Source organism: Achroia grisella, unplaced genomic scaffold (genome assembly GCF_030625045.1).
Source record: "Achroia grisella isolate CSIRO2021 unplaced genomic scaffold, CSIRO_AGI_Agris_v1 utg149, whole genome shotgun sequence".
Taxonomy (NCBI): domain Eukaryota; kingdom Metazoa; phylum Arthropoda; class Insecta; order Lepidoptera; family Pyralidae; genus Achroia; species Achroia grisella.
In genome coordinates, this window is record NW_026712644.1 from 3202699 (window position 1) to 3411829 (window position 209131).

General features: G+C 35.3%; 10 protein-coding genes across 17 annotated transcripts; 7 read left to right on the top strand and 3 right to left on the bottom strand.

Annotated features, from left to right (window-relative positions):
• Positions 1-823: 823 nt before the first annotated feature.
• LOC131840849 (golgin subfamily A member 6-like protein 22) lies at positions 824-51318 on the top strand. Of its 5 annotated transcripts, none has more exons than XM_059189044.1 (16): positions 824-976; positions 15850-17134; positions 27729-27880; positions 33334-33468; positions 34242-34384; positions 34776-34937; positions 35631-35867; positions 36560-36748; positions 37191-37368; positions 37869-38033; positions 38350-38475; positions 38931-39033; positions 43722-43853; positions 45681-45812; positions 46907-46995; positions 50955-51318. In XM_059189044.1, exons 2-16 carry the CDS (start codon positions 15927-15929, stop codon positions 51128-51130), a joined length of 3327 nt encoding a protein of 1108 aa, XP_059045027.1. In that variant the 5' UTR covers positions 824-976; positions 15850-15926; the 3' UTR covers positions 51131-51318. The 5 variants fall into 5 exon arrangements, with proteins under 5 accessions (XP_059045027.1, XP_059045029.1, XP_059045028.1 ...); XM_059189046.1 differs by having other exon boundaries at positions 15858-17134; XM_059189045.1 differs by having other exon boundaries at positions 15875-17134.
• Positions 51319-54746: 3428 nt separating this feature from the next.
• On the top strand, positions 54747-57524 carry LOC131855727 (large ribosomal subunit protein mL43). Its single transcript, XM_059207025.1, has 3 exons — positions 54747-54965; positions 56242-56348; positions 57178-57524. The coding sequence occupies exons 1-3, from the start codon at positions 54829-54831 to the stop codon at positions 57489-57491; spliced, it is 558 nt and encodes a 185-aa protein (XP_059063008.1). The 5' UTR covers positions 54747-54828; the 3' UTR covers positions 57492-57524.
• Positions 57525-58707: 1183 nt separating this feature from the next.
• LOC131855726 (zinc finger protein 26-like) lies at positions 58708-60654 on the bottom strand. Its single transcript, XM_059207024.1, has 2 exons — positions 60294-60654; positions 58708-59658 (listed from the first exon to the last, which is right to left on the bottom strand). The coding sequence occupies exons 1-2, from the start codon at positions 60515-60517 to the stop codon at positions 58893-58895; spliced, it is 990 nt and encodes a 329-aa protein (XP_059063007.1). The 5' UTR covers positions 60518-60654; the 3' UTR covers positions 58708-58892.
• Positions 60655-64006: 3352 nt separating this feature from the next.
• LOC131855728 (mannosyl-oligosaccharide glucosidase) lies at positions 64007-92702 on the bottom strand. Its single transcript, XM_059207026.1, has 16 exons — positions 92344-92702; positions 90828-90979; positions 88728-88905; positions 86431-86590; positions 84822-84973; positions 82831-83018; positions 81313-81468; positions 80253-80401; positions 79691-79863; positions 78403-78533; positions 77063-77173; positions 76356-76444; positions 68295-68414; positions 66697-66814; positions 65313-65503; positions 64007-64324 (listed from the first exon to the last, which is right to left on the bottom strand). Exons 1-16 carry the CDS (start codon positions 92566-92568, stop codon positions 64188-64190), a joined length of 2430 nt encoding a protein of 809 aa, XP_059063009.1. The 5' UTR covers positions 92569-92702; the 3' UTR covers positions 64007-64187.
• A 2869-nt stretch (positions 92703-95571) lies between these two features.
• On the top strand, positions 95572-166019 carry LOC131840712 (LIM domain-binding protein 2). Of its 4 annotated transcripts, none has more exons than XM_059188902.1 (9): positions 95572-95949; positions 116315-116715; positions 150527-150602; positions 155964-156066; positions 159596-159768; positions 160295-160495; positions 162398-162521; positions 163934-164052; positions 165733-166019. In XM_059188902.1, the coding sequence occupies exons 1-9, from the start codon at positions 95923-95925 to the stop codon at positions 165895-165897; spliced, it is 1389 nt and encodes a 462-aa protein (XP_059044885.1). In that variant the 5' UTR covers positions 95572-95922; the 3' UTR covers positions 165898-166019. The 4 variants fall into 4 exon arrangements, with proteins under 4 accessions (XP_059044885.1, XP_059044887.1, XP_059044886.1 ...); XM_059188904.1 differs by lacking the exon at positions 95572-95949 and adding an exon at positions 95978-96084; XM_059188903.1 differs by lacking the exon at positions 95572-95949 and adding an exon at positions 98104-98289.
• A 2577-nt stretch (positions 166020-168596) lies between these two features.
• On the top strand, positions 168597-171087 carry LOC131840710 (translocon-associated protein subunit delta). Its single transcript, XM_059188900.1, has 3 exons — positions 168597-168952; positions 170369-170525; positions 170941-171087. The coding sequence occupies exons 1-3, from the start codon at positions 168701-168703 to the stop codon at positions 171039-171041; spliced, it is 510 nt and encodes a 169-aa protein (XP_059044883.1). The 5' UTR covers positions 168597-168700; the 3' UTR covers positions 171042-171087.
• Positions 171088-171872: 785 nt separating this feature from the next.
• On the top strand, positions 171873-175357 carry LOC131840646 (gastrula zinc finger protein XlCGF57.1-like). Its single transcript, XM_059188820.1, has 3 exons — positions 171873-171952; positions 173084-173611; positions 173757-175357. Exons 2-3 carry the CDS (start codon positions 173104-173106, stop codon positions 174929-174931), a joined length of 1683 nt encoding a protein of 560 aa, XP_059044803.1. The 5' UTR covers positions 171873-171952; positions 173084-173103; the 3' UTR covers positions 174932-175357.
• A 2450-nt stretch (positions 175358-177807) lies between these two features.
• Positions 177808-178736, bottom strand: LOC131840761 (cytochrome c oxidase assembly factor 4 homolog, mitochondrial). Its single transcript, XM_059188952.1, has 2 exons — positions 178554-178736; positions 177808-178038 (listed from the first exon to the last, which is right to left on the bottom strand). Exons 1-2 carry the CDS (start codon positions 178653-178655, stop codon positions 177931-177933), a joined length of 210 nt encoding a protein of 69 aa, XP_059044935.1. The 5' UTR covers positions 178656-178736; the 3' UTR covers positions 177808-177930.
• Positions 178737-179313: 577 nt separating this feature from the next.
• On the top strand, positions 179314-180681 carry LOC131840733 (methyltransferase-like protein 17, mitochondrial). The gene has a single exon (XM_059188925.1). The coding sequence runs from the start codon at positions 179368-179370 to the stop codon at positions 180679-180681; it is 1314 nt and encodes a 437-aa protein (XP_059044908.1). The 5' UTR covers positions 179314-179367.
• A 4218-nt stretch (positions 180682-184899) lies between these two features.
• On the top strand, positions 184900-200546 carry LOC131840833 (uncharacterized). The gene is made up of 8 exons (XM_059189028.1): positions 184900-185098; positions 188669-188856; positions 190562-190701; positions 192627-192778; positions 193600-193712; positions 194303-194437; positions 198802-198966; positions 200313-200546. Exons 1-8 carry the CDS (start codon positions 185026-185028, stop codon positions 200544-200546), a joined length of 1200 nt encoding a protein of 399 aa, XP_059045011.1. The 5' UTR covers positions 184900-185025.
• The last annotated feature ends 8585 nt before the right edge of the window (positions 200547-209131 follow it).

Consider the following 209131-nt stretch of genomic DNA (forward strand, 5'->3'; position numbering starts at 1 on the left):
AATCCGAAGTAATTTCATATCCCTATCCGCTATAATAATCATTCCTATATCCGAAACCTATCCGTATCCGAAATTTCATATCCATACTCACAAACTTTTGAAACGGTTCAATATGTATATAACTGCGTTTACATTATTTGGTTCTAAATTATAAATACCTATATTTCGTCACTATTGACTCAGATGTAACAAATTATATCATATTTATTTACTGTAGGTTTTGTTATGTACCTATAAGTCTTAATCCTAATACCACCCACGTTACAAAAGTAAGGAAAATAAAGTCGAGTAATTATGGTTGTGTAATATAATCGATTATGAATAATATCGATTGGTGTTTAATAAATAATCGATTAATTGTTACACACAATCGATTAATCTATTATTTTGTATTAATTTACTGGTAAAGGCTATAACACAATAGCAGAGAGGACTCGTTTGAGACAAATAAGGATGATTATTACTATTATTTTCATCAAGGTGTTGAAAAGAAAACGGATTTTCGGACTAAAACACAAGACCAAGTAGTGACCTAATAAATAGGCCAGGAACCGTAAAAATTAGGAATACATTACATACATTTTCGTTTAATAAAAATATATTTAGTTATTTTCAATCGATTACTATGCTAATAAACAATCGATTAATAAATATTCGATTTTTTTATTGACAATATCGCCTCCCTAGGAATTATTCATCCCTATGATTCACCAGTGTCCCCGTTAAGCGCTTGAATTCTGTACAACACCACCACGCAAATAAGTTTTCTATTTACAACTCAGTAACATGAAACGGCCAGAGTTCACTTTGGACCAGTCTCTCAGTTGCTGACGGCCGCGTCGCTACACTAATATTATAACTGGCCGTAAACAAAAGCCGGTTGTAGAAAGTAAAAAAAAAGTAAAACAAAATAAATATGGCTGGATATTTCGCGCGCGATTAACGGACTGTCAAATTTTCCCGCCAACGTGTTCTCGTATGTAAACAAAACAGTGAAGTGTTTATTTTTTTTAGTGTTTTTTTAAGTGATTTCGAAGTGCACGTGCATTATTTATATCGATTTAAAAGTTAAATTGCGATTCTCTGTTTGTGATTTATAGATTAATAACGTAACTTTCTGGTCGTTTCGTTAATGAGTTTTATATGGATTTTAATGTATATATACATTATATTTTTTCCTGCGAAAGTTTGGATACTTGCCAATCACACTTCCTTCTGTTTGCGAAATATATTTACGTAGATATATTATAGTGAAAAAATGTCGCAATAATTTGTTTCTTTTGACACCAATTGCTCAATTAATTAACACAAAACACGGAAGATATTTCAGATAGTAAATTAAACAAAGCTGTATGCTTAAAAGCTAACCTATACTTTTTTTTTCAAAATTCAAAATATCTTTATTCATGTAGGTTTTATATAGAAGAACGTATACTAATATATAGAAATGTACGTATACTAATATATAGAAAACTAGCTGTGCCCGCGGTGTCACCCGCATAACAGTAATAGCCTATGTGTTATTCTAACATATAAGCTATATTACTGTAAAGTTTCATCAAAATCCGTTCAGTAGCTTTGCGTGAAAAAGTAAGAAATCCAAAAGTATCCAAATCCAATTCAAAATATCTTCATTCATGTAGGTCTATTACAGACTCTTATGATATGTCAAATCTACCGTCAGTTCGGAATGATATCGAGTTGAGAAGAACTGACAAGAAACTCAGCTCGTATTTTTTCAAATAATAGTGGAACATGTTTATAATAATACACAGTCATTAAAATTCAAATTTGGGAGAATAGAGTGACCACCAGCATATGCTATCGCAAAGAACAAAAAATTTAATCAGTGTTCACAACCTGAACAGACCAGTCCCCACAAGCAGCAACCGTTCCGAGTATGACGTATGAGCCAGCCATCATTGTACTCAACCATATTTGAGGGTGCACATCGACCCGGCCCACCACGCCGCCACAAGTTTGAATTTTATAGCGAGCATGACTGTTTCAGGTTACTCCACTACGTCAATTATATTATTTACAGCATAGGCTGTACCGATCACAGTTTTCACCCATTACAATATTAAATTTACATTATTTAATTTACAATATGTCGTTACAAAATTTATAATAAGTTTCTTTAATGTTATTACATTGTCCATGTCAATGGTAAAAATTATATACCTCATAATAAAAGTTAAAATTGTAATTAAGTCCACACATTGTAGTCATTTAAGTAGTCGTTTATTTTATAATAAGCTTTAGAGCAAAGTGTTTTTTTTACATGTATCTTAAATTTGCCTTCACTTAAATTTAAAATACTATCTGGCAAATTTTGTGTATGATAATGTAATGGTGCACCCGCCTGCGCTAATGGTTTACGCTGGCGGGGCACCAGTGGAGGATGCTAAGATGAAGGTGAGGTCAGGTCAGTTAGCCCATCGTGACAAATTCATCACGATGGTTTCCAGGGAGATCCACGTGGAGGTCGACCTAACATGGTACATTGCTAGCAATGGGAGTTACCAGTTCCCATTGCTAACAAACAACCCCCAGCTAACCTATATACATCTACGACGGCCTCGATGGTCTAGCAGTTTAGGGCACCACCTTACTCCCGTGGGTGCGAGTACTGCGGGTTCAATAGAAAGAATAGAAAATCATTTATTCAAATAAACTTACATTGAAGCACTTTTGAATAGTCATTACATTTTTTTTAATCTACCGCTCGTTCGGAAAGCTGTCTCATCACAAGAAGAACGAGCAAGAAACTTGCGTGTTGCTCTTTTAAATAATTTTATTAATACTTTACATTTTTAAGTTTAAGTGTGTGAATACAAACCACCAATTAGCACTAATTCAATTAAATACTCAAAAAGAAAAAATATTGAATACATAACTAACTGGTTAAACAATTAATACGAGGAAATCAGTCATAGTGATTAGAAATCAAATCAACAATTCCTATTGAATAAAATAAATTTAATTCCTAGCACGGTACAAACATTTGTATTGATGAGTATACCTAATTTGTGTCGTTCGTCGGTCTGTATATTCAAAATGTATTTACAAAAAGAGTCTTTCTGTGTTTGTATCCATTGTCTAGTACGCATAACACAAGCTTTGCTTAGCTTAAAACTATTATAGATGTCGCTGTGTGAATTCTCCTTGTCTATTATTATTAAAAGAGGTTTTGCCCGCGACTTCGCTCGCGTTAATTTGTACCCTTAGGGGTGGAATTTATCAAAATCCTTTCTTAGGGGATGCCTACGTCATAGTAGCTTTATGCATGCAAAGTCTCACACCGATCGGTTTAAAATTGACAAAGTTTCATACAAACTTTCATCCCCTATTTTATCCCCTTGGGGGTAGAATTAATCAAAATCCTTTCTTAGCGGATACCTACGTCATAACATCTACCTGCATGCCAAATTTCAGAACGATCCGTCCAGTGGTTTGGGCTGTGCGTTGATAGATCACTATGGCAGTCACCTTTGAGTTATATATATTTAGATTTCTTTTATTTATTATATAAAAGATAAGATTTTTATTATCATTCTTTTAATACTTGATGCAAAAACTTTATACCTTAGTGTACGATATTTTTTTTTGGACGGAAGAGGATAAAATTTCACACGCATGTAGTTTATATATATAAGGAGTGAAGAATGATTATATAATCTATACATATAAATAAAATTGGAGTGTCTGATTGTAATATTGAAATAACCGTCTTTTACTACATGCATATGAATATAAATGCGGTACATACACCAAAATATTTTTTTTTTTTAATTTTTGTCTGTCTGTCTGTCTATCTATTTGTTCCGGCTAATCTCTGAAATGGCTGGACCAATTTTCACGGGACTTAGTTTGGCGGGTAGCTGATGTTTTGTTGAGTAACTTAGGCTACTTTTATTTTAGAAACATTCTCTAATTCTTTTTTGTTAAATTCCACGCGGACAAAGTCGCGAGTACAGCTAGTATATTATAAAATCATCATTACATAATATAAAACAAAGTCGCTGTCGCTGTCTGTCCGTCCCTATGTATGCTTAAATCTTTAAAACTACGCAACGGATTTTGAAGCGGTTTTTTTCATAGATAGAGTGATTCAAGAGGAAGGTTTATATGTATAATACATGTACACACGGGCGAAGCCGAAGTTGGTAGCTAGTTATGTATAAAAAATATATTAAATCGATAAAAACTGCTATGTATATGACACACATACACACATAAATTAGTCTTTGACAATAGAAGCTTTTTTTATTGGGTTTTTTGGGCTATTGTCAGGTGCTAAGACCTGTAGCACTGCGACCTGCATTGTGCTCGCCCTTTTTCAAAGTTAGCTACCTAGACCCGTCAGGGACAAGAATTGAAGAATTTTTTTTTTATGATAATGGAATGGTGCACCCGCCTGCGCTAACGGTTTACGATGGGCACCAGTGGAGGATGACAAGATGAGCATGAGGTCAGATCAGTTAACCCACCGTGACAAATTCACCAAGAATTTATCACGATGGTTTCCAGGGGGAACCTGACATGGTACATTGCTAGCAATAAGATAATTCACATTACTAACAATCTCCTTTCCTCCTAGAATTGAAGGATATTCTTAGGAGCGATGGTTTTTATCTCCTCAGGATAGAGTGTAAACTTTCCAAAGGATATATTTCGTTTATACATGAGTGGGCTACAACCACATAGGATGTGTAGCGGCGTTTCCACTTCTTCATAGAAGCTTAATAATGTTCAAACTTAATTGAAATTAATTATAGTCGGTCGAAAGGTGTGGCGTCCAACAAATTTAGAAAAAAATGCGTTTTATCCGTTTTCACGTGTCATTAAAGTTTTTTTTAATGATTTCTATTTAATTATACAGACGGACGGTTGTTTCAAAATGCCTATATACATAATTTATTAGCATATTATTCATTATCAATTTCTCTATAACAGTAAAAAAACGAGTATCGCCGCCCGCTCGTGACCAGTTCTACAGGTCACTGTGAATTTATTCAAATTAGATACAATATATATATAATATATATGCCTCTACGACCTTGGTGACCTAGCGGTATAATACATAGATTTATATCAGATGGTCGCGGGTTCGATTCCTCGCACGGTACAAAAATTTGTAGTCATGTGTATATATTATGCTGCTTTTTATTGGGTTGTTTGGGCTATTGTCAGATGTTTGTAGCATCTGTAGCACTGCGACGTACCTATCTATTGTGCTCGCCCTTTTTCAATGTTCGCTACTTAGACCCGTCAGGGACAAGAATTGAAGGATATTCTTAGGAGCGAAGGTTTTTATCTCCTCGGGAAAGAGTGTAAACTTTCCAAGGGAAATATTTCGTTTATGCATGAGTGGGCTACAACCACATAGGACGTGTAGTGGCGTTTCCTCTTCAGTTTGGCAGAATCTGCAGATACTTGTCGTGCATAGGCCTAGTTTAGCCATATGCTTGTTTAATTTGCAGTGTTCTGTGAGGGCCCTAGTCATCATGCATATGTTGTTTTTACTCAATAGCAGTAGTTTATTGGAGTATTTGGTCGAGTAGCCCGATATTAGGGCTTTTGAATGTGTTAATCCTGGCATTTCTTGCCAGTGATTCAGTGCTTCTCGTTTGGTTATTAATTTGAGATGTCCCTGTTTTAGGCAACGCTGCTTTCCTTGAGACTTGATGACGGTCTTTATATTGCCTGGCTTATTATTATTATATAATCCTTTTTGGAGAAGATCGTGGCTTAGTAGATAAAACCCTGACTTACAATTTTAAAGGTCGTAGGTTCGGACCTGGCTCTAATTCGTTCTAAAATATATTGCACAATTTTGCAAAGAAATTGTTTCATTTATGTTGAAAACGTGATTTTTTATAACGGATACCTATCTATCTATCAATATATGTGACTCTAGTGACATGTATAGACCACAGGACGATTACCACTTACCATCCTGTAGTCCGTCAGCTTGTTTTTATATTTTTGACTAGTATACCGATGATAAAAACACCGATAACAAACCAAATTGCATCTGATGCAATTTGGTTTGTTATGCGTATAAATCCATATTAACATTGGAAACTCGAAAGCGTGTCTATTAACTGAACCCATGTCTTTGATATTTAGTAGGTAATAGTTTTGCCTCATACATTTTTCATGTACAGACAGTAATCAATTATATTTTTATTATATGTATAGATAAATATATATTCCAAGTTTTTATAAACAACTCTTAAAATTTAAACTTGAATAGTTGAGAATTTTCACAATATGATCATAGTGATAATTGACTTTTGGCGCTAAAATATGAGACCACAGATAATTTATGTTATTTAATGACAGGACGTTAGGACGAACGCATCCTGTTTGTAGCCATCAAAGAAAAGGAAACGTTTTTATATTTTCTATTCACCGAAACAACAAAACAATTTCAAAGGAACCTTAAATTCTCATTAGTAAAGTTCAAATTACCAACACGGTTGATAGACATCGTTGGCGATTCCGAAAATAGTTCCTAATACGTGCGAGGAAAGTGCTATTTAGAACGGCTTTAAATCTGAAAGTAAATTATCTACTATCTCATTCTTCTTACACCCTAGTAATTAGAGTTGTGTATTCTTAGAAAAAAATATGCTTCTCGAAAAGGCAAAGGAAACGATCAACAACGGATATATACGTTTTAGGTGTATTAATTTATTTTGGTTATTTTTAATCTGTGGAAACTTAGGTGGTCGTCAGTAGATACTGTAGTATCTATTTTATACTAATGGAATAACTTCTTGAAGAAGAATGATTAATTTAATAATAATAATAAATAACCCTGGATTAACACAGCACCATCTAGTCCCACGGTAAGCAGAGCTTATGTTATGGGTACTAAGTAATTGATATAAACACTTTTTGTAAATACATAAATAATATACAAAGAAAACACCCAAACCGATACAAATAATCATACTCATGAATACAAATGTTTACACCGTGCGAGGAATCGAACCCGCGACCATCGGAAGTAAAGCGGTGTGCTAAACGGTAGACCATCGAGGCGTCAATAAACTTTTGAATTTTTAAATTATTAGTCGACCTCCACGCGGTTCCCCCTGGAAACCATCATGTTGAAGCCTGGTGAAGTTACCACGATTGGCTGACTTCATGGTGAATATCACATTTTGTTATTTTATAAGAGCATGGAACTGACCTGACCTCATGCTCATCTTATTATCTTCCACTGGTGCCCCGCCAGCGTATACCGTTAGCACAGGAGGGTGCACCATTCCATTATAAAAAAAATACACAAAATAATTAATGTAGAACCATACGAATGAACATTCTACGCATATAAACTTTTTTGAGCCGAAGATCGAACCCCTACCAGTGCCCTCAGACTAAATCGTCAGGCAGACGGGGGTCTTCAGCCGCTCCATAACTCCTTCCTTTGGTTTGTAGTGCCATCTGCACTCGCCCCCTATCGTCCGGTGAAACTGTAAAGGCCAGCTGCGGCCAGCAGCATTAGAGTAGTCCGAAATTTCTCCTATACAAAACCACATTTCATTGTATTGATATAAAACCTAATGCATTTGCTTCAATAAATCATTTTTATGGGATACTTGAAATCTGTTTGGCACCATGCCAATATCTGGTACTCGAGCCGTCAGATCGACCTTCATAAGCACATAAAGTGAATAGAATAATCTTATATATAAAATTCTCGTGTCACAACATTAGTTACCATACTCCTCCAAAACGGCTTGATTTTTATGAAATGTATGCATGTCGGTTAGGTATGAGAATCGGCCGATACCTATTTTTCATACTCTTCAATGATAAGGGTGACCCACCCCTATATTTTTGTCAATTTTATTATGTTACATACAACCCTAAATTATCTCCCTTCTATCACCAACCACCATTTTTAAATAGCGATTTTAATATATATAGCAAAACAGCATTTGCGAAGTCAACTAGTAATTAACTAATGTTATAGACAAATACATAGATAGGTAATTCATTTATTACCAACAATACAACAAAATTTAACAAATTATACACAAATTAAGAAATAAAAATAACAAAGTTGGCAATAGGAGCTGCCTCAGCTGTAGCTGATATAAGTACAACCTCAATGCGGTCCACCTATACAGCTCTCATTTTTTTCAGATTCTCAGGCTCCCATTACTCATTAAAAAAAATAACACAATTTGCTGACCTGAGAAACTTCTCACATTTTCCCCGTTTTTGAAACTTTTCATTGCAGTTCCGCGCGTAGTGATGGTAAAATGATGGGGGAAAGGATTGTTAGTAATGTGGACACATCCTATGTGGTTGTAGCCCACTCATGCATAAACGAAATTTTAATATCTCCCTTGGAAAGGATTATATTATATAATCCGAGATATTATTGTTTGGGAAACTACTCTGCTACCAAAATGTTAGGGAATATATAGGGGGATTTAGTGTGTCTGGCGTACCTGTATGGTTCTGCGGATTTCTTGGGCTTCAGGGTCTCGAAGATATCTTCGCTAGCTTTCACACACTTTCTCATTAGGTTTCACAGTAGGTTAACACAGTTCTAATTTATTTCAACTCACAACACATGCGCGCGCGCGTCAAGGCCGCTGTACGGTCCGTTTGTTACTAGTTAAGGGAGGGGCAGGGAAAGCCGCGGGAACACAAACTAACGGACTCTAATATAATAATCTGTGCTTACGATGATAGATTTTGAACAATAATAATAATAAGCCAGGCAATATAAAGACCGTCATCAAGTCTCAAGGAAAGCAGCGTTGCCTAAAACTGGGACATCTCAAATTAATAACCAAACGAGAAGCACTGAATCACTGGCAAGAAATGCCAGGATTAACACATTCAAAAACCCTAATATCGGGCTACTCGAACAAATACTCCAATAGACTACTGCTATTGAGTAAAAACAACATATGCATGATGACTAGGGCCCTCACAGGACACTGCAAATTAAACAAGCATATGGCTAAACTAGGCCTATGCACGACAAGTATCTGCAGATTCTGCCAAACTGAAGAGGAAACGCCGCTACACATCCTATGTGATCGTAGCCCACTCATGAATAAACGAAATATTTCCCTTGGAAAGTTTACACTCTTTCCCGAGGAGATGAAAACCATCGCTCCTAAGAATATCCTTCAACTCTTTTCCCTGACGGGTCTAGGTAGCGAACTTTGAAAAAGGGCGAGCACAATAGATCTATGTAGGTCGCAGTGCTGCAGGTTCAGGTATCTGACAATAGCCCAAACAACCCAATAAAAAAAATAAAAAAATAGTAATGTGGACTTGTAGCTCAGTGGTTATCACCTCACCACTGTACCGTTATATATGATGTGATGAGGTCGCTACATAATATATTGTTTATTGTAGTATATAGGTAGTGAGTATACAGGTGTAATAATTGTACTATTTATTATACATTAGCATTATTTGATAATGTGCTACATGACTTATTAGTAACGCGTACATTCTTCGCGAAGTCGTAAACTGGACTGACTTTTTTTTTTGTATATGATAATGGAATGGTGCACCCGCCTGCGCTAACGGTTTACGCTGGCGGGGCACCAGTGGAGGATGACAAGATGAGCATGAGGTCAGGTCAGTTAGCCCATCGTGACAAATTCACCAAGAATTCATCACGATGGTTTCCAGGGGGAACCATGTGGAGGTCGACCTAACATGGTACATTGTTAGCAATGGGAGTTAATAGTTCCCATTGCTAACAATCACCTTCCTTCCCCCTGTGGACTGACTTTACACTGAATTAAATCTATGTTATTTGGAGAGGTAAACGGATGGATTCCGAATGTCCACAGAAATATTACAAGTGTAGGCACAGACTAATAACCCCATTGCTAGGAAAATACTAGAACAGGTTGACGTGGTTCCATCTGGAAACCATCGTGAATTCATGGTAAATTTACCACGATGGACTAACTGACCTAACTTCATGTTCATCCTATCATCCTCCACTGGTGCCCCGCCAGCGTATACCATTAGCGCAGGCAGGGGCACCATTACATTATCATTAAAATACTAGGGAGTCATACAGAATGATGTCACACCAATTTTAGTAAGATTTTTGGTATTTTAGATCTAGATATATCCTAGGGAAGCTATTTCCGGCTCCGAGCATAAATACGACGTCATTTGACTTCCGTTTAAATATTTTACGACTGGAGAAAAATATGTTTTCGTAAGAGAAAATAAAATTTTTGTTATGATACTAGGGAACTGTATAGTTTTTCGGGAGTGAATTTATTGTACGGTATATACATTTTTTTTTAAATATACATTTATTATAATAATATGTTTTTCTTTAGTAAGTGCTGTTGACATTAACATAGTATATATTACATTAAACTGGCAGCATGTATATATGTTTACCGGCCTCGGTGGTTTAGCGGTTTAGTACACTGCCCTACTTTCGATGGTTGCGGGTGCGATTCCTCGCGCAGCATAAAGATTTGTATTCATGAGTGTATTGTATTCTTTGTATCGGTCTGGGTGTTTTCTATGTATATTATGTAGGTATTTACACAAAAAGTATCTATGTATTTATAAATAAATATATATAAAGTATATATATTCCAGAGGACTTTGATGTCATGCTTCCTATCCTGTATTTTAAAGGAGGAGCCTGCTTTAGAGGCTTCAAAAGTCGATTTTTTTGGGAAGGAAAGAAATATCTGATTGGAACTAAACTTTCAACAGTCTTCTCAATTTTTTTCTTAAATATATATATCTTTTAGAAAAATATCTTTAAGAAAAAATTGAGAAGAATATAGCTTAAAGCATTCCTCGACAAATGGGCTATCCAATACAAAAATAATTTTTCAATTCGAACCAGTAGTTCCTGAGACAAGTGCGATCAAACACACGAACAAACTTTCAGCTTTATAATGTTATATTATATATATATTATTACTATAGATATATGTGTATTGAAATTTTAATAAATAAATAAATAGACATATTATAAACATATAATATACATATAAAACACTTTCCATCTATATCGTCAGTTTGTGCTTCCAGTTACACAAAAAAATACTTTTTAATAATAGATCTTATTCAGCAGCACAGGAGCGCGTGAGCAAGACGCATGATCATTTGAAGTATTGGCGCAAGTCACTTGACACCGAAATAGCCCTTAACAAAGGTCACTGCCTCAACTAAATATAACGCATGCGCAGTGAAAGTAAGGCTAGACACGCGACCATATCGATATCGATATGTCTATGGCACTAATTTGTTATCAATCAATACGAGAAGTTTCTCGATTGAAATACAAAAGTCACTGCTTCAACTAAATAAAATTCATGCTCAGTGAAAGTGAGGCTAGACACGCGACCATATCGATATCGATATTTGTCTTTGGCACTAATTTGTTTATCGATCAATACGAGAAAGTTCTCGATTGAATAGAGCATTAGAGTGAGTAGAGAATGGAAACCACTAATTCGGAATGTAGATTCAGCACAAGAAGAATGAACTAGGAACTTGCAAACTTACTTGCTCTTTTAAATAAATACACATTATCAAGGATGTAATTATCAAATATTTTCTATAAAAAGAATATCATATATAATTATTTATTGGAGTAATCTTCCACCATCCACTATATTTCGGAACAATTAATTACTTTTTTGTTGTCCAATTAATCCTCTGAACCACACGATACAGACTTGCATGTCTAGTGTGTGGTTCGCCGTAATGTGTATTGAATGTAAAAGTGTTTTATTGGCAAATAAAGTTTTTTTTTTTTTTCCAAATATACTCATCTCCCCTCTTAAGGAGAGGAGATGACAACATACCCCCGGCAGAAGCACAGTCGGCCGGGGTTCAGGGCCCCAGGGAGAGAAACCGGCGTACAATGCGGGCAGAATCTAACAGCACCGCTTTCTGCATCTTTCCCGGGAGTGAGCCGCCCCGGAATCCCAACCGTCTGAGATGTTATTATTATTATTATTATATACTTGTATGAGTTTTAAATTAGGAACCTCAAATTTTAAACAAACTGATTCGTTGCAATTGTCTTCTTAATAAATAAAAGGCGCCGCTTAATTGATGACAATTCTACAGCGTCACATTTATTTTGGTCATAATTTATACTTCGTTTTTTATGTAACTGGAAGGATATAACACAATGACATTGTACTTATTCTGCCAAATATTTTTGTATAAATATATCCATATTGATATTTCTAAATGCGAAATCGTGTCTGTATATTTTTTTTAGACTGTCGAGTGTGAACTTTCTTATGGATATTACATATTATAGTTAGTATTTAGATAATTTATTTTTTCAGGTTTGGTAAGGTACCTTACAAGTCAGCTCCACTGTGGTCCATGTCCTCTGTAGTCTTCTCTCTCTGCAGCTTGTTTATTCATAGAAATAGAAATAATCTTTATTCAAATAAACTCAATACAAGCACTTTTGAATAGTCATACTTTTTTACCCTACCACTCATTCCGAACGCTGATTCTTCACAAGGCGAATGAGCAAAAACTTGTGTGTTGCTGTTTTGAATAAATATTATTTTAAATTAATAGTTACATAATACTAAGTAAGAGGCATGCGATAATCAACATATAAACCGCTACGCACTCTATCGATGATAAAGGAAGACATCACTATCTTAATCGATTCTTAAAAGAAATAAACAACAATTGATCGAATGGATCATAAATTATTATTGGCACAGAGTGTCACGAACTTAGTGAAATGCAAAGCGTCATATCTTAAAACTGAAACGCATAAAATGAACACGTTGTGCGTTTCGTGTGGCGAGACACGTGGAATTCTAGTGTAGCGAAAAGCGTGGCCCAGTTGGCAGTGTTTCCATTGTTTATTGGAACAGTGATTGTGGGTTGATATCTATGTTATTGGAATGGCAAATAAGCTTATTGCACACCTGGTGGCAAACGGTAACTGTCGTCTCTGTACGTTATCGTATGAAGCCTCATGGGTTGCCATTTCAGAGGCACAAGATCTCATGCGTCTTATCCTGTAATTTCACTGCTTAATCTGCACCGTACATCCGAAATACAGCTTACAAAGTAATCTGATTAGTTAGAATGAGACGCAGTCGAATTCTGGTTCTATTAAGAAAGATATTAGGATGATTTGATATCAATTTATAAACATTTTCCAGTCGCGAAACAAAACTAGTGTATTATGACTTTTTATTATAAACAATAATTGATTATTACATTCAGACACGTTTTCTTTCTTCGAATTATTCTAATGCCACAGCTGGCCCTTACAGCTTTACTGAACGTTAAGAGGCGAGTGCAGATGGCACTCCTTACATGCGGAAGGACTTATGGAGCGACTGAATACCAACTCCCTCCTGATGGATGCAGCTTTAGTCTGAGGGCACTGCTAGGGGTTCGAATCTCGGCTCAGACCGTCGTAATTTCGATCCCTGTTTGAATTGGACAGGGGACCAGACACGTGTCAATATTTGCATTGTAAATTAATGTGGGAAATAACAGTTTAATTTGGCAATGATAGCTGTTTTTACTTCATCGTGTTGATGTATATGATGATGATTAATGTTATCATCAACACCATCATCATTTACCAGAGTTTCACTTTGCAGAAAGTCTTCGCGGATACCTCACAGTTTCATTTGTAGGATGCAATTAGGCAGTGAAATTACAGGGTAAGAGACATGACATCTCAGTTTTCTGTATTTACAACGCATGATTGGTATCACGGGTGTTATATCTATATATATATACATATATTGCTGTTCATTAGTCTCGCTAAAACTCGAGAACGGCTGAACTGATTTGGCTAATTTTAGTCTTAAAATATTCGTGGAAGACCAGGGGAGGTTAAAACGGTGTTACATATGAAGAAACTGCATAGGAAATAATAAAAACAGCAATTATATTTTTCGATACAAACTGTTCGTATCTGTCAAACAAGGTTCGTTCGTTTATTGCTTTACTAAACTTAAGAATATCCATGACATATTATTTAATTTTAAAGCGGAATGGGGTTCGCGAGGTCAGCTAGTATAAAATATTTTTGACTAGCCAGTTACAAAACAAACAAAAGAATATTTTTAAACTTATAATATTTGTTTATATTTTATCGATATTACTATCGGTATCGATAGTACGTCCCATCACTATAATACATCTGACTCGCTTCAACTTCGGCTCCAGATGGGACTGCATCCGGCTGAACTCATGAATATTAACTTGGTTCAAGATTATATTCACTGCATAGCATTTATGACGGCCATGTGCATAAAATAACTAAGACGTTACTTGTGGCACAGCGGCTAACTATACACACTTGAAGTACTGGTAGTGAGTTCATTTCCGGTTAATATAGCATATTGTAGGTATAGAGTTTTATATAGAAGAACGTATACTAATATATAGAAATGTACGTATACTAATATATAGAAAACTAGCTGTGCCCGCGGTGTCACCCGCATAACAGTAATAGCCTATGTGTTATTCTAACATATAAGCTATATTACTGTAAAGTTTCATCAAAATCCGTTCAGTAGCTTTGCGTGAAAAAGTAAGAAATCCAAAAGTATCCAAATCCAATTCAAAATATCTTCATTCATGTAGGTCTATTACAGACTCTTATGATATGTCAAATCTACCGTCAGTTCGGAATGATTTCGAGATGAGAAGAACTGACAAGAAACTCAGCTCGTATTCTTTTCAAATGAGCTGGTAGATATATGTTTACAAAATAGAAACTCAGGTCTTATTATTTTCTAATGAGCTTGTACATGTTTACAAAAATACAGATTCATTTCTAAATTCAAATTAGGGAGAGTAGAGCGGATACCAGCATTAATTAAATTATCTATAAATATCTTTGTAAATTTTGTATATATTACATAATATATATGCTATATATATAAGTAAATATATGTTGTCTTTAGGAAACTATAATAATATCTCAGGACAATTCACACAGCGCCATCTAGTCCCAAGCTTAGCAGAGCTTGTGTTATGGGTACTACAACTGATATAAATACATGGATACATTTTTTTTGTAAATAAACACATATTATACATAGAAAACACCTAGACTGATACAAACAATCATACTCATGAATACAAATGTTTGTACCGTGCGAGGAATCGAACCCACTACCATCGGATAGTAAAGCGGTGTAGTCGATGCAACTATAGTTGATAAATAGTAGTAAAATGGCCACGATGTACGAACTGACCATGATGCATGCTCATCATATAATCCTCCACTGGTACCCTGCCAGCGTATAGCATTACCGCAGACGAGTGCATCATTCCTTATGGAAGACATTCGATTCTATAGTATATAGAGTGTCAACCGTCGCCTATATATATGAACAGTAGTACCAAACACATCACCTAACTGCCTGTAACTTCATGTTATCCTGGTACTTTCACTGTATCATTCTTATTATTTTATAAGAGCATGGAACTGACCTGACTGGTTCCTCATCGTATCATCTTCCACTGGTGCCCCGCCAGCGTATACCGTTATAGTAGAGGCGGGTGCACCAATCCATTATAATATAAATATATAGAATGAATATATTATCGTGTACAATTGTAAAAATCATTGAAATTGATGCGACGTAATTCATAAATAAGTCATGAATGTATATATTTTACTTGTTCATTTATTTCTAGCAACTATATAACATATACCTTACGTACATACATAACATGCAGTAAAAACAAGTATTCTAACAAATTACCTAACGTTACTATTAATGAAGTTTATTAAAACAAACTCCAACTACACAAACAGAGATCGCAAACTTTAAACCAAGTAAATAATAGAATTATAGAACTCGTTCTGAAACAGTACGCGTTGAAACGTCGAAGCTAACAGACATGGTTCCCGAACGATAGTCGCCATGTTTAATTTCTTTAAAAAGAAAAACGCGCCCGACTCGCCTCGGAAAAATCCGAGCGATTCCCACAAGACAGTCGACGCGCGCGCGCGAAACGAAAGTGATGTAACGAATGAAAAAGCAAACACAGTTCCCAAGGATGTAGTGAATCTTCTAATACCTGAAACGGATTACAATCAAAAGAGCGGCGTAGGTGCAATACTGCAGATAATGGCTGGAAAAAAGAGGAAAAATAAAAAGAAAAGAACAGAGTCCTGTAGGATGAGTCCGCAGAAAGAGACGCAAGTAAATCTACAGCGGAGTAATTCTGACGTAGAGCCGCGCGGCGCGCCTACGCCTGCCGAAAATAAACAAGATACAGACGCTGCTGAGTTCGTGAAAGCTTTAGTCCTACAGAAATACGCAGCGAAACCAGACCGCCATGTGTCGTTAGTGTACGTGAACGAACCTGTTTTGGACGAGAAGCGACATGCTGAGGCACTGCTCCGGGAGATAGCGAGGAGTATAGACTGCACCATAGACAAAATAAATGAGAACCAAATGGGCGCCACAGATAGTAAAGAGCACGAGCCTGTTTACGAAGCAATAGACAGAGATAACGGAATAGATACGTACAAAAACGAATTGAAAGGGGAATTAGAGAAGTTGTTGCAGATCGAAACCGATATCGACAGAGCTGACGATTCGCCAGCTTTAAAGAAGAAATCGAATTTGAAACCGCCGAAATCGGATACGGAGGGTTGTTCTGACGATGACAGATCGGATTCTGGTAAGAAACGTGTCACGTTTAGAAAGCATATCGTATTTGATGATGGAGAACAACAGACGGATGAGGAAGTTGATTCTTCATTTGAATCGCTCACCTCCGAAGAGGAATATTTGGAAGAGTCGATACCAGATAACGATGAGTTGCTAGGAGGTTACGTAGTCTCGAGGAGCGAGAGTGATAACAAGACTGTGATTAATGTGAATGAGGACGTATCCGATGGAGATAAGGTTCAAATTGAAGGGGACTTGAAAAGAATTTCGAGTGATAACAGTGACAGTGGATTCATAGAAGGTGACAGTGAATTAAAGAGTGTAGAAGTAGAGTCGGACAGTGACGTGAGTACGAGTGAGACAGAAGAGGAGATAACAGAAGAAGAAGAGGAAGAGGAAGTTAGTATAGCAGAAATCATTGAGCCGGGAGACCCGAAGCATATTGACCACAAGTAAGTTACCTAATAATATTTTTTTAATAATAACCAAGAGCAAATCATATAGCAGTTCGAGTTAGCTTAGTATAAATTGCTGGTCTCGAAATAAACATGAACATTCGCTGATATCAGTTTCTTATTTAAATTAATTTTATTTTCTTAATTTATTTCTACACATAATAATAATAATAATAATAATAATAATAACAGGAAATGGAAACTATTATAACAGAAAATAATAAATGGAAACAGGAAAAGTTTATATAATACCCATAGTCCTCTCATCTACAGGTATCATACCCAAACACCTACATCATAGCCTGAAACAATTAGATATACAAAAAACACTTTATATTACCCTTCAAAAAGCTGCCATCTTAAATACTTGTCGTACAGTCCGAAAATTTCTAGAAATCGATGAAAATGATATAACACCAGTCACACCAGGCACACAATAAGTACACACACACTCACACATACATACACGCTAGGGTTCATGATTTCTCGAGCTTTTCAATTTCTCGGGTCTCGAGAATTCTCGAGGTTAATTTCTCGGGTCTTCTCGGGTTGTCGAGAAATTTACATTTACGTACGTTTTCTCATATTATTTGGTTCCAATAACGTCAAAAAACTCAGTTGTTTCATTTGAGACGAAAACCACTGCATTTTTTGTTAAATATTAAATACAAAATTTAACTATAAAATTAATTATAAAACTTTTATTGAGTAGGTATATTTAAAAACATTATACATATTATGAATAAGCCATTTTTTTTAAATACTGAAATATATTAGGTTCTTACATATGAAATTAGCGTTTTGTCGTACTGGCCACTTTGATCTTAAATATCTCCTCTTTGGTTAGAAATTTCAATTTCAAATTTATACGGCTATTCACTCATGCATTTGTTTTTCGAAAACCGTAATACATATGCTTGGTTTTTTCTTTGGGTCACTCAGCTTATAAAATAGAAAACTTAAAATATCGCGTCATTTACAAGTACAAGTACGAGATCCGCCATGGCACTAGTGCTGCAGAAACGGCTCGAAGGATTAATGATGTGTATGGTGGTGGTGTCGCAAAAGAAAACACAATGCATTTTTGGTTGAAACGTTTTCGTTCTGGAAATTTCGACCTGCAAAACAATCCCCGTAGACGGCTGGAGTCCAAGGTTGGTAATGAAGAATTGAAGGCTATTATGATAGCAGATCCATCGCAAACCACGTCCGAGTTAGTTGCAGGTTGCGGTGTTAGTGACAAAACTGTATTAATCCACTTGTAGCAAATTGGGAGGGTGAAAAAGCTTAAAAGGTGGGTCCCTCATGAATTGAGTAGACAATTCGCGTTTCGATCGACAAACGCGCGTAGACTGCTGCGTTACATTAGTCAACCGGCATAATAATAAAGGGATTTTAAATCGCATCATTACCTGTGATAATGTGGATCTTGTATGATAATTGGAAACGCTCATCGCAATGGCTGAACCCTGGCAAACCAACCAAATCCTGCCCCAAGCGAAAATTGACCCAAAAAAAGTTACTTGCGAGCGTTTAGTGGACTAGTTCCGGTGTTGTTCACTTCAGCTTTCTTAAATCTGGCCAGATGATTACGGCAGATGTGTGTTGTCAGCAATTGAGAAACCATAATGGAAAAGCTAGCTGCTAAACAACCGAGGCTGGTCAATCGCCGTAGGCTACTGCTGCTTCAGGACAACGCTAGACCACACACTGCACAACTGACATTTACCAAATTAGAAGAGATTCAATTGTAATGTATAAGACTTTACAATTGCTCCCCGGATTTTGCTCCAACAGATTACCATTTTTTTCGAAATTTGGATAACTGATTGGGAAAAAATTCAAATCCGATGGGGCAGTCCAAAGTCCAAAGATTTTATTGATATGTCCAAATGTTCCCGTTCAAATGTTTTTTTCAGTAAAGGGATCAATGTACCTATGAGATGTCAAAAGTGCATAAATAGCAATGGTACATAGTTTGATTAAATAAACATGTTATATTTTGAAAAAAAAAAAAAACTTCAGGTTACTCCCTTACAAAACACCACTTTCATATGTTAGGACCTAATATTATTCAGACTTATATTTATAATGACAGCACCATTTTTGGCTGGATATTTAGAAAAAATCTACCTTAAACTTGTAAACAAAAATAGTTTCTGTAAAACAAAAAAAAATACATGAAAGAAAACCTTAATATCTTGTATTATTGCGCCGCCACGCAATACAACAAAGTGCAATTTAATTTCTATATAGGTACTTGATTTCTCGAGTTCTCGACTTTTCTCGAGCTTGATTTCCCGGGAACAAAACCCAACGATTTCCCTTGAACCCTAATACACGCGCACACACACATACACACACTCTGCACTTACTTGGTTTCGGCCCGTAAGTGTGGAGAAAACCAGCAATAGCTGAGAAAAAATAAAGAATAACAATAATAATAATAATAATAATAATACTTTCTTGTTTATTGTTATAGTCTGGTTAAAATGAGAATAGATAAACATAATAATAATAATAATATAATAATCTCAGGACAATTCACACAGCGCCATCTAGACCCAAGTTAAGATAGCTAAAGCTTGTGTTATGGGTACTAGATAACTACTATACACATATACACATACATAGATTTTTTAGACAGACATATACATAGATTTTTTTTTGTAAATACATACATATTATACATAGAAAATACCCAGACCGATACAAACAATCATACTCATGAATAATCATCGAACCCGCGACATTCGGTCGTAAAGCGGTGTGCTAGACCGCTAGGCCACCGAGGCCGTCATATTATATGAGACGTTGTTTGTGTTTTATATTATTTGTTTATAATCTTACTGAATATTAAATTATTTAATATTTATTGTTATTTATTATTTATTTTTAACTAGCTACTCGCCCCGGCTTCGCCCGGGTGTACATGTTTTATATACATATATAAACCTTCCTCTTGAATCACTCTATCTATTAAAGAAAACCGCTTCAAAATCCGTTGCGTAGTTTTAAAGATTTAAGCATATATAGGGACGGAGAGACAGCGACAGCGACTTTGTTTTATACTATGTAATGATAATTATAATGAAATCTGTGGTCAAATGGAGATCATCATCTGCTTCTTCCTTATCCCATTTATTTGTGGTTGTCGTAATATGTTTTTCTCTTCCATTCATCCCTTTTCGCAGTCATCGCGTTATTTACTTCCTTCCTTACCATATCATCTTTCACACAGTCCATCCATCTCATTTTCGGCCTTCCTCTGCCCTTATAACCATCCACATTCATATGTAACACCTTCCTTAAAATATTATCCTCATTCCTACGCATTACATGTCCATACCATGATAGACGATTACTCTTCAACCTCTCCGACACCGGCGCCACTTTCATACTTCCTCTAATGTGTTCATTCTTTATCTTATCCATTCTTGTCACATCACACATCCACCTCAACATTCGCATTTCAGTTGCATGCAGTCGTCTTTCATCTGTCGCCTGTGTGGTCAAATGGAGAATATATTAAATATTGTTTGTTTTTAATATTATTTGTTTATAGTCTTAAGCAATATTAAATTATTTATAACCTTTCTTATTTATTGTTAAAGTCTGTGGTCAAATTGATAATAGATCAGTATTGTTTGTCTTTAATATTATTGAGTTTATAGTTTTACTGAATATAAATAAATTATGGTCGAATTTGAAAACTGGGCGACAACTTTTTTTCTCTTCTTTTGGCAAGAGGCTCAACAGTATTATTAATGTACATTTTATTTTCGGTTTTAAATTCCCAGAATCGCGAAACAGTTTTGGAATCACTATACTTTCTTGTTTATCGTTAGTGCTTAATTAATATATGTATACAACCTCTTTTGTCATTGTTATGTACCAGTACTCGTATTAAGTAAAAAGAAAAAAAAAGTAATTAATTTAATCTGTCAAAAATTAATTAATGTGTGATTTTTGAACAATACAACTAGATAAAACAAGATCAAGATTTTTCATTTAAAACAATTTATTTTTAAACAGGTAGTTTGTGGTCAAATTGAGAATAGATTAATATTGTTTGTGTTTAATATTACTATTAATATTAAATTAATTATGGTCGAATTTGACAACTGGGCGACCACTAGTATTTTTTTTTTCTTCTTTTGGCAAGAGGCTCAACAGTATTATTAATGTACATTTTATTTTCAATTTTAAATTCCCGGAATCGCGAAATAGTTTTGGAATCATTATACTTTCTTGTTTATTGTTAGTCTGTGGTCATATTGAGAATAAATTAATATTGTTTGTGTTTAATATTACTTGTTTATAGTCTTACTGAATATTAAATTAATTATGGTCGAATTTGACAACTGGACGACTAGTATTTTTTTTTCTTCGTTTGGCAGCAGGTGCTGTAGTATTATTAATGTATATTCTATTTTCAATTTTAAATTCCCAGAATCGCCAAATAGTTTTGGAATTAAATACTTCCGCGCATGCGCGAGATGTTCGTTTGACTTTCAAACGAAAATAATGATGTAGATCAACGTCATGTTTTAATCCTCTATAATTAAATGTTTATACCCACTCGCATTCTAGGCAGACACGTGTCTGATGTTATTGGTACCATAGAGTAATTAACGCTGCGTTTTCTAAAAGTTGGCACTACCGTTATGTGAAGTGCAACAAAATTAAATCTTACACATATTAAATTTTAATAATAATAATAATCCCAGGACAATTCACACAGCGCTATCTAGACCCAAGTTAAGCTAGCTAAAGCTTGTGTTATGGGTACATATACATAGATATATATATATATATATTTAATTAATACATATTATACATAGAAAACACCCAGACCGATACAAACAATCACATGAATACAAATGTTTGTGGCGTGCGAGGAATCGAACCCGCGACCATCGGTCGTAAAGCGGTGTGCTAGACCGCTAGACCACCGAGGTCAATTTTGATTTAATACATGTGATAGTAATAACTAGTGGTCGGCCGGTCATAATTCGGCTGTAATTAATTTAAATTATAAGTTTAAACATTATTAAGATTCTGTTGTCAAAGACTAACATTCGGGAACTCTTTTTTTTCTATTGTGAACGCCAGCAGGTCTCTGGTATTACAATTACATAAAAATAAAAAGAGCGTATCACAGTTTCATACATAAAATATTTCGATCGTAGTGACGTAAGCGTGGTTAGTGCCGACAGGTATCTGTAAACAAGACCATAGACAAAGAAGTCTGCGCAGTAGACGAGTCTATATACAACATAATTGATATACTATGCGTCAAATTGTTTAAACTACAATGTGTCCAACATTCAGACATGCCGTACATCCATAAAGCATTATTCTTGCTTCTTTGTTACTTTCTTCGTTCACAAGTTTCTTGCTTATTCTTCTTGTGATGAATCTGCATTCCGAATAAGCAATAGAATAAAAAAACTTGACTATTGAAAGATGCTTATATGTAAGTTTATTTGAATGAAGATTATTTCTATTTCTAACTTTTTGAAGTAACCTTTGTACGTACTCGTTTGCGAGAATGAAATATAGCATTGAAATTACATAAAACCCAAGTTCTCTGGAATAGCAACAGCATAAGGGGTAACACGGGCGTCACATGATGACGTGATGTCATATTCAAGTACATAGGCGGCGTACCTACCGTTAGACTATCAGTTTGTTTGCAATTCCTATCATATAAAAAAAAAGTAGACTAAAAAGCTGTTTAAACAATGTGCCATAAGTATACCTATGTTCCTTTGCCTTTAGTAAACATTTTAAAAAGAATAAAGAGCGCGCGAAAATTTATGGTACAAGCTCAGGCTATGTAAAAAATACTTTATATTCGACTAGAATAACAACATACATATAAACACACTGACCTTGACTGTATGATGCAATTAATTGCTCTTCCGAATAAAATATTTCGCAACCAAAATACTTTCATTCAATGAAATGTTTCCACAGATAATTAACCTTTATTTAAACAATTTATAGGCGGTAAACAGTTTCGCGCGCTTTTCTCACTTCTTAGCACGGCCATTTTTAATTTGATTTTGCCGCTTCCGCCATTGTGTTGCAACGCAAAATATTTGTGTGACATTTTTAGAGAATTTATTGTTGTGACATTTTTGTGATACGAAAATTATGTCAAAGATTTTTTACAATATGTTTAAAACATAGTTTGGTCGCACGCAATATACGAAATATATTATCATTACATAGTATAAATCAAAGTCGCTGTCGCTGTCTGTCCGTCCCTATATATACTTAAATCTTTAAAACTACGCAACGAATTTTGAAGCGGTTTTTTTAACAGATAGAGTGATATAGTATATCATATAACTCAAAACATATTTTGTTGAATAAGTAGATTAGATGTTACAAAGAGTATCTAAATACGTAAAAAAAAGTGTCTGTATTTTGTTATTATTATATGCTATGGCCGGTGCTGACAGTTCCATGACCATTTGATCAAACAAGCTGACGATCCATCTGTAGGGACGGCCTACAGATGGATCGTCAGCTTGTTTGCTTTGACATGAAAAAAAAACATATTTATATTTATTTATTTAATTTAAGACACAATTATATAAAATATACATTAATTAAAAAAATATTAGAGCACTTTGGCACAAGAGAAAAAAAAATAGTAGCACTTCAACATTTCGCGCGCTTTTTGACACTTCAAGGACACCATTTTGTTTTGACGCACGAGCTTGTCAACATGGCGGCCTGACTCACATTTTATTTTCAATTTTCACGGCGTTTCACTTACACCTACTTTATATTTGTGTAATAAATCATGTTTTAGTTATCCCTTCCTTTGTTTGGCATACAAAACGTGATTTTCGTACATTCTTAGTATTGAAATGTTGTAATATATACTATAAATAAATAAGAAGTTACCTTCTGCTATGTACAAGGCGTTTTCATGGGTACCTCAGTTATTTTTTTTTTTATTCTTTCTTGGGGATTTCAGTACAAAAAATGTGACGATGACAATCCCATCATATCTATACTAAATAACAAAAAAAAAAACAATCAAATTAATGCGATACCAACCAGAAAAAATTTGGACAATAATTGATAATTCTCCATATCTAAAAATCATAAGCTAAAAATTTCCCCACGGCTACCTTTTACCATCGCACTGCTCGCCATCGACAGGGAATTTATTCCCAAACGCTGGATCTTAAGGGGTCTCGGACAGTGCATTTTCAGAGGAGCTTCCTCCCGCGTACATTTAGATTGTGGAATGAATTCCTGGCGAGATTTTCTCACAAAACTACAGCATGGAGTTTTTCAAGAAGGGTATATTAAGATTTCTTAAGGGTCGGAAACGCGCACGTCACACCTCTAGTGTCTCAGGGGTTCATAGGCTACGGTAACCATTTACCATCAGATGGGTCGTATGCTTGTTTCCCACCATCGTAGTATAAAAAAAATCTAAATAAAATAGCAATGAGCAACCTTTTACAATATATTTTTTTAATCAAGGAATCAATTTAGGCAATCAACAGACGAAACTGTTTAAAAAGTCGAATGGGCATATGTAACGATAAATATCTTGTTAGTATACTTTTAGATATTCTATTTCTATAGATTTTTTAATAATTAAATAAACAAAAAGAAATCTGACATTGATATTTTAAATTAAACAATTTTCGGGGCTCTTCACGAATTGCTTTGCTTATGGGCCCTGACACTTGAAATCCGGTCGTAATCACGCATGATGTAAATAGATTTAAAAAATTCTAGCAGTTTAAAATGGCAAACTGTTATTGAATTATATTTATAGGTACATAAATCTAAAATTATAACTAGGAGTCAATTTAGGCAAAAGCATTTTAGACAAAGCAATTCTCTGAGTCTCACGAGAATTTTCTTGTATAGGGACACGGTTAATCTTAGGCTGATCACACGAGATGTAAATAGATTTAAACAATTTCAATAGTTCAAAATGGTGAACCGTAATGAAATTGTATTTGTAGGTACATAAATCTCAAATTTAAATAATACATAAATCAATTTAGGCAATAGCATTTTAGGCAAATTCTCAGGGTCCCACGAGAATTGTCTTATATAGAGACACAGCCTGTTGTTAATCTGAGCCTGATCACGTGAGATGTAAATAGATTTAAACATTTTCAATAGTTTAAAATGGTGAACCGTAATTGAAATATATTTATAGGTACATAAATTTCAAATTTAAACAAGGAATTTTAAATTGGATAATGAAATTTTAGGCAATGCAATTCTTAGAGCTCTTCGAGAATTGTCTTGCATAGGGACACGGTTAATCTGGGCCTGATCACGTGAGATGTAAATAGATTTAAACATTTCCAATAGTTTAAAATGGTGAACCGAAATCGAATTATATTTATAGGTACATAAATCTCAAATTTAAACAAGGAATCAATTTAGGCAAAGCTATTCTCAGGGTCCCACGAGAATTTTCTTGTATAAAGACACGGTTAATCTGGTCGTGAACACGCTTGATGTAAATAGATTTAACAGTTTAAAATGGTGAATCGAAATTGAATTATATTTATAGGTACATAAATCTCAAAATAGCGTATGAAATCTCAATTATTTCATCTGGATACTGTCTGTGTAGTGATTTCACATTTGATTACTCACTACCTACATTGTAGGTGGAATGTGCCTAAATCGTTTGTTATGTACGCTCGGCCTATTTTCAAAGATAATTGTATTTCTTTATATTTTTAGGCTTTTTAGGAGCCCATAAGGGTTTATCAACTAACTAGCTAAGTGATAAGTAACAATAAATCTCTTTGGTAAAAACAGGATAATTAAGATCGACTTCAGTTTGCAAATTCGTATGATCATCTAAATATTTGAGATAATTAAAAAAATCTTATATATATTTTTATATAATTCAAATGGTAAACAAGTTGACGGCCCAACTGATGGTAAGTGGTACCCGTCGCCTACATACATAAACAGCACTGTGTTTCAAATCAAAAAAATATTTAATCGTGTAGGACATTTTAGCCGCTTATGTACGTTAATTTTTTTGTATTAATATTTTTCCCTACCGTCCAGTTCAGTATACATATTGAATTGAGAAGAACTGGCAAGAAACTCGACTGAATTACTTCGGGTTCAAACAAACAAATGTATCGACATAATTTCTTTTATCTTTGTTCTGACACATAGAAACATGTCATTAAAAACACTATATATATATATGTATAATAAAAATAATTTTATTATTCAAAAATAAAAGCAGCCTAAGTTACTCCTTCTTACATTAGCTACCTGCCAAGAAACGTCCCGTCAAAATCGGTCCACCCATTTCAGAGATTAGCTGGAACAAACAGACAGACAGAAATTGTAAAAAATGTTATTTTGGTGTATGTACCGTATTTATATTCATATGCATGTAATAAAAAACGGTTATTTCAGTATTAAAACAGACACTCCAATTTTATTTATATATAAAGATAAAAATTACTTTACATAAAAAAATAAAATGTCACTTTGCACAGTGTACCTTTCAAACTGAGAAAGAATTTCTCAAATCGATACAGTGTAAGATAAATCATATTGTGTATATGTACTAGGAAAAGTATGTATTATAATAAAATAACAACTATATAGCATTAATTTAACTATGTCTCTAACACAATTCACTTTAGCATTTTAAAATACAACCAGCATATGTCGTGGCTTACAAAAGCCCTCCCATTTATACAGAGAAGATATGAGTGGGGGTTATACACAACTAGTTTAACGGGTAATAATTAAACTACCTACTTTTAATATTTCCAAAATATCAGATTTTACGACAATATCGATGTGAACCCTAACAACAGTAATTCCGGAGTTTATTCTATGTAACAACATAATCCTTCACTCTGTATAATATGAGCGTCTATTTTAAATTTAGTGGCGGGTTTGATAGACAGGTGTTTATAATAATACTATACAAAATATACAATTTTAATGAGATCATGAAATATTTGTTTACATTTTCATGAGTCATACACGCTCATAATATCAGATACGTTTAATTAATATAGATTATTATATATTAAAATACCTATATCCGTTTCGGATATTTTTATCTTTATATCAATATCAAATCAAATCAAAATATCTTTATTCATGTAGGTCTATTACAGAGTCTTTTGATGTGTCAAATCTACCGTCAATTCGAAATGCTTTCAAGCTAACAGGAACTGACAAGAAACTCGGCTATTATTTTCAAATGAGCGTACACAATAGATCTATTACTGACTCTTATGATATGTTGAATCTATCGTCAGTTCGGAGTGATTTCGAACCAAGAATAACTGACAAGAAATTGGTCTTATTTTCAAATGAGCGTGTACAATAAGGTCTATTACAGACTCTTATGATAAGTCAAATCTACCGTTATTTTCAGTTGATTTCGAGCTAAGAAATGCCAAGAAACTCCGCTCTAAAATTTAGTATTTATATCAGTTGTCTAGTACCCATAACACAAGCTCAGCTTAGTTTGAAACTGGATGGCGCTGTGTGAATTGTTCTTTGATATTATTATTAATAATTGTAATACTCTTTCCAGGAAGTCTCTTGTTACACAAGAGAGCAAATTCCAGTCTCAAGTGGCAGTGTTGACAGAGCTAGCAGACAATAGGTGTGGAGAGTCAGAGCGAGCGAGAGAACTCATCGCAGCCTACAGGAAAGAGATTGAAGCTAAAGACCAGGAAATAGAACGTAAGTCTTTTACAATTAGTAATTTAATGTACTTGAAATGACAAATATAGTGACACCTCAGCTGATGGTAAGTGGTAGCCGTTGCCTATATACTTGAACAGCACAACCATGTCATTCAAGAGGAAGATATCATGCCTCTTATCCTATAATTTCACAAATCTTACGCAACAATCGAAACACAGAAAAAAAAATTGCTTGGTGCCTGAAATGGATGAGACTGAGGTATACCTCAGATACCTCTATCCAGCGAAGTTTTGCAAAGTCTACAGACTTATAAAAAACAATCAAATTGAGAACTTCCTGATTTTAAAGTCGGTTAATAAGGCCAATCACGCTAAGCTACCAGGGCATCATAAATAATAATAGGTGAGACTGAAGTACCCAGTGTACCCACGCACGACTATGAACAATCTGCCTCTGGTAGTGAGACGTCACATATATTGGAATTTTGCACTAACAGTTCGAACGTAAACTCTCAACAAAACAATTTAAACTTATGTTTTGTTGTAAAATATTGAAGATGTTTGCAAGATTTTCGATAATAGTATTAGTTAAATAATAATCCACACAGCGCCATCTAGACCCAAGTTAAGCTAGCTAAGCTTGTGTTATGGGTACTAGATAACTGATACATATACATAGATATTTTTTTTGTAAATACATACATATTATACATAGAAAATACCCAGACCGATACAAACAAGCATACTCATGAATACAACTGTTTGAGGCGTGCGAGGAATCGAACCCGCGACCATCGGTGGTAAAGCGACCGATAGACCACCGAGGTCGTCTTTAATTAAACATAAAATAGAAAGTCCATACATTGACGAAATTTGAAGTGACTTAGTTCAGGACCTTCCTTGTAACAGAAAGTAACACTTTCCACGCCCCCTCCCTATTAACATAATTTATCTAACAGCCCTTTCCTCGATTTTCGATCGGAAAATTGATCGGAATTCCGATTCAAACGGGGATCAAAATTCATCGCCTGAGCTGAAGTTCAATCCCCTAGCAGTACCCTCAGACTAAAGTCGTATCAGGCAGGAGTTGGCCTTCAGCCGTTCCAAAAGTTCTTTCGCGGGTTTAGAATGCCGTCTGCACCCGTCCTGTATCGTTCGCTGAAGCTGCCAGCTGCGGCCAACAGCATTAGAATAGTTCTAAAAAATAGCAGATAATAAATTTTCAATTACTATTAAGAGTTTCCTGACAATACGGGGTCTTTGCCCAGATGTACCCACTCGTACATGAAATACTATAAAGTGCATTTACTCTCGAGTTGAACATTACATTGGGTTCACATTTAGTTCTGGAGTGCCGCCAAAAAATCTCTCCGCGTGGTTTTGTTTAGATTTCAATTTCGCTTGTAACAATGCCCATTGTGCAGACTCTCGGAGTAATCCTTCTACTTTATTTAAGATTCAATATAATACATCTTAAGGAACAAAGTTTACTGACGTAAGAGTTTATACAAAGTTTTCAAATATTTTGAAGATTTTTTTTGTACTACGACGTCGGCAAACAAGTATACGACCTGTTAAGTTATAGTGATTAGTGTCCTAATTATATATCAGTGTAAATATTCTTATCTGTGGTAAAATTACAATTAACATTACAAGTACGGTTCTGACTTGACATCTTCCTTCTTGGATGAATGGCCGACCGAGTGCCAAGTTAATAACGCGTTTATTTAATTTAAAACCCAAAAACACACTAAAAGGTGTCTTGCTTAGGCGTAATTCCACACGATTCATCTTTTGAGAAACGGTTACCATAGCCTATGGACGTCTGGAACAATAGAGATGTATCGTGCTACTGACCTTTAAGAAGCCTCATGCTGTAGTCTCTATCTCTTTCACTTCAATGGCAGTGAAATTGCAGGATGTGAAGGCTTGGCATCTTAGTCTACCGGAATGGCAACGTTGACGGATGATGTCCGTAGTTATTGTTCAGGTATATAGGCGACGGTTGCCACTTACGGGTAGGTGTCAGGTGTCGCTTGTTCAGCATTGTAGTTGCATCCCGTTCACTCACTGCTGAGGATCACGACTCTACACTATCTTCTCGATGAGCTGTCGCCATCGGTTGCGCTCTGACGCCTAGTGCGGTACTGACAGCAATATTTAGTTGAATGAATATCTGTAGTTACATATTGTTGAGAAACTATATTGTTTTTCATTCTCGTATTCTCCAATTAGTACATAATATGTTAACTAACATGAAGACTTAGAAATCACCATCAGCCTAGGTTTTGAGCCCGAAATCCATGAACCATTTACAAATGAGGATATTTATCTCTAATAACTTATTCCCTAGTACAATTAAATCGTTTGTTCCTCCGGATCGAATCCTTACCGGATTGCTGGACCAAAACCTGTTTTTGAACGTTACTGTTTTTGTTCCTAAGTTCACTAATTAAAGCTATAGTAACGAGATTTAAGAACAAGAAGCATACAAACCAACGATTTAATTGTACATAGTAGAGGATATGTTATTAGAGATAATTAAGGATGCCCTTATATCATATTCTTTATACTACAATTAAATCGTTTACTTACTGTCTGTCCTCTGTTCTTAATCCCTTTACTATACCTTTAATTATTGGACTTACGGACTTACAAAAACTTTATAATGATAATCCCACCACAAGTATTGAACCTCTATTATAAATAACGTTACATACCCTAGGGTCTTTGTCATGGCGTCAATTAATTTCAACCCAAACACCAACATCACTTTCTACATAAGTATTAGGAATTCATAAGCGATCAGTATAAAATAATTAGCTATTTACTACTCTGGCCGTAACAAACCTATAATAATTTTCTTGAAGGAATGTCTAGAAACTTCTTAGAACATATCTACGTCATAAAGATCTATTTTACCTGTTTTCATACAATCGTTATAAAATTAGCTATTTACTACTCTTGTCTGGATAAATCTATAATCTCTTTCTTGAAGGGATTTCCAGAAACTTCCAAAATGTCTACGTTACAAAGGAAATCTCTTTAACTGTTTTAATAGTTCTTTCACATAGTTTTAAATTTGACGCGTTCATTATTTATACGTAAACTGAAACAGTTTGCCCGTGATCATAGAGGTTGTGACGCTTTCGAAATATCGAGAACTCAAAATTCAAAATTAAAAAATCATTTATTCATTCAAGACATTTTAGCCGCTTATGAACATCAACTTTTTACAATACAATTTAATTTTTTTCTCTACCGTCCAGTTCCGTATATAGATCCATTTGACTGCCATGAAACTCAATTGAATTTCTTGCCAGTTCTTCTCAATATATTGAATCAATAAAAATAAAACATGGCAAGGTCCCGTGATTTACCAATTATACGTATTCTTTCATATTATTTAGATTACAAAGTCAAAACCACGACCTTGATTCCCTATATTTAGCGGCGATAAAACATTGTTCTAATAATAAAAACAAGAGCCAAACACATTCACACACGCGTACGACGAAAGTGAAATCCAGAAATAAACACTTTCCTTTATCCTGAAATAAGCGATGATCTCGACTCCCTGTTCCTTTGTGTCGCTTGGGATGACTTTAGCTTTGTGATCTCTTCAAGCTTCATGTTGCCCTAGTACCTACAATGTCTCTTAATTAGCTGTATCAATATATAAATAAGAAGTTACTTTGTATGTTTGTGTGTGAAGAATAATGTAGAAGTAGTGTATCGGGGCGTAGTGTTTTAGTACCTCGTCTTCGACCGAACGGTCTTAACTTCAAATCCGACAGTCATTTAGTAACTCCCAGGTATCAATATATATATTATATAGTATAATATAATATACCAACAATAATGATTGTAGTAGTCTTTGGTATAATCTATGATGTTTAGAACGTACTCTGTGCAGTTGATAGAGGCTGTATTGTGAAATGGCGGGAATAACCTTATTAAATGTGAAGTGCAAATTAGGCTAAAATTTCTTACATGAATATATGATTTGATTTGATTACCAACTAAAACTATAAAAAAATGTTTTTTTTATATTTATGTTTATTATGCACAAATTCAAAATATTAACTACAATTTGAGTTTATGCATTAAGTCAATCTCTTTTATCTATACAGCTTATTGTTAGCGAGTAATTGGACAGTATTTTATTTATTTAATTATTTAATTGGGGCCACTAATGTCTCACATTATAAATACCTTACAGACTAACATGCATATAAATGATATTGGTAATATTATTAATTATTATATAAATATAAATTGTCTCTATGGTGACGGCTCTGTCAACGGCAATCTGCCATGATAGTGCCGATACATCACACCCTTCGGCTAGTAGTACTACTACGTGAATTTTTTTGTAAAAATAGACTTGAATCTTTACACTGCAAAACATACGACATCCTCCTGGATCGAACCAGGAACGTTACAACGGCCTTCAACATTCATCGAATCTTTCAACTAATTAACAAAAGCACGCAATGCCGTTCTCTCAACGACAGCGGACGCTAAAAGTAAATCATAGATATTTACGTCCCATTATCTGTTTTAGAACGTTTTACATTTCCAAGCGCCTGTACAATTATGTTCCCCTGGTAATTACATCTTGGCAAAATTACTAGATACTTTCTTGTTCATGCTTTATGGAGAGTAAGGGATTGTTAGTAATGGGAATTATTGATCCCAATGCGATATATTTTAACTGGTCGACCTCCATAGCTATATACATTTTTGATAATGTTTTAAAGAGGGGAAAGATTGTTATTAATGAGAGTTATTGGTCCTAATGCAATAAAGCCGACTCGGTCGTCCCGTCGATGCGAAACCTAGTAGGTCGTAGGTCGAAACTAGGAATCATGTTTTTTTGATGAAATCGTCACGATGACTGACTGACTCCATCCTCATCTTATCTATAAAAGTATGCCGTTTTTTTTAGTCTTGCCTAGCTATACGCCCCGACTTCGCATTGGTGTACATGTATTATACATATAAACCTGCCTCTTGAATTACTCTACCTATTAAAATAACCACTTCAAAATCCGTTGCTTAGTTTTAAAGATTTAAACATACATAAGGTTTACAGACAGCGACAGCGATTTTGTTTTATACTATGTAATGATGATGTAATGGAATTGTGCACCCGCCTACACTAACGGTATACACTGGCGGGGCACCAGTGGAGGATGATAAGACGAGCATGAGGTCGGATCAGTTAGCCCATCGTGACTAATTCACCAAGAATTTATCACGATGGTTTCCAGGAGGAACCGCGTGGAGGTCAACCTGACATGGTACATTGCTAGCAATGGGGTTAACAGTCCACATTACTAACAATCCCAAGAGTATGTCGTTAGCATAGACCATATCTAAATCATTCCGAACTGACCGTAGATTTGACATATCACAAGAGTCTGTAATAGACCTACATGAATAAAGACATGTTGAATCTAATAACTAAAAACAATTTTGTTACAGATTTAAAATGCGAGTTAGCAGCAGCATACAAAGAATCGGAGCTGGTGCGGCAGCGGAGCAGATCGCTGGAGGAGGACCTCTCTGCAGCCAGGAGTTGCTCCGCAGACTTGGCAGAACAGCTGCAGAGGCGGAACGGTGAGTTTTATTATTCATTATCTCCTCTTTTCTTTTTCTATTATTCTAGTCTATTAGAGAGTAAATTCCGGCCTCGCTGATCTAGTGGTTTATCAAAATCACCTTACTTCAAATGGATAAGGATTCGATTCCTCGCACGATTCAAACATTTGTATTCATGAGTATGTTTCTATTGCTCTGGATGTTTTCTATATATATTATGTATGTATTTACAAAAAAAATGTATTTAAATCCATTGTCTAGTACCCATACCACAAGCTGTGCTTATCTTGGGACTACGTGGTGGTGTGTGAAATGTTCAGGATCTGTACGGAACACCATACAATAATAAAATCTATGTGTAACATCAACCACTCATTACGGGACGTATCTTTTGTTTTGTCATCACCGTAGATTATCAACAACAATTATTAAAAGCATTATCAACAAATGTAGGGACAACACCCCAAATATATTTTATGGTCCTTCGAGCCGGATTTGAACCCATGGATTTTATTATTATAAATATTATCACTTAAGTTACCACTTATCAGGTGGGCCCGCAGAATATTGCCCGCGCAATTACTTTAAAAAAAATTGGTTGAAATCCAAATACATTTGTAATGTAGACTTCTCTACTAGGGTAATATAAAAGGAAAGAGTAAATAATGGATGTATTATCGTCCTTACTTTTGTTCATGTATATATAGACAACGTTGGACAGTATGCTTTAGTGAACAATACTCGTAAATAACAAATTAATTATCTGATCTCGGATTGTCTATTTCTTTCAGATGAATCACTCCGTCAGCTCAGATCTGAACTAGATGATGCGCTGACCCGACGAGCTGAGTTGGAATCTCGAGTGCTAGCGTTAGAGCGAGACAAGGACAGATTAGAGCAGGAGAAAGTTTTACAAGAACAGAAGGCTCAAGAGGTATTTATTTTATTTATAGTTTTCGTAGTAAAAAAAACCACTAGCACTTAACACAATCGTTAAACAGTTCATTGGGCCTATTTTGACTTTTACGTGACGTAAATTCTACTGCATGTCACATTTTTCATAATTAAACAATTCATATGGGCCCATATATTATTACAGTATTTTGATTAAAAAACAAATAAACTCAATTGATTTTCATGTTTTTTATGGGAACAATCTGAGAGTACATATTCTGACAAATAAAAAAAATCTAAATAGCTGTCTGAAATACAACCGATACCAAGACTCTTTTTTATTTGTTATCAAACGTAACCTATTGTACATTAATTCGTCGCCAATTCTGTATTGATTTCAATTATTTGTTGAAATATTTCATCATCATCAGGCATTAGCAGCAGCTGAAGCAAATACAGCAAAATGGCGGTCGGCCCACGAGTCTGCACGATCGCAAGCGGCCGCGCGAGCCGAACGGATGCTAGCCGACTGCGAATGGAAGATGCGGGAGCTGGAGAAGAAAGCCAGGGACGCGGAGAAGCAGAAGAAAGAGGTAAGAAATTGGATCATTTTTGGATGGATGAATATGGAATGGTATCCGCTAATAGTACCTATACTAGTATACCATTCGGCGTTACGTCGTAGTCTGGTCGCCGAACAGTCGACACTAGGCTTCCAAACTATATCCAAACTCTATTCATTGCCTGATGATGCCTCGTTTAGAGGCGAAACATGTGTCGCAATATTAGTATTGATAACTGAGGTTACACTTTGATCACTAGTGAAGAAAGTCATAACGCCTCCGGTAGCGGTGGTCAGGTTTTCGCACTGAATGTTTGTGATCTCACCCATGCTAATAATAGCGAATTTAAACAAAATAACAATAATAATTAATGAAGTAATATATCTCTTATTCTTCATATTATTGAGAAGTTTCAGAAATGATATGTCGATGCAGCGGTACTTTTATTTCTGTTTCAAGTTGTGTAACATGAATTCCACAATTCCACATAAATTGCGTTACATATTCCACGACTGGTCTGGTCACGAAGCGTCTGGTTTTCTCGACTGCTCTATCCTTTAGGATAGAGCAGTTGAGAAGACCAGACGCTTCCTTTCTCCTTCCCATCTTTATTACTTATGCGTATTGGTAGCGGTACGATCAATATCGCGTTATTTTACAAATTAGGCAAATGGGTATTCTAAATTTATGTATAGAAGCTAACAGTTTGCTTTTCATCCTCAGCTGGCAAACACAGTAGAGCAACTGCAATCCGCTCCCCCAACACCAGCACACATCGCCGAGCTGCAACAACTGAGAGGGCTAGCTACAGAGCAACAGAGATCGGTGGAAGCACTCAAGCTTCAGCTACAAACAGTGGAGACCAGGGAAGAGGCGTTGAAGTTAGAAGTGCACAGACTCAAGGAGGTGTTAGATAAAGAAACTCGAATAGGGAAAGAGAAGGAGGAACGATATTTGCAGGTTAGTAATTACATTTTAGAATTGAAAAGAAAATGCCATCAAATTTAAGAGACATCAGATAAATAGAGTATATCAGATATATAGAGAATCTATACGATTTTGTTGGGTTTGGATTCTAAATCTAAATCTGACTGAAAGGTCCATAAATGCGTGGGACCAAAAAATGGTAAACTTTTTGTTCTTATTGTTGTTTCTAAATTCTTCTAATAATAATAAGTTCAATTTTTGTTGTTTCTAAATTCTAAATTTTTGTTTTTGTTGTTTCTAAATTCTTATTAACATTATAATTGAAAAATTTTGTGAGTATGAATGGGTGGATGTTTGTCACTTACAAAAACTACTAAATGATTATTAATGAAACATTACAATAATATTACTTATATATCAAAATAACTATCTATAAATTTCGCGATGATTTTTAGAATAGATAGATATATAAAACTTTTATTTGCGACAAAATACACACACACAACATAAAAAACAAAATTAAATAAACAACTACATTGATCAGTTAACAAAATACAATATAGGTACAAAAACGTGTGAGTAACATAGTGGGTAGCACCTCGTATCGTTTGCTCGAGCAGCGAACCACAGATCTTCAGGTATTCCCCAGGGACATACGCAATGACGCACGATCAGATCGATGATGTCACTAGTGATAGTGACGGGCCTGCCTCGGCGTGTTTCAGAGCACGCAGCGTCTGGAGCAGCGTCAGTCGGAGGCGCTGGAGCGCGCGCGGACCGAGCAGGCGGCGGCGCGCGCGCACCTCGAGCGCGCCGCCGCGGAGCGCACGCGCGCCGCGCTCGGCCAGCTGCGCGCGGAGGCCGACGTGCGCGCGCGCAGCGCGGACAGGAAGCTGCGCGAGCTCACCACCAGGGTATACACTCTTTACCACTACACCGCTTATTAATAGACTAGAAAAAAAATACTAATATTATATACGCGAAAACTTTACACGAAATTAACGAAGTTAGTCTGGTAGAATTAATATTCAATTTGATCATATTAAAAATTTTAATTGTAATTTTCACTTAACGAGTCGTACATGATTCTTGTAGCTTAGACAGACTGAGCAGCATGGGCCAATAAAACATGAGATGACATCGACCTGACAGATCAACGTTAAATACTAATATTAGTAATGTGCCAACCTTATAAATACTAGGTCCATCATGAGGCTTAGATCCAGGTTACCCGGGAGTCGTTGCTCCCGAATCACAAGCTGGGGCAAAGGGGCCCCTAAACCCCAACCTCCTCCGGAGGTGACCCTCCTAGGAGGTAGATGATCTGTATCATTTCATGAATTAATCACATTCCAGTTCGAGAATCTCAAAGAAGTACTGGCAAGCAAAGAATCACAGTTCGAAAGAGAGGTAGCAGAAGCACACAGCAAAGCCGATTGGGACATCCTGCAGCTGAGGCATCTTCTAGACAAGGCGGACATAAACTATGCCAACAATATAGAGCAGATGACGGAACGATTCGAGAAAGAAAAAGGTATTATAGACTTTAAAATATTGCACGATCACTCACTAAACTTAGACTGCATCTATTTGTAAATGCATATCTTACTAATATTAGAAACACGAAAGTTTGTTAGTATGGTTGGATGTTTGTCACTATTTCACGCTTGATATATTTTGATGAAACTTTAGAGCAATATAGCTTATACATCAGAATAAAAATATATTATATAAATAAATATAATGATAAATGTCAAGTAAGTGTGATGAAGACGAAGTTACACGGACCAACTAGATGACTTAAGAAGGAATTATGTTATATTTCATGTTACGAAAATCGCAAAATTCTTATAAATTTTGCAATAATATTCGAAATGTCTAATAGATCACATACTATACCTATCCGGAGATAATATATATTAATTATGAGGCATTAATAAAAGGGGTGATAGAACAATTCTATAATTATCACCCCTCACGTAAATAAAATTATAAATAACGCACTCTAAAATCGACTTAACGTTATAATTTCAGAACGTTTAATAGAAGAATGGTCAACCAAACTCCGCCAAGTTGAAGAAGAAGCTTCTACAGCGGCTGGTGAAGCGAAACAACTGTTAGAAACGACCCGGTCGAAACTTGTATCGGAGAGATTGGAACAGGTGAACAAATTGAAGGAGCAACACCGGCTAGAAATGGGTATGTTAATTGTAAAGAGTCTTTTTACACATATAGGAACCTACCTACCTATTGACCCCTGGTAAATTCATACGACGTCATCTAGTTTCAAAGTAAAAAGTTTATTTTTTATTTATTTATTTAAAACAGAAATATGTTCACTGAAGAAACGATGACATTCACAGATGTATAAAACTGCAAATATCGACGCCGAGTTTATATAAATCCATCGCTCCTAAGAATATCCTTCAATTTCTTATCCCTAACGGATTTAGGTAGTTTTATATTGTTCTTTTTAAAAAGTAAAAGCGATTATAATTTAAAAAATAAATTACAGAGGAGCAATGGGAGCAATTCATGACAGATAAAGAAAGCTGTCTGACTCGTATGAAGTCAGAGTGTCGACAAGAAGGTGAAGAAGAGAGAGTTAAGAGAGAGAAAGAGCTTTTGGAGGAGATTGCAGGTATAAACGAACATAATTATAAAATAATTAATTTCTAGATATATTATTATTATCAGACAAATATATTAATAAGGGAATAAGCACGAGGAATTATTTGATTTATATTATTGAATTATATTATTTGTATTAAAATTATTACAATGGTCTAAATCTTTATCAGTGAAAATTAGAAACATTTAGTTCATTGGTAAGTCAACCGTCGTTTTATAGAGAGCATTACTTCACTTGATATGCCCATAATTCACTGGGAATATCTAGAACGGCAGAGGAAAAGTCTATCGCTGTGTCTCAGATTAATATTTGGTCATAAACCACCTGAACGTTAGTCAGATATATGTCGGACAGATTTGAATTCACAACCTTTTTTTGGGTGTCAATCAGGATGATATACCACTAGGCTAAGACGCTTTATGTCACCGTCGTTGTAAAAGGTTATTTCTAAATACCAATTACAGAATTAAAATCTCAAGTTCAGTCAAAATCGTCAGATTTTGATACTCTGGCTGTTAAAGCAGCGGCATGCGGACGTACGCTAGCGGTTACAGAGCAAGAATTGAGGTAAGACATTTATTTTCTTGTGTGCTCTAAATGTAAACATATGTGGATGACGTACATTGCATGTCTTTGAAAATCCTTTCCTTATCACGACCACTAAACTTTTTATCAAGCTTACATTTTTATAAATAATCTTATAGATACCTGACACTTTATATTGAATCATCCATTTCGTGCTTGCAATTACATTAGCTGCTATCATCATAGACAACATCCATAAACAACATAACTTGTCGTTGCTAACAAATTAGTAAACCAAATGCGATTGGTAGCAAAATTGGAGTCCTCTATTCCCAATAATTGTATCTAAAAACTTGTAGTTAAATGATTTTTTACTAATAGTAGAAAATACTGTCTTTTGGACCTCAATTTGGCTACCATTTCACCCATTAATGTTACGAGATTTTGACCAACAACTAAATTTTTAGAAGTGCTAAAGTATTCTTCAATTTTATTTCTGACAGTTTTCTTGGTGCACGCAGTTTATAAGCATTTTTTATACAGGATTAGTCTTATAAAGTACTCCAAGCCGAATATCAATAATAGTATATATGTAACTGAACAATTTTCTTCAAGAAATAAAGTGGAAAATAGAGAAGTATGATTAAAATTTTATGAACCAACAGCGTTATAATGATTTTTTTTATACTACGATAGTGGCAAAGAAGCAAGGTATTACGGGTCTGAATTAGTTTTCATTTATCCACTTTGTTTCTGTATAAAATTGGTTCAGTTTCGTGAGTATTCTATCTGACTTTCTACTTAGAATACGCTTTATGACTGACTCTACATAGAGATGTCAAATGTATGTCAAATTAATTCTAATAGTAAAAGAATGTTGTTCTTTTCCTATCTACTATAGATGTTATTTTAATACTACGTTTTTTTCTATCTGTCGTACAAGTCTAATATAGATGTCATTTTAAATTATATTACAGGTAGCAACACTAACAATTGTTAATAATACTTGTTCTTGGTCAAAGTTGCAACATTATTATATCCTTATATTAACCATGCATCAACAAAGCACATTTAATAGACACACAAAAACTATCATCAATTCACATACCTACCATTGCTTCATCACGGAAAATGACAGTCCAAAAGGCAGTATTGTAATAACATTTTAAGATCAAAGAATCATATATTCTTTGATAACTTCATTAAATAAAAGTAGAAAGTTTTCATAATATTTTGTAAATAAATATATGAAACTCAAGATAAACTAGAGATTTTATAGTGTATTCTACGATGATTAAGGTCTAAAATTGTTTAACAAACTTAGGAATTATGCAGGATTGATTATAAATGGTATTCTAAACCGAAGGTTAGAATACTCATGAAACTGAACCATTTGTACCTAGAAACAAAGTGGAAATTTGAATACAAATTATATTGAGTTATTCTGCTATCGTCTCGTGGATAACTTTAACTTTGTTATATTTCAATTACCGAAGAGTCAACGAAAAATAAATGAAATAAATACACACAATAGTTTTTTGCGTCAACCAACTTCGTAGTCAGGATCATGTAGTGGCCTATGTACATCTATATGAGTCATCACGTTTAGAAATGCCCTATGCCATTGGGATGATGATTCCTGATCGAAGTTCTATGTTGCAGTTTGTGGGATTGTATATGGCAGTGAAATTGCAGAGTACTGAGGAATGGTAGCTCGTCGTCTCGAATCCCAACGGGCGTCAAATGACGAAGTGATAGTCCATAGTGTTGTTGTAGTATATTACGATATAAGTGCGTTATGATGGTTATAACACACGTGGGGCGGGGGGGGGGGTTGTTAGTTATGTGGACTAACGATCCCAATGCTAGCAATGTACCATGTCAGATCGACCTCCACGCGGTTCCCCCTGGAAACCATCGTGATACATTCCCGGTGAATTCACATGACTTCATGTTCATCCTATGATCCTCCACTGGTGCCCCGCCAGCGTAAACCGTTAGCGCAGACGGGTGCACCATTCCATTAACATCTTTTAAAAAAAAAACACAGGAGGTGGAATTTCAGCCCGAGCCCAATCCGAGGGCGTAATAGAGCGGAGTGTGTTAAATACGCACGTATATCGTACGATTTTCAACGCACTTGATTTTAAATAAACTCAACCATAAAACTGTGATGCATACTGTTGCTTTCCCGCCATTTTACTTTTTTAAATCGGCTGCCTATTGGCGGATCGCGCGGCGACACTTCGAAATTTGATAATAAAATAGCAAATAGTGGAGTTGTGGAATATAACTTCACTATTTACGTTTATTACACGCGTGTGTTGAAACTATATTTTCAAGTATATTTATATTTTTAAGTATATTTATAAGTGGATCTAATTTCACTGGTATAAATCTAAATATATATAACTCAAAGGTGACTGATATAGTGATCTATCAACGCACAGCCCAAACCACTGGACGGATCGTCCTGAAATTTGGCATGCAGGTAGATGTTACGACGTAGGCATCCGCTAAGAAAGGATTTTGATTAATTCTACCCCCAAAGGGATAAAATATGGGATGAAAGTTTATATGAAACTTTGTCAATTTTAAACCGATCGGGCTGAGACTTTGCATTCATAAAGCTACTATGACGTAGGCGTCCACTAAGAAAGGATTTTGATAAATTCCCCTATAAATTAACACGAGCGAAGCCGCAGGCAAAAGCTAGTTCATATATAATGTAGCTCATAAAAGACGTTTAAATGGCGTTTAAATGCTATTTGCTCTTCTTAATACACTTATATCGTAACATACTAATAGGTTACAGTTACCAGTTACCATCAGATGGGCTGTCAGGTTATTTCACCTACCAGTTAATAAAAAAGCAATTGGGTACTGGCATTTGACGACACGTAGAAATGCCCAGCATCCTACTGAGGTTATTTCCCCTAAGAGTTAAAAAAAATGGCATTTGGGTACTGATATTTGGCGACACGTAGAAATGCCCAGCATCCTACTGAGGTTATTTCCCCTACCAGTTAAAAAAAAATGGCATTTGGCGACAGGTAGAAATGCCCAGCATCCCACTGAGATAATAGATTTACACGCCTATGTACCAAGGTAACATAATTTGCTAACAGATACACTGCGCTAGGCGCGGTGGTAGCGGCGGGCGCAGTCTTCGGCGTGACTACCTCAACGCGTCTCACACTTGCCACTTTCCTACTGTCCATAGCTATCGTCTTTTATATGAAGATATCAAACAACATAATAGCGATTAATTGAATGTTTTTATAATACTGCCGTAGGGGATTGTGCTGTTTTTGTTAACTGGAAATAAGAGGTCTAGGTTTATAAATTGTGGATAACTTTAAATGTTTGTCGTTCAAAGAAAATTAATTAAATTATTACTCTATATAACATATAAGTATCATACGTAGTTTAATTCTGTAGATAGATACGTACTATGTGTATATTTGTGAGTAGATCAGGGGTCACCAAATGTATATATAATATCTATGTATATGTATATATATAATATATATAAATGTATAGTATCATGTAGGATCACCAAATTGCTTCTTGTAATTCCAAAGAGTTTATTATTTCAAACGTTTATTATGAGCCGTTATAGCAATTGAATCCTATGATCGTATGCACCGAGCTCGGTGCTATGTTCGCACTGATGTGTACCGTCCCCTCTGCCCCGCTCTGCCGTTTATAGGTACGGCGTGAACAGTGTATGTATCTACCTACAAAAATAATTCATTTTCTTAATTCTATTTTCCGTTTATACTTAAGAAAGTCGTATGTAAAAATGTATAATGAAATTAAAACAATTTTAGAAGAAATTATTGTTTGTATATATTTTGCTAGATCTATCACGACGGCAAAGTTACCGAATGTTGAGAGTCCCGTACAAAATACCGATTTTTATTTTCCCTATTTTTCCACTGAACTTAGAATTTTGCCGACTTTTTTTTCCGTGAAACTGCAGTATGCCAAATACAAAAATAGAGCCTACGTTCAAAAGTTTATGCATACCTAGTACATGTTAAGATAAAATAAATAAATAAATTTTCAGTTAATAAAAACAGCATTTAAAATTAAATATTAATAGTGTATTCAGGAATAATTGTTTAGTTTATTAGAAAAATAATTATTAATTGACTGTCGTTAACAAAGATATAAGTAATTAACATAGGCTCTTGTAAATTTATGTACTCCTAGTCATCATACAAAATTTCGTATATTTTCTCATACATTTTCTTTGATAACATGTGATATATTGTTCTTTCATTGGCTTATGAAATAACTATGTAAGTATATAATCATTTATAACTTTTAAAAGCATAATCTGTATAAAATTCATATTGATTAACTTTATACAATTTCGCTTTTTGTATTATATCATTTTTCATTTTTATACTTTTTTTATGAAAAACAAAATTGGTTGTGCTAATCTATGGTAAGTATTAAAAATGTTTTAAACAAACTTATTTCATGTATTCGAAATTTAAAAAAGGTTGTGACTTTAAAAATATTGCCTGTATTAAAAATAATATTTACCTTAAAAAGTTTTTTATTTGCCGTCAAAATACTCATTCGACACAACCATATACAGCCAAGTGACAGTTGACTCGTATTTTTTTTTAACAAATGAACCAAGACCCTATAATTAACAGCTTATTACCAAACTTTAATCGTTATTCCTTTTCCCTGAAACCTATTAACTAATATAGAGAGGCACTTGCGAGAGAGAAGGAACTAAGAGAGAAGAGATCAGAAGATACTACGAAAATACGACAAATGGAGAGAGCAGGCAAGGAGCAGATAGAACATTTAACTAGAAAATGTGCTTGTTTAAGAAAGCTGTAAGTATTCTTTTTAATCTGTATTGTTCACTGCATTTTTTTAAATTATTTAATTCAGGCGTTTAATAGTCCGTATTATAAATAACTTATAGAGTAACATACAGACGAAATATTACTACATTTTTCTGCCAAAAAGCAGAGAGTTTTATTGATATGCCCATAATTCACTGGGAATATCCAGAGTGGCAGAGGAAGAGTCGCCGTGTCTCAGATTAATATCAAACAAGCAACTGGAATAAAAAACAACCTTAGGTAAACGTCACCTATATAAATGAACATCACGTTATCATGTGACGCCTGAGGTAATTATCCGTTGCCATTCCAGATGACTGAAATATCAGGCTTCCGTATTCTGAAATTTCACCTTTGAACCAAAACATATTGTTAGGGAACAACCATACTCTGCTACCAAAATGTAAGGGGACTATATGTGGTTTGTGGAAGCATCTGTCCTATACCTGTATGCTACTGAACTTAATAATAGTAATAATAATAATAATCATTATTATTAGATATTTATATTCTATATATATGATGATATGATATTTAGATTCTGTCCGCATTGTACACCGGTTTCTCACACTGGGGCCCTGAACCCCGGCCGACTGTGCTTCTACCGGGGGTATGTTGCCATCTCCTCTCCTTAAGAGGGGAGATGAGATTTTTTGAAAAAAAGAAAATATAATCATTTATCAACATCATAGTACAGAGTAAAAAAGAAAACTAAAAACTAATATTTCGCTATGCTGAAAAGGCTTCCCCTCAGATGATGCCACAGCGTATCACTACAGCGCTGATTTTCTTTATTGTTGACTTCTTAACACGGGCCAGCATCCAGGTGATGTTTTCACTCACTTTTGCATTCAGTTTGTAATAAAATTGTATTAAAATTAAGGGGATTTCGCGCGCGTGACTAACGGCCCTTACTGTCATAGATAAATGACGAAAGTAGGGGTACAGAAACTAACGGGCTCTAATATAATAATCTGTGCTTACAACAGGTATAGAGTACATTTTGAACACATATCTTACAGTCCAGCTGCTTGTTGGCTAAAAAGTTTGCCCCCTTCTCTCTATTTACTCAACCATTCTAACGGGTATCGCATTTACGGCCTGAGCAAGTTCGAATCCTTAGCGGTGCCCTCAAACTGAAGTCGTTCCGTAAGTCCTTTGTTTGAAGTGCCATCTGCACCCGCCCCCTATCGTCCGGTGAAGCTGTAAAGACCAGCTGTGGCCAATAAAATTAGAATTACATTTTTATTGCAATGTACTCATTGTTCTTTGATAATCTATGTCTAATAAACAGTTATTATTATTAATACTAGAATAATTAATGCCCAAAAGAATATGCCCAAGGAGAGACGTCAGGCAGGTGGCCGGTCATAAAATTGAAGCCAAAACCATTCTCTCGTACAATATCGTCTTTACCATAAGGGCACACGGGGCCCGTGTCCAAGCCCCCCATTCTCAGGGGGCCCCCGAAGGATTGACTGTTTTTCTCCCACACTCACACAACATTCTCAAAAAATTTTTTTCGGGCACAAATCAGTAATGTTGTTGTTCTTATACCTAATGAGCTTTTTTTTACTTTCCAAAAGGGCCCCGTATTCTTGTGTACCCAAAGGCCCCAGCCTAGTTTAAGACGGTGGTGCTCTCGTAATATCAATTTGAGTGAACGAAATGATAACGAGATGACTGCGAACAGAGATGAATGGAAGAGAAAAACATATTACGACGACCACAAATAAATTTAGAGAATTAGAAAATAAATTTTGAATTAAAATTAAAAGTTCGAATAATTCAAGAATTGTTTTGTGTTGCGTTTAGTTTCGATGACATGCGAGCGCGGCTGACAGCACGCGATCGCGCCGCGGGAGAGGAGACGCGGGCCAAGGACAAGGAGATCAGCCAACTGAGAGCTGAAGTGGCTAGGCTCACCAAGATACTGGTGGAGCAGAGGTAACAACTACATATAAAATATACGAGATATTGTACAATTGTTCGTCGGTTTTTTTAATGATACTGGAATGGTGCACCCGCCTGTGCTAACGGTATACGCTGGCGGGGCACCAGTGGAGGATGATAGCATGAACACGAAGTCGGGTCAGTTAGCCCGTCGTGGTAACCTCATCACGATGGTTTCCAGGTGGAACCGCGTGGAAGTCAACCTGACATGCTACATTGCTAGTAAGGGTCATGAGTCCACATTACTAACAAACCCTTTCCCGCTCTAATGGGTGGGGCACCCGCCCTAACGGTATACGCTGACGGGGCATCAGTGGAGAATTATAGGATGAGCATGAAATCAGGTCAGTTAGGCCGTCATGGTAAATTATCAGGAATGTATACGGATGGTTTTTAGGGAGAAACGCGTGTAGGTCAACCTAAAATGAAACAGTGTTATCAATGGGGTCGTTAAATACGCACGTATATCGTATACACTTGATTTTAAATAAACTCAACCATAAAACTGTGATGCACACTGTTGCTTTCCCGCCGTTTTACGTTTTTAAATCAGCGCGCTGTCTATGGTCGGTGCCTGTAACTTCGAAATTAAAAAAAAATAGCAAATCGTAGAGTTATGGAATATAACATCACCGTTTATAACGCACGCGTGTTTTATGAACTGCTTTCTATATCGAAAACCGGCGATTTTAGATCCACTTTACGAGGAAGGGTGTTAAAATACATTACAATGCTATTTGTGATTACCTTATTTACTGTTAATCCATCATACTTGTGAACGGGTGCTGCTTGTGGGGACTGGTCTGTTCGGGTTACGAGCACTGATTACACTATTTGCTTTTCAATAGCATATGCTAGTGGTTATTCTCCTAAATTTGAATTTAAAAATGGATCTGTATTATCCTAAACATGTATAATATTTATTTGAAAATAATACGAGCTGACTTTCTTGTCAGTTCTTCTCGTCTCGAAATCATTCCGAGTTGACAGTAGATTTCACATATCATAATCTGTAATAGACCTACATGAATAAAGATGTTTTGAATCAGAATTTTTTAATGGTTTAATGCTGGCAACACTGTTCCCAGCTCGCCGAAGTTGGGCGCGCGTACGCGTGCGGACGGATGCGAACACATCCAGCCGGAGGAGGCCGCGAGCGAGACTCCGCGACGCAAGGGTATGTGATCTGCCTCGCTGTACAACGCTATCTAGGTGAGCAATAAACATACTAACTGAATGACATTGTTGTTTAATATCTAACGAATGGAATACAGCTATGACGGCGGTGGAATAATGATTCAAAGAAATCAAAGACAATTTATCATTTTTATTTATTTTAAAAACTAAATAAATAGTGCTTGAAAGATAGACCTTTATATATACTAGCTAACCCCGCAAACATTTTGCCATATAAATTAAAATCGCTATTAAAAAATAGGGGTTGGTGATAGAAGGGTGAAAATTTAGGTTTGTACGTATTTTTAATGCCACATTATAAAATATCTTTAAAACTACGCAACGGATTTTGAAACGGTTTTTTTTAATAGAGTGATTTAAGAAGAAGGTTTATATGAATGATACAAGTACACCCGGGCGAAGCCGGGGCGAGTAGCTAGTTTATAATATTAGTAAGGATGTAGTTTTACGAAAAGAATTATCATCATCTAATGTGCCATAAATAGAAACCACGACCATTGCACTGTGCAATTTTCGATAAAGGCGTACAAAATTGTTAAATATCCCACTTTTAATATTATAATTTATATAATTTAATTGTTTATTTAATGTTGTTAAGTAATGTCAATTATTTGTTGTTAATTTCAATCACATAAATATAACCTTTTGATGTATAACCGTTGCCCTTAGTCCATATAAAAAAAAGTGAAATAACTTTGGCGCCAAAATATTGACATAAAATAAAAAGTAATAATATTATAGAGATTTAAGAGAGAAATACATAGTTAATATATTGTAATAATAATTAAAAACATTTAATATTTAAAAATAATTAAAAACATATGGTTAATAATAAAGATATTCTAATAAACAAAGTTTTTACTTTACTATTAGGTGATCATTTTATTATCTTTTTTTTTTTACTTTTAAAAAAATAGTTGTACACCCATTACCACATAGTTACGTCATAGCTGTACCCATTATCAAGTATTATAACCAGTACTTTGTTATGTTCTTAACTGATTTATTGATACCATACATGTATTGTCAATTTTTAATGTGATTTTATATGTAATATAACAAAGACCGCTACTCCACGTGAGATTGGATGATTCTACCCCTCCTGAATTCATCAAGTGATTAATATATACCCACTACCTATTTTTTTTTTTATTGGGTTGTTTGGGCTATTGTCAGGTGATTGTAGCACCTGTAGCACTACAACCTACATAGATCTGTTGTGCTCGCCCTTTTAAATACCTGTTACTTATGTTATTTTAAATAACAGCCTAGTATATATTTTTTCATATTAGAATGATATTTTTCTTAGGATTTTATTTAGTAACGGTAAATAAAAAACACTGTTTTTCGGATAGTCTCGCAGTAATCTTTTATTTAGTTAGTTATCTCTTTTTATACATAAATATATAACTATAAAATATTGAGTTTTGATTTCCAACAATTTCATTTGTAATCTAATAAATTTGAAATTATCATATGATATCGAATATCAGAGCATAAAATATCGATAGATGGTGTAACAGCACTATTTCATCTTAATTTGAATTTGTACAATACAATAGAGTACAAGTTTACTTTATGTTCATTTTAAAAAATAAGCAAGAATGCTGTTATTTAGTCTGTGTTTATATTAAAAATTAAATAAAAATGCTGTTAGTTAATCTACGTTCATTTTCAAAAATAAATAAGAAAGCTGTTTGTTACTCTATGTTCATTTTAAAAATAAATAAGAAACCTGTTAGTTATTCTATGCTCATTAAAAAAATAATACTTTTTAATTACTCTATGTTAATTTTAAAAATTAAATAAGAATGGTTGAAAGATAGCTTTTTATCCATATTTATGGAGCCATAACATACAGCCATAAAATAATAGAGTTTTTACATCCAACAATATTTACACAACCTACTGATATTGTTTTGGACTGTTACAGGCGTTTAATAACAGTTGTGACGTATTCTAATTGGTATTTATTATTGGTTTTGTGTTTGTGTTTGTGTTTTAGAGTTGCTTTATAACGTTATTATGTGTTAGTGCATATGTTTTTCCTTGTGATTTAACTTTTCTTTATATTTCTTTGACTGAAAGATCAGATTTTATATTTTTATAAAATTATTTTTGTTTGTATTTATATATATATTGTTTATAAATTAAAGGAAATATATATATATATTGTTTGTATGTATATAGAAACACGTGTCGCAACATGAGTGTAGACTCAATAACGTTCGGAATTTGATCACCAATAAAGGTCGTAACGGTGGTCAGATTTCCGCACTGAATATTTGTGATCTCACACTTGTTAATTGTAGCGAGTTAACCAAAATAATATAAATTCATTTATTAGTAAAATGGACTTCTGCAAAATAACACCTAATTCGAGCAAATATGACACTTAGTAATTGTATTTTCATTAAACTATTGTCTATCTGAGTTATACACTCACTTTACTAATTCAAATTTTATTTTTTACAAAATTTTTATATTTATATTAATTTTATTCTATGTTTAAATTATATCTCTTAAGTTTTATGCACGCCTTGTACATATCTAAGTGAATTTTAGTTATCTATATATACTTAATTTTAAAATATTATTATTATGTATTGAAATAAAATTCATTTCAATTTATTACTTGCTCTGCTAAGTTCGGAGTTGCCAACTGTATAAAAATTCTGGCAGAAATTCTTAGGAATTAGTGAACTAGTATATTTAGCCTCTAGTACAAGGACGATTTGTATTAAACCCCTAATTTAATTTAAAAATTAGTCTGTGTTTTTCTAATCATGTTCAAGCTCATTTGAAAAGAATAAGAGCTAAGTTTCTTGTCAGTTCTTAGCTCGAAAGTACTCCGAACTGACAGTAGATTTGACATATCATAAGTCTGTAATATACATATTTTTTTCCCTATATTCGTCCATCTCCTTTTCAGTGATGGAACAGACAAAGATCCTTAGACCGTACAGCCTACTCTACGTTTAAACTTCTTCATATTTGGATCTGTAATAGATGTACATGAATAAAGATTTTTTTTTATTCTGTTTATCCTTTATCGGAAAGGCAAAGGGAACTGCGCCCATACAGCCATTGAATAAAGATATTTTGATTTGATTTGACATTTTCAACGTCGTACAAGTTTGTACGTCATTTTTAATACGATGGTGTACGAGTTTAAGAGCTAAATTGTGTTGTGTAGTCGTACACTAACCCAATTTGGCTCTTAAACTCGTACAAAAAAATCCGATAACTGTCGATCGGATTTCTTATGTCTTGTTACGACACTAAATATTTAAAGGTTGGCAGCTCTAGCTACGTTAGTAGATGGTAGTAGTGGTAGATAGTAGACGTAAGGCTGGATTAACCATTTGCAAAATACTCCTAACCCCTACGGGACCTAGGGGCACAAAAAAAAATGTATCATAAAGAAAATGTAATTGAAAACATTTTAATCCTGTTGTTTTATTGTTCTTTCTTTGAAGTTTATATTTTATGCTATTTTATTTTTCACATTTATAGAAAATAATATATTTTTAATATAGTAACGGGCTCCAATTATTGCATTGCCTAGCCCGGACATGGTTAATCCTGTTTTGGATGTAAGTGGATAGTGATAGTGTAGTGCGTACAGTGTTGTTTAATTTTTTTTTTAATCTACGATTACGTCGATCCCCTAATAAATGTCTTATTACTGTCCATGTTAAGTTAGCAGAGAAAGATTTATTTAAAAATTGGTTAATTAGGTTGTCAGTTTATTCATTACAAATAAACATATGAAAGCAGTTACTTTACAAGCACTTACAAGGTGGTCGGCGTAAGGAAAAAATAAACGACTTAACGTTCATAAGTGGTTAAAATGTACTACATGTATATTTTCTTTTATTTTGAATATAGAACAGTATAAAAAAATATCTACGTTAAATTAACAAATATATTCTACAGGTGGAACCCTACGTACTCCAGAATTCGGCCGCAAGCGCACTCTGCCGGAGATTTTCGCGCCATTACAGTCAGCTGTGCAAATTCAAAATGGCCGCCGCCGTGCTAAAAGTGTCGATTTGCCCGCCGTACAGGTCCCAGTCAGAATTAAACAATTGGAAGAGAAAAGTAAAGAATAAATATTCAAAATACATGTGTCAATATTTAAATGCCATGATTTTAAAAAGAAACAGAATCTAACTTGTATTGCTTCTATTAAAATAATAAAAAATGCACAGATCTATGTTATTGTAAGTAATCTATATTTTAGCACGTTGAAGATCGCATTTTTTTTTCTTTTGGCTCCTGAAGACCGCATTGAAAATATTTTTTTTTTGTTTTTGTTAATTAGGTATATACTTTTTTAAATATGTTTTTAGTGTACAATAATTTGAGGTAGACATTATTTAACCCCTAGATTTATTTCAAAATGTGTAAATTTACTTTCGTTGCGATGTCATGTGACCCACCGGAGGGCATGTGGTTTTTAACGTGTTAAATAGAAGATTAGGATGTATGGTCTTGTACCTTTGCTTTCCACTTTTGGACAAAGTATACCACTCTATATTTTAAGAGAAGTTTTAGTGGCTATTGCATTTATTGTAATTATGTATGAAAATATTACATAATGTACCGGGTGACTATATATATAAAGCATATCAGCTTCGAAACTTCTCTTAAAATTGTAATTTTATTGACTATTTCTAAAAACCTTAATTGGTCAATAGTTTTAAACGCTTAATAATGTTATAAAGACATAAATACCACACCTTTATCAAGGGAATTATAACGACCTAAATATATATACTAAAATCAGGGGCAATATCGGATAAGGGATGTATTACATTCGAGGGATAAAATTATATAGGACTAAAATTAGGGGCAATATCGGAACAGTAGGGGTGGTGATAAAATTGGGCCCGCGGGCACACTATACCCTCTAATCGATCCCCATTCAAACAGGGATCGAAATCGGCCTGGTCTAAGGTTGGAACCTCTAACGGTGCCCTCAGACTTAAGACGTCAGGAGATAGCCGTTCCATAAGTCCTTCCTTTAGTTTGGAGTGCCATCTGCACTCGCCCCCTATCGTCCCGTGAAGCTGTATTAGCCAGCTGCGGCCAACAGCATTAAAGTAGATAAAAATAGCACTATTTGATTGACCTAGCGTCCCCTACAAACGAAATTATCCAGGGAGCACCCCATCACCACTCCAATATGGCCCCTGATTTGAGTAGGGCGTTTAAGGTACACAAGGACCAATAGCTATATGTTATACCTTCTATATTCCTTCTGTATTCATAAAAACGCAATTTAAATTAACGCGATTTCTTAACATAAGGTAATATAAAATAAGACATAAATAACTGCAAAGGGTTACAGAAAAGAGGCAGATTATAAATATTACTGAGAATAGGCGCGAAAAATGATGAGGCACTTGATACGACATGACGGGCTTATGAATAATATTATCGAAGGATAAATGGTAAGAAAGAGGGATACCGGAATACCAAGACACGGCTATAGCAAGTAGATTAAGGAAAAAGTTGGAGTCGTGTCACATCAAGAATTCTAGATATCGATGGAAGATCGTGGAACAAGTGCTCCACTTACAAAAGCGAGGCTCTTAAATTATGAATTAATTAATTATAGAAATGTCGTATTCTTACAAAGACCGGTAGAGTTTGTAAAAACTCATCTGCGTGGGTACCTCACCTAGTTAGCCGCAGTAGCCTGTAAGCTGTGTTCCGGTTTAAGAGCGAAATACGGTCGTGAAGTACAGAATATGGAAACTAATCTTAGTACTCTAGAATGGCAATGCATGAGTGGTATCACGGGTATCATGTGATAACGTGATCATGATGCTGTTCAATTATATAGGCAACAGTTACCACTTACCATCAGCAGGGCTGAGTGTGATACAGTGAAAGTACCAGGATAACATGAAGTTATAGGAAGTTTCGTGATGTCGTCGCAATATTCATATATACAGACAACTGTTTTCACTTACCATAGATATGTTACAGAACCAAAGAGCTTGAAATACTGTCCGACCTTTCCGAATGCGTTTCGAATGAACGGTAGATTAAAAAAAATTTTATGACTATTCAAAAGTGCTTAAATTAAGTTTATTTGAATAAATGATTTTCTATTCTTCCATTCCTGGTGCTGGTGGTGAACCGCCTGTATGCCATTCCAATAGCATAACATTTTTTTTTTATTTGAATAAAAATTGACAATATTAATTCAAATAGGTTTATAGAAGGTTGTTTTTTTTTATGAATAAGAGCCTCTATGATTGTCTTTCCCACAGATATAAATATATAAAATAATAAAGGTGTGGTCAATGTGGCAGCGGAAAATAATTAGGAGCGGGTAGTATGTTGAAGTCGCTACTAACCGAATTCTTAGGAATTAGTGAACTAGTATAGAAAGCGATATTATACTTGATTAGTTATTGTTGACTGATTGATGTATGTATACATATAGGTATAATCAAATTATAATAAAATCATAAAAATAAAATCTGCAAGAAGTCCTAAATATTTTAAAATCACCGTAAACATGAACTTGAAATAAACCTTATATAGATAATAATCGATTTCACACAGATGTTTAACAGTTGTTTTTTGAAATACCCTAACTTTTAACAATAGTAGATTTAGTAAAAGATTTTTAAATTCCTAGTTTGGAGATCTCTTCAGAATATTTGATACAGACCCCGAGTTTTAAGTTAATGATAACTAATTAATTATATTTCTTATTGTTATATATTTACGATAATTTAATTCAATTACTATATTATAGTGAAAATAACCTCTACGACTTCTTTGAAGGACTAACGTTTGAGGATTAATATTAAATAATTACTACCCGCCCCTAACAAGTGCAATTTGCTTAAATATTGTAAAAAGAGCCGTTAATTTGCTTCTAATGTAGAATTAATCTAATAACTTTATACTCTTTAAAATTCAAACGAGGAAATAATATGTTGAAGAGAAAAGGGTATCTAAGTTTTTATTGTAAATCGTTTATTAATTAATTATACAAATATTATTTTGTATAACCTCTCTCTCTCTCTTACATAAGTATTACAAATTAATAGTATTTATTAATGGCTGATAAAAAATTAAAAAGCGATCGTGTATTTTTTTAGTTTATCAATTACTTATTGTAATCACAATAATGTATCTTGTTTAGTTTATAAGTACAGATAAAAAAATTGGAACTACCTATCGATATTACTTGATAGTTAAGTGAAACAGTTGTAATATATTAAAATTTATTTAATAAAGTTATTTTTTCATTTATATTTATTACCCACAGTAATAGGTTCCTAACATAATTTAATTTTTTTTAACTATATAAACAGTTTTTCTTTTTAAATTAATAATGATGAATAAGCAGTCGCAATCTTGCAATATTGTATGATATTATCAAATTATTCTTATTTAACATAGTACTAAACCAACAATTTCAAACTGTATTTTCAACGATATTACCTAATATATCTATCTGAGTTGTTTGGAAAACTTTACATACATATTAAAAGTGCTACTTTTTATTTTTGCTATGCCATCATAATCATCAAATATATTATTTTAGGGTTGTTTCATTACTATAATAAATAAAAGTTATTTTAGAGGTAAATATTATTATATATGGCAACTTTTACCATTAATAAAAAAAATAAAGAATGAAACACAAAGTACAGTACAGAGTAGTTAGATTTTTGATTTTAGGAATAAACGAATGTAAATGAATGATCGGGACTATAACTTTTATAACCTCAAAACAACAATAAAATTCTGTTCCTACAAAACATAGATATATCTTAAAATGTCTAATTCTAATTTATTCCTAAAGTCTGGGTTTGTCCGAGCGCCGTTGCAAAATGGTGTAGGCCGTTACGTTCAGCAGTTACAGAGGATTGTGTTAAAATTCTGCAAAACTCACGGCGGCAGTCGAGGAATGAGGTAAACATTTCAACACTTTTATCAAAACAATACCACCTGAGCTGCAGTTCGAATCCTTACTGGCGTATGACAAAATCGCGGATAGGGCTTTGGTTGAGCTTCTGCCACTACATAAGTCTTCGCTCAGGTTCGGAATGGCCTGTACACTTGCTCCCAGTTTCGTTCAGTCAAACTGTAAAAGTTAGCAACGGCCAAAAACATTAGAAGATTTCTAAAAAATTTGGTTTTTAGTGGCACCAGGATAAAAAAGAGAGAGCACCTATTTTATATACTACTAGCTACTCGCCTCGACTTCGCACGGGTGTACATGTATTATATATATAAACCTTCCTATTGAATCACTTAGTCTATTAAAAAACCGCTTCAAAATCCGTTGCGTAGTTTTAAAGATTTAAGCATACATAGGGACGGACAGACAGAGACAGAGACTTTGTTTTATACTATGTAATGATAATGATTATTTTCACAGTTTTTTAGCGTACTGTATCATTGGAAATTTTGGATTTGAAACCTGTTATGATGCCTAGTATTAGCCATATAAGTTATGGGTTTTCTTAAATAAATTAAAATTTTATCGTACAAAGATACCTATTACCTTATTTATTTATTTACTTAAGCTTAAATTTTAATTCCTATTACCTAGTTAGTGCTAATTGGTAGTTTGTATTCACACACTTAAACTTAAAAATGTAAAGTAACAATAAAATTATTTAAAAGAGCAACTATACAATGAAGACTGTACTGTTCTTTGTATAATGATCCCATATTAGCAGTCCATAATAACAGCCTCAGTGGTTTAGCATACTGCTTTACTTCTGATGGTCACGGTTTCGATTCCTCATGCAAACATTTGTATATATGAGTATGATTGTTTGTATCGGTCTGAGTGTTTTCCATGTATATTACGTATTTAGAAAAAAAATTGTATTTATAGCTGTTGTCTAGTACCCATAACATTAGCTCTGCTTACCATGGAACTAGATGGCGCTGTGTTAATTGTTCAGGGTAATTTATTTATTATTATAATGCAGTACAGATTCCCCATATGCTGTAAGGACAGTCATCCTATTTATTATATTCTATTGTTCAGTAGGAAACAGTCAACATGAAGTACTCTTATTTACTCTAGTACTCTTAGTGTAGTATAGGTGTTAAAATGTATGTGATGTCCATGCTGCTGTTCACATGATGGTGATAATGATGGAGGCGATGATGGTGATAATGACGATAATGATGTGGTGATGATGATGATAATGATTCCCATTTTCCATTACAGAGATTATATTGAACAGGATTTGGTAGACTTTGCAAAGCAGAATCCCGGTGTGGTGGTGTACTTGAAGCCTCGACGTCACCGCAGCCCTGTTGTTGTTGCTGAATATTGTGAGTGAAATACTGTTATTAAATAACTTTTATTATTATTATAGCTATAATCTTCCATATAACATATAATTTTTATATTTTTGGTATATTCATTTTTTTCTTGTTAGGTGGCCCACTTGGGTAAAAGTGAAACAACTTAAAAAAGTTAAATTACAGGGTGTGCTAGCATAACAACATATGTCCAGGTGGAATGAAATTAGTAATATGGTAACCATTGTAACAAATCCCTAGTGACTTTACCAAAGCTGAGTGGAGCCATTTCAGTGCATTTTTGGATGTAAAAAATGATTATTTTATGTTTATTTTTAATTATCTACATGGTAAATTAAGTTTAATTAAATGTACATTTTATTTGCTCTTTTTTTTTCTCGATTGTTGTTTATAATGTGTTTTTTCATTGCACTGAATAAAATATTTTTTACTTTCTTTCTTTCTTACCATGATGGGCTAACTGACCTGACCTCATACTCAGCCTATCATCCTACACTGGTGTCCTGCCAGCGTATACGGTTAACGCATGCAGGTGAACCATATCATTATCATCCATTTAAAAAAATCACTTTAATCCAAGTCCCTGGACAAAAGGTGTTTTTTAAATCAGCTCGTCAATCTCATCCTATCCTCCTCAACTGGCGTCCCTCCAGTGTAAACCGTTAGCGCAGGCAGGTGAACTATATTATCGTCCACTTAAACTACCCTTATGTTCAGGGAGAAGGCGATTAGTAATGTGGACTATGGACCGCATTAACAGATTATCCTCCACAACGTTCTTCCAGAAAACCATCATGATAAATACTATGATGTGACTATACATTTAAATCATTTTCAGTAAATGGTGATAGAGTTTGGATGAGTATGCATAACAAAACACAAACGGAAGTGACGAAATGGATAGAAGTCCTCCGCACCCAGGAAGGGGACATCGCCAGCACTCGTCTCCGGAAGTACCAGCACACCGACTACCCATCCGTCCAGGGTCCATGGAGCCCCTTCACGTTTAAAGACCCAGAATTGAACACAGTACAACTTCCAGACCCTAAATTCGGCGCAAACAATAGATTGCCAATGTCAGCCACAGAGCAGTTGAGAATTATGTTCGAAAAACAAAAGTTAAGTGAGAAAGATTTGAAGACTGGTGAATAAATTAATGTTAATTACCATCCAATAGTCTGAGAGCTAGAAGCTTTTATTTGGCAAATATATTCTCCCGGTCGAAAACTTCTAAAATGGTTAAAAATGTTGTATTAGGAATTTAGTAACAGTCAGCTGTGATTCCGTGAATGGATTAAGGATCAGTAATCTCGTAAATATCGCATATAACAATATAAATATCGCATAATACAACTATCTTAACCATCTTAAGTTTTGGACCGGGAGGAAATTGCTCTCCTTGATCATTTCCTAGCTCATGTACCATAAGGGGCCATCCAAAACAAACTCCTTCTAACTGCAAACTAGCTGAGCACTGGCAACTCTCAAATTGTTCAAACTAAATCGTGACCGTAAAATCATTTAATGTTTCAATTTAAAGAAGAAACTATTTTTATTCAGTTCTTACAATAGATACAATATCAGTTTTAGGACAGGTTCTCTACGCACATGCCGCTGGACTTCCTATCGATTCAAAAGGGGATCGAAGTTGGCCGTTGTGGCCTGAGCCGAGGTTTGATCCCCTATCGCCTTCAGACTAAAATCGTAACGGCTTTGGAATGCCATCTGCGCTCGCCCCCTATCATCCGGTGAAGTTAAGGCCAGCTACGGCCAGTATTAAGAGTAGTCCGAAAACAAAATGTGCCATTTTTCAGTGATACCTGACATGAAAAAAAGAGGGTGCCTTTTAAAGTTGAGGATTCTTTGCGTATTAAAGCAGTTAGCCAAAATTACCGATTGCAATGTAGTTTTAGGGAATTGTATATAGTAGTAGTTTAATAGTCTAATAAATATGTTATTAATATATTATTCATTTTATTTTACTAACCGTTAACCGCGACTTCATCCTCGTGGGAATTAAGTTTTCTTTTTATAAGATAAATAAAATTTCTATAATAAATGTGTAGCCTAAGTTACTCCTGATAACATTAGCTATCTGCGAGTCTAAGTCTCGTCAAAATCCGTCCATCCGATTCAGAGATTACAAGAACAAACTGACAGATAAAAATTTGTAAAATTCCCGAGTAATTGCTAGTTGGGACATAAAATAAAAGGCTTCATAATTATATGAAATTTTTATTGACTTGACCTTTTCTATCTAAAAACCAATCTAGACATGTCCGCTCGTTATAGTTAATCAATAAAATGTTTTTACCCCGAACTTTGAGACTCAATCCTTTGTTATACAATGTGTGGGTCAAAAAAAGTGTGTTTTTGACCGGGTCACCATTCCCCGGTCAAAAACTCACTTTTTTTAATCCCTTCGATTTTGTATAGTACAATAAAGTGTGCCGTAATTTATTGTATTGTTGTTTCATAGGAAGCAGTTTCATTACAGTCCTAGTCTCCATAAACATTTCAATGGTCAGAAGTTCGACCAAACTAGTTGTAACATCAAATTCGTTTTCGGCAATGCTTCAAATGAATTTTCAAATAATACAGTGCCTGATACACCTTCTTGCAGTACTCACATCTGTGTACTACACCATCAGTGCAATGTTTCCTTCTCATATGATGGAACATGTTAGATTTTTTTAATTTCGACTTGCATATATTACATTCAACTATATCAGTGTTGTGACAGTTCCTCAAGTGTGTTTTATATGCTGTACTATTATGTAACTTTGAATTACACAATGTACAACTATATTCAGCATCAACCTCCTTGATCTTATGGGATCTCCATGACGGTTTCTTCCCTTCGTGTATATGTTGGATATGTTTTTTTATATACAGTTTCTTGAATAATTTATTACATATATTGCATTTAACTTTCCCGTCTATGGATTCGGTATCGTTTGTATGAGTGTTAGTGATGTGATCGTGCCACCTTTTGTATGTAAATATTCGATCGCAAGTATTACACTTGTGTAATGCTTTTGTCTTTGGTATACCACATGTTGGAGTGTATAATATTCCATTTGGTGGATCTCCATTACATATTTGTTTGTTTTCTTGCTTAATATGATTTTGTGTCTTCTCTTTCTTTATGTTATTGCGTATTTGAAGAAGATTCTCTTGCTTCTCAATGCAAAAGTGGTGTTTCTGCTCACTTTCGGAGTAGTACAAGGCAGAGCAGTAGTTGCATCTGTATTTTTGTGTCGGACAATACTCTACATCTATATGTAAATGGGATAAATTGTGTTTTAGAAGTGAATATCTGAAACAAAATATTTTCTTAAAGACTTAAGTGTAATATAATGAAATGCTGCAACCACCTGTATAATATTATCGAGTGACATATTGTTATGATGAAGGATCAAAATGTTGAAAGACAACTTATAAAGCAAGCTGTTTACTGGCTGTAAATATTGTTACTGGAATGTTGCTCCCACCTTCACTAACGGTTTAAGCTGGTGGGTACCAGTGCAACATGATAACATAAATATAAGAATGAGTCAGTTAACCCACCATGACAAATTCACCAGGATTTATCATGATAGTTTCCTTTTTACATTTGTTGATAGCTATTTTATTTACATATGTATATGTAAGTCAATTTTTATATTATTAAGATTGATGGTACTTTCCAAAATTATTTCCACTCATGCGCCACCTACTGTTGTTTTTGTAAATACTCTCTTTCCAAAGGTCGTGTGGAAGAGACTGCATATCCGATAACACCTTGGGTTCCTCATTTTTTTTTTGTTTTAATTTTGATCACGTTCTTTTATGTTGGTACTATAAGGTATAATAATAATAAAAAAAAAGATCTAAGCTAACAGATAGCGGAAGCGACTTCATTATATACTATGTAAATACTAAGATATTTAATTGCGTTTTTTAGAAACAAACCTGTTTGGCAGTACTCTGTAGCACCTAAGACACATTTGATCACCCGTATCGGTTAATTCTCGGTAACTCACTACTCTACCAGAGTCTGCAGCGTCTTCTACATTATTGTAGACTTGAATTTCTTCAATTTTAACATCGGTAAGTATTTCAAACTTCAGATCTAAAGAATTATCACTATACATTTCTTGTTCTTCTTTTATGACTATATCAGGCGAATACTCCATTCTATATCTTTATATTGTGTTCTACAAGAATTTAGGTATCGAAGTCGAGCACACGTAGAAATAAAATAGTTTTTAACACAAAAGTGAAGAGTTTAAAAAACACATTCATAGATTTGTAACTTTGCTTATCAGCTGTGTTGACTGACGTCGAGTGACATTCTATATACAGAGTAAGTACAGTTTTAAAGATGGAACGAAGTGGTGGAGTTGGCTGTATAGGTTGGTGTCCTTTCCCTGAAATGGGAAACCGAGCCAAAACAAAAAGGGGTGGAGCAATAATAACATTTTATAAAATAAGTATAACTTTTTAAATAGTATTTATGCAATATTTTATCCATTGCGTGTGGTAACTTACAAGTATTATCTATGTGGACTAATAATCCCATTGCAATATACCATATCAGGTTGACCTCACGCGGTTTCCCTTGGAAATTATTGTGATAAATTCATGGTGAATTTACCAAGATGAGCTAACTGACTTGACTTCATGCTCATCTTATTATCCTCCACTGGTGCCCCGCCAGCGTAACCGTCACAGGCGGGTGCAGTACTCCATTAAAAAAATCTTTATGGAATATACAATTTCAAAACAAAATATTTTTTTTTATTATTTCTATTAGTAGCTTAAAAGAACTTACTTTACTCGTCTAAGGTAAAGTTTGTTCTGTTGTCACTAAAAATAAGATCAGTTTCATATATATATATTTTTTATTATTCCAAACGCCTGTTACCAACTTTTACCAAATTAAAAAAACGAGGCGCTGATTTCAATATGTAAGTACATAACTACAAAATCGTCTGTGTGCCTGGGTATCTCTGAATCAATTATTTCACCTATACTATATTACACATAATATAACATCCATCCAAAAAGTTGAGTTCAAACCTGGCTAACAACAAAAACTTTGTTAATATTTCTGAACGAATCTCCGGTGAAACTACCCCATCCGGTATAACAGATATGACAAGTTTCATGGTAACCTTGAAATTTGTCATATCTGTCATATTGTCATAGGTAATAAAAAAACAATTTCTATTAATAATATTTATATTCACAAATATTTACAAAATATACAGACATAAACAAACAAATACATGTCTTGTAAAATTATAAAAATAAAAGTTGTCTGTGGCGCACTGAAAATTCAAATAAATAACCTCTGAATTTACTCATTTTTATACATAAATTTATGTCAATTAATAAAAATAAAAATATAAAAATGTATTTTCCGAGTTCACACCCATATTACGATTATTGCTAATTTATAAATGTTAAACATGATCTATGGCAAATAAAATTTGTGGATTCTTAAAAAAAAGAAAGTGAAATGACATGAATCATACGGGCAACCACAGGCGAAAGAGTGAACACAAAATATTCAAATGACTTGCGAATTAGCGCGGGAACGACAGTGTACGCAATTTGCATTTCTGACAGATCGGGATCGAATGGGTGAATTAACTTTGAACTGACGTACAATTTACGGCAAAATTTAAATATTTTTATTTGCCTTATTAACGAGTGATAACATTAAAAACCTAATAATTATTCCAATTTACAAACGTATTAGTTTTGAGCTATTCTAAGAACAATAGTTTTTAAAAGTCAAACCATATCAAACTGCGCTGATTCAGGGTTATGTCAACTGTTTGTTTTTGTAGTGATGTGACCAAATAACCTTGTTACATCGCAGTTTGATGTGGTTTGACTTTTAAAAACTATGTACGTACGTTAGTTAAAAGTTACATCGCCCATTAGATCCCGACCTGTCCGAAACGCATACTCTGATCGGCCGGATCTTAATTGATTCGATTGTGCGTTGTTTTTCTCTCGCTTAATCGCACGCGAAAGGACGTGTCATGTGAAGACAGGTAGGTAATTGTTTTTTGACTACGTTATATAAAGTAATATGTTTGTAGTATATAATTTAAGAGTACAAAAAGTGGATAATCCAATGTTATTGAATCGTAATTGGTTTCTATATAAGACCCATTATTTTGGCTCTCAGTAAGAAATATTATATTTTTAAATGGTTATCTATTAACCATAAGTCTACCATATGCACCATTATTTTTGTGCATTAATGTTTTAATAAATAAATAATAACAACTTATAAAATTTGAAAAGTTACTAATGTTGATTAGACCCACATTACTCAATGTTAGTTCGACCTCCACGCGGTCACCCATCAACACCATTGTGGTTTATTCGTGATGAATGGATGGAATCCCACAATGCGACTGACCTGACCTCATACCTATCCAGTCATCCTCCACTGATGCCCCGCCAGCGTATACCGTTAGCGCAGGCGGGTGCACCGTTCCATTATCATCGATTATAAAAGTTACCTTATAACAATACCTTCCTCCCATTCATGGGTATACCAGGTGGGTGGAACATCTCCCCCCCACCTAATTTTTTTTCATACTACTCCTAATATTTGTTTTACTAATTTAATAAATACATTTACAACCTGTTTAAATTTCATAAATGCGATTACTATAAGGGGTCATTCATAAATTACGTCACACGTCGAGGAAAGAAATCGACAATGTGTGACCATTTCATATACGGGTCATTTATAAATTACGTCACACGTCGAGGAGGTGGAAGGGGATCGACAATGTGTGACATTGTGTGACAAGAAGAGAGGGTGCTTAACGTCACAAACTTCACATTTCGAAATCTGTATCATTAACGAAAATAATTGAAATTTCAAAATATGCCACGTCACACTAGAGCAGTGTTTCCCTTTCTATAATTGCAACCCCCTCCAGGAAATTCACAACGATTTTTTCAAAGCATTTAATAAAAAATGGAAATCACATTCCATATCTTTATATATAAAAATTACGTGTCAAGTTGTTTGTCCGCGATGGACTCCTAAACTACTGAACCGATTGCAAATTTGATTTGCACATTGTGTGCAATTTGATCCAACTTGACAGATAGGATAGCTTACATCTCAATTTATAGTCGTAATATTATTTTATTCGAGAACCTTAGCCACAGCAACTCGTGGCCGGGTCTGCTAGTAATTTTAATAAATAGTCAATTTTCAAATTGACCCCCCCCCCCCTCGGGGAGTGGGCCCCACATTGGGGAAAACTGCACTAGAGGTTCACACAAATGTCTCATAAGGGAAAGGGTTTCAATTCACATTCATGTGACGTAATTAAACCACCCTATATACAATGCGTGACAGAGATGGACTTACGCCTGTTACCTTTATTAGACAGGGACAGGTAGTACTAAACTTTCATTATATGAGAAATTGATTCAATCATGGTATATTATAAAATGTCTATGTATAGTCAGACAAGCGGCTTGATCAAGCGAGTAGAATCGCTTCAAATATATACAGCTTTTTCACGTAAATGGAACGGCAAACAGGCTTACGACCTGCCTGATGGTAAGTGGTTACGTCCTATATATAATACACTAGCTGACAGAAATACTTAAATACATTTTTCTGTAAGTACATACAAACAATCGTTTTCATAGTCACGTTTCAAATGTTTGTCTCAAACTTACGACTATGGGAAGTAAGGCATTGTGCTATACCGCTACACCACTAAGGCCGTATATCTATGCTTAATCAAATGGAAGCGCTTGACGCAAGCCGCTTAATAGTGTATGTTCGCCTATACATAGTTACAAATTTAATTTCTAATACTCTTCAGCCATAATGAGCGTTACTAGAGCCGTCCACCCCGTGAATGGCCGACAGCCGCTACCTTTACCGTCCTCGGACGAGTACTGCTCCCAGAGGTACCCAGTGCGTTTGTACTCGGACAGAATATTCCCTGAAAGAGATAGAATTATAGCGTGTTGTTAATGAGTGAAAGGGATGGCTATAGTTTTGGCATATCGTCTGCTAAAGTTGTTACTCCTGCATGTGCATGATGTCTTAGTAATTTGTTTTAAAGACAGTACTAATAATAGGCTTACTTGTATATAATAGTCACATCAAGTGGGCCGTAAGCTTGTTTACCACCATAGAAGCATAAATAATATATACATACTAGCTTTTGTCCGCGGCTTCGCTCGCGTTAATTTATCTTAGGGGTGGAATTAATTAAAATCCTTTCTTAGGGGATGCCTACGTCATAGTAGCTTTATGCATGCAAAGTCTCAGCCCGATCGATTTGAAATTGACAAAGTTTCATATAAACTTTTATCCCCTATTTTATCCCCTTGGGGGTAGAATTAATCAAAATCCTTTCTTAGCGGATGCCTACGTTATAACATCTACCTACATGCCAAATTTCAGCCCGATCCGTGCAGTGGTTTGGGCTGTACCTTGATAGATCACTATGTCAGTCACCTTTGAGTTATATATATTTAGATTAGGTAAAAATAAAATTAATTTACTCCTATATGTGTATGATGTCTTAGTAATTCCTATTAGATACAGCACTAATAATAGGCTATGGTTACTAAATTCTTAACAGGTTTGAATCCAGTCAGCTCTAAGTAATCTCCTACCAATTTACATCTCTAACTCTCCGGTAGAAACACCGATAACAAACCAATTTGACGGCGGTAAACAGATACGGACGGGAGCATAGGGGGGCACCCACCCCCCGTCCGTTGACCCCATTGCTACTAATGTACCTGACCTTGACTTCGAAGTACCTTCCACAAACCATTATGATAAATTTCTAGTGAATATGTCTCGAAAAGCTAACTAACCAAATGCTCAACTTTTCAACCTCCATTGGTCCCCAGCGACCAAAACTGTTAGTGCAGGCAAGTCAACCATTCCATTATCATCTATAAAAAAATACATACGGACGAGGTTGTCTCGAAGGGCGGCGTGCAGATGGGCGGCCCGCTCGGCGTGGGGCCCGGGGGTCACCGCGTAATGGCGGAGGGCGGACAACGCCAGGAAGTTCAGGTTGACCCACACCTGGCCGCGCCAATATGGGGGGTCATGCTCCGTGTTACGCTTCATGAATAGTGGAGACGACTTGGACAATGACCTGCGGATATGTTATTCTCTATATCTATCTATACATACTTATAATCTCCTAGTACATTGACGGTGCAAAACTACTTCATCTACATCACACTTACCAATTATATTTTGCCCAATTCACATTAATATGTTTTTAAATTATAGCCAATTATTCTGATGTATAAGCAATATTACCGTAAAGTTTGATCAAAATCCGTACAGTAGTTTTTGCGTAAAAGAGTATCAAATATCCATCCCTATCCATACTGATACAAACTTTTGCATTTATAATATTAGTAAAAATTATATTTTATATTTCGATCGTAACTTACGTTTGTTTTACTCTTTAAATGTTCATTATCTCCTAGTATGTAGTTTTTGTTGTCGAATGTTAAAATTACATTGTCATGTACTATTATTGTCTATGAATAACCACACCCTTTGACGGCCTCGGTGGTCTAGCGGTCTAGCGCACCGCTTTACGTCCGATGGTCGCGGGTTCGATTCCTTGCACGGCATAAACATTTGTATTCATGAGTATGATTGTTTGTATCGGTCTGGGTGTTTTCTATGTATAATACGTATGTATTTACGAAAAAAAATTATCTATGTACTTGTATTAGTTATCTAGTACTCGTAACACAAGCTTTAGCTAGTTTAACTTAGGTCTAGATGGCGCTGTGTGAATTGTCCTGAGATTATTATTATTATTATTACCCTCTTGAAAAAAAATGTACCAGGAGATTATAAGTAGGTAAGAAAATAATACAACAGCAGGTCAAGGAATTATATTTTTTTTTATAAAGAGGGTGTGGAGACCTGCCCTCTCTTATAGATTTATATTCTCTTGGTATAACATATACAGATGGAAAGAACATTGTGATAACCCTGCCTTGCAATTGAATTGTTCTCTTACATACTTATAATCTCCTGGTACATTTTTTTACAAGAGGGCGTGATTATATTCAGATTGTGACATTTAAATTGAGGGAAGTGGATTGTCAGTAATGTGGACTATTGCCCAAGACAAATGGGTAGCAATGTACCATATCAGGTTGACCTCCACGCGGTCCCCCTGAAACCCTTGGAGAATTCGAAATTGGCTAACTGACCTGACTACATATCCATCTTATCATATTCCGCTCATGGCCCGCCAGCGTTAGCGCAGGCAAGTGCATCATTCCATTATCATCCATAAAAAACATTTAATTTCCTAACCTCAAACCGTATGGTGACCATAGTAGATCAGGCTTGTTCAGGTCGTGCAGGATTTTGGCCAGTTTGTCACTGTCTGGCCGTAACACTTTTAGTAGCATCGGGAACAGCGATACATAACCTGTAAGATGAATTTAACTTTAATTGGTGAAGTATTTCTCTATTCTGCTTGTTACAAGTTGACAGTAACTGGCATTTAACTTTAATTGGTGGAGAATTTCTCTATTCTGCTTGTTACAAGTTAACAGTAACTGGCATTTAACTTTAATTTAAGCGTATCAGAGAAAATAAATGAGAAATGTCAAAAAAAAAAAAATATATATATGTGTAAGTGGACCCCCGGATATCCGACAAATGTTTTGCAGGGCAGTTTCGAAACATCAAATTTATCGGATTATAGAGTACTGCCTAAGGGTTTCCGTATAGTTCGAAATTTTTTACAGAAGAGTACCTTGTAATCCGACAAATTACAGATCCAGTGATAAGATTCTATGTTATATATGCACTCTGAAGTACCTCCAAATGATACTTCATTATGTATGTCAACTACTAAAAGATTTGTTACGATTTAGGCGGTCTAAAATATCACATCTTTCTTTAATTGTCAGTATTTTGTGCTTTCGCTTCTGAGCTGATGCGTAATACACAATGAATAAACAGTAACCAATGAACACATGCTATACTGCAGCGCTACCTTCATCACATGTAAGTAGTCAGATTCAAACTAAGCAATCATAATCACAACAATACCATACGTGTCGAGTACAACAGTGGTGATGCGTACAAGTTCAAACTTGTTCAGTCATTAGCGAAAATTGTCAAAAAAATATTCAATAATAAATAATAGACCATGTCGAATTACAAGGGCCAGATTACCGGGGGTCCACTGTATTGAAAACTGGAGATGTATTGTTATTTTATCTCAAGCCACAATAGATAAATACAGGCAGTCCTTGTACTAACGGCATGTTAGATTCTCGAAATACGCGACGTAAATCGAAACGACGTAAGTCGTGACATATTTTTCATATAGTTGGATAAGATCCACACGGACTTAAATTAAAAAAAAACTGCATTTATAACAGAGGATATACATACTGTATTGTTAAAAGTAAGTTCGACGACGTAAATCGAAACGACGTAAGTCGTGACATATTTTTCATATAGTTGGATAAGATCCACACGGACTTAAATTAAAAAAAACTGCATTTATAACAGAGGATATACATAGTGTATTATTAAAAGTTCGAAGACGTAAATCGAAACGACGTAAGTCGAGGACTGCCTGTACCCCACTCTGATCGATCCCCAGTCCAATTCAAACGGGAATCGAAATTATGACGGCCTGAACCGAGGTTGGAACCCCTAGCGGTGCCCTCAGACTAAAGTCGTATCCGTAAAGCGGAAGTTAACTTTCAGCTCGATAAGTCCTTCCTTTGGTTTGGAGTGCCATCTGTACTCGCCCCCTATCGTCCGATGAAGCTGTTAAGGCCAGCTGCGACCCAGCATTGAAAAAATCCTAAATAATATAATTAAACTACCGCACAATATGATTTTCAACACTGATGGGTACTAGGAGAACATAAACAACAAGGACTTACCGAACGCAGATGTGACGAACTTGGGCTTCGGTGGTACGGTCACGCTTCGCACCACACGCGTTGACTCCCCAGGATTCTTCGGCTGCTGGCGGACGAGTCGAACACCGTCAGTATGCAGTCCTGGTATTAAATATTCATTCATTTATTTCATCTATACATATAAATAAAATTGGAGTAATAATAATAATAATAATAATCTCAGGACAATTCACACAGCGCCATCTAGACCCAAGTTAAGATAGCTAAAGCTTGTGTTATGAGTACTAGATAACTGATAACTGATCGGTGAACGGTCTTATCCCAACCAGTCTGGAACAACATCTCAGACGGTTGGGATTCCGGGGCGGCTCACTCCCGGGAAAGATGCAGAAAGCGGTGCTCTTAGATTCTGCCCGCATTGTACGCTGGTTTCTCTCCCTGGGGCCCTGAACCCCAGCCGACTGTGCTTCTACCGGGGGTATGTTGCCATCTCCTCTCCTTAAGAGGGGAGATGAGAATTTTTGGATAATAATAAAACTCTTTATTGTGTACACATAAAATAATAAGAAAATACAGTAAATAGTAAAATAATAATAATAACTTGATTAATATATAATAATAATAATAATGACTTGATTGATTTAATATTTGTACGCTTGAAACAGCAGAATATGATGAAACATATATTATATATATAATGATATTTTCAGGGTTTCTTTATAAAATAAACTAAAATTTGTTTCTCTGTAAACAAAGAAACGACATTTAAAGTTTATTACAATTATTATTTAACTATTACTGTCTTTTTATAATATATTTTATATAACCTTATTCACGCACACTTGTTTTTGCACGATCCATTTTTATGTTATTTCTATTGACAGCTCCCTTTGACACTCCTTGCAATCAACAGCGCGGAACGCGCCAAAATTTGAATTGTTGAAATATTTAATTATATTATTATAAAGAATTTCTTTATATATATACTCACCACCATTGTACATACCATATTCTGACAAATAATATATATATATATATATATATATATATATATATATATATATATATATATATATATATATAATAATAATAATAATAATAATAATATTTTATTCATGATACACATTTACATTTTAATTTACTGTAGTTCTACACTAGGCTCGCAGGCCTGTATTGTAGAGACTGGAGTGACTTATTATTGTGTTCATTTTACATGTTTACCCTTTGTATTAATAGCTATGGGACTTGTGTGTAAAATGTAGGGAATAAATTTGTGGATGTATAATCGAAAAGGTGAGCATTGGTGTGAATGAGAGTGTGTATGTATGAATATGTGTGTGTGTGTGTGTGTGTGTGTGTTCAATTTGCAGAACTGTGTGTTAGCCGTAAGTTGGAAGTATTTGTTCTGTTTCGTCATAATTTAGTTTCATCAGCCAGCATTTTGTAGTTTTTTTGACTTGATGCATGGATAGTTTTGCAATTGTGCATTTCTTATTGACATAGTTATATATGTACGGATGGGAAAACAGTGGCAAACGCTTGGCAAATGTGGTGCGAATCGAGGGTAGAGGAATTCTGAAAGTACGATTTTGTAACAAGGCTTCGTATTCGATCATGGTCCCTACTTTTTTGTGCTGTAGGCATATAACCCGCCAAATGTAAAGTTGACGTACACGTAGCACTTGTGCTGTTTCATAAATTATATCTGTTGCAGTCCTAAAAGGTTTATTTAACATTACTTTAAGGACTGCCCGTTGTGCTCTCTCAATTTCAATAAAAACATACTTATTAGATCCACCCCAGACAGCTATACAATAAATTAAAATTGACTGACACAGGGAAATATACACCATCTTGAGGACATCAAGTGGAGTTGATTGTCTGAGAGATTTTACTATATATATGATCTTTTTTAGTCGTGCAGATAGACAAGATATCTGTTTTTTAAAAGATAGATTTTCGTCTAGTACTATTCCTAAGTATTTTATCGTATATGATCTTTTTATTGTTTCACAGTTGCAATTTCTGGTTTGATTTCTGCACGGATATGTGTGTATAGGTATTGGAAGAAGTTGTCTGGGGGCAGATGCATTTGTTTTGTGGAAAGCCAGGTAAGTCGTTTTATTTGTGTTTAGAGTTAATAAATTTCGGTGAAGCCAGTCTACAAGATGTGTCATGCCTTCTTCAGCAAGCGAACGAGTTTCTTCCCAAGATGACCCTCTGAAGAGAATCGCTGTGTCGTCAGCGTATCCTGTTATATTCATTTCAAATGATGGATGCTGTAAAAGGTCGTTTATATAAATTGTAAACAGGGTTGGGCCGAGTATACTTCCTTGGGGTACTCCTAGGTTTATTGATAATGGATTACTAGCAATGTAGCCGACTTTGACAGACTGAGAACGACCAGTGAGATAACTGCTAAACCAGTTTAGAGGAATGCCTCTGATCCCGATATAGTCCAATTTCTTTAACAGAATAGAAGGTGAGACCGTGTCAAAGGCTTTTGTTAAGTCAATAAAGACTCCAATACAGCAATCTTTTTGATCCAGAGAAGTAGAGATGATATTTGTTAGACGGGAGACGGCGTTTTCTGTAGAGGCACCTTTTCTAAAACCGAACTGATTTTCCGAAATAATCTGGTGTTTTTCTAAGTAATTTACAAGACGTTTATTAATAATTTTTTCAAGTAGTTTAGAAAAAATGCTTAGGAGCGAGATTGGTCTATAATTTGCAGGAATATTTTTACTACCGTCTTTGTAAATTGGAGTGACTAATGAGTGTTTCCATCGATCAGGAAATTTACCTTTCAGAATGCTAAGATTGAATATATGGACCAGCGGATCAAGAATAATATAATGTACCTTTTTGATCAACGATGAGCTATAACCATCATCCCCGGGAGCGCTATCATTTTTTAGCCCTTTAATAAGTGATTCGACCTCTATTTTATCGGTGGGTCCTATAAACAGGGATGTCGAAGGTGATTTGAGAACTGACACTTTTGAGAGTAAATCTGATTCTTCTGCATTGAGTTTAGTCATAGTTCTGACAGCCAAGTTTTCACCTATTGTTGTGAAGTATTTATTTGTGATGTTTAAGGATTGGACTGGATCTGAGTTTAACTTTGTAAGTTCATTTGCGTTGCTTTGTCTATTAGGCGAAATATCACAAATGTCCTTGATTGTTGACCAGAGCTTCTTGGGATTGTTTTTATTAATACAGATGCGTTCACTATTATATTTCCTTTTGATTCTAAATAATAGTTCCGTAAGGAAATTACGATAACGCCTGTAGGTTGTTTGTATTGTAGGGTCTAGGGGATTCCTCCTGGCTTGGATGTGTAACTTGTCTCGTGTTTTTTGACATCTCATTAATCCTGGTGTAATCCAAGGTTTTATGTTTCTACAAGACCTTCTTACAACAACAAGTTCTGAATTTTTCTGTATTGCATTCTCCAGGATATGTGAGAAACATCCAACAGCCTGATCAACATCCTGACAATCCAAAACGGCGCCCCAGTCTGCTGCAGCAAGTTCAGATTGCAAACTTTCTGTGTTGATTTTACGTCGTAACTGTTTGTCAGTGGTTTGAGATATATATGAAGTGGCAAGACCGGCAACGCAGATGTCGTGATCGGTGATATTGCTCCTGCATACCAATCCCAAGGCTGATCTCGATGGATTTTTTATGTATATGTGATCTAGACATGCTTTATTGCGAGTGGGTTCAGTTATCGCAGGAATAAGTTGATGCTCTGCCATAAGACAAGTATATTCTATTAAATTTGGAGTCGAATTGTTATTGAGAATGTCTATGTTCGTATCACCAGCTAGGATGATAGTTTTTTTATTTTTTTGTTGTTCCAAAATGTTATTTAAAGAAAGCAAAAATTTGTCGATATTTGTAAAAGATGGAGAACGATATATTCCTAATATAAATATATTCTCTATTGAAATGGCTATGAAATTACATTCGTCACACTGTGGTTCATGAACGGTAGGGGTCCAAATATTTCTAACATAGGTAGTTATGCCACTACTTTTGTTAATTCCATGTTTTGTTGCATAGGCTCGATAACCCGGAATTTCAGGAATAATAGTGTTATCGTTTATCCAACATTCTGTTAAAATTAGTACGTCAAACGGTAAGTTAAATCTGCTAAGAGTCACCAGGAAATCATCTACGTTATGCTGAATGCTTCTTATATTTAAGGTAAGGACTTTAAAATCTAACTCAGATGTTAAATAGGATGAGAATTCTTCAGGTTTCTCAAGAGTAAAACATTTAATAGATAGTAAACTATCTATATCTAAAAGTGGATCAGGCGTTTTGGTTTAATTTTTTTAAATTGTAATAAATTTATATTTACTCTTGAGAGCCAGTAAATTTTTGAAACATGCTGAGAGAACTGTCTGGAGTGTGATATGTTTTGGATTATTTTATGCTGATTCTGAACGTTTTTTGTATAGTGTGAGAAAGATGTATGATTTGTTTTATGTGTGTAAGAAATGTTATGAGCTGTTATTATGTAAAGTAATGAAGGATAAAGTGTATTTCTTATAGGATATTTTAAGTTATGAAATAACTGAAAGTATATTATTACAATCATATATACAGAACTAACAAGCATTTTACCACCATTAGAGGGACACATGTAAGTCAAGTGCAGGGCCAATTTTTTCATCAACATCTTCGAAGCACTGTATACGAAATGCCGGCTTCTTTTCACACTGCCGGATATATATAAAGCCGTTCCGAACCCAGCAAAATTGAAAGTTGTACTTCCTCGAGCGTAGTCTGGCTTCTCGAAATAACTGTTTATTCTTTCGAGTGAGACGCTCATTGATGTACACCGGTTTAGGCAGTCCGTCCTTTATTCCTTCTGTTGTAAGTTTTTTATGAGCTTTACTAGCCTTTATAATTTCTTCTTTCTTGGCGCGTCGGACCATTTTAACTAATATGGGACGCGCTTTTATTTCTTTTACCGAACTGGAAGTTTGTGCAAGTCTGGCACCAACTCGTGTCACATGGCATACGTCTGTCTCCTTCAGGTCCACTCCCAGTTTATTTGATGTCGTAATTATCGTGCTCATCAAGTCCTCGCCACCACTTTCCGGTATACCAACTATCTCGAGTTCGTTACACAATGCGTTTTGTTCTAGAATTTCTAGCTCTCTTTGCGAATTCTGTATTATACCTTTCAAATTTGATATCTCAACTTGGGCATCATTTAGTTTTTTCTTGTGATCAGCCAGGGTTTCGTTTAGTGAGTTGGCAATCGAAAGTATTTGAGATCGCACATCAACGAGTTCTTTTCGTAAGGCAGGTATCTCACTCACCTCTTCTCTCAGCTTCCTTATTTCATTCATTAAATCTGACAAACTCACATTACTATCGGTTACCATGTTTGTGGACTTAATTCGGGAACCACGCGTCGTGTTTACTTTTTCAAGATCTTCCTGAATGTCTTCGAGAGCGTTGTTAGTAGGTCTAATTGGCGTATTTGAGTTGTCTCCTTTAGGTCTTGAACTTGAACATAAAGGGCACAGCCATTTGTTTTTTTGCTTCTGTAATGTTTTCTTCCATTCGTCTTTTTTTAAATTGAGACACATTATATCATAGTGCTTCTTACACTTTTCACACTCCATGTATTCAGAGTTTTGAATAGAATTTCCACAAGCGACACACGACTTCGGCATGATTTAAGTTTGTGTTTCTCGATTAATTGCTCGATTCGTCGAGTTACTGCACTATGCGATGCGAATTGTATTCACTGTTGCACTGCCGGTATGGCACGGTCACGCGGTTCGGTTAAAGGTCACTTGTCTCCGTACGTTCTTACTGCATTCCGTAAACGGTTAAACACAATTTAGTATTTCACTTATATCCTCCGTGTCACTGAATGAATTCTTAAACTGATTTTAATTATGAGTTGGTTATAGAAGTAACTTTATAATTATGTATATTTAACGGTGTATTGTGACTTATAATTATACAATATGATTTTTAAAAGTGGAGCAAAGCGAAAACGTGTCTTAACGGAACTGATCCAATATATATATATATATATATATATATATATATATATATATATTTATTATATCTCCCTTTTTACGGGGGTAATATATTCAAACACGCGGGCCTTAGCCAAGCATGGATGAGTTATGAGTTATTATTATTATTATTAATAACAAAAGTCGGTCTTATCGCTAAATGCAATCTCTTACTGACAACCTAGAAGAGAGGACTTATGTACATAGAATAGGGTAGGTGGCACACATTCATACAGACACTATTTATTATATCTGTTTGTAATACTGAAATAAACGTTTTTTACTACATGCATATGAATATAAATACGGTGCATACACCAAAATAACATTTTTGCAAATTTTGTCTGTTTGTCTGTTTGGTCCGGTTAATCTCTGAAATGGCTGGACCGATTCTGACGCGACTTTTTTTGGCAGGTAGCTGATGTAACAAGAGTTAACTTAGGCTACTTTTATTTTAGAGAAATAAAGTTAAATTCCACGCGGACGAAGTCGCGGGTACAGCTAGTTAATGATATAATTACTTCCCTTACATACTGCTCGTTATGATATAAAATCATAAAATCACAAAAAGAAAAAGCAACTTGTGTTCTTGCTCTAATAAATAATAATGTTATAAAGCTGAAGAGTTTATTTGTTTGAACGCGCTAATCTCAGGAACTACTGGTTCGAATATATGTATTATTTTTACGTTGGATAGTCCATTCGTCGAGGAAGGCTTTAAGCTATATAACATTACGCTACGACCAGTAGGAGCGGAGCTGCAATGAATAATATTGGAAAAGGTGGGGAAATGAAACGCAGACGAAGTTGCACGGGTCAGCTAGTCAATACTAAAATGAATAAGACGGCCTCGATGGTCTAGCGGTAGCACACCGTCTTACTTCCGATGGTTGCGGGTTCAATTCCTCGCACGATACAAACTTTTTATTCAAGAGTATGATTGTATCGGTCTGGGTGTTTTCTATGTATTATAATATGATGTATGTATTTAAGAAAAAAAATCTATGTACTTGTATCAGTTAGGGGCTGTTCAAGTATTACGTAAGCAGATTTATCACAATTATTTACCCCCCATCCCCCGTTGTCAGCAAAAGTAAGCAAAGCTCTTACCCCCTCCACCCATGCTTACGTAAACATCTCTCAATTAATGCATTGTTTTTTTTAGCAAAGTCAATGTGAGGGTTGCCATTCCTGTAAAAAAGTAAATTACGACCGATGACGTAATCATCATACAGACTCCCCCACCCCCATGTCATCCAAAATAAGCAAAGAAAAGACCCCCCCGCCCCCCTATAGTGCTTACGTAATACTTGAACGGCCCCTTATCTAGTACCCATAACACAAGCTTTAGCTAGCTTAACTTGGGTCTAGATGGCGCTGTGTGAATTGTCCTGAGATTATTATTATAAATACTTCACTCGCCTGCGGTAACAGTATCAACCCCTCATCACATAACGACTTTTTAAAATTATTTTTGAACTACTTGGCTTACTCCATTATTGCAATAATGATAAAGGTATATTTCTGTCGTTATTCTAAAAATCCACTACATATCCAGTGCTATGCACATTTTTCAAATTTCGTTCTATCAATGATGATAGCATATTACATCATTATTTAGTATCGTTGCATAGTGAATTGAAAATATCTATATCAATCGTAGTATCATAATTATTATAAATTAAATTGTATTAACTACTTCCTGTACTAAATCCACGTCATATCTCCAATATACAACTTTTTAAAATTATTTTTGATTGGTTTGTTTTGAACGTAGGACATACCAATATACATCTCTAAAGAGTCATGTCCAAAATAACTTTGTCTATTCTAACAAAATAGTGCTTTATTACTATAGTCATAGAGTCTCTATTAGCCTAATGCGCCCAGGGCCTCTAATAGGCGAAAGATGGCCCTGCACTTACCATCAAGTAAGGAGTCAACTTGTTTACCATTTACATAAAAGAAATAATTGCATCACAATGCAATAGTTTTACGGATGCAAAGTACCAGGCGATCATGAACTGACCGTAGTCAGCGTAGGTCTGCGTATGCGTGGACCAGTGCAACTCGTTGAGGAGCCTTTCGTCTGCCAGCTGATCGCGGGTCACTTCGAACCTGAAACACCACATTACGTTACGTGAACCCTTTTTTTATTCTGTGGAAAAACATTAAAAAAACACCTCCCCCATCCTAACTTGAAAATTTTGAAAGGTTTTATGTCACGAAGTTTAGAATTAGTGTGACCAAAACTACTGAACTGATTTAAATGAAATTTGGTACACGAATAGTTTAAACCCTGAGAAAAAACATTTTATAAGGAAAATGTGTTATAAGGAGAGATGTAAGGATGTACGGAAGTATCTTCATTTTTAAAGTAAGAAGTTTGTAACTTATTTTTGAAACTTGATTAAATATAAATAAATAAAAATGGGTTGTAAAGGGTTGAAAGAGGAGAGAAGAAAGGTTGTAGTATAAAGGTATCGTCACTTTTAAATCTAGCATTTATTTTTAGGCTGTTGATTAAATGTAAATAAATATGTCATTCAAAGTTTGTAAACACGTTACCTGAGGGATAAAATAAAATAGGGGATGAAAGTTAGTACAGAAAATCGACATTTTTGCGACTAGATCTTTGGATTTTTTGAGTTAGATTCTTAAATATTTTGTCTTTATTTGGTCAAGGTGACTATACCAAGGTAATGCATAAAAATAACAATGTGAGACCACTCTTACTTGGTCGAGTCTCGTTGTAGAAGCCGAGCGATGTAAGCCATACTATCGGCCGCCGCATACATCCAACAACGCAGGTCCACGTGACGCTCGATATCGGACGGGTGCGACGCTCTGAAACATATACATATATATATAAATAATAATAATAATAATAATAATAAAGACATTTATTCAGCATTACAGTATTCTTAGATGCTATCTATCTTATATACTATACAACTTAAAAGCTAAAAGCTAAAACATACTAGTAACGCTGAATGTGACTCCCACTCAGCATTTATACTGCAGTATATATATGTATACCACAGTGCTGATTTTCAGTGGGGCCACCACACACGAGAGAGCGTACGTAAAGATTACTAAAGAAAATAAAACGTTAAAATTAAGACCATTTTATAAATAGGTATGAAAATGTATGTAAAGATAAATGCAATTTTAATTAATGTATGTATTATAGTAAATATAACCATAAAGACAGGACATAGGCTATGTCCTGTCTTTATGGTTATATTATATATATTATATATCGTGGCATATTCACCAGGATTTATCACGATTGATTACATTGGGCACTGGTGGCTAGCAATGATGTTATCAGATCACATAAAACACTATATTTCGTGCCTTTGTAAAAAAGTTTATTATAAAATTGAAGAGTTTGTAAACGATAATAATGTTTTTGTAAAAAAAAAACAATATTATCTAATTGCGTAGCGGTTTCTATGTTAGTATCGCATGCCTCTTACCTGTTATTGTATAATTATTTATTAAAAAATCACATCTATTCAAAAGAGCAGACTCATCACAAGAAGATTGAGCAAGAAAACAAGTTGCTCATTCTTCTTGTGATTTTATATCATAACTAGCTGTAGCCGCGACTTCGTCCGCGTGGAATTTCACTTTATTTTTCTAAAATAAAAGTAGCCTAAGTTACTCCTTATTACATCCAATAAAAGTCCCGTCAAAATCGGTGCAGCCATTTCAGATATTAGCGGGAACAAACAGAGAGACAAAAATTGTAAAAAAATGTTATTAGTATATGTAGTTATGGTGTATGTACCGTATTTATATTCATATGCATGTAGTAAAAAACGGTTATTTCAATATTACAAACAGACACACCAATTTTATTTATATGTATATAGATGTATTAATCATAGTTGGATTTAATCTATACTATTTATATATTTTCTTCCAGTTTATAAGTACAAATAATATTAAATTAAAGATACATTGTGGTGGTTATCTCACTCAAAAACTAGATGGCGCTGTACTCACTGAAGACTGTTTTAGCGGCCACGCTCTCAAACGGTTGCTGTTAATGGCAACAAAGATGTTACCTTGGATAGTCGTCCAGACCTGACGCAAGGGTCTTGGGGTTGAGTTGCTTTCCGTCGTCTTCCCGCCCCCTCCACCGGTACGACGTGGGCTCCTCCCCCTTCTGGCTGGACTGGAACCATTGGTACCATGCCTGAAAGGTAAACCAAGATATATACAAAATCCATTACTATGGGAATTGCGTAAGGTTTTACTGCAAACTGCCAGAATCTTTATCATTACATAGTATAAAACAAAGTCGCTGTCGCTGTCTGTCCGTCCCTATGTATGCTTAAATCTTTAAAACTACGCAACGGATTTTGAAGCGGTTTTTTTTAATAGATAGAGTGATTCAAGAGGAAGGTTTATATGTATAATACATGTACACCCGGGCAAAGCCGGGACGTGTAGCTAGTAATATCATAAACGCGAAAGTTTGTAAGTATGGATGTTTGTTACACGTCACGGAAAAACTCCGGAATGGATTTTTATGAAACTTGACAATAATATAGTTTATGCATCAGATAACATATAGGCTACAGTTTTTATATGTTGAACTTTAACACGAGTGAAACCGCAGGCACAGCTAGTGTTATGTAAAACAAAGTTTATTTTATAAAATTGAAGTTTGTAGATGATAATCATGTTTTTGTGACAATATTATCTGATTGCACGAAGAATGTTGCATGCCTCGTCCTTGTTAGTGCATGTATTTAATTAAAACAACATTTATTCAAAAGACGCAGGTTTCTTTCTCATTCTGTTTGTGATGAATCTGCTTTCCGAATGAGAAATAAGAAATATTACTACAAAACAACTTCATAAGCGGCTAAAGGGCCGTAGTAGGGGCCGTCAAATATTACGTAAGCAGATTTATTACCATTATTTATCCCCATCCCCCTTGTCAGGCCAAGTACGCAAAACTCTTACCCCCTCCCCCTATGCTCACGTAAACATTTTTCAATTATTGTTTTTTATAGCAAAGAAAATGTGAGGGTTGCTATTTTCGTAAAAAAAGTAAATAAGGGGAGGGGAGTCTAGATGATTTGATGATGATGATTACGTCATCGCCTACGATGACGTAATCATCATCTAGACTCCCCTACCCGCCATGTCATCCAAAATGAGCAAAGCAAATACCCCTGGCCCGCCCATAATGCTTACGTAATTCTTGAACGGCCCCTAAAATGTCCTACATGAATAAATGGGTTCCGATTTGATTTGATTAAATATTTATCTAAAAAAGCAGTAAAAATCGCGGTCAAAAGTTAGTATAAAACAAACAAAAAATACCAGGGCAACATAAGATACCTGGAGTCTGGTAAACATGCGGTCTAGGACCGCCCGGAACGGCCCGTGCGGCTCGAACAGTTCCGGTCGACGGCGAGTGAGGCGCGCTAGTTGCATCATCAAGATGGGCGGGTTGGCTGCAGCGTTGCTCTGGACTACGAATTCCTTAGGAACTCTTGCTAACGCCTCCGCTCCTGGTACCCGATAGAATAAACGTCAAGTGTGTTCAGCGGAATTTTATTAATATACTAGGGTTTGGTGATAGACGGCTGAAAATTTAGGGTTGTATGTATTTTTAATGCCACATAATAAATAAATAAAAAAAAATTGTCGAAAAAATTAAAAAAAATTTATATGTGATTACTAATTATAATACTAATTTTATACCCCTAAGTGTTAAGGGTGGCCCTTAACATTTAGGGGTATAAAATTAGTTATAAACTTATTGTCAGACCTACTGAATATACATATAAAATTTTATCAAAATCGGTCAAGCCGTTTCGTAGAAGTATAAACACGGAACCTGTGACACGAGAATTTTATATACTAGATGCTGATCTTATAAAAAAAAAATTATGATTACCAAGTATCTGTTCCCGAGGTATCCACCCTTCCACGTTGATGAGGTCCAGCCAATGCGCCGCTATGTCCATTTGGATCTCCGGAGACCAGCTCCCGATCAGCAGCCCATGGAAACCCTCGTCCCAGAGGAAGCCGCGAGGGAAGAACGACCTGATGAAAATGGCAAGTATTGAATAGCAAATCCGGGAATAAAAAGCTAAGGAACACATGTACAGGATAAATAAAAAAAAAATCAGGAAGTAATTATATCATTAACTAGCTGTACCCGCGACTTCGTCCGCGTGGAATATAACTTTATTTTTCTAAAATAAAAGTAGCCTAAGTTTCTCCTTATTACATCAGCTACCTGCCAATAAAAGTCCCGTCAAAATCGGTGCAGCCATTTCAGAGATTAGCCGGAACAAACAGACAGACAGACAAAAATTGCAAAAAATGTTATTTTGGTGTATGCACCGTATTTATATTCATATGCATGTAGTAAAAAACGGTTATTTCAATATTACAAACAGACACTCCAATTTTATTTATATGTATATGGATTAATGAAACCAATTACTAGCAATGTATGGCACATTGCTAGAAAAGGGTGGGTCAGGTTGACCTCCACGCGGTTCCCCTAGAAACCGTCGTGGTAAATTGCCATTTGTCAAGATGGGCTAACTGATTTAAATGAAATTTGGTACACAAATAGTCTCGACCCTAACAAAGGACATAGGCTACTTTTTATTGCGAAAAAAGGAATGCAAGGGGTTGAAAGGGGATATGAAATGTTATATCAACTTGTAAAATGTGAACTTACAAGGATTGTTTAAAAGAGCAACACACAAGTTTCTTGCTTATTCTTCTTGTGATGAGACAGCTTTCCGAATAAGCGGTAGATATAAAAAAATGTTGACTATTCAAAAGTGCTAAATTAAGTTTATTTGAATAAATGATTTTCTATTCTATTCTATATGGAACGAAGTCGCTGGCGCAGCTAGTATATAATACATACACCCGTGCAAAGCCAGGGCGAGTAGGTAGTTAATCATATTTGTTTAAGAATACTAGGAGATAATAACCTGCTAGGCACAGCGGTGTAGAGTGGCGCCCTCCAGTACGGCACTGGTTCCTTGGTGTACTCGGAGCTAACGCGGCCCGCGCCGTAGAAGTAGCCAATACCTCCGATCATGTTGGACATGGCTGCTCTCGCGATGGCTACGTCCTCATTTGAATATCTGCAAATAGATATACAGTTTAATATTATCTATATACTATACTATATATAATAGTGTATATATATATATATATATAATAATAGATACAGACTAGGCCTAGTTTAGATACTACTGCACTGGACTTGATATTAAATAGTTTTAAAAACTATTGTATATATATGAATTAATATAGATATATAACCTTAGTTAAGTCCCTTTTGTATTTGTTTTTTTTGCACAATAAAGTTATTATTATTATTATTATATTATAATAATTATAATATAATTTCAGGACAATTCACACAGCGCCATCTAGACCCAAGTTAAGCTAGTTAAAGCTTGTGTTATGGGTACTAGATAACTGATATATATACGTAGATTTTTATAACATTTTTTACAATTTTTGTCTGTCTGTCTGTTTGTTCCGGCTAATCTGAGAAATGGTTGGACCGGTTTTGACGGGACTTGTTTAGGCAGTTAGCTGATGTAATAAGGAGTAACTTAGGCTTAGAAAAAATCTTTTATTTTAGAAAAATAAAGTTAAATTCCACGCGGACAAAATCGCGAGATCAGCTAGTATATAAATAAATACTTCATGATCATGATAATCAAATTATAAGTACAGCTTCAGATTGAAAGTAAGAACAAAAAAGATATGGAGCAACTAACAAATATTAATATCATATAAAGAGAAATAACAAAAAAAAATGTAAAATAAGGAGAAGGACAGTAAGAGAGAAGTTACAAATTTAAATAATATTGTATTGACTAATTAAATATAAATAAATATGACATTCAAAGTTTGCAAATGTGTTGAGGGGGTAAAATGAAATAGGGGACGAAAGTCATTCTTGAAGCTAGAATGATGAAACATTTTTTCTTTGACTTTTTTGGGTTAGGTTATTGAATATTTTTTCTTTATTTGGTCCAGGCCACTATAACATGCGGACGAAGTCACAGGCACACATAAATAGAAAAGGCATTTCAACTTCGTAAGGCACTATAAAACCTACCTACATAAGTGGAATAAAAATATTTAATCATTTGCCTGATAGCATCAAGTCACTGGATGCTGGACAATTTAAAAGAACCTTAAAACAATGGTTATTGTGTAACTTTTATGTGTGTGTGTACTTTTACACAAATTGTTTGATCTGAGTTGTGTTGTAGATAGTTATTTTATATGTATTTTTTTTTGTTTTTGTATTTTGGTTATTTGATGTAATTGTATATTTTAATTTCATATTGTACGTCCGAAATGAATAAACTGGTCGGTATTGTCTATAACTGTGTTACATCATATATGGAAATATATGATGTAACACAGTTATAGACAATAAATGCTTATCTTATCTTATCTTAAAAAAAGTTGCAGTATCTCACCCTTTCTCTGACAATTTGAACTTATTTTCGAACTCCGTATCGAACGACTTCTTCTTATGTTCTAACGCCTTGGTATATTCCTCTCTTTTCAATGGGGGCGTGGCCAGGATCTCTGTCGTATACACTACGTCGAGTACGAAAGGCGTTTCCACGAGCAGTTGGAACGGCACGAAGTTCACGTCCTTCTCCTAAAATAGATATTGAGATTACTTCTAACAACTTCTGTACTCCTGGTAACTAAAAATGCTGTAACGGTAGATTTTATGACGGTTTTTTTATGTAAATATATAAAAAAAACGTCATAGATATGACCTTTACACGGCCTCGGTGGTCTAGCAGTGTAGCACACAGCCTTAGAATAGAATAGAATAGAAAATCATTTATTCAAATAAACTTAATTTAAGCACTTTTGAATAGTCATAACAATTTGTTTTTTATCTACCACTCGTTCGGAAAGCTGTCTCATCACAAGAAGAACGAGCAAGAAACTTGTGTGTTGCTCTTTTAAATAATCCTTGTAAGTTTACATTACAAGTCGAAACGTGTGACCTTAATTCCGATGGTCGCAGGTTCGATTCACACGGCACAAACATTTGTATTCATAAGTATGATTGTTTGTATCTGGGTGTTTTCTATGTATAATATGTATGTATTTACGAAAAAAATATCTATGTATTTGTATCAGTTATCTAGTACCCATAACACAAGCTCTAGATAGCTTAACTTGTCACTTTATAGAAAAACTTTAATTCCATAGTACTGACAATATTATCTAATTACACTAATAATGAGTGCGTAGCAATTTCTATGTTGATTATCGCATGCCTCTTACTTGTTATACTGTAATTATTTATATAAAAAAACATATATTAAAAAGAGCAACACACAAGTTTCTTGCTCATTCTTCTTGTGATGAGTCTGCGTTCCGAATGAGTGGTAGAATCAAAATATGACTATTCAAAAGTGCTTGTAATGAGTTTATTTGAATAAAGATTATTTCTATTTCTCTAAATGGCGTTGTGTGAATTGTCAAAAAAAATTGATCGGCAAATAATCTGATACATGATGGTGGATCGTCAATTGTCATGAAGGTATGATGGTAAGTGGTATCTTGAATGATGGTGAGTGGTAACCGTCGCGTCGTCTATATACATGAACTATATAACATTACATGTATATGTTGACGCCAGGTGTAACTCTGATGAGAGTCTGATGAGATGATGGGGCGGATAGGAAATTTATGGGGCCGTGGACTAAATTAGTGGCCTGATTGGGTCAATTGATATCAGGGTTGCCCACCTTATGATACGTTTTTAAATATTGTTTTCAATTCTAAATATCGCCTATTATTTTCAGTGGGGACTGGGAACCCTTTGTATGCACGGGGCCCTGGTCTACAGCCCAAAAAGCCCTTAGGTAGATCCGCCCCTGACTCTCATGAATTGCCATTTTAGAGAACTAACACTTTTTTACTATATGCATATGAATATAAATACGGTACATACACCAAAATAACATTTTTTACACTTTTCGTCTGTCTGTTTGTTCCGGCTAATCTGTGAAATGGTTGGACCGATTTTGACGATTTAATCCGAGTGCACCGCTAGGGAGTTCGAACCTCGGCCGACGGTCGTAATTTCGACCCCCGTTTGAATTGGACGGGGGTTTGAACGGAGGGTAGGATTATGGTGTTAGAAAAATAGAAGTTTTTTTTTTTATAAGCTTATGGTAAGCATTTTTAAATAGTCATTTTTTTATTCTATCACATATTCAGACAGCAGACTCATCACAAGAAAGAGCAAGAAAGTTGTGTGTTGCTCTTTTAAATAAATAATGTTCAGCATTACATGACCCATGGGCTCGGGGTGACGCAGCTGTCTAAAATATGATGTTATATTGGCTATAGAATGCCTAATACTTAAGAAGTATTATAAATTACGTAATAAAGAGCTTTATTATTGCTACAATAAGATACATAATCTATTACACACCCCTTCATCATTTAGCTCCGCATCAGGCGACAGCACCGCCAGCCGGCCCAAGGTGGGGTGACGCTCGTTCTTGAGTAGCGAGTAAACCTTCTCCTTGAGAAGATGCAGCCCTGGTGCATACGCTTCTGAATACGACGAGTGGAGCAGCTTACCTGTTACAATTTTTTTTATTATTTAAAAAAAATCTTTACAACTGTTATTCTGGACTTGTATTTAGACCCGGCTTCGCCCGTGTACTCAGAATTTATGTCATTTCTTACTTGACAACCATTTTAAAATAGACTTTAAAGTTACAGTGTTAAAATCGGATTTCTAATGTATTGAGGCTTTCTTGGCTTAAAACTTTAAAGTTCACTTCAATGTTTTTGCATGTTCATTTAGTCATAGGGGTATTCCTAGATCATGGGTTTCGATAAATAAAACTGCTTAGATTGAATGTTATTTGTAGACTCATTTTTTTTGCTACTGAAAATAATAATGGGGTGATATTACATGCGTCGGCAATTTTTTTTTCGGCCTATTCTAATTTATTTATTTAATAGCATACAAAACTGATTACAGTCAATATAATAATATAACTAGGAGCGTGTAGTTCGGTATAAAACTGGATTGTAATCCAACACTATGTATGCCTAAGAGGTAAATTATATTATTATTTTGACGACCTTGGTGGTATAGCGGTCCAGCACACCGCTTTATGTCCAATGGTCGCGGGTTCGATTCCTCGCATGGCACAAACATTTGTATTCACGAGTATGATTGTTTGTATCGGTCTGGGTATTTTCTATGTATAATATGTATGTATTTACGAAAAACAAAAAAAAATCTATGTATTTGTATCAGTTATCTAGTACCCATAACACAAGCTTTAGCTAGCTTAACTTGGGACTAGATGGCGCTGTGTGAATTGTCCTGAAATTATTATTATTATTATTATATCGACGCATTCATATACGCTAGATAGCTAGATAAGGTTATATAATGAAATGCTGTTAATGCTGTTGGTCAGCTTTACAGCTTCTCTGGACGATAGGAAGCGAGTGGAGGGAAACCCAAAACAAACCAAAGGGAGGACTCTGGACAATAGGAAGCGAGTGTAGATGGCACTCCAAACCAAAGGGAGGAATTATGGAGCGGCTAAAAACCAAATCTATCTAAGATACGACTTTAGACTTTTTGAACCTCGGCTCAGGGCACCCATTTGAATTGGACGGGGGATCGATCGGAGGTAACTTTCATATCTTCAGAGAGAGAGTAATTTAAGAACGGCCTTTATTCATTAATTAAACAATAAAAATTTTATATTCAAATATCTTTATTCGTGTAGGTCTATTACAGACTATTATGATATGTCAAATCTACCGTCAGTTCGGAATAATTTCGAGATGAGAAGAACTGACAAGAAACTCAGCTCGTATTCTTTTCAAATAAATGTACATGTTTACAACAATACAGATTCACTTTTAAATTTAAATTGGGAGAATAGAGTGACCACCAGCATATGCTATTGCAAAAGCAAATAGTCTAATCAGTGTTCGTAAGCCAAACAGATCAGTCACCAAAAACAGATCTGTTCTCGAGTATGACGGTGTGAAATATAGTCTCATACCTTTGTAAGGCATCAGGTCGATCCTGAAGTTGCGGAGTTGGGGCGTCTGTCCCAGTATAGCTCCGTGCTCCGCCCACAGCCGCGAGTGGGGGGCGGCCGGCCCGAGGGACTCGTCCAGAGCCGCGTACCAGATCAGCATGAACGGTACTCTTGAGTTTCCCTACAAATTAATTCAAATTCAAATTCAATTCAAAAATCATTTATTCATGTAGGACATTTTAGCCGCTTATGAACGTCAAATTTTTACATTATAATTTTATTTTTTCCCTACCGTCCAGTTCGGTATATAGATCCAATTGAGAAGAACTGGCAAGAAACTCAATTGAATTACTTTTTTTTTTTAAAGCCAGTTTATTTACAATGTATTTTTATATAGGTGTCTATGTCTAACATTAAATGAAAATTCAGTGCATGAACAACTATTGCCATGCACACTCGTCATTCAAGTAATCGTTTAGTGAGTAATAGGCTTTGCTCAGTAAATATGATTTAACAGATGTTTTGAATTTATTTAAGGGTAATTCCAACATATCCTTTGGTATCTTATTGTAAATTTTTATACCTATTCCCATAAAAGACCTATTAACTTTTTCTAAACGATACTTGGGGACAGCAAGTTTGTCTTTAAATCTAGTATTAATATTATGAATATTGCTGTTTTTTGGAAATAAGTCAAGAAAACTATATTTTAAATCTAAAATATTAAAATCGCGTTTTGTTGTAACAAAACTCCTCTGTGTTGAGTTACCCTATTTTTTTATACTGTATAACTAGCTACTCGCCCCGGCTTCGCTCGGGTATACATGTATTATACATATGAATCTACCCCTTTTTTTTTTTTATCGTGTGGAAAAATCTTCAACAAGACCGTCACCCCGCCAGAGGGATGGCGAGGTGGTGTGTGGGACTCGTACCCACTAAAAAACCACACGGTATACCTCGAGGTGCCGCGGGCCGAAGTCCGGGGTTCGCACTTGGCACTCAACCCAGACTTCGGCGGCTTGGCCTGTCCTGTAGGTGTTGTAGGACAGGCCCCCTCTCTCTGGTTAGGGTGCTATGGCTTGCACCCTACCTCGTGGAGGCGCGTGGGTACACGCGCGCGCCTCCAGGGGCCTGGTTGTGGGGTGGTGCCTCTAGAATCATTCTTTCTATTAAAAAAAAAACACTTCAAAATCCGTTGCGTAGTTTTAAAGATTTAAGCATACATAGGGACGGACAGACAGCGACAGCGACTTCGTTTTATAGTGTGTAATGATTAGTTAGTTAGCCCACATAATATTGAGGGAAAAATATACAAAAAATATTTACATGTAAAAACTACTACAGCTTTTACAAGTAAAGTTTTAGTGTAATTTTTCCTACCATTGAACATAATAAGGAAGTTTATTTAATTATTGCTTATACTTTGCTATTTTTGATAGCGGTCAGTTAATTAATTACATACATAACATTGTAGTGACTTGTACAAGTAAATTTTTGATATATGTTTTCTCTACCCTTGAACTTGAAGTAAAGTTTTTGTATATCTTCCCCTACCGTTAACATAAAACACATATAACAACAAAGTATTATTATCTATACATATAAATAAAATTGAAGTGTCTGTTTGTAATATTGAAATAATAGTTTTTTACTATATGTCTATGAATAGAAATTTGGTATATACACCAAAATAACATTTTTTACAATTTTTATTTGTCTGCCTGTCTGTTTGTTCCGATAATCTCTAGAATGGCTGGACCGATTTTGAAGGGATTTTTTTTGGCAGGTAAATGATGTAATAAGGGTAACTTAGGCTACTTTTATTTTAGAGAAATAAAGTTAAATTCCATGCGGACGAAGTCGCGGGAACAGCTAGTATGGTATAACATTACAATGATATAATTGCTTGCCTCTAGTAACCACATTATTTCACGCGCAATAAGGATTGACCACGGGAAGGTCAGCGCGCAAATGTGAGCACAATAATACGGCTAGCAACAGCAGAATGGCTTTTATAAAATAATAACTCATATATATGATAAAATAATCCTGAATAATTCATAGTTGTTATTTAATGTTGTAACTTTTTTATTTTTTATAACTCAGGGGACAAACGAGCATGCGGCTCACCTGATGGTAAGTGATTACCGCCGCCCATGAGCACCCGCAACACCAGGGATATTGCAAGTACGTTGTCGGCCTTTTAAAAAGGAATAAGCTCCTTTCTTGAAGGTTTCAATATCGTATAAAATAAAGTTAAATTCCACGCGGACGAATTCGCGTGTACAGCTAGTATAAAATAAGAGTTAACTTACATCAGAAGTAACGTTGATCCTGACAGTCCAATGACCACCATGTGACCCCCCAGGGGTCTTCATAAACGACGTTGTAATGTTATGGGGTTTGTCCACGATTACTTGCTCCCCGAAGGAGACGCCGTCGTGACGCAGCCACCCGTAGGAGGCCAGGTTATCACCCTGCTCGCACCAATGTCTACCACACAAAATAATATATAGATAGATAGATAGATAGATAAAAAGCTTTATTTTTCAAATTTTACATATTATTATTCTACTATCCTGCAAAACTCCTGTCGGGGTTTGTCTGCAGGCACGTAGTTCTCTCTTATCTACTTACAATAGGTACATGCTTATATATTATTTTAGATAGTATTTTAACGTACACATAAAATACAGTATTCCGTTTTACAATATTTAAGTATTAAATACTATTAAATAAGGACAAGATTTTTTTTTTTTTTTATGTGATGTTATATGTTTTTAATAAATGGTTTCTATAATTTATACAAAAGGATTTATATCTATTTTGATTTCTGATATGTTGAGGCATTTTATTAAATATTTCAGGCAATTTTAATTGTAACAATCGATATCCATAATAATTATTTAGATGTAGGGGTGGGGTTTCGTATTTACCTTGTACATATATAAAAATGGTTAATGTAAAAAAAGGCAACTCTATGGTGACATCGTTATATATAGATAGTGATCTGGGTAGAGCTAGGTTTAAACGTTGGTCACATATTTCAGCCACTAAGCAGCTACTTTTGTAAGCTATTTCAGTTGTAGGATGAGATATCATTCAAGGAATATTTTTGACCTCCATCATGGCCACGCATCAACAGTATCACAGGCCTATTTCAGACCTCAAACATCATCTGCTTCTTCCTTATCCCATTTATTTGTGGTCGTAATATGTTTTTCGCTTCCATTCATCCCTGTACGCAGTCATCGCGTTGTTTATTCCCTTTCTTACCATATCATCTTTCACACAGTCCATCCATCTCTTTTTCAGTCTTTCTATACCCGTATAATCCTCCACAAACATTTTGCTTTAATTGTAGTATGGTTGTACGGTCGGATCAGGGAGAAGCATGCAGTGGCGTAATTAGGTGACCAAGGGCCCTGAGGCAAATCAAAAATGGGGCACTAAATTACAGTTTTATTAAGACATATATCGCTATCCAACAAATTGACAACACTGCCAACCCACAGAAAGAATTGAGGGGAATTCCGAAGGTATAACTTTCGAATTTCTCTCAACTGAGTTGCCATGATTAAAGTCGGGATTCAACCTGTCATATTTATTTTGAAAATGGGAGAAATTTGGGAAAGTTCAGTTCGATTGAGACTTTCTGGTAAGGGTTCGAGGATCCCCTGAGCTTGTGGGCAGGTGCCTAGCCCCTAGTGTTCAAAGTTCAAATCAATATTGTAGAAAAGTCCAATATTTAAAAAAGATATTAAAAGAAGGTAGTTTGTGTTTAGTACTAATGAAGTACCCAATGTAAAGATTATTACAAATATTGTAAATAGCGCCATCTAGTATTTATAAACAGAACCAAGTTGTTTGTTATAACATAACTGTTACACCTGCTTCTACCCTACTACACTGACTTCGGTTTATAAATACGGAGGTCGGTAGTTGAATAATCCTCTTTCGTTGGGTGAGCCGCGGCATTCAGTCGACGAGCGCAGAGCGTGCCGGTTGTGTTTTCGAAACTAAAGTGAATTGTATTAGAAATGGCTTTATCCCGGTCTTAGTTGGGCCTGGGGGGAAGCTGCAAGTAGTGAAGGTGAGTGTTAATGCATTCTAAAAGGGCCTTTTAAACCTACACCCGTGTCACAAGTCACGGGAGCTACTTGGGGTTTCTCTTGCGGGAACCGGCTTCAAGGCCAAGCAAGGCAAAGTAGCTACGACACTGGAAGCATGACTTCTTAGCCCTCTGGAATAATGCATGATACCATGATATCTGATACACAATTCATGTATATATGTGATGATTACCACTTACCATCAGATGCTGTCACCATCAGGCGATCATTTAGATCATACAAGTTGAAATTATAGAAAAAAGTACAGACTTTTTCTACTGATTATAATTGATATTTTCTCACCTTATACCCTTATGTGGAGTAGCAGACAAGTCATACCACATGAGCCCAAACACAGGGGAGCGGGGTTCGCGGCTCTTCATCCCCATGTACACACCGGGTCTGTATGTACCCCAATACCGAGCAGGCACCGATAAACCTGACTCACTGACCACCTGGAATATTGTGAAGAAAACTTTGTATGTATATATATATATATACTAGTTTTTACCCGCGGCTTCGCTCGCATTGAATCATTAATAGCTGCTAGATGGCCCTGAAATAGCAAAATGCTGACGTTTTATTCGTTAGTGTTTTTTTTTTTTTAATAATATGTATCCTATGTTCATCTAATACCTCAAGAACATGTGTACAAAATTTCATAATGACCAGTTCAGTTGTTTTTGCATGAAAGTGTAACAAACATCCCTACTTTTCCACTTATAATATTAGTAAGGATATATTTGATATTTCTTATTTGTATTAGTGCACTGCCAACAATCTTTCTCTGCACCAGTCATGGTTGCCCGGTCGATAATGCCACAAGGTGTTAAGATTACCATACCTACACATTAAAAAATAAAAGTTGTCAATACTTCTACTATATATAAATAGCTCATACAACTGTGTGGTTAATAGCTAATACAGCTCTAACCATGGGATATTGTGAATCTGTGGTGAAAGGTTAAAGCTGTTGTACTCATGAACGAGTTCTGCTTGTAGGGACTAGTCTGTCCTAATCACTATAACTGCTTTATTTAGTGCTTCAATCAACTGTATACTTAATATTTTGACTTTAATAAATGTGCTTATTAGGTAGTTTGTATTCAGACATATTTTGACTTAAAAATGTAAAGATTTGTTAAAATGAAATGAAATTAATAAATTTTTTTAGATATGAATATTTTATTGCTTAAAAATGTGGTACATATGTGGTTTATAAGGTCTTTTAGTTTAGTTTGTTTACAACAAAGATAAAGAAACAAAGATTTGTATAACATTTGTTTAAACAAGCAACATGCAAGTTTCTTGCTTATTCTTCTTGTGATGAGCTGAGACCCAATAGGTGATAGAAAAAACATAGTGTGACTTTAGTAAAGTTCTTAAATTTATTTAAATAAAGATTATTTTTATTATATTCTAAAAGCCATTTATGGCCAATAGTATTAGAGTAGTTGTCGTTTTAAAATACTTCCAATTTTGACAGGCGAAAAGCATGGCCCATATGACCTAGTCATTGGTTGTATTAGGATGCTTCCAAAAAAATATACAAATTAAAAAAGTTGTATTTTTTAATAGGTTAATGTATTACACACATACAGTCATATTGTTCTATCCACACGCCGGTTCCATTTTTAAATGTTATTAATTTTTTTTTTTAATAGAATCATGACAAAAGTCGAACAAAAGCGCCCATTTTTGGCTTCCTAAGAATTTATTATAAACAAATTGCCACGTAATCAAATTATTTCTGATATAGTACACAAACAATACACAATTTTACCCGGGATCGCTGATTTGATAACAGTGGTCAGCTTACCTTCTCATCGTCAAAAGGAGTGTTTACTCTAGTCTCCAAGTACCCAAGGGTGCCAACATACACGGCAAACATGAAGAAGATGAAGCCAACGAAGGTTTTCCATATAGATAAGATTTTGAAAGCCTTACTAGCCGTGAAACTCTCGCTACTCGCCGAACTACTACTGGTGTCATTATTATTACTGTTTTTCTGATGCGAATTACCCACTTTCCTATGTCTAACCATTTTATATAATACCCTTATTTACTAAACTACAATTAAATATAGGTAATTGACACGTTTCATGTAAATTATTTTTATAAATTCGTGTTTTTCCGCGATCGGCGATTGCTATACAGGGAGTACAGCGGACGTCAATACTTGCAAAATTTTGACAACTGTTGACGTAATTTGACAGACTGTGTTGCCATATAACCGTCTTGCTTTACCTAATTATTGTTGGAAAAGTTTTTTTTTTTACACCACTTAGTTGGCAAATAAGCATACGGCCCATCTGATGGTAAACGGTTACCGTAGCCTATGGACGCCTGAAACACCAGGGGTGTCACAGATTTTGAAGTAAAACCTCTCCATTTCAACCCAAAAATAAGGAAGACTATAATAATAATAATAACACAGGACAATTCACACAGCGCCATCTAGTCCTAATATAAGCAGAGCTTGTGTTATGGGTGCTAGACTACTCATACAAACACTTAAACAATTTTTTTTTGTAAATCGAACCTGCGACCATCGGAAGTGAAGCGATATGCTAATCCGCTAGACCATCAAGAACGTTAGCCCATTAGCTGACTATAGGGAAGTTGGTCAGTTTACTGGTTTTATATAGTTGGTATCGTACAATTATTATTCAGTACGTATTCGTCGAATTAAATCGTTTAATAATAATAACACTTTATAGCACAGATAAACAAAGAACAATAAAGTACAATAAAAATGTTTTACAATTATTAAGCTTTACTCTGTGGATGTTCTAATTTTAAACTTACAAATAATAGTTTTTTTCTTATCGAAAATATGTAGCAGACCTTTTTGACCAGACAGATTTGAAACAAAATAAATAGATTATGGTTTTAGTTATTGCATTTCATTTTAATATAATTCTTTGAGCATGGTCTATTTGTAAATACCTAATTGTTTGTACAGATATCGTAGTGAATTTACCAATGTCTAATCTGCAACCCTTCTCCTATATGGTATAATATTAGAGAGTAACTCATATTATTATGATACCTTCAACTAAAATTCACGCAGACATCACCGCATTATACAACTAGTTCTTCAACAGAGTGATAGAGGGGTTTCAAATAAAAATATAAACAATGTTCGGCCGTGTTCATGTGCTACTTATACCAACAAGATTATTGGTTGACGGGCGCATCGTATGCGGTAAGCGGTGACGTACAGCGGAAAAAGCGCTGACTATGTTAGCATTCAGCGATCAAATAAAAAAACAAAATTATTTATTTATTTATTTATTCTTTTGCACACAAAATTGTATACATGGCAGACTTAATGCCTGATTGTGACATGTCAAATTTTTATTTAGTTTTGAAATAAAATATTATAACTATTCTTACAAACAAAAACTATGAGTAATCAAATCAAATCAGATTTATTTTAAGATAAACATAGTACATGAGTTGTGATTAAAGAATACGATCCCGACTAGTTTTTTTAATCCCGGGATTTCGGGATTACTGAAAGATAATACCAGGATCCCGGGATCAATTTAGGAATACAGTGGCAATGAAAAGTCGGTAAATTATTTTTAATCATTCTTTTTTTATTTTGGTAATAGGTAATAGTTTCATTTTAAAGCTATATTAAACAAAATTATGCTACTAATTTCGTTGAAAACTAATATTTGTAGTTTATAATTTGTAATACATACATAGGTACTTAATAAAAATTATACTTTGAGAAAATCAACAACCATAGGGATGTAAGACAAGTAGGTATGCAAAAGCATCGACAAATATAGTAATTCCTATAAATCATTATAGTTCTTACAAAAGACGGTGCGCTTATAGTCAACGAAATATTTGCTACGAAATTACTGGCGTGAAGACGAACTCTTGTACACATTCACACAACGCCGTCGCAAACTAATTAAATCAATCAGCTGATTATCCAAGATGGTTGATAAATGTTAATTAGACATTAAGTTCGTTTTGTTTCCTGCAAAAACACTAAATTTATTAATTCGTAAAAATTTTTGTTAATCCCGAAAATCCTGGTCGGGATCTCGGGATCCCAGTTTCGAAATCCCTGGATCAAGTCCTCTAGTTGTGATTGTTAATGTAATAAAGTAAAATATAACGTCCCATTATGTTTTGTATCATTAGGTGTGCAAAATTAAAAATTATTTAAAAATTAAGTCTGCCTCACGTATTAATAAATACATTGCTATTAAACCTGTCCATCTGCTATTTTGAAATTAGAACACAGCGGATGCGCTCCCATTTTTGATGCGTGCAAGATCTGCTTAAATGTTACAAACGTTTTATTATGCTTTTTTTACGTATTTTGATTAGCAAACAAGTTGACGGCTACAGTAATTAGTACTACGGTAATTAATAATACTTCTACTGCGTTGTCATTTAGAGATCTAAGATGTTATGCCATATATCCTGTAATTTCACTGGCTGCACTGTCCCAAAAAGCTTTCAACATCCTTGAGTGTCTGGTTCAAGCATCATAACTATCTTGTATAGATATTGTTATGTAATTTATAAATTAATAGCGGATAAAAATAATAGTGAATAACATAACAGTAGTGACAGATTAAAACCGTATTGTTTAATTTTATTATAACTGTGTGAAGAAAACACACTGGCACAACACACAGCTATAACTAGTTACATAAATTATATTTATTAGAATTTAAAAGAAAATATTAAATTATGCAAGAGAAATACGGATATTATCGGTTCATATACCCTAAAATTTATAAGCACTGTAACGCATGTTAATGCCACTAAAAATTACGTTTTATAATATAAAATGGTTAAAAAGTAAATAAAAAGCGTTGTAATAAATTATTACAGCGCTTAAAACGCTAAGCTTTCAAATTTCGACCGCGCCACCTGTCCGCTGAACTCCGGCAGAGTCCGCTATTCGCTTGTTTGGTAAAACAGCACCACGGTCGTAACATCGGTAAAGCAGTATCCCGCGTCGCACCGCGCCCCGCTCCCACCGCACTCCACCCTCCCGCCGCCGCCCGCCACCCGTCACCCGGCCAGTACCATCGAGCGACACACGCCGTGTGTACCTAATATCGCGACCCGTGTACCATGCGCCACGCTACGTATTTGTCATGAGGCGACCGCCGCTTCATTTAAACTAATAATCAGTGAAATAATGTAAAACATTTCGTCAAGCGTCTCGCAAACGCGGCGTAGTATCGCCTACCTGCGTGCCAGCTTTGTTTTCCTCCCGCCGGCCGGCGCGACACGCGACAAACGTTGAACAAAAAAAGACTAAATTTCAATTCGATGTCAGTGAGCGTGAGGATCCTAGTGTTTGTGTAGTGTAGTTTTAAAATAGTTAAATGGATAAACGCCGTGCAATGTTCGTATGAGGAAGAAAGGCAACCGGAACATCGTAAGTTTGGAGAGCGTCCGCTCCAGTGTTACTTCTGTTATATATGAGCAGAAATGCGGGGTAGCTCGCCCGTTACCCAGTACCCGGAGGTTTTAACATACGAGTGGGGCGGTCGCCGCTGATCGAACTTCGGAGGTACGGAGGTCTAACCCTCGTATTCTCAATGCTTTTTTTACACATCCCGAGCAGGTCTTTTTTCGTAACCCCTTTTTTATGCGGCGCATTTTTTGGAGGGAATGTTTTGAATCGATATCCTTGTAGGTTATGAGTGCCTGGTAACTACAGTGTTGTTGATATTGGATTCCGTAGTAAACAAGTAAAAGAATTAAGCGAATTGAATATGGCAACGCGATTAAAATTATATATTCGTTTATTACTAAAAGTAATCGATAATTCGCAAAGCAAGTTAAAAAACTAGAACAGCTTCGACTGTTTGTATTCGAGTACCTATACAAACTTGTTTGGCTTATGTCATGTAGTTACATACCTACCTACCAAGCTACCGCTGTTGCCACTCGGAATAACGAAATAAATGATTGAACGATCGTACTTACCTATAAATTAGTCGTGTCTGCGAATGACAGCGATATTCGTAGACAGTGAGTAACGTAACGTATTTAGGTATGTGGTCAGATTATCACCTGCCCGTTCTATTTTTAAATATTTTAAGTTATGGCTTCGGTACATGTCCTTTAGCTATTTTTTTTTTTTTATTAAATCCTTTTTCACTTTACAAATGGTTCCAAGTAAAAACTTATTTATTTTTGTTTTCTACTGTAACCTGCCAGTACTTGAGTTCAGTGTTGCCAGCTTCACAAATATGGGAAATAGATATTTACGGCAGATTATAGTAACCTGACTGTTTATATATTCTGACTGTTGATATTTTATTACCGGCTTCAAGAACATTATTTTAGATTAAAGATTTCTTTTTCAGATTAAAGACATTTTTCGGTTAATTCTTTTGCAAATTGATAACCTATTTAGAGTTTTGGGAAGTGATATTAATAATCTTTATAATTATTTATAAGATATACAAATTATTATATCTACTTTAAATATAATGAAATGAAATCGTATCCGCGGTCTGTTCGTTAAGGTCTTTTAAACTACGCAACAGATTTTAAAGGGGATTGCTAGTAATGGGAACAATATACCATGTTAGGTCGACCTCCACACGGTTTCTCCTGGAAACCATCGTCATAAATTCCTAGTGAATTTGTCACGATGGACTAACTAACCCGACATCATGTTCATCTTATCCTACACTGGTGCCCCGCCAGCGTAAACCGTTAACGCAGGCAGGTGCACCATTTCATTATCATCCTCAAAAAAAAATACTACTATAGCAATCATATACGCTAAAATAATAAATAACGCTAACTAACGCTAACGCTAACTAATACTTATTATAAATCCGAAAGTAAATCTGTCTGTATGTCTATCTCGCTTTCACGCCAAAACTGTTGAACCTATTTAAATTAAATTTGGTACTCGGGTTTCTAGACCCTAAGAAATGACATACGCTACTTTTTAATGCGAAAAAAGGATTGAAAGGTTGTATGAAAGTATCGTCATTTTACGCGGACGAAGTCGCGGACACAGCTAGTGTGAAATATGTCAAGAAAAAAAATATTAAAAAAAATATAAAACTACTGTTGCAATATAATTTATATAAACAAAAAGGAAAACAAATTGTACCCCATTACTTCCCGAGCATCGATGTAATAGATTAAGGTCTTAATACATTAAAAAAAAGTTATATGTATTAAAATGACGTAAATATGTATTACTACCAAAAAACATATTTTAATAGACAAAATATTTTAAAATACAAATTTCTTTAGTAGCTATAGCATAAATACATAGTTTGTTGCAAAAAAAAAAATTAAATGTAGTGTCCTAAGAATGAGAAGGAATGGGTTAAAAAAAACTACTCCAAACATGAAAAAAATGGTACTAATCGGAAAGTATATAGATCTCTTTTAGAGATAAGTCCTCCTTTGTTAACATTAGCTGTAATTAATATACTTACAAATGTATTTAAGTGCAATAAAGAATTTATATACATACTCTTTTGTCTGTAACAAGTTTTTTTTTTCAAATACGTCAATAAATGACAGAATTACGAAGTAACAAACATCAATAAAAAAATGCAGCAGAATTCAGAACTCGTTATTAGAGTTTGTTAAAAATAGTCATAACTACCGATTGACATGGAAGAAAACAGAAGAAAGAAGAATGTATTATCACATTGGTAAATCGAAACTTTGGTTTAAATTGTCGTAAAAGTAATGACCGATTGTCATAGAAGAAAGCAGAAGAGGCAAGAATGAGTTGGTAAATCGATACTGGTTATATTCGACCGCCTCGATGGACTACCGGTGTAGTAAGTAGTGGAGTATGAAAGTTTCCTAGCAGTTGGGAAGGCACAAAGTTCACGTCCTTCTCCTGAAATAGATATTGAGATTACGTCTAACAACTTCTGCACTCTTGGTAACTACAAATGCTGTAACGGTAGATTATGACGGTTTTTTATCTATACATATAAATAAAATTGGAGTGTCTGTTTGTAATATTGAAATAACCGTTTTTTACTACATGCATATGAATATATATATGGTACATACACCGAAATATTTTTTTTACAATTTTTGTCTGTCTGTTTGTTCCGGCTAATCTCTGAAATGGCTGAAGTGATTTTGACGGGACTTTTATTGGCAGGTAGCTGATGTAATAAGGAGCAACTTAGGCTACTTTTATTTCAGAAAATTTCTTTTAATTTATTTAGAAAAATAAAGTTAAAATTCCACGCGGACGAAGTCGCGGGTACCGCTAGAAAAAAACGCTAAAAAAAAACGTTATAATCTACAGTTAGACAGCCTCGGTGGTCAGCACACCGCTATACTTCCGATGGTCGCGGGTTCGATTCCTAGCACGGCACAAACATTTGTATTCATGAGTATGATTGTTTGTATCGGTCTGGGTGTTTTCTATGTATATTATGTATGTATTTACAAAAAAAATCTATGTATATGTATCAGTTATCTAGTACCCATAACACAAGCTTTAGCTATCTTAACTTGGGTCTAGATGGCGCTGTGTGAATTGTCCTGAGATTATTATTATTGTACTGCATTTTAATATTAATTTAACATATTTGTATCAGTTGTCTAGTACCCATAACACAAGCTTTAGCTATCTTAACTTGGGTCTAGATGGCGCCGTATGAATTGTCTTGAGATTATTATTATTGTACTGCATTTTAATATTAATTTAACATATTTGTATCAGCTATCTAGTACCCATAACACAAGCTTTAGCTATCTTAACTTGGGTCTAGATGGCGCTGTGTGAATTGTCCTGAGATTATTATTATTGTACTGCATTTTAATATTAATTTAACATATTTGTATCAGTTGTCTAGTACCCATAACACAAGCTTTAGCTATCTTAACTTGGGTCTAGATGGCGCCGTATGAATTGTCTTGAGATTATTATTATTGTACTGCATTTTAATATTAATTTAACATATTTGTATCAGCTATCTAGTACCCATAACACAAGCTTTAGCTAGCTTAACTTGGGTCTAGATGGCGCTGTGTGAATTGTCCTGAGATTATTATTATTCATAGAAATATTCACTAAAATTATTGATTGTTCATTCGTACTGTTACTCAACACTGTACAGTCTTTGGACGGGTTGGTGACCTCTTTGTTTACCTTTCGTTATAATGGAATAGAATCCAGTGACTATTCCTAGCAATCCTTACCCCAACGCTCGGCTTTTTCTTTTATGCATGACTAGCTGTGTCCGCGACTACGTCCGAGTGGTATACTTACCTTGACCAAATAATGAAAAAATATTTAAAAATCTATCCCAAAAATGCCAAAGATAAAAGCTTAATATGACGATTTTCCATACAAATTTTCATTACATATTTTATTTTACCCTCTTAGTGGTAATATTTTTACAAACTTTGAATGTCATATTTATTTATATTTAATCAACAGCCTAAATAAAAATTAACATTTTAACTTTCAAAATGACAATTCTTCCATACAAACTTTGATCTCCCTTTTCAACCCCTTACAACCCTTTTTTCGCAATAAAAAGTAGCCTATGTCGTTTCTCAGGGTCTAGACTATCTGTGTACTAAATTTCATTTAAATCGGTTCAGTAGTTTTGGCGTGAAAGCGAGACAAACAGTGTTACTTACAAATTTGTAATATTAGTAAGGGTAACGGAATTGTGTCCCCGCCTGCGCTAACGGTATACGCTGGCGGGGCACCAGTGGAGGATGATAGGATGAGCACGAGGTCAGCTCAGTTACCCTCTTAGCAATGTTTCGACAGCCTCGGTGGTCTAGTAGTTTAGCAAACTGCTTTACATTCTATGGTCGCAGTTTCCATTCTTCGCAAGGTACACACATTAATGAGTATGATTGTTTGTGTCTGGGTGATTTCTATGTATATTATGTATGTAATTACAATAAAAATGTATTTAAGTACTAGCTAACTCGCGCAACTTCACCTGCATTACATTTGACATATCATATAGACATATCTATATTTTGTCCAATTTACGTAATATCTCTTTAAATTATAGCCTATTTATTATTCCGATGTATAAGCTATATTACTATGAAGTTTCATCAAAATACATTCAGTAGTTTTTACGTGAAAGAGTAACAAACATCCATCCGTCCATACTCACAAACTTTCGCATTTATAATACTACTAGCTGCGCCCGTGGTTTCATCCGCGTCAAATTTATAGCCTATATATTATTCTGATGTATAAGCTACATTACTGTAAAGTTTCATGAAAATCCGTTCAGTAGTTTTTGCGTGAAAGAGTAACAAACATCCGTCCATACTCACAAACTTTCTCGTTTATAATATTAATAATAAGATTTATATCAGTTGTCTAGTACCCATAACACAAGCTATGCTTAGCTTGGGCCTAGATTGCGCTGTGTCAATTATCCAAGGATTTCTTTTTATTAATTCAACATGCAAAAATATTCTCTACAATTTACGATACTTACATATAACCTTTCATCTCCCCACTTTCAACCCCTTACAACCCTTTTTTCGGATTAAAAAGTAGCCTATGAGAAAAAAGGATAAAAGGAGACTATGTGCACCAAATTTCATTCAAATTGGTTCAGTAGTTTTGGCGTGAAAGCGAGACAGACAGTTATTTTCGCATTTAATATATTAGTAAGGATAAGGGACGTTCTAAGAATAAAGCTATATTTTCTTTGAATTGTGCGCAGGCGACCTTTTTGATAACATTCCTTTACTACGTACCTGGCGTGGTGATAACTACCTTCTGTCTATGATTCCTACCGCGGCGGAAAGGGACAGAATATACCTATCTCCCTCGCTCTCGTCGCAACGTCAGAAAAACGAGGCAGTGTTTTTGTATAGCTATCTCTTTCGTGCTTATAAGGTTAGCTACTTGGGGCTAGATTACGTCACATGAAATTTATGATATTTTTTACCTATTCCCCCGTTCTTGTCACAGTTGGTCACATTTGTGAGATTCTACTCCCCGTAATGTGACGTCACACATTTAGAAGTATCATCAATTTTTTTTATATTTTTATTTTTCATTAGTAGTTTATAGTTCTTATTTTAATATTTACATATGCATTGTGACCAAGTCACACAACTGTGAGAATCCACCTCCCATAATGTGATAACACATTTTGAAATTTTATCGATTATTAGATTTTTTTTAGTTTTTCGTCACTATTTAGTGCAATTTATATATATATATATATATATATAAATATATATATATATATATATATATAAATATCCCCTTGGGCACTTTGTGGCTCAGACGTGCCGTATAGGTAGTTTTTTGTTGATCCATTTTCACTTGTTGATCCGGAGGCCTTTTGTTGATCTAATGCCAGCTGACCATATATAAATGTTGATCCGTTTTGAGCCACAACTGTCACGACGAGTAATAATAATAATTAAGCGATTTATACACGATTTTATACAAATCCACCTTTTTGGCATACGAGCAGTTCTTGATCCAATTCAAACGGGCCAATCAGGGTGCAGCATTTGCCAAGGGCTTCCTCATTGGCACGTTTGGGCTACTACATTATGGCTACAGTAACTTAATAATGTCTAGCTAGTATTTCAAGAATAATAGTCTATCTAATCTAAATATTTATAGAAATCAGTCTGGAGTAACGTGACTCCAGATCAAACCTCAATACTTATTATTTTTTGGACGGGAATCTTTTCTTTTGTAACAAAGTTACTGAGCGAATAAAGAGAAGACGCAACGGCGGATCCAGGGGGAGCGTCATGGAGGTCATGGGAGTCATGGGGGCGTCATGACTCTCCCCCCCTTAGCCCAGGACTTAGGTAGACCACTAATTGAACTAAAAAATAATGAAACAGCAAATTTTTTTGCACGATCGGAGTGTTGGTGCAGTAGTATTAATTATAATTAAACATTGTTACTTAAAACATAACAGTTAAAGTACTATAACACTAAAAGCAAAATAGGTATTTTCAAAATACTTTTTCAAAATAAATTACCCTTTGAGTTTTTGTCCAAACCTCAGATATTTTATTTATTTTAGGTATATCAATCATTACATAGTATACTATAGTATAAAACAAAGTCGCTGTCGCATCTAACAAGTACATAAATAAAGAAACAAGACTTTTTGGCTCTGAATATATTTCAAAAATCAATTACTTGTGTTAATCAATTTATATACTCGTTCTTATTTCATAGTACTTGTTTTGATCCGAATATATACAGATACCGTAACGGTCTATTAATTATGAATTTATTATACCTAACCTAGATATTTTATTTTGACGAAACTCCGTGTAGTAGTAGTATCCGATAAGGGTATGCGAACCCTAAGTATTATTTCAAAATGACCAGTAATTTCGAAGAAATAAGCCTTTGAATTTCAAATCAACTTACCAAACGGACGCTCAAGGTTCGATTCCCGCCACCGATTTTTTTTTGTTTTTTTTTTTTTGTCTTTATTCTAATTTTAAATTAACTATTTTAATAATTAAATGAATTTAATCGAACAAAACGTTGTTAAGTATTCAATTAATTTTAATTTACATTACCTATTGTACTTTCTAAATTGTAAAGCAGCTAACAATTATAGTAAGATCTTATAAATAACTAACACAACAAGTAAAACATTTTAAATGTATTTTCTTTATTATTACAAATATTTTTTATGCATAATATAATAGTTAATATCTAATAAATACATAATGATCTGATAATCAAATTATAAGTACAGTCTCAAATTGAAAGTAAGAAAAACAGAAAATATAGAGAGAACTATAGGGATATAACAGAAAGATGTGAAAAATGGAGAAGGACAGTAAAAAAGTTACAAATTTAAATAATGTTGCCGCAATTTCTGTTTAAATGAATTTATTACATTATTATATATATTAGGCATACGACTAGCCTTATGACTGTTACTTTTTTTTTAATCTATACATCTATACATGTAAATAAAATTGGAGTGTCTGTTTGTAATATTGAAATAACCGTTTTTACTACTTGCATATGAATATAAATCCGGTACATACACCAAAATAACATATTTTACAAGTTTTGTCTGTCTGTCTGTCTGTTTGTTCCGGCTAATCTCTGAAATAGCTGGACCGATTTTGACGGGACTTTTTTTGGCAAGTAGCTGATGTAATAAGGAGTAACTTACGCTACTGTTATTTTAGAAAAATAAAGTAAAATTTCACGCGGACGAAGTCGCTGGGGCCAGCAAGTCTATAGATATACCGAGATTTAATATTTAAGTTGCTATTATGTTGTTGACAAAATTTTACTGTAATGTTACTATTACGTTATCCTACACAATTTGTATTATTTTGGATGAATAAATAAATAACTAAACAATAATCTATACATCTATACATACAAATAAAATTGGAGTGTCTGTTTGTAATATTGAAATAACCGTTTTTTACTACATGCATATGAATATATATAAGGTACATATACCAAAATAACAATTTTTATAATTTTAGTCTGTCTGTCTGTCGGTCTGTTTGTTCCGGCTAATCTCTGAAATGGCTGGACCGATTTTGACGGTACTTTTTTTTGGCAGGTAGCTGATTTATAAGGAGTAACTTAGGTTACTTTTATTTTAGAAAAATAAAGTTTAATTCCACGCGGACGAAGTCGCGGGAACAGCTTGTTTTTAATAAAAACATCTTTTTTGTGGTACTTGAGAATGTTGAAGCCTGTTGTTTGTAATATTGAAATAACCGTTTTTTACTACTTGCATATGAATATAAATACGGTACATTATTATGTACCGTATTTATATTGTAAAATATGTTATTTTGGTGTATTACACCAAAATAACATATTTTACAATTTTTGTCCGTCTGTCTGTTTGTTCCGGCTAATCTCTGAAATGGCTGGACCGATTTTGACGGGACTTTTTTTGGCAGGTAGCTGATGTAATAAGGCTACTACCTAGTAACTTAGGCTACTTTTATTTTAGAAAAATAAAGTTAAAAACCACGTGGACGAAGTCGCGGGAACAGCTACTGTATAATATATTAGAGATACCTCCGTGTTTTTTCATTGATGACTAGCTGTACACGGGATTTCGTCCGTGTGGAATTTAACTTTATTTTTCTAAAATATAAGAAGTTAAATTCCACGCGGACGAAGTCGCGTGTACAGCTAGTTGTCGGTAGTCTAGCGATTTAGATAGCACACTGCTTTGATTCCTGCTTGGTGGTCGAGGGTTCGATTCCTCGCACGCTGCAAACATTTGTATTCATGAGTATGATTGTTTGTAACGGTCTGGGTGTTTTCTATGTATAGATAATATATATGTATTTACGAAAAAAAATCTTTGTATTTATATCAGTTGTCTAGTACCCATAACATAATCTTCAGCTAGCTTAACTTGGGTCTAGATGAAGCTGTGTGAATTGTCCTGAGATTACTATTATTACTATAATAAATCTTTTCAAATCAGCCGATGTTTATTTTTGCCATAATACGTGCTGTTACCATGTGATAATATTACGTACGTACTTATTAAACTATTAACTTATTATTAAATTATTAACTATTTATACTGTTTTAAATGTGATGCGTTCATTATTTATATTTCCTTTGAATTAAAGACAAATGTATATGTATATATATATATAAACTTGCACACTTAGTTGATCCAGCCACGATCCGTAGATATTGCTGATTCCACTGTCTCTCTCTTTCTATCACTATCTTTGTATTCTAATATGCGATGTTGCCGTTCCGGCATGGTCTCGGCCGGAACGGCAACATCGCATATGTTGCGCGTTGTTGCCAAATGTATTCGTCGATAGTAGTAGATACCTATACGCGATATATATTTTTTCAACAATTTCCTGCAATAGTGAATCCGTATCGGCAATTTTTTTTAAATGCACAAAGATTTTTTGGCTCTGAATATATTTAAAAATCATTTACTTGTGTGTTGATGAATTTATATACTAGTACATGAAGTACCTAATACTTGTTTTGATTTGAATAGGTAGCGATATTATGAATTTATTATACGTAATCTAAAGATTTTGACGAAATAAAAGTAATTAGTTATCTGTTAACCTTGACTTCATGCTGGCACCAGTATTATCAGATGATGAACATACTCTTCGAAAACTTACAGCAGAAATATCGTGTTTGGACTCATTAGATAGGTCTCGATGAATAGAGTTTAAAAAACTTAAAATAAATGGTAAATTAGAAATAATGTATAAATACCCCTTACGTAAAATTCAACCACTTTAAACTTAATAATAATAATAATTAGGAAAAGAGAAAAGCTATACATGTACTGAAAGTAATTGATGTCTTCCACACAATATTTTCACTATTAAACAACTCTGTTTGTTCAGTAAAAGTGTAAATACACTGGTAACCTTTAATCATATTTTATATGCAAACATTACATATACAAACCCTAAAGTTTTATTTCAGAATAGCCAGTAGTTTTGAAGAAATAAGTCTTTGAAATTGTACGTGTAACTTATATATATACTAGTTTTTTCACCATAACAAACAACACCAATATGGCCTAGTTAGTAGTTTACCTGTGTACCAATTAATAATAATAGTAATCTCAGGACAATTCACACAGCTTCATCTAGACCCAAGTTAAGCTAGCTGAAGATTATGTTATGGGTACTAGACAACTGATATAAATACAAAGATTTTTTTCGTAAATACATATATATTATCTATACATAGAAAACACCCAGACCGTTACAAACAATCATACTCATGAATACAAATGTTTGCAGCGTGCGAGGAATCGAACCCTCGACCACCAAGCAGGAATCAAAGCAGTGTGCTAGCTAAATCGCTAGACTACCGACAACTAGCTGTACACGCGACTTCGTCCGCGTGGAATTTAACTTCTTATATTTTAGAAAAATAAAGTTAAATTCCACACGGACGAAATCCCGTGTACAGCTAGTCATCAATAAAAAAACACGTAGGTATCTCTAATATATTATACAGTAGCTGTTCGCGCGACTTCGTCCACGTGGTTTTTAACTTTATTTTTCTAAAATAAAAGTAGCCTAAGTTACTAGGTAGTAGCCTTATTACATCAGCTACCTGCCAAAAAGAAGTACCGTCAAAATCGGTCCAGCCATTTCAGAGATTAGCCGGAACAAACAGACCGACAGACAGACAGACTAAAATTATAAAAATTGTTATTTTGGTATATGTACCTTATATATATTCATATGCATGTAGTAAAAAACGGTTATTTCAATATTACAAACAGACACTCCAATTTTATTTGTATGTATAGATGTATAGATTATTATTTATTTATTTATTTATTCATCCAAAATAATACAAATTGTGTAGGATAACGTAATAGTAACATTACAGTAGAATTTTGTCAACAACATAATAGCAACTTAAATATTAAATCTCGGTATATCTATAGACTAGCTGGCCCCAGCGACTTCGTCCGCGTGAAATTTTATTTTATTTTTCTAAAATAACAGTAGCGTAAGTTACTCCTTATTACATCAGCTACTTGCCAAAAAAAGTCCCGTCAAAATCGGTCCAGCTATTTCAGAGATTAGCCGGAACAAACAGACAGACAGACAGACAAAACTTGTAAAATATGTTATTTTGGTGTATGTACCGGATTTATATTCATATGCAAGTAGTAAAAACGGTTATTTCAATATTACAAACAGACACTCCAATTTTATTTACATGTATAGATGTATAGATTAAAAAAAAAGTAACAGTCATAAGGCTAGTCGTATGCCTAATATATATAATAATGTAATAAATTCATTTAAACAGAAATTGCGGGAATATTATTTAAATTTGTAACTTTTTTACTGTCCTTCTCCTTTTTTAACATCTTTCTGTTATATCCCTATAGTTCTCTCTATATTTTCTGTTTTTCTTACTTTCAATTTGAGACTGTACTTATAATTTGATTATCGGGTCATTATGTATTTATTTATACATTTATGGGTTATATATTTATGTATGTATATTGTTATTTTTTTATAGAAATGTATATTTTGCTTTGTATTTATATATCTTTTTTTGACATTTCTTATTTATATTAGTGCACCGCCAATAATCTTTCGCTGCACCACTCATGGTTGCCTGGTAAATAACGCGGCAAGATATTAAGTCCGCCACATGTACAAATTTTTTTGTGCATTAAAGTTAAATAAATAAAAAAAATACAATACTGTTTAATGAAAATGCGTATTGTCTAGTGCTTTGAGATGTATCAAAATAAGGTCAACAAAAAAGTCCGTGATGGTATATGTCTATCTCTCAAGGATAACCAACAATAACCATTTTTTATCTTTTACATTTTACGGGAATTTTTTTTATCGTATGTTTCCCTTAAAATCATGTAAACTATGCTATTATGTCATAATCTAAAGAAATAATAATATTTTATAGTGAAATATCCACTATAAAATAGTAATGTAAGTAGCAATGTAATTCGTTACGCGCGAATCAGCTGTTATAAGGTCAAAGGTCGGTGCACCCCGCGTATTTGATAAATAGTGCTTCTCTGGATGTCTTTAAGAGAAAATGGCAGTATGTACGTGTATATGTACAAGTCCTTAAGTGTTAAGTTTTTCAAATGTACAGTAAAGAATAAATATTTTTAAGTACAGTACTTACGTACATTAATATAATACCTACTTTTTACTTGTATCTATTGTCATCAAAATTAAATTATAAGTTCTTAACTTGACCACGACTATGTGACCCTCTCTTGGCGCCAAAACGAGTGAAAAAATGAACAGCATACGACGACGACGCATACATATAGAGTGGAGCAACTGCTTATTCAGTTTTATTCAACTATTTAGTCCCTCCACCGTTACAATGAATGGAGGCGGATATTACAATTTATGTAGCATTGCGAATATAAAATATCTAGATTAGGTATAATAAATTCATAATTGATAGACCGTTACGGTATCAGAGCCAAAAAGTCTTCTTTCTTTATTTATGTACTGTTAGATGCGACATCGACTTTGTTTTATACTACACTATGTAATGATTGATATACCTATGTAAAATAAATAAAATATCTGAGGTTTGGACAAAAATTCAAAAGGTACTTTATTTTGAAAAAGTATTTTGAAAATACCTATTTTGCATTTAGTATTTGAAATACAAAACACAAAACTATTTTTGTTTTTAGAGTGACATTTCTATGAATTCACTGTCGATAGCGAGCGGTGCGATGGAAAAAGATAACCGTTTATAAAAATATAATAAATAGCGCTGGACAATTAACACAGACTGATACTGAACTGATATAAATAGATATTTTTATCTTGTAAATACATATATAATATACATATAAAACACCCAGACCGATGAAATCAATCGATGACCGATGAGTACATATGTTTGCACCGTGCGAGAAATCGAACCCGCGACCATCGGATGTAAAGCGGTGTGACCACCGAGGCAGTCGAAATACATAAATAATCTTATGAATTTAATTTATTCTAATTTGTCTGTGTGCGCGGGGTTCGGTGTACGGTGCTCCCCCCTGCCTCCACCGTTGCTGGAGCTTGCATGTATGGAGCATTGCGAATATAAAATATCTAGATTAGTAAATTCATAATTGATAGACCGTTACGGTATCTATATATATTCGGATTAAAATAAGTATCGCAGTAAGGACCAGTATATAAAGTGATCAACACAATTAATTGATTTTTGAAATATATATACAGAGCCAAAAAGTCTTTGTGTATTCAAAAAATATCTAATTTGTTTGTGTGCGCGGGGTGCGGTGTACGGTGCTCCCCCTTGCAACGGTGGAGTTACTATGTATGGAGCATTGCGAATATAAAATATCTAGATTAGTAAATTAATAAATTCATAAGTGATAGACCGTTACGGTATCTATATATATTCGGATGAAAATAAGTATCGCAGTAAGGACGAGTATATAAAGTGATCAACATAATTAATTGATTTTTGAAATATATTCAGAGCCAAAAAGTCTTTGTGTATATCAAAAATTTAGCCGTTCGGAGCCAGTCATGCACGAATTATTAGTAAAAAATGTGTCGAGTATATCGTACTATCGACGAATATATATGGCCACATCGCAAAATAGAATGCGACGTTGCCATACCACCTGAGATATACGCGATAGGAGTCAAGTTATTCAGTGCAAAAGGTGGAATCAGCAAGTGTTTAGGTTGTGGCGTGATCAACAAAGTGCCCAAAGAGGTGTTTATATATATATATATATATATATATATATAACTAGCTATCCGGACAAACGTTGTTTTGCCTTAAAATAAAAATAAAATGTTTAGGGGTGGACTACCCCTAACAATTAGGGGGATGAAAAATAGATGTTGGTCGATTCTCAGATCTACTCAATACGCTCACAAAATTTCATGAGAATCGGTCAAGCCGTTTCGGAGGAGTATGGGAACGAAAACTGTGACACGAGAATTTTATATATAAGATAATGTTTTCAATAAAATAATCGAACTTAATGATCCAGGAATAAACTCTAAGTAAACTAAATATGTGACGCAAGATTATATTAGTAACATTTCTTATTGTAATACTTAGGGTATAGGGGATTTGAAATGTGACGTCACAAAATTTTAGATCACTACCTATTGTCACACTCGAGGGGTCGACCCCTCAACACTGGGGGAAAGGGGATTGTTAGTAATGTGAATCTCATTGCTAGCAATGTACCATGTCAGGTTGACCTCCACGCGGTATCCCCTGGAAATCAACGTGATATATTCCTGGTGAATTTGTCACGATGGGCTAACTGACCTGACTTCATGTTCATCTTATCATCCTCCACTGGTGCCCCGCCAGCGTAAACCGTTAGCGCAGGCGGGTGCACCATTACATTATCAACCATGAAAAAAAAAGACCCCTCAACACTGTGACGTAATTTATGTATGCCCCCTTATAACTGAGTGTATTCTATTTTCAAATTTGAAAATCATAAGCCATATCTAAAGATGCTCAGAACGTTTATACTCCTGCGTCTTCTGGTACCTTGGTGGTTTGCCAATCTGATAAACAGGTCGTAATAGTCGTCATGAAGGTATGTCTGTCCGGACGTGCTCCTTGATTCGTTTTGGACGCTGTCCAATAAGTAATTTCAATTATAACTCGTAAACCTCCTGAGAAGTTATGCAAAACTAGTACATCATGTAGTACTAGTTATATAATATGGCGTTGCCCGCGATAATAATAATCTCAGGACAATAATTCGCAATTCACACAGCACCATCTAGTCCAAAGTTAAGATAGCTAGCTTGTGTTATGGGTACTAGATAACTGATACAAATACATATTTTTTTCTCGTAAATACATACATAATATACATAGAAACGACCCAGAGCGACATAAACAATCATACTCATTAATACAAATATTTGTGCCGTGCGAGGAATCGAACCCACGACCATCGGAAGTAAGGCGGTATGCTAAACCGCTAGACCACTGAGGCCTCACGTCACCTATTTCAGTTACAAAGCAGCTTGTTTTTAAGCTGTTTCGGTTGTAGGGTGCGATTAGACAGTTAGACCTCGGACTACTCTAATGCTGTTGGCCGTAGCTAATCTTTACTATCGTCCGATGAAGCTCACCGGACGATAGGAATAGAATAGAATAGAATAGAAAATCATTTATTCAAATAAACTTAATTTAAGCACTTTTGAATAGTCATAACAATTTGTTTTTTATCTACCACTCGTTCGGAAAGCTGTCTCATCACAAGAAGAACGAGCAAGAAACTTGTGTGTTGCTCTTTTAAATAATCCTTGTAAGTTTACATTTACAAGTCGAAACGTGTGAATACAAACTACCAACAAGCACTAATTTTTTGGGTCAAATATAATCATGCAATAAGATTAAATCAGTCGTAGTGATAAGAGCAGACCAGTCCCTACAAGCAGCACTCGTTCTCACTCATAGGGGGCGAGTGCTGATGGCACTCCAAACCAAAGGAAGGACTTATAGAGCGGCTCAAGGCCAACTCCCGCCTGACGGATACGACAAGTCTGAGGGCACCGCTAGGGGTTCGAACCACGGCTCAGGCCATCGTAATTTTGATCCTCGTTTGAATCGGACGGGGGATCGATCGGTGGGGCGATGAGTACAAAAAACAAATTTACGATTATTATAACGAACGATATTATTCTATTCTATTTATGATTGCACTAAGATGTCCCACTACACTATTGCAGTATAATCTGAACAGTAGAGTTTTCTTGTAAATTTATTTGAATATATTAATTTCTATTCTATTTATGATCGCACTAAGATGTCCTACACCATGGCACTATAATCTGAATTGTAAAGTTTTATTGTAAATTTATTTGAATATATTAATTTCTATTCTATTTATGATCGCACTAAGATGTCCCACTACACTTTGGGCATTATAATGTGAACAGTGGAGTTTTCTTGTAAATTTATTTGAATAATTTATTTTCTATTCTATTTATGATCGCACTAAGATGTCCCACTACACTATGGCACTATAATCTGAACAGTAGAGTTTTCTTGTAAATTTATTTGAATAAATTATTTTCTATTCTATTTATGATTGCACTAAGATGTCCCACTACACTATTGCACTATAATCTGAACAGTAGAGTTTTCTTGTAAACTTATTTGAATAAATTAATTTCTATTCTATTCTATTTATGATTGCATTAAGATGTCCTACACCATGGTACTATGATCTGAACTGTAAAGTTTTATTGTAAATTTATTTGAATAATTTATTTTCTATTCTATTTATAATCGCACTAAGATATCCTACTACACTGTGGCACTATAATCTGAACTGTAAAGTTTTCAATGAAACAACCTAATTTAATGATCCACGAATAAGTTATGGTAGTTCGTGACGTAGGTATAACACGCGATGTTTGACACGCGACTGTCACTCTTCACCAGAAGGGGAATATACCACCAAATTTATGTCCAACAGCACTACTGACGTTAAGTCGATATTGTTGGGACAGACCGATGTCTATAGAGCATCGATACATTACAATTTTATTTATTTCAGGCTATAAGGCCCATATAACCTTATAGAAGTTACCACTTTTGTATGTCGTAGACCTCTTACCATATTTTTCGGGTTTAGGTAGACCCTCTATTCTTACCTGGTAGTGATTTTTTGTAAATTTCTAACTGTAGTAAAGTTTAGTGTTAAAAACATAAAGTAAAAACAAGATGAGCCCTGTCGTAGACCCCTTGCAGTTTGTCATAGACCCCTGGGGGTCGATATAGACCACTTTGGGAATCATTATTAAAGACCAACATATTGGATTAACTTTATTAATATAATAAAATGTTTGTGAGTATGGATGGATGTTTGTTACTCTTTCACGCAAAAACTACTGAATGAATTTTGATGAAACTTTACAGTAATGTAACTTATACATCAGTATAACGTATAGGATATAATATTTAAGCGGATAATACCGCGGGCACAGTTTGTATAATTTGTAATAACATATAAGTCATCATTACATAGTATAAAATAAAGTCGCTGTCGCTGTCTGTCCGTCCCTATGTATGCTGAAATCTTTAAAACTACGCAACGGAATTTGAAGCGGTTTTTTTAAATCGATAGTGATTCAAGAGGAAGGTTTATATGTATAATACATGTACACCCGGGCAAAGCCAGGTAGGCAGTTAATATTATAAAACTAATATATTGATATAGTGAAATTGTCTGTATGGTCACGGCACTGACGACGGTAATCTGCCACGGTAGCGCCGATACACCACACCCTTCGGCCAGTAGTCCTCCTTCATGAAGGTGGGCAGCATGTTGGTGGGAACTCGGGCCACAAACGCCTAGAAACTTGCGTTGTGATTCGACTCCAGCTGCGTCACCCTCAATGTCAGGTCACTCCTGGTCCGTATATAGAATGGTGCCCCGCCTGCGATAACGGTATACGCTGCCGGGGCACCAGTGGAGGGTGATAGGATGAGCATGAGGTCAGGTCAGAATAAACCCGCGACCATTGGAAGTAAAATGTTGTTAGTAGACCGCAACAGCCGCTAGATCACCGAGGCGATCAATGAAGACAAAATATTTGTCACCTGCAAGATTTGAACCCGCGTACTAGAAGTACGCTAACGGTTTACGCTGGCGGGGTACCAGTGGAGGATGATAAGATGAGCATGAGGTCAGGTCTGTTAGCCCATCGTGACAAATTCACCAAGAATTTATCACGATGGTTTCCAGGGGGAACCGCGTGGAAGTCAACCTGACATGGTCCTTGTCGGCGGTCACTATCCAGTCATATCTGAGCTTACTCTCATTCTATCGTCGTTAACACAATCCACCCATCTTTTTGTTGGGCTTCCTCCCTTTGCTTCTAGTCTATGTTGATCTTAAGTACCTCTTTTATAAATTGGTATATTATCGCCAGAAGATAATTGCGGGCAACATCAACTGCCATTCCATAATAATCAAAAGCATATAATTTTATAATAATTATATTTATAAATAGGCATGTCTCTTAACTGATATAATGGGATGATAGTAATGGGTTCATTAGTCCCCATTACTAACAATCCAATTTCCCCCAGTAAAACAGTGTTTTTTTTTTCGTGGATGATAATGGAATGGTGCACTCGCCTGCGCTAACGGTTTACGCTGGCGGGGCACCAGTGGAGGATGATAAGATGAGCATGAGGTCAGGTCTGTTAGCCCATCGTGACAAATTCACCAAGAATTTATCACGATGGTTTCCAGGCGGAACCGCGTGGAGGTTGACCTGACATGGTATATTGCTAGCAATGAGGTTATCAATCCACATTACTAACAATCCCCTTTCCCCCAGTAAAACAGTGTTAGCAGACCGCAACACAACCGCTAGATCAACGAGGCGATCCTATAGTGCGAATGACCATGAAATGTAGTGTTCCATAATTGGAACAGGGATTCGAACTTCGCTCGATTTTCCTCAAAGCTGGGCACGATAACTCAACACGACATACCTACCTGTTAATACATACATACCTATTGTTGTTTTACTATATAAATTAAAATCGCTGTTAAAAAATAGGGGTCATGTTAGAAGAGTGAAAATATAGGGTTGAATATATTTTTAAATGCCACATTATAAAAAAAGAATTCCCAAAAAATAAAAATAAAATATTAGGGGTAGACAACCTTACCATTTAGGGATATAAAAAATAGTAGCCGATTCTCAGACCTACTAAATATGAATATAAAATTTCATAAAAATCGGTCAAGCCACTTCATAGGAGTATGGTAACTAACATTGAGACACGAGAATTTTATATAACTAGCAGACCCGGCCACGCGTTGCTGTGGCTGAGGTTCTTGAATAAAATAATATTGCGACTATAAATTGAGATGTAAGCTATCCTATCTTTCAAGTTGCTTTGTTGCATTGCTGAGAAGTGGGGCCCCATTTTTGATATGCCCCAGGGCACTTGGTTACCTAACTATGCCACTGGATAAGATTTTTTTTGTAGTTTTCGTACATATATTAATTTTTACGGTAATAAGCTACAAACCAATTATTTTTTACTTTTCATCTAATAAATATTTTAAATAAGTATATGTTTTAAACGAAAAAAAGATTATTAAAAGAGTAAACAGTGTTTTGTATGAGTAGTTTTATTGAATTTAATCAGTGATTAGGTTATACAGAACTATTGAGCTGAGCGCGAAGCATGGAGCGATCTTAGTGATCAAATTTGCACTCTTTGTAACGATAACAGCTTGACCGATCCAGACCAAAATTTCATTAAAGATCGACATAGGCCCTCCATCGTTTACCACTCAAAAAAATTCCTTTAGGAAGGGTCGGTGATAAAGGTTACCACAAAACTAAGCATGAGGGGAAAAACGCGCTCCGCTCAACATGTGATCTGGTGTGTAAACAACACACTGGTTACAAACCTAGTTTATTAACGGTTAGGTAAAGCATTGCAGTGCAGTGCAGTTAAAAAATGCAGTTTATTAATACTCATATCTTGTCCTTTTTGACCCGGAACACATAAGTTGTCAGCAAGTTACTAGAGGTAGACTGTGTAAAGTCGTTTGCTTATCCCTTTCAGCCTAGTATTTAGCTTCTTTATAGGAAGTATTTTAAGTTAAAGGGTTAAGATATGGCAATGAAATCACATACAGGTATAGACGGAATGGCAACGCGTGAGTGGTACCATTGGCGTCAGTTGATGACGTAATATCCGGTGTGCTGTTGAAGTTTGTGAGTATGGATGGGTACATGTTTGTTACTGTTCCACGCAGAAACTACTGAATGGTTTTTAATGAAACTTTACAGTAATATAGCTTATACATCAGAATAACAAATTTCATGCTGGTGAAAGAGCAGGCACAGCTAGTGAATGTAGGCAAGGGTTACCATTTACCATCAGATTGACCGTTTGCTTATTTACCATATCAATTGTAAAAAAATACACTATATTTTGTTATTTCTGACCCGTGTTTTTTCGGACTCTGATGCTGTTGGCCGCTGGCTTACAGCTTCACCGGACGATGGGCGATGAGTGCAGATGGCACTCCAAACCAAAGGAAGGACTTATGGAGCAGCTGAAGGCCAACTCCCGCCTGACAGATACGACTTTAGTCCGAGGGCACCGCTAGGGGATCGAACCTCGGCTCGGGCCTTCGTAATTTCGATCCTCGTTTGAATTGATCGGATTTGCTGGCCCGGAAAACATGACTTGTATGAAAGTAATTTGATAATTATAAAACTCCATCTAAGCTATGTTCTCCTGGTACCAGATGTCGGTGGGCCTGCAACGGCGCGTACCAGCGTTGGACGAGGGCGCGGGCGGCGTGCCGGCGGCATGGAAAAGTGGGAACAACGACGCGCCCTTCCCTTCGTTCGCGCCGCCCGCGGGCTCCCCGGCGGGGCCCGCGTTCGCGGCGTCCCCGGCGCCGTCCACGCCGGGCCCCGGGCCCGGGTTCGCGGGCCCGCCGTACGCCGCGCCGGGGCCCTTCGGCAGCCCGTCGGCGCGGCCCGGCTCGGGCGGCGGCTTCCCCCCGGGCCCGCCGCCGCCGCAGGGCCATTTCCCGGGGCCGGGGTTCGCCCCACCAGGCTCGCCGTTCCACCCACACCCGCCACATCCGCCTATGCCGCCGCATCCACACATGATGGCTCCGTTGCCACCGCCAGTAGACAGGTGAGTTCTTGTACCCACTTTTTTGTTTCTTTATTTCTTTAAGGACTTGACATTATTTATTAAAAAAAAAACCAGAGATGGATAAACGTATCGATTACTGTTTTCGAAAACAAATGCATGAGTAAATAGATATATAAATTTGAAATTGGAATTCCTAACCAAAGGGAGATATTTGAGATCAAAGTGGTCAGTACGACAAAACGCCAATTTCATATGTAAGGACCTAAGGCCTAAGGACCCATTTTATAAATACCTTATAGAGTAACATATAGATATTGAAATTAATATAACATTCTAGCTGACTCTGCAAACGTTTGGCCGTATAAATTAAAATTGCTGTTAAAAGATATAGTTGGTGATAGAAGGGTGAAAATATAGGGTTGTATGTATTTTTTAATGCCACATATAAAAATTAAGGTAAAAAAATTTGCAAAACAATAAAAAAGAATGTTAGGAGTGGACAACCCTAATCACTTAGGGGTATGAAAAATAGATAGCTGATTCTCAGACCTACTGAATATGGATATATTCATAAAAATCGGCAAGTTTCGGAGGAGAATGGTAACTGTGACGTGAGAATTTTATATATAAGACTAACTGTTCCCGCGACTTCGTCTGCGTGGAATTTATTTTTTTTAAACAATAAAAAATCTAAAGTAAAAGCCTAAGTTACTCCTTATTACATCAACTGCCAAAAAAAAAACCTGTCAAAATCGGTCCAGCCATTTCAGAGATTAGACGGAACAAACAGACAGACAGGCAAAAATTGTAAAAAAATATTATTTTGATGTATGTACCGTATTTATATTCAAATGCATATAGTAAAAAACGATTATTACAATATTACAAACAGACACTCCAATTTTATTTATGTTTATGTTATTATATTTGAAATTTAAATAAAAAAAACTAGAATAATTAAATTAAGTACTAGGAAATCATAAGAATCAAGGTATACAGTGACAGTAAAAATCGCAAATTATTATCCTCAGTAGAATAAAATAAAATTCGTATCACCTACGCGTGTGCACGAGTTAGAGAATTAAAGTATAAACTTGAAATAAACTAACAATTAGAATATTTGGTTGAAATAATTAAATTAAGTACTAGGAAATCATAAGAATCAAGGTATACAGTGACAGTAAAAAATGGTAAACTAACCTCCGTAGAATAAAATAAAATTCGTATCCCCTACGCGTGTGCGCGAGTTAGAGAATTAAAGTATAAACTTGAAATAAAGTAATAACTAGAATATTTGGTTTAAATAATTAAATTAAGTACTAGGAAATCATAAGAATCAAGGTATGCAGTGACAGTAAAAATCACAAATTATTATCCGCCGTAGAATAAAATAAAATTCGTATCCCCTACGCGTGTGCGCGAGTTAGAGAATTAAAGTGCTTATAAATAAACTGAAATAAACGAATATTTGGTTGAAATAATTAAATTAAGTACTAGGAAATCATAAGAATCAAGGTATGCAGTGACAGTAAAAAATGGTAAATTAACCTCCGTAGAATAAAACAAAATTCGTATCCCCTACGCGTGTGCGCGAGTTAGAATTAAAGAATAAACTAACAATTAGAATTAGAATATTTGGTTGAAATAATTAAATTAAGTACTAGGAAATCATAAGAATCAAGGTATACAGTGACAGTAAAAATCACAAATTATTATCCGCCGTAGAATAAAATAAAATTCGTATCCCCTACGCGTGTGCGCGAGTTAGAGAATTAAAGTATAAACTTGAAATAAAGTAATAACTAGATATTTGGTTTAAATAATTAAATTAAGTACTAGGAAATCATAAGAATCAAGGTATGCAGTGACAGTAAAAATCGCAAATTATTATCCGCCGTAGAATAAAATAAAATTCGTATCCCCTACGCGTGTGCGCGAGTTAGAGAATTAAAGTATAAACTTGAAATAAAGTAATAACTAGATATTTGGTTTAAATAATTAAATTAAGTACTAGGAAATCATAAGAATCAAGGTATGCAGTGACAGTAAAAATCGCAAATTATTATCCGCCGTAGAATAAAATAAAATTGGTGTCCGTGCATGTGTGCGTGAGTTAGAGAGGTAAGCACGTCGGTGTGTCGTCGGTGTGTGGGTGAGCTATAAAATCGTGTCTGTGTGAGTGCACAAATAAATGTAGGTGAACGGTACGTATATATTTTGTGCTGAAGCATGTACCGACAGCAGGAGAAAAATAATTAGCAGAAATTATTTTATTACAATTGTTTTTGTTTTGTTAATCTGCTTTTTTTTTTAAATAAAATATTTACGATCCTGTACTAGAAAGAAAGAAAGAAAAATATTTTATTCAGTGCAATGTAAAAAATACAATATAAACAACAAACGAAAAATAAAAGCAAATAAAATGTACATATAATTAAACTTAATTTACCGTGTAGATAATTAAAAATATAAAATAATACTACAATATATATTCACATCAAAATTGGTTCAAATCATTAAGTCAAATAAAAAAATATTAATAAACAATAGAAATAATATATTCGGTTAATTGTCGGTTTTTTATACTATATTATCGATTTAGAAAATTACAATCGATTTTTAATTATTATTTTTATAATAATAGTATGGATAGGATCTAGTAAATACAATTAAAATGAGAATAGTTACACAGAGTAAGACCACAAAACACAAATTCTTTAGAAATTTATAATGATAGTTTCAATGTAGAAGAGAATTGTTAGTAATCTGGACTAAAAACTCTATTGTTAGCAATGTATCACGTCAGGTTGACCTCCACGCGGTTCCCCTTAGATACTATAGCGTTAAATTCCTGGTGAACTTTCCACGATAGGCTAACTGACCTGACATAATCATGCTATCGTCCTCCAATGATGCCCTGCCAGCGTATACCGTTCACTTAGGCGGGTGCAACATTACATTATCCATAAAAAAACTGTACCTGTTGCCATGGACGAACAATTGCCAATCGCTCGGAATATTTTGAATGAAATTCATTTTTGGTTTGGTATCGGTGTGTCCTTTAACGGAGTGACACGGAGTTACTTGTTATGCAGTAATTATTTATATAAAAAAACATCTATTAAAAAGAGCAACACACAAGTTTCTTGCTCATTCTTATTGTGATGAATCTGCATTCCGAATGAGTAGTTGAATCAAAATATGACTATTCAAAAGTGCTTGTAATGAGTTTATTTGAATTAAGATTATTTCTATTTCTATGACAATAACGAATATAAATTGTTACATATTTTTTTGGCCAAATTTGAACTCACAACCTTCCTGGACCACGCCACGACATTTTCAATATTAATATATTTTTTAATAATAATAATAATAAAAAAAAAGCATCCTAATTTCATAACATTTGTCTGCGAACGGTACTCACCCACCCCGTGTACTACCTCTATCTATACGTATACTAGTCTATGTATTCGTCGGTACCGCTGCGCCCACCGTCACCTGACCTCCCGCTGCCCCCGTGGGCCGTACTAAACCAAGCCGTGACAGGCCTTGAGGGTGACATTACAGGGCTCAAGTTATAATGGCAGGTATATACGTACATAAGTAAAGACTATATGGAGTGAGACGCCACTCGGTTGCTCGAGTGTCGTCTGCTGCGCTCCCCGATCAGAATCATTCGAAATTCGAATGAATTTTTGACGTTAATTTTTTGGGCGTGACGTATTACTGGCCAGTAGAATAATAGAATGTATTTTTTAAACAAATTGGAATTTACTCTTTTTAATTTATTGTATCCTAGTACCTTACATTATCGTAATAATAATAATCTCAGGACAATTCACACAGCGCCATCTAGACCCAAGTTAAGATAGCTAAAGCTTGTGTTATGGGTACTAGACAACTGATACAAATATGTTAAATTAATATTAAAATGCAGTACAATAATAATAATAATCTCAGGACAATTCACACAGCGCCATCTAGACCCAAGTTAAGATAGCTAAAGCTTGTGTTATGGGTACTAGACAACTGATACAAATATGTTAAATTAATATTAAAATGCAGTACAATAATAATAATAATCTCAGGACAATTCACACAGCGCCATCTAGACCCAAGTTAAGATAGCTAAAGCTTGTGTTATGGGTACTAGACAACTGATACAAATATGTTAAATTAATATTAAAATACAGTACAATAATAATAATAATCTCAGGACAATTCACACAGCGCCATCTAGACCCAAGTTAAGATAGCTAAAGCTTGTGTTATGGGTATTAGATAACTGATACAAATATGTTAAATTAATATTAAAATACAGTACAATAATAATAATAATCTCAGGACAATTCACACAGCGCCATCTAGACCCAAGTTAAGATAGCTAAAGCTTGTGTTCACATAACACAAGCTTTAGCTAGCCTACTAGATAACTGATACAAGTACATAGATATTTTTCCGTAAATAGATATTATGCATAGAAAATACGCAGACCGATACAAACAATCATACTCATGAATACAAATGTTTGTGCCGTGCGAGGAATCGAACCCGCGACCACCGGAATTAAGGCGATGCCGCTCGGTAGTCTACCGAGGCCGTCGTATTGTACCACATTATATTGCCATTTTTGTTTCCAATATAGGTCTAATTTTAAATTAAAATAGTAGACATAAATAATTTTGATCGTTTGAAATTGTGTTTAATATATTTAGGAAACTATCTGTTCCCGTGACTTCGTCCACGTGGAATTTAACTTTATTTTTCTAAAATAAAAGTGGCCTAAGTTACTCCTTATTACATCAGCTACCAGCCAAAAAGAGGCCCGTCAAAATCGGTCCAGGCATTTCAGAGATTAGAGCTGAAACAAACAGACAGAAGGACAATTGTTAAAAATTGCAAATAGTAAAAAATATTATTTTAGTATATGCACCATATTTATATTCATACGCATGTAGTAAAAAACGGTTATTTCAATATTACAAACAGACACTACAATTTTATTTGTATAGATACCATACAAGAAATGTAGTAGTTAGTAGTAATAAATAATAAATATTTATAGCAAGCACTTAGAATGTCAAGATGATAAACTGACAGAGAAACACATTTTTATATACATACAGTACGTACATATGAATGATATATGATGACATATTTATGCATTATATTGTAACGTGATTCACTAATTGTATTCACCCTTACCTGTTCTTTATCTTTGGCTCTGACCTGTTTAAATGTTAGTATTGTTTTTAAATAACCAATTTAAATATAACTTTAATATAAAAGATAAATTCATGAGGTATCTGTTATTGGGTATACTGACTATGTAATACTATATATTGTCTATAAATTGTATAAGCTGTTGATTACCTAAAATAAATAAATAACTGACTGAAATTAATTATGATTATGACTAAATTGGTGTAAGCCAAGTGATAAATAAAGTTTTAATTGAAGTAAATTTTGTAAGAAATCATATATATGGGTGGGTATCACCTATAGCCGTCAATCAGCTTGTATTATACAAGCTAATTGACGGCTATAGGTGATACCCAATCAGCTTGTATTATACAAGCTGATTGACGGCTATAGGTGATACCCACCCATATATATGATTTCTTACAAAATTATTATTATATACCAGTAGTCCCACAGTGCTCGAAATTCGACCATAACTAATTTAAATTACAAGTTTGAACATTATTAACACTATTGTCAAAGACTATACATACTTTTATGCGTGCACTAGCTTTTGCCCGCGGCTTTACTGGCGTTAATTTATCCTCTTAGGGATGGAATTTATCAAAATCCTTTCTTAGGGGACGCCTACGTCATAGTAGCTTTATGTATGCAAAGTCTCAGCCCGATCGGTTTAAAATTGACAAAGTTTCATACAAACTTTCATCCCCTATTTTATCCTCTTGGGGGTAGAATTAATCAAAATCCTTTCTTAGCGAATGCCTACGTCATAACATCTACCTGCATGCCAAATTTCAGGACGATCCGTCCAGTGGTTTGGGCTGTGCGTTGTTAGATCACTACGTCAGTCACCTTTGAGTTATATATATTTCGATGTGAAATAAACTGTAATGTTTTTTATTGAGATTTTTTTATGCATAATTAAAAAAGATTAGTATTCTGTACTCCTTCTCGATACAAACAATATATGTGCAAAACTTCATACACCTGGGTACGCGCAATTTTCTTAAAAAGGAGACAAGTTATCAAGACTTCACATATTGGTATATATTTATTTGTATAATAGATTTTTTTTTAATTATTTATCTGTGCACAAGAAAAAGTTATATTATTATGTAAAGTTATAATTATTATATAGGTATAGTTGACGTTTATCACATGCTATAGTCTGTCACTTTGTATTCCATATACATAAAAGAATTAATATATAAGAAAGTACTAATTTGTTAATATTCAGAAAAACGCCCGTTTCTCTTGATGGTATAGGAATAATACGTAATGATTCATCTTATGATTCACTAATGGCTCGCTCCGGGTTCCCTCTGGTAATCATAACATTGTGAATTTTGTATATATTAACTGTCGTGGTATAGTACTGGTCAATTTGCTACGAGGTAATTGTTCTGATAATCATCCTGCACAGCAGCGTTTACGTCCAGGAGAGAGCATCGTTCCATAATCATCTATTAAAAAAACACGTCACTAGATGTCAGCAGGCAGTAACAATAGGTATATACAAAATCCTATATACATATAGGTATATAGGTAGGTACAGAACATGGAGGGGTTGTTAGGAATGTGGAATTCCACCTAACTGCCTGTAACTTGATGTTATCCTGGTACTTTCACTGTATTACACTTATTATTTTATAAGAGCATGGAACTGATCTGACTGGTTCCTTATCTTAATCTTCCACTGGTGCTCCGCCAGCGTATACCGTTAGCCCAGGCGGGAGCACCATTCCATTAATCATCATCATCATCATCATCGCAGCCCGGAAGACGTCCATTGCTGGACATAGGCCTCCCCCAAAGATCTCCACGACGATCGGTCCTGCGCTGCTCGCATCCAATGCCTTCCAGCGATCTTGACCAGATCCACATTCCATCATCAATACTAAAAAAAACGGCGTCACGTGACTATTACCTAAAAAATGTTAATTATTAATTAAAAGCAGTTACAGTGAGTATCCACAGTATCCTATATTTAGGTATCGATAGTACACTGTGGGGTGAGACACGTGGATGCCGGGGGTGGATGCCTACCCGCTCTCTTAGCTTGGTCCGAAACGGGCGGCGCGGCGTTTCGTATTCGGTATCGCGAATTTTTTATATATTCTTTTTTTTGTGATCGAACAAAAATTGTAGAACAGTATCTAATACTGAGAGATTAAATAATGAAAAAATCTATTATTGTAGTTCAATTAAAATCAAAAATATCATTCGATTATAGACAACAATATTATAAGTAAATAACGGCCTTGATGGTCTAGCGGTTTAACTCACCGCCTTACTTCCAAAGGTCGCAGGTTGGATTCCTCACACGGCACAAACATTTGTATTCACGAGTATGATTGTTTGTATCGGTCTGGGTGTTTTCTATGTATAATATGTATGTATTTACAAAAAAAATCTATGTATCTGTATCAGTTATCTAGTACTCGTAACACAAGCTCTACCTAGCTTAACTTGGGTCTAGATGGCGCTGTGTGAATTGTCCTGAGATTATTATTATTATTGTACTGTATTTTAATATTAATTTAACATATTTGTATCAGTTATCTAATACCCATAACACAAGCTTTAGCTATCTTAACTTGGGTCTAGATGGCGCTGTGTGAATTGTCCTGAGATTATTATTATTATTATAATACATGTACACCCATGCGAAGCCAGGGTGAGTAGCTAGTAGTTATAACAATATGGACAATAAAAATTATTTATAAAACAGTTTCCAACACTGGGTGTTTTCTGAAACTGTACAAGCCAGCAGCAGCGAGCATTATAATAGTTAAAATAGTAATACGTAGATAGTTATAATTCCACTGTAATAATACACATATCTCACATGATAATACTCGTGTACGAGTAGTGGTCGCTGTACGGAGTGCTGTGTAAACAGTTATAAGTGCGTGCTTCATAATAAATATAAATTCGATCGACTAAGCTGTATAAGCGGATTTTTTTCCGTACACAGAAAATGTCATATACCTACGCTACACTAAGCAGATAGCATATCGTCGGTTAAATAGAAACATGGCAGTATTCAAAATGTACATTTTGTATAGAGGAGTACAGAATACTAATATCTTATTTAATTATGCATAAAAAATCTCAATTAAAAACATTACTATTTACGCACTATTTATTTCACATCTAAATATATATAACTCAAAGGTAACTGACTGACATAGTGATCTATCAACGCACAGCCCAAACCACTGGACGGATCGGGCTGAAATTTGGCATACAGGTAGATGTTATAACATAGGCATCCGCTAAGAAAGGATTTTTATTAATTCTACCCCCAAGGGGATAAAATAGGGGATGAAAGTTTGTATGAAACATTGTCAATTTTAAACCGATCGGGCTGAGACTTTGCATGTATAAAGCTAGTATGATTTAGGCATCTCCTAAGAAAGGATTTTGATAAATTCCACCCCTAAGCGGATAAATTAACGCGAGCGTAGCCGCGGGCAAAAGCTAGTTGACTTATATAAAAGGAGGCAATTCTAGCTTCTAATTATGAAAATGACTTTTTTTACATAAATACAAGCATGCTGTTCTAACTTCGCACGGGTATTATTTTCTTTTAATGGATGATTAGCAGTGCACGCGGTTTCATTCGGGCGAAATTTATAGCCTATATGTTATTCTGATGTATAAGCTATATTACTGTAAAGTTTCTTCAAAATCCGTTCAGTAGTTGTTGCGTGAAAGCGGAACAAACATCTTACTCACAAACTTAGGCGTTTATATTTTGTTTTTATGGATGACTAGCTACTCGCCCCGGCTTCGCCCGGGTGTACATGTATTATATATATAAACCTTCCTCTTGAATCACTCTATGTTTTAAGAAAAACCGCTTCAAGGTCCGTTGCGTAGTTTTAAAGATTTAAGCACACATAGGGACGGACAGACAGCAACCGCGACTTTGTTTTATACTATGTAATGATTAGCTGTGCCCTACTTCGTCCGCATGGAATAGACGAGGAATGTCGATTTTCCATACAAACTTTCTACTTGTTTATTTTACTCTCTTAAGAGTATTTTTTTACAGACCTGATATATTCATTTATATTTAATGAACAACCCATAACTTTTAAAAATTAATATACTTCCATAGAAACTTACATCCCTTCTTTTAATATCTTACAACCCTTTCTTTGCATTAAAAAGTACCCTATGTCGATTCTCAGGTATATTTGTAGCTTGCGAGGAATCGAAACCGCGATCATAGGAAGTAAAGCGGCGTGGTAAAGTGCTAAACCACCGAGGACTAAATGATACTCCGGTGAAAAAATCACCGATAACAAAGACGGCGGAAAGATGGCGGATTCTATTTAATCATACCTTATACAATAATACAACCATATATTACAGACAGTTGAGAATGCCTCTGACTACCCCATCTGGTATAACAGTCGTGAGTATTTTTTTAGTATAAAATTAATCAATATTAATAATTAATTATTCAAGTATCAAGATGTATAACGCGCTGTATACTCGTGCGCCCTAGTCGCGCGCCCTCGCCCGCAAAACGCTGAGTTCGGACAAAAATATAAATTTTTACGAGCGCAGCGTTGTCCCCGGTTCACCCACCTGCTATCATCTTCTGCAGCCCTGGTAGCACTCGAGTGTACAGTTTAAAAAAATCAATTTACTAATATTATACAAGGGTTGGGGGAGGGGGTTGTTTGCAATGTGGATTAACTGTGTTAGGTTGACCTCGTCGTGGTTCACTCTGGGAACCTTGATAAATTCCTGGTGGATTTGTCACGATGGGCTAACTGACCTGACCTCATGCTCATCTTATCATCCTCCACTGGTGCCCCGCCAGCGTATACCGTTAGCGCAGGCTGAGGCACCATTACATTATCACACATAAAAATATATATTATGCTATCTATCTCGCGTAACTTCACCGGCACCACACGTATTTGATACTAGCTGTTCCCCGCGACTTCGTCCGCGTGGAATTTAACTTTCATTTTCTAAAATAAAAGTAACCTTACTCCTTATTACATCAGTTACCTGCCAAAAAAAGTCCCGTCAAAATCGGTCCAGCCATTTCAGAGATTAGCCGGAACAAACAGACAGACAAAAATGGTAAAAAATGTTATTTTGGTGAATGTACCGCATTTATATTCATATGCATGTAGTAAAAAACGTTTATTTCAATATTACAAACAGACACTCCAATTTTATTTATATGTATAGATTTATCATTGTACTAGCTTTTGCCCCGCGACTTTTATCAATTAATTTCTCCCCTTAGGGGTGAAATTTGTCAAAATTCTTTCTTAGCGGATGCCTACGTCATAACATCTACCTGCATGCCAAATTTCAGTCCGATCTGTCCAATGGTTTGGGCTGTGCGTTGATAGATCACTATGTCAGTCAGTCCTACCTTTGAGTTATATGTATTTAGATTATATTTCGCCAGATTTAGATAATAACTTTTTAAATTATAGTCTATATGTTAATCTGATAACCATTACTGTAAAGTTCTCTTCGCCTGTCATTATACCAGGACAACATAAAATCGAAGGTACATTTCAAAGCTTCAATCAAGCGGCAAAATTGTAAAGGCTTTGTTTAATAAATATGATTTAAATTAATTTAAAGTTAATTCCAATATATCAAATATATCCTCTGGTATTTTTTTGAACTTTTTCTAAACAATACTCAGGAACAAGCATCTCTTGCTCTCCTGTCATATTGATTAAAATTATACCAGAACATCATAAAATCGAAGGTACATTTCAAAGCTTCAATCAAGCGGCAAAATTGTAAAGGCTTTGCTTAATAAATATGATTTAAATTAATTCCAATATATCAAATATATCCTCTGGTATTTTTTTGAACTTTTTCTAAACAATACTCAGGAACAAGCATCTCTTGCTCTCCTGTCATATTTATTAAAATTATACCAGAACATCAAAAAATCGAAGAGTACATTTCAACACTTCTATAAAACGGCAAAATTATAGACTTTGCTTAATAAATATGATTTAAATTGATTTAAAGATAATTCCAGTATATCTTCTGGTATATTTTTGTACTTTTTCTGAACAATACTTAGGAACAAGCATCTCTTGTCTCCTCTCCTGTCATATTGATTAATATACCAGGATATCATAAAATCGAACTATTTCAAACCTTCTAACAAGCAGCAAAATTGTAAACGCTTTGCTCAATAGATATAATTTTTTATTTCAAGGTAATTTTTCCTTACGATACTTAGGAACAGCGAGCAGCATCGCATCTCATCTCTTATCCTGTCATATTGATTAACATTATACCAGGACCTCATAAAATCGAACTATTTCAAACCTTCTTACAAGCAGCAAAATTGTAAACGCTTTGCTCAATAAATATGATTTAAATTTATTTCAAGGTAATTCCAATATATCCTCTGGTATCTTATTGTACTTTTTCTAAACTCATATTGATTAATATACCAGGACATCATAAAATCAAATTATTTCAAACCTTCTAACATGCAGCAAAATTGTAAACGCTTTGCTCAATAGATATTTTTTTTTATTTCAAGGTAGATTTTCTAAACGATACTTAGGCCCCTATGACCATAGTAATAGGCACTATTTTCTTAGAATAGACAAAGTCATTTTTGAACATGACTCTTTAGAGATGTATATGGAGATGCCGTACCTTCAAAACAAACCAGGGAAAATGATTTTTAAAATTCGTTAGCGAGCAATCTCTCATCCTGTCATATTGATTAACATTGTACTAGGACATCATAAAATCGAACAGTATATTTCAACGCTTCTATCAAGCGGCAAAATTGTAAAGCCAAACTTCACTCGAGCTCAAATCCTTCGTAACGCAAGGGGCGACTGTCGATTTTGTACACCCCTATTAATAAAATATTGCGTCTCGCTCGCATACGCGTGTTATCCTTATATCTGTCTCAGCTGGCATGCAAATGAAAAATCGATGGTACACTTGTCTTAAAATGTATACAGTTTTCACTAATATTTCATATATTATTATTATTTTATATAAGAATTTTTTTTGTTGCACTAGCGATCCTACTCGACTAAGAATTGAATGAAACGATGTTAAAACATATCCTTACTTTCTTACTAATATTATAAACGAAAGTAACTCTGTCTGTCTCTCTTCACGCCTCATCTACTGGGCCAATTTAAATGAAATTTGGTACACAGATAGTCTATACCCTGAGAAAGGACATAGGCTACTTTTTATTGCGAAAAAAGGGTTGTAAGGGGTTGAAAGGGTAGATGAAACTTGTATGGAAGTATTGTAATTTTTAAAGCTAGACGCTTGAAACTTATTTTTTAAGCTATATCACTACATAGTGTAGAACAAAGTAGCTATCTCTGTCTGTCCGTCCCTATGTATATGCTTAAATGTTTAAAACTACACAACGGATTTTGAAGCAGTTATTTTTAATAGATGGTGTGATTCAAGAGGAAGGTTTATATGTATAATACATGTACACCCGGGCGAAGCTAGGGCGAGTAACTAGTATTATATAAAAAATATATGACATACAAAGTTTGTAAAAAATTTACCCTTAAGTCGCTAAAATAAAATATCCACTATTTTATATTATCTTTGGGAAATTTGTTCATGTATATTATCATAGGCTTTCGGTTTAATATTTAACATATATTTTAATAGTTAAACTAACTAAACGTAACTGGAAACAACTTGTCACTTTGTTTTAATTGATCTAAAACCTAATTTCTTTATCTATAATTTAATTAATCGTAAAAAAATGATACACAGGCCAGCAGTTATCTAATTGCAAAAAAATGTCCATTTATACTAAAATAAGATAATTATAATTAACAATATATATGCTAAATGATAACAAACGAAAAAGTATAATAATATTGTTTTCCAGAGGCTAAAAAGTCGTCTGCATATACGACGGTGGTGGGAAATAAGCATATGGCCCATCTGATGGTACGGATTTTTTTTTATTGGGAGTTTGGGCTATTGTCAGGTGCTAAGACCTGTAACACTGCAACCTGCACAGATCTATTGCTCACCCTTTTTCAAAGTTCTTTACCTAGATCAAGGACAAGAATTGAAGGATATTCTTAGGAACAATGGTTTTTATCTCAGGATATAGTGTATACTTTCCAAAGAAGATATTTCGTTTATGCATGAGTGGGCTACAACCACATAGGATGTGTAGTAGCGTATACTCTTCAGATTGGTAAAATCTGCAGATTTTTGTTGGGCACAGGCCTAGGTTCCGTTACCTACATCTGTTTCAGCCGTCAAGCAGCTTGCTTTATAAGCCGTTAGGTTAGAATTAGGATTAGTATTATTATTATTATTAGATTAGGATTAGTACAGATTAGGCAGTGAAATTACAGGATAAGAGGCGTGACATCTTAGTACTCTAGAATAGCAACGCATGAGTGGTATCACGGATATCATGTGATAACGTGATGTGCACAGTGCTGTTCATGTATATAGGCGACGGTTACCACTTACCATCAGGTGTGTTAGTTACCGTTAGCTTGCCTGCTTCGAATTGTATAAAAAAATTGCATTGCGAATTTATAGTACTAGGGTAGCATATTTCTTAAGAAGTTCATGCTTATCATCATTTATTGCCATTTCGGAGAACTAAGATGTCACGCCTCAGTACCAAGTGTGGTGAGCAACTAATATAAAAATAAATAAATAAGTTTTTTTTTTATACCACGTAGGTGGCAAACAAGCATACGGCCCATCTGATGGTAAACGGTTACCGCAGCCTATGGACGCCTGAAACACCATAAGTGATTTGATTGCCGTATTTCATCCTTCAACCGATGTGCTGTTCATGTATTTAGGCGACGGGTACCACTTACCATCAGATGTTAGTTACCGTTGCACCGTCTGCATCGAATTGTATAAAAAAAAAAGTAATTGCGAATTTATGGTACTAGGGTAGCATATCTTTAAAGAAGTTCATCCACGGACTTATCTAGGTAGACTTTGTACAGTCGTCTGCGTGAACTTAGGTCAATTTGTACCTCTATATCGGCTATTTCAACAACAAACTTTGTTTGTTTGTTGTGTTTCGGTTGAAGTATGAAATACGGCAATAAGTTACCTATTTTTTTATTTATTTTTATATTATTTGCTCACTTGGTACTGAGGCGTGACATCTTAGTTCTCCGAAATGGCAATACATGATGATCGTCATGCTTTCGTCCTTTGGTTTGTAGTGCCATCTGCACTCGCCCCCTATCGTCCGATGAAGCTGTAAAGGCCAGCTGCGGAACAGCATTAGAGTAGTCCGAAAAAATCTTCATGATCAACGTTTGACTTAGTATCCCTACATTTCGATTACTATGTTTTGAATAAGGTTATGAACTGGCAACCTTTTTTTTACCAAACAGATTCGAACTCCCGACTATTTCGGTTCTAAAATCGTAGTTATAAACCACTGCGCAGTGATGCAAACAATAAAATTATTTTTATTCAAATATATTCTATCTATAGAACTATTCAAATTTTGAACCGTGTTCTATTTTCAAACGTACATTCTGGACTCGACCACCCGCATTCTGCAACGTAATCATAAACATGTTCTAATTTCAAATTTTCATTATCTCTGCGCGATTTTAAATTACGAACCTAATGTAATTGCTTTTAGGGTTGTAAATTGAAAAAAAGGAAAAATAGCCACAGAGCAATGGTTGACTAGTTTTATTTTCTCTTTTTCTGGCTCCTGTGGTTGACTATTCGAACCCGCGATTTTGTACAACGTAATCATAAATATGTTTTAATTTCAAATTTTCATATCTCTCCGCGATTTCAAATTACGAACGTAATGTTATTGCTTTTAGGGTTGTAAATTGAAAAAAGGAAATATAGCCTCAGAGCAATGCTTGAGTAGTTTTTTTTTTTTCTTCCACTGGCTCCTGCAGTTGACTAGTTGGTCCCGCGATTTTGTACAACATAATCATAAGCATGTTCTAATTTCAAATTTTCATTATCTCTGCGATTTCAAATTATGAAGCTAATGTTATTGCTTTTAGGGTTGTAAATAGAAAATAGGAAAAATAGCCACAGAGCAATGGTCGGCTAGTTGAACCCGCGATATTGTACAACATAATCATAAACATGTTCTAATTTCAAATTTTCATTATCTCTCTGCGATTTCAAATTACGAACGTATTGTAATTGCTTTTAGGGTTGTGAATTGAAAAATAGCCTTGGAGCAATTGTTGACTAGTTTTTTTTTTCTCTTCTGACTCCTGCGGTCGACAATCGATCCCGTGATTTTGTACAACGTAGTCTATACATCTATACATATAAATAAAATGGAGCGTTTGTTTGTAATATTGAAATAAACGTTTTTTACTACATGCAAATGAATATAAATACGGTACATAAAAAAAAATTACAATTTTTGTCTGTCTGTCTGTTTGTCTACTCTCTGAAATGGCTGGACCGATTTTGACGGGACGTTTTTTGGCAGGTAGCTGATGTAATAAGGAGTAACTTAGGCTACTTTTATTTTAGAATAATTAAGTTTAACGCGGACGAAGTCTCGGGCACAGCTAGTCTAGTATAAATATGTTCTAATTTCATGTTTTCGTTATCTCACCACGATTCGCGCCACCCCTGTTTCCCCTCGACACCCGCCTGAGCTAACGGTTTACGCTGGCGGGGCACCAGTGGAGGATGAAGTCAGATCAGTCAGCACATTATGTGCTGTGACCAAGAATCAACCATGATGATTTCCAGTAGGGACCGCGTGGAGGCTGACTTAACCTAGCACATTTTTAGCAATGCAGCCACTAGTCCTTATTACAATTATTTTTCCCGCTTTCCATCGGGTTACCTGTAAGGAAAAAAATGTTCAGGTTTTACTAATATTATAAATGCGAAAGTTTGTGAGTAGGGATGGATGTTTGTTACTCTTTCATGCAAAAACTACTGAACGGATTTTGATGTAACTTTACAGTAATATAGCTTATACCTCAGAATGACACATAGGTTATAATTTAAAAATATATTATGGAAATTGGGTGAAATATAGTGATAAATGTCAAGTAAGGTGAAGTTGCTTTGCACCGTTAATGTACTAGGAGATTATAAATTCATGCAGATCGAACTGTGGACGCAGCTAGTGTAACAGTAAATAGTAGGTGAAACCGCATGGACAGCTACTATAACAATAAATGGCAGATGAAACCGCGGGGCGTTGTTAGTTGACTAATATTTGGTGGTTTCGTCTTGCTACGACTTGTATAAAAATAAATGGTAGGTGACACCGCGTGGCGTAGTTAGTTAACTAGTATTTGGTAGTTTCGTTTTGATACAGCTGGTATAAAAATAAATGGTAGGTGAAACCGCGGGGCGTTGTTAGTTAACCAATATTTGGTGGTTTCATTTTGCCATTACTTGCTGTGCGCATTCCGTTATACGCATTATATTCTCAGCATAGGTATACTGTATGTATGTCTTTACAGAATAACAGTTAGGTTTGCTTTTTTTTTTTTTTTGAGGGTTAATAATGTAATGGTGCACCCGCCTGCGCTAACGGTTTACGCTGGCGGGACACCAGTGGAGGATGATAAGATGAGCATGAGGTCAGGTCAGTTAGCACATCGTGCAAATTCATCAGGAATTTAACACGATGGTTTCCAGGTAGAACCGCGTGGAGGTCGACCTGACAATACTAACAATCCCCTTCCCCCCAGTTAGGTTTGCTTCGTGCGGGTGTAACCGCAGGCACAGCTAGTATAAAAACAAACAGCAGGTGAAACCGGACAAATAGACTATAGTTCCTGAGATTAGCACGTTCAAGTAAACAAACAAACTCTTCAGCTTTATAATATTAGAATAGATGGGCTTGTTTGACACAGGCACAGCTAGTGTAAGAATAAATGGCAGGTGAAACCGCGGGGCGTAGTTAGTTAACCAATATTTGGTGGTTTCGTCTTGCTATTTGCTTGCTGTGCGCGTTCCGTTATACGCATTATATTCTCAGCATAGGTACACTGTATGTATGTCTTTAACGTACTAAAACATAATCCAAGGTGTACTTTATAAAAATAATGGTACAAATACCAGTTTCGAGAAGTCATCATTACATACAAACATACAAGTAATTGAATGTCGTCACACATGCGCGCGTGTGTAGGTGTGCATGTGTGCGGTTGTATACGTCGGTCGACTGATTTTGATGCTTCAATTTTAACTAATATTGTAAATACAAAGGTGTCTGTCTGTCTGTTACCTTGGTATGACTAAACGGCTGAACGTATTGCAATGAAATTTGATATTAGAGAATAGATGTTTATTGCTAACTGTTATAAATATGTATATCAAAAATCACTAATCTATACATATAAATAAAATTGGAATGTCTATTTGTAATATTGAAATAACAGTTTTTTACTACATGCATATGAATATAAATACACCAAATACACCAAAATATCATTTTTGTCTGTCTGTCTTTTTGTTCCGGCTAATCTCTGAAATCACTGGACCGAATTTGACGGGACTTTTAATGGCAGGTAGCTGATGTAATAAGGAGTAACTTAGGCAACTTTTATTTTAGAAAAAGAAAGTTAAATTCCACGCAGACGAAGTCGCGGGAACAACTAGTGATATTATAAATACGAAAATGTCTCTCTATTAACAGTTATATGTATGTGCAATTATAAATAAATAACTTTAACGGTAACGGCTGAATATATGTTAATGAAATATTATACAATAGTAATAATATCTTAGGATAATTCACACAGCGCCAGTCACAAGCTAAGCAGAGCTTGTGTTAAGGGTGTTATACAACACAAGCTCAGCTTAGCTTGTGACTGGTGACTGACTGACTGATACAAATGCGTAGATAATTTTTTAAAAAATATATAATATACATAGAGAACATCCAGAGCAATGTTTGTTCTGTGCGAGCAATCGAACCCGCGACCATCGGAAGTAAAACGGTGGAGCAACGAGGCGGAATAGAAAAAAATAATCAGGATCTTATAGTACCGGAAAATTTTCTATACAAATATTAAAAAGTGTAAATTTTATTGTTTATATTGACTAGGCTCCGAATTCTACATTATCAAATAACTAAAAATACCGCAAGGTGTTAAGTCCAATAAATGTACTGTTACTTTTGTACTGTGTGCATTATATAAATAAATAAAAAAAATATAAAACACAAAATTATACTAAATAACAAAAAAAAAACATTTAAAATAATAATATCGTAATATAATAGTGTATTTTAATAATATACAAATTACGTGGTTTGTTACCGGTGTGTTGCCTCCTACACAAAAGATCACGCGTTTATTCTTAAAATCGACCTTCGATCGGAATTTTTTTAAGTTGTATGGTGATGTGTTGACGGAGGCCTGAAGGTCGACTTTCGATGAAATTTTGGTCTCGATCGGTCAAGCCGTTTCGGAAGAGTATCTTTACAAAGTGTTGCAATTCTGATCTCTAAGATCGCTCTGCTGTTTCGCAATTCGCTTCATAAATAAATTAGTTTTTTCCAACTACACAGCTGAAAGCCAGTGATTGTATTCCTGAAACGGAACAACCGAAGTAGATTTTGTAATAGACGTCGTACATGAGTTTTGTCTATTTCACCCGCCAAGCGGCTCGTAAATGTTGTATTAAAATACAGTAATTGAGTACTATATTTAATATGTTACGAATATAGTAACATAATTTCGTGTTTTTCTACAATGTCAATAAACAGCTTGATGAATAATAAATATAATGTTGGTCTATAAAAAGTATCTATTATACCACAGTAAACTCTTTCGGTTGTAGTATTTCTGTTTACTTCTCCAGAATGACAATGGATGAGTAGTAGTTGTTATACTCTTTAAACAGAGTCCATGTGTATTGTTGATTTATTATATGCAAATTTATGTATATGCATGTGCTGTAATAAATAAAAAAGTATCACGGATGTTGATTACCTCGCACCAGGTGCGCCATCAGCTTGTTTGCCATTCCGATTAAGAAATAAAAAAAAAAAATGTGTTGTATTTGTGCTTTTTATAATAAAAATAATAATTCCTTGCCATTTAATACAACGGCTTCTAAGTCCCAAATTAGGTAGAGCTTTTCTTATTGGTACTGGACAACTGATATAAATAGATATTTTGTTTTTGTAAATACATACATAATAAGTAAACATCCAGACCCGATACAAACAATCGTAATCACGAATACAAATGTGATGTACGAGATCGAATCAACCACTGTCGGAAGAACAGCGATGAACTAAACCTCCAGACCACTGACCCCTTTTGACTATTTTACTCTTGCGAATGACTTCTATTTGGTAGTTTGTATTCACACAGAATAGTGTAAAAATGTAAAATGGATTCATCATTGACTAGGGTAAAAAGTCGTTGGCCGGCATTAGAAGCTTTGTTTCGATTGTAGAATGCAAATTAGCATTGATTTTACAGTAGAAGTGGCATGACATTTTAGTACACTGAAATGGCAACGCATGAGTGGTATCACGGATATCATGTGATAACGTGATATCCGTAGTGTAGATCATGTGTCTGGGACGACGGTTACCTCTTACCTGTTCGATATTTCAATCCGTTTCCCTAAGGTTGCCTTGAAAAGATTGCTTTTAGCAATAAGGCCGCCTTATTGTAACGATACATGTGTCCTTTGTTATATTATTTGTGCTTCTTCTTTACTGTATGTTGCAAATAAAGTATATTCTATCTATCTATCTACTTTTTATTTAGACTTAGTTATTTTCATCATAATACTAGCTGTCCCGGCAAACGTTGTTTTGCCTTAACATAAAATAAAAAATTAGGGGTGGACTACCCCGAACATTTAGGGGGATGAAAAATAGATGTTGGCCGATTCTCAGACCTACTCAATACGCTCACAAAATTTCATGAGAATCGGTCAAGCCGTTTCGGAGGAGTATGGGAACGAAAACTGTGACACGAGAATTTTATATATAAGATAATAATGCCAGTCACATCCTGCGTTATTCCTAACCTAATCTTCTACAATACAATAAAAATAAACCTTTTACTGTAATGATGAAGGATCAGATAAATATACAGTTGGTACTATATACCTCTATGTTGGTACCACAGTTGGTATTTGTATACCTTTATGTTGGTACCAAGGATATATGGATGGAACGGGAGAGGAGTGAGGGAGGCTCTAATTGTAAACTTATTACTAAAGACCTTCACTTTTTAACTTTCTTCAAAATAAGTTTTCCAATTACAAAGACCAAATAGCTTATACTTTTTTGAAATTTTCATAGTGACTAAGAAACATGACAGTAATAATAATAATAATCTCAGGACATTTCACACAGCGCCATCTAGACCCAAGTTAAGCTAGCTAAAGCTTGTGTTATGGGCATTAGATAATTAATACAAATACATAGATATATTTTTTCGTTCGTAAGTACATACATATTATACATAGAAAACACCCAGATACAAACAATCATACACACGAATACAAATGTTTGTGCCATGCGAGGAATCGAACCCGCGACCATCGCAAGTAAGGTGTGCTAAACCGCTATATCACCGAGGCCGTCAAACAATAATTAACGTACAGTAATAAGTAAGGAGCTAACAGAATATCAGCGCTGCAGAGTTATCTGTAGCATTATGTTGAGTTGGCCTTTTCACTTTTGCGGCACATAAAGTCATCTACATTTCTTATATTAATTCGTGTTTTTTCTGTATCTCATGTATGTTCATTCATTCATTCATTCATAATTTAAGAGCTACGCTCTTGTCGGTGGAGCTCTTGCCACTTTCCGTATGTATTTCATGTATGTTATGTGACTGTAATTGTGAATAAAGAATGTATCTATTACATAGATTCTACTTAATTATTACATACATATTAATTACATAAAAAAATATTAAAATTATTTCTTCGAGGATCATAACTGCTCGGTCCAACTATACCACATCTAGACGCCGCACACATACGTATATTATTGTCTTCACGTATACGCCACGCTGTGCGTTTGTGTGCGTGAGTTCAAAACGCTCGCTGCTACGGGCAAAGGCAATAGCTGACTTTTCTCAATTTTTACTTTTAATTCTATTTTTTTTTTTTCTACGACCGCCTATTGTTCATGGCTGTTGTTTATTTGAATTTGATAATTGTAATTTTAAATTAAGAACGCGTAAATTGTTTTTGTTTTGAGTATTTATGTAGTACTTGTTTATAACATTAGAATGTTATGTTATATTGTATTTTTGTATGTTTGTAACGATTGTAATTTTAAATTGAGAACGCGTAAATTGTTATTTATTTCTTGTATTTTCTTCATAACATTAGAATGTTATGAAGAACTTGTATTTTTTGTTTGTAATTAAGATTTAATTAAAAAACTACTGGACCGATTTTGATGATTCTTTCGCCAATCGAATTCTACATTATCCCTTAGTAACATAGGATGTATTTGTTAGTAGAAACAAATAGGGATGCCTACGATATATACAATAATAATAATAAGAATAATGACAAGTTGTGTTTATAAACTTGTCATCTTTATTATTATTATTATCAAAGGGGAGATATATAAAATAATAATCTTTGGACAAATGACATAGCGCCATCTAGACCCAAGTTAAGATAGCTAAAGCTTGTGTTATGGGTACTAGACAACTGATATAAATACTTAGATAATTTTTTTTTTCAGAAATACATCAAAAATATACTTAGTAAACTCCCAGACCGATACAAACAATCGCACTCATGAATACAAATGTTTGTGTCGTGCGAGGAATCGAACCCGCGACCATCGGAAGTTAAGTGTGTTAACCGCTAGACTACCGAAGCCGTCGACAACACAAACAAGATGTAACAAAATTTGCAATAAAATGTTTTTCCTGGCATGCGTTGCGGAAATGTTCACCCAGTGTCTTATATCCTGTCCATATTATATTCAAGTAGATATGGAGAGCGTCATGGTTTAGTAATAAACTACTCCGTCTCTCACCCAAGAGGTCATGACTTCATCAGATGGGGGAAGGGAATTGTTAGTAATGTGGACTTATGAACTCATTACTAGCAATGTACCATGTCAGGTTGACCTCCACGCGTTTCCCCCTGGAAACCTGATGAATTCCTGGTGAATTTGTCACGATGGGCTAACTGTCCTGACCTCAGCGGTTCCCCTGGAAACCTGATGAGTTCCTGGTGAATTTGTCATCATGTGCTAACTGACCTGACCTCATACTCTTCTTATCATCCTCCACTGGTGCCCCGCCAGCGTATACTGTTAACGCAGGCGGCAGCACCATTCCATCATCATCCATTTAAAAAAAAGACTTCCTCAGATGAGAAAAGAATCTGTATTAATTTTATAATTTTGATTTACCGTTCTGTGAAGGAACTAACGATACCTATTTCAGGTGTTTCGATGGGACACCGCGTGGATGTCAACCTGACATGGTACATTGCTACTTCAATCGTCTAGCTTATTCATGATATATTATCTACATCGTATATTTGGAGAGTCTCGATGGTCTAACGGTTTAACACTAAATATATAGCACTTTGGGACTAGATGGCGTTGTGTGAATTGTCCATAGATATTATTTCTTTATTTTTTTAATACTCGAAAATATTCGGTTCGAGTTACGGGTTACACGGTACTACGGTTACGGCTGTTATTATTATTATTATTACTAGCGCGGTACCTGCGACTTCGTCCGCGTGGAATTTAACTTTATTTTTCTAAAATAATAGAATTTTTCTACAATAAATATTACATTAGCTACATGCCAATAAAAGTCCCGCCAGAATCGGTCCAGCCATTTCAGAGATTAGCCGGAACAAACGTACAGATAGACAGACAGACAAAAATTATAAAAAATGTTATTTTGGTTTATGTTCCGTATTTATATGCATGTAGTAAAAAACGGTTATTTCAATATTACAAACAGACACTCCAATTTTATTTATATGTATATATATGTTATAGTAAACTAAATAAACTGGCTTTTAAAAAAATTAAATTTATCTGAGTTTCTTGTCTGATCTTCTCAATTGCATCTGTACACTGAACTGAACGGTAGGGAGAAAATTGAAATACAAAAATTTAAGTTCATAAGCGGCTAAAATGTCCTACATGAATAAATGATTTTTGATTTGATATATTTTGACTCATAAAAGTATCAGTATCGGTAGTATCATAGTAAAATATGTTGATTATATTTCAGTTATATGCTATTTTTTAAATATAGAATGCGAAATATCCATTTTAAATAAATATATTACTTTTTTTTATTTATTATCTAGAAAATATCAATTCGAAATATCGATTCAAAATCGGTATATATAACTTTTTTTTTTTTATTTAATATTACGAAAATCTCGAATATTTCAGTGTAATCGAAAAATATTCGCGGCAAAATATTTTTCACTTGCCGCGTTGTCTGTGTACACCGCGATCGTAATAATAATAAACTGTGTTTGTGTGAGTGACGTGTCCACGTGTTTGTGCTGTGCCTCGTTTACTAGTTTATTAGACGGACGAGTTGTCGTTCGAGTTACTCGACCGTCTAATAAAATTGCTATGCTACTAAATCAATTTGTTAAATGCGTATAAAGTATTTTGTACATAATAAAGTTAATAGTTATATTATTATTACTTGATGGATACTCGTAATGTACTAGAATTTATTTAATTGATTAAACTCTAGTAGTAAAATTAAATGTAATTTTTAACGTATACTATTTTTTAAAATGAATGTACGTTGATTTTCAAAATATATGCATTTGTACAAAGCTGATAATGTAACAAATCGTTCAGTAATATTTAACATTAAAAAGGCATGTAAATATCTTTACTTACATTTGTATTCCATTTAAAACGATAAATATATGATAGTTATAAATATGTGCAAGTAATTTATATACTATTGCGTGCTAAACCGCAGGATAGCTTTATTAGGCGAAATTGATAATGTAAAATATACTATAAAATGAAATAAATTTATTAAGTTCCTGGTTTATTCCTCGTTATAATTAGAAAAATAAACTATTTTTCCTTTTTTAAATTGTTAATAAACTTATTATTTATCTCAAAATTTCGTGTTTACCAACCAAATTAGTTAATTAACAAATAGAATATCTTTATACGTTGTCAGAGAATTTTGAACATTATCGACATTAAGATGTTACTATTCTAACATTAATTGGTTAATCGCTCAAGTATTTGTTTCTTTCAAGTAGAGAATACAATGTAAACGCTCACTGTACTGCTGATAGCCCCTTATCTCATCTACTACTACGTCAACAGACTTGCTGTGTCCCTTTCTAACTCGCTGACCATCCATCAATCTTTCTCATTCATTCACCGGTACCTTTCACTCATTCACGCGAGGTGCACCTACATCGTTCTATTTCGCTCGCACGCCGGTCGCGTCGTCTCCGTCCCGCTAATGAATTAAATCAACAACCTCCTCGCTTGCTCCCTCTCGATAAGGAGATGATCAGCGTTCCATATTTGAATTTATTTTCGAAATAGGTATTCGATTTTTGAGACTATTTTTTTTTTCATTAGTGATGTGATCATATCGGTGATATTAATAACTAATAGTGGTCGAGACTTCGTTCTCATTATATTTACAACAGATTTTTTTTTTTAACTTTGATTTTCTACGATAATCCGCAATGTATCGTTTAAACCAATTTTATGATTGACGCGCACAATCGCACAGATATACCAAATTTCTAAAATCTGTTTTTGTGTCAGTATCATAAGCACGAATTGTGTTATAGAAAAGATATTTAATATAAACTCATGTACAGTAAGAATAATATAAAAGGATGAACATTATTTATTTAGTATTTTCGAACTATTCTAATGCTGTTGGTCGCAGCTGTTTCACAGAACGAAAATAGAACCGAATGTAGAAGGCACATCAAACACGCGGAAGGACTTATGGAACGGCTGAAGGCCAACTCCTATCTGACGGACTTTAGTTTGAGGATAACGCTGAGAGTTCATAACTCGGCTCAGACCGTACATTTCGTCCGTTAGAGTAACTATCGGGGAATGCTACATTGTGTAAGTCTCTGAGTAAAATAATTAGAATCGAGTTTTTTGAGCATTTTTTGAGCTAATCCATGACCAAATTTTGATGTATTCATTCTTTGAAAACTGACATGATCAGCAGTACGAACATCACGAATTATACTGCAACGTACGTGGTCTAAAAAGTTAGGAAGTGGTGCTCTAAAATATAAGATCTCACTACGCCATTCAAGCGTCAAACATTTCAAACAGTACATTGGCTTTCACTGACTTTCTCTTCAACAATAGTGTAAAATGCTCTTGCTCTCGGTATCCGCCAGCAGTTTTTGATTTTAATTAAACTAAATTTATCAACACCTTGATGGATTGTACTAACTCGTCGGCAGGGATACCTATTCCTACCAAGTAGTTTGCTTTTTAAGCTGTGTATCGCTTGAAGAGTGAAATAACAGAGTATGGAGGCATGATATCTTAGTCATTAGTAATGTTATACAAAAGGTACCACACCACGGGCGTCAAGAGTTGATTTGATGTTGGTAGTGCCGTGTATTATGTCGCCCATTTGACCCGACAGCTTGTTTGCAAATTTGTTTTTGTCAAATATTCTTAATTTTATTTCACATATAGTTTTCAATTTGAAATTGGAACACGCCAGTACAAATAGAATTGTCGTGTTCCAATTTCAAATAAATGTCCTATTTTATTCAGCTATTTATGTGTTTAGTTCTGTATAGAACAGGTTATAATCAAGTTCTATTAATTCCAAATTCAATTTAAGTTGTAGCGACTAACAGACCATTCAAGCGATACGTTAAATTGCATGCTTGCGTATTTCCAGACATCTGTCGGCCGATTTGCCCTGGAAAGAGGCACTATAAATCATCTCTCGTTATCAACGCGACCTTCCCATAGCAGCCACTTGTCGTCAAACTCGATTTTCGTCCATTGTAGCCGACCCAATGTGATTGACCTAACGCAACAACCGGTTTTTACTATTAATCACTCTGACATAATCTAATCGTGTAATATATCCGAACTTGCCGCCGCGGCGCTGCCGATCGTGGGCGACCGCGGCCGAGCGCGCCCGACCTCGTGACAGCTCGTCACTCGTCCGTCACAGCGCGGCACACTTCTCTTATGTACTGAATTACATAGGTGCAGTGTACGCGCCGCCGCGCCGGTAACTCTAGCGTCTCACTATTTACACGGTGCAGTTTCGAAAATCGACGGTCGATCGTCCGCGCGTTGTGTCGCGTCAATTTTTCCATGACATCTATCGATTTGGTCACGTTACCGATAGGCGATTTACGCAATTGCCTGTTCCGCGGCGCGCTGCACCACGCTTTCAGGTGTTCGCTCGATGGCTTCAGTTTTCTACAGAGCCCGTGGTGTTCCCTTGCGCACGTGTCCCGCTGTTTACGTGTAGCTCGGTACTTGCAGCGTTGCTGGCGTTAGTACGGAGTCAATGACTCGCCGGCGTGACACACATTCCGAGTTGACTGACGGAACGCTAACACGGCCGACGTTTGTTGCTAAATTTATTTTTTTGCGACTCGCGACCGCAGTGTATTCGCTAATTTATTGTTTTACAACTGTTTCTTATCAGTTAATTGCGTGTTTTGACGTTTCGCTGTAGTGTGTGTAGCGTCTGCCAGCGCTTGCATTGTTTGGAACGTTATCAAGGTATATCTGGGCGTGATAGCGACGGCTTCAAAACGAGCTCACCGCGATCTCGCGACGTACGATTTCCGGTTATTGACGATTATACGTGTATTCGTATTGTTATTTTTTGCGATTGTTTTAAATATCTGTTATTTGCATAACTTGTATCGGTGATTGCATACAGATAATGTTTGTGGAGAACTTATCTTCGTTTTGCTCTGAGAATAACGTAATAAAAATATTGTAATGTTGGTTTAGCAAATAGACTTAGTGTACGTATGACGATATCTGTTTCACTTATAGGTAGAAATCGTTTTACGAAACGGTTCTCACCGTTTTCATTTCGGTACGTTATAGACACCTGCCACTAAAATATCTCCTTAATAAAGATTTACAATACGTTTCGTTTAAATATCAATCCTATGAGTTACAAAAAAAAAATATAAAGTTACATTTTCGCGAAAGCGCAACGTTGCAGTTGCTAGGTAAAGAAAAATGCAAATTGGATTGTCGATTTCGAAACTTTCTCACGCACATCACTACTTCGAGTAGAACCACACACCGTATTCCAAATTTAAAAATTGTTCTTTACCTAAACTAGACAAAAATGAGTAAGTTGACGCGTGCAAGAAATTTCACGGACACAGCCTCTTCAGTTATTTATAGATGTTCTGTTTGATTTGTGTACCGCGCAGCGTCGTAGCTTACCTACATATCTACGTTCGTAGCTCGCGGAATGTATATAATGTACATCTTGCACTATGTAGACCGTATGTACAGCGGATATAACAATATCAGCGGGCCGCCTCTGTGTGCGTGCCAGTGTAATGAGCGCTCTATGTGCTAAGAAACAGTAAAAAGTATGGCGCGAACGCGCGGTGCGGCAACGTCGCGTGCGTTCAGAGGCCTTGCCACGGTGAAAACAATAGTCTTTTTATTATTTTTGAATAATTTATTTATTCATACACGTCACACGATTATAATCAAGGATATTCTTTTCGTTCGAATATCTATGATACATTTCGCAGACTATTGATTACTGTAATATTAGTAATTTTCACAATTAAATAAAATTGTAATAAGCAATTCCTATTCGAATTTTGAAACTGCTCTGTGTATAAACGCAGATATACCTGTTTACCTGCGATCACATTATCATAAAATAAAACCATAGAACATTTTAAACGCCGAATCGTTACTGGCACATACAAATGTCATACAAATGAACAAATCGATATACCCATGATAAAAAAACAAACAAAGCCAACGAAAATAGCCGGTTGAATAAAAAAAAAATAGTAACCGATGTTGACCTTTTGGAACGCGCCTCGTTACTAGTGCGGCCAGCTGACGCGACGTTGCCACACCTCCGGCCGTGGATTGGTATCTAAAAGCTTATCGCCTCTAATGCGGTCGTATTAGGACGACATTCGTATAGCAATGTAAAGTATATAAGGGATATAGGACGTTTTGTTTCAACGTAATGACACTTCCCGCGCGAAAAATTCGAAATGCTTTTTATCAGTCGCGCTCTTGACGCCGTCGTCCGTAGATTTTCGTGGTCGATTATGATTTATGAAAACATCATTTCTATGCGAGTTTTTACTCGATCGAAATTACTCTTCATTTTAGAACTTTATTATATTGTTACAGAGATAGAGGCCTTATCTATACATATAAATTAGTGCTATCTAACTAAACTAGTAATAATCTATCTAACCAAAGTGCCCAAAGTTTGTGTTTAGTAAAGTTTAATAGAGTTATTAAAATTAGTGATTAGTGCGAGATCTGTGTGCAGTGTATTTATTTAAATTTACTATCATTTAAACAAACAAAAACACCAAAAAAATCAACAAACATTGTGAACTATTAGTACAAAAATAAAGCTGAAAGTACCAGGGACATATAAGAATCAAGGAAGTGGAAATTTGTATTTCGAACTCGCCGTGCTAGTACGTGAGAACGGCAGATAGATGGCGCGGTGACAAAGTGGCCTACATGCCGGTGGCGCTGGGCTCGCTCGGCGGCGAGGGCGAGTACCGCGAGTACGGCCACCATCTCTCGCCGCACCCCCCACACCCCCCACACCCCCAACACCCCCAGCACCTGCAATACCATGAGTACGCGCCGCCGCCGCCGCCGCTACCGCCGCCAATCTACCACCCGATACCGGACCCCTATTATAGGTAAACTCCTCCAGACTTATAATGCCCTGGTCAAATGAATGTTTACTTCGGTATACTCTGCTTCTGTTCTTTCTTTCTTCTTTCTTCTTTCTTCTTGTCGTGTCCCAAAATCGAAAATAGTTTTTTATTTTAACCGACTTCAAAAAATTATGATGTTTGCTCGCTATTTTTTTTTTAATTATTTTATATCATTGTTTTTATCCCGACAAGCAAATTATAACTTTTTAAGTAGATATTAGAATGTTCTAATTTGACCAAAACAAAAAATTAAAAATGTATTTACGAAAAAAATACCTATGTATAAATATCAGTTATCTAGTACCCATAACACAAGCTTTAGCTAGCTTAACTTGGGTCTAGATGGCGCTGTGTGAATTGTCCTGAGATTATTATTATTGTACTGTATTTTAGTATTAATGTAACATATTTTTATCAGTTGTATAGTACTCATAACACAAGCTCTAGCTATCTTAACTTGGGTCAAGATGGCGCTGTGTGAATTGTCCTGAGATTATTATTATTGTACTGTATTTTAATATTAATTTAACATATTTGTATCAGTTGTAGTACCCATAACACAAGCTTTAGCTAGCTTAACTTGGGTCTAGATGGCGCTGTGTGAATTGTCCTGAGATTATTATTATTGTACTGTATTTTAGTATTAATTTAACATATTTGTATCAGTTGTAGTACCCATAACACAAACTTTAGCTATCTTAACTTGGGTCTAGATGGCGCTGTGTGAATTGTCCTGAGATTATTATTAGTGATATATTTTATGTTAGTAATTCTTATCTTATCCTGAACATTTTTCAAGGCCTTTCATTGTATTATAAGTTAATAGCTAGCCACCCCGGCTTCGCACAGGTGTACATGTATATTAACCATAAATATAAACCTTCCTCAGAATCATTGTATCTAGTAAAAAGAACCGCTTCAAAATCCGTTGCGTAGTTTTAAAGATTTAAGCATACATAGGGACAGACAGACAGCGACAGCGACTTTGTTTTATACTCTGTAATGATTAGTAGATAATCATACCAACGTCTGTCCCTAATTACGTCTTTGAAAAAAAAAAAACCTTACGAAGCAGTAGACTATAACATAGTGACGTCACGGTGACGTCTATGGTTTTAAAAAAAATATATATTGTTCTTCTTAAGCTGTTACGATTCATTACCAAATATGTAATCATTGGTAAACAAAAATCTCTTGTTATGTTCAATCATTAAGAGCTATTTTCCTACATATTACACACTTTTGTTACACAAAGTTGTCTTTCATCAAAATAACCTCTATGATGTTCAGTATAGGGATTTTTATAGAATGACCAGCTATTCGCCCTGGCTTCGCATGGGTATACATGTATTATATATATAAACCTTCCTCTTGAATCACTCTATCTATTTAAAAAAAACCGTTGCGTAGTTTAAAGATTTAAGCATACATAGGGACGGACAGACAGCTGATGATGGTGCCCCGCCACCGTGATAGGGGGCGAGTGCAGATGGCACTCCAAACCAAAGGAAGGACTTATGGAGCGGCTGAAGGGCAACTCCCGCCTGATAGATACGACTTTAGTCTGAGGGCACCGCTAGGAGTTCGAACCTCGGCTCAGGCAGTCGTAATATCGATCTCCGTTTGAATTGGACGGGGGATCGATCGGAGATGGGGACGGGGGATCGATCGGAGGGGGGTTAGCGCAGGATGCATTCCATTATCACCAGAGTCGCATAATGTTACAGAAGTTAGTAAAATGACTTGTAAATAAATTAGGAAGCCGTACAATAGAGTTTAGGTCTTCATTTCATTACGAATAAACAAATCAGCTTTCCAATTAATTTATATCGCAAAACGTTGTTTTGCCATATAAATTGATAACACTATAAAAAAATAGGGTGATAGGAGGGTGAAAATTTAGGGTTGTATGTATTTTTTAATGACACATTATAAAAAGAATATAAATAAAAAAAATTGTATAAAAAATAAAAATTAATGTTAGGGGTGGACCACCCTTGTCACTTACGGGTATGAAAAATAGAGAGTAGCCGATTCTCAGACCTTTTCAGAAAATTTCATAAAAATCGATCAAGCCAAGTTTGGGAGGAGTATGGTAACTAACATTGTGACACGAGAATTTTATATGAGAATGAAATATACATAGTTTATCTCTAAGTGCTCTACTGAACTAGTGTTGCCACCCATCCGGGTTTCCCCTGATTTGCCCCAGTTCAGGGGGCATCCGGGGAACGTCCGGGGCATTTTTTTTGGTTTAATATTAAAGTCCTTACTTCCTTACTAATATTATAAATGCGAAAGCAACTCTGTCTGTTTCGCTTTCTCTCCAAAACTACTGAACCAATTTAAATAAAATTTGGTACGCAGATAGTTTAGACCCTGAGAAAGGACACAGTCTAATTTTTAATGAGAAAAAAGGTTTGCAAGGAATTAAAATGTGAGATGAAAGGTTGTATGGAAGTGTCGTCATTTTTAAAGCTCGAAGCGTGAAACTTATTTCTTAGGCGTTGATGTAAATATTAATAAATAATACATAGAAAGTTTGTAAAGATTTTACCTCTAAGGGAGTAAAATAGAATAAGGGATGAAAGTTTGTATGGAAATTTGTCATTTTTAAAGCTAGAACGACGAAACTTTTATATTTGGCGTTTTATAATTAGCCTAAATGATTAAAAATGCCATCAAGGGACACTGTACCACGCGGACGAAGTCGCGGTCACAGCTAGTTAATAATATGTGTTTTATTTTAAGAACAAAAAAAAAATCGAATACAAATTGTTACAAACTGTAATAAGATTTTTTAGGAACATTTAAAATGATGATAAATAATGACTACATTTAATTTTAAGGTCTGAAAATAAATAAAAAGGTGATTTGCTGTTTCTTATTCCACTTTAAAAAAAATTGTTGACATGTTCAGGTTCTGGACTCTAAAATTCGGGGTTTTCACGCGTCTTGTCCTTGTTTGTAAATTTTAAAGATGGCAACCCTATACTGGATTGTTAGTAATGTGGACTAATAGCCTCATTGCTAGCAATGTGATATCAGGTTGACCTCCACGCGGTTTCCCCTGGAAACCATCATGTTAAATTTACTTCTGAAGTTACCACGATGGGCTAACTGTCCTGACCTCATACTCTTATCATCCTCCACTGGTGCCCCGCCAGTTAAACCGTTAGCGCAGGCGAGTGCACCATTCCATTATCACCCATAAAAAAAAACACCCTCAATAAAAAAATGTTCATATTTGGGGTATGTCTTTAAACCATCACGTTAAATTTACTTCTGAAGTTGCCACGATGTACTAACTGACCTGACCTCATGCTCATCTTATCATCCTCCACTGGTGCCCCGCCAGTTAAACCGTTAGCGCAGGCGAGTGCACCATTCCATTATCATCCATAAAAAAAAACACCCTCAATAAAAAAATGTTCATATTTGGGGTATGTCTTTAAACCATCATGTTAAATTTACTTCTGAAGTTGCCACGATGTACTAACTGACCTGACCTCATGCTCATCTTATCATCCTCCACTGGTGCCCCGCCAGTTAAACCGTTAGCGCAAGCGAGTGCACCATTCCATTATCATCCATAAAAAAACACCCTCAATAAAAAAATGTTCGTATTTGGGGTATGTATTTAAACCATCATGTTAAATTTACTTCTGAAGTTACCACGATGTGCTAACTGACCTGACCTCATGCTCATCTTATCATCCTCCACTGGTGCCCCGCCAGTTAAACCGTTAGCGCAGGCGGGTGCACCATTCCATTATCATCCATAAAAAAACACCCTCAATAAAAAAATGTTCATATTTGGGTTATGTGTTTAAACCATCATGTTAAATTTACTTCTGAAGTTGCCACGATGTACTAACTGACCTGACCTCATGCTCATCTTATCATCCTCCACTGGTGCCCCGCCAGTTAAACCGTTAGCGCAGGCGAGTGCACCATTCCATTATCGTCCATAAAAAAAACACCCTCAATAAAAAAATATTCATATTTTGGGTATGTGTTTAAACCATCATGTTAAATTTACTTCTGAAGTTGCCACGATGTACTAACTGACCAGACCTCATGCTCATCTTATCATCCTCCACTGGTGCCCCCGAGTGCACCCTCAATAAAAAAAACGCTTGTATTTGGGGTATGTGTTTATTTTTATTTTCACGATTGTCTCATTTTCTCAGCGTTTTTATTTTATTTTCCTTTCTTTTTCACAACTTAAGTTGGTGACTACCAGTACCGAGGACGGGACATGCCAAGTCTCACGTTACTTTATTCTGCTTGATGGTCCATTCTGTGGCGTTTAGGAAGCGACGGACTATGCAGATGTATCTAAGATGTCTTTTGTAGTGGAATGTAGATGTCGTTTATTTAATTTCAGATCGTCTATTGCTATATGTAGTGTTTTAGGTATAGTTCCTGTAGAGTTCTTTTCTCTTTTTCTCTTCTTTTATGGATTTAAAAGAAGGTAATACTCACCTACACGGGCCTTAGCCAAGTGTGGTAGAGGTTGTGCTGGGTGAGGATATTGTTGAGGAGGTTAAGAATTTTATTATTATTATTACTATTTTTATCCAAAAATTCTCATCTCCCCTCTTAAGGAGAGGGGAGATGAGAATTATTATTATTATTATTATATATATACAATACCCTTAATAAAAAATGCCTTGTATTTATTATTTGGAGTATCTTGATATTGATGTAGTACCTTGTCTATTTCCAGAAGGCACGCGCCGTACTTCGGACAGCCGGATTACAGAGTTTACGAGCTGAACAAACGGTTACAACAGAGGACAGAGGTACGTCATACGATTTTTTTTATATACTCTTATTTTTTTTATGTATACATTGACAACAGGCCTTACTTAGACCGTACCCTATTATGCCTTACGCCCAAACATAATGCACGATCGAAAGTTACGGACACGAAAAAACATGACTAACTTTCTGGTGATGGAAACATCGTTAACAAACAAAAATCTTACTGCACATTCGAAACTCAGCGACACGAAAAAACGCTCACTAACTTACTGGTGATGGGTACATCGTTAACATAGAAAAATCTTACTACACGTTCGAAACTCACCGACACAAAAAATACTCCAACTTTCTGATGATGGATACATCGTTACCAAACAAAAATCGTACTACACGTTCGAAACTCACCGACTGGAAAAAATCCTGACTGACTTTCTGGTGAAGGGAACATCGTTAACAAACAAAAATAATCGAAATAACTGCGCGGTAGCTCCTGGACATGTTGAATTAAAATTCGGTCTAAATGTGGGCTTCTCAATTGTTGCGTTATTATCTTATTTCGTTTCAATGGCAACTGAATGTACTTTCACCAGAACGTTGCAATGACGCATTTTTTCGATCTTCCTTTGTGCAGGATGTTGGGCACAAAGAACAGGACAGGATGGGCCATACTCTGGCTACACGCCCCGCAGTTGCTAACCTCCCTTGAAGCGACACCCCATTTTACCAAGTTGTACCTGGAGAGGTCCATCTGGGTTCGCAGTCTGTTAAGCGATTTCCAGGTGTGCATTGCAGGTGCACTGGAGGCACGCTATGATGTTGACAGATGCCTATACCTCTGACTGACCCCATATTCGATTTTAGTCGTGACGATACGTACTAGCTGTTACTCGCTGATCTATAAGCACAAACTTTCATGCCTTATTTCACGCCCTTTATTATATATATTTTAAAGTATTGATTATTACTTATTTACTGACAGCCTCAGTGGTCTAGCAGTTTAGCAGACCGCTTTACTTCCAATTGTCACGGGTTCGATTCCTCTCACGGCACGAACATTTGTATTCATGAATATGATTGTTTGTATCGGTCTGGGTGTTTTCTATGTATTGACAAAAAAATATCTTAGTATTTATATCAGTTGTGTAGTACACATAACACAAGCTCTGCTTACAGTGGGACTAGATGGCGCTGTGTTAATTGTACAGGGTTATAAAAAAATATTTATAATCTATATTGCACAAGACAAAGAAAATAATTAAAATGATAAGATTACTTAAAATTATACAAAAGGCGGCCTTATCGCTAAACAATCTCTTTCAGACTACCTTTGCGTAGAGAAATTCAAAATATCTTTATTCATGTATGTCTATTACAGACTCTTATGATATGTCAAATCTACCGTCAGTTCGGAATGATTTCGAGCTGAGAAGAACTGACGAGAAACTCAGCTCGTATTCTTTTCAAACTAGCTGTACACGCGACTTCGTCTGCGTGGAATTGAACTTTATTTTTCTAAAAAAAAAGATTTTTAGGTTCCCTTAGTTACTCTTACATCAACTACCTGCCAATAAAAGCAATCCCGTTGCAATCGCTACAGCCATTTCAGAGATTAGCCGAAACAAACAAACAGACAGACGAAAATTGTAAAATATGATATTTTGCTGTATTCCGGCTAATGGGAACAAACAGACAACAGACAAAAATTTTGAATTTGAATTTGAAAGCAATTTTAAGATAAGAAAAGGGTAGGCTTGCCTTGTCCTTCCTCCGGGTCTAGACTATCTGTGTACCAAATTTCATTAAAATCGATCCCGTAGTTTTAGCGTGATAGCCTGAAATTAGGCTAATTTTTAATACTAATAAAGGATTGTAAGATTGTTTGGTAGTTTCGTCATTTTAAAAACTAGAAGCTTGAAACTTATGTTTTAGGCTGTTGAATAAATATAAATAAATATGACATTCTAAATTTGTAAACACTTAGCATTGTGAGGGATAAAATCAAATAGGGGATGAAAGTTTGTCTGTAAATTCGTCATTTGTGATGCTAGAACGATGAAACTTTTTCTCTGGCTTATTTGGGTCAGATTATTAAATAATTCTTCTTTATTTAGTCGTGGTTCTTCTTTATTCAATTTCACGCGAACGAAGTCGCGGGCACAGCTAATCTTATACATACAAGAACAGCGCTATGGGGATCACGTAGTCACGTAACGCCGTGATATTTTTTTGTTCACACCGGATTCGAACTTACGACGTTTAGAATGTAATTTGAGAGAGTAAAACACGAAGTCATGAGGCTGTTTGTATACATATTTTAGTAATGCTATGAGAAATTCCATAAATGTTTCACATATTCGAACAACTTTGTTACTTCTAGCGCCATCTGTTACGAGTTTGATCAAACAGTATGTCAAGTAGCGACATCTATTGAGAGTTTTTGGTATCTTACGGCTTTATAAGTCGCTTCACTTAGTCTGCGTTTTATTCCACCACCTTTTGCAATATTTTTCATTGCAGCTCCGCTCCTATTGGTTGTAGCGTAATGTTATATAGCTTAAAGCCTTCCTCGACAAATGGACTATCCAACCCAAAAAGAATTTTTCAAAGGGGTGCTAAACTGCTAGATCACTAAGATCGGATATGTATTAATATTTCTATGTAAATGAATGGTAAACAAATTGATGACCCTTCTGATGGTAAGTCACAGTTTTCTTCTATGTACATAAATAGCACTACGAACATAACATCATGATCTGAACCCTGTAGTACTCATTCAGGTGTTGCCATTCTAGAGATAACAGGAGTATCATTATACTATGTAATTTCACTGTCATATACCATCCATCGAACTATCTAAAAGTTTATGTTGGCCTGGTACTTTTCCAGTAGTATCACAAACATCAGTCAAAGTTGTGCCCCCATACGAGCCCTCAGAGGTTGCTATTCTGGAGGAATATAGGAGTGTCATGCCTCTGTACTCACTAATTTCACTGTCATATAGCATCCATGGAATATCTATAAGTTTATGTTGGTCTGGTACTTTCACACTAGTATTACTAACATCACTCTATGTTGTGACCCCCATAGTACCCATCAGGGGTTACCATTCCGGAGGAATAGGAATGTCATGTCGTACTCTGTAATTACACTGCCATATAGCATCTATCAAACTATCTATAAGGTTATGTTGGCCTGGTACTTTCACACTACTATTACTAACATCACTCCATGTTGTGACACTCATACGACCCCTCAGGGTTTGCCACTCCAGAGGCATAGGGAGTATCATCCCTCGGAGTCTGTAATTTTACTGTCATATAGCATCCATCACTGTCTATAATTTTATGTTAGCCTGGTACTTTCACAGGGCTCCCACGAACTTCCGTGACGCCCGTAGTACCTACCCCTCATTACCATTCTGAAGGAGTAAAAATGTCATGCCGTGCTCTGCATCTGCATTTGCTGTATGTGATCCATCAAATCATCTATAACTTTATGTTGGCCTGGTACTTACCTCACAGTAGTATGACATTTACAGCTTAGTAGACCCTACTTGGCGACTAAAAAACTTTAGACGAAGTAAAACATAGACAGACGACTTTGTACAACATTACATATTAGAAATCTTATTCATCAAAAAAACTTATCTAAGTACATCTATATATCTATATAGTACTCATAGTTTGAGATAAGATGGCGCTGCGTAGTATTGCACGCTAAACAATCTGCATTAAGGTGAAATGGACTTTAACGTCCAAAATTTACGATCGAATTTCTTTTATTTTTTTAATAGTCCGTATAAAATTTCGTGATAATGCATTTAATTTAAAAATTTAATGTAGAAGAGTCAATAATCGTCTTTAAGATCTGAAGTAGTCATTGTGAAATGGACTTTAAATCTAAAACTTTAAGAGTCGAATTATCATTAATTACATTCTAAGTTAATGCACTTCATTACTGAGCGTGCCAATGGTAATTAAAAAAATCTACTTTACCTATAACCTTGGCAAGTGCGAGCAATAAGTTGACAAAGTTTATCACAATGGGATAAACCGGCGTGACAGCGCCGAAACACGATCAAAACAATATTGATTTTTATTATACTAGTAGCGCCTCGCAGTGTCATTCGCAGTCTGATTGAGACTTGTACGAAGCCATTTGCATTGTTTTTTTCTGGATTATAATGAAATGGTACCTCTTCCTGCGCTAACGGTTTATACTGGCGGGGCATCAGTGGAGGATGATAGGAAGAATATGAGGTCAGGTCTGTTAGCCCATCTGACAAATTCACTAGGAATATATCACGATGGTTTTCAGGAGGAGCCACGTATAGGTCGACCTAACTACTAGGGGATTACTAGTTCCCATTACTAACCCCCACTAAGTACCCCATCCCCCCAAGTTATCTACATTACCTCATCTATCTATCTTCTGTCGCCAAGAAACCTCTGTCTATCTATCTAAGAAGCTTGATTTTTTTTCACAAACCTGTAGTAGAGTAGAAAATTGCTGTGAAAGTACCAGGATAACATAAAGTTAAAGAGGTAGAATATACGTTATTATGTGACACCTGTGAATACCACTTGCGTTGCCATACCAGAGGAGTAAGTCATACCTCTTACCCTATAACTTTACTGTCACATCTCAACCCTCCAACGAACTTAGAAACACAAGGCTTGGCGACAACAAGGTGAGACTACTGTGTGTCTCTCTCTGTCCTATGTGTTTATCTCTTAAGTAAGTGAGACAGATGTATCCACGCAGAGTATGTTATACAAACTCTACCTCGTTGTTTTTTTTTTATACCACGATGATAGCAATTATTTTATATGAAGGTATCCGCAGACTACCAGCGTCGTGGCACCCCGTCACGACATATGCTGAGCGGGAGACCTATTTGGTACTGTAATTATTAATATAAAAATGTAAATAAAATTAAAAAAATATTTTTAGTGTACCAAATAAACAATTTTCTTTCTTTTTCTTTCTTTCTTTCTTTCAATCAGTGTTACGTTGTTTGTCCATGATGGAAACCTAAACTACTGAGCCGATATTGATGAAATTTTATATGTATACTCGACAGGTCTTTAAATAGGTGGTCATCTATTTTTTATACCCCTAAATGATAAGGGTATAAAAAATTGATACAACCTTTTTATCTAATATATAAAATTTATTGTAAAATATTTCTTTATATTTTTGGCATTACTTGATGATTCGACATATAAATGAAAAATAGTACGTTTTTTTAATGCCTAAACATAAAAACCCTAAATTTTCACCCTTCTACCAATCAACCCCTAATAATAGCAATATTCATGTATATGGCAAAACAACATTTGCGGGGACACCTACTATAAATATAGATAAACTAACCAGAACCTGTTTCTCAATTCCAGGAATCAGATAACCTATGGTGGGACGCGTTCGCGACAGAGTTCTTCGAGGATGACGCCACTTTAACATTAACTTTCTGTTTAGAAGATGGACCTAAAAGATACAGTAAGTATCAATACTTAAATAGACAGAAAAGAATAATAATCTCAGGACAATTCACACAGCGCCATCTAGACCCAAGTTAAGATAGCTAGAGCTTGTGTTATGGGTACTAGATAACTGATACAAATATGTTAAATTAATATTAAAATACAGTACAATAATAATAATAATCTCAGGACAATTCACACAGCGCCATCTAGACCCAAGTTAAGATAGCTAGAGTTTGTGTTATGGGTACTAGACAACTGATACAGATATGTTAAATTAATATTAAAATGCAGTACAATAATAATAATAATCTCAGGACAATTCACACAGCGCCATCTAGACCCAAGTTAAGATAGCTAGCGCTTGTGTTATGGGTACTAGATAACTGATACATATACATAGATTTTTTTTGTAAAAAATATTATACATAAAAAACACCCAGACCGATACAAACAATCATTCTCATGAATACAAATGTTTGTGCCTTGCAAATAACATCTTTAAATAGTATCATTTAGTTTAAGGCGGTAAGTTAACACGTTAGCGACCGCATGCCCATCGGTGGGTCACTCCGCAACGAAAGTAAATTTACACGTTGGTACCGGGTGATCACTAATGGGCACTTTAATTGAAAGAAATCTAGGGTTCTCACCCGTGGGCACTTCAATTGAAATGAATGTAGTGGTAAAGTAATGTCTACCTCAATTTATTGTACACTAAAAACATATTTAAATAATAATATACGTAATTAACAATAAAAAATACCAGTCCCTATGTGAGAAATAAGATTTTTCGATGCAGTGCTAAAAACAGTGAAACAAATAATCTTTACATAGTATAAAAGTTACTGATCGATCCCTCGTCCAATTCAAACGGAGATCGAAATTACGACGGCCTGAGCCGAGGTTCGATCCCCTAGCGGTGCCCACAGACTAAAGTCGTATCCGTCAGGTGGGAGTTGGCCTTCAGCAGCTCCATAAACCCTTCCTTTGGTTTGGAGTGCCATCTCCACTCGCCCCCTATCGTCCGGTGAAGCTGTAAAGGCCAGCTGCGGCCAACAGCATTAGAGTAGTCAGAAAAAAAAGCAGCAAACTAACTATTTATATGAGTTGTCTAGTACCTATAACAAGATCTGCTTACCGTGGCAGGTTACGGTAAGCAGAGCTGTGTTAATTGTCCAGGGTTATTTTTGTAATTTCATCAAAATCGATCAAGCATAGGTGCATGGTAACTAACGTTGTGACAAGAACTCTATAGATACTAGCAGACTCGGCCACGCTGTCGCTAAGATTCTTCAATAAAATAATATTGCGACTATAAATTGAGATGTAAGCTATCCTATCTTTCAAGTTGGATCAAATTGCACACAATGCGCAAATCAAATTTGCAATCGGTTCAGTAGTTTAGAAGTCCATCGCGGACAAACAACTTCACACGTAATTTTTATATATAAAGACTAGCTGTACTCGCGACTTCGTCCGCGTGGAGTTTAACTTTATTTTTCTAAAATATAAGCAGCCTAAGTTACTCCTTATTACATCAGCTACCTGCCAATAAAAGTCCCGTCAAAATCTGTCCAGACATTTCAGAGATTAGCCGGAACAAACAAACAGACAGACAAAAATTGTAACAAAAATATATTTTGGTGTATATACCGTTTTCATATTCACATGTATGTAGTAAAAAACGTTTATTTCAATATTACAAACAGATACTCCAATTTTATTTATATGTATAGATGTATAGATAACTGTATGACCATTCTCACTATATACTCGATGTTATAAGTTATAAACAAGAAGAATATCAGTTCATTAATTTCGTTTAACCTTTGTCCAATCACGTATCAAATATTTTAAGTCACTGCAAGAAGATTAAATTATATATTGCAAACAATATTGTTAGTGAGTCGACTGCATCCGTCTGATAGGGACACGGTGAGTTCTATTTTCGGTTATTTTTTAAATAAATATTAAAAAAAAAACATATTCTTACTTACGTTTATTTTTTTTTATTTATTTATTTTTTTTTTATTGCAATTATTTGCAACAGATGCAGAAGATAATCTTATTAATTTATAAACGCGTAAGTTTGTGAGTTTGGATGGATGTTTGTTACTCTTACACGCAAAAACTACTGAGCGGATTTCGATGAAACCTTACAGTAATATAGCTTATACGTCAGAATGACAGGCTATAAATTTCACGCGATTGAAACCGGGGGTAAAGGTATAATAATAATAATAATAATAATTTTATTTATTTTCACATATTTTTTACTAATATTTATGTAGTCCCTGACTTATGAGGTAGGTATAGAAAATACCCGTGAAAAGTTATAATAATAATATTCTATAAAGAACTGTTACAAAAAGCCGTCATTTTGAATACTTGCCATATTGTAAGAACATTTCTCTCGACATCACATTCATCAGCCTCGTATATTAAACTCATCCACGCTTGGCCAAGGCCCGCGTTTGAACATAAAAGGGGAGATATATAAATAACTAGCTGTCCTGGCATACGTTGTTTTGCCAAATTAAAATCGCTATAAAAAATAGGGGTTGATGATAGAAGGGTGAAAATTTAGGATTGAATGTATTTTTGTATGTTGTATCATAAAAAAATAGAAACTAAAAATTTTGTCTAAAAATAAAATAAAAATTTAGGGATGGACTACCCGTAACATTTAGGGGGGTGAAAAATAGATGTTGGCCGATTCTTAGACCTACTCAATACGCTCACATTTTATGAGAATCGGTCAAGCCGTTTCGGAGGAATATGGGAACGAAAACTGTGACACGAGAATTTTATATATAAGATGTATAAATATGGGCTTAGTATAGCCTGAAATAAATAAAAAAATATTTGTTTTGATTTGTTTTGATAATAAAGTGAGACGACATTGCACTGTCTACCTCCGGCAACGTTTATTATCAGTCAAGTTCACAAAACAAATAAGATAAGAAACAATGTAGTGTCAACTACAAAATTAAAACTAATTAAAAATAATTATAAACAATCTTGAGCTTCGTTTAATTGCTTAATATTATTTTATATACTCGCTGTGCCCGCGGGTTGACCTGCATGAAATTTGCAGCCTATAAGCTATATTGTGTATAACCATAAGCCTAGTCCATAAATTAAAAGTTTATTTATGTAATATTGTAAATGTAATAGTATAAATATTATTATATCATTTTTTATGCCTTGATTTTTTTTTTGTTATGATTATTTTATTGACACACATGCTGGTAACATTAAATGACAATCACGTGAGTAACTGGCTAGTCGCCCCGGCTTCGCACGGGTGTATTATATATATAAACCTTCCTCTAGAATCACTCTATATATTAAACAAAACCGCTACAAAATCCGTTGCGTAGTTTTAAAGATTTAGGCATACATAGGGACGGACAGACGGCGACAGCGACTTTGTTTTATACGATGTAATGATGGACTTTGCTCAGTATATATCATTTAATTTCAGTAATTTTAATTTATTTTCTGTCTTGTTCTAATGCATATATGTTGTCTCATTCCAGCAATAGGAAGGACGCTCATACCGCGGTACTTCCGCAGTATATACGAAGGCGGCGTGTCAGAGTTATACTACACGATGCGTCAGCCCAAAGAATCCTTCCACAACACGAGCATCACGCTCGACTGTGACCACTGCACTATGGTCACGCATCACGGGAAACCGATGTTCACAAAGGTGAGCTCCTACCAACTCATGTTGTCCTGGTACTTGCTGTTACGACCACGTGGTAGGCCACCAGATTGATTATCAGTTCAGTAACGTAAAAAAATATTAGACTGATTTTTAACTTTATTTATATGTATACAAAGAGGAAAATAGATTTTTATTATGGTCTTAATACGGCTGTGACCATTGCACTGTGGTCACGCATCATGGGAAACCGATGTTCAAAAAGGTGAGCTTCTACCAACTCATGTTGCCCTGGTACTTGCTGTTACCACCGTCTGGTAGGCCACCAGCTTAATTCAGTAGTTCAGTCAGTCAGTTCAGTAACGTAAAAAAAATATTAGACTGATTTTTAACTTTATTTATATGTAAACAAAGAGCAAAATAGATTTTTATTATGGTCACTCAATACGGTTTTTTTTTATCATAATAACTTTGCACTCGTAATAACCGTGCAAAGCCAGAGCGCATCGCTAGTATTACAAAAATATCTCAAACTACTAGGCATTCATAAACAAGTGTATATTGTTTGCAGGTGTGTACAGAAGGCCGACTGATCCTGGAGTTCACGTTCGACGACCTTATGAGGATCAAGTCGTGGCATATGGCGGTGAGGGCGCACCGCGAGCTGATCCCTCGGCAGGCGGTCCACCCCCCCGACCACCAGGCCCTCGACCAGCTCACCAAGAACATCACGCGCCAGGGTATCACCAACTCGACACTCAATTATTTGAGGGTGAGTAGTTGTGTTTAGTTTTTTTTTAATATAATGTATTGATGCTCCCGTTTGCACTAATGGTATACAGTCAACTCTCCTATAACGCGGTGAGTGCGTACCGCGTTGTATGGAAACCGCGCTATAAGAAACTCGGATTTAACCGTACAAACCAGGCTAATTCGTAGTGCGTTCTATGGAAACCGTCTACCGCGTTGTATGGAAACCGCGCTACAAGAGACTCAGAATAAGTACAAATCACATCATTCGTACCGCGTTATATGGAGACCAATAAATACAAAAGACAAGATAAATTATAAATTATTTTTATTGAATTGAAGAGTATGAACTCTTCAATTCAATAAAAATAAGGAAATGATGAAAAAAATGAAACAAAAACTAAACTAAAAAACTGTTTTCCAACAAAAACAAAAGAAAGACTTGTAAAATGATGTAATCTTTCAACACTCATCCTCACTGTCAGATATGAGTCGCCTAACTCGCCTTCTTTTAATGGGCAAAATGTCTTCCTCACTTGGTTGATCTTCACATTGGTTTTAAGCGGCTAAGACATAAGCAGAACGTAGTTTTTCTATAGTTCACGCGACAATGTAGTCAAAAGATCACATATATATCTTTCATGTTACAGTTTCGTTAGACACACACACTCATGGCACGCTGTCGATGCGAAACTATTTAGTTAATAGAAGTGGAAGATAGCGCATGAGGAGCCCCACCCGTGAACCACGCTGATATAAACATATCCAGTTAAAACCATTCATTGGGTGCACGGAAAGAACTGATGGGACGTTGTTGAACAGAAACCGCGCTGTAAGAGTACCGCGTTATAGGAGGGCTGTCGCAATTTCAGCTCCGCGTTATATGGAAACCGCGTTCTGAGAGTACCGCGTTATAGGAGGGTTGACTGTACTCTGATACTGATAGGGTAGCAGTGTAGGATTATAAAACACCCGCTTGCTAACGGTATACGCTGGCGGGGCACCAGTTGAGGTTAGGATAGGATGAACGAGACGTTAAAGCAGTTCCATGCTCTTATAAAATAATAAGTGTGATACAGTGAAAGTACCAGGATAACATGAAGTTACAGGCAGTTAGGAATATTTGATACTGTTCATGTATATAGGCGACGGTTGACACACTATATATATTATAGAATCGAAAGTCTTCCATAATGGAATGGTGCACCCGCCTGCGCTTACGGCATACGCTGGTGGTGCATTTGTGGAGGATGATAAGATGAGAATGAGAATCAGTTAGCCCATCCAGATGAAATTACTTGGTTTCCAGGGAGAACCGCGTGGAGGGCAACATGACTAATCACCTCCCGTCCCCAAACAAATGAATAAATAAGCGAATATTGCTTGTCTGATAGAGACTGGGCCATGACATACATGATGATCCCCAGCTTTGCCCTAAAATTAACCCGATATTTAGCCCCTAGGTACTACAAGATTCAGGGCCCTTGAGTTTTTTTCTCTGTTTATTTATATTAGAAGGAAAAATAGTGTAATGTATTTTATATATATTCTGGCTGATCCGCCAATATTATTGCTACGCACAACCATATTATACAATCACCATCCAGCAATGGTATTTCCGAAACGATACGATATTGAAACCTTCAACAAAAGAGCTTATTCCTCTTTAAAAGGGCGACAATGCACTTCCAATTCCCCTGGTGTTGCGGGTGCTCATTGGCGATAGTAATCACTTACCATAAGTGAACCGCAAGCTAGTTTGCCCCCTATGCTGTAGAAAATAAAACTCTTTCTTAGTGTTATAACTGCTCAAGGCAGCGGCAATCATTTAACATAAGTTCTGCCGCAAGCTATTTTGTCCCCTATGCCGTAGAAAATAAAATTCATTATTGGTATTATAATAGTTTGTTTCCTTGTGTTACAGTTATGTGTGATATTAGAACCTATGCAAGAGCTAATGTCGCGGCACAAAGCGTACGCGCTCACGCCGCGGGATTGTCTCAAGACGACGCTCTTCCAGAAATGGCAGCGGATGGTAGCGCCGCCTGGTGAGTTATGCTCTCCTGGTACTTAATTAGATTTTAAGAAATAAAACAATGACAAACTGATTTTACCTAAATGTCATTTAACTAAAGTTAGTAATTCGTTTTATGGTAATTGCGTAAGGTTTTACAACAAATTACCAGAGTCTGTTATAAATCTGCTTGAAAAAGAAATGTCATCTTCCTTTGTAAAAATTTTTATTATAAAATTGAAAAGTTTGTTAACGATAATAATGTTTTATATTAATGTTTTATAGAAAAACTTAAAATTCATAGCGCTGACAATATTACACTAATAATGAGTGCGTAGCGATTTCTATTATGATTATCGCATGCCTCTTACTTGTTATACTGTAATTATTTATATAACAAAAAAATCTATTCAAAAGAGCAACAAACAAGTCTCTTGCTCATTCTTCTTGTGATGAATCTGCGTTCCGGATGAGTGGTGGAATCAAAATATGACTATTCAAAAGAGCTTATAATGAGTTTATTTGAATAAAGATTAATTATATTTCTATTTCTAAATGAGAAATAAGCTATAACATTCACTAGCTGTTTCAATAATTAAAATTTCAATAGATTAAAAATGAAATGGTGGGAAATACATATAAATGTCAGTAGCTAGTTTCAATAAATAAAAATACACAAAATATTAATATGATTTTTTTTTATGTTTCCTCAAAAGTATGTGGAAAAACGTCATATTTAACGTGCATATTTAACAGGCTCGGCTCTATTACACCTCGCGTTCGGCTCGGGCTGAAATTCCGCCTCGTGTGTTATAACCATCATAACGCACTTAATCGGGGATTTTAAATCCACGAAGTAAAGTAAAGATATAATTTATAGGTATACATACTACTAGGGTCATTGGTATTCTATTAAAAACTGAAGGTTTTTTAACCTATGATCCTAGTAGCTTCTTAAATTTATTCTTCTACAAATCACACACTAGTTAGTATAGCCTAATGTTTCTTAACATGTAGTCATATGTGTCTGACGGTAAGAAGTTCTATATGAGCCATGTCAGACATTGTGACGTACGCGATTTGGTAGAAGGCTACGGCAATCACAGATGTCCAACGATACATTTGCATTATGTTTCGAAAGCTTGGGCCTATCAGGAACATAACCTGAAAATTTCTTGGCTTACTACAAACAATAAAATGAAATAAATGAATCCCAGACATATAAGATAGACATGGCTTGTCGAGAAAAACAGTTTTAATATAGGGCCATGTCGGTATAATATATATGTGACATAAAAATTTGAGGTTTCCGGAAATTGTGGCAAAAAAAAAAATCTTGATACATTTTTAAATAAATTATCTAATAAAGTTACTATGGTCCATGTGAAAATTTGTCTGATATCAACGTGGCGATTAATGTGTTAAAAACCTAATATATAATTTCAGAATCGCAACGGCCGGCGAGCAAACGGCGTAAACGCAAAGGCAGCGCGGGAGCAAACGCCGCGCCGCCCGCGCCTGCCAAGAAACGCTCGCCCGGACCCAACTTCAGTCTCGCCTCGCAGGTATGCCGCCCTAGTACACGCTAATAGTACACCCTCTTGACTACAATCCTTAGTGGGGTTGTCAGGGGGAAAGACGATTGTTAGTAATGTAAAATAACCCCATTGTTACCGGATCCAGCTTTAGGCTCGCCTCGCAGATATGCTGCCCTAGTACACTGTAATCATATACCCTCATGACTATAATCCCTAGTGGGGTAGACAAGGGGAAATGCGACTGTTAGTAATGTATAATAACCCTTTTACTAGCAATGTACCCTGCGACAGCTAAGAAACGCTCGCCCGGACCCAACTTCAGTCTCGCCTCGCAGGTATGCCGCCCTAGTACACTCTAATAATACACCCTCTTGACTACAATCCCTAGTGGGGTTATCAGGGGAAAGACGAGTGTTAGTAATGTAAAATAACCCCATTGCTACAGGACCCAGCTTTAGGCTCGCCTCGCAGATATGCTACCCTAGTACACTCTAATAATACACCCTCTTGACTACAATCCCTAGTGGGGTTATCAGGGGAAAGACGAGTGTTAGTAATGTAAAATAACCCCATTGCTACAGGACCCAGCTTTAGGCTCGCCTCGCAGATATGCTACCCTAGTACACTCTAATAATACACCCTCTTGACTACAATCCCTAGTGGGGTTATCAGGGGAAAGACGAGTGTTAGTAATGTAAAATAACCCCATTGCTACCGGACCCAGCTTTAGGCTCGCCTCGCAGATATGCTGCCCTAGTACACTCTAATAATACACCCTCTTGACTACAATCCCTAGTGGGGTTGTCAGGGGAAAGACGAGTGTTAGTAATGTAAAATAACCCCATTGCTACCGGACCCAGCTTTAGGCTCGCCTCGCAGATATGCTGCCCTAGTACACTCTAATAATACACCCTCTTGACTACAATCCCTAGTGGGGTTGTCAGGGGAAAGACGAGTGTTAGTAATGTAAAATAACCCCATTGCTACCGGACCCAGCTTTAGGCTCGCCTCGCAGATATGCTGCCCTAGTACACTCTAATAATACACCCTCTTGACTACAATCCCTAGTGATGTAGTCAGAGGTGTTGTTGACTGGTGGTGAACACAAAACTAGCGTGCTGAGAATATTTAAGTCGCAATTTATTAGATTCGTTATTGGTGCTTCTATCACCAGAGAATCGGGCGAAAATAATAGTAATCTCAGGACAGTTAACACAACGCCATCTAGACCTAAAAGAATTTTTCTAAAGTAAAAGTAGCTTAAGTTACTACTACCTACTTATTACATCAGCTACCTACCAATAAAAGTCCCATCAAAATAGGTCCAGCCTTTCGGAGATTAGCTGGAATAAACAGATGTTTATCTGTTTATTGATATCTGAGACTGACCGAGAAAATTTAAAAAAAATGTTATTTTGGTGTATGTACCTATTTATATTATTATGTATGTAGTAAAAAATTGTGATTTCAATATTACAAACAGACACTCCAATTTTATTTATATGTATAGATAGTATAGGAGACATTTTTGACATTTGAATTATAATGTTATGAGATCCTGTTGTATATATTTTTGTGTCATATTACCATGCCCTTTCATGGCGTCACAAAAAAATTGTAAAAACTCAACCACACTCTGTATGCATGTACATCAATGTAAATCAATAATATATAAATAAATAAATGTTGTATTGTACTCTATTGCAGGACGTGATGGTGGTGGGGGAGCCGTCCCTAATGGGCGGTGAGTTCGGCGACGAGGACGAGAGACTGATCACCCGGCTCGAGAACACGCAGTACGAGGGCGACGGCGTGGAGTGGCCCGCGCCCCCGCCCGCCTCCCCCGCCAAGACTCCGCCGGGCCCGCACTGACGCCGCCCGCAGCCGCCTCACCCCGCTGCGGCCCTGGTACACTTGCTCCACTCGCAACGCGCCCACTTGGATATGTCAGATATAAATAAATAAATATAGGCCTTTACGGATAAATTATAATGTTGGATCTTTTATTTTTGATATCCCCATTTAAAAAAAATAAGATGTTTTTTCAAACACATCAATATTGGAACGAAATTCGAGAAAAATGCTTATTCCTTCTTAATGCAGCCGCCTCACTCCGCTGCGGCCCTGGTACACTTGCTCCACTAGCAAAACGCGCCCATTTGGATATGTCCGATATAAATAAATAAATATAGATAGGCCTTTACGGATAAATTATAATGTATCCAACACTTTTATTTTTCTTAATCCCATTTAAAAAAAATAAGATATTTCCAATCATAACAATATTGAAACTACAGTTGAGAAAAGAGCTTATTCCTTCTTAAAAGGCCGGCAACACACTTAGAACCGCCTCACTCCGCTGCGGCCCTGGTACACTTGCTCCACTCACAACGCGCCCACTTGGATATGTCAGATATAATAAATAAATAAATAAATATAGGCCTTTACGGATAAATTATAGTGTATCCAATCCTTTTATTTTTCTTAATCCCATTTAAAAAAAAATATTTTTTTAAAAAAAATAACCTATTTCCAATCTTAACAATATTGAAACTACAGTTGAGAAAAGAGCTTATTCCTTCTTAAAAGGCCGGCAACACACTTACAATCGCCTCACCCCGCTGCGGCCCTGGTACACTTGCTCCATTTGGATATATCAGATAAATAAAAATAGACCTTTACGGATAAATTACAATATTGGATCTTTATTTTTGTTAATCCCATTAAAAAAAAACTTTATCCCACGTTGTGGAGTGTATAGTGTTTCCGAAGCGATAGAATATTAAAAAGAGCCTCTTCCTTCTTAAATGACCGGCAACGCACTTACAACCGCCTCACCCCGCTGCGACCCTGGTTCACTTGCTCCATTTGCAACGCACCCGCTTGGATATGTCGGACACAAATAAATAAATTACGGATAAATTATTTTTATTATTATTTTGTTGGATTCTTTATTTTTATTATTCCATTTAAAAAAAAAAAGAAAAAACATATTCCCACAATGTGAAATCACCTTCCAGCAATAGTGTTTACGAACCAATACAATATAAAAAGAACTTCCTTAAATGATTGGCTATAACGCACTTACAACCGTCTCACCCCGCTGCGGCCCTGGTACACTTGCCCTACTCGCAATTCGCCTGACTTGGATATATGAGATACAAATAAATAAGTATGGGCCTTTACAGCTAAATTAAAAATATTGGATCCCTTGTTTACATTAAATTCTGAAGAAACTATGCCACATTGTGGAATCACCTTCCAGTAATAACGTTTCCGAACTATTGAAACGAAATTCAAGAAAAGAGGTTATTCCTTCTTAAAAGGCCGGTAATGCACTTGCAGCTGCTTCACTTCGCTGCGGTCCTGGTAGACTGACTCCACTCGCGACGCGCCCACTAGGCCTTTACGGATTATATTCGATCTTGGACTTTTTTTTTGTTAATCCTATTTAAAAGAAATATGAAGATTTTTTTCCAAACATAACCCCATCCCCACATTGTGGAATCGCCTTCCAGCAATGCTATTTCCGAATCGATACTACATATATTTAAACTTTCATGAAAAGAGCTTCTTAAAAGCCCGCCGCATTTGCAATTCTCCTGGTGCAGCGGGTGCGGGTGCGGGTGCGGATGGCGGTAATCAGTTCACATCAGGTGAGTGAGTATCTAGTAACTGTGTCCCATGTTAGGGGCCGTTCGAGTATCTAGTAACTGTGTCCCATGTTAGGGGCCGTTTGAGTATCTAGTAACTGTGTCCCATGTTAGGGGCCGTTCGAGTATCTAGTAACTGTGTCCCATGTTAGGGGCCGTTCGAGTATCTAGTAACTGTGTCCCATGTTAGGGGCCGTTTGAGTATCTAGTAACTGTGTCCCATGTTAGGGGCCGTTCGAGTATCTAGTAACTGTGTCCCATGTTAGGGGCCGTTCGAGTATCTAGTAACTGTGTCCCATGTTAGGGGCCGTTCGAGTATTACGTAAGCAGACTTATTACAATTATTTACCCCACAACAAGCCGTTCACGTGTATGACGTTCGAGACAGCTACATTGCACTCAAAGCCGCTGTTATCAAGTGAAACTTTTGCATTGAGCTTAAAAAAACAACAATTTATGATATCAAATAGATCGGTTTTAATTTTACAAATAACGTAAGTAACGTAACTTATGTTGAACCATTTTCATTCGTATTTCAAAAAAGAGTTCTATAATTTTCAATCCGTATGAACGCACTTTTGATTATCAAATACAAAATCACTTTGTTTCAAATTACGATATTCTAAACGCAGCCGTAGTAAGTCCACAATTCGACATTTGTTCCACACGTCACCGCTGACGTCTTTCGGAGCGTTCGAAACTAAGAATATGTATTAAAAAGTAATTCTTACTTTATAGTTTGAAAAACAGAAAATTAAATAAATGACAGACGGAAGTAGTATCTTATACTTATTTATACAATTAATTTTATATTATATATTTTTAATTTTTGATCTGTCGAAATTAGAACATTAACTTGTCAGATTCATATTGGTATTTACAGAATTTGAAAACGTCAATCACGTTTTTAAGTTTCGAACGTCATCATAAAATACGTGTCGCCCGTACTGTTTGGTTGTTAATTTGTTAATAATATTTTATTTCTTATTTTAGGTCACAAATAATTATTAAAAGACTGCAAAATGGTCACAAAATATATTACGGCTTTATTCTTTATCGCTTTCTGTAGCATTTCATATGCGCAGAGTTGCCAAAATCCTAAAGTTGATGCCGCCTCCTTCACAAGTTTAGATGCCACGGTCGTGACACAAATAGCTTATATCACTGAATTTACACTGAAATGTGACAATCCTCTACCTGAAAACTATGCTCTCTATGCTGAAGTGGAGGGCAGGCCGTTGACTGCAGCGCGTATTGGAGAAAATAAATATCAGGTGAGTTTTACCATTTTACTCGTCAAACACTACTTTCTAAATGAAAGTGTACATTTTTCTACCTATATAGTGGTATTAAAACTCCTATGCAGCAATGATATTAAAAATTTATCCGAGAAATGGCGGTAGAAATATATTGTATTAAAATAGACACAGTGAAATGTAGGTATGTCAAATCAAAATACTGCTAACACAGCAACAGGTTTGGCAGTGTTAACCTGAGACTGGTTCTTCAACCATGCATGAGTTTTTCTGTCTTACCAAACACTTATACAAAGTTTATGTTTTAAATTTGACTACATAAACATCTAAACTCTATGTGTGTCATATCCACTCAAAAAAAATCAAAATATCTTTATTCTACGAACTGATGCTAGTGTTCGACATATCATAAGAGTCTAATAGGTAGGTCTATTAGACTCTTATGATATGTCGAACACTACCATCAGTTCAGAGAACATTATGAAGAACTAATAACTGTCAAGAAAGTCAGCTCTTATTGTTTTCAAATATACTTGTACATGTACAGATTCATTTTTAAATTCAAATTACAGAAAATAAAGTGACCATCTTTACGGAGAATAAAGTGACCACCTGTTGGCATATGTTATTACAATTTTGTCAAAAGGATAAAGTCTAATCAGTATTAAGTTCCCATCTGTGCATAAGTATGACAGATAAGCCAGCCATCATTCATAAACAATATTAGAGGTGGCACCTCGACCTGGCCCAACATGCTGCCACAAGTTTGAAGTTTATAGCGAGCATGACTGTTCACTATGTCATTTATCATATTTAGAGCATAGGCTGTAACAATCACAGTTTGAACTGAATGCTGAAATTTTGTGTTTAAAAAAACTAAGTTATGGCCGTTTTGCACTACTCCAGCAGGAAATTCAGTAATTTATTTGTGGGTACAGTTGTTTGGTCTTTATTGTTACTGTTTTCTCTTTTCTCTTTCAATCTGTTAGTCCACTGCTGGACATAATTGACTCTTGCATAATTTTCCACTGTCTTTGATTCTCAGCGCATCTTGTCCAGGTCTGACCTGCTATCTCAGGCCTTTTTTTCAAATTCTCATTCAAAGCCTTTTGGCAATCTAACAAAAATATTTAATTAAAAGTTTAAATGAAATGTTAGTTATATATGTTGTTACTTAATTCGGCACATCAGTCTGTGAGTCAATGTGTCCTTTAGATACAAAGACTAACAAAGACAAAGACTCCTTTTTTAGTTAGGTTTAATTTTGTTTTTATTGTCTATTGTGTGCTGAGAATGCAAATGAAATAGTTACCTATCTATGTATATAGTCCACCAATGTTTTCTGCTATATTTCAAAATAACAATCCACAATAAAAACATAGCAGGATGCAGATTCCAATTCAACTTTAATATAAAAATGTACTTATGTTACAGGTGTCATGGACTGAAGAACCAACAAAAGCCCGCGCTGGTCTCCATGAGATCCATGTCCTGGATGAGGAAGGTTGGGCGTCTCTGCGCCGTGCCCGCCGTGCTGATCCCGCTGCCACTGTTTCTCCACTATTGGCTATCCAGCTTCAACACCCTGGCAGTTAGTATACTTCTTAACATCTATGATGTCTTGGTATCTAAGGAAGATATGACAAGAATCTAAGCTCGTATTCTTTTCAAATAAATGTTGTACATGTTTACAATAATACAGATTCATTTTTAAATTCAAATTTGGGAGCATATGATATTGCAAAAGAAAATAGTCTAATCAGTGTTCATAACCCGAACAGACTAGTCCCCACAAGCAGCATCCGTTCATGAGTATGACTGATGAGCCAGCCCTCATTGCACTCAAACTTATTAGACACATTGACTAAAAAGGTTGCTCACACCTGTCATACACAATTTTTATTGTTTAGGATGTTTTCTGTTTTTTAGTGGCATAATAGGCAACACTACCCTCTTGCCAAAGAAAAAAAAATGTACTAAATTTATATTTTTAATTTCATTGACAGGCTACTCGGGACCCTGGGTAAACTCGGAGATCCTGGCGACCGGTCTGTCGATACTGGTTGCGTACGTCGCTCTCCGCAACAAAAGCAAAATCCTAGCATAATTTATAGTTTGTTATTTTATATTAAATGAATTTTAATTTTTGGAAACACTCATGTTTTTTTTTCCTGTGACACAGCATGTTGTTTTGAGTCACGTCACATAGTTTATTAGACACTACTGTTCTGTGTAGTATACAAAAATATAATAAAATTCTTAATAGTAAAAAATACATTCATAATTACACTTAACAGTATATGAACTATAAAAGTAAGTGGCCAGTACGTCAGTAACACAGCCCATAAGATACTTTAGCAGTATATATGAACTTAATTTTGTTTAGTATATATTGAATGTTGCACATTTTCGAGTTACATAAGCTCATAAAAAGCATCAAAATAAAAATATCTTTATTGATGTAGGTCTATTATAGACGCTTATGATATGTCAAATCTACCGCCATGCGCCAGTTCGGAGAGAGCATTCGAACTAATAACTGACAAGAAACGGCTCTTTTAAAATGTGCTTGTTCAGGATTATAGATGTACAAAGTCATGCATTTTTCTCTAAAGGAGATATTCTAATCTGCGGCTGTAACCCGAACCGACCAGTCCCCACAAGCTCATCTATATATTTATTATATATATTACAACAGCTTATAACTTTTCGACAAATATCTTCTGTACCTATCATAATTACCAGTTAACATGCTACCACTGAAGTTACCATATTTCCCTAATTACCGGGAATCGCTCATGTCCCGACTTTTGACGTTTCAACAATTTTCAAAGTAATCTGTGCTATATAAACTTTCGTAAAACTGTCATACCTGCTCTGTGGTTAGGTGTCAATTTCAATTTGTGTATACATGTATACGCTTGCTTCTAAATATATATGAATATTTAAAATGTTATAAATAAATAAGTATATGCAATTTTAAATCTGCATAAAAGATATTTTTTGCAAATTTATAACGTAAGTAATATTAGTCGCTAATGAAATCATTATATTTAAAGATACAGGATCTACAAGAGTGTATATTTAGTACGATTCTTATTGCATTATTATGTTCTTAGAATTTTGGCTATTACTTGGTATATTGTATGGGTTTCAATACAAATAAATAACATGCCTTGTATTAAAAACATTAGTACTATATAATTATTTTTGTATTTGCCATTAAATGAAAACATTTCTTTAAAAAAACGCGTACGTATGCCGGGTATTCAAATTCCACTATCCAGTGGTTCCCTTGGCATATTATTGTTATATTTCTATGAAATTAGTCTTATTATATCATATTAACTATTGTCAGTTATTTTGTGTACTTTTTTTTATGTAAGTAGTTTTATTTTTTGACACAATCTAAGAGCACATCAATTTCATTCCCCTATTGGAGCTCTCACACTAAAGTTGTAACCGTCAGGCAGGACTTCCTGCTTATAGACCGTAGTATAAATCCTATCGCGGGTTTGGAGTGCCCTCTCCACTCATCCCCATTTCAATTCAGTGATTCAGTAATGGTAGCTACATCATACAGCATTAGAATACTTAAGAAGAATATAGTTTTTACTGCAAATTAACCCTTCGAATGTTTTGACACAGATCTGTGCACTCCTCTTAAACCATATTACCGTCTTGTCACAGATCTGCATAACCCTGATATCTTTTTAACCAATTTTATCCTTATTTAAAACAAAATAAGACTGAAACACATTTGAAAAAATACTGTATTTTTTCAGTATACAGCCACTTCACTTTCAGTCGCAGTGACAGACAACGGACATTCGAATGGTTAAATGAGCTGTTTTGAATAAAGTCTCCATCATATAAATTTATATTTATTTAAATTACTTTATGAACTAAATAAAACATTGTAGACTTATACTAGAAGCATTATCTAACAGTCAACTTTTGGAATGAACAGTGGTAGATGAATGTGATACTTAATAAACAAAATTGTATTTGTAATTTTTTTTTAATTAAAATTTCAATAATTGTACTATAATTCGAGTAGTGTGACTATGACTAATACATTGACTATACAACTCTTTATTTAAAAATACACACTAATTATACAAAAATATGGTCTAAAATCATTTACAGATAACACAATATCTCAAACCATGAGTACAGATAGAGTATTTATAAAACAAGAACCATCAGAGCCCCAAAATGGGAACATTCAAATCAAACAAGAACCAGAATCACAAGAAGAAACTGCTATGAAAAAACACAATGAAAATAATGCTATCAAAAATGAATATAATACAAAAATTGAGATAGAAATTGAAATTAAATGTGATAAGGAACATAATGTATTCATTAAAGAAGAACCAAGAGATGATTTGGATTCAAATTATAAAGATAACGAACCGGAAAATGATGGAGAATATTCCACTGAAAATAATGATAAGGAGAAACCAACAAATTCATATGAATACTGTGTTATAAAGCAAGAAGTTAATGCAGAGGGTGTGCCATGCAATAGTGAATATTTAGCAGACAATAAATCCAAGTGGTTACCAAAACAAGGATTTAATGATAATGAAATTAAAAATATACCAGGATTGTCAAATTCAGAAGATTCAAGGCCTTACGGTGATGATGCTGGGATTAATGATGAACTGTCAGGTAAGGTCTTCAATTTTTTATTTTAATGGCTTTTGAAATGATATCTAAATGAATGAGATAGAAGAGGCAGATGATGATAGAATGTAGATCTCCCCTGAAATTGAATTAATTCAACATCAATTCCCAAAATAAACCTTGATTTCAGGTGAAGATGACGATGCGGCCGCGCAGGAGAGAAGCGACTCCTGTGAGAAATATTCCTGCAATATTTGCAGTGAGATGTTCATGGCGCATAGTTTGATTAAAATCCACGTATTAGAGCACACAACCGAACATCTAACACAGACAGACGAAAAGCAGTACAGTTGTGACCCATGCAATAAGTATTTTGTTAGGAAACAGAACTTAAAACAGCATATGATCGTTCATATCACGGAAAAACCATACAGTTGTCATGTATGCAATAGTACCTTCGCCAGGCCGCTTAGTTTAAAATACCACTTGCGCATCCACACAGGAGAAAAGCCGTACAGTTGTAATGTGTGTAATAAAAAGTTTAATCGACCGCAGAATCTGAAGAATCACATGCAAATGCACACAGGTGAAAAACCGTACAGCTGTGACGTGTGCCATAAATTTTTTGCACGCAAGGAAAACTTAAAACACCACATGCATATACACACAGGTGAAAAACTTTACATATGCGAAGTGTGTAAAAAGGAGTACGCGAATCGGCACAGCTTGAAGTGTCACATGCAAGTACACACGGGGGAGAAATTGTTCACATGCGAATATTGCAAGAAGAACTACGTAACCAACGGCAGTTTGAAACTACACTTGCTCATCCATGCCAAGAAGGAGAACAAAAACTTTTGCAGCTTATGTAAAAAGAGTTACACGTCGAAAGAGAGCTTGGACGAACACATGGTGATACACGCAGACGAGAAACCCATAATTTGCGAGGTGTGTGAAAAAACGTTCACCACAAAACGCTCCCTGAAAAACCATAGGCGCATACACACGGGTGAAAAACCGTTTGCATGTGACGTGTGCGACAGAAAGTTTGCGCTAGTGCAAAACTTGAAACATCACAAGCGTGTACACACGGGGGAAAAACCGTACGCATGTGATGTGTGTAAACAGTGTTTCTCAAAGAGCGAACATTTAAAACATCATAAACAGGTGCACACAGGAAAGAAACTGTACAGCTGTAAAGTGTGTCAGAAAGAATATGCCAGAAGCGAGAGCCTAAAATATCATATGCACACCCATACAGGTATAAAACCGTTTTCGTGCGGATTATGTAATAAGTCGTTCACTACAAATCAAAGATTGAAATATCATGCCAATTCACATAAGGAGAAAAGTGAATTAAATTAATTGTAGTAAGGCTGACGATATACAGTTGGTTAGTCGTCAGGTTTCTCGAATAGAAATTTGTCTTTATTTACATAAATTTAATATATTTATTTCATTCAATTCAGAAACCAGATACAGTCAAAAATAATGAGCAAGAAACTCGTGTGTTGTTTTTAAACAAATATTCATTACATTAATACTTTGTTTGAACACAAACTACTAAATAGTGCCAATTCTTAGGAGTAAAGTGTTAACTAGATAGGTATTCGAGTAATAAAATAAATAAGTCATAACTAAAACATCAGTGCAGATCGCTCCATAGATGTTCTTTATCAGGTTTAATCCAGATGGCCCATACTAATGAAGCCGTATGATTGGTACATTTTTTAAAAGGGTGGGTCGGTTACAGCGTGTTCCCCAATAGCCTTTACACGTACGAAGAAAGAATGAGCATATATATAAATATAAATCTTAAACGTGTCTATGGGCAATAAAGGATAAATTTTTAAATGGAAGTGCATGAAACGAGCGAAAGGGTGATCACAAAAAATACTTCAATGCAATCACTAACAATTACGTTTGACTTTATGCTGTAAAATAATAAGCGTTGTTGGCACGGGCCGTCCGGTTTGATCCTGAACCTGAAATCTGTGGGCGGCGACTGATATTCCGCTGAACTCTAAATGACGTATCCTAACGACTAATCAACTATATCAGTAAGTAAACCTAAGTATCTCGTACAAGCATGTGATAAATAGAATTTTAATTTAAAACAACACATTACAAAATCTTAACATACAATTAGTAAAAATCACGAGTTCTTACCACGTTAGATTTTTATTGAGTTCCTTATATTTTTTCAAATTATGACCACGTTTTTAAAACAGTCCCAACAAACGCTATTTTTAAACTTTCGTGATCTAACAAACTCTATTTAAAAATTTTTCGTATGTAATATTTCTATTTTTAACCGGGTGTTAACACGAATAATTTTATGGTAAATAAAGGTAACCTTTCTCGACGTTTCGACTAGGCTGTTCTAGCCGTGGTCACGTGGTTAACGATATAAATAAAAACTACAAAATCTGAATAATATATGTTAGAATTATCCGCAGTGTGATATTAAGAAAGTTAATAATAATAATAATTTGGACAATTTATTATTATTATTATTTACTTTCAGTTTCTGTTAACAGAGCGCCATCTAGTTCCAAGTTAAGGAGAGCTAGTGATTTCACTGCCTTATTATTTTTGACGGTCTCGGTGGCCTAGCGGTTTAGTACACCGGTTTACTTCCGGCGAAGTACACCGCTTTACTTCCGATGGTCGCGGGTTCGATTTCTAGCACGGTACAAACATTTGTATTCATGAGTATCGTTATTTGTATCGGTCTGGATATTTTCTATATGTATTATGTATGCATTTACAAAAAAATCTAAGTATTTGCATCAGTTGTCTATCATTACATAGTATAAAACAAAGTCGCGGTCGCTGTCTGTTCGTCCCTATGTATACTTAAATCTTTAAAACTACGCAACGGATTTTGAAACGGTTTTATTAATAGATAGAGTGATTCAAGAGGAAGGTTTATATGTATAAAACATGTACCCCCGGGCGAAGCTGGGGCGAGTAGCTAGTTATCTATAACATAAGCTTTGCTTACCGCACAACTAGATGGCGCTGTGTTAATTGTCCAGGGTTATTTATTTATTCATACCTTATGACCGAAACCGCTTACAAAGTAAGCTGCTTGAAGGCAAAAGTAGGTGAGACTGAGGTACCCATGCAGGCAATTTTTTTTCACAGAATATATGTATATACCTCGGTAAATATTATTAAGATGTACAATTATTTATATATATATGCATCAGATATCATATATTAGAATGAACATATAAGAGATAAATATGGAATTAAAGTGTTGTATAGAAATTATTATATTTATACATAAATAGATATACTATTAAGTTTGAATTAGTTTAATTTGAAGCTTATTTATATTGAATTTGGTGTCATAATTAAAGACAAAATTGGAGTTGTGTCGCAATATTTAAACAGAATGATGGAAGATCGTGGAAAGTGGCAAGAGCTCGACCGACAAGAGTGGCTCTTAAATTATGAAAGAGTATATATATATATATATATAGTACAAACATTATTGTAAACCATACGGATACTGATGTAATACTGATAAATGTATTTATTATTATTATTTAAATTCTAGACATGTATAGATATTTAGTATATTTTAATTTATGAGATAAAAGTGAACCTAATTTTAGTAATTTGTTGTTTTATTGTATTGTTAGTTGTTTTATTGCTTGCAACTTCTTGGGCATAAAAAAGCATACCTAATTTCACTCCCTTCCAAATTATTTAAAAAAGATTATGTCCGTAGTTGAGAGTCCTGAAATGTTTTCAAAGCACTTTTCATTAAAATCCGTTCCACCGTTTATTTGTAAAGGTGACAAATACTTCCACATTAAACCCTCTGATCGACCGGCGAATTGAACGAAATTACGACGGCCTGACCTGAGGTTTGAATCCCTAGCGGTGGTCTACATATCCGTCAGGCGGGAGTTGGCCTCCATTAGTCCTTCCTTTGACTTGGAGTGCCATCTGCATTCGCCCCCTATCGGATAATGGCTCTGGGCAACCCATATAGTGGAGTCCATTTATTTCCGATGGTCATTCTTTCGATTCTAGCACTATAAAAATGTTTGATTTGGTCTGAATATTTTCTATGTATAATATACATAGGTACAAGTATTTACAAAGTAAAGTGTATTTCTATAAGTTGTCTAATCTTCATGACAAATTAATCTATAACTCACAAGTCACACAATGGCCCTGGCTCCCCATGGTGCATCTAAGGAATGTGAAACAAACTGCCGAAACAAACTTAACAATTTTATTAAAAGACTAAATATTTATTTTTTTATTACATAATTCACAATTCACTTTATTTAGTTCCTAACATACATGTCCTATGAAATAAACTATAATACACCATTTCATGTTCATTTAGCTTGTGAAGTCTCTGACTGCTTGTGTTTGTTGATACAATCTTTAAAATTATTCACTTCTGACTGACACTTCCTCCAGTCCTTCGTAGTAGCTATGCACTCCTGGTAACATAGAAATTTCTAAAAATATATTTATTAAAAAAAGTCACGAATGAATGAGTGAATTCATTCATCTTTAATTTATTTTATGTAATTGGAGTAGCAAACAAGCTGGTAAGTGGTACCTGATGGTAAGTGGTAACCACTTTTTTTTATGATAATGCAATGGTACAACCGTCTGTGCTAATGGTATACACTGATGGGGCACAGGTGGAGGATGATAAGATGAGTATGAGGTCAGGTCCGTTAGTCCATTCAGACTAATTTTCCAGGAATTTATCAGGATGGTTTCCTGGCGGAACTACCGTCTACCTCTTGTTACGAATGTGTATGTCCCTGTTTTTCTATAGCTAATGATGGCATATATATTGAACGTTTCCTCTATAAGCCAGTCATCTTGTGTACATGTTTTTCCAGAACCTCCAGCCTTCATCCAAGACCTCATCTATTCATCACATTAGCTGAGATAAAAGATATGAAATATGAATATTCTGGTAAACAAAATTTATCTTTATTACCTGTACTTTATAGTGTAATTCTAAACAACCAGTTCTTTTAAGCATGGACTCCACAGGGTCGTCATCAGCATCAGTTGTCTTATCACGGTGGGTTATAGTCATTTTGTGTAATAAAATGGAAATATTATTAAAAAGAAGTGTAAATTTTAAATTACGAATTTCTTTCTACTGCTAAAAACACAGAGCACTAATAGATAGGAGTGATAAATAAATGACAGCTGACAGTGACAGTTTGTTATTGAGTTAGAAATTTATATGCATTAAAAACGTACGATACAAAATTAATCCAATAAAGTCGTCCCTCCGTGTAACTAGAATGAGCACTTGAGTGTAAAGTGAATTAGAATGTTTTTAGAAATATTAATATTTTTTACATATTTGTAAACTTCATACAAGCAATTTGTAAAGACTACTATTTTCCATAACATCTTGTGATGTACCCGAACCGTTTACAAATGAATAAATTATTATTTCATTAAAAATACTTGTATATTACTACTATCGGGTGTACTTTTACCTGCTGTTTGTCCATGTTCTAATTCACCAAATAAAAACTCTTTCCAGGTACGACTAGCTGTTTTAAATGGTAAAACTGGTATAAAAATGACAGCATAAATTATCATAGGTCAAATAAATACACTATACATAGATGCTCTATATTTGACAATGGCTGTATGGGCTGAGTCCTTTTGCCTTTTCCTGTGACGGCAAAAATTGAACCAAAAAAAAGTAGGTGTATTATTTATTTTGATATATTGAAAACAGTGAGGTTATAATTATTTCTTATTAAGTTTTTTGTTTACAATTGCACAAAATGTATAGAAAGTTAAAGTTTACATATTTAACAATTAATGCAAACTTCTCCACTAGAGTAGCAATAGATGCTACCATCAAAGAAAATTTCGATACGAAACAGTTCAAACCTAGGAAACATCCGGGAACAACTCGGGTAAAGACAGCTGCTGTGCCCCCAGACATTCAGAAGGCGATAAAAATAATAATAGAAGATACTGGAGCGAAATCTATGTACCAGGATAGCATAAAATTAAGCAATTATCTCCGTTCAAGGCTACTACCACCGGAGGACGACGACATTAATGCGAAAGCTACTAAAATCTACGATAGTGTTTCTAAAAAGTATCGTTCTAACATTAATGAAGAATTAACAGTTGAAGATGAGAAATACAAGAAAAAGATAGAGACATCAGTTTTTAACGTGCTTAAAAAGAATGTTTACAGGTGGGGTAATATTTCATATGATAAACCTACATGCTTGCAGTATTTAATGGCGAGAGCTGCTCCCGAATATGCTATCCTGGTACGTGTGTTGGATGAAATTAGAAAAAAATACCCAGATTATATACCGCGCAGCTTCTTTGATTTCGGATCTGGTGTTGGGACTGGTACTTGGGCCATAAACAATTTTTGGCATGGAGATATATTCGAGTATTTTTGTGTAGACACGTCTCAACATATGCATGATTTGTCTCGTCTAATACTGTGCCAAGGCAAAGACAATGTGGAGTTCCCATTTAAGAATTACTTCCAAAGACAATTCTTACCTGCTTCTTCCGATTTGAAGTACAGCATAGTGTTATCCGCTTACACACTATTCGAAATGCCAAGTATGAAGAGTCGGATGGAAACAATACAGAAGTTGTGGAATAAAACGGAGGAGTTTTTAATAATAGTCGAGCAAGGCACGAATGCTGGGTTCCGAATTGTAAATGAAGCTCGCGAGTTTATATTAAATTTGCCAAAGGATAAGAATAGTGGTTATGCATTTTCTCCATGCCCAAACGATAATGTCTGCCCGAGATACTTAGAACATCAGACTCCATGTAATTTTATAATGAAGTACGAACCACTACCGATTTCGTCCAAATCGGAAGTAATGGCAGATCTGTTTTCATATGTAATTTTAAGGAAAGGTGCCCGTCCATCTGACGATCCCCAATGGCCGCGGGTTGTACGAGCTCCAATCGTCCGTTCTGGTCACACCATTTGTAAATTATGTACAGCACAAGGGGAATTGAAAGAAATCATATTTTCTAAGGCCAAATACGACCAAACTACGTACAGATGTGCGAGATCCAGCAATTGGGGAGATTTGTTACCTGTAAAATAAAGTTGTAATATATAAATAATTTTTATTTTATTTTATAGTTTTTAAAACATACAATTTTGAAAGAAAGAGAGAAGCATGAGTCCGAATGGAAATTAAAACTCATTTGATTGACATCACAATTATTCGATCAATCAATAAATTATACTATATGATATGTTAAAGGGGTAAGAGGTCGATGAAGTGTGACAAGGGGAATGAGGGGTCGATTAAGTGTGACAAGGAGAAAGGGGGGGGGGGGTCGACAAAGTGTGACGAGGGGAGGGAGGGGTCGACTAAGTGTGACAAGGAGACGGAGGGAGGTTGAAAAGTGTGACAAGAGATAGGAATGGGTCTTATATTTCGCATGGAGACCCGTGCCACGAATAATTTGAAGCTCGCGTTGTGACTCGATTCCAGTTGCGTCACCCTCAAGTTTATGTTAGTCTTCATCCGGATATAGTGGACGATGTCTTCTTCCTTGGTGGCGTAGTAGGCGGATGGAAGGGTACTCCTGCCTGCGCTGGCGGGGCACCAGAGGAGGATGATAGCCCGTGAAGTCAGAACTGATTATAGTGCTGAATTAATGATAACTATTTCCAGGCGATTGCGTGTAGGTGGTATATTGCGAGCAAATAATCCGTTAGGCCGCGTTATTAACAACTAGCTTTTGCCCGCAGCTTCACTCGCGTTAATTTCAAATCAAAACCCTTTCTTAGGGGATGCCTACGTCATAGTAGCTTTATGCATGCAAAGTCTCAGCCCGATCGGTTTAAAATTGACAAAGTTTCATACAAACTTTCATCCCCTATTTTATCCCCTTGGGGGTAGAATTAATCAAAATTCTTTCTTAGCGGATGCCTACGTCATAACATCTACCTGCATGCCAAATTTCAGCCCGATCCGTCCAGTGGTTTGGGCTGTGCGTTGATAGATCACTATGTCGGTCACCTTTGAGTTACCTATATATATTTAGATTCCTTTCTACCTCCAGTATTGTTTTAAGGTTGCAATTATGATACGTCACTGGTATTCTTTAAATTATTATTGTTAAAAAGAATACTAATGAGAGCATATAATGATGTTTTGTTAACGTAACACTTGGAATTTTCCTGATATACTGAAGATTGATTAAGATTTATTTGTTTATTTTAAACTATCTACTCGCCCCGGTACATGTAGTATATGTATAAACCTTCCTCTTGAATCAAAATTCAAAAATCATTTATTCATGTAGGACATTTTAGCCGCTTATGAACGTCAAGTTTTTACATTATAATTTTTTTTCCCTACCGTCCAGTTCGGTATATAGATCCAATTGAGAAGAACTGGCAAGAAACTCAATTGAATTCCATTTTTTTTAATCACTCTATCTATTAAAAAAACCGCTTCAAAATCCATTGCGTAGTTTTAAAGATTTAAGTAAACAAGGACGGACAGATCGCGACACCGACTTGTTTCCGGTTGTCTTTGGATTTCACTAGAATCTTCTTTTTAGATTTGTCATCTTCCTCGCCCAGTAATCTCTGTAATAAATTTTAATTTACATTTATTAATTAACTAGCTCGGCCCGGCTTCGCCCGGGTGTACATGTATTATACATAGGAACCTTCCGCTTGAATCACTCTATCTATTAAAAAAACCGCTTCAAAATCCGTTTCGTAGTTTTAGAGATTTAATAATAATAATAATATCTCAGGACAATTCACACAGCGCCATCTAGTCTCAAGGTAAGCAGAGCTTGTGTTATGGGCACTAGACAACTGATATAAATACATGGATATTTGTTTTTTTGTTGTAAATAAATACATATTATACATAGAACACCCAGACCGATACAAACAATCATACTCATGAATACAAATGTTTGTACCGTGCGAGGAATCGAACCCGCGACCATCGGATAGTAAAGCGGTGTGCTAAACCACTAGACCACCGAGGCTGTCATTTAAGCATACATAGGGACGGACAGACAGCGACAGCGACTTGTTTTATATTATGTAATGATACATAATGCGTTAAGTAATTAACATCCTTTTTGAAGGTTGACCTGGAACCACTGAAGACATTTTTATGTATTATAATTGGAACGGAAAATATGTTGACAACCTACCTGATGGTAAGTGGCAGTTATAGATATACAAATAGGCAATATAGGCAGTGTCCTAGGGGCGGCAGATTTTAGAGGGAGGACTGTCTGATTTGAGACTATAAAAATGAAACACGTTCACTTGTTCTCTCATGATTTTTTATACTTTAAATAAATCCCTATAGAAACTGATTCCTGAAACCTATATTATCGCGTGTGTGATAGATGAGGGCAGCAGTTTATTTAGTTTAAGACCTATACTTACTTACTTTACAAAAGGAAAATAATTATTTTAGAAAGGTATATAAATGGGGCGGCGGAAATAAAGTGACCTACACTTATATATATAAATAATTCGAGTGTCTGTTTGTAATATTGAAATAACCGTTTTTTACTACATGCATATAAATATAAATACACCAAAATATCATTTTTTACAATTTTTGTCTGTCTGTCTGTTAGTTCCGGCTAATCTCTGAAATGGCTGGACCAATTTTGATGGGACTTTTTTTGGCAGATAGCTGATATAATGAGTAACTTAGGCTATTTTTGTCTTAGAAAAATAAAGTTAAATTCCACGCGGACGAAGTCCCGTACAGCTAGTAAAAAATATAAATCCGGCACTGGTAAGCAGTAACACCAACTCTAAGTAATCTCCTGCCAATTTACATTTCTAACTAACTCTAGAAACACCGATAACAAACCAATGTGACGGCGGTAAATACATACCGACGGGGATGGGGATTGTTAGTAATGCTATGTATGTAATATTATATTATCTGTGGTAATGCTATGTAATATTATATTATCTGTAGTAATGCGGACTGTTCACCTCGACGCGATACCCCCTGGAAACTATTGTGGTAAATTGCCATTTGTCAAGAGGGATTAACTGACCTGACTTCATGCTCGTTTTATCCTCCACTGGTGTTTTACGCATGCCCCCGCATGCGTATACCGTTGGTGCAGGCTGGTGCATCATTCCATTATAATTCGTTAAAAAAACGTCACAATTTTAGGTCCTAGTTCTCATATGTTCCCTGTTCAAAATCTACCCTGTAACATCGTAAGCACAGATTATTATTTTAGAGTCCGTTAGTTTGTGTTCCCGCGGTTTCTGTTCCCCTCCCTTACCTAGTACTGAACTGACCGTACAGCGGCCTTGACGCGCGCGCACATTTTGTTGTGAATTAAAATAAATTAGAACTGTGTTAAACCTACTGTGAAACTGGAAAGCTAGCGAAGATATCTTCGAGACCCTGAAGCCCAAGAAATCCGCAGAACCATACAGGTACGTGACAGACGTTTCCACACATATTTTTCCCTATATATATACATAGTACTTTCCCTAACATTTTGGTAGCAGAGCGTAGTTTCCCTACCATTCCCATTTATAATAATAATAATATCTCAGGACAATTCACACAACGCAATCTAGTCCCAAGCTAAGCAGAGCTTGTGTTATGGGTACTAGACAACTGATGTAAATACATGGATGCATTTTTTTTTGTGAATAAATACATATTATACATAGTAAACACCCAGACCGATACAAACAATCACACTCATGAATATAAATGTGTGAGGAATCGAACCCACGACCACCGGATAGTAAAGCGGTATGTGAAACCACTAGACCACCGAGGCTGCCATTCCGAAGACTTAAGGTGTTATGCCTCTGGTAATTTGACTACCATATTTTACCCTTTAAAGATAGCATACAAAGCAATCTGACGGCAAAATTTTGGCGGCTGAAATAGGTGAGACAGCGGTGCCAACACAGAGATATATAGAACGTCGATCTCGATAGATTTATGAAATTTGTTGCATCTCTATATAATTTGTGTTTATAAAAATCCATTGAAAATACAAAAAGTGGCCGATGGCGTAATATCCAAAGCATTAAAAATGTTTACATAAAATTGAGTCAGAAACTGATTTTATAGATTCGAGTCAATTAACGTACCATTTATAACTAGAATCTAATGAAAAGCAAATGGTAGGGGATAATTAGTGTAAAATTAATAGCCTACGTTACCTGACGTAGACACAATACATTATTGAACAAACACGAATGGCATGCGCGTTGCGTAGTACATTTTACAATAAAACTCATTCATTATTCATTTACTCTCCGATCTTTGATTAAACTACGTGCATTTTTTGGCGGGAAAAACATTTCAGGAAATGTTTGCAATCGCTACGCAAAAGTTGGCGATACCGTTCATTTGTACAGTACAGTTTTTGGTACTGTTATAATTCGTATTTGTGAACACAAGATGGAAACGCGAAGTTTGAAGTGTATAGTAATATTTTTATTTATCTTCAATACAATCTACAAAGTCAATGGCGGTGAGTTTTTTTGTTTGAATAAATCAACGTCACAGACAATTAAAATATACAGCTTTGTTTTTTAATGATCTTGTACAGCCTTGTGCCTATTTATTACTGCTTCTGTACACGTAAAGTGACTTATATTTAAACTTAGAATCTCATATATTTTATTTTATAAATGTTTTAAATTAGAATGAATAACTTTTTTTAGTTTAGATTTATATGTTAAGTCAAAACCCCACATGTCATGTCGAATAGGAATTTTTGACTGTAGTATAACTTTTTAAAAATCGCATAACAATTTGTCAAACTTAAGTATGGTCTAAATTGAACATAGTGATGTCTGGCTTATCTATAGTAATATTATACAGTGAAAAGATTTGCTTGTTTTCATTGAATAGAATTAGAAATAATCTTTATATGTTAATATTATTTCTATTTCTATCTCTATCTAATGAACCTAACATAAAACACTATAAATATATATAATAAGCACTTTTGATAAGTCACATTTTTTTTATTCTACCACTCATTTGGAAAGCAGACTCATGACCAGAAGAATGTGCAAGAAACTTGCGTGTTACTCTTTTAAATAAATGTTGTTCGAAGTAAACACACATTAACAAGGATTAGGCATGCAACAATCAACATAGAAACCGCTACGCACTCAATCTTTGTTAAATCAGATAACACTATCAGCGCTATGACTTTTAAGTTAGATATTTTCTACAAAAACATTATTATCATTTAAAAACTCTTAAATTTTATTATATACTGTTTTATAAGATATTTCAATCTTTTTTCTGGCAAATTGAGGACACAGCAGTTTGTTGTAAAACCTTACGCAGTTTCCTTAAAACAAATTACTAACAAAAGTTAGTAATTTGTTTTGCAAAAGCCAAACGACACATAGGAAAAACTAGTTTGTTGTAATTACGTAAGCTTTAACTAGTGTACTCATTAACTTTTTTTAAATTGTCAATATTTTTCCTGGCATACATAATATTTTCGTAAATGTATTGAGAAGCAACGGTGAGGATATTTGATTCTTTAAAACATTCACACAAAGACTCCTTGGAACCCATACCGTAAATGGAGCGGATGGCCCTCTTCTGTTTTTTTTTCGGACTACACTAATGCTGTTGGCCGCAGCTGGCCTTTACAGCTTCACTGGACGATAGGGGGCGAGTGCAGATGGCACCAAACCAAAGGAAGGACTTATGGAGCGGCTGACGGCCAACTCCCGCCTGACCGATACGACTTTAGTCTAAGGGCACTGCTAGGGATTCGAACCTCGGCTCAGGCCGTCGTAATGTAGATCCCCGTTTGAAGTGGACGGGGGATCGATCAGAGGGGGGCCCTCTTTTGCAAAATATATACTGTATTTATATCAGCTGCTTTGCCCCATAACAAAATACAATACGACATTATGCTATGAAAATAGCTAAAGTAGATAAGTTTAGCTGTCGCCACGTCTGTTAATTGTCTAATTCTTTCTACCGCATAGGCTCAGTCTATTCGCTAATTTATACATCTATATCTACATATAAATGTCTGTTTGTAATATTGAAATAACCGTTTTTTACTACACGCATATGAATATAAATACGGTACATACACCAAATTAACATTATTTACAATTTTTGACTGTCTGTCTGTTTATTCCGGCTAATCTCTGAAATGGCAGGACCGATTTTTACGGGACTTTTTTGCCAGATAGCTGATGTAATATGGAGTAACTTAGGCAACTTTTATTATAGAAAATTAAAGTTAAATTCCACGCGGACGAAGTCGCAGGTACAGCTAGTATAAAACATAAATGTGTATTTTCGGTTATTTACAGTGGTTGAATGATATAAATGATATATACAGAAAATTAATAAATACAGGGATCTAGGCTCCGAATATGATTTTGTCCCATTCGGTGTCGCTTGAGACCCTTGGTCCGTGGAGTCTTAGCGCTATAAGACTTCAAAGAAATAACGAAAAGGTTAGTCGACATCACAGAAGACCGAAGAGCTGGCAGCTACCTCGGACAAAGAATTAGTCTAGCTATTCAAAGAGGGAACGCTGCCAGTATCTTCGGAACTTTACCTAAAGGGACCCCTTTTAATAATATATTTTAGTTATTATATTATATTTTTATCCAATGCCTTCCCGCGATCTTGACCAGATCGTCGGTCCACCTTGCTGGAGGCCTTCCCACGCTGCGTCTTCCGGTCCGTGGTCGCCACTCGAGAACTTTACTGCCCCAACGGCCATCTGTCCTACGAGCTATGTGCCCTGCCCATTGCCACTTCAAAGTCGCAATTCTTGGCATTGGATGCGAGCAGCGCAGGACCGATCGTGGTGGAGATCTTTGGGGGAGGCCTATGTCCAGCAGTGGACGTCTTCCGGGCTGCGATGATGATGATGATGATGATTATATTTTTAAGCTTTTTTATTTTAGGTTCTTTGTTGTACAATAAAGTTATGTAAATAAAATTATTTCAATTAGAAAATTAGTTATATCACATAAGAAGGGATTCGGTCTGCTATGATAACAATGTAATTTTCTAAAATCTCTCGTCGCTAGGCAGCGGTGCGGGCTATCCGTAAATTCACCACAGATATTTTTTATATATATTTCATGACTTTTAAATATTTATTTATTATGTGGACGGCTCGTTTTAGGAAAAGAAAATACTAATAGAAAAGCTGAATAGAAAAAATATGTTTATTGCAAAAATTTCTAAATATCTAATTGACACAAAAAATTCGACATTCTCTCTTTTTAAAATATTGACACAAAAAAGAATTGTACATCAAAACTCAACATATTATATAGTTTTGTGTCAAATATACCCTATACATTGTTTAAATTATTAACTGAGTCTTAATACGAATAATTTTATGGCAAATAAAGGTATTTACCTCTCTCGACGTTTCGCCTAGGTTGCACTAGCCGTGGTCACGAGCTGACTAGAGTAACAGTGATGTCAATGTAGATAGGTGACAGCAGTTTTTTCGTGTACTGTCACCAGATTGTTTAACGAAAGTTCCGGTTAATAATTTAAACAATGTATATTAAACATGAAAGTTTAAAAATATACTCTATACAGCAAAGAATTAATAATAATAATAATAATTCCAATCGTTATGTCGGTGAACGGTCTTATCCCAACCAGTCTGGAACAACATCTCAGACGGTTGGGATTCCGGGGCGGCTCACTCCCGGGAAAGATGCAGAAAGCGGTGCTCTTAGATTCTGCCCGCATTGTACGCCGGTTTCTCTCCCTGGGGCCCTGAACCCCGGCCGACTGTGCTTCTACCGGGGGTAAGTTGCCATCTCCTCTCCTTAAGAGGGGAGATGAGATTTTTTTTAAGTTTAAGAAATAATAATCTTTATTTGTCTCAAACAAAATCTTTTCACACAATACAACTATTGCCCATACAATAATATAATTTAAAAACATGTTAATTTGGTGTATGTACTGTATTTATAGTCATATGCATGTAGTAAATAACGGTTATTTCAATATTACAAACAGACACTCCAATTTTATTTATATGTATAGGTTACATTCTATAAAAAAAACACTTTACCAGGATGCACGCTAGATCTGAACAAGGATTTCGGTCTACCATCAGCAGTGTACATCCGTGATGGGGAGTTCCTTACCCCGGATGACGCAGGCACCATATCGTTGAGGAGATCTGAGACTATCCTGGTGGCGTGTCCGGGGAGAGGCCGACGTGTGGTTACCGCAAATGTTACTACTGGTATAGATTCCGTGGTAAGTTTTTTTTCATTGATAATAATGGAATGATGTACCAGCGGGTTATAATAGGATGAGCATGAAGTGAGGACAGTTTCATGCTGTTATCATTACATAGTATAGAACAAAGTTCTGTCTATCCCTATGTATGCTTAAATTTTCATTTAATGTTAGACATAGACACCTATATAAATATACATTGTAAATAAACTGGCTTTAAAAAAAAAAGTAATTCAATTGAGTTTCTTGCCAGTTCTTCTCAATTGGATCTATATACCGAACTGGACGGTAGGGAAAAAAATAAAATTATAATGTAAAAATTTGACGTTCATAAGCGGCTAAAATGTCCTACATGAATAAATGATTTTTGAATTTTGAATTTTATGAATTTTGAATCTTTAAAACTACGCAACGGATTTTGAAGCGGTTTTTTTTAATAGATAGAGTGATTCTAAAGAAAGGTTTGTATATATAAAACATGTACACCCGTGCAAAGCCGGGGCGTGTGTCTAGTAAAATAATAAATGTGATACAGTGAAAGTACCAGGACAACATGAAGTTACAGGCAGTTAGGTGATGTGTTTGGCCACTTTCTATATATTAGAACCGAAAGTATTCCATAATGGAATGGTGCACCCGCCTGCTCTAACGGTTTACGCTGGCGGGGCACCAGTGGAGGATGATAAGATCAACATGAGGTCAGATTATTCGGCCAGTTAAATTCCTGGTGAATTTATCACGATGGTTTCCAGCGGGAACCGCGTGGAGGTCAACTTGACTTCCGATTACTACCAATGTACCGTACATTGGTAGTAATCGGAGTCCACATTATTAAAGATCACTTTTCCTCCCCTCTCCGGCGCCATTACCCGCCCTGTAGGTGTAGAGTAGGCCCCATCTTGTAGTACTCATAACACAAGCTCTGCTTACCGTGGGACTAGATGGCGCTGTGTTAATTCTACAGGGTTATTTATTTATTTATTTGTTCTTTGTATGATTGTAGGAAGGTCCCATCTCGTTATGATTGTTTGTATCGGTCTGCGTGTTTTCTATATATATAATTATTATTATATATATAGAATAATAATCTCAGGACAATTCACACAGAGCCATCTAGACCCAAGTTAAGCTAGCTAGAGCTTGTGTTATGGGTACTAGATAACTGATACATATACATAGATATTTTTTTTTTGTAAATACATACATATTATACATAGAAAACACCCAGACCGATACAAACAATCATACTCATGAATACAAATGTTTGTGCCGTGCGAGGAATCGAACCCACGACCATCGGTCGTAATGCGGTGTGCTAGACCGCTAGACCACCGAGGTCGTCAATATATAATGTATTTATGTATTTCGTCAATAATAATATTATATATGTATTTACAAAACAATCTAAGTATTTATGTCAGTTGTCCAGTACACACAAGCTCTGCTTACCGTAGGACTAGATGGCGCTGCATTAATTTCTTTTTCGATAGACGATAATGTAATGGTGCACCCGCCTGCGCTAACGATAAACGTTGGTGGGGCACCAGTGGAGGATGTTAGATCAGGTCAGTATATGATAAAAAATCACCGGGAATTTATCACGACGGTTTCCAGAGGGAACGTGGAGGTCACCCAGAGATGGTACATTGCTAGCAATAGGGTCTAATTGGGCCCCGTTGTGTTAATTGTCCACGGTTATTTATTTTATCTTTGTTGTTTGTAGGAAGCGCATTGCATTGTTAATTCAACATTCCGTGTTGGGCGATGGATTGGACAGTTTACAGACATTCGTTGCAATATGTTCCCCACTGCTACAGTGGAGGAGATGAATGGAGGATGCTATAAAGATAATTCCCTCATCAGGTATCACAAATCATGACATATTTCTTACACGCGTGTAACAGGCATGAGAGCGTCTTGGTTTAGTGGTTTCTTACCCTAACTTGAAACTAGATATTTAATTTTTTTTAGTATGTAAATATTGTAAAGTTGATTATACATTAACCTGTATCGCGGGAGTACACAAAAGAACTGCTAGATGATTAATAACTATTACAGATCAGCGAGTAGAGTAGATTTGACATCATCATCATCTGCTTCTTCCTTATCCCATTTATTTGGGGCCGGTGTAGTATGTTTTTCTCTTTCATTCGTCTCTGTTCGCAGTCATTCCGTTATTTACTCCCTTTCTCACCATATCATCTTTTACACAGTCCAACCATCTCTTTTTCGGTCCTCCTCTGCCCTTATAACTATCCACATTCATATCTACACACCTACCTTAGGATTATTTGATATATCATAAAAGTCTGCAATAGTAGGTCTATAGCAGGGCCTTCTAATTCTTCTCAAAAATGAAGATATTTTAGTTAGATCTCATAGAAACATTCCAGATGAATTGCACCTTGCGGCTTATCGCTAAAAAGTGATTGTAATATATATAGAGACGAAATTTTTCTTTTTATGCATAAAAAGAAAAATTTCGTCTCTAATATCACTTTTTAGCTATAAGGCCGCCCATTGTTACCTGTTTGTATTGTTTATTTTTATCATTTTATACATAACTACCAGCGGCTTCGTCCACATGGAATTTAACTTTAATTTTCTAAAATAAAAGTTGCCTAAGTTACTCTTTATTACATCAGCTACCTGCCAAAAAAAGTTCCGTCAAAATCGGTCCAGCCATTTCAGAGATTAGCCGGAACAAATAGACCGACAGACAGATAATTTTTAAAAAAAATATTATTTTGGTGTAAGTTCCTGATTTATATTTATATGCATGTAGTATAAAACGATTATTTCAATATTACAAACAGACACTCCAATTTTATTTATATGTATAGATTGTGTAACATATTTTCTGTGAGAGGAACAATAAAGAGTTAGAGAGTATTGTCGCATGCCTAATCCTCGTTAATGTGAATCTAATTAAAACAATATTTATTTAAAAGAACAACACACAAGTTTCTTGCTCATTCTTCTTGTGATGAGTCTGCGTTCCGAATGAGCGGTAGAATAAAAAAAACTGACAATTCAAAAGTGCTCATATTAAGTTTATTTGAATAAAGATTATTTCTATTCTATTCTATTATAGAGTTTCATTCATTCATTCATACAATTTTTTTTATTATATCGATAATATGTGCTTAGATAGTTTTACTTGCGTAAAAGGACACATTACCACTATTCCATTATGTTAGAGTTCACATTAATATTGTAGAAAAAATCCGATATTTTAAAAATATATTAAAAGAAGGTAGTTTGTGTTTAGTACTAATACAGTACCCAATGTAAAGATTATTGCAAATATTGTAAATAGCGCCATCTAGTATTTATAGACCGAACTAAGTTGTTAGTCATAAGATAACCGTTACCCTCGTTTCTCTCCCTACTACACTGACTTCGGTCTATAAATACGGAGGTCGGTAGTTGAATAATCCTCTTTCGTTGGGTGAGCCGCGGCATTCAGTCGACGAGCGCAGAGCGTGCCGGTTATGTTTTGGATACTAAAGTGAATTGTATTAGAAATGGTTTTGTTCTGGTCTTGGCTGGGCCTGGGTGAAGCTGCAAGTAGTGAAGGTGAGTGTTAATGCGTTCTAAAAGGTCCTTTTAAACCTACACCCGTGTCACAAGTCACGGAGCTACTTGGGGTTTCCCTTGCGGTAGCCGGCTTCAAAGACTAAATCGTCATCATTATTAGTGGATCTTACAATCGTGACAAAGATTCGTCCAGTATCAATACCCCATCTTACAATTATCATCAACAAGAAAAAAATGTGTTTTTTCAGGGTTGGGTACACAGTCAAGAACAAAATTTTTCCATTATATGAAGCGTGCTTTGATCGAGCCTTGCTTACAACGTTGTACGTAAAATATGAATTGACGCCGAGGAATCTTTACCATCAATCAGCTCCCAAACATGGCTCCAGAAAGTTCTACGGTAAGATGTGTTCTTTACATTTTCAGAGGAGTTTTGTTAACGCTGTAACACCAGAATTTTATATATTAGACTTAATTGTTCCCGCGGATTTAAAGCGAATCTTATATATAAAATTCTCGTGTCGCAATGTTAGTTACCATACTCCTCTGAAACGGCTTGACCGATTTTGATCAAATTTTATATGCATATTCAGTAGGCCTGAGAATCGGCTACTATCTATTTTTCAACAGGAATTGATGGTAAAACGGTGAAAATTTAAAGTTGTACTTTTCAATGATAATTTTTCATAATGAAAGTTATTAAAAAAAATGTCAAAAAATATATGTTAGGGGTAGGTCACCCTTATCATTGAGGGGTAGATGTTGGGCAATTCTCAGACCTACCCGATATGTTTAAGCTTAAGTTAATCTGTAAAGCCGTTTCGGAGGAGTTTGGTAACGAGTACCGAGAATTTTATTTATTAAACTGTTTTGCCATATAAATTATATTAGGTATTAAAAATAGGAGTTGGTGATAGAAGGGCGAAAATGTAGGGTGTTGTATCTATATATATATATACATTATATATATATATATATATATATATATATATATATATAATGTATTTTAATGCAACATTAAAAATGAAACAAAATTGACCAAAAAATCCTTAACACTTAGGGGTATGAAAATTAGATCGATGTGAAAGATAGAATCGTCTGAATATGCATATAAAACTTTATAAAAATCGGTTAATCCGTTTCGGAGGAGTATGGTAACTAGCATTGTGACACGAGAATTTTATATATAAAATAATTCATTATGAATATTGCATGTTACAGATACTCATTTGTTCAGTAAAGTGAACATAAATAAAGCATATAAGCAGCAGAACCAGCGGCTCGACGCACTGCTGGGACCAGGGATGTATAAGAAGTACGTTAGTGGCGCACAGGTGAGTCTGATTAACGTGTTTATTCAAATAAACTTAATATAAGCACTTTTGAATAGTCACATTTTTTTATTTTACCACTCATTCGGAACGCAGTCTCATCACAAGAAGAATGAGCAACTTGTGTGTTGCTCTTTTGAATAGATGTTTTAAGTAGATTTACATTAACAAGAATTAGGCATGCGACAATCAACATAAAAACCGCAACGCACTCAATCTTTGTTCAATCTGCTAACATTGTCTGCGCTAGTTAGATATTTTCTATAAAAAAACATTATTATCATTTATAAATTCTTCAATTTTATAATAAGTTTTTTTAGAAAGGAAATGTTTTTTTATAAGATTATTGGATAATGTTTTCTCTCATCAGTTCTTCTTGGCTCGAAATCATTTCGAACTGACGGTAGATGTCCTTCTACAGAATCTGCACTCGCCCCCTATCGTCCGGTGAAGCTGTAAAGATCAGCAGCGGCCAACATCACTAGAGTAGTCCGAAAAAATCTTTTCCGCGTGAATTAGAGTACATGTAGAGGCAGAAAAAGGCGCAATGATGATATTTATTATTTATATGTTGAAATAATGTATAATTGCAGTATCTGTCACGTGGTCATCTCGCAGCGCGAGCTGACTTCATCATGCGAGGACAGCAGCAGGCCTCCTACCATTACGTGAACTGCGCGCCGCAGTGGCAGCGCGGGAACGCGGGCGACTGGACCGCTGTGGAATCTGTGAGTCGACCTTCTCACACCTCATGTTGTCCTAATACTAGGGTGTTGTAGTAATAAGAAAGAAGACTAGGTAAACGGAGAAAATATATTAATAATAGAGAACTAACATATTGACAACAGAAAGAATGAATTGAAGTATCAAAAAAACAAGAATGTATATAAAAGAACTATAAATTCAAATACAAATTTAGAATATAAAATACATATCTGATTAGCCAGTTACAACACTCCCCCTTAATCAGAAATGGTCAAAAAGCAAAAAAAAATGGAATTACAAAAAGAAATATTTTGCCAACCCTACATATACCTACCATGCGTTTCTTAAAAAACATCAGCAGACATATCACTGCTTTTGAAATATTCTAAAAATGAAATTTTATTTACTACAACTACACATCTTGTCTATAAAGTAAAATTTTATCACATTTAAAAAAAAAAAATATTATATACATATAACACCACCAAACAAAAATTCCAATATTATCAAAAGAAATAACATCAGAAAATATAAAATATTTGCCTATACAAAATATAGCATCTTAAAAAACAGTACTATATTTTTCTGATGTATAATATATAATTTTATTTTATTCTTTTAATATATGTATCTATGTATATGGCGGTAAGGGAAGATCAATAAATTAATTTAAAAGTCTAATTCTAGTTCAGTAGAGTTTACAGTATACTGTAGGCTTTGCTAACATTAAACTTACCGAGACAAAATATATAACCTATATAACATATTCTATCACATCCATACCTCTTGAAGGATCGAAACAGGGACGTAGACACCACCAGTACAACCACATATTGCACCATCCGGAACACCCACAGGGATGTGGATAATACCAGCAAGAAAAAGAAAAAAGAACTATAAATTCAAATACAAATTTAGAATATAAAATACATATCTGATTAGCCAGTTACAACATAGGGTACTAAATTACGTGACTAATATGTATCGTAAATGCGGAAGTATGTTCTCTGTTTGTTATTTTTTTACAATTAAACCGCTGAAACAATCTTTATGATATTTGACGTGAAAATTTTATCACAAGGACTGACATGACTGACTTCGTGATTCATGACGAATCTGCTCTGTTCCTAAAATCGGGTCTCAAAGGCACCACAAAACGACACAAAAACGTGGAATGTGAGTCGACCTTCTGACGCCTCATGTTATCCTAGTACCAGGGACTATTATGACTCCATCTAGAATATATACCTATATATAGTAAATGCACATGCGCGTTGTTATTTGTTTGTTATTTTTTTTCACAACTAAATCGCTGAATCTATGTTAATGATATTTGACGAGAAGATATTTTTTATCACGAGGACTGACATGACTGACTTCGTTATTCATGACGAATCTGCTCTGTTCCTAAAATCTCTCTCTCGTAGAGCACAAAAAGTGGAATGTGAGTCGACCTTCTGACGCCTCATGTTATCCTAGTACTAGGAACTGAATTATGAGTCCATCTAGAATATATATATATAGTAAATGCACATGCGCGTGTTCATCTGTTTGTTATTTTTTTTTCACAACTAATAGCCCAAGAGCCCACGACTGCCAGACATACGTCATTTTAATAAACGTGAAAGTTCTTGTCTGTGTGTCCCCAACACAGGTAAGAACGATCCCCAAATATGAAACCTGGATCGTGGTTCCTTTGGCAGGTACCAGGTAACAAAGGTGTAAAAAAAATCATACCAAATTCGTTATTTTAAGAAACTCCATATTTTCATATATTGTTCGTAGCACTATTATAACTTGCGCTGCTCATTGCCAGACACGTAGTGTGGTTCCAACCCCCCGCCGGACCCCCCTAAACTATACTATTTTAGAAATAAACTTACGTCATTTTAATAAAGCTGAAATTTATATATATTATTGAGAGTTCTCTCAAACTGAGTTTCCTAAATTGCCAGACAGTTTTCTTGGTTCCTTATCATACCAGACTCATTGAAACCGTATATTGGGTAACAACGGTGTATACAATTTCATATCAAATTCGTTATTTTAAGATGCTCCATTTTTTCACATATTGCTCGTAACAGTATTATAACTTGCGCTGCTCATTGCCAGACACTTAGTGTGGTTCCAACCCCCCGCCGGACCCCCCTAAACTATACTATTTTAGAAATAAACTTACGTCATTTTAATAAAGCTGAAATTTATATATATTATTGAGAGTTCTCTCAAACTGAGTTTCCTAAATTGCCAGACAGTTTTCTTGGTTCCTTATAATACCAGACTCATTGAAACCGTATATTGGGTAACAACGGTGTATACAATTTCATATCAAATTCGTTATTTTAAGATGCTCCATTTTTTCACATATTGCTCGTAACAGTATTATAACTTGCCCTGCTCATTGCCAGACCCTTAGTGTGGTTCCAACCCCCGCCGGACCCCTAAACTATACTATTTTGTAAATAAACTTACGTCATTTTAATAAAGCTGAAATTTATATATATTATTGAGAGTTCTCTCAAACTGAGTTTCCTAAATTGCCAGACAGTTTTCTTGGTACCTTATCATACCAGACTCATTGAAACCGTATATTGGGTAGGAAACTCAGTTTAATAGTTCTCTCAATAATATATATAAAGTTCAGCTTTATTAAAATGACGTAAGTTTATTTATAAAATAGTATAGTTTAGGGGGGTCCGGCGGGGGGTTGGAACCACACTAAGTGTCTGGCAATGAGCAGAGCAAGTTATAATACTGTTACGAGCAATATGTGAAAAAATGGAGCATCTTAAAATAACGAATTTGATATGAAATTGTATACACCGTTGTTACCCAATATACGGTTTCAATGAGTCTGGTATGATAAGGAACCAAGAAAACTGTCTGGCAATTTAGGAAACTCAGTTTGAGAGAACTCTCAATAATATATATAAATTTCAGCTTTATTAAAATGACGTAAGTTTATTTCTAAAATAGTATAGTTTAGGGGGGTCCGGCGGAGGGTTGGAACCACACTACGTGTCTGGCAATGAGCAGCGCAAGTTATAATAATGCTACGAACAATATGTGAAAAAATGGAGCATCTTAAAATAATGAATTTGACATGAAATTGTATACACCGTTGTTATCCAATATACGGTTTCAATGATTCTGGTGGAATAAAGAACCAAGAAAACTGTCTGGCAATTTAGGAAACTCAGTTTGAGAGAACTCTCAATAATATATATAAATTTCAGCTTTATTAAAATGACGTAAGTTTATTTACAAAATAGTATAGTTTAGGGGGGTCCGGCGGGGGGTTGGAACCACACTAAGGGTCTGGCAATGAGCAGAGCAAGTTATAATACTGTTACGAGCAGTATGTGAAAAAATGGAGCATCTTAAAATAACGAATTTGATATGAAATTGTATACACCGTTGTTACCCAATATACGGTTTCAATGAGTCTGGTATGATAAGGAACCAAGAAAACTGTCTGGCAATTTAGGAAACTCAGTTTGAGAGAACTCTCAATAATATATATAAATTTCAGCTTTATTAAAATGACGTAAGTTTATTTCTAAAATAGTATAGTTTAGGGGGGTCCGGCGGGGGTTGGAACCACACTACGTGTCTGGCAATGAGCAGCGCAAGTTATAATAGTGCTACGAACAATATATGAAAATATGGAGTTTCTTAAAATAACGAATTTGGTATGATTTTTTTTACACCTTTGTTACCTGGTACCTGCCAAAGGAACCACGATCCAGGTTTCATATTTGGGGATCGTTCTTACCTGTGTTGGGGACACACAGACAAGAACTTTCACGTTTATTAAAATGACGTATGTCTGGCAGTCGTGGGCTCTTGCTCTATAAATCGCTGAATCTATGTTAATGATATTTGACGCGAAAATATTTTTTATCACGAGGACATGACTGACTTCATGATTCATGACGAATCTGCTCTGTTCCTAAAATCGGGTCTCAAAGGCACCACAAAACGACACAAAAACGTGGAATGTGAGTCGACCTTCTGACGCCTCATGTTATCCTAGTACCAGGGACTGGATTATGTGATTCTATATAGAAAATGGGGAAGTCTGTCTGTCTGTTATTTTTTCAATACAAAACTATACTGCGGGTAGATGTTATGACGTAGGCATCCGCTAAGAAAGGATTTTGATTAATTCTACCCCCAAGGGGATAAAATAGGGGATGAAAGTGTATGTGAAATTCGTCAATTTTAAACCGATTGGGCTGAGACTTTGCTTGCATAAAGCTACTATGACGTAGCCATCCCCTAAGAAAGGATTTTAATAAATTCCACCCCTAAAGGGATAAATTAACGCGAGCGAAGCCGCGAGCAGAAGCTAGGGTACATACACCAAAATATCATTTTTTTACAGGCGTTACGTCAACGTATAAACACTTACGGCTCTCCTGTGACGGTATACACTGGTACCATGGGAGTGATGTCGCTAGCAGACGACAAGGGGCACCCCCAAAACTTATACCTGGATGATGACGAGAATAATAATGGGGTGCTACCTGTACCGTTGTATTTCTTTAAGGTAATGTTTCTTAATATACTTGTTCAAAATCTACCCTGTATCATCGTAAGCACAGATTATTACTTATATTAGAGTCCGTTAGTTTGTGTTCCCGCGTCTTTCCTTCCCCTCCCTTACCTAGTACTGAACTGACCGTACAGCGACCTTGACGGGCGCGCGCATTGTGTTGTGAATTAAAATAAATTAGAACTGTGTTAAACCTACTGTGAAACTGGAAAGCTAGCGAAGATATCTTCGAGACCCTGAAGCCCAAGAAATCCGCATAACCATACAGGTACGTGACAGACGTTTCCACACATATTTTTCCCTATATATATACATAGTAAATTCCCTAACATTTTGGTAGCAGAGAGTACTTTCCCTAACAATACCCCTAAACTTTCTCTTTTCGGACTATTCGGACTAAAAAAAAAGTGCATGCGCGTGATAGCAAAAATAAAGCGTTTGACAGACACCACACTTTCAAAAATTAAAAATATTAACTTTACCGTCTATTTATATATTGGAGATAGCTGTATTTGTTCATGAACATTTATCATATTTTAATTTTAAATGTAATAATCGATTAGAAAGCCAACTGGCCCTACCAGAATGCAACTGACCGACGAAGCTTACTATACAGTAAAATAATTTTCACCAGACGTACTATAGGAGCTAACTGGACACTACAACAGATCTAAATTTTAAATTTCATGATGGGAATGAGTCATCTACGAAAGTGCCATACTCTTTAAACAGAGTCCATGTGTATTGTTAATTTATCATACGTAAATTTATGTATATTGTACAATTATAAATAAATAAATACTCTAATGCTGTTGGCCACAGCTGGTCTTTACAGCTTCACCGGAGGATAGAGTGTGAGCCCTCTTCCTCACACTGGGCAAGTGCCCAGGGCTCCGCGATGGATGCTCCTAAGAGGCAGATGATGATGAAAGTGTGATTTTGTGTCAAATACTCGATGATAATTAAAATCATATCAAGATTATTAAACAATAACTACTAATTTTTGGTCCTTCGAGCCGGATGTTTACACATCTATACATGTAAATAAAATTGGAGTGTCTGTTTGTAATATTGAAATAACCGTTTTTTACTACATGTATATGAATATAAATATGGTACATACACTAAAATAAATTTTTTTGCCTGTCTGTTCGCCTAATCTCTGAAATGGTTGGATCGATTTTGACGGGACTTTTATCGGCAGGTAGCTGATGTAATAAGGAATAAGTTAGGCAATTTTTATTTTAGAAAAATAAAGTAATGTTGCAAAATTCCATGCGGACAAAGTCGCGCGTACAGCTAGTTTTTTATAGATGCTGATCAAATAATTACTTTCACAGTTGGTGTACGATCCTAGAAAGAAAACTGCAGCGGCTTTCGTATCAATAAACTCGTCGTTCTACAACCGGACGGTTGTCGACCGACTTACATTCTGCGACGAGTCGTGCGAGCGACACGACTGGCTGCGATGGCGGCCGAGCGACGGCACGCACAGTTTCTGCTGCGATTACGCTGCGTTAGCTCGCGCAGTGGAACACGTGCCCAAGTTAGACGTTAAGGGGACTTTTATATAAGTACATCTATACATATAAATAAAATTAGTGTCTGTTTGTAATATTGAAATAACAGTTTTTTACTACATGCATATGAATATAAATACGGTACATACACCAAAATAACACTTTTTACAATTTTTGTCTGTCTGTCTGTTTGTTCCGGTTAAACTCTGAAACGGCTGGACCGATTTTGACGGAACTTTTTTTGTCAGGTAGCTGATGTAATAAGGAGTAACTTAAGCTACTTTTATTTTACAAAAATACAGTTAAATTCCATGCGAACGAAGTCGCGAGAACAAGTTACTTGCCCCGGCTTCGCACGGGTGTACATGTATTTATATATATATAAAACATCCTCTTGAATCGCTCTATCTATTAAAGAAAACTACTTCAAAATCCGTTGCGTAGTTTTAAAAGATTTAAGCGTACATAGGGACGGACAGACAGCGACAGCGACTTTGTTTTATACTATGTAATGATGTTTTTAATAAAAGTATGTACTTTATGGGTGGACTGACGATTGCTGAAAGACGTTGGATGCTGCAACGCAGGACCCATCGTCGTGGAGATTTTTGGGGGGGCTTTGTTCAGCAGTGGAGGTCTTAGGGCTGATATGATAATGGGGTAGTTCACCCTTACAAACAAGGGCGTCAACAATAAAACAACAAACTACAATAGACATTTAATTTATTTATTATTAAAGAAATTATTTACAATTCCATATTATTTGTTTCAAATATTACAAACAAAACCTAGAAGCAGTCTATTTATTTATATTTTATAATCCACTAATCTATATTTTATAGTCATGGAAGGAAACGTCCCGGCATCGTAGTTACTTTTAAAAAAAAAAAAAACTAAAATTACCTAAGAACAAGAACAAACAATATCCCGATTAAAATAGCAACAATACACCTATACCTGTCCCATTCTAACTTACGGAGTTACTAATAGGTTAGAAAAGATTACATATCGTCGATTAAATATAAAAATGTCATTTTCAAAATTAGAAGCTAGAATTGCCTCCTTTTATATAAGTCAATTAAATTAACCACGCCGTCTTAATCATTATCTAAATACATTTAAAATGATTTATAATACTTCGATGTAAATTAAAAACTTTAAATTTAAATAAATTTAAAAACTTTAAATGCTTGGTCTTGTAAAAAATGTACATTTTGATTACTGCCATTTTTCTACTTAACCGACGATATACGGATCTAAAAAAATTTCTCTTCAAACTTGCTAGTAACTTCGTTTCGTACTATTCTGGAGCTGCTGAACGCAGATGCCCTTTATGAGAACACCACTAGGGGTCAAACCTTCATAATTCGATATCATCAACAAATAGTCTTATTGCTATTGTAATAAGGATATTTATCGCTTCTTGTAATTAGAAATACACAGTAGAGCGTCAAAGAACTAATTCCAACCTTTTTATATGGAACCTTAATAAATTCCCTTTCGTAATTATGCTTTAGAAAGTTAGCAAGTAATTCGGATGGCCTCCAGCAAGGTGGATCGACGATCTGGTCAAGATCGCTGGAACGAGTTGGATGCGAACAGCGAAGGACCGATCTTCATGGGGTTGTTTGGGGAATATTGGGAAGATTCTGTTCAGCAGTAGACGTCTTCCAGGTTTTAATGATGATGATGAACTCTGAGATACGATTGCAAAGGGTTAATCAGGATAAAGAGATTTTTTTTTAATTTAATAAACTGATATTCCGAAATGGCCAACCAATTAATTTAATTTTGTGACGCTCTATTGTATTACGAAGTACTTTAGTCCAAATATCGATTAAAAACATAATAGCCACTTCACAGATTAATAAAAACTATTATTTCACTAAACCTAGACTATACAATAAAAAAAACTTAGGAAGTTATCTATGGTAATTCACTCCATAAATTCGCTGAGATCGATTGGCGCGAAATTTTCGAGTGCAAAGTTATATAAAAAAAAAAAACGAGGTATATTTAAATGAAAGTGAGTTAAACGCGAGTGCACAGAGCAATTAATAATTAACACTACATTTTATAATAGTTGACACCACCCATATGTGAACTGAACCAAATTTCAATGTTTTTTTTTCGACTCTAATGCTGTTGGCCGCAGCTGGCCTTTACAGCTTCATCGGACGATAGGGGGCGAGTGCAGATGGCACTAAAAACCAAAGGAAGGACTTATGGAGCGGCTGGAAGGCTAACTCCCGCCTGACATATTAGTCTGAGGACACCGCTAGGGGTTCGAACCTCGGCTCGGGCCGTCGTTATTTCGATCCCCGTTTGAATTGGACGGGGGATCGATCGGAGGGGGTTTGAATCCGTGTAACAACTTGTAAAGCTTCTATAAAATTGCAGTTTCACACAAAATTTAAGACAGTGTCGTATATATGACAAAAACTTCATTATTTATATCATGATTTACTTGCAATTGCAGTTCTGAAACAAAAATTGTTACACAGATTCTTACAAACAAAATTGTTAACAAAAGAGGCAAAGTCAAGCCTGCTGGGAGTATGAAATCATTTTGAGCCCTAAATATACACTTAAATATTATTGTAAAACAAATTTTTAATACAACCTTATTTAAATTTAACAGTGGTCTGACATTTCAGACTGTTGGTCCCGGCTGTTCATTTTTAGATGAAGTTTTTACACAAGGAAACATTTACAGACAGAGTAGTGTAATGTCGCTACACTTCTACAAAGAAACCACTCGTTTAGTTATTTTAATGTCGGTTTAAATTACTGCTCAATCACTTTCAATTAAATATAAATTATAAAACGGTTTTAGGGGCCATACACAAATCACGTCACAAAAGTTTCGTTCTTGTCACAGCTTGTCACAGTTGTGATACCCCTCCTCCCTGTGTGACGTCACATAATTTGCAATTTGATTAAATCCTATGAAAATATATTTAAGCTTAACACAATTCAAATTACATGGTTTACATAATTACATTATGAAATGTGACGTTACAAAATTCGACAACGTATGGCAAAGGTCTCCGAACCTTTGTCACACGCTGTCGAATTTCTTCGACCCCCTAGTGTGACGCAATTTATGGATTGCCGCGTATATAAAAAAAAACGTTTAAAAACTATAATTAAAGCTATATATACACATGCGACAATTATAGAGACGCGCTATACAATTTCTTACAATTTACATAAAAATGGCGTTAAGGCGTAAGGCCTTAGTTATTTAACGATTTTATTAACAATTCTCAATTGTAACCATAATTTTACAGTTATATAGGGACCATTTAACAGTTGCAATTAGCGAAACGTCTGTAATTCTCAAATGTTTTATAGAAAATCACAAACTTATCGATTTTTATTTATTAGAATTGAGAATTTATAATAATATCATTACATAATTAGGCCACGGATCTAAACGCTAAGACGTCAAGACGCTGATCAGGCGCCGAATTTGCCGTAGCAAGCAACTCGGAACTCCTTTAAGGAACCCAACTAGTAGAGTTACTTGTATAGTATACACCAAGTCGAAAACCATAAGATAATGAAATACAACGATGACGTCCATCAAGAAGCGAATTTGAAATATAAATTTAAAACTTGGACATCTTTACATAGTATAAAATGAAGTCACTTCCGCTGATCTTTTAAATTACGCAACGGATTCTAATGCATTTTTCAGCAATAGATAGAGTGACTCAAGAAGACATGTTACATGTGTAATACACGAGGCTTATATAATACAGAACAAGACTGGAAATTCAAAGATTTGTTTGTATCCGTGTGAAGCTGGGACGGATCGGTAGTTAATAATTATTTCTAAATTAATACAACTATTTCAAATCAAAATCTTAAGCCAAATGGTGTTTAAATCATAAGTTTCAGAAATATTAACTCAATTGTATGAGCCCCGATATTACACGTTCTTACACATCTTGGTCACTCCACGACTCCTTAAGTAATATTATCACGATTAATATTTAGTTTATAGAATATGTACAATTGAAAATTATGATGAAAAAGTTTAAAACTTTCCAATCAAACCAAATCAAAAATCATTAATCTTGTTGGACATTTTAGCCACTTATGAACGTCAAGTTTTTATATTAACATTTTTTCTCTACCTCCAGCTTGGTGTACACTCTACGACTAACTCTGAATTCTCCATTTCACACTAGCCTAGTGTTTGAGTATACAATTTTCCCGTTTCGCCATTATTATTTATTCGTTACCTATACGCTTATATTACAAAATTATAATTAGACCAACAAATATTTTCCGTTACGCTTTTTTTACAATATTAATTACAAAATCCGCGGTGACGAAACGGGAAAAATTTATAAAAAACGCTAATAGCATATAGATGTTAATCGCTAAATATTATTTCTACTCGCGTTTCCTAATTTTAACAGTAGCGTTCATAAATATTTTAAGTTTTATTAGTGCTATCTACTCATATAGACGGTTAAGAGAATTATGTAGAGTACGGTTTCCCGATCTTTCCTTCGGTCTGTCCACATTCTACATAATATATTCAAGCCTCCCCTCCAATTTGTTTTGAACAATGGAGCGATAGAATTAATGAACGTATTCTTGTGATGATATTAAGTTTTCTTCCAAAATAGCACTACTCCTAAGTAAGGATCTTCTAGGATTCCCAAAGTGATGACCCCTTTGGGAATCCTAGAAGATCCTTACGTCCACAAATAGGTAATTTATTGCTCAGGCTATTCACAGAGATCGCGCCGCGATATGAGAAATGAACCAATCAGTCTATGATACGGTACTCTGTTATAAGTGAGTAAAGTTTGCATTGGTATAAAAATATGTTACGTCCTTATATAACAATCTTGCAAATGGGGACGAAACCTTCGAAAGAGGCCATTCGTAATTTAAGCCACAAAAATTTCAACGTTTGTTGACCTCAACCCCCTTTGTCACAATTGCTCACATTTGTGAGCCCCCAAGAGTATATTTTACAATTTTACATGTAAACATGATTAATTTGTTGTAGATGTATGTGTGATGAGAAAATTTGATTAAATTAGATTCCAAATATCTATACATATGTACTTTATATAAATAAAATTGGAGTCTGTTTGTAATACTGAAATAACCATTTGTTACTACAAGCATATGAATATAAATACGGTACACACACCAAAATAACATTTTTTACAACTTTTGTTTCTGTTCCGGCTAATCTCTGAAATGGCTGGACCGATTTTGACAGGTCTTTTTTGGCATGTATGTATGTAATAAGGAGTAACTTAGGTTACTTTGATTAAAATGTACTATTTGTTATTTGCCATCAGGAACTGTTCCCCAAAAAATGTGTGCGAATAATCTGTATTATCAATAATGATTTAATATCGAGTTAATAATTAAACAACCTATGGAAATGTTTGGACATTGTTGTTCTCGAATATCATTGCCGACTAGAATATTCGTTAATACCAAACGAAATATTTTTTATTAATAAAACTGGTTTTGAATGAAGACTTAATCTGGTTAAAATACAATTCGATTGACCATTGTTTTGTGATGTTACACAGTTAAGTTTGGCTGAAATAGTGTCCCCCGCAGATAACATTATGCTAACAAAGTCTCTGGTAAATGGTAGCTCTGGGAGTTCTGAACTAGTTGGTTCCCCCAATGACGTCTCATTGGGGCACGATAACCAACTAGTTCATCCCCAGACTACACCAGACTGTTGAGAATACAAAATGGCAAAAGCCTAAAGCATTTGCAACTTTAACACCAAAGTCACAAGCATCAATTTCTATTAGCTATCCTACTATAGAAACTATTAAAATCAAGTCTATATTGTTATTAATTTGTAAAAATATTTAATTTGTACAATATTATTACGCGATAAAAATACAATTTGTGTCATGTATACGGTACATTTGACTTGATGAAATTTGTGACAACAAGTTATGTCACAAATTTCATGAACTTTAGACCCCTCCTGTGTCTTTGTCACACTGCTCCTGGCCAGATTTGTGAGACTCGCCTCCCTATATGATTACTAACGTTGTAAAATCAGTTTTCTCTTGTATGCATATTATCTACATGTTCATTTTTCAATCCGTTTCCTTAACTTTGAAAAGATTGCTTTCAGCAATAAGGCCGCCTTATTGTAACTATACATGTCCTTTAATATATTGTTTATGCCTTTTTTTTATTGTGTTACTAATAAAGTACATTCTATCTAAAATCGTATCGCGACGAATACTGTTTAATGGGGAAAAGGGGATTGTTGTAATGTGGAGTGATGATATTATTGCTAGCAATGTACCATGTCAGGTTGATCTCCACGCGGTTCCGCTGGAAACCATCGTGATAAATTCTTGGTGAATTTGTTACAAGGGACTAACTGACCTGACTTCATGTTCATCTTATCATCCTCCACTGGTGCCCCGCCAGCGTAAACCGTTAGCGCAGTGCACTATATTCATTATCATCCATAAAAAAAACTGTTTAATTATATATTTGTGTTAAGATTTCACTATGAAAGTTTGAAGGAATTAATCACGATGAATTTTCCATAGGTTTTTTATTAAATATGGATTTGAATATAGGCTAGTGTTTCCAAACCTTTCTTGTGTCTTGCCCCACCTTAGTCTTTCTCAAGTTCTTATGCCCCATATAACATAGATAATTTGTAATATTAAGTTAAGTTTCTTAAGTGAACAATTCAGTTTTTTAACTGTCTAGTACCTATAACACAAGCTCTACCTAGCTTAACTTGGGTCTAGATGGCGCTGTAGGAATTTTCGTAAAAAAAAAATATCGTCTGACAGGTACACGGAAGTTATATATTAAAAAAAAAGTAGTTCCCGAGTTTTCTCACACATACAGAGTCAATCGTAGCGGCATACCACACCAAAAGTCAGGAGACACACGAAACTGAACCACAATCACTAAGAGATAAAGTGGAAAACTGTAAATTTTCGTCACCTATTCATTCATAAATATATCATATATTGTTATAAACAATATTGAACTTACTTAAAACAATATTTATTTGAAATAGCAACACACATACACAAAAGTTTCTAGCTCATTCTTCTTGTGATGAGACTGCGTTCCGAATGAGTAGTAAAATAAAAAAATGTGACTATTCAAAAGTGCTTATAATAAGTTTATTTGAATAGAATAGAAATAATCTTTATTCAAACAAATTCATTACAAGCACTTTTGAATAGTCATATTTTGATTCCACCACTCATTCGAAATGCAGATTCATCACAAGAAGAATGAGCAAGAAACTTGTGTGTTGCTGTTTTTTTATATAAATCATTACAGTAGAACAAGTAAGAGGCATGCGATAATCAACATAGAAACCGCTACGCACTCATTATTAGTGGAATAAAGATTATTTCCATTTCTATTTCTGGCCGCGGCTGGCCTTTACAGCTTCACCGGACGATAGGGAGCGAGTGCAGATGGCACTCCAAACCAAAGGAAGAATTTATGGAGCGGCTGAAGACCAACTCCCGCCTGACGGATACGACTTTAGTCTGAGGGCACCGCTGGAGATTCGAACCTCGGCTCAGGCCGTCGTAATTTCGATCCCCGTTTGAATCGGACGGAGGGTAAGTTATTCAGTTTCGCGCTGACTTTCCGCTCGGTGTATCACTTACGACTAAACCTATATGCATGAGGTTGGTACATTTAGGCCGCTTTCCCAATGCACGAAACATTCACAACGCTGTTCTAAAGTTACTCGAACACAAAAAGCGGCAGGCACTTCAATTTTTGTACACAATAATCCCCCTATAACACGATACTGTTATATCTAGTTACTAGATACTCGCCCCGGCTTCGCACGGGTGTACATGTATTATATATATAAACCTTCCTCATGAATTACTATCTAAAAAAACCGCTTCGACTTCGACGTTTCGACTAGGTTGCACAGCCGTGATCCCAGATTTATATCCAGTTAGGTCAGTCAGGGACTAGGTGTAGCGGTTAATAACACCATCTAATAGACACGAGATCGATTCCTGGCACGCAAATATTTATATTCACGAGTAAGTTTGATTTCTTTTCTATGTATGTATGATAGTTTTTTATGATAATGGAATGGTGCACCCGTCTGCGCTAACGGTATACGCTGGCGGGGCACCAGTGGAGGATGATAAGATGAGCATAAAGTCAGGTCAGGTCAGTTCCATGTTCTTATAAAATTATAAATGTGATACAGTGAAAGTACCAGGATAACATGAAGTTACAGGCAGTTAGGAATCTTTGGTACTGTTCGTGTATATAGGTGACGGTTGACGCTCTCGATATATTATAGAACCGAAGGTCTTTCATAATGGAATGGTGCACCTGCCTGCGCTAACGGTATACACCGGAGAGGTACCAATGGAGCATGAAGTCAGGAGTTAGCACATCGTGGAAAATTCACCAGGCACCATGGCCACGGCTAGTGCAACCTAGTAACATAATCGATTCCGACTTCCGACAAACTAAGGAGACATTAGTTGGTTCTATGACGCTGCGAATGAGTATCACGGGTGTTACATGATAACGTGATGATAACAGTGCTGTTCGTGTAATATAGTCTATGGTTAACAGATACCATAAGGTTCACCGGTTGTGAT

Coding starts and splice junctions, on each gene's coding strand:
- LOC131840849 (XM_059189044.1), top strand. CDS start 15,927: ATGTTTAATTTCTTTAAAAAGAAAAACGCGCCCGACTCGCCTCGGAAA. Junction 34,385..34,775: donor AAGAACAGAAGGCTCAAGAG/GTATTTATTTTA, acceptor CATCATCATCAG/GCATTAGCAGCAGCTGAAGC. Junction 43,854..45,680: donor TGTGCTTGTTTAAGAAAGCT/GTAAGTATTCTT, acceptor TGTTGCGTTTAG/TTTCGATGACATGCGAGCGC.
- LOC131855727 (XM_059207025.1), top strand. CDS start 54,829: ATGTCTAATTCTAATTTATTCCTAAAGTCTGGGTTTGTCCGAGCGCCG. Junction 54,966..56,241: donor GGCGGCAGTCGAGGAATGAG/GTAAACATTTCA, acceptor TTTCCATTACAG/AGATTATATTGAACAGGATT. Junction 56,349..57,177: donor TGTTGTTGTTGCTGAATATT/GTGAGTGAAATA, acceptor AATCATTTTCAG/TAAATGGTGATAGAGTTTGG.
- LOC131855726 (XM_059207024.1), bottom strand. CDS start 60,517: ATGGAGTATTCGCCTGATATAGTCATAAAAGAAGAACAAGAAATGTAT. Junction 59,659..60,293: donor TACAGAGTACTGCCAAACAG/GTTTGTTTCTAA, acceptor ATTTTGTTTCAG/ATATTCACTTCTAAAACACA.
- LOC131855728 (XM_059207026.1), bottom strand. CDS start 92,568: ATGGTTAGACATAGGAAAGTGGGTAATTCGCATCAGAAAAACAGTAAT. Junction 80,402..81,312: donor TACACCGCTGTGCCTAGCAG/GTTATTATCTCC, acceptor CATTTTCATCAG/GTCGTTCTTCCCTCGCGGCT. Junction 64,325..65,312: donor CCTTCGAGACAACCTCGTCC/GTATGTATTTTT, acceptor TATCTCTTTCAG/GGAATATTCTGTCCGAGTAC.
- LOC131840712 (XM_059188902.1), top strand. CDS start 95,923: ATGAGGAAGAAAGGCAACCGGAACATC. Junction 116,716..150,526: donor TTGCCACCGCCAGTAGACAG/GTGAGTTCTTGT, acceptor GTCTATTTCCAG/AAGGCACGCGCCGTACTTCG. Junction 162,522..163,933: donor GCGGATGGTAGCGCCGCCTG/GTGAGTTATGCT, acceptor ATATAATTTCAG/AATCGCAACGGCCGGCGAGC.
- LOC131840710 (XM_059188900.1), top strand. CDS start 168,701: ATGGTCACAAAATATATTACGGCTTTATTCTTTATCGCTTTCTGTAGC. Junction 168,953..170,368: donor TTGGAGAAAATAAATATCAG/GTGAGTTTTACC, acceptor CTTATGTTACAG/GTGTCATGGACTGAAGAACC. Junction 170,526..170,940: donor CCAGCTTCAACACCCTGGCA/GTTAGTATACTT, acceptor TTTCATTGACAG/GCTACTCGGGACCCTGGGTA.
- LOC131840646 (XM_059188820.1), top strand. CDS start 173,104: ATGAGTACAGATAGAGTATTTATAAAACAAGAACCATCAGAGCCCCAA. Junction 173,612..173,756: donor GATTAATGATGAACTGTCAG/GTAAGGTCTTCA, acceptor CCTTGATTTCAG/GTGAAGATGACGATGCGGCC.
- LOC131840761 (XM_059188952.1), bottom strand. CDS start 178,655: ATGACTATAACCCACCGTGATAAGACAACTGATGCTGATGACGACCCT. Junction 178,039..178,553: donor AATTACACTATAAAGTACAG/GTAATAAAGATA, acceptor CTATGTTACCAG/GAGTGCATAGCTACTACGAA.
- LOC131840733 (XM_059188925.1), top strand. CDS start 179,368: ATGTATAGAAAGTTAAAGTTTACATATTTAACAATTAATGCAAACTTC.
- LOC131840833 (XM_059189028.1), top strand. CDS start 185,026: ATGGAAACGCGAAGTTTGAAGTGTATAGTAATATTTTTATTTATCTTC. Junction 192,779..193,599: donor TGGCTCCAGAAAGTTCTACG/GTAAGATGTGTT, acceptor TGCATGTTACAG/ATACTCATTTGTTCAGTAAA. Junction 198,967..200,312: donor TACCGTTGTATTTCTTTAAG/GTAATGTTTCTT, acceptor TTACTTTCACAG/TTGGTGTACGATCCTAGAAA.